This window comes from Triturus cristatus, chromosome 11 (genome assembly GCF_964204655.1).
Source record: "Triturus cristatus chromosome 11, aTriCri1.1, whole genome shotgun sequence".
Taxonomy (NCBI): domain Eukaryota; kingdom Metazoa; phylum Chordata; class Amphibia; order Caudata; family Salamandridae; genus Triturus; species Triturus cristatus.
The window spans coordinates 726,720,775-727,009,132 of NC_140594.1; the positions used below are offsets into that span (position 1 = coordinate 726,720,775).

Below are 288,358 nucleotides of genomic sequence, written 5' to 3' on the forward strand. Positions count from 1 at the left end.
TTCCAAATGTAGCCCAAATATAGCCCAATGACAGAATGTCCCAGAGTAATCTTAAGAACAACGAGAGCGCTTACTGTCTTACTTATGACAAAAGTATAGCACACCTGAAGCCATCTTGAGAGGAATATACTGGTAACACTTAAAACATGAAATATAAAAAGGAACACAATGAGGGGGTTTATTTTGCCATAGAAATTATGATTAGTGCTGAAGAAAGAAAAATTAGGGCACGTTTTGAGTGACTTCTCAAATCCTCTTCTATTTCATTTAAAAATTCTGACATGCAGACTGAAACATGCACTTTTAATACCAGCAGCAGACTTCCGTGGTGAGCAGTAGCTTTACTACAGTGATCTAATGAGCAACTAGAGTGCTAACATTCAGAATTTATGGCAAATGTGTGACATATCTGAATACCTTCTTGATGGAATCAAAGTAAAAAACTGAAAGCATTTCCTACTGTGGAGACTGCAGTAAATGTGGAAATTAGGAAACTTCATAACAAATACATCTCCCAAGATGGCCACAAGAGACAAAAGAGCCCAAATGCAGCACAAATATCACCCAGATGTAGCCCAATGACAGAAGTGTGCAAAACACTTTTTATTTTTTGTGTTTTTGCAGTTTTATATAGTGCAGACTTGTATTGGAGTGCTTTACATGAGCATTGGTTACATCACACAAGAACAAATTCATTTTGGTTGTAGGCATGGGGAGATTAAGTGATTTGACCAGAATTACAGAATGTCGAGCTGAACCAGAAACTCCAACCTGGTTCCCCAGTTGCAGAGTCTTCAGCTCTGGAAGTAACACCACATCCTCTTCCCTGTGTGCAACATTTAATCAAGTGGTCAACTGGATAAAAAAACATAAAGATAACAAATAATCTAAAAGTGCTTTGTCGCTATTTGAAAACTCAAATGGGGGATGGGGTCCCCGAGGAGAATTGAAATTAGTGAAAGGTGCTAAAAAACTTTTTACGGGCAAATTAGGTGTCGCGCACCCATTGCGGCGCTCAGCGTGGCCCCCTGGTGTGCACGCGCTGGGTGTGCGACTCCTAACGTGTCAAAAATGTGTATTACATCACGCGCAAGCCCACGAGCGTCGTACAAAGTAATACGTATGTGTCATGTATGCGCCTGGAGTTGCATACCAGTCACATAGCAATCGCACAGGAAAATACGCACCCATTGCACATTCTACGTGGATCCTACAGAACAATCCGAAAATTGCGGCTAGGTTCTGTGCAGCGATCGAGAAAGGTACGCTTTGGGTGCGCAACAATAAAGAAAATAATATAAATATATTTAAAAACAATATATAAAACAAAAAAAAATAAGAGTGTCAATATTTGAAAAACAATTCTATTTATATTAAAAATATAAAATGTCATTTAAAAAATAAAATATGTGAAGATAAATAGTTAAAAAAATGTAGAAAATCTGTATCAAAAAAATAAATATAACTATTAATACATTTAAAAATTGTCATTTAAGAAATCTTTGAAATTCACTGAAAAAAACATAGGTTTCAGACATGTTATAGTTAGGAATTAGCATTTAAAAAACCTTTGAAATTCACTGAAAAAACCATAGGCTTCAGACATGTTATAGTTAGGAATTAACATTTAAAAAACCTTTGAAATTCACTGAAAAAAACATAGGTTTCAGACATGTTATAGTTAGGAATTAACAATTAAAACACCTTAGAAATTCACCGAAAAAAACATAGGTTTCAGGGGCGTTTTAGTTAGCTGGACTTTTCACTCGTACAAAACCATTGAAATTCCCCCGTTATAGTTGGTTCAGCTAACTACAACTCGCGCGCCTGCAATGCACTTCTGAGGACGTCACATATTACATCACTCATTACATGGTCAGTGACATCACTCATGACATCACTGGTGACATCTCAAATGACATCACTGATGACATCATCCTTGTGATAGAGTGGCAGACCTCCTCTCACCCTAATATAACCTTTGATACACACATTCAAAAATAGAAACTAAAATTTTTAAAACAATTGACATACCAATACCAGTTAGAACAACCTATTCAGTAATTCTAAGATCCACATCCACTCAATCACCAACAGTCCTATACAATCACTCATACATGTACTCACTCATATGTACTCATACACCTATACATCCTCTTACACAATGCCACTCATCCATAAAGTTACTCACACACATAGTCACTCATGCTAATAAAGAATCAAACATCTATTTACTTGCATGTACAGTTATACACACACCACCACACTTACTTCAACAGAAACGTACACATACTTAGTCTTTTAAATAACCCTGGGCGTAGTTCGCGAAGTAGCACTTCGCGAAGCTACGCAAAGTGCAGTTCGCACTACGCGAGCTACGCGTTGCACTTCGCGAACTGCATAGTACCTTGTTCGCACTGTGCCAGATGTCGTTTTCAATGATTGCACAGTGCGGACAAGCAACCGGCACTGTGCAATCATTGAAAATGGCATCTTGCACAGTGCGAGCTGTAGTTTTCTGCTGCTCGAGTAGATTTTTACTCGAGCGGCAGCTTTCTCAACGCGAACTGGTAGTTTCTCATCGCGAGCGGTCGCGAGCATACGCGACCACTCGCAATGAGAAACCTGACCTCCTCGCGTTGGGTATCTCGCCGGGAGGTTTATTTTCCATGCTCGCGATCGCCAACTTGACGTTGCTGATCGCGAACAAGGAAAAAGTCTCGCCGGGATGTCATTTTACCTGCTTGCGGTCGCCAACTTGACGTTGAGGACCGCGAGCAAGCAAAAAATGACCGCAGCACTAAGCAACACTACGCTACGCGTGTTCGCACTGTGCTATGTGCAGTTCGCGTAGTGCGAAGTAGCGCGAACTTTGCAAACTACGCGAGCGTAGCGTAGTGCTTTGCCCAGGCTTACTGTTAAACAATCACTTATAGAAACACATCCTTATTCATACAGGAACTCTTTCAATCTCTCAGTCTCACATATACTCACTTATATACACCAATAGTCACATATACTAGTTAAAAACATATGTAGTTACTCATAAAGACACTATTGAGACAGTCATTCACTCACTAAAACACCCATACACACACTCATCCACCCATACACTCCTGCACACATGCTGTCTTCAACACATACAAACAGTGAGTCACTCATTAATTGCACCTATGCACTACGTAATACCCCCCACCGAACCATACAGACACTCAGAAACTCATACTGATACTCAAAAAAACAACTAATAACCTATATAGACACTCATATATCTACTCACCAACCCATGCAGCCACTTATACACAAAGTGAGAGACTGATACAGATATTTACATATTTAAACATTACTCACTAAGCTATGTATTCGCTAAGATACACTTAATCAGTCAGTTATACAATCAATTAAAAAAATATATATATCCATTTAGACACTTATATACCCATTTATTCTTTCATCGATCTTGAGATATACATATATAAAACATATTTAATTTTCAGAAAAACACACATTCACTGGAAGATGTCATCAGTGATGCCATTGGAGATGTTATCAGTGATGTCATGAGTGATGTGACTGACCATGTCATGAGTGACGTAATATGTGACGTCATCAACAGTCGCAAGAAATAGTAGAACTAACTATAACGGAGGAATTTCAATGGATTTGTACGAGTGAAATATCCAGCTAACTATAACACCCCTGAAACCTATGGTTTTTTCAGTGAATTTCTAAGGTTTTTTAATTGCTAATTCCTAACTATAACATCTCAGCGCCACACACCTGTGTTGCATAGAGATGTAAAAAGGGGCGTGGCCTCAGAACACCTGCCTGCATCGCAGCTCCCTGGCGTATACTGGAGATACCTGTTGGGCTAGTTGGCCCTCAGGGACCCTCAGTATTGAAGGGGAATTTATTCCCCAACTTACAACTGGCCAGGGGGCGCGTTTGCAGAGTGCTGCAAGGAGGAGGCGCGGCCTCCGGCGCGATGCCGGTCTTTTATTTATTTTATTTGTTTAAGAAGGAGGGCTGTGTGGCCCCCCTTCTTTTTCAAATTTATTGGCCCTGGGGACCCCATCCCCCAGGGCCTGCACCCTAAGTTTTTTTTGTTGAAAAAAATACATTTGGCCCTCCCAAGGCCTTAATCGGCCCCGGGGACCCCAACCCCCGGGTCATGGCCTTTTTGTTTTTTTAATTCTTTAGGAGGGGGGCTGCGTTGCCCCCCTCAGGTCACTTATGGCCCCGGGGACCCCATCCACGGGGCCGGCCTTTGTTTTTTATTATTTTTTAAAAATATATATTTATAGAAACACCTAGAACATGCTGGACAAACCGTATGTACCTATCACCATGACGATTTGCGTGATATTCATTAAAAGGCGACTATGCATACAATGAATCCACATGGAATGTATTTATACTGCTAGTGAAGCTCTGACATGTCTGACGCCCTACCGTGCCTAATCCCAGCGCCCCCGCCGGTGGGTACTCTCCAAGTAGACACCTTTCTCGTTTATTTATACAAACATGGGTAGCTATTGACGGGCACATTTAATACACATGCACACAAAGCCATTCAAACGGGATTCGACAAAAATTCGACCAAACTATGCAAGAAACCCCCCTCACGGTTAATAAAACACACATCCACCGCCGGATGTGTAATACTTTTTATTTTACTCTCTGGAAAGGAGATGAACCTCACTTGAGAGTCACAGAGTGCTCCTGGCTGAGCCCAATGCTGTGTTACACCCACCAGTGCCTGCCGAGTGACGCACACCTCTGTGTTGTATTCCACCAGCTAATGCGTATGCTATGACACTCTATGTGCACTCTAACACCACCCCGTGAATATGTCATGCCACACTTGCCTTCGCGCGGGTTATATTACCCCATCTAACGTCCTCGATGCATATGTTATAATGCACAGCGCCATGCCATACATATTACAATCTGGGATCCATATCTTTGTCACAGTGCATATGCAACGTTACAATCCCCAGCACATATTTTATATTGCAACTTTAGAGACTAGTTAGGTTACACAACACTGCCCTGTGCATATTACACTCCAAGGCGCATATCGCATAGCACGCGCTAGTGCCTGTGCTATCTCGTGCTCTCCAATGAATCTGTCATTGCGCACAATGTATTGCATATTATATTTCACTCCCCGTTTCATCTTATATCACACTTTTTGGTGCATAGTTTATACCATATACTATATCTAGTTTTCATTTTCAATCGTGCTCTCAGGACTATGTTCTATATAACACTCCGCCCACCTACTCTTTTCACGGGCATTACATTTTGCGATGGGGGTGGAGGGTCAGGGGGTGTTTCTGCCAAGTGAGCCCGGAGTCTCAGTCACAAACGTCCTCTTCTTCCTGAATAAAAGTGAGATTATGCTGCATACTTGCTCATATTTTAAATAGTTCGCACAGACACACATTTTTAAAACAATAAAGTTCCTAATACCCACCTTCTCTGAACAGTTAGCTTGCTGCCCCATCCACCTCCTCCCTATCCTCTGTTGTCTGCATCCATGGACTAGCCTCCTCCCTCCTGCCATGCATGGTCTGATGTGCTGCCACTGCCCTCCATTTAGCATGATGTACCAGTCCACTCCTCCTGCCCTCCATTGCCCAATTTTATGGCCCATCATTGACCTCCTGCTTAGCCTCTGTGCTTAGCTTGCTGCCCCTATTCTCCTTCCCCCTGCCCTCCGATGTCTTTGTGCATGCCCCTTCTCCATCCTTTTTGCCCACCATGTTCCATGGACCTGCCACTCCTATCTACTCTGAGTGTTCTGTTGAGCTGCCACTCCCCTCCCACCTGCCTAGCATTGTCAGATGACTGTAACCTGTCCCTGCCACCTCCACCCTGCCTGTCCACATGCCATGCCCCTATCCCCTTCCTCCTGTCCTCCATGGTCCATTTTACTGCCACACCCTTCTGCCCTCCCTGGTCTGTTGTGCTGCAACTGCTCCTCCTGCCTGCCCCGCGTGGTCTGTTGTGAGGCCCCTTACCCTGAACTCTCTTGTCTGTGCCTAGGTCCTGACCCTCCCTTCTATCCTCCATGCTCCTTTGTGTATGCCCCTGCACCCTCCTTCTTGACCATTATAGCCATTGTGCTGCCACTAACACTCCCGCTTGCCATGCATGGTCTACTCTTCTGTGCTGCCATGGCCCCTCCCACATCCCTGTGTGGTCAGCTAGCTGCCCCTGACCCTCTCCCAACTTCCCTCCATGGTCTGTGTGTATGCCATCATAGTCTCATTGTTGCTCTCCATGGTGTGTCTTGTTTCTAGTGCCCATCCTGCCTGACCTCCATTGTCATCTTGCTGCTCCTGCCCTGCCCCCTTGCCCCCAGCCCTCTGTTTCCATGTGCAGACCCCTATTCCCTCCCTCCTGGCTTGTCTGTTCCATTGTAATGCCCCTGATCTGTCCCTCCTGCCCTTTATGGTCTGTTATGATGCAGCTTTCTCTCCTGTCTGTCCATTATGGTCAGCTAGCTACCATTGCCTCTATCCCCTCTGTTCTCTGTTATCCATGTACATGGTCCTGTCCCCTCCCTATTGCTTTCTATGGATTGTTTTGGTGCACTCCCGTCCCGCATGCCCTGTGTTGTGTATTGTGCTGCTGCAAACCCTGATGCCTGCCCTGTAGGGTCAGTTTGGTGCACCTCTCCATGTCCCTCCAGTCCTCTGTTAACCGAGTCCATGTCCCTACCCCAATTCCTCCTGCCTACCATGATCTAATGTACCATACTTGCGAACATTTTGAACTTGGTAAGAGGGAGATTTTGAAAAGAAACTGGGGTATTGATTTTCCCATTTGAGTTACATTGAAAAAGAGGAGATTGTAGACAGGAGACAGATGAAATAAAGCCCATTTGAGCTTCAAAACATTGGACGTTTCCTGGCTAAAACGGGTCTGTTGGCATGTATGGTTGTACTACCACTGCCTCTTCCTTCTACCCACAATGGTCTATTATATTGCCACAGCCTCTCTTGCCAGTCCTGTATTGTTGGTTTGTTAACCCTGCCCCCCTTTCCACTGCCCTCCATAGTCTGTTGTGCTGCCCTTCCTGCCTGCCCAGTCTGGTCAAATTGTTGCCTCTTCACCCTTCTACCTGACTTCAATTTTCAGAGTCCGTGCCCCTGGCCTCTGCCTCTCAACAGTATCCCAATGAACAACTAGATTGCTAACATTCTATATTTAGTACAAAAGTGTGGAACGCCTGACATCATCTTGATGTAATCAAAACTGTAACACCTAGAGCATTTCCTTTAGAAATTACATATATGAGAGGGCCTTATTTGCATCAAAATTATGGTTAGTGCTCTAAAAAACTAAAATGAGGACATATTTTCTGAGTTTTCTAATAGCGACAAAGAACTTTTAAATAGTTTGGAATCTTTATGTTTTTTTATCCAGTTGACCACTTGATTAAATATTGCACCTAGGGGAGAGGATGTGGTGTTACTTCCAGAGCTGCAGACTTTGCAACTGGGGAACCAGGTTGGAGTTTCTGCTTCAGCTCAACATTCTGCGATTCTGGTCAAATCACTTAATCTCCCCATGTCTACAACCAAAATGAATTTGATCTTGTGTGATGTAACCAATGCTCATGTAAAACACTTCAATACCTGACAAGTCTGCACTATATAAAACTGCAAATACACAAAAAATAAGTGTTTTGCACACTTCTGTCATTGGGCTACATGTGGGCTACATCTGGGTGATATTTCTGTTGCATTTGGGCTCTTTTGTCTCTGGTGGCCATCTTGGGAGATTTATTTGTTATGAAGTTTCCTAATTTCCTCATTTACTGCAGTCTCCTCCGTAGGAAAAGCTTTCAGTTTTTTACTTTGATTCCATCAAGAAGGCATTCATATATGTCACACATTTGCCATAAATTCTGAATGTTAGAACTCTAGTTGCTCATTAGATCACTGTAGTAAAGCTACTGCTCACCAGGGAAGTCTGCTGCTGGTATTCAAAGTGCATGTTTCAGTCTGCATGTCAGAATTTTTTTTATGAAATAGAAGAGGATTTGAGAAGTCAAAATGTGCCCTAATTTTTCTTTCTGCAGCACTAATCAAAATTTCTATGGCAAAATGAACCCCCTCATTTTGTTCCTTTGTAGATTAAATGTTTTAAGTGTTACCACTTTATTCCAATCAAGATGGCTTCAGGTGTGCCATACTTTTGTCAAAAGTAAGACTGTTAGCGCTCTAGTTGTTCGTCAGAACACTCTGGGACATTCTGTCATTGGGCTATACTTGGGCTACATCTGGGTGATATTTGGGCTACATTTGGGCTCTTTTGTCTCTGGTGGCCATTTTGGGAGACTTATTTGTTATGAAGTTTCCTAATTTCCTCATTTACTACAGTCTCCTCAGTAGGAAATACTTTCAGTTTGGGTCACACATTTGCCATAAATTCAGAATGTCAGCACTCTAGTTGCTTATCAGATCACTGTAGTAAAGCTACTGCTCACCAGGGAAGTCTGCTGCTGGTATTGAAAGTGCATGTTTCAGTCTGTAATTTTTTAATGAAATAGAAGAGGATTTGAGAAGTCACTCAAAATTTGCCCTAATTTTTCATTCTGCAGCACTAATCATACTTTCTATGGCAAAATGAACCCCCTCATTTTGTTCCTTTTGAAATTAAATGTTTTAAGAGTTACCACTTTATTCCAATCAAGATGGCTTCAGGTGTGCAATAAGTTTGTCATAAGTAGGACTGTTAGCGCTCAAGTTGTTCTTTAGAACACCCTGAGAAGCTGCAGTAGAACACAAAGAAATCAACTGACAGTCTCTGCACTTGTTGGATGTACATGTTTTACTGAGAATGTCAGACTTCATTCTCACATGACTGAGAAAGATAATGTGAATTTACAGAAAATATACTCTCAGATTAGCTTATAGATCACCTTCCAAACCTCTGTGGGAAAAGCATGAGAAAATAGTTTTCTCTCAAACATGATTCATGACATCACAGCAGAAGGCTTTTTCACATGGTAAAATCACCTTAGAAGACACCATAATTCCTAAAATGAGTATGGTACCATCAACAAATGATTTATAATGTAACTAAAGTGTTAAAACCTTCTATTAACTGCAATGCTTTTTAATGAGGTGCTATCATGTATATTGGTCCCAAGATGGCTGCCAACACTTCTTGGATGAAGTACTGACAGCCAATCAGATCTCACGATGAGATGTGTGGTTAGGTTCCGCCCAGATATATCTATCTTTTTAACTCTAATTTTCTCAGGAACTACTGAACGGATTTACACCATTTAAGCAAAAGGCACGAGTCTGAACTGAGGACTACCCGTTTGCCAAATTTGGTGTAATTCCGTTCAGCAGTTCGGGCTGTAGCTGCGTCAACGGGTCCTATAGGAAAATGCATGGGGAAAACGCGTTTTGGGACCCCCCTTTTTTCTCAGCCCCCACTTGACGAATCACCATGAAATTTTCAGGATAGGAGCACCGGAGCTGGCCAAAAGTTTGGAAAATTTCGCGAAGATTCGTCAATCGGCGCCAACGTTATTCTAAATAGAATGTTGCGGATTTCCTATGGAAAATAGGTCCTAACTATAACTACCTACTGGCGACTGCTTGTAGGTAATATATATATATATATATATTGACCATCCCTGCTGTTTTGCACCTGGTGTTTGAAGAAAATGAAATAAACACAAATTGAACTACCTTGCCGTGCTGTGGAATCCCTCTGTGCTGTGGATACTCTGATGGGGGACACTGCCGAGTTGCTCTGAAGATATATATATATATATGAACAAACAACCCAGCTCCCATAGACACATCCATGGACGAAGGCACGGACACAAGGTAATCAAGACTTGGCAAAAATGTGTTTTCTCAGGTCCACCCTCAACCAATGAGATAAAAAGATACGCGTTTCGGCTTTCAAGAAGCCTTTTTCAATCTATTTGGCACCATCATTTGCACAATATATATAGCCCTTCCCACTTGAGGTAAGTATAGACATAGAAAACACACTAAACAGTACGCTCAAACACTGTCCACCCACTGTAATGATATCATGCTCTCTGCAATAGAGTATCAGCACTATATAGATATCCTTTAATGGATAATGGTTATTGATGCTTGTAAGTTTGCCTGTTTGATAGTTGATACAAGTTTCTAGAGCACTGTTTTCTGTGGAACAATGAGGAATGGCACAGCTAATATGGATTTCAAATTGGGAATTAACACATTAGTTAGGTTCTTTCCAATGTATGTGCTAAGACTATTCACATGTCTATTTATTTATGTAATCATTTATTTAGTGTGCCGAGACCAAACCAATTGCGTAAACTCTTGTACTTTCAGGTGCTTACTGAAGGTGGCTTGTGAACAACATTTTTTTAAGCCTGATGGAAGAGGGTTTCTGGGAGAGACAGCTGCTCCAGGAAAGGATTGTTTTTGAGCAATCACTGAATTTGACCTTCCAGTAGGAGAGTGTCTTTCTTCCTAACCCTCTTGTACTTCCAGATACAAGGATAAGATTATTGAAACAAGGCAGAGTTTTCTTGTCCATGATTTTGAGAACCAGGCAACAAATGTTGAACTGGGCATTAGCTGGGTTGGTTACTAAATTAGATCATGTATAAGACTCCCTGTTTTCAGTTTTTACTGATTTGTATAGCTAAATACAGACAGAAAGGCATTTACTTTCTTGTTTGTTTTTATTTTTAAATATGGATAAAAATAGAAATTAGGTTGTTTTTTTAATGATTCAAAATTCTATCAGTCAGGACTGCCAGGCCAATAGCTGTGGGGATTGATAGGTACGGAGTTTAAAAAACAGAACAAATGACGCTTAAACATCAGTAGATATGTACAAGGTTGATACTAAAATTTGAATGTGTTCATATAAGTGTAAATATCATCTGGAAGTGTTTATATCATTAAAACCAGTCGGCATTCAAGTATGAGTGTACATTTATTGTTAAATAAATTTGGAAGTATATTAGTTTCACCTTCATTTTTTTCAAAAATAGTTACGGCTTCATTTTTCAAAAGCACCAACAACAATATGGAGAAAAGCAGATCAAATTAGCCAAAAATACATATGAATAAATACAGATGTAACTCTCCAAAAAATAAATACCTTAAAGTTTGGAGCTCTCGTCAAGTAGTAGTGCTTGAGTGGTGAATAGACAATTCTAGCTGATGAACGTAATACTGTCCTGAGTACAGATGTGGCTGTGAGTGGAGCTCCTGTACAGCTTTCTAATGTATTATTTTGATATAACTAGAAATTCTACTACTGTCTCAGATGGTCTTCAGAGATGATGTCACAGATTTACTTCAAGTTCCAGAACTAGACATTGTCTACTATAACCACATTGCAAATGTATGGAACAAGAGTCAACAATGAACATATTAGCCACGCTCTGTAAGCCAATGCAAATCCTGAACATGGGTTAATAAATGTATCTCAGGTCTAAAAGTCTGAAAACTCCCTACCTTGGCTAGTTAACCTTTCTTTTGGTGACTCTTATATGCCTCTGCTATTGATATCACACTAAAGAGATTCAAGTGGCTTAGTTCCATTGGAAAACTATGTTTTAACACAAGTCACAGAGCATAATTACAGCTTTAATTTAAGCAACAACAGCAATTAAAACTTGCTTTCATTCTTTTGTTTAATTTTTTTCCTAAAATAAAATAGACAGCAGCAAAAAGGAGAGATTTATGGCCAAATGTTCATTTATTTCCATATACATCATGAAAGCAAAGGAAAAATGTATTTGCATGTTACTACTGATTTTGAAATACAGTCCTTTTTTAATCTGAGTTACATTAAAAAAATTATGCTCAGGGTTTTATATGTAATGAATTTATGATTTTCTGATTACATCATTGAGTGCCTGTTCTTGAGTACTGCCTTCCACTCATGATTTTTCCAAAACATAGGTCGGGTTCATTTGATAGCTTCCTTGAGAGTTTTCCTGGTTAATCAAAAAGAGTAGCGTAATACAATAATTATTGTCATCACTGAATTGTTGAGGACATGAATAATCTCGGCCACCAGATTTACCTACGTAAATAAATCGGTGTCCAGAGATTTTCATTTTTGACTTGTGTTTTTGGATCATTAGAGAAGAAATTTAGCTTAGGTAGACATTGCTGCTCCTGACCAAATTTTTCTAGACGACATCTTTAAGAATGGCGGATGTGTTGAAATGATAATGTAATATTTAAGGAACTATGAGACATATCCTTCATTTTGGGGGAAAAACATAGGTTTTAGGGGTCAAGTAGTCTTATAGAGACAGAAAATAACTCCTCAGAGCAACCAGTGCCTAATTTGAGCTGGTGCTTTCTGGTGCTCAGCACCGGCACTTATTTCACAGGGCTGGGCTAAAATTTCTGACCCTGCAGGTGGTGGTTTAAATATCAATTGTTCAATTATAAAATACAAAAAATAACATACCTTGCAAGGTTACTGGCTGGGATGTGTTCATAGGCAGGCAGGCAGGCATGATTGTGACTATGTTAGTGATGAGGTCATCACGCCCGGCTGTCACGAATCCAAGAAGTCATCTTCAACCAATGGCTTGCTTTCTATCCCCTGAGTCTGCTGCATCCTGCCACTGCCTGAGCCCAAGCCTCGCATTGTATAATTGTAGCTGGGGGCTGGCTCATGACGGAATTGAGGCAAGGAAGTTGCAAGAGCGCATTTGGCACTTGAGATTGAGGGCTCATCATGAGGAGGAATAAATGAAAGTAAGTGTGGACTTTCTTCTTGCTGCACAGGCAGATTAGCATACCCTGCAGCCCTGCATTGCTGCTAAATCCTCAACATGTTCGATGCGGCCCACTGCAACTTTTTTGCACCGTGGAGTCACCTGTAGTATCGGTGCTGCTGCCTCCCAGCATGCTAAATGCTGAGCGTGCATGAGTCCAGTAGGCGCCACAGCCATACTCACCGGCATTGGCAGCATTACGGCTGGGGACAATGCTTGTGCTGTAGCAGGCAGGGTCACAGCAAGCTGAGCAGTGGATGCCAATGTCGTCGTCATCCGTGGACCTACTAATTACAGGCAGCACTAGCAGTGACATGACCTGCTGTGCTCGGACTGCCGCCTGTTCAGCAATAAACTCAGTCATACCGCGCTTATTAATATATGCAAAAAAAAGAATTTTCATTTGGTGTATGTTTTGTTTTTGCACTCGGTGTAGGTAAGAAAGTAAAAATCATGTCATCTTCCTCTTCTTTAGAAATGACAGCAAGAAAACGCTTAGCTCACAATAGCAGGGACAAGTACAGGCTGGGGACAGGGGTGACACGAGCAGTGTCATAGACGAGAGAAAGCAAGAGTAAAGAGGAGAAAGAAACAGCATGAGAGGAAAGGGATAAAACTGAGCAAAGCAGAAGAAAAGGAGGAGAGCAAATCAGAGACAAAGAGAAAGCAGACAAGATGTGAAGAAGAGAGCAATAAGAAGAGACAAGTTAGAATGAAAGGATGTAGAGGACAGGACAGAAAAAAAAAGCGGAGAAATGATAAAACGGATACACAGCTAATCACTGCTAGAAGAGTGATAGTAAAGAGCCAAGATCAAGGGGAGAGAGAGCAGAGCATGGATAAAAGTGAAGAGGAAAAAGGACAGGGTTAGAATGAATAGAGGGTAAATCAGAAATAAAGGGAATAAGGTAAAGCACCAGGTGTAACAAAGATGATAGAAACCGATTAGAGAGGCGAGACGAAAAAAATAGAGCAAAGACTTAGGGGACAGACAACAAAGCAAGGTTTTTACAAATTAAGCACTGAGAGCAACACTTCTGCTATCTTCCAAAATAGCAGTTATAATAGAGGAAAAAGAGGTATATGTCGAAATGAAACAAATAATAATGTTCTTTAGTCCTTTTATGTATTCATCGAACAATGTTTATGATCTAAATGTGGAAAAAATAATGTTTAGCACTCCTGTTTCAATTTAATTTTGGACAATAATGTTTTCTTGTTCAAAGAAACTTGGTTTAGGCAAAAACAGGGAGTAGCCATGGGCTCCTGGTTCTCTCCCTCGTATGCCAACCTGTTCATGGGTTAGCTGAAGGAGACGTGGATCTGGAGCGACAGGGGCTCCTCATGGAATGACTTGATCCTATTCTGGGCAGGTATATTGATGACTGCCTCATGATATGGACAGGAAGCACAGAGAAACTGGAGAGCTTTATTGAACACCTGAACAGTAATGATTACAACATTAGGTTCACATCATATTTCAGCAATGAGAAAATCACGTTCTTAGACACTGAGATCTACATCAGAGATAACCAGATACACAGCCGACTGTATCGCAAGACCACGGCATGCAATGCTATATTGCACGCAACTAGTGCTCATCCTGCACATCAGATCAAGGGTGGTAGTATACCTTGGCTTGTTGCAGTTAAAAACAGTTTAGTCAGTGTGAAGTTGGAGCATATTTTCTTATGTCCATTAGCATTGGAAGGCATAAGTACAAAATCACTTAGGGGGGCGCGGTATGATCTGTATCATAAAGAAAGACAGAACATTGAGCATCATAAATCATCGATTGTTATGTATATGCCCTTTCTGGAGGTACCGAGCACTCAACATCATATGCCACAGAAATACCTCTGGAAGAATATAGGGAGATGAAAAAGGAGCTTACTTTTCCGCCTTAGGGATGGTAGTATAAAATATTCACTTTGCTTCCCGATAGGATTTAATAGCAACCTTGAGCAGTTGTGTTGCCCATGCGGTATTGGTAGTAAACAAACATTGTTACATTTTTTACTTTTTTGTAAATTTTATGCCAGATATACAAAACAGTATTTAACTCCCTATTTTAAGGCATGGGCTATCTTTGATTTCAAATTAGCATATTTTGAAATTTTACAGCTAGAAAGTGATGATTTGATTTTCCGAAAAAGCACGTTTTTACAAGCTGCGGTACGCTCACGTGCTTCCATGAATGAACCCCAATGTGTCTCAAATTTTGTAACACTGCCTAGTGAAATTCACCTTTTATCTTTGCTCTTATAATAGTCATTAATATTTCCCGTAACTAAATATTCTGATAAAGCTGCTAGTATTGGTAGAATTGAAAATGGGGTTTTAGTTAAATTATATCTGTACCTTGATGCCCATCATTGTCTGATTTATTGCACGCTATCGCACTTTATCTGTAACATACTGCTGACTTTGCACATTGGTCTAAACCTCATACTTTGTTATTAATGCTGCTAGATTCTGCAGGTTCGTCCAACCTTTTTACTGTGATTTTACTACTGTAACCTTGTATTTGTATTGGATGATATTGTATATTTACATGTTTTAAAACTTGTATTGTATTTGCCATTGGTAGTGATGAATTGTGCTTTTATGGATATTTTTATTCGAATAAAGATTATTTGACTTGACTTGACATCAGATCATGACAATCCCCTTCGGGGAACTTATCAGGGCCAGACGCAACTGCAGTTTTAATCTGGAGTTTAAGGAATGTGCCAATGAGATGATGGAGCGTTTTAGCAAAAGAGGTTATAAGAAACACACACTTGTGAAGGCTACACAAAGGATACTTACTATTGACAGATGTGACACTTTGAAAGAAAGACCGAAAATGCAAACCAGGAATGATAAGAGACAGATAGTCATGAATTACAATGCCGTATCCAAGGCTCTTACACGCAGCCTTAACAGACATTGGCATACCCTAAAAGAGGATACTTCACTTGTAGGATCAATCAGTACACGACATGATATCACATATAGGAGAGGTGTCTGCTTAAGAAATCTGCTTAGCCCTAGTTACCCGAGACCCAAGGGGTCTACCACGTGGTTAAGGCAACACACCATTGGCTTTTATATCTGTGGAGACTGTGTAACTTGCAAATGGGCATGTAATAAGAAAACATATTTTACCGGTCCTGATAAGAGAATATACTAGATCCTTTTCCAGCATTAACTGTAACACTAAATTTGTAGTGTATGTGATTGAGTACAGATGTGGCAAAAATATGTGGGTAGCACCATCAGAACCTTGAGAGAGAGGATTGGAGAACATATGCGGGCAGTGAAACAGGGGGATGTGAGATATCCCATTGCTGCACACATTCTAGAATGCGCCTCCCAGAAGAAAGCAAAGGATTTTGCTTTCTATGGTATTGATCAAACCCTGAGACACCCGAGGGGAGGTAATAGAGAACTAATGCTGCGAAGAAGTGAGGCACTTTGGATACTTCAGTTACGAAGTACTGAGACAGGTCTCAATATAGACCAAGAACTACATTATTTCTTGGGAAGATAATGTCATATTCAGTAAGAAAAAGTATCAGAAAAAGTTTCCTGTTCATTGTTTAAATATGGGACTACAAAACATACAGGGATGGACAGATGAGGATTTTGATAACCAAACATATATATATTGGGGACACTTGGACATACCATACAAATATAAGGTAGAATGAGATGAATGTACGCTTTAAGCTGACCAGTTATGAAATTACAGATACACACCTGTATTCTTTCAAGAACTTAGTACATTGCACCTGTGATTAATGTATGAAAATACTGGACTATACATGTAGTAAATTGATGCATCTGGACTGGAACAACATAGCATTGTAATTACTGAGTTCATTTTATAATATTGTTAATGCCTTTTGTATTGCCATCTTATTGACTGTTTATTTTACGTGCATGTCTAAAACATCCCAATCTGTATGGAGACAGACCAGTAGTACGACTAACATATCATGTGGAATGAGTGTCACATGAAGGATGAACGATCGATAGCTGGATCAAGTGGGAAGAATCACGGTACGGTGGGTTTCCATACATCAAGGAAACGTGTCCACGTAAGAAAGAAGACACCTGGGGTAGAACACGTTGGTATTTGGGATATTACTCAGAATGAGTGTCACTGGAAGAGTGAGTGAATAATAGCTTGATTTAGCAGCAACAAACTCGTTAAGTAAGGTGCTCCTGATGAAAGAAAACAGGTGTAATCAAACACCTCAGGTCTTATTTAAAGGTCTAGACAAAGACTAGCCTGATTTTCGGCTAGATTAGATTATTTTGGTTATTTTCAACATTCATTTATTAAGAGGCGTATGCAGATCAGGTAATAACTGGCGACTTCAGTATATTTACCTATGCAGAAATTACCCTTTCCAAGATGGCGCGCTGACATAAAGGTAATATCAGTATGTTTTGGAGATGCTATAGACCAGCTATAGCAGAATAGGAATATTGGGCTGTAGTTTTTCTCTCAAACCTTACCACTATTCATTGGCCTAGAAGTTCAAGTGTACACATTTGATTTTTTTTTCTTTAATTATGAATACACTTTTCACAGCATAAGAAATAAAAAAGAAATTGTCCAAAAGATTCCCATATCCGTTGTGTAATAGTAAAGATCACGCTGAGTTATGTTTTTAAGCATTACGTCACACCAACTATTAAAGTAACATAGAGATTTGTGAACAAGAAGTTTTCACGAACTAGCAAGAAAGTTATTGATCACCACTTCAATATGGCGCATAGGACAGACTGACTTTCTTGGCTGATTACCTTAGCCTGGGACTTCTTGCAGGATTTTTTCATCACTCACGGCCATTTAAACGGGCCGTCACTACAACTTGTCTCTCGTACTCGAGGTCTTGTGAGGATACGCGACGTGAGATCACCATTCATAACAACGGTAAGATATTTGGAGAATAGGGAAAGTTTAAGCACGTAGAAGGGTTGTAGTAGATACTGGATTGAAGGGTTACCAAGAGTAGCGCTTCTCGTATTGGTTTTGACTTGTGTTCAATAGAGCGACTCTACTAAGTCTCTGCCATTTTTCACACAGAAAGCTTCTATTTTCGGACTTTACAGGGATTCTCTTTACTCACAGATTGACAAAGGGCTAATGGGTGACTGTCCCTACTCAAGCAGAGGTAGCTCTCTTACTTTGGAGCCCTTTCTAATTGCTAGACAGTAAACGCAAATCATTATTTACTTGGTGCATGAGACGGGATTAGGATTAGGTATGGGTTTCTTTTCACGTTTTTGCCCCACTAATTGCAAGCAATGATCGACAGTAAGGGTACTCCTTTTCCTTGTTTTGACAGGTACCAGACCAAGATTCGGGGTCTGGCTTGTGGACTCTTTGTATTACTTACTTTGCTACAGACCGTGTGGGTCAGAATTATCACCACACTGAAAGTAGGTATTTATATATAGCACTGGATAATTACAAGATTAGCTGATTATTATGAGATTTCAGTGTTAGATGTCTGGAGATAATTGAAGTTATATGTTGCTCTCATTTTAGAACAAACCAAATACAGGACGCAGGAGGTTTGTGTCTTGGCACGCTTACTTGAGTATTGCACACATTTTTTAATCACGGGTGCTTTCTCACTATTTGACTGCACCATGTGTGAGGTTGTGTGAGGATTATTGGACTGAGATTCCACAGTGAGATGTAGTCATCACCTGCACACACACCCTCGTGTTACCACGATGCATATGTTGTCACTCTACTGATACTGTCGGGTGAATTTTTTGGTATTCTTTTTTACCGTTTGCCTTTTGGTCTTTTCGGCTTTGATGCACTTCTCTAATAGGTGTTTTGTACTCTGGTTAGTACTTTTGTACTAGTTTGCTTCATAATCAACGTGCTTGCTGAATATGTATTCTGTATTTTATTCAGTCTTGAAAAAGTTGCAGGGTAATTCCCTTGCTGGCGATGAAACACGTGTTGGCTTGTAACCTGTATGGCTTGTAACCTGTGTTAAATATGGAAATCTAAGGAGCATAAAAGAACAATAAAAGAACAAAAGAAAACACATTCCAAGACTTGCTATACTTTCTTGACTTACTGTGGCTACAGCTGTCATACCCTTATATAAGATGTGTGCTGGGGCTATTGTTTCTTTGTATTGAAAGTGTGGCATAGGCGGCACAAATTTGGGAAGGCTATTGGTTCTCCCCACCTTACAGCACCATCAGATATTTATCTGCTGAAATACAGACAGTGAGTGAATTCACCCTTGTAGTGCCATCTCCCTAAATAGCATACCACTGTCCGTTCGCAAGTGCTAACCAAATTCACATGGATCTTTTTTTACATATGCATGATCCAAAACATTTACACATCTTTTGATCAAGTAGAACGCTCTTTTTTATTGTGTCCATGAACAGAATATGATGTTGGCGGAAGGTCACTTAGTGGGAGTGATCTTTTGAACTCACTGTACCGAAGTTTGTCAAATGTGTGAAAAGTAAGAACTCATTCTCCACACATGCACAAGGTATTTTGATATGTTTAGAACTCACATTCTTCTTCTGTGTCAGAAAATCCTTTTAGAAACTTCACAGTTTCAGAAGTTATAGCCCCAAACTTTTTTCAATTTTACTCATAGTGTCATCACCCTTAAGAATATTACCCTTGATAGGAACACTGGGCATCTCCGGGTCAAGTTTCTTGTACAGAATATGACTCTGAATTTTGTGTCTTTTCTCACCTGCTCCATAATGTATCCATAACTCTGACAATTCTTATCTTGTGAACATTGCAACAAATCTAAGATCACAATAATAGCATCTGTGTAATGTGACAGTACAATGACTCGATTGGAACCCTTTTAAACAGCCCACTCAACATGTGGCACAACACGAAAGTCAGCTTCCTCCAATTTGCTGTTAGGTTCTTGAATAATATGGCCCGTACCTTTTGAATATATCTATGCAGGCACCAACTCCTCATTGACAATCATTCCACTTACAATAATTGGAAATTCAGTGTTCACTGAAGCATCAGCAAAGTTTTGGCAAGTTAAAATCTCCCAGTTCATCTTTTTCGATGTTGATGACTAGAATTTATCAAGTTGCACAGGTATAGGTGTCGTATTTTTGATGCAGGCAAGGTCAATTGTTCCACTTGTAGACATTTGCCTGATTCTCTCACATTCTTTGACAGAATGCTCAAGATAACTGTAAAAGACAATGTGTAGTTCTTGCAAGGTACACACTGACTTTGATATCTGTAGAAAGTCTGAACGGCCTCTCTGACGTTTTGCATGGAGGAAATCATGACCATTCACAATTGTGACATGAAGTCCACCACAACAGGAGGACACATTTTTAAATTGAAATTCTTCAGGTAAAAGTTTATCTTCGAGCTCTTGTACCAGTTTGTGCTTCACTTGTTTGGTTGAAGCATCTCCATCAAATAATGAGTTTGTTGGAAGAAGATCATGCAACAGACTGTCCTTGATAAATTCACCCCTTTATTTTGCTACATCCATCTCTATATGTGCTTGTGAAAGTTGGTATTTTTATAACATGTTTTGTAGTGGCAGGTTGGACAAAACTCTTAGGGGGTGATTACGATAGCGGTGAACCCGCCACCGGCAGGCGGGTTCACCACATCGTAAGGCCTTTTTCCACACGCAATATCAGGATGGTAGGCTGTGTGCCCACCTTGCATCCACAAAATGGTGGTGGTGCCTAGCAGGCACCGACCGCCAAATTTGGATGCTGCATCACTACCAGCTTACTAATGGTGGTTCAACTGCCATTGAAAGGCTGGCGGGGATATACTTTGGAGGCCCGTTGCGGGTCCCTTTTGTGCAGGGGCATGTGCATTTTGCACAGTTCCTTGCACCAGGTGGCAGGCACCGCGTGGTGCCTGCCACGTAGTGCAGGGAAATGCACAACATGCATTAATAACATTGCAGTGGGTGCTGCAGCTAACAGCACCCCCGCAATGTTAATAATGCCTTTTGCGGCCTCCTTGGTGGCGGCCACAATGTGATATCTTGTGCGGGACCGCCGCCATATAGGCAGGCGGCTCCAAACCCCGGGACAATGGCCGACAGACTTAAGTCGTAATCACCCCCTTAGTATGGCAATTAAGGCGTGGAAGTTTAGCTTTGATGATTATGTCGACCAGCTTTTCCTCTTTCAATACAAATCTCTCCTGCTTCAGTTCTGCGTATAGTTTCGATCCATGTTCCAGGACATCTAGTAGACGTGCCTTTATATCATTATCCACATATTGTTTTGTCACAAAGTTGAGCAGTTGCACAGGCTCAGTCATTTCAAAGGGGTTTCCTTGCAGCTGCATGAAATGAAGAAGACTGTCAACATGTCTATTAAAACGGTCCCCTCTCTTTCCCACGAGTTTGTGGTGAGGAACAGTTTCACTGTGGTCCATTAATTTTGAATTCATCATCTCTCTGAAAACAATGCATATAGAAAGTACTTCATGATAAACTAACTGCTATTGAGCAACATATTAACTTCTTCGTGTCTGACCAACAATTCCCTTTGAGCTTTTTCTGTGATCTCTAAATCGTCTGTTCCAGTTTCATATCTGGAGCCACAGCATTGAAACTTCCCTCTCTGTCTTTCACCACAAAATGTCTTTGGATGAATTTTCTGTAGAGGTTTGTTTTTTCTACCTCTAGCTTCTTCACTCTTTCGAAATGCCGGTGCTCATATCTCAGGTAGTTTCTGCAATCAAATTTGCAAAACACAGTATTCAATGACTCCACAGTCTTCACGTGCAGCTCCCAATTACCTCCCCAATCAGCACCTATCAAGTTTTTCACTAGAGCTATTATGTGTAACGCATTTTCCCAGTACTTGCAAAGTTCTGATTTTTCTTCACATTCTTTGACAAACTCTATGAACTTCGTTTTCTGATTTCCACTGAGTATATTGAACGTTACCTGGCTTTGCATTATGTCTTTTATGTCTTTTGAATGAAGTGCACCCTGTGCCTTGTTCATTTCTGAGATAAGATATGCCAAACCTAATTTGCCATTCTTGTTCCAGAAAGCATTCTAACACAGTGTTTCTATAGCCTCAGATTTGATGAGCTTACCTTGTAACGAATGAACATAATGAGGTCGGCTCAATACTGACTAGACAGTTTTGCTTCCAAAGATTTCAACCTCAATAAGTGCATCGTCTCTTCTACTTCCACTGAGATAACTTCTTGCACACCACAACATACATTTTGTCATGTGGAAAATGCTCATCATTGGATAAAGATCATCAAATTCTACTGGATTGCACATATAAATTTCAGCTTCAATATGGAAAACACCTTCATCGCAGGAAATTGACAAGCTAGGGTGTGCTTCATGCTAAGCATGCACATTTTGAAAACTTGTTAAAGCTGTGTATGCTGTTGTGTAGGTTGTGACTGGAGATGGTTTTACTAGTAAAACCCAACCTTCTTCAGTGTAATGGTGTTCTGGAAGATCAGAGCATGATTTCCAGCCCATGGAGGTACTGGCTTTTCTTTATCCTTCTGTCTGCACCGATTAAGCGATATGATACATTTAGATAAATCAGCTTTGTGGACTGCAGCATCAGGTAGAAGAAGATCCATGTCCTCAGCCACTTTGAAACATTCTGGTAGACTGGGATGTGTTGATGGCTTGTAATGATTTTGCACATGTTGGCAAAGCAGTTGGGTTATAAATGTGCAGCTTTGTTTGTCTATGCCTACAGCTGAAACAGCTTGGTTTCCAGCAGCTACTTCATTGGTACAATCCTGAAAAAGCACCATGGCAGTGTCAATATATATCTTTCAGGACATTTCTTTAAATGGTTCCTTCTGATTTTACTGCATACTGTGATCTTATTTTGGCAACAAGATCTTCAGTAGCCAAATCAGCTGAGGACACCAAAAGTATTTTTGTTAGACTGACAAGAACGAATTCTGTCATTGTACATTCTCACCAGAAAAATCTTAATTTCATTATTATGGATCAATACAATTTCATCAATGTTGAGAATTATTTCTCTGATCTCACTGAGTGTGAACCCACAGGCAGCACTCAAAAGTGGCTTTCAAACTTCCTTTCTTTTTACAATGAGTTCCAACTTAACTGGAGCCTGGCGGTTAAGTTGCTGCAAATACATTTCCCTCATTGTTTAGATCAGGTACTTGGCTGAAAACTTCATCTTGGAAGAAACTAGCTGCAGATAAACAATGTTTGCCATTTGAGACTCACATACTCTGTACTTTGTTCTTTCGTCAATCCCTTTTGTCCTTTTTCTGGCTAAACCATAGATAACACATTGAAGTTCCTCTGCTTACTGATCAGTTTTTGAAGGTGTACGAGGAGTAGCCATTCATCATTTAAGTGGTTAGGCATTGGTTTGGTTGTCGTGGCTTTCACAGAAGACTCGGATTCTTGTTGTGATTCTCTTGTTTCTGTCGTTTTGTGACACATTTTTTCCAGGCATTTTTCTATCGTATACGACTTGTAGCACTTGTTGTTACAATCATAAAATGTTTGATCCTCTTCACCCATCAGTTTCAATCTTTTGTGAGCTTCGTCTTACCGTATTGCTGCAGCATCTCAAACTCTCTTCTTTCCACGCGCAGTTGACGTTAGCTTTTCTTTTGGATTAGTTTGGCATATTACACTTTTTTCTTTTTTGAAGGAGTCCTCAGATGTTGTAGTTAGCAAACTCTGTCAGAAGATAAAGATCCTCTGCGGCCACCTGCTTCGCTCATGTTTATGAATTTGAATCAACAGAAAACCTGAAACAAAAACAATATTAAAATAGAGCTGCCATTTTGGAAAAATGATGGAAGGGTTGATCTGAGGAGTTATTTTCTGTCTCTATAAGACTACTTGACTCCCAAAACCTATGTTTTTGCACCAAAATGAAGTATATAGGTCTCATGGTTCCTGATATATTACATCTTCAATGTAACACATTCGCCATTTTAAAAAATGACGTCCAGAAATATTCGGACTGTGTTAGAAATGGGAAACAGCCATTGCAACAAATTTAATACATCGCAATGCCATTACAACGCATGGCATTACAACGCATATGCCTTTGCCATGCATGCCTTTACAAATAATTTAGTTGTAAAGGCATGAATGGTAAAGGCATATTTGTTTTACATGTAAGTATCAGGTAAGTATAGGGTTTAGGGTGGGTTCGGGTTTTGGGGTGTAGGGGTATAGGTTTTGGGGTGCCAGGGTTAATTTTAGGGTTCAGGGTGGATTTTGGTTTTGGGGTGCCAAGGGTAATATTAAGTTTTAGGGTGGGTATGGGTTTTGGGGTGGTAAGAGTAATGTTAGTGTTCAGTGAGGGTTTGGGTTTTGGGGTGCCCTGGGTAATTTTAGGGTTTAGGTTGGATTTGAGTTTTGGGGTGGCCAGGGTAATTTTAGGGTTCAGGGTTGTTTTGGGTTTTGGGGTGCCAAGGGTAATTTTAGGGTTCAGGGTGAGTATGGGTTTTGGGGTGCTAAGGGTAATTTTAGGGTTCAAGGCAGGCTTGAGTTTTGGGGTGCCAAGGGTATTTTGTGGGTTTGGATCTTGAGTTGCCATGGGTAATTTTAGGGTTCAGGGTGGGTTTGGGTTTTGGGGTGCTAAGGGTAATTTTAGGGTTTTCTGTGGGTTATAAAAAATATTCACAATAGTTAATACGGCAATTCAACTCGAGTTTGCCACTACATTCATTGCACAGTAAAGTTTAGGATTAGATAACAGATAAGCAACCACAGGTTGTGGTTTAAAGTTGTTCTTCTACCACTGAGCACTGAGAATTGGCTGAAGGTGACAAATCAGTGCTTTAGAAAAAAGTCCTTGAATAAATACATATATAGAGACCACAACATGTTTGCCTGTCCTTCCACGGCACATAGCTCATGCATACAAAGGTAGGTTCTACTGGTGGGGGTGCCTGCAACTTAGCCCTTCTTTCAAACTAAAGAAGCAGGTGTATGCCTTTAAATTGTTATGCATTCACTCTATTCAATTACCCGGATTGGGGGTGCAGAGGTCTGCTAAGGGAACTAAGGTAGGGTTGAGACAGCATCTTCCTTGATATTGCTACTTTGAATTTCTGTGCACACATGGTGGAGAAATTCTCAGTAGTAAAACGATTTAAACCCGCTAGAATCCTTTTGTGCAGTGGTTCTTGACGTTTTTACTTCTGATGGTGCCCACTGAAAGCTGTTCAATGCAGCCGGGCTGGAGAAAACTAAGTGTGCATGTGTCTTTTGGTCGTCCTGCACATGCTGGCTCAGAGTCGGCTAATAAAAAATAAAACAATGCTAGATCATCGTTTTATTTTTTATTTGCTGCCTCTGACACAGGCAGTGGGGCGACGCTCCTCTTGCGGAGGAGCTGCCCCACGGGAAAATATCGGCAAAAAGTTACTTGCCTCAAACAATTTCAATAACTATGGGGCATATTATCAAGCCAGGCGATAAAATTATCGCCGCTTTAGCGGCAGAAAACTGCCAGTAAAACGGCGATAATGGGCTTGATAATATGCTCTATTGCATACCAATTTAAGCCCATGTTAGATGTTCTTCACATTTAACATGGGCTTCAATTGGAATTCCATAGAGCATATTATCAAGCCCATTATCGCCGTTTTAGCGACAGTTTTCTACTGATAAAGCGGCAATAATTTTATTGCCTGGCTTGATAATATGCCCCCTAGTCCCTGTCTTCTCGGACAGTGGCTCTGTTTGTACTCAAGCTATCACGCAATGTGCGAAATTGGTAGAACTGCAAGTTAACCTGTGCAACATTTACTGCATTGTCAATATACTACCTCAATATTTATATGGAAAATTCCCGAACATTGCATTGTTTTTAGGGGTGTTCTAATGGTACATTGGCAGCTCTGTGGTACAACACTACTGTTCCTGCAAAGTCAAGTCTTCTGTTTGGTAAGAATGGGGTCTTTGGCGTGTCGAGATCCCCTGGATCCCACACAGGAAAACCTACTTGCCCTTTCCTCGTCTTACGCTCTCTTCGAAACCCCAAATGAGCTCAGGCGGAGCGATATGCAAATGACGGTGAACTTCAAACGAGATGTAATTGCATTAAAAACACGGTAAGTAATGACTATGAATGAGGACAGAGAAGGCTGGACGCAAATGTCATAATTTACAAGGCCCGCAAAAATAGAGGGATTGGTTTTCTGCAGGGGCATGCAAAATAGCAAATGACATGCAAATTAATCCCTGGCATCTGCCTCAGGCCTGTGGTCGGTATAACCAGAGCCACGCAGTAACAGTGTAAGGGAAATATACATGGAAACTTGTCTTGCCATTCCGCAATGCTAATCAATACTTCGATCAGGCCACCGTCTTCTATGAGCCTCATTTCCATGTGCCAGTCTCCGTGCCTAAGTCTCCAGGGGTCACAGGAGCCTCTGCTGAGAGACTGTCAGTCAAAGAAGAAAGACTATAAGAAGCACACCTTTGAATTTATTTTCATCATGATGTACTCTCTGTTTATGGACAAGGGGTATTTGTCTAAAAAGAATATATAATTCCCAATCTTATAATTTACTAAGGCCATTTTTACGAGTGCCCCTGATAATTCTGAGCGCTGTCCAACGTCCTGCGGGCATAGGGAACAGAAGTAAATTATGCAGATTTTACCCAGTAACACCATCATTTTCTGCAGGTACATTTCGACTGTGTAAATGTGGCAAAAATTATTAGGGGAGAACATGCCTGGAAAATACCCGAACATGCAGATTTAGAAGCGGAAAGCACCAATATGTGCATGGTATGCTACATTTATTGAGAAAAAACCCCAATAGGTACTATTTATGGTACTTGATGAATTCTGAATCCCGGTACATCAGATTGTAGTACTGTTAATCAGGGCATTAGAGATGGCGGCGGCATTCATTGAGATCACCAGTGCCTGTAAATTCAGTTGAAATGCCAGCTCGTGTTGGCCCTTAGCAAACAGGAGATACAGTAAACTGCCTGCCTATACTATTAAACCTTGTTTAAATCTTTTTATTTTTGACATTTGCCATTAAGAAGATTAAAAAAAGAAGTATAAATATCATAAAAATGAGCCGACATCGTCTTGCTATGATATATCCCTTTATTCTGTCTGATGCCGTTATTAATGGTGTAGGTGCAAATTTACGAGCTATATACAGAAAGACCAAATATTAATGCAGGGACAAAAAGAGAACATCCGCACGCCTATAAATTAACGCAATCTTAATATATTAAATGCTAGCCTACGCAGTCCTGTTCTCTCGTTTACTGAAAAAACAACTAGGATGTTGCATTGTCCATGTTGACATGATAAATGGAGGTCTAAGCCATTTTTTTAAGTCGAGTCAATTCAACCTTGGCAGATGAGCAAGAAGCGCGAGATCTACAAGGAGGGTGTCCTTTTGTGCTCCGCAGCTCTTCTCAACATATCCAAAATTATCAGGAAATACCTAGGTGGAATTTAGAAGGCAGAAGTTTCTGAAAATGCGAAGTGAACTGAGGGTTATGTGTCCACTGGGCAGGCTGTACTGTTCCAACTCCCATGCACTTCATAGGGTGATTGCAGGTTGCTCGCCCCTGTGCATGGGGGTAATGATTTAATTCTACGCAAGTTGCATAGTTTGTAATAAAAAGGCCAGGGGCGTGGCTAACAAGTTAGGCCTAGGCATAAGGTGCCAGGTCAAACAGTTCACTGGCGATAAGGGGGGTACTCAACAGGGTCGGATTGGTGAGGCGGGCACTCAGGAAATAACTGAAGGGCCGGTAGCGGAGTTTCAGTTGTGGGCTGCTTTTTTGGGCAGCCTGGGGGCTGTCTGTGCTGTTAGGATGCTGCCAGCGGCCCAGTGGGTGCCTGAGTGGCATTTCTAGAGGCAGATGGGCAGAGGTATCACTACCTTTCACTCACTTTGCCTGCCCATTATTGAATGTATGGGGAGAGCGCTGGGTCTCCTGCCGGCAGCCGGCGGCAACTGCAGTCACCCAGTGGCACAACAACAGCTGTCAGTGCTAGAGTGAAGCGGAGAGAATGGTTGTGGCGGAAACCACAACCAGCCCACTTCAGCGCTGGAGAGGTGAGCGGTGTGAGCTGTGCACAGCGGGGGCCCGCATGAACTGAGCGGCTGGGCCCCGCGGAAGCCAGGCGGCTGCAACGGCTAAGGGCTGCCAACTGCCCCGCCGAGGGTGAGGTCTACTGAACGGCCGACGTGCTTGCATTTTGAACTTGCCTAATATCGCTGCCGTGAGGGGAATGGCGTTTCGGGCTAGAAGGCACCCAGCTGCCGTCGTGAGGGGAACAGCCCCTGGTGGCGTAGGGACTACATCCCCCACAACACCCTGGGCGGCGCCAATAATCGACATCAGCAGAGGGCGCCGGAGGCCCTCTTAAGCAGCATACAGACCACGCAGCCCGGGCCAAGGGCGGGCCCGTTTGAGCACGAGAGAGACCGGACCGGGATTACCCTCTGTCATTTACCGTGGAATAAAGGTACTTTTGTGGGAAATTTAATACCCTTGCGTTCCAGCTAATCGTTTTGAGTCAAACAGTATGTCGGTCCTTGGAAACATGAGTATTACCATAATAGGGGCGAAAAAGCTAACTGGTACCTTGGACAATTTCATAGTTAGAGCGAACTCGGTAATTGATCAAGGCATAATACTCATGGAGCGACGGGTGTCGCAGGATCTGGCCATGGCCAGAAGATCTTCAATGGGCCATTTTGCGACCGTACGAACACCTGAACGCATTTCGAATGGTAATCCCTTAGATATTCAAGCCCCTATTTACAATCTACAAACCGGAGTAAATGTACCTACAAATAGTACACAATTGATAACAACAATGGAGGTTGTTCAAACGCCAACAGGAAAAAACTCCCCGGAGATATGTAATACTAGAAAACTAAGAGATAGGCGCGAGGGTGCTATCCCAAAAACAAAGAATATAACCAGGACAAAAAATAGTAATAGGCAATCAAAGGCTGTCAAAGGTATAGGAAACCGTGATACCATACCCAAATCAAAGGATGAAATTAGTAAGAAGACATTGACGAGGCACAGTATCCATCTCCTGGAAAATCCACCCCAAGATTTAAACAATGGGGGTGTTGATGTCATAATAGATATGGATAGGATCGAGGCAGAGGCGGAAGAAAATCCCTTATTACAAAATCTGAGAGCTCTACTAAAAGCTTCCTTAGAACCCCTAGAATTAAGACTGGCACGGATTGAGAATCAGCTCTCACAGTTAGAACAGTCAAATAGGGACTTAACAGATTAAATTAAAGAAAATTACCAGCGCACAGCCAATGCCCAAGGGAAAAAATTACAAAAAGAAAAAATCATCATCCCACCTGCCCTGATACCGATTGTTGATACCTCACTTGCACCTATACCAACAACCCCGATAACCTCCACAAGAACTTGCTCACAACTCCTAGAAAAACCCACCTCAGTCAGTGCCCCCCAAAATGAGCTAAGTGAACCATCTATTGTAGAGGTGCCTCAGGCGGGTCTCTGTTTAAACCTACCACCAGAAACTGGCCCATACGTGGTTGTATTGACCGGTGTTCCAGAATTAGATAGCTCCAGCCATGAATCATATATGTCCCTGAAAAATAAGGTAACACACTGGCTTGATACATATCGAACACTCCTCCGATATAACACAAGTGAAATACTGATGGTGCGGAGAATTTCGTGGGTGGGGCACAGCCCAAAAACAATCCGGGGCGACTGTGTGGTGGTAAACTTTAAAGATCCCCGCACAGTTGAATATATCTGCTCATGGGGAAATGAACACACGGGTTCATCTATAGAAACTAGACTGCTTTCTTACTTCTATCCTAACACTAATTTAGTTGAGCCTGATGGTAAGTGGATATGGGTGAAGAAATCAATGCATGATGGATGGGAAAATAGAGGTCAACTACCATCAACTAACTGGAAGGAGATACCCACCCAAAATAGATTCAGCTGCCTGGACCTGGTGGACTGACTACCCTCAAGTAGAGCAATCAGAATAACCAGTAAGGGGTATGATCAAAGAAATTTCTCAAATGATAACTATCTGAATGCCAAAGGTGAGAGGAAGTTTGGCAGACAGGAAGGTTTAACAAACACGCACATTACAGTAGACTTAGCGGACCTAGGACAAATCTGTGAAGACGATAAGCCTAGGACTGATACCTCATGTAATTTAGTTGATCTGGATCAGATAGTTGGCCAAGTCACAGACACCATACGAAATGAGTATGAAGTTCCATCAGGATTGATCCAGAAAACTAATGTCTTTGAGAGGGAGGAAATTGCTACTAAGCGTAGGAATAAGGGCGATTCCCTAACACTGCTCTGTTGGAATGTGGCGGGCTTAGCTAGAAAAATAAATGATCCCTCGTTTGTCTCCTTCATAAATAAATTCTCTATTATCTGTTTACAAGAGTGTTGGGAAAGGGAAGCTATCCATATAAATGGCTATCGCACTTTCCATACACCAGCAAAACAAACAACAAGGGGCAGAAATTCTGAGGGACTCTGTACATACATATCAAATACGATCAACATTACGATCAAAAACGATACAAGGGATTCATGTTATTACCAGTCCTTCCTCCTTAGTATAGGAGGAAATTATGACATTAATTTGATTAACTTTTATAACAACATCCCTGGAAATGAATTTGTTAAAGAAATGGATGACCTTACAAACTGTGTGAAAAATATCAGTGATGTCGAAACTAAGGGGTCTTGTGTGATTTGGGCAGGGGATTTTAATTGTTATCTGTGCACTAATAGTCAGACAGGGGTGTGTGGTTTGAATAACCTCGTGGGAGACCCTTGTACTCATTTTACCCACACTACTGAAGGGAAGCTTTTTAATACTTTACTTTTTGAGCTAGATCTGGGTTTTGCGAATGAAGTCTGCAACCAACAGACACCTTTTTACCCTACTGTTAATGGCAGGGGCTGTAATTCAGTGATTGACTTTATACTGGTATCAAATAGTTATCACTGTTATATTTTACAGCTTGCTACAGGCGATATTGCACTTAGTGATCACTTCCCCATTAGCCTGCGTCTAGAACTTTTGACTACTAACAGAAAAAATTATGATGTCACAGAAAATCTTTATAGAAACAGACTAACTCTAGCCAAATCAAATGGTTATTCAATAAAATGGAACAGAGTAGACCCTGTTGATTTCTTGGAAGTCCTGATAAAAAACAACTACAAAGACTTCATGTTGTGTCTATCAGCAGATGGGGACTGTAGTGAAATTATTTCTGCTTTCTGTGGTATCTCTGTAGAAATAAAAAAGGCCCTCTCGGGCACACTTAAAAAGTATTCTAGACAAAAGGACAAGGGATGGTTTGATCTAGATTGCAGGAAGACACATGCAGCCCTGATCCAAACACTCAAAAGAGTACCAAAAGATCCCTTTGAAATTAGAAAGGCTAGAGTGTCCTACCACGCTGCAAGGAAAAACCGGAAGAAAGTAATTAAAAAAGAAGCGTGGGATACTCTACATCAAGCCTGTATCTTGAAAGATACTACAGGGTTTTGGAAAGCGGTAAATGCACCTTTTTTTGCAGCCAGAAACACAGATACCAGTGAGATGGCGATAGATGAAGATACTTGGGTAGCCCACTTCACAGAACTTTATAAAAAAGATGCTCCGCAAGAGGTAGAGGAGGAAGAATCAGCCTATTCATTTGAGAGCTTAGATGGCCTGTTTCCCTTGGAAATTTATTTTACAGTAGCTAAAGTGGAAACAGCCATTATAGACAGTGCAGCAGGAAAGGCCCCCAGTCCAGACGGAGTACCTGTGGACATATATAAGATGAATATGGATCTATGGGCGCCCCTGTTAACTAATGTCCTAAATAGTAGCAACAAACAAGGTTTTTACACACATGGCAAGAGGCAATAGTGGTTCCAATCTTTAAGAAGGGGGACCGAAACGACCCTAAATGCTACAGGCCCATCTCGTTGCTAGACTCTTTCATGAAAATAGCAGGGAGAGTAACACTAAATAGGCTGCAAACATGGGCAGAAGACTCAGGGATCCTTTCAAGGTTCCAATATGGCTTCAAAGCCGGATTGGGCACTGAAGAACAAGGGTTGAACTTAGCTATTATTAGAGGAAAATATGTTGAGGCTAAAAAAGGCAACCTCTTTTTAACTTTCGTCGATCTTAGTTCGGCGTTTGATTGCCTTAGCCACGAAATCCTGTGGGATACCTTAATGGAATGATCACCACATACTACTTTTTGTCAAGGAATTATATAGAGGGGCGGGAGCAAGAGTAAAATTTGGTAAAGAGGGCCAATGTTCAAGGAAATTCCCTATAAAAAAAGGAGTATGGCAGGGTTGCATTTTAGCTCTATTTCTGTTCAACCTTTATATTAATAACGTGGCAACCCATTTAGTTAATGAAAGTCAAGACTACCCTCAAATAGGAGGAGATTCAGCCCCATTTTACTCTACGCGGATGATGCGGTAATCATGGCCAGGACCCAGAGGGGATTACAAAAAACACTTTGTTCTTTTTCTGACTATATGAGTGATAGGGGCTTAAAAATTAATATAGGGAAAACCTTTACTATGTGTTGCTCACACAAAAGGAATACCCAACGCAAGATCTTTTTAGGGAAATCAAGGATAGAACAAACCCAAACCTTTTCTTATCTGGGAATAGTGTTTGAACAAAATGGGTCTTGGTCTGCCGCCGCATACACAAGAAAACTAGCGTTCTCTCGTGCTATCGGGGCAATACAACAATTTGCCAACAAAGTGGGAGGTAGGCCAGTACATATCTTACTTGAAATTTACAAATTAAAATGCATTTCAATAGCAACTTATGGGGCAGGAATGTGGGGGATAGCAGACACTCGAGAGATTCAACTCTGTGAGAATACTTTCCTTAGATACCTGTTAGCAGTACCAAAGTCAACCTCTACGTACGTTTGCCACAAGGAGTTAGGTCTGACCTATGTTACAGATCTCATTAAAACGAGTCCTATTTTACTGTGGCACAAGGTGTGGACGACTAAGGAGACAGAATTAAATAGGAACATACTCCAAGATTGTTTAAAGTTACAGGGTGTATCAAATATTAAGTGGCTCACTTACGTCAAAGCTTTTTTGAAGGAGATTGGGTACCCTGAATTCTTTGACTCCCCGGACCTCTTAGCAACAATATCATGAAAAAAACTAAAAGAGATTTGTCTTATTACTTTAGAGACAAAACGGTGGCAAGTAGAAGGAAAGAAGGTCTCCGTAATGGAAAATCATTTAATTTTACAGAGACCTGGGCTACAGGATTATCTAGTAAATACGCAGAGTTGTTACTCTAGGATGCTATTGACCCGTTTTAGGGGGGGCACTTTTTTTAGATGGATCACGTTCCCGGAACCGAATATTTGGTCGAAAGAGATGATACCCTGCCCCTGTGATGATATTTCACAACAATCATTGATACACTGCATTCTGTTTTGTAAATTTTATACACTGCCACGAAATAAGTATCTAAAATTTTTATTGAAACGCTGGGGATTGAGACAATGTAGATTGGCACTGCTAAAATTACGCATGTTGGAAGATGAAACGTCAACATACTTGGTTGCCATGTTTTTAAAAATTGTAATTAGATGTAGACTGTCAATGAACTGAAAATGTTATTTAGTTGACCATTCGGTAATTCCTTTAAAGTTTTAAATGGATTGTTTTTTAATAGCTTTTACAACAGTTGTTATGATTTTAAGTGTGCTTTTGTGATTTCTGACTAAATCGAATAAAGCTATTTTCTGATTCTGATTCTGAATGTATGCTGATTGAGCGGGGGCAGGGGGCCAGAGCAGAAGTGGTCTCACTTGCATTCATGTGTGGCTCATCAGTGTGAACTAATCTGTGCATTTTTTTTACCTAAGTGAGGTTAATAAAACATACCCCCACCCTTTTCTTTTCATAAATCTTTGCTGAAGCAGTGTTTTGCGGAAAGGCAATACGCAAATGTGAGCCACTTTTTTTTGGTGGGCCCGGGCCTATTTTTGACCCCAATCTAGCCCTAGTACTCAACCGTGCACCCTGCTGTCACCCGCTGCCACCCACCTCAGAAAGAGGCTGTGCATTCCAGCATCGCAGGTCTGCTGCCGGTCCACCTGACGCGGCCACAGCAAATCTCACCTGGCATCCTGCAGGGATCTGTAGGGAAGCCTTAGCCCAACTGATTGAGTATGGAGTGAAATGGGTGTACGGGTTCCTTGACTTGAGTTCTGTGGCTGGAAAGAAGGCTCTTGTGACCTGCTGCCCAAACGTGTGTGAATTAATGTATTTCTCAGTTCTGTCTGTGAGTTGTATTACTGTGAAAATGCCTGTGCTTTGACTCTCCACTAATGCTGTGTACTCTGTAAAGGTTTAGTCCAATGCTTGGGGCCTTATTGGACCTTGTACTGCAAGGCATGATGAAATGTTCCTTCTACTGCGTTGCGTCAGTGATTGTGAGTGTGGTCAATATGTGTTGCACTTTATTGGTTTATGCACTGTTCAGCTGGACAAGAATCTGCATTAGTTATTGAGAAGCATGGTCTGTTCCGTGTGGATAGGGAACAGTTATGTTACGAAGCTCAGGGATGCTCTAATTTCCTTTTTGCTGTTTGGGTGGTCTAGTGTTCTACTTGAATATGTGTCCCTGGTTTCCCTTTCTCTCTGGTCCCATTTTTGTTTTATTCCCACACTCAACGTTTCTTTTCCCACAGTCCCTACTGCTGTGTACTCATCTATTTTGTTTTTTTGCTCAAGAGTTATTTTATCTTTTTCATGTATGTCTACCTACCTAATCCTAAACCACACCACCTTCTTATTGCTCTTCTTGTATGTTCGATAATATATGCTGGATTTAATTTGAAAGGCTGAGTTTGTGATTGACAGTGCTTAGAGTTCGAGAGGTGTTGTCTTGGTTGCTGTGTGATGACTTATGTAAGTGATTGCCTTTTACAGTGCTCCTTGAATCATATGATGGGATATTAATTGTAGTGGTAAGGAAATGCCTCTCTTTTGCATGATACCCCCAAAGATTTGGACCAGTAGCTGCTGTTTTTCAGCTATGAGAGTGCACCGAGGCCTGCTAACCAGACCACAGTGTCAGTGCACTGACCCTGAAAAGTATATGTTAATTTGATTACATCCAAAGGCATAAATTAGCTTGCTTATAAGTACCTAATGTATGAAACGAGGGGGTACCCATGGCCTCTAAGTTAAGGTGTTCCCCGTGGGCTGCAACACCGTTTGTGCCACCATTAGTGTGGCAAAGTAAAACATGTCTCCCAGCTTGCCACTGCAACTGGTAGAGCAGGTTTAGACTGATAAATCAACTTTGCCATTTAAACTAATGTATATAAGTCTTCCCTAAGGTAGGCTTGTCAAGAACTAATGCAGGGTGTGGTGTAATAAAAAGTAGGACATATATTTGTATATGTTCTAACAGTAAAACCACAAATTGTCATTTTATTGTTGAAAGGCTTGTAACTCCATTGGCAAGTATAGAATTGCACACTGAGAATTTAGCTGTGCTAACGTCTGAATGGGAGTACTATATTTGATGCCCAAGTTGAATTTAATGTAACCTTTAAGAAAAAAACAACTTTAGAAAGCTGCTGCTCTGTTGCTCAAGTTTTCCAATGGCCATTTGCAGATGCCGGCTGCAAGACAGCCTTCTGGCCTCCAGGAGAGAGGTGTGAATGGCTGCCATGAAAGAATAAAATTGCAGCCTTCCATTGAAAGATGTGCTACATCTCCCTGGCAGAAAGCCACATGGGGTGTGAGCCCAAAGGGCAAGCTTCAAATAGTTACTTGCAGTCAAAAGGCAAGTGGTGGACACACATGATAGGGATTGCTCTTTTCTTCTGGTAGACAGGGACAAAGGGGGAAATAGTAGCCAAAACAGTTTTCCCATGGGTGTTTACCCCTCAGGTAGCCACACCTAGCTCCACACACCCAGAGAAGGGCTACGCCATCTTGGGAGTGAGCAGAATATGGCACTGTGAGATAACTACATACCAGACATCCACATATTGCAGCAAGTTGTCCACAGGCAAGAGGGGAACCAGGAGCCTATTGGCTAATAGTAACCACATCTTCAGAGGCCAAGTTGAGGGCACACAAGTGCCCCCCCCCCGGCACCCAGACCTCAGATCACATCTCTACTGGAGAGAGGACTTAAGAAGGACTGCCCAGCTGTTCCCTGGATCCAGCAAAGAGAGGCTTCACCAAAGGCTAGCCTGTACGTGCTGATCCTTGGGCTAGCAAAGAGAGGTCTGTGCCTTTGGTGCCCTGCTTGGGGAAGTTATCCATGCACCCCAGAGAGAAGAGGTGAGCCCCAAGAGTCATTTGATTGACTTCCTGTTACAGCTACCTGGCCACAAAAGCTGATGAAGCCACCTTGGTGAGTTGGTAGCCACAATTGCTTTATCACCACTGCTCGCTAAAGCACAGCTTAGGAGACCTGTGTCTGAAATTTAAAAGTTTTACCCGAGTATTTTGTACCTGGGACAGTGGTCGGAGTGCAGTTTGGTCACCCAAGACAAACATGCCTCAGTTAAAGGGAATTTCTTTTTTTGCTGTGACCGTAGACCAGTGGCTACTGGTTTTTGGATGGACTTCACCTGGACTTTGAGGACATCAACACCCGTGAACAAAGCCACCCCACAGTGCTCACAGACTGATTGATGGCCCCAGGAATTCCCCTGTCAACCGAATCAGCATTTTCAGCATGCTGTATCTCTTGCATCAGAACCACAGTCATTGATGTCTATGGTGGTGTGTCCATTGAACTTGAAAGTCACCTGGAAGCTGCTTGGACTGGAAGGTAACTGTCCTGCCAGGACTTACTGGCCCCTGTGACTTTCTCCCTGCTGGAGTTGGTCATCCAAACCAGGCCAGAGTAGCTGAACACAACTTTATAAAAAATGTCTCAAAAAACGCTAACCGCTGTAGTTGCCAACGTGTATTTGCATTTCAAGTGAAAAACAGTGATTTACAATGTGCTTAATAGTTTATACCTGCGGAACCCTCTGGTGGATTTTGTTCAGTTTGGTGTCTAATAATTCATCAAAATAAGACCTATTTTGATAAACTGTTGTTGGAGTTCCTTTGTGTCACATTTCTTGCTTATTCAATTGTTTTGGTACTTGTAGATGATTTACAATAACAGTGAAGACTTATGAGCAGCATTTCTGTGTTTTGGAGCTCTTCTTCTAATATGGCATGTTTCACTTTTTTATAATGTGTTTCATCTTTTATCGAATTCTTGCCTTGCTAGTGCTTCTTATTGCATAGGTTGAGTCAGTATTTGATAGTTTGCCCATGGAATCCCTTCAGTGGTTACCATCTAACAGTCTGCCCTAGCCTTCATTAATATCTGTAGTGTGGATAGAAGGCCAAGACTTTAACTTGTTGTGTTCCATAGGGAGTCCTGTGGGCAGCCAACAATATTCTTGTGGAAGTGACAAAGGTAACAAGTTTTTATCTATGACATGGGAGTCATCTCTTAGTACCATTCAATGAACCCATGTGAGCTCCGTTGGTATTGATTGTTGCTCTTGTGATCAATGCAGAGCTCTGATGCACATGATGCCTATAGCCATATCTGAATATGTTATGAATATATCTCACCCTAGTCATTTTGCACAGTTTGTGGGCAAGAATTACGGATTCTGAGAGACTGATCTGTTTCTTGAATGTGGAGTAGACAATTCTTCATAATTTGATTGGTAGGTGTAAGAGACTAGGTTACTGATTGAGGTTGTGTGAAACGCTACTCCAGCAGAAACCACAATTCTTGTTCAAGGTGAAAGTCAAGCAAACCCCAAATTAACCTGTGCTTAACCCTCTGGTAGCTTGGCACAATAGCAATCAGTTAATTTAGAGGCAATAAGTAAAGTATTTAAGCAGCACACAAACAGTAATAAAGTGAAACCACAACACAAGAAAAATTCCACACCGATATAACAAAATGGACAAACATGTAAAACATTTCTTGACACCAAAATGACCCCAATCAGTAGAACTGGAGAGATACAATTTTCAAGGTTTAGGTAAAATTAGTTCTTAAAAGCCCAAAGTGCCAACTGTAGTTATCTAGTCACGAAGGACCAGGATAAAGTCACAAATTCATGCCGATCACGATGCAGCTAGGGCCAGATATAGGGACCAAGTCCCACTGAGAAATGTACCTTAAATCCTGGTTACGAAGTGCTGCGTTGCGCAGCTGCGGTCCCTAAGAGAGATGGAAGGTCTACATTGAGGATTTGTCGTGCAGCGGCTGTTCTGATGAGCTGCGAGGGCTATGATGTGGATTTGTGTCAAGGCTGCATCGCGCTGCATCAGTTTCCTTGAGGTCTCTGTCAGGGCTGCGTCGCACTATGTCGGTTTTGGTCAGGCACTGCAAAGTGCTGCTAAGGTTTGTGCTCCACAGTGTAGCTTCGGGTAGGGCCCACTGCCGGGCTGGCAGAGCACCTTTAGCTCCATGTTCAAAACTCCACGACTGGAGGAACACCACTAAGGGGGCTAGAAATCATAGCAAGAACAGTCTAGGTGCAGGGATCAAGATGGTTGGAGTCTTTTCCGTCTCTGAGGCTCTAATCAGGAGGCCAGTCAGCCTTTCAAGTCATTCTGGTGGCCCTGGATATCAAGATGCATGTCTAGTCCTTCGTACTCATACAGCAGGGCAGCAGAGTAGCAGGCCAGCCCTTCTTTCAGCAGAGCAGCACAGCTGTCCTTCTTCTGAGTCTTCTCTCAGTTGAAGAATTGGGCCTGAGGGTTCCCTTTTTATATTTGGTGCCCACTTTGAAATGGAAGCAACTTCTGGAGTTTCCCTCTACAGAGTGTTTGGTATTTCCTGCCTCACTGCCATGGTCCCACTCTGTCTGAAGGCACAATAGGCTAGAGTGAAGTCCTTTTTTGTGTGTGTGTTGAGGCAGCCCCATTGAATTGCAAGTGTGGTGAGTGACAGTTCTGCCCCCTTATCAAGTCAGACATGGCCCATCCTGTCAAACCCAGACTCTCTATTGTGTGGTAGTCTAGGAGAAATACAAAAAGTCAAACTGCCAACTACACCTAGTCAAGTGGTCAAGGAAAAGGCTGCATGTGCCAAATTGTTAGGAGAAGAAAATGCCAGCTTGCTAAAATTGTCACTTCAAATTCTACTTTACCATTAAAGAGGGTTTTACATTGTTATTCTTTGGATATCAAACTTGACCCTCCTGCTTGCTCCCAATTGAAAGTCATACTTATTAAATGTAATAAGGTAACCCAATGTTATTCTATTGGATAGGCAGGCCTTCCAATAGTAAAAAATTGTTTTTTCCCTACCAGGATATGAAAAAGTTAAAAGTACATCTTCACCTTTTTAAATACACTGAACCACGGCCTTTGGACCTACCCTAGGCGAGACTTACATGTATTAAAAATGCAGGTTTACGCCTGGCAAAATGTATATTTGCCAGGTTGAAATGGCAGCTTCAAACTGCACACACAGGCTGAATAGCATGCCTGAGGCATTTTTAAAGGGCCACTTCAGTGCGTGGTACAATCATTGCTGCAAGCACACTAGTGACATTTAATATACATGTTGTACCACTCTACTAGGACGTATGAGTAAATTAATTGTTCAAATTGTCTGTAAGCCAATTTCACCATGTTTAAGAAAGTGAACACAAGCACTTTAGCGCTGGTTAGCAGTGATAAAGTGCACAGAGTTCTAAAAGCCAAAATGTTTTCAGAAAACAGGAAGATGAATGCAAAAAGTTTGGGGATGACCCAGCAGAAAGAACAAAGTCAAACAGTAGGAAGGGTTGATGATGTATTTGTGTTGGACCAACCTAATTAGCACTAAGTTAGTTGGCTGTACTCAGCTGTGTGAGCCTAGTTCCTCTGTCTCTCTGTGTTTCGCTTTCATATGGCCTAATTCAAAAACTGAATTTTGTAGTACCTAAAGTAGTACTAGAGTAGTAATAATTACTTACTACAAAATGTAATTCACAAACCGACTGGTGGAGAGCTCCACCTCTCAAATCGTTTCTGAACCTGATCCTGTGAGTCCGACTCGTTCGTAGCCTAATCATGCCGCGCAAAGAAGCCGGCTTCTGAACGAGCAAGTATGATGCATGATTCGGGCAGCCGTATTGACTCAGCCTCAGTGACATGAAACGGCTGTGGCAATGGGACTTCGGGGGGCTGTAGCAGGCCCCCCTTCATCCGGGGCCTGCCGAATCGGTCCCCTGGGGGTAACCATGGGTCCCCCTCTTTCCATGCATGCACAATGTGGCAGGCATCATAGGTTGCCCACCACAGGGCGTACGCTTTTACCCACCCACTCCTTTTTGTTATGGGAGCCTGTCTATGCGTTTGGTATTCAGGCTCCCATAGAGTTCAATGGGAGTCCAAGCGAACTGAGTCTGTCGCCATATGGGTGCATCGGAATCAGTCTCTCTGACTCGCGGAGCGCAATTCGCTGGGAAAGCCCGGAGGATCCGAGTCATACAGAGGGCTTTCCTAGCGAGATTGTAATAGGCCACTAAGTAGCAAATGTGGGAGGGGCCGAAGAAGTGGTGAGAAAATTGAAAATATCTACTACAAAATTGAAGGGGTTGATGAGAATTAAGGATTGGTTTAAGGAGGGACATTCTTCTATAAATACCCAACCCACAAAAGTAAGCCCAGTTATATTCACACACTACACTTCTAAAGTTGCTACAATCTCATAGGTGATAAAACAGGAGTAGATGTGCTTCAGCCCAGACCGGGAGTAAGTCAAGCATCACACATGGCCACTCACAGGTAGTGCAACATACTCCCTTAGAAAATAGGGGAAGCAGGGAATTAAAATAACACTATGGTGCCGATTCCGATCCTGTAAAACCTGGGTACGATTCGTCATACGGAGCGTATTCTCCATACGACTCGTACCTGGGAAATCCACCGTACAATCCAACAAGTACGATTCGTACAGAAATCCCATTTCCGTACGAAGCGTACAAAACACCGTACGGCTAAAAATTACCTACGAGTCTGATCCTGGACAGTGCGTACGCGACGTCCGTACGGAGTCAGGCAGCAATTTACGGACCAGCAAGTACGATTCGTCCCTACGTCACTCCGCACAGCTATTTTTTTACGGCAGCCAAAAAAAGCCGGAAAACTGAGTCCAATGCGAAAATGGAGCCCCGGTACGTGACGGACAGCCATGGACCCCATCCTACGTGTCATCCCAGCCCTCTTAGCCTATGACCTGGTGCACTGAACCCGACGCACATGCCGCAGAAGGTGAGCACAACACCCAGGGGCCAAGGGGGGGTGAGGGGCAGGAAACACATCCCCTACCCAAATTAAAACCTACAATATTGAGGACATACATTACCTCAAGTGTCCGGTCACTCCGGGGGGCGTGTCCACCAATCCCTGCATCACGCAACAATGGAAGTGGACGTGTACGCCTACCCCTAAGGCAACACTACAATAGTGATACGCACCGTACTCACACATACATAGCGTGGGTACGGTCCGTAGCACTATATCAGTGGTGCTGTGGGGGTACGCGTGGTACAGACCGTACACACGCTCTCAGAGCGTGTGTACGGTCCGTACCATTATTGTAGTGGTGCCGTAGGGGTATGCGTGGTATGGACCGTACACACGCCCTCAGAGCGTGTGTACGGTCCGTACCACCATTGTAGTGGTGCCGTAGGGGTACGCGTGGTACGGACCGTACACACGCCCTCAGAGCGTGTGTACGGTCCGTACCACCATTGTAGTGGTGCCGTAGGGGTATGCGTGGTACGGAACGCACACACACTCACAGGGAGTGTGTACGAGCCGTACCACGCATACCCCTACGGCACCACTACCATACTGATACGGACCGCACCCACGCATACATAGCGTGGGTACGGGCCGTATCACCATTGTATTTGTGCCGTAGGGGTACGGGTGGTACTGAACATACACCCCCCATGAATGCGGGGGTACGGTCTGTACCACACATACCCCTACGGCACCAGTACATTTGGGATACAAGGCGTACACACGCCACGAATGTTGGCCTACGGCCTGGTGCAGCATATTACCACTATATTGGTGTGTGTGTAGGCCCAGGACAGCAGTGTACTGCACCAAGGGGGTGGGTGGGTGGGTGGCTGCATAGGATTCCCAGCAGTGGACAGACATGTGTGGGGTGGCTGCAGAGGACTCCCAGCAGTGGACAGACATGTGAGGGATGGCTGCATATCACTCCCAGCAGTGGACAGACAGGTGAGGGGTGGGTGCAGAGGACTCCCAGCAGTGGCCTGCAATATGAGCGGTGGGTGCATATCACTCCCAGCAGTGGACAGACATGTGAGGGTGGCTGCAGAGGACTCCCAGCAGTGGACAGAGACATGGGGGTGGGTGCAGAGGACTCTCAGCAGTGGCCTGCAACATGAGGGGTGGGTGCATATCACTCCCAGCAGTGGACAGACATGTGAGGGGTGGCTGCAGAGGACTCCCAACAGTGGACAGACATGTGAGGGGTGGGTGCATATCACTCCCAGCAGTGGACAGACATGTGAGGGGTGGGTGCACAGGACTCCCAGCAGTGGACAGAGACATGGGGGTGGGTGCATATCACTCCCAGCAGTGGACAGACATGTGAGGGGTGGCAGCAGAGGACTCCCAGCAGTGGACAGACATTTGAGGGGTGGCTGCAGAGGACTCCCAGCAGTGGCCTGCAATATGAGGGGTGGGTGCATATCACTCCCAGCAGTGGACAGACATGTGAGGGGTGGCTGCAGAGGTCTCCCAGCAGTGGACAGAGACATGGGGGTGGGTGCAGAGGACTCCCAGCAGTGGCCTGCAATATGAGGGGTGGGTGCATATCACTCCCAGCAGTGGACAGATATGTGATGGGTGGGTGCAGAGGACTACCAGCAGTGGACAGACATGTGAGGGGTGGGTGCATATCACTCCCAGCAGTGGAGAGACATGTGAGGGGTGGGTGCAGAGGACTCCCAGCAGTGGCCTGCAATATGAGGGGTGGGTGCATATCACTCCCAGCAGTGGACAGACACGTGAGGTGTGGCTCCAGAGGACTCCCAGCAGTGGACAGACATGTGAGGGGTGGGTGCAGAGGACTCCCAGCAGTGGCCTGCAATATGAGGGGTGGGTGCATATCACTCCCAGCAGTGGACAGACATGTGAGGGGTGGCTGCAGAGGACTCCCAGCAGTGGACAGAGACATGGGGGTGGGTGCAGAGGACTCCCAGCAGTGGCCTGCAATCTGAGGTGTGGGTGCATATCACTCCCAGCAGTGGACAGACATGTTAGGGGTGGCTGCAGAGGACTCTCAGCAGTGGCCTGCAATATGAGGGGTGGGTGCATATCACTCCCAGCAGTGGACAGGCATGTGAGGGGTGGCTGCAGAGGACTCCCAGCAGTGGACAGACATGTGAGGGGTGGGTGCAGAGGACTCCCAGCAGTGGCCTGCAATATGAGGGGTGGGTGCATATCACTCCCAGCAGTGGACAGACATGTGAGGGGTGGCTGCAGAGGACTCCCAGCAGTGGACAGAGACATGGGGGTGGGTGCAGAGGACTCCCAGCAGTGGCCTGCAATATGAGGGGTGGGTGCATATCACTCCCAGCAGTGGACAGACATGTGAGGGGTGGCTGCAGAGGACTCCCAGCAGTGGACAGAGACATGGGGGGGTGTACATCATTATCAGATGACCACAACTCCATGGGTGTATGTACGCATCCCTAACTGTGGACAATGATGATAGTGCCATAACAACACATCACTGACAGCAGTGTCCCACTCCCAGGAGGAAGGATGTCACTCCCCCACTGCATGATACACCACATGTGGGTGTGAGGACAAATAACACATGCATACCCATCCCTGGCGGATGCAGCACAATACACACACTGAGATCATGCCACAAGACTGTATAGTCATGTCACTGCCTACTAAACTAAGAGAGCCAAAGGGAACACACACTGTCACGCACATACCAGGACTGATAGGAATGTGCAGGTGCTGGGCCAGCCACCAAGATGTTGTCTCACATGGAAGGACTAGGGTGGAGTTCACACAGATACAATGCCCACAATTGTGAGACAGGTGTCCAAATACCCAGCTGAAAAAGTACCATATGTGTGCTAGGCCGGGAGTACACACATGCATAGTGCTGAAAAGTTAGAATTTCCCCATGAAGGCATTTCGACATACTCAATACACAAGTACAGTGACTAGCAAGGATGGCACAGACGATGCAGCCGGAGACATTGCTGAGCAGCCATGGCCATAGTTGAAGGGATCCGTCACCAACAAAGGAAATGTAGACACAGGTCAGCACAACAATTGTGCAACTCTTTGCAGGGAAGATGTCAGGTGCCATAGAGGAAGGAACACTCCTTCGGACAATGTCTCAAAACAAAAATAACACACACTAACAATGAATCTTTGCAGAGACCTTGTGATGGCACGCAGACACCATGGTCCACCTCATGACCATCAGAGTAGAACATTTCCCAGAACCATAATACATTACCACTACACCAACTCCAGGAGCCTCAGCACCAACATCAATACCTGAAATGCAATAGTGTGCAAAGTAAAAATAAATGCTTTATTCAGCATAAAAATAAAAAATTGTAATGACCATATATACAAAGGCCAATGGCCAGTCCACAACAGAAGTCCTTGGGGGGACACATGGGCAAGCGTCTCCCCTAGCTTGCCTGCACATTGGAACCCTCAGGTTCGTCGACCGGGGGGAGGCATCATGTGGGGAAGGACCAGGCACCGCAGGGACAGGAGGGGGAAGGGCAGGTGTGGTGGGTGCAGGGGTGGACATCTCCAACGCAGGGGGTGGGGCAGCGGCAAAGGTGGATGTTAGCGCGTCGCTGCACACTGTTACCAGAGCGTCCGGGGTAAGCCCTGCACCGGAAGAAACCCCAGGGCCAACGGAGGGGGGGGTGTCTGAGGGGGGTGGGCAAGGGATAGGGTGCAGTGCCCGGGGGGAGGAGGTGGACAGGGGGGGACTTGACTACCCTGGCCGGGGACTTCCTTGCCCGCTTGCGGGGTGGTGTCACAGTGTGGGTGATGGCCAGCTCTTCGGGAGTCAGTTTGGCAGGGGAGCCAAGGGGAGTGCTTTTGGAGGGACCGGGTAGTGAGGCCTGCAGACTCCGACTGTGGCTGCATGCATGTCTTTTTGCCCCAGACCCAGTGGGTGTGCCTACATCCCCCTGAGTGTGCGAGACAGGAGGTGTGCGCTTGCCCTTACTTGGTGGTGTGCTGCCTGTGTCTGGTGGGGTGCGTGCTCGGGAATGTCTGGGTGTGCATGGGACAGGTATGGGAGAGGGAAGTGTGGATGGGGCTGGGGTAGGGGGGGACGAAGCGCTGCAGGAGACTCACTGCTGCCATCAGTGAAGAGTCCATGGACCGCAGAAACCTGCGTTGTTCAGACATCGATGCTGACATGCCCTCCATGACCGACACCATCTGTGTTAGCAGTGTGGTGTGGCCATGGACAGTCAGCACCGATGCCTGCCCAACCTGCAACTGCTGCAGTATGTCCACGGACTCTGCACTGAGGGCAACAGGGGTGACAGGGGCAGGGGGTGCGGTGCCTGTCCTGAAGGAGACGTGGGGGTGCCCTGCATGGACAGAAGGGACCAGAGCAACTTGGAGGGTGGTGCTGGGAATGGAGGAGGCGGGGACAGATGTTGGGCTGCTGTCAGGTGTTGCAGCAGCCTCCGCCCTCTCGATGAGGTCAGCCTCGGACCCGTCTGCGTCGTAGTTGGATTCGCCACCAGACAGGTCCTCTGACTGACTCCCCTCGCCCTCCGTGCCACTGGCTCCCACAGACTTGCCAGCACTGGTGGCACTGGTGCTGGGTCCCTCCTCCAGGTCCGTGCCGGTGTCTCCCTCGGTTTCCAATGATGATGCTGTGGGCAAGGTGAAGATACAGAAAAACATCAGTCACCTGTATACATCTGACACATGAGTACAAAAACAATAGGTCACAGTGCATACCAGGCAATGCATCATGAGTAACAGCTAGATTACTCCGCACATATGTAAGCCCTGTACTCCCCAGTTGGTAGACCCACCATGGCACATAGACTCAAGGAACAATAGGACACACCAGCCCAAAACCTTAATGAGAAAACACTGAGGAGCTAGCATCTGGGAACAGGTGAGCACAGCAATACAATGAAGTCATGCCACCTCTTGTTTACCCTGAAAGAAACAGTAGCGCTGCACTCAAGGCTAAGTAACACACCTCAATACCAAAGGTGTCCCCACACTCAGAGACCTGTAAGTACTGTGGAACACAAAACTAAAAAAACTTGGTCCCTTGGGAATCACAATACTCGACACAATCAACATGGTCAGAATGTGAGAATGTGCCATTTTGTGAACAGAACACACATGTGCCTTCATTACAGATGGCTCCCAAGGAGGTGCACACAAAACTACATGTACCCAGTCATTGAAGAAGCTGCCAGCCTTCTTTAAAGAAGCCACTGTTAGTAAGAAATGTAGTTGCAGCAAGTACATATACATGGGCCCACGGAGGGCTTGATGACTTGACACTCGTAAGTTGGTATCACCAACAACCAACGACCTACCCAATTTCCACAACACTGGGGGAACATGTAGATGTATAATCAGAAAAACAGTCTCATTAGAACAGTGCCTTCTTTAAAATTGTGCCAGTGTGTTCCCTGAAAGTGTAAAGGTGGTTTGGTGTGCACTTCCTTGGGAGACATCTCTCATGCAGGCACATAATAGTTCTTAACAACAAAACATCAAACTAAAGCATAGAAAACATGAAGACCTGTTGACAAGTGTTGTGAGTGGGAAGGTACAATACCTTGTGACTAACAACTTGAATTATGTCAGTTGTCACATGGCCATCCGTTACCTGATGACACAGTTGCCAACACATCTGACCCACTGCCTGTCATGTGGAGTGGCACACATGTCCAAACACAGGACAATGTATGAGCTAATGGACCTGCTATTGTGTTGTAAATAGGCATACCTGCACTGAGGAGACACCCCCATGGCAAGCCATAATGTCCACACAGATGTCAGCACACAAAGACCGAACTACGTAGCATCTTGACCACACACTGGTGCAAAACATGAATGAGCAGGAATCATATATCGAAACAATTGACACATGCTGCAAAGCACAAACATTAAACCCTGCACAACATCACTGGGACACTGCACGTTGAGTCTCTGTCCAGCCAATTATCACACACAGGTCAGACCTGGCAAGGAGACATAAGGTCTGGCCATGTAGGCTTCGCCCGCACAAATCCCCCATACCCGAGACAATGTTATTGAGACAAATCAAGAAGTGACACCTCTTAATCATGCTTTACTAAAATGTGCAGCAAGACTTCCCAAATGTACTCCACATCACCTTGTGAGGCTGCCAACACATATTTCTGGCAAAAAAACATTGACTGATAGTTGTGAATAGACACACAGGCACTGCCCAGTGTGAGTATGCACAAGCCAAATGGGGTCTCCCTGTCCAGTGGACACATGTAGCACACTTTGGATAAATACAAATGAGGCCAGGGAACAATGCCACAGAGGCAAACATATGCTGAACACACTGAGAATGGACACAGTGTTGGATGACACACATGATTACGAGGCAAGGGTGTCTCAGGGGACTGTAGTGGGCACACTGCTCCTTGTTCCTGGAATGATCTGACTGTAACATGAGCAACCGTCCTGGCACTATGCATATCTCCCACTCATGCACATCATGTCTGAGGCCACAACATTGGTCATTCATGCTGCAAGGGTGTACATTTGAAACCTCACACTCCCCTGTTGAGACTCCTCATCAGTGCCAACAAATATGTACCCCCAACAGAGTGAACTGGACAGGGCACAGGCAAGGTACCAACACATGTCACAGACCTCCCTCCCACATGATGCTGAAAGCAATGTGCACTTGGATCAACTGGCAGGCTAGATGACCATGTGCAATTGTGATTACACACAGACCAGGGGACACATGTCAAGCAGGGGAAGGGATGAATAAGAGCACCGGTTGACTTTGGGGAACAGAATATGCACTGCACATATAAACCCTGGCAGTGTATCCAGGCTACAGAGCACTTCCAAAAGCTGGGGACACACAACACAACAAACAGACAGGTACCTACCCCCTCCTTGCTGCTTCCCTCCTGTAACTGCCTATCCAGGTCAGGGAACACCACCGCCAGGACACGCATCTTGCGGGTGGTCAGGCATCGGTGCCCGTCGTGGGGGCGTGGAGGTGAGAGCCCCAGCTGAACCCGGGCGATCCGCCGGGTCCAGCACCGGAAGTCCTGCCACCGTTTTCTGACTTGGGCTAGGCGCCGACTGCGACCCCCCGCCACTCTCACGGCCCTGACGATCCGCTTCCAAATCTCCCCCTTCTCGTAGGCAGTTACCTGTGAGGATGACAAAGTGAGACAACATCCCTACACCTGCTCCATGTCACAGAGACACACACTTGAACATCGATGATATGTTGAACAGGGCATAGGGTGCTGTCAAGGAATCCCATCATACTCATATCGACATTGGCCTCTGTGGAAGCCCCAATGCACTACATGGCATTGAAACTACACAGGTGGCAGGAGTGGTGCGACACACTCCCTGATCATGGCACACACTGTGCATCACATGCAACACCAGGCTGATGGACAGCACCTCAAAGCAGTTACATGCCCCAGCCCACTGACACAACCTCAGCAGAGTACACAGACACACACAGGCACAGATCAATCACCTGCCATTGGCTACAGCGGGTACATACCTCACTCTGCACATGTGCCACTTGCCTGTGGGGTGTCACAGGTGTCGGGCTAGCCCAGCAAGTCAGACACACAGCACGGCTTACTCCTCACATCAGATGGGTAGAGCTGTTGCCTCCTCCATGCAGCTGTGGTGCAACACTTCACATAGACACTCACCCACATGACAAGGAACCTTCACACACATCAATGTCCAGGAGGGCGTACACATCACTTGGACACTCTCACCACAGCTCCCCTCAACTCATACACATCTGTGGGTACAGTCACCTGTCACACCGGGGGGGACCACTGATTCACCTCAGGACAATAGCCAAAACATGCCACCCAGGATTTGCCAGGCTGAATGTGTCATGCACTATGCAGTGAATGTCACAGTAAGCACAATGCAAGTGAGGAGTGCACACAGGAATTACTTCATGCTCTGCATGACAGACATAAGACTCCCCCCCCCCCCCCCTGGGACCCACTCTAAACCTCATTGCATGTCTGTCACACCTGGACACAATGCCAGAAGTGACAGCCACGAAACAGGTGCACAGTCAAAGGTAGTTGGGTCAGCACTCACCTGCTCCCCTGGTCTCCCATACAGGCTGGGGTACTGTGGGAATAGGACATCCAGCAGGGCCTCATTCTCCTCCATGGTGAATGGCTGGGCCCTCTCCACAGTCCGCGACATGGTGCCAGAGAAAGCACAGATAGCAGCAGTGTGGTCGACAGGAAAGTTGTGCAGGCAAGTGCCCTCTCATGGGTTCTGGCTGACTTATATCTGTCTTGCTGGGGGCTTTCATTTACAGGAGTACAGGGTGATTGGTCAGACTCATTTGCATCCTACGTTTCCTCCAATCACTTTAAACATACACCAATGACACGAATTTGCATGGTTCAAATTTTGAGCATCATAGCAAGGCAAACACCACTTTGCAACATTGTAATTTTTGGCCCAACTGACTTTTCAAGCCAACATGATGGCCACATTGCAACTAAAATCTCTGGATCCATGACAACCAACATGCATTTTGGGCCTAATACTTGTCCCCTATGTAATTTTTGAATCCCAAAAACATGTACGGTGCGTTTCACCTGTACCCGTACACGTACGGCACCACTACAATAGTGATACGGACCATACGGTCCGTATCACTATAGTAGTGGTGCCGTAGGAGTACGTGTGGTACGGACCGTACATACGCTCTGAGAGCGTATGTATGTGTGTACGGTCCATATCACTATAGTAGTGGTGCCATAGGAGTATGCGTGGTACAGACCGTACATACTCTCTGAGAGCGTATGTACGGTCCGTATCACTATAGTAGTGGTGCCGTAGGAGTACGCGTGTGTACCACGCGTACTCCTATGGCACCACTACTATAGTGATAGGGACCGTACACACGCTCCCAGAGTGTATGTACGGTCCATACCACGCGTACTCCTACGGCACCACTACTATAGTGATACGGACTGTACACACGCTCTCAGAGCGTATGTACGGTCCGTACCACGCGTACTCCTACGGTACCACTACTATAGTGATAGGGACCGTATTGAGCGTATGTACGGTCCATATCACTGTGGTAGTGGTGCCGTAGGAGTACCCGCCTGTGTACGGTCCGTACCACGCGTACTCTTACAGCACCACTACTATAGTAATACGGACCGTACACACGCTCTCAGAGCATGTGTATGGTGTGTTTCACACGCTTACACTGGTGATAGGAGGCGCACACGAAAGGAATGGAGGTCTCCGACTCGCACAAGGCTGTACATCAAGTCATTGTTATTGCAGACTTTCATGTGCAGGGCCTAGGTGTGTCAGGCAGTGATATTGCACATGTCTCCTCATGTAGTTGCACAATTGATGTGTGATGACCTGTGTACACATGTCATGTGTGATGGGGCACTATGTGGCACACTTCCCCTTCACACTATGCACATGTGTGCCTGTAGTACAAACGTGTCAAGTACAGCATCACTGGTATGGCACAGTCACCACCACCACCGGCAACTGTCCCCTGATGCCAGGGACATGGACACTAACAACTGACATTTCACAATCACCATGCCCCGATGTGTTTATGTCATGTGTGTGTCATGTGTTCCCATGAGCTTGCTGTTACTGTTCCGTCAACTACATCTGCTGTTGCTGCATCCAACATGTGTCTGTGTGGAGATGGGCATGGCACACATCTATGCACACCATGCCACATGTGGATTCCAACGTACGCAGGGTCTGTATGCATCGGACATGATATTTTCACCTCAGGACATATCTGCATCGTCTCAATGTCTGTGTTTTCTGTTTTCACGTGTACCCCTTCATGGCAGTGTGTGTGATCTGTACATATGAGTTTCCATGTGACCTGTGCGTCTAGCTTGCCGTCAGCTGTCTGTATGAGATGACATCCTTCAAATGCAGCTATGTGGATGTATGTCACTCCTGTGATGTCTCTGGCTGTTCACTCAGACTTGCCCCAAGCTCATTTCAGGGCATGTCATGTAGACTTGCCAATCATCGGGTGTATCTGGCTTTTCGTAGGAGTATCACCAAGCTAGCATACGTGTCCTGGATATATTGCACACACCAGACTATGTATTTAGCAGATGTGTAGTAGCAGTTGAGCATGTGCTCTGTTCATTGACATTGATGTTGTTATGCTCTCAATCCTCGTCATTCATCACTAATTTCTGCAGGGCACTGACTGTCCCCCGAACAATGCCAGACTTGGGTGCCATGAGGGAACGTGCCTGCATCCGACGTTGCAGATTCACTCAACAGTTGATTGAAGACTTGACCACCAAGGTGGCACCACACCTCCAACCGCGACACAGGTATCCCACTGCGCTGACCCCCAAGATGAAGGGGATGGCAGCCCTACATTTTTTTGCCACAGGTACGTTTCAATTCACCATAGCTGATGTTGGTGGCATGTCACAGACCATGTTCAGCCGTGTCCTGCGTGATGTTTTGGCAGCCATGTTGGAGCACCTTGATGAATTCATCCATTTTCCGACTCCTCAGGAGTTGACAGGTGTCAAGGGTGATTTCTATGCCCTGGGAGGGATGCCCCATGTCATTGGGTCCATTGATGGGACACATGTGGCTTTGGTACCACCACAGGCACAGGAGGTAGCCTATTGCAACCATAAACATTACCACTCTATAAATGCCCTTGTGGTGTGTCTTGCTAACATGCTGATTTCCCATGTCTGTGCATGTTTTCCAGGGTCAGCACACGATGCCTACATCATGAGGCGTAGCAGGGTGCCACAAATGATGCTGCGGCTGCACAACGAATGAGCATGTCTTGTTGGTGGGTATACTCTGTTTGTCCTGTGTGTTGCGGTATCTCTGGCTCTCACGGCATCTCGTGACCCACTTATTTACATGATGTATCCATGTAGGGGACTCTGGCTATCCCAACATGCCATGGCTGATGACGCCTCTCCGCAACCCAAGGTCAGCTGCAGATCACCGGTACAACAATGCACACGGACAGACCAGGCGAGTGATTGAGAGGACGTTTGGCCTCCTGAAGAGCTCGATTCCGGTACCTTCACAAGACAGGCGGGTCCTCCCATATGCACCGGCGAAGGTCTGCAAAATCTTCATCGTGTGCTAGATGCTGCACAACATGGCAGTCGAGAAGGCAGTGCCACTCATCCTGGAGCAGGATGAGCAGGAACATCCACCCGTGGAGGATGAAGGGCTTGGTCACGAGGCAAGTGATGAGGAGGAGGAGGATATCCGGAGTCAGCTCATACGCAACTTCTTCTCATAATGGTGAGTCACTGGATCTGAGTGTGCACGATTGGAGGCTTGGGTGGCATGTGTTGCAATGTGTGTGTCCAGCTGACTGTATGCTAAGTGACTTAGATTTGTGTTCTGATGTGTGACTCGAGTGATGATGTCATTTCACACATTTTAGCAGGGACAGTTAATTTTTAATTAGCATGGGGACAACATTGTTCCTGTTTAGTAAATGTCCATGTATGCGGAGAAAAAATATTTTCGCTGACTTCTTGTGTTTCTGTCATTCCCAGGTTCTTGCGCATGTTGTCTGCTCGTGTCATCGTTGTCCTCCTGCTATTCCTCATGAGTATTGCAACGTGTGCTGAATCAGCGTTCCATGCACGGACATGGGGAAATTTCATTTTGGGTAAGGATTGCAGCAAGGCATTTTGGGGGTGGTACGTGTTTGGAATGTGTGGGGACTGCCTCTGTGCATGTTGTGTTACCATGCATACATGTTGACTCACCATGGGGCACATAACATGTAGCATGACTCCCATGAATTGACAGTCACCCTTCGCAACAGTCATCTGTAATGGATTTAGGATTCTGATTAAGGCATCAATGTGTGTAAAACTTCCCTCTGAAACATACGGAATGCTACGGGTGGACATAGTGTGGGACATCCCCATGAGGGGCTCAATGGGGAATTGCAGCCTCTCCGTGTGCAGCAGGAGGTGTTTGGCTCATCCCCTTAACTTGTGTGCCAGTTCATTTGGATTTACTACATCCGTGTTGTGAAGGGGGTGTCCAGCGTAGGTCCCACATGTTCAGTCAAATGACCTGTGAGTCTGTTCATATTGATGCATTTCCCTCAGTGTGAGCTTGAGTAATAAAGGTGTTCCTCACCCTCCGAAGTGCCTCATCTCTGTCAATGCAGGACTCTTGCCACTTTGCATGCATCATCTCTGGCATAGTTGTCAAAGATTGTGCATATGAGTGTATGTGTAGTTCGGCAACATGCATGCAGTTCTTCATGGATAATGATCTCTATTGTGCATTAAATCCATGGTTGTGTATGTATTTGGTCAGGTTGCTCCCACCAACGGGCCGTCAACGCCTTCTGAGGGTGTGTCTCCTGTGCGCAGCTCGGCCTTCTGTTTCCTGATCCTGTGTCAGTCATCTTTGGTGATTGTTCATCCATTTTCTCTCGGTGCGCCATGAGTAACCTGACACTCCTTCCTTAACATGCACCTGTTGCAGTTGTCCTTTCTGACATCCTTGTCTTTGTGTGCTACTTTTGGCCTACTTTCCAGTACATGCCGCCTGCTGCTGCGGCCCCTGTGGCAAGGGCCCACCAAGTTCCCGGATTCTGCAACCCACACGCCTTCAAGATGCTCCTCCCTTCCTCCCTTCACCCATTCATTAGGCTGTCATCAGCTTGTCTGTGCCACTGTTGCGGCCAGGCGGTGCCAATGGCAGGACCGTCAGCGCATGCAACGTGCACATTGCACGACCCTCATGTCCTTGCATGACCCACATCACACAACAGTCTCATGTTGCAGCCACCCTCCAAGCAATTACCAAGCAAAAATCTACTGCCTGCTCTCAGGCATACCCTAGGTGCACACACAACACCTTTGCATGCTGAGTGTGCAACTACAACTGCCTACACAGCGCTGCCCTGCCTTCCAGGCCCTGTCACAGCAACCAGGTCATGTTCCTCCTACTCCACACCAGCTCTGTCCAACAGCACGCCATTGGACTCCGTTACCTCCTCAACATAACAGGCCCACACATCACCATCATGGAAGTGACCTGGATGAAAGCATCCTCAGCACCCAACTTCTTCATTGCCATCTCAGACGGATACAAGAGCACCTGCAGGGACGGCACTAACAATCCCGGAGGATGAATTGATATTTTTTCCCAAGTACGCACTCAGGGTCACAAATCCGGTTTGGCACAAACCCCCTGCAAACCATCAGAGTAACACTCATCTACAGATCTCCAGGCCTACATCCACAAATCCGCAAAGCCATCAACACGTCCATCGTCACGCATGCAATCACATCCACAGGATACATGTGGCTGTGGCCCAGGAACTTCTGGCTGGATGAGAACAACACCAGCATCCATCATTGGTTCATCCACATTAGCATCCACGTCTCCGACGGGCAACACACTGCCACACACCCTGCTACCAATCCCCCAAAGATGCTTGATGTAAGTCAACACAGACATGCTGTGTGGGACACTGGAGCCAACACCACCGCCACACCCTGCAACCTCACTCACTGGATCAGCAACTGATCCAACAATCTAGCCACGTTGACGGACTTTCCTGTGACGCACATCAACAATTAAGCAACCTGGGTCAAGGCAGACCTACTGGACTCATACACGTCTAGCAGGACTCTTGTGCACAGCTTGCAACACAAATACCCATCAGTGGCCTTACAACCCTGGAAAACGGCACACACAGCAATCACCATATCATCAGCAAGGACAATTGGAGATCCTTCAGATGGGGAGGCGGACATAAAAAAGCACGACATCAAGGAGCTCATCAGCATCGTGAGTGCACTGACATCAGCTCTCCATCCAAAAGACACCCCACCCTTGCAAGGCTGAGCTAATCCCTTGCAACTTCCTACCACTGCAAGCTCATGGACATACACGCAAGCCTTGGCACACAGAGGCAGAACGCATTATTATATGCGGGACCAACCACCCTCAGGTTTTGGACTTCCATCAGCAGCAGATACAACACCCGGCTCATGTGCAGCATCCCCTGGGGATCTCCATCAGGCCCCTTCCCACACAACATCTCAACCACATCATTCCCCATCCTTGTAGCCCCCGTCCAGCACATCATGTATGTATCTTTGGAGTTAGCCGCATTCCATGGTAGATAGAGGCATGCAGTGACCCAGGCCCTTCTTAGACAATGGACGGCAGGAACGCTGGCTCTCAAGGAACCTCAAAGTGCTTCCCTAGCCAGCAAAAGTCATCAGGAAGACAGTCAACGAGCAACTGGCAACCTTCCTCCACGCAAAGAGCTTCAGGCAATCTGCACAAGACCGTCTTCCACAGTAATCACCCTACTGCAACCGTCATCATTGCCATCCAACACCGACAACTTTGCCCTACTCAACAATGGTGAGGCCACCCCCCTTGACCTCTCCACAGCATTATGCACGATGTGGTCTGTCATCTCACACATCTCCAACACTGGTATCCAGGGGATGGACCAGAATGAAATCACCAAGTGGCTCACCAGCAAGGCCATGAAAGTGGGACTCACGCCTTCAGCATGTAGTACAGTGGCGTCATCTGGCACATGGCCCAGGGCTCATCTCTCAGCCTGTCAATCTTCAATGTGTCCATGACCACCCTCTCCACCATCACATGCGCACACAACTTCATCAACAACTTGTATGCCATTGTCAGCCAGCTGCTCCTCACCCTCACCAAAGACACAGCCATTGCCAGTTCCAACCTTCAAGAAGGCATGAGGTCCGCTGATGAATGGCTGAACATCATCCACCTGAGGCTGGACTTGTACATGACTGAGGTAATCATCTGAGGATTGTCCCCTTACAGCTGGGTCAACTCCTTGTGTCCCACCCGCCAGGGCACTGCACCAGCACCCAGTGTCCATGCACACAAGGTGGTGTGCATCATGGACTCGTCGCTCACAATTGCCATGCAACTCACCAGCATCTGTACCTCATGCTGCAATACCCTCAGCATGATGCACATGACCCACAGATAGATCCACTCCAAGGCAAGACAGACCATCCCCCAAGTCCACGACACCAGCCATGTCAACTACAGCCCCGCCCTCTACAGAGCAAGTACAGCCAAACTCCCGGAAGACTTGTCCACATCCAGGTTGCATCTGCACACCTCAGCTTCAGCATCCCGCGCCCCAGCCACATCACCGTCCACCTGAGATAGCTGCAATGGATCCCTGTCTGCTGCAGGATGACCTTCACACTCCTCACCCACACTCAGGAGGCAGTCCACAACCGCAGACCCCAAACCAACCTTGGACGTCTGTCATCCAAGACCCCGTTGGGCCAACTCCCTGCATCCAACCTTGCCCTGGCCAACATTCTTCACATCCACCGCACGCCAGCATGCAGGACATAGTTCTCCCACCTGGCTACACATACCTGGGACTCCCTCCCCGGGCACCTCCACATGAGCCATGACCTCTACACCTTAATGATGCTCTTCCAAATTGGTCTGTCCGCACAGTATTGCAAGCCCCCCCTCAGCAGCTTGAGGCCATCATGGGTGAGTATTGTGCTCCATGTCTGTATTGGATGATACATTGTGACCGATGTGTGTCCTGTACCGGACCCAGATCCAAGGGTATGGATGGCTGAAGTTCGTTCAACACTCAGGCATAGTTTGACATTTCCCCACACGTATGTTGTGGACTCATGCAAAATGACTACAACATCTAATTAAAGAAAGTTTGTTTTATTCTCAGTGGGGGGCGTATATTGTGGGTGAAAATAGGTGCTATACAGTGTGGCTAGAATCCAAAGTTCACAGGGGGAGATGGGATCCGTGGCTTTTGAAGTCATCAGAGTCCAGAACACAGTGTTTGTCATCATTGGTCAGACTGTGACCAGCAAGTCCATGTGGCAGAGAATGTCAGTGGATGAGGTGCTGCTGTTGCGCATGAAGGCCAGGTGCCAGGCCAGGTGACCTGGGAGATGTGGATGGTCCGCTGCCTCTCACGGTCTTTTCAGTGGACGACCCACCTTCCTCGCGGGACCCTCAGATGCAGGCCTTGACGATGTTTGGGACGCTCCATCGGATGAATCCTCCTCCTCCTCCCTCCCTGTGGCTGGTGTTGGCCTTCGCCTGGTGGCACAGGGAGGGTTGCCCATGTTGTCGGTGATCCGACGGAGTGAACGGCTTATGTCCGTTTGCACCGCCAGGAGCTCAGCCAGTCTTGCCTCCATCCGTCCTTGGTGTTGTTGTTGACTGGCGTGTTGCTGGGCCTGCTGGTTCTTAATCTCTGTGAAGGTCTCCACTATCTGGCTGATGGCCCTGGTGTCACGCCGGTATGCCTCCATGATGTTGCGTATGTGTGACATACCGATCCCTTCAGCTGGCTGGTCAGGTTCTCGCCTCCGCCTACCTCCACTCCCACCACCCCTGCCCACACAAGCCTGGCCTGCACATCAGGCCTATGGGACCCCTGAAGGATGGCAGTTGTGGGGTTGTCTGCCTCCTCCTGGGTGCCCGGCGAACCTTGTCCCTCCAGGTCAGACTGGCTCAGTTGTTCACTGCGGGCAGGGCTCCTGGGTGTCTCCTGGGATGGGGCAGGAATGGGGTGGTGGTTGGCACAGATGTACCTGAGGCAGGTGCTGCAGGGGCTTGGACACCAGAGTGGGGACAGATACATCACCTGGGAGACCCACAGCCAAATCACACTACACCCACCAGCAGGCCCTGTCACACACACCCCTTACACAAGCACACACCCCCAGGGCAGGCACCGTACCCCAGCCCCATACTTGTACGCACACGCGATGTTGTTGTACCGTGCTCGCATACACAATGTTGTTGTAAGGTCCGTACATACGCGATGCTGGGGGACGGTTCAGGGGTACGGTGTGTCCAAGTACGGTGCTGGGGTACGGTGCGTCCAAGTATGGGGCAGGGGTATGGTGCTGGGGTACGGTGCATACAAGTATGGGGCTGGGGTATGGTGCTGGGGTACGGTGCGTCCAAGTACGGGGCTTGGGTATGGTGCGTCCAAGTATGGGGCTGGGGTATGGTGCTGGGGTACGGTGCATACAAGTACGGGGCTGGGGTACGGTGCTGGGGTACAGTGTGTACAAGTACGGGGCTTGAGTACGGTGCGTACAAGTACGGAGCTGGGGTACGGTGTGTACAAGTACGGGGCTGGGGTACGCTGCGTACAAGTACGGGGCTTGGGTACGGTGCTGGGGTACTCAGGTGGGTTGGGGTCATCCGCGGAGTGTTGAGAGGCGTCGCTGCCGGTGGTATCAGGTTCCTCCCGAGCCTGGGACTGTGATCCTTCCCCCCCATTGTTGGGGGAGATCCATGATGTTGCCCTGTGTGTGAGAGAGAGACAATGTTAATGCTGTTTCATGCAACATCCATGTTTCATACATATTCAAGTTGGCACAGTTCCTCCAGGTAGTTGTATGTGCCAAGCATTCCCCTCACTGTTCACTTGTGGATGGGAATGTGGCGGGGGACAGATTGATATGTTCTCCTGAGTGTTTGCCATGTATAATTTTGGCTTGGATGCTTCCTTGGCTATGGATTGATCTTGTTGTGTCACATGTCCATTGTGAGAGTGGGTAAATCCATTGCCTGCCCCGGGGGTGTGTGCTTGTTTAAGGTGTGTTTGTGGCAGGGCCTGCTGGTGGGTGTATTGTGATTTGGCTGTGGGTCTCCCAGGTGATGTATCTGTCCCCTCGTGGTGCATGCTGGCATGACAGTGAGTGTGAGTTCCTGTCCTAGATATCTGAGCTTGTGGTGTTGGTGTTTGAGTTTACAGTGGTCACAGGAGGGCTGGCTACAGCGGGGCCAAGTGTCAGCTACCTTTTCAGTACTTTGTCAGTCCCTGTGCATTGAGCATGGTGCATGGTGCTTTGCGGATGGGGCATACACATGTTAGTGGTATGAGCGTTGTTTTTGAGTGTGGTGGTGTCCGGTGAGGGCTTGGGGGTAGTTGCGTGCATTTGGTGTAGTTGGGGTGTGGATGCCATTACCCCCATGTTACCTAAGTTGTTAGTGTACTACTCACCAGGCTCTGCAACTCCGTCGACTCCGTGTACTCCCACCGGCGGAAGCAGGGCCATCATCTTCTCCTCCCAGGGATGGTAATGTACCGGTCTGCGGGGCATTCATTCCTGGTCCTTCTGATGGGCGCCACAGCATTCACCCTATCGATGATCCTCTGCCACAGGTGTGATTTTTCGTCTATGCTGGTCTGTCTGACCAATGTTCCAAAGAGCTGTGGCTCGACTCTGATGACTTAGTTGACAAGGATGTCCAGCTCCTCCCTTGTGAACTTTGAATTCTTGTCTGTGGGCATTTTGTGGAGTGAGGGTGTGGATGGTTGTGGGTGTGTGGGTGTGAATGTGAAGGTGTGTGTGGGAATGTGGAGAGGGGGTTTGTGTGAAGGAGTGTGTGTGAAGGTGTATATGTTAAGGTGTATGGGTGCAGTTGTTGGGGTGTGCTCTGTAGCTGCAGTGAGTCTGTTCAAAGGCTCATGGTTTGTGTGTGTGGGCCCTTTTTATTGGTCCATTTGTGGGTGGGCCTGAGTTTGAATTTTTGGTGGGTGTGTTATAAGAGGTGGTTGTGAGTTTGGGCCTCTGTTCACCTGTTTGGATGTGGCAGGTCAGTCATTTTGATGTTTTTTGTACTGTAGATGTGTTTTGTGGTGTTGTGCGAGTCAAATTGACCCTCCTTGTGCTGTTTTATAGTGTCCTGGTTCAGTATGAGTCGTTTTCGCTCATGTAAGGTGCGTCCATATGCAATGTTGTTGTACCGTGCTCACATACGCAATGTTGTTGTAAGGTCCGTACATACGCGATGCTGGGGGACAGTTCTGGGGTATGGTGCGTCCAAGTACAGGGCTGGGGTACGGTGCTGGGGTACGGTGCGTCCAAGTTCGGGGCTGGGGTATGGTGCTGGGGTATGGTGCCTCCAAGTACGGGCTTGGGTACGGTGCGTACAAGTACGGGGCTGGGGTACGGTGCTGTGGTATGGTGCGTACAAGTACGAGGCTGGGGTACGGTGCTGGGGTACGGTGCGTACAAGTACAGGGCTGGGGTACGGTGCTGGGGTACGGTGCGTACAAGTATGGGGCTTGGGTACGGTGCTGGGGTACGGTGCATACAAGTACGGGGCTGGGGTACGGTGCTGGGGTACGGTGCATACAAGTACGGGGCTTGGGTACGGTGCTGGGGTACGGTGTGTCCAAGTACGGGCTTGGGTACGGTGCTGGGGTATGGTGCGTCCAAGTACGGGGCTTGGGTACGGTGCTGGGGTACGGTGCTGGGGTACGGTGCGTACAAGTACGGGACTGGGGTACGGTGCGTACAAGTACGGGGCTGGGGTACGGGCTTGGGTACGGTGCTGGGGTATGGTGCGTCCAAGTACGGGGCTTGGGTACGGTGCTGGGGTACGGTGCTGGGGTACGGTGCGTACAAGTACGGGACTGGGGTACGGTGCGTACAAGTACGGGGCTGGGGTACGGTGCTGGGGTACGGTGCGTACAAGTATGGGGCTGGGGTACGGTGCTGGGGTACAGTGCGTACAAGTACGGGGCTGGGGTACGGTGCGGACATGGGGGGGTACGGTGCTGACATACGGGGGTACGGTGCTGACATCCCGGGGTACGTGCGGACATACGCGGGGGAGTGGGGGGGCTGTACGACTCGTATCCCGGGCACAAGTACCCAGGATACGAGTGGTACAGAGTTTGCTCCGTACGGGACGTTTTACATACGCTTGTGTATTCGGAAGGGCGGTACGGATCATACTTGTGCGCTCGGACTTCAGTTTTACGATTTGTACATAAAACTGTCCGGGTACGTCTCGTAGACTTTTCCCGAAGCGATTCGTATGTATTTTTCACGTACGAATCGTACTTCACCGGTGGGACGGGACTTGTACGAATCGTACGTTAAAAAAATACGAATACGAGTCGTACGGGAATTCTTTTTACCCGATCGGAATCGGCACCTATATAGGAAGTAATGTTAAATTAATACAATGAATTCGACCCTGTGGTCGATGGGGCATCAGGTCAGAGGTTTCTGGCAGGAAAACAAGGTCAGACTTCACCTTGGGAAACCCTTTGGCCTCCACAATTCTTCTTGGTGCTGTGGAACACCAAGTTTGATGTAACAGTACATATGCCATTTTATGGCAGATGCACCATTCCACCAATCTCTAAACTCTGCAAAATGTTGTTCATTAAAGAGCAAGTACTGGTTCATGCACTTAATTGCGCATAACTGGTCAGCTGGCCATCTTGGTCCAGACAAATAGTCATGCACACTTTGCATGTTCTCCACAGCCTGGGTGGAGAGCATGCACAGGCTGCATGTCCCCATCTGAGCCCAGAACCACGGCGCTCAGACCAATCAAAAAAGCTGCAGGACTCATCTGGAAGAAAAGCAGCAACAGAAAGACAGCGGCCATGTAAAGGTAAGTGTTTTTTTTTTCATCCCGACCCTCCACCCTGTTCCCTGCCAGGCGCCACTGCCTTTAAATAGTATGTATTTTCTTCTAGCTGGGACATACTGCAACAATTTCTGCAAGTGCAGCTCTATATCTAGAATGAGCTCTAATTTTGAGCAAAATACATGCATTTGGTTTACACAGTCTACATTTTTAAATATCAGTGATGTACCATTGCATGAAGCACAGGGCATTCCGGTCAATCAACAATTTAAAAAAAACAGAAATTGTAACAATCATTAGAGATTTCTTTGCTTTTCTTCTATTTTTGTACTTTCTTTTCTTCAGGCGACCTTTCTTTAGCCAACACGCCTTTAGTTGTCTGGGAGGTATCGCAACGACTTTGTCAGGGCTGGTCTGCTGAAAGGTTTCAGTGGTCAGACCTCCTGCCTAGAGTAACCAGCGTGGGAGGTCAATAAATCTGGTTATCTTCTGAGATTATCCTAATCCAATATGAAATGTGACCACAGAATTAAATGGTGTGCATCAAGAGACGGTTTTTCCTCCAATGGTGCAGTAAATTGATAGTAACTGTGCTTCCAAATGAATAATGTTGGCATGTGAATACACTGCCAAAGATGAACAGGGATCAAAATAACAAGGAAATTCCTTGAGAGAATGCGAGTCCACTTCTGAGAGTGCTGCATGGCAGTTTATTCACATGCCAACAATATTCATTTCTGTTTTTTTTTAAAGTGTTGATTGACTGGAATGACGTGTGCTTCATGCAACTAGACATTGTTTCTCAATCTCAGGATTGTACCAGGGAAGTGGGGTGTATCTTCCCATCATTGAATGTACCGCGGACGAAAACCCTGATCTTGAATACACATGTGTGACAACTATATCAGCGCCTGACACCTCACAAAAACCCAGTTCTGCAACTAGTATATCAGTGATGTATGTCCAGGATTGCACCCTCAAATCATTGCTTGTAATTAGTGAGGGAATGTGTAAAGCTCAGCATGCACTAACGATTACTGTATGATGGATTAAAACTGAGCTCCCAATAAGGTTACATGAATGATGGTGCACATCTAAACTCCTTAAAATTGACATTTTAGCATTGCCAGTGCTTGTCTCAAGAGTGCGTTAGGTTAGTAAAGTCTTACGGATGACTTAAAAAAGAAAATTTTAAGTCACACAATTCACATTCACTTTAGTTCGATTAACACAAGTTTTTAAACATGTACATCCACGTTTTCTACTTTGCAAATAATTTGCACGTGCCAATTTATAGGAAAAAGGAACAAGCCAATAAAAATATTCAAGCTCTGCCCTTGTAGGTGGTGAAATCCGTAAATCTAGTAAGAATCGTAAGTCTTTGGTGCGCATGAGCTTGTGCCTATCAGTAGAAAGACCTACGATTTTTTTCTGTTGAATCTGACCGCCCACACTCAAATCTACACAGGTATGGTTGAATCATATTTTTTGTAATATTCTCTGTTATCTTTTGTAACTTTTAAATTATTCCTGTTTGTTTTAATAAACATTTAAAATTATTTAGACCCCTCTTGAACTATTGTAGGATTATATTTCAAAAGGTAAAATATACCAGATGTTACTGTTTCAAAAAAATAAAATAAAGGTAAGGACATAACAATACAGCACAAGCAGATTACAGCAGCTATTGGGAGAGAATGTGGCGTAAGGGCCAGAGCAGCTCACTTTGGAACATGGGAGACATGTTCCGTCTCAGCTTCGTCTCAACATCGTTTGATTCTGGGTGAATTATTTGAATCCCTCTCTCCAGGCCTGCAAAACACTAAGGGGGATATTCACAAGGATCTATCGCCGAGCTAACGGCACTTTATCGCAGCCAAAGTTGCGATAAATTTATCACCCCAATTACAAGCTGGTGTTAACAGCCCACAGCACCAGTTTACCCATGATAGCAGCCACTAAAACATCGCCACAGATGACCCCCGCAACTATATATAAATAAGATGCAGAGTAGGCATTCCTGTGCCAAAAGCTGCGTCAACACCGCTCCACAACTTTCACAACGACAAGTCAGAACTGCGATAAGAACACAAAACAGGTGATAAGGCGCATTAGCAGCAGGAAAATAACACCTGCTCTGACCTGGTACAAAGTCGGACCACAGCCCGCACCACAAAAGGGAGCACAGCCACATGGGAAGGGCAACAGATGCCATGGAGCCACTGGTCATGCGACCCGGACACCCAAGAGGGCCACAACACCCACCGCCACAACCCCCGGACCGCAACCCCCACCCGGAACACCCCCCGGACCACCACAGAGGCAGCACAGACAAAGACAGCGGACCCCCAGGAAATGCACCAGCCACACAGACCCAACACCTGACAATGTCATTGCCCACTACAGGCTCAAAAGGACAACCATCGTACGCATCCTGACCAACAACGCCCAACAGGCCGATGGCAACAACATAGCGGTCATCCAACAACCCACCCCACACAAAGCTGCTGGCTGTGTTGCACCTGTTGGCCTCTGGTGCCCCCCAACCAACAGCCGCCAGAGTCGGAGAAGCCACATCCAAGTCCCTCATACCTGTCCTGGACATCACCATCAGCCTGGTACCCCAGTCCCCATACGTCCAACACAATGCGCAGGATACGCTGGAGACCAAGCAAGGAGCATACGCCATAGCTTGATGCACGCACGTGTTGGGAGCAATCCACAGCACACATGTCATACCTGTGCCCACTGGTGACACATCACACAATCGCCACAACAGAAAGCACACGTCTCACATCAATGTGTAGGCAACAGCCGAACACCGTGGAACCTGCACCAATGTAGCCTCCAAACACCCAGCCAGTGTGCATGGTCCTTTCATCCTCCGACAGCCCATCAGCAACCAGCATACCCAGGATGACACCAAAGGAAATGCACAGCAAGTTCCAAATGAACACCCCACTCACCTCAACTCCACAACTATGCAACCCACAACTCTGGCAATGCACACGTCACAAAATCACAACCAACATGCAAATCAACATGCCCACACACCAGACACGACAGAACAACTCACAATGGTAACTTGGGCAAGCCGTGAACATGAGCCATCAACGGCATGGCACCTCAGCCACACACTGTCCCAATGTTGGGAGAGGTGGCAACCAGGCATGTGTGAAGGATGCAGGAGAACCATGATTGGGAAAGTACACAATGCCAAGAGTGGTGGAGATGTGCTGGACAGACAACAGTATGCCGAACACACCCATATCCATGGCGACATACATCGCTGGTGCATGGAGTGTAGTGGACAGTGGACACAACCATGTCCCCCAGCCAGCGGGGAGTTCGCGAAAATGTTACCTGTTAAGCCCCCCCGTGAGCGGAGTGGGATGGCCCGGAGTATGCCAGGCCAGCGTAGGGGTGTGAATAAAAATCACGTAGCCCTGGGCGTGGTCCTCTTCCTGGTAGCCCAACGTCTCTGCCAGGGCGGCGCCTCTCACCATGCCATGAGGCCGACGCCGTCCTCGTGAGTGGAGTTGCCTGCGATCCTGTGTGCCTGCCGTACCCCAGCCTGCTGGACCCCGAACCCGTCAGGCCTGCCCCTGCACGGCCAGGACACACTGATCACCTTTCGACACCGGCGGGGGTCAAGCAGGGCCCACCACATGCCTGCACAAGCTCAAAGCCCAAGGGCCGTGACCTTGGCAGCCTCTCAGACCATCACGGCCTCCACGACACAGGCCCGCTTTAGTCCTTTCTCGTTGACGTACTCTACTGCCGCCTCCAGCTTACACGATGGTCAAGTAGGTCACACATTTGGAACTGAGTCTTGATTACACCATGGCAGTGAATATTATTTAAGGCAGAGTTCATGTCACTATTCTCCCTTTGATTTGGTGCCACCGAGTCTGCATCACATCACAACCACACATGTCTCTGGGCCTACGCAGACTACTGCCCTCGGCCTACACTGCGCACGAGTAGGTCAGAGAATTGGAAATGAACATCGATCTTTCAAAGGCAGAATACATTTCATCAAAGTCAAGGAGAGGCGTAAGAGGATGGCACGTTGCAGTCCGGAGGGAATAGGATGATCGTTACTGAGGTAATCGACACTACCGACAACTGCCCTAGTGTCACTAACTCTGTGCATCGCGAGCCAATGACTGGTAGGTTTGGTCCCCTGCTGACTACTGCCTTCGGCCCACACTACGGCCAAGTAGGTCACACATTTGGAACTGAGTCTTGATCGTACATTGTCCATGTACGCACAAAAAGGAAGATTCTACTTCACTGTACTTCCTTTGGTCAGGTGGCAGCAACCATGTGCATAGCATCCCAACAACACGTGGCTGTGGGCCCTTCCTGACCGCTGCCCCGGCCTACACTGCGGTCGAGTAGGTCACACACACCTTTGAATTCAGCCTTGGTTTATTTGTGGCAGACTTGATGTCATTGTAGAGGCCTCATCGCAGACTGCATCCCCTTTCAGCCCCGGTGCCACTATGTCTATTCCCCGAGACCCATGGACACTTTCTGGTTGGACTTTGGTGGCGACTGAGTCCATGGACTTGGGGTTGTCATTGCCATCAAGGCGGTGATACTGACTTTGTGGTGAAAACGAGGCCATGGCATTCCACCCCTCCATTTGCTGCTTCCGGACAGCTTCCACCCTTTGCATCATTCCCTGGAAGACACCTCCCACTGTCCCCCACAACCCACCGCGACATACACCTCGGACATTGACAAGGACCCGCTCAGGTCGCATGGCCCATCTGACTGCACCGCAAGTCACCGTCCCGTGGCTGGGTGCCTGTGCCGGCAGCAGTGCATCCGGAGCCACTAACTCTGTGCTGCTCATATCCGGGACCCCTTTTTCTGACATATTGGATGGCCTCTGAGGCGATGGCCTTAGGGTCATCAATGCCATGTGTCTGTGGCCCTGCGCTGTCCGCTGCCTCCGGCCTCAACTGTGGTCCACAAGGACTCACACATCAAATTGAATCCTGACTGGCCCGGACGTCGCATTACCCCAGGAGGCACACACCACCACTGCCAGGACCACCTCTAACCGCCATCTGTCAGAGTTGAAACGGTGGTCCTGACAGACTGACGGAGTTGCTCACACCTTTCTTGGATGCATTATCAGACTGATACCCTGCTCGGCACTCCAGGTGCTACTGACTCAGTGCACCACAAGCCATCGTCCGTTACTGATTGAGTTTTGTGTTGTTGAGAGTTTGCACCACAAGCAGTGTGGGAGACCTGGGACGTTGATGAGGAAGATGATGCAGGTCTAACACACCCCACTGCATCTGCATCAGGAATGTCTCGAAGGGACACAATCCAAGACTTTTTCTTCACATGGGCCCCTCAGCTGTAGTGCCCCAACCTCAGTGCACTGCAACTCACGGACACTTCTGTTTGCTCATTGTGTGCCCTCTGGACTTGCTCAGGCTACCTCCATGATGCTCCGCAATTGTCCCCGTGATGCTGGTGTTGTCTGGTTACGTATTCATTGTGTTAACTGTTGTATTTGTTGCCAGCACCAACAACTCCCTGAGGCCTGGCTTGCACCACATCCAGCACAGGCGTCACTGTACATGTGGCCCTGCCAATAAATGGGCTGGGCGCACGCGCCCGTAGCAAGATCAACATAATATCTGCGCGTGTCCCTGTGGTCTTGTTGTATGCATGAGGGCCCAGGGCCCTACAACATTACATTGTGCTGTGTACAGCAGATGCAGGCATGTCACCGCAAGCATCGGGTTTGAGCTTGGACATGTAGCTTTGTCGTCACCCACTCAATTCGTAAGGGGAGTGGCCTGGGCCATCGTACACAGGGCCAACGTGGGTGTGTGACTGATATGTGCATGCCCCTGGGCGTGGTTGTGTACTGTGAATGTGCATCTGCATGTGTCTCTATGGCAGTGTGGGTCTTCTTTCTGAGGTGTAGGTGGTCCCTGAAGGGTAATAGACACCGACGTATGTGATCTAGTTCGCCTTCCATGGGTTGGGATCCCACCCCACCCACACCTGTTCAGCCACCTCCTTTTGGCGTGCTGACACATGGCATTAGGGTGCCATGTGTGGGTGGGTGAAGTGTCATGATCCAGCTGTGCTTGCGGGAGCTTCCTGCTGTGTGGTCTTTTGCAGACTCTGTGTTCTCCTCTAAGTAGCTTGGCTGCCCGGTTCCTGGTGGTTGGTTGCGTGGGATGTCCATGGGCTGTTGTAGGGCGTTGGTGTTGAAGGTGTGGTGGTCCTCTCTGGCATCACAGATGTGTTGTCTTCTATGCTCTGCTGGAGGTGTTGTGTGCCCCTCTGCAATGTGAAGGGGAGATGCATGTTGACATTGTGTTGTCATGTATGTTGGCGCATTGTTCTGGTCTACATGTGGACTGTATGACAATGTACATTGTGACTGTTTGGGAGGTGCTGACTATTGCTGCGGGACAGTGTACATTTGGACTACATGACGGATGTGAGGTTGTACGCGTACATTTCCATTTCACAGTTTCCAGCTCTGTCAGATGTAGTAGGCATGTGCATGTGCGGAGCCAGATGTGTCCTCTGTTCTGCGGTGTTGGCTTTGCGCATTGTACCATGTTGTCGTCAATGTGGGTGTGCTATTCTTGCTATGTGTGTGTGCTGCAGTGTGCCAAGGGGATCAGGGACATGGTCCTGGGTAATTGTGGGTGTGCAGTATGCTACACCTCGTTGTGCATGTGTGCCATTGTGCCCATCTTCCCCCGTCCCCCCAGTCCCTGGTCTTTACTCACCCTGTTGATGTTGTGGCCGTACTCTCTGCTCCTTGCACCATCTCCACAATGGTGACTGTGGCCTCGGTTTCCTCCAGCTCCTCCTGTGGTGCAGGACTGCCACCTCCTGTTGCCGTTGCAGCCTTCCTATTGGCAACGGGTTTGTGCCTGGTTTAGGTTGTCACATCATGCCAGCACCTCTTGGCCTCCTCGATTGGCCTCCTCGGCACTCCGACTGCATTCCAGGTGGTCTACTTGTGGGTCAGTTGATGGTAGTGTTCTGTCACCTCCGTGACTCTGAGCTGGTTGTGCTGCGAACTGCACCCCGTCTTCATCTCCCTCTTCTCCTCGGCCATCCCTGTCCCCGTTGTTCCTTGCTGGTGGTCTGTGGGGGTTGTGGGGTTCGCATTGGCCTCTGCGCTGGGTCAGGGTGCATCCATGTTGCTACGTGCTTTGGCTTGTTTCTGGTGTGTTGTTTCTGTGGTTTTTATGGAGCATTTTCCCACCAGACGCGTAGGATTGTCAGGCCTGTGGCTGTTTTTCGCAACTTTTTGTACCGCGATTGGTCTCATCGCATGATTTTTTGCATTCGCGTTTCGCATTGTTGCGGCGTGGCATTAATTTTTGCGCGCCCATTTGACACATTATCTGGTGACTGTCGCATGCTATGGCTGCGTTGTGAATACTTGGTTGGCACAGCGTAATTTTCCCGGGATTGGCTGCGATGTTGAGAGTTGCATTAAGCTACTCTTGAGATAGTTATCACACGTTCTTGTGAATGTACCCCTTAGTGAATGTGTAATGTGACTGGCGCTCATGTTAAACATTCGAATACCTTCGAGCCGAGTTCGCACTATATGCTTTTGAAAAGAAACAGAAACTGTAGGTTGAGCATTTCATATTTAAAATGAACACCATTATCTTGGGTTAAATATTCCACGTTTTGTAGGCCCAAACGGCGGAATTTAAGATGCGGATGGCCTGCTGCCTTTACTTAAGGAAAATCCACTCTTAAATTACATCCTATGAATATCCCCATCTCTGCTTTGCCGTTCGAATATAGTGCTTGGTTAATCAAGCTAATGAGTCTGCTCGGCAGAACTTGTTATTCTCAATAATTTATTTTCCACGAGGAATCCGTGCAGCAAGCCAAAATGGTTGCGCATTAGTGGGCGTTGGGGGGACGCGTTAGGAGGGGGAGAAGTGTAGAGGGCACCGAAGTATGTTTTTGTGAGGTTGAGGGTGGAAGAAGGTGGGGGAGATTCATTTTCATCTGCAAATGAAATCCATCACGATTAATGAAAGAGTTCAACCGCTGCTTAATAAAGCGGAGAAACTGGTCCTGCGCTGCTAATGAAGAAATTGTATTTATCTAGACAGAGTTTAGAGCCCTGAAGCATGGCGGAGACAGGGGTATTGAAAATAACCTCCTTGTCATTAGAACGGAGCCCTTATGTCCGTGGAGTTTTAGGACTTCAGCTAGGTTTGGAAACAAAGACAAAAACAATGCACATCTGTCGTAAGTCATTCAATTTTAAAGTAAAAATGCAATTGAGTTATGCATTTTTTTAAATATCAAATCAATATTTTGGGGGATATGTACAATGAAGTGGCGGAGCGTGTCGTTAGCCTCCTTGGCTTAAAGACACTCTCCGCCACTTTGGAAGCGCAAGGCTGAACATATTTACAAGAATGTGGTGCAGCCTTGCGTTTCCTCCTATGGTTGCTCTAAGTTTAACAACTTAGCGCCAACACAGGCACCCTTGCATCAGAGTGCAAGGGTGTCTGTGTGCAGGGGAGGATTGTATGTATAGGAAGGTGTTTCTTCCTGTACATAAACAATCCTAAAATGCCATTTTGTAACTTTCATATGTGCTGCTTCATGCAGCACACATGAAAGTTACAAAATAGCATTTTTTTAAAAGGTTTGTATACAGTAGAGGTAAGTATACAAATAAATAAAACAAATTTTGCTGCGCTCGCTGCATTGCCAAATACGATACTAATAAATAAATAAAACAATGCATTGTTTTATTTATTTATTTGTATACTTACCTCTGCCCCTCCCCCGCCCTGCGTCACCGCCCTGCAGCACACCCTCCAGAAGCCGCTACTGTTTGTATATGTACAGGAAGGGACACCTTCCTGTACATAAACAAACCATGGCATTTTGCTTTTTCCATGTGTGCTGCACAATGCAGCACACATGGAAAAAGCAAAAAAGAGGAGAAATAATGCATTTCTCCTCGTTTCGCCAACTTAAGACCAGGATTTTCCCGGTTTTAATTTTGGTGCTGCCTCTTATGTACGCCACCCTTGTACATGGGGGCAGCATCAAATACAATGAGTGTTGCGGTGGAACGCCCACCACAACACCCACTGCATGCCCCTTTCACGCTAACTATAGCCTCTAAGGGTGCCTTATGTACAACGCAGCGTTAAGCCACGTTATGTGGCTTCATGCCTCTTTGTACATAAGGCGCAGCCCCTATCACCACCACAACGTCAGTAAAAGTGACGTAGTGGTGGCAATGAGGGCTTGTACATATGCCCCTTTGTGTTCAGGGCAACTCTATCGATCCTCATTTTCTCAAATGATACAGTCCAAAAAAAAGCTGCAGTACATCGAACAGGAACATGACACCCAAAACTTACATCATGTATTTGTTTAGTGGCTTTACAGAGAGAGAGAAAAACAGAGGTGGATATGTACAAGGAAGTGCAGGAGAGAGGCGTTTGCCTTCCTGGCTTAACGCCTCTCTCCTCCACTTCTGAAACGCAAGGCTGCACCATATTTACAAGAATATGGTGCAGCCTTGCGTTTCCCCCTGTGATGGCTTTAAGTTTGGCAACTTGGTGCCAACGCAGGCACCCTTGCACCATAGTGCAAGAGTGTCTGCATGCAGGGGAGGATTGTTTATGTGTAGGAAGGTGTTCCTTCCTGCACATGAACAATCCTGGAAATACCATCCTGTCACTTTCATGCGTACTGCTTCATGCACACACGAAAGTGACAAAATTTCATTTTTTTAAAAGTTTGTTTATGCGCTTCCTACACATAAACAAACAATGGCATTTTGCCTTTTCCATGTGTGCTGCACAAGGCAGCACACATGGAAAAAGCAAAATCGAGAAGAAATAATGCAAGTTCAGTTCAAGTTCAAAGTATGCTTTATTCGAATATCATTCATAAAAGCAGAATACAATTACAGTAATACATTTCATACAATAAGTTAAAAAGAGAATTAAATTCAAACGGGGGATCGATACAAGCATACATAAGCAAATTCTGACTTAATAACGACCGTAAGTGAAACATTATGGTCTATTAACAATGGATGTTATTTGTTAACTTCAACAAATTTCTAATTTATTAAAAACCCTAGGTAAAACATTCCGCACTATTGACAGTGGATGTTGTTTATTTAAAAACAAGGAAAGAATTAAATAGGAATGAATTTAAAAATAAAGTACAAGGAATAAAATACAGAAAAATAACATAGGAGAGAATAGTCAGAGGACTAGCAGTCTCTCCTTAGACAAGAGAATAGTCAAGCGACTAGCAGTCTCTGTCTAATCGTCCATGCCCATCCTAAATATTTTGCAGTGGCTACCGAAATCCAGGTCAGTGTACTGGTGCATATGATGCGCAAAGCTACAGTACTACTAGTTGTTCCTAGATTTTTGCACATCGGAGACAGCCATGTACGCCTTGGTGCCGCATAGAGTTTGCAAGCAAATAAAAAATGTCCGATGGTTTCTTTGTTGGTACCACAAACAGGACAGCCATCACAGGATCCCACTTCCCACTTGGATGTCAGAAATTTGAGGGGAAGTGCACCTGCTCTCAGTTGAAAAAGGAGCTTCCTGTCTCTGGGCTTTGTTATAATGTCCCAATATGGTTCAAGATAGGGATACATCTTAGCCTCTAGGAACTCTCCGGTCATAGTGCCAGCACTGGAGCTACTCCAGTGCCGGCGGGCGACCATCTCCCAGTAAATAATCTTTAGTGTACTTTTAGATGGAAAGGTAGAACTTACTGGATCGTCCCAGAGTGAGCTCAAACCGAGCTCAGACAGGGACATCCTAAGCGATTTTAACCATCCAATTTTGTGATGAACATCGGTTCTTATGATGTCTAAAAAACCTCCGGCATAGTGAGAAAGCGCAGGGGTTGTCCATAACCTGCGCCAATACAGGATTGGACGAAGTTGTGCCAAATCTATGATGGCTCTTCTGCCCAAGTCATACTTAAGGGGCAACAATGGAGTGCTTTTGGGGACGCCTGTTATGGCCCTAAAAAATGTATTCTCTGAAGATTGAAGAGCAGCCATCTTCTCGAAACCCCACAGCTCGGCGCCATAAAGTACAGATCCCAGAGCTTTTGCTTCGTAAACCTGTATAACAGGTTTTACAGGTTTAGTCAGGGATTTTCTATGCTCTGTGCTAATTGCACCGGCCAGTTGCCTGTGTTTGATTGTTGCGATTTCAATATGCTGCCGCCAGCTCTCCGCACAAGATATGTGCATGCCCAAATAAGTAAAGGTGTTCACTACCTCCAGCGGTCGATCGTTTAAAATAATTTTTGATTTAAAACTGCGATGAGGGTTAAAAATCATAAGCTTAGTTTTGGCGATGTTTACCTCTAGGCCATACTCACCACAGAATTTATCAAAGATAGACAGAGCACGCTGCAATCCACTAGGGGTTTTAGATAGGATGAGCGTGTCATCAGCAAACATTAAAATAGGGATTTTAATCCCAGCTAAAGAGGGAGCATCCACATGTGCAGAAGTCATGCGTGCTACAACATCATTAATGTAAAGTGTAAAAAGAACTGGAGCCATCGAACAACCCTGCCGGACACCCCTCTCGACAGGGAAGTCCGAGGTTACCGAACCTAAACCACCCCACTGGATTCTGGCATAATTAGATTCGTGAAGCCTCATTATCAAGGATAGTAAATCGTTAGGAAGGCCCTGCTTCTGGAGGACCGTCCATAGCTTTGATCGGGGGACAAGGTCAAAAGCGGCCCGTAGATCGACAAAGGCCGCATACAAGCTTCCTTTACCGAGCACAACCGTCCTCCATTGTAACAAGGTAAAACGAAAGACCTGGTCCACCGTACTTGTGGATCGTCAAAAGCCAGCCTGGAATGTAGAAAGGGCATTGGTCTCTTCCGCCCAATCCAGGAGCCTATTGACGATCACACGACCCACAACCTTTTGAATGGTATCTATGAGGCTTATAGGCCTGTAGTTGCCCGGCAGGGATCGATCGCCCTTCTTAAAGACAGGGATGATTACTGCACCCTGCCAGGATTTTGGAACTGTTGCACCCAGACCAATAGCATTAATAAGTTGATGGATATACAGACACCAGCGCTCCTTATCATTTACAAATAGATCCTCTGGCACTCCATCAAGACCGGGGGCACGTCCGCAAGCAACCGTATTAAGGGCCATCATAATTTCACCAGGACCAAAGAGGTTTACTTTTGGGAGATCTACACTAATTTCCTCGGGCGGGTTTGCGTTATTAAATGCGGCATATTGATTTTTAAAATTTTGTATCCATTCTGCTTCTGGGACATTGTTATGAGGGGACTCAGGGCCACCTGATTTTCCCCATCTAACAATGTGCCAGAACAGCCGAGAATCCCTTCTATCACTAGCTGCTTTTAGCTCGGTCCAGTGATATTCGTCCCAAGCTTTTTTAGCCTTGAGTAGACTATTTTTATAGTTCTTCCTAGCAACTTGGATTAAAGCTATTTGCGCCCCCTTTATAGCTTTACCCAGAGCAAATCGTGATTCCCTACATTCTTCGTTATACCACTTAGCAAGCTTTGGGGCTCTGTCACCTTTATTTTTCACAGGTTTAAGGAAATATTCCTTGATTGTGCCAAAAAGGGAATTATGAATTCCTTCTACCTTGTCAGTGCCAGTGCTAAGTGTATTACAATCCTCTATGGCTAATATAGCTGTATCAACATGACGATTGATGTCAGCAATAGCCTGATGGTTGATTGCTACCTTTTCCCATCTTAATCTCCGCATGTCATTAGTGGGAACAGTCCGGGGAGGGACGGACACAGGAGAACCTATGGACGAGTTGGTGTGAGACCACCATTTATGAGTTGAGCACAAGGGGTTGTGATCACTCTCGAGCCTCCCTACAACCTTCATGTCACATATCAATGGCCATAATTTTAAACTACATAACACATAATCAATTCTACTGTTATGTCGGCCATTGTCAAATGTGCTTGTCCCGTTCCTGTCTCCACCAGTCCTGCCGTTTAGGGCTCTTAGTCCCTTTTCATAGCATAGGGCATTTAGGCCGATAACATCAGCAGTCCAGCGCACAATGGGAGGAAGCTCTAGTTTAGGGACACCCCATTGTCGATCCTCCTCATCACCAAATAAATCGTCATCGCTTATCAGGGGTTCAAATGTGCTATTAAAATCACCCGCAATGACAATATTATTATTCGACGATTGTGTGTCAATAAGACTGACCAGGGCTTCTAATACCTCAGACCTCCCTCTCCTCTTGCTCCGAACGTAAACATTATAGATGTCTATACTTCGGATGTATGTCGTTACAACGCACACTTTTACAATGCATGCACTTACAACGCATTTTTTACAACGCAAAATCCATTACAACGCATTGCATTACAACGCATGACACTACAACGCATTTTTAAAAACTACCTTTACAACGCATTCCATTACAACGCATACTACCTTTACAACGCATACCATTACAACGCATAATATTAAATTGCATTTAAGGTAAGTATTAGATAGTATAGGGGTAAAAATTACTTTTCTAACTCCAGGGGGTGCAACAGTAGGGTAAGTGTTGGATAGTATAGGGGTAAAAATTACTATTCTAACTCCAGGGGGTGCAACAGTAGGGTAAGTGCTGGATAGTATAGGGGTAAAAATTACTATTCTAACTCCAGGGGGTGCAACAGTAGGGTAAGTGTTGGATAGTGTAGTGTAATATTATGCGTTGTAATGGTATGCGTTGTAAAGGTAGTATGCGTTGTAATGGAATGCGTTGTAAAGGTAGTTTTTAAAAATGCGTTGTAGTGTCATGCGTTGTAAGTGTAGTGCGTTGTAATGGATTTTGCGTTGGAAAAAATGCGTTGTAAGTGTAGTGCGTTGTAAAAGTTGCGTTGTAAAGGTTGTTCCCCCTATACTTCCCAATTTATCTGAATCCAATCTAATTAGTTGGATGTCCTGATTTTTGGTGTCAACAACTTTAATGGCCAATTTTAGAGATTGGCGAGCCCATATTGTTAGGCCCCCATGGGTTTACCCCTCAGTCCTTTTACCGCAGGGACAAAATAATTCAGATATCCCTGCGCGAAACGGGGTTCGCATGACCAAGTCTCCTGAAATATGCATAGGTCAAATTTATTAACAAAACACATCCACTCCACAGATTCCAGTTTGGAGGTCAACCCTGCGATATTCCATGAGAATAGATTCCCCGTTAATTCCTGAATGTTAGCCAGGTCATTAACTGGTGTTAGAGGATCAGGGTCAATAAGTTGATTGGAGCAATGCTCTACTCCTACTGCCAATGGTACATTCCTAGACTCGTTGGGAAGAATATATCGGTCGGTCAATGGCTCATCAGATGGCACTGTCGTAGCCTTGTAGTTATTAAGTCAGTCTACGTCCTCTAGGTTTTCTAAAACCTCAAATCGATTTCTCAACTGAATCGAAGGAGTAAATTGAATATGAGGTGAAACCCCCAAATTAGAGGTGACGACTGGCCTGGTTCTTGGGAAAAAGTAGGTTAATTCCCACGTGGTAATAAGAGACCTCCTATGATTTGTGTTCCAGTTTAGAATATGGGCGACAGCTCTAGAGTCCCTAAAATCAATTAAAATGACATCCCCACTTATGTTTTTTGGTATATTACCCAACCAAGGTAAACGCCTTACGTGCAAAATTTCCCCGTTGATATACGAAGGAAGAGGACGATTTTGACCTAGCCAATGGATGACCTTGTTTTTTAATTGCAGGTACCCTTCAGTAGCATCAGTTTTTAACGTGGGAACCCCCGCAAGCACAACTGCCAGAGGGACAGCTTCTGGCGGTAAATTAATAGAAAAAGGACCTCGTATCTTAACCAAGGGATCCAAATTGTGACCTGATCTATCAGACAGTTGACCCCCTTGCTTTGGAATATTTTCTACTGTGCTATTCCTAACCATAGTTGGACAATTTGATTTAGAATTGATAGTTCTACCTGCATAGCTATTCCTATCCTTATTTATACTCATGTCAGGTTGAGAAACTATCTCATATGATGGTAAATTGGAAGATGGTGTGACAGAAGCTGAGACAGTGGGAAGTGCTAATGGGGGATCTGCTGTACTCATAATTAAGTCCCTCTTATTACCCATTAGAGTTTCTACTTTCTCTAACCTTCTTTCGATGGTCTTTAAACTTTCAACAATTGGCAGCATAAGTGATTTTAATAATTTGTCAATTTTTTCCAATAAATCCACAGCAATTGTATCTTGAATGGAACAAGATGCAGTGCTACCGGGAAGAGATGTATTGATAATGCAAGGAGTAAGATCTTTTTCAGGACGAGCTGAAGTAGAATTACTACTGGATATATTTTTATTTTTACGTGACTCAGAATCTATCTTCCTCCTTTTCCTGGGCAATAGACCTGACAATGTAGGTTGCCTAGATGCAATGTCAGTGTGAGATAGCGGCTCGATGACTTGTGCTAACAGCTCATTTGATACAGCCGGGACATTAGTTATATCAATAGGAGAAGGAAAAGCAGTTAGGGACAAATCATTACATGATTAAGTTACTGGAGGGAGTTGGAAAGTCAATATTACCCAGGAGTTGAGAAGACTCTAGTGGAGAAGGGGCACTCTTGTCTGGGGAGACGGCTTCCGAAGGAGAGGCTGTAATCAATTACATGTTTTTAATGTGCTCAAGTTCTGCAAGAGTAGCTTCCCGATCTGAACCAGAGTTAGCTTTCAGTAAATACCCATCAAGGGTACCTTTTTTAGAGGACTCATTCATGATGGGATAATGTAATAAAACAACCAATTAAGAACGAAGGTCACAATAATCTCTAACTTAAAAAAACAATAAATCATAACACTTCTAATAGAGATAACCGCAAATACAAACATCCATGCTCAGTCAGAACAATTACAAGTCAAGTCAAGGGGGTGAGCCCGGCCCGGCCTCCCTCGGCTCCTGAGGGCTACAGAGGGCCCGCCCTTTGCCCGGGCTTAGCCCGGCGACGCCCGCGCGCGTCCCGCGCCGCGGAGGAAGTGCCGGGTTTTTAACCACCTCCTGGCGCGTGAAACACTGTCGGCGGGTCTCCGGCCGCACAGGCTGCTGGGAGTTGTAGTTGGTCCCCACTCAGAGACAGCAGAACAAGGCACACAGGGCACACCAGGTGAGACACGTAACGGGAGTTAGCAGCACACCCCCAGGTCAGCAAAGGAGCAACCCGCTCTGCCAAGGAAGTGCCGGGTTTTTAAGCGCCTCCTGGCGCGGGAAACGCTGTCGGCGGGTCTCCGGCCGCACAGGCTGCTGGGAGTTGTAGTTGGTCCCCACTCAGCGGCCGCAGTTGGTGTTGGCGGCGGCGGAGGACGAAAGAGACAGCAGAACAAGGCACACAGGGCACACCAGGTGAGACACGTAACGGGAGTTAGCAGCGCACCCCCAGGTCAGCAAAGGAGCATTTCTCCTTGTTTCTCCATCTTAAGACCAGTTTTTGACTGGTCTGAATTTTGGCCCTGCCTCCTATGTACGTCACCCTTTTACATAGGGGGCAGCTTCAAAATGAATGGGTGTTGCGGTGGAACGCCCACTGCAACACCCACTGCCCACTCTTTTCACGCTAACCATGGTGTGAAAGGGGGGCCTTATGTACAAGGCAGTGTTAAGCCACGTTAAGTGGCTTAACGCTGCCTTGTACATAAGGCGCAGCCCCTATCGCCATCACAACGTCACTATAGGTGATGTTGCGGTGGTGATAGGGGCTTGTACATATGCCCCAGAGTCCTTTGGCCACTATAGAGGTCCTGAGTGAGTAGATAAGAGTTTGAGAGTAACCACAAATTTGAAAGTTGGACTATTTGAGCCTAGGGTTGCCACATTTCAAAGAGAAAGATACTGGGCATTTGATGTTATCTGCAAAGGCCTGGGCAAGATACTAAACAGGACTGTAAACAGAAACATAGGCATTCTATTCTAATATGACTTTTCTGCCTTTGTTTAGTTTATTATTACTCATGGATCATTTAGGCAGGTCCAGAACAGGCCCAGTTCTAGCGGGTGGACCAGGTGGGCCAGGCCCACCCAAACATGATCTTTGGCTCACCCAGTTGGCAGAAGAGGCCATCAATCAATCAGGGAATTGCTAGCACGCTACTCATCCATGAGAGTCTCAAAGTGCTTGGGGGGGTGGTATGCTGCTCCATTCAGCCGAAGAGCCAGGTCTTGAGGGTCTTCCTGAAGGAGTTCAGGGAGGGGGCGCGTCTGATGTCTGCCGGTAGCTTGTTCCAGGTCGTGGCTGCGATGTGGGAGAACGATCTTCCGCCTGATCTGGCTCTGTGGATCCGTGGGGTTTCTGCCAGTGCGAGGTTGGATGATCGCAGGTTTGTATTGGGTACGTGGAAGTTTACTCCATCATTGAGGTATTTGGGTCCGTTGTTGTGCAGGCACTTGTAGGCGTGAGTTAGGATTTTGAAGGTGACTCTCTTCTCCACGGGGTGCCAATGGAGTCGCCACAGGTGTTGACTTATATGTTCGCATCGGGGGATGCCGAGGATGAATCTAGCCGCGGTGTTCTGTATTGTTTACAGTTTGCGGAATAGGGACTTGTTGATGCCGGTGAAGAGAGCGTTGCCATAGTCGAGTTTGCTGGTGATGAGTGTGTGGGTTACCGTTTTCCTCGATTCGGGGAGGATCTATTTGAAGGTCTTGCGGAGGATGCAGAGGATGTTTAAACAGCTTGAGGCGACGGCAATAACCTGTCGGTTAATGGTGAGTGATGAGTCGAGTATGAAGCCGAGGTTCTTGGCGTGGCCTGAGGGAGTAGGTGGGCTTCCATGGGCAGTGGGCCACCAGGTGAAGGATGAGGACTTCTGTTTTCTCGGCACTGAGTTTAAGGCAGCTGTTGGTCATTCAGACTGCCACTTCTTGCATTCCTCTCTGGAAATTGAGTTTTGCCGTGGTGGGGTCTTTGGTGAGGGGGAGAATGAGCTGGGTGTTGTCGGCGTAGGATACAATGTTGAGGCCGTGTTGTCGGATGCTGTCTGTGAGGGGGGCCATGTAGATGTTGAAAAGGGTCGGGCTTAGTGATGATCCCTGTGGTACTCCGCAGGTGATGTCGGTAGGGGTGGAGAGGAAGGGCAGTAGTCTGCTCCTTTGGCTTCTTACGGTGAGGAACAAGCAATTCCAGTCTAGGGCAGTTCCTTGTATGCAGGCCCTGCATAGTCTAGTGATTAGTGTGCGATGAGAGACGGTGTCGAAGACTGCAGAAAGTTTAAGGAGGATGAGGGCCGCAGAGTGGCCCTGGTCCAGGAGAGTGCGGATGTCCTCTGTGGTGGCGAGTAGTGCGGTCTCGGTACTGTGGTTGGTTCGGAATCCGGATTGGGATGGGTTGAGGACGGTGTGTTTTTCGATGAATCGTGTCAGTTCCCTGTTGACTGCTTTTTCTGCCACCTTGGCTGCAAAGGGTAGAAGCGAGATGGGCCAGTAGTTTTTGAGGCAGCAGCGGCATGAAGCTGGTTGGGGGAAGAAAATTAAAATAAATTAAAGTAAATTGCCGAAAATTAAAAGAGTGAGAGTAAATTAAAGCACAGGGGAAAAATGACCCTGAGCAGTAGTGGGTGCAAAATCGCGAAAGGCGGAAGCGGTTAGCGGGCTGGGGAGGGAGCAACTCTGCTCACCTCAGAGCGGGAGAGGACTGCAGGTGCGAACCCTGCTCCGGGGAGGCACTCTGGAGTGGGTGATGTGGCAGACAATGTGCAGCTGCAGGGGCGAGTGCTGGTCTGGACCGAGGTCAAGGTCATGAGGACAGTCAAACATTGTCATGGTTTTTCACTTTGTTTACATTCATTATCAATCTGGGGTAGCGATATAACCTTTCCAAAGAAAATACAGGCTGTTTGTTGTAGTTTTGAAAGTGTGCACAGTCATGGACATGATGCTAAATAGAACTATGAATAGAATTTCATGTATACATTTGTACCATGACATTTCCGTCTGTTTTTACTATATCAATAGTCAGAAATCTTTGCAGCTCTAGAATCCATTTAAAAGTGTTTTCCATTTATATTTGCAGTTTGAATTAGGTACAGATAAGGGCTAAAAATTCTTGCTTTAAGAGGTTTTGCTAATTTGTACCAGCTGGGCAAATAAAATAGCAGTGGTGCCAGTAAAAAATCAGCCAGGTGGCAACCCTAGTCAGGAGTAATTAAGGAAACTCTAGAACACATTTAAAAGTGCATTGATTTTTATAAATACTGTTCTAAGTATGCACTGTAAAGGTGAAAAATGCTGACTTTAGGTGATTTTCTCTATTTTTACGCTGAGACATTAAAATAATAATGTCAGAAGAAAACGGCAATGTGCTAACCATACCTCATGTCAGAGGCAAGCTGCAGTTAGGTGGTGTGTATGGGGGAGTGGGGACAGGGTGTTACCTGTCAATGATGCAGCAGGTGCAGTGACACCAGAGCCCAGGGCTGTGAGCGTCCTTTCACACCTCAATTATCTAACAACATGTGTATTTGTAAAATTCACAATGTTACCCAACTCAATGGTACTAATTGTATTGACCTCAGAAGGATGAAAGGCTGAGTGGACTCATCAGGATTCGAACATGTGACTTTGAGGTCGAAATACAGTCCCCTACAGTGGACGCATTAGTCCACCAGACCCGGCTATTTCTGTGTGTGGATTCTGAAGGTGTTTATGTGTTTTAGTCTGTGTATGATGCACATAGTAATGTACTGTAGGATGTTGCATTCATTATAATATTCCCATAGTGGCAGTGCATGCCTCATTGCATAAGCAGCCACAAGGGAATCAAAAATATCCAACCATGATTTAAGAATAAATGAGGTGGAATTATGCTCTTCAGACAAATGCATAATTTTTCATGTAAACCTAGGAAAAACGATTAATGATCTCCTTTCATATGAAGTTAGCACCCTAATACAAGCGGTATCTAAAACAGACATTTTTCAACGTTCTCTTATTGTATTAGTCATGTTTTATTATGGCTTTTACTATAGCTTCAGTGATGTCAATTATTGTGATGTTATAAGGGTTAAGGTCATGTGACATCCCTTCTTAGAAAGATTGAGGGCCAAAGGTCATTTGATGTCACTTCTTGTGATGTCATTAAGGTCAAGATTGTGTGATGTCATTTCCACTACCCCAGGTATTTTGGTGAATCGATATTCATGTGTAACTCTAGGGTTTGTAGTCTACCTTCAGAATTGTTATAGATTTGGCCGCATTGGCCCACCCACATGCACCCTTGGCCCACCCAGATAAAAATTCTGGAACCGGGCCTGGTCCAGAACCCTTTTAAAAGTGTTTTCTATCGCTAGTTGCTGTCTTAAGTACGTACAGATAAATACTGGCATGCCAGTAGAAAACCGGTCAGGTGGCAACCTTAGTTGAGGCAGATGTAAGTAGACTGCCACCTTTCTCAGAAAAAACTACTGGCCATTTGTTTATGTTTTAGTAGTCTTGAACTGCTGAAGGAGCTTTTTATGATGATTGTCAATCAAAGCACTACTGACAGACCGGGAGCATTGTTAATCCCACAATGATTTTGTTGCTTTTCACTGGATGTAGTCTCCCAAAACTAAAATGGAGAGTGTAATGCACAGTAGACTTTACAATGAAAATGAAACAGGTATGAGAACAAAGTCATGAAGGTTTATTAAGGATTTAAATCATTATAGCAATGGTTAAAAGTGAGAAAATGAATCAGTCATTTATATAAAATAATAGCATGAAGCTCAAAATAATATGCAATGAGTAAAAGAGCAGAACACAATATATGTTAGAGCTGTCATCTTTAGGGTGGTCTTCCCCCAAACCTTTGCCTGCTTACCTCCAATTTTTGTTGTATCTTTTTGATAGCCATAGGACTCTGAGCACTTTACCACTACTGACCAGTGCTAAAGCACATGTGTTTCTCCCCTAAACATGGCAACATTGCTATAAACCAGACTGGCATATTTAGTTTACTTATAAGTCCCTTCGAAAGTGGTATACCTCATACCCAGGGCCTGTAATCTATCCCACCAAGCATGACCTATTGGTTTTGCCAACATTTAAATTAATGCAAAACCCCTCTGCTTTACATAAAAATGAGATTTCACAACATATTTTCTATCCATTGGGTGTCTTCTACTCCCCCATGCGCTCATCTCTAGCATAATTTACTCCAACTTTAGATTTTTCCGCAAATGGGGTTTACAAAGAAGTTTTCCTGAATTCTTGATGACATGGTAAATTCGGTTGTTAAAGAAGATATTGTGTTAAAAATACCACTTACTTTTCTAACTTTGTTAATGAGAGATAGATGTTTCCAAAGAAAGTCAGGCTATAGGAAAGGCAATTTAGTGGTGGGGTGGATCGACCAACAATGAATATGTAATATATGCTCCCATTAAAGCAGAGCCATTATTGAATGGTGCATCAATGCACTCCATGCCTGGATCAAGACATTGAATTCTTGAAGGCAACAGTGAATGGATTAGTGAACATTCCTTTCTGGCGTTGCTGCCAGCACAGTTATGTTGGTATACAGATTAGAAAGAGGTCAGGTAAATTGTAAAAAAAAGGAGAGAACAATGAGCTAGGTTGACACTCAAAATCAGGTGTAAAATTGTAGACCAGAAAAACTAAGGGCCTCCTTTACAAGCTCATTACACTGCCAGTTTGTCACTTTTTTCAACGCACCGGCAACACAATGGCCTTGCCCATATTTACAAGGCCACGTGGAGTCACCCTGCATGACTTTTCATGGCCTTGCATGCACGGGCCCCTTTCACTCATTACTCTGCGTGAAAGGGGCATTCAAAGGGTGCTGCTGTGGGTATTCCAATGCAACATTCATGGAACCTGACACATTCCCACAATTACAATGTTTTGTAAAGCTGTGAATGCATCAGAATCCTATGCCTCTTCATGGAAGGCATAGGAGTGGCGCAACACGGAGAAATACTTTTTTATTTCTCATTGTTTCTCCTCTTTCTATGCAAGTGCATTGTGCAACATCATTGTTTTTGTTCCGGAAGGTGATCTTTCCTGCACAAAAACAATATTGCCCTCAACACAAGCACCCTTCCACCATGACGCAAGAGTGCCTGCACTAGAGCATGGCAGCCAATGTTGCTCCCACACAGGGGAAAACACACGGATGCATCGTATTGTTGTTAATACAACGCATCCCTTTGCTTTTAAAATACGAAGCTCGGCACGGAAATATGGCTTGTGGTACTGTGCTGCGTCATTTTGTGGTAAATAAGGCACTAAGGGGTCTATTAGGATGGCGGTCGGATGGCCACGCAATCGCAACCCAGAAAACCGCCGGTCCCATTTGCATGGCGGTGACGACCCCGGCAGTGAGATTTTCCGCCTGACACTTTTCCGCCGGCAACAGTCCACACGCTTGCCTGGCGGGCGGAGCTGAACTGCTAAAATGGGGCCGGGTCAGGGTCAGGCTCCACCGGCATGATTATGATGCCGGCGGTAGCTAGCCTTTCCGTGGCGGTGAAACCGCCATGGAAAGGTATGCGGAGAATGTCTGTGGGGGCCCATTGAGGGCCCCCAATGTATTTGGGGGGGTTTGGGTGTACTGGGGGGGTACTATGTCTCCCTGTACCAGGTGGCAGGCACTATGCAGTGCCTGTCACACAGTGCAGGGATATGCTGGACATGCATTTTTGGACATCACAGAGGTGCTGCTGGCAGCAGCAGCCACCGCAATGTTAAATGCCGCGATCGTACCGCCGTGGTCGAATTTCGACTGCGAAGCATACTAATTGGACCAGCGGTTATGCCGCGGTCCTAGCAGGCGGTGTTTTCCCGCTACCACGGTGGTCGGAGTGATTTTACGACCGCCATCCTAATAGACCCCTATGTTTAGTTTTTTAAACCAGCCAGAAAGACAAAAGCATAACAGTCCATCACTTTTGAGGAGATTCTCAGGCTCTTTCACAGAAATATGATGGCTGATAGTAATGAAAACTGCCAAAAATTGAGAATAATCAATTAATGTTATCCAGATCTTCATAAAAGGTACTCCCAAGCATCTAATAATGCAAATCCATTGCTTAGGCAAATATCTGGCTTGATTGTGGTGAAGGAGGTTAAGTACTCATTGTGGGTTTGGAGTTGGTTGACAATAATTCCACCCAGTGTCTTGCTGAGTAGGGGATGTCTGGAGATTGCTTTAAAGTTAATGTTTTGCTGGGAAATGCATGCCTTTTTAAGAAAGGGGGTACATCTTTAAGACTATGGCACAACCCCCTTTAAAACGGTTCTGTGTATGATGAAAGATGGTGGCAATAACTTTGCAGAGATTTTATTAATTCCCATGGGAAAAGCAGTAGCGGCCCGTGGAGGGAGTTCCGCGGGGCGGTGGGGCGGGGTAGGGGTAGGGGCAGGGTGGGGGGTAGTAAACTCTAGCTCACGGCCGACCGGAGTAATCTAAAGAAATATTCATTACGCGCGCTGAAACGCATTTGGCATTGGGCTTGAATCACAATTTTCCCAGATTTCAGGGACTGACAGACTTTTGTCAGAAAACCAACATTTTTTACACAGTTTTGGCATTTTACTGGGACATAGCCCATTTTTGCTATTTTTTGTGCTTTCAACCTTCTTCCAGTTAATGGTAGAAATGGGTTTGAAAGCAAAAATAGATCCTGGAAAGCTATGCTTTCAACCTTCTTTCAGTTAATGGTAGAAATGGGTATGAAAGCAATAATAGATCCTGGAAAGCTATGCATTTTAGAAAAGTAGACACAATTCTGAATTCAGCAAGGTGTCATTTGTGTAGATGCTTCAAAGTTTCTTTATAGAAACTAACAGTTGAAAATAGTAAAAATTTTAAATGAGTTGAAAAAAACAGCCATTTGTGCCAACGTTTTCACCTGTAGCTTCTTTTAATTATGACAGATGTTTGAAAGCAATATACTGTTACATCCGCTGGATCTTTCTGGTTGCGGGGATATATGTGACTTGTAGGTTCACCAAGAACCCGACGAACCCAGAGCCAATAACTGAGCAGCATCTTCCAATGGTTTTTTATTATGTACTGGTATATACCAATCAATTTGGAAAAATAAATATAGTGAAAAATCGGAATGAAAGACACCTATGTATTTCTGAAATTGGAACAAAATATAGAGTTTAGAAACAGTCGCTATTTGCACATTTCTGAAATTGTGAGTACCCATACTGGCATGAGAATTATAGGACTTTTTTCAAAGTAACTACTTTTTTACACATTGTCTTTCATTTGGAAGGCAGAAATGCATTGAAAGTCAATAGATAATAACAGTTGCTCTACAATTCTGTGTTACCCAAAGTCTCCCAAAAAAATGGTACCTCACTTGTGTGGGTAGGCCTAGTGCCCACTACAGGAAATGGCTCAAAACGTAACATGGACACACTTCATTTTTACAGTGAAAACTGTCCCTTTTTTTGCAACAGGTAAGGGCCGAAAATGTATTAAGGAGACATCAAAATTACCTATCACAAAACAACCTGGTTTTGCAAGGGGGGTCACCTGGGTTTTTGGCCCCGTTGACCCACACATTTCTAATAACTAGACACCCGGGGGAGTCCAGTGAGGTATGGCTTGCATGGATCCCCTAAAATGTCCCTACCCAGAATCCCCTACAAACCTCAAATTTAGCTAAAAACATCACATTTTTCTCATATTTCTGTGTGGGAAACTCCTGGAATCTATAAATCACAAGGGGGGAGAATGGACCACTTGTCCTGTGTTACCATGGTCTTGTTGGTTGTATCCTTCATAAAAAGACCCTCATAACATCTACACAGGTCGAGGGCGGTATATTTTCATTCTCCGCCATTTGTGTACTGTTTCAGCAACATCATTGGGTCATTTTGTCGTAAAAATGCTGACCTCCACCCGGAGGAAGACCTACTGGTACTGACAGTAGTGGTCAGAGATATCGTGAATTAGTGCTCGTGGTGAAGTGAAGAAATTTAAAGTTAAAATCCCTATGTCACTTGTAACCTCAATAATTTATTCCGGAGGCAGTGAATGGGAGTTTAAAAGAAAGGTAATGTGCGTATTGAATGAGTTACTGTTCATTCGCACTTCTTAGTGGTCAACATGTTTCAGCCCTCTGTGCATTCTCGGGGCTTTCGTCAGGACCGAACTTAATTGTGTAGGACCAATGAGGTTCTACATGAAGTGGTGTAATTCACCACTGGAATTAGTAGGTCAGATCAATTGTATCTGTACCTAAAAGGAAAGAAAATAGGGTGGTGCAAAGGGTTAAGAAAACATAAGCATTGTGATGTTTTTCAAACAGGAAATGTTGAAACAGTATTTACAAGGAACATACGCAGTGGCAGTTCAATATACGCAACATTGTGCATTCATTTTCACACATTGTGTGGACATGGTAAGGGCAAGAGGATTAAGTTAATTGTACACTGTAGTAAAAGTAACACTGTGTCGCAATGAGTATATAATCTATTTTATCATCATTATTTGAGTGTGACATCGTGTAGTGCGCGTCTTACAACTCACTCATATGTTGCGTGAATACAAGGTGTAATTTAGAATATTGTATTCGCGCGCTTTTTGTTTCACTTGTAGTGTCAAGCGATATAAGTTAAGCGGTATCGGTTTTAATATCAGTGCCTTTGGTAGCTCGAAACATTTGTATCGACATTGGGCCCAGATCTTATCAGCATTCGGTCATACGGGTAATATTTACCTTATGAGCGTTTACTTGCCACGCTTCATGGAGTCACTGGCGGGCTTTATGGTCGATTCTGTGGAGAGGAAAAGTTCGATAATACCTTACTTGAGACTGGAGATGTGGTAGGGAAGTCTATTTTGTTCCATGATCTCACCAGTTGTAATCACCGTGATGCGCTTGTGCTGCCTCTCGCTACGGTGCTCCGAGTGACGCGGGGGCCGTTCTCGGTACGTTTTCATTCCCGGTCACGGTCAGAAAGGGAGAAAGGACTGAGATGTTCATTTGGTTGGCAGAGGTTGGCATGTTTGTGGTTAGAGGAAAGACTCATGTTAATAGAGCAAATTATTAGAATCCATGATGCCAAGTTACTGATAATTCTATTGTTGAATATCTCACATTAAATGCGTATTAATGGCTATTGTTCGCAGAAATGTTTACAAATATATTGTGGTTAATTGTCAGTAGTTGAAGGCCTGATGGTCCTTATTGAGTAATATAAAGAGAGGATATCTGTACATGTGTGGTGAAGGTTAGATGTCGATAGTTTTACCCTTTATCTTATTTGGTGTAATGATGTCTAATCGACAAGTTGGTGAATTACAAATTGGTTCTCGTGCAGTTGTAAATTGAATCATTAATAGGAGAGATAGTTCTATTACTAAATACTTAGATAAATATAGAGGGACATTCTCTGTAGTGTTCTTGTTCATTTATCCTGTGTCCATGTTAAGACAATGGATTGATATTTTATGAAAGGGTATGCCAAGGTATATTATCGTTCATCCCCTCTGTGTCTGTGTGGAGGCGATAAATCCAACGTTGTTCTTTTTCAAAAAGAATCTTCTCAGCATTGTATGATTTTGTTAGTAGTGTCTCGAGGACTACCCATTTGAGGTCGTCAGGATCATGGTTCTGTTCGATGTAATGTTTAGGCACTAAAAAAATTTTATGCGCAATTGGCCCGTAAATATTCTGCCATGATGGCCCCATGGACCGAGGAACGGGAATGTGATTTCTTTAGAATTAGGATCTTCCCCCACTTGTCAACCCCACTAACAGAGGAGGTGGTAGGTAAATCCAAAATACTAGGAGTGTTATCAAGAATAGATTGTAAGATAGCATCATCGTACGCTAAGCCACCGTATTCGGCCATCTTGTCACTAGTCAAGGATGCAGCAGGAAGCAGTCGAAAGACAGACACATATGTGTGGGAAAATGCAAGAAAAAGAAACTAACTAATTGTAAGTTAGATGTGTACTATCCTATTGGTATAGAGATCAAAAGTACAGACCCGCAGCTGTAAGCTGCTCAATAACCAGGCACTAAAAAATTTTTTTGATAGGGTCTAAGGGAAAGTTTAGTGACCTGCCTCAGTTCTAATCCCCTAAATCTACACTATGAAACAACAAAACAAAGAACTGGGGGTCTAATGGAATCCTGCTGAATGAGCAGGAATGCAAAAATAAAGGGCTACTAAGTCCCACATAACAGAGAAGAGAGTAAAAGAACAGAAACAAGAGGAAGAAAAAGAAAGAGACAACCAGATGCAATCTAGAAGGACCTTAGAGCGGAATTATTGGATACCCATCAATTGTCTGTGTGATCAATCTTATCATCTGGTTATCCAATCCAAAATGAGATGCTTCTCTTGATCATAGAGAACATCTAAATGGGAGTGATTTCACTCGTGGATGGTCCAAGGTTGTCAGAGGATTGGAATGGGAAAACCAACCATAGTAGGATGATAGGACAATTGAAAGGAGTGCAGTGCTAACAAAAGACAGTGAAGTGGTGTATTAAAATAGAATTGCGAGAAAACACTACCAGTTTAATACGTGTCTCACATTCTAAATAAAACAACAGTGCAGAAAAGCAGTGTTAAACAAATAACTGCTGTGTGAAAAGGTCGACATGTTTCAGCCAAATGAGATACATTTACCCCTGCGGCTTTCTTCAGGACCTATGTTGTTGTATTCTAGCTACTGCAATCAAGTGAAAATGTATAGTGATGAAAAGAATAGATAAAGACAAAAAAGTAAATTTATCTCACTATCATGAAAAAGTGGCACATTATACCACCTTAGGTAAATCCTCCGTCTCAAAAGGATGCTGCGTGCATCTGTCAAGAAAGCAAATGGAAAATGTCTCAGTCAAAAGAAAATAGAAGTAGAAGTACTCTCATTGTTATATTCAAACCCAACTTCATGTTAGAGGGCTTACCCGTAATGATCGGGGAATGGACCTCACCTCGCCTGGATCCTGACTCAGGACTAGGAGGCCCCGCTCTGTATAAAAGAGAAAAATGAGCTACCAATCTCTGGAAAATAATCATCGAGCACTTAAAGTGTCTTCAAAAAGAGAGAGGGTGTACTAGTGTGGTAAACTACTAGTAACAGATATTGGTAGAGTAAAAACACACATGTGTCGTTGCGAGGGAAGAGACACACACAAATACTCTCCGGCAAGGTGTCGTAAGCCCAAGGGAGAGACTGTATGTCAAGATACATTGAACATAGCATTTCTTGCCTGATATACCAGCCCCTACGACTGATCAGCAGTTGTAGTAGTGAAAGGGTTTGCAATATGATGTTAGAGGCAAGGGGGAATCAATAACTAAGTATGACAAATGTTTCCTTAGCTAGTGTAGAATCTCGTATGGAAACTGTTGGGAAAAAGTTCTCATGACCTCGTTTCTAAAGCAAGTGCAGCTAGAGTGCCCAGTGTTGTCTGGAATAGGGCTCAAAACAGTCAGGCGGGTGCTCACCTCTCCGTCGTTACCTCGTTGTGGCTGCAGAGTCAGGAGGGAGGTAACCCGGACTTCCAACGCGGCGTTCTTATAAAGCCAGCAGACCTCGTAGATTTCAAAACGCGAAGAAACTTCCTTGTCCGTCATCACCTGTTACCGGAAATGCAATCCGGACTACAGGGTGACGTCATAATGGAGATTTGTGTAGTTTATTATGGATTGCCTGCTAAAATGTTGATTCGCGCGTACCAAGTTAGACTGGAAGAATAACCATAACTAGCATAAAGATCAGCAGGACTTGTGCATGCGGCCACAAAGAGCGTAATATTATGGCAAAGTCATAGTATATAATGTTAATGCATAATTATAGTAGAGGCGTCAAGGACTACAAAATGACGTCACGATGGGGGCGTCTGTAGTCCATTAACCGCGCTACAGATGTAACTCGCGTTTTAAGCTACAAATACGAAGCATGGCGAGATCGCACCATCACATACATTAAGAATGTATAGTTTGTGGGTGTGAGAATGTTATATAGTATATTAAAGCTCTGTATTGAGTATAACAGTGTGTTCTATCTCTAGAATATTAATGTGCAGTTGCCTCGTTGTTTAGAGGGGAAATACAACCTAAACAGCATAATAACCTTGTTCTAATGTAGATAATAAAAGGTGTCCTGTAACAACTGAGGCCACATGCAGGTTCCAAAGTAATAAGGCACACTGAACAAGAGAAAAAAGGAAAACAGGAAAACACAACCCATTTTATATGGTGGTCCATGGAATTTCATCATTTAGACCCCTGACATCACTATGTAGCCTAAACACCCATTTCTGTTCTTTCGTGAAGAGGTATTTAGTGATGTCAACGATGTGTGATGGTATTAGTGGTTTTTCGAGCACAGTCCAGAGAAAGTCTTCTGCTTTGTGATCTTTTTCAATGAAGTGTCTGGTTAATTTGGTAGTTGATCTCTTACATCTGAAGGAACTCTTATGTTCTAACATACGAGTCCTTACTTTCCGGGTTGTCATACCCACGTATTTGCATTGGCACGGACAGGTGATTAGATAAATTAGATTGTCACTGTTGCAATTGGTAAACCTCTTTTGCAACCAAGGTCTGTTGGTGCCTATATCGATGGAGGTGGTGTGTATCGTTTGTGGGCAAATAGAGCAATTGCCGCAGGGGAAGTGGCCAGTCACTGCGGGGAGCTCCCATAGTGTGCCTACCGCTCTCTGTGGAAGGGTTTTCGGGCGGGTATGTACTAAACGGTCCCGTATGCTGCCAGATCTCTTGAAGGAGAACAAAGGAGGTGCCAGAGATCCATCACATGAGGTCAAAATACGCCAATGTTTTCTGACGCTTTTTTGTATTTTGTTAGCCATTGTGCTAAACGTAGTAACAAACGTCATGCGTTAAAGTTTGGGTTTCTCAAAAGCAGGTTCCAGGAGTGCCTCACGATGATTGTTAGTAGCCCGCTTTAATGAGCGTTTCACCAATCTTGGGGGATATTGTCTAGAGACCAGTTGTTCCGTAAGGGCCTCGGCATGTTTCCTAAAGGTATTCACAGTCGAACAATTCCTACGAACTCGCAGGAACTGTACAAAAGGTAAATTATCCCTTAATGATTTAGGGTGTTGACTGTCGTATCGTAGTAAAGAGTTACGAGACATAGGTTTACGATAGAGCTCGCTTTCTAAACCTGTAGGTGTGACAAAGATGGACAGATCTAGAAAGGCTAACCTTTTGTCATCAATTTCGACCGTGAACTTTAGGAACTGGTTCCTGGTATTGAGCCATTGATGGAAAAGAAGGATAGACGCACGGTCACCTCTCCAGACCACCAGCACATCATCAATATAGCGTTTCCACAGTCGGATAGACTCAAGAAACGGATTGGTGGGATTGAAGATGTGTTGCTGTTCATAGGAATGGACATAAAGATTGGCCAGACTAGGCGCAAAAATACTGCCCATACTGGTCCCGGAGACTTGTAAATAGATCTGGTCTTCAAATTTAAAGAAGTTGTCTTTCATGGCATGTTTAGCTAATGCCATAATGAAATGTACAGGGGTAATGGAGTTCAGTTCAGTTTCATGTAGAATTGCAGATACTGTGTCCAAAGTCTCATCTTGGGGGATGGAGATATAAAGCGCCTCTACATCGAAAGAGACTAGTAGATCCAAGTTGGTATCGAAATCAATGGTGGGTAACAAACGTAATACATCTTTCGTATCTTTGAGATACGTGGGCATCTTGCTGACAATGGGTCTCAAAAAGTGATCCACAAAAGTAGACAAAGGTTCCAGTATCGCTCCTTGACCCGAAATGATGGGTCTCCCAGGCGGTGGTCTTTGTGCCTTGTGTATTTTTGGTAAAATATAGAAATATGGCATGATGGGGAATTTGGTTTGTAAGAACTGAGACTCTTTGGCAGTAATCCAGCCTTCGCAGAGTGCTTCCTCCGCCATATCGCTAATAGTTCGCTGTAGTCTATTAGTGGGGTCTTCCGCTAGTGGTAAGTAAAAGCGGCGATCTTCCAATTGTCTAAGGCATTCAGTCCTGTAGTCCGATGTGTCAAGAATCACAATAGCACCACCCTTGTCCGCTGGTTTGATGGTAATCAAAGGGTCTGCGGACAGGTCTCGAAGGGCTCTTTGTTCAGCCAAGGGTAAATTGGTGTATGTGGATTTGTGACTACTACAAAGTAAAGTGACATCTTTCTGAACTGCTTCTTCAAAAGTTAGGACTGCCGGCGGAACTGTATGAGTTGGAGGATTGAACACTGAACGTTTCTTAAGGCCGGTGTTCATATCAGTTTGATCGTCCTCGGTCAGTTCCTTGTCTTTGAAAAAGTAATGTAACCTGAGTTTGCGAAAGAATTGTGCTAATTCGCACTGTGTCTGAAAAGGGTCCCCATCAAAAGTGGTGACGAACCTGAGGCCTCTGTTCAGAACTGATTCTTCATCTTTAGTGAGTATCTTTGAACTGAGATTTACAATCAGGTCTGGTGGGGGCTGTCTGTTGGAGGAGTGTTCCTCTGTGTCTGACTGCGAGTCCCCGTGTGTGGGCCTGTTTGCGGGTCCCAGTGAACCTGGGATCGTTGGTTTCTTCTTCTGCCTCTCGATCTTGGAGGGCCTAATCCTAAAAAAGGATGCGAATTGGGGTCAGATGGAAAACCTTGAAAGGGTGCCATTGGAGGTTGGAAGGGATGTGGGGGGTAGCTCCACGGTGTTGGTGGCCACCATTGTTGGAATTGAGGCATGGAATGTCCCCTATAGCTGTTGAAACGATTGAATCTGCCCCTCCCCCTGGGTGGTTGTTTATATGGGCCTGGACCCTCTGAATCACTGTCTTCCGTGCTGGATCCTGAGTAAGTGGATCCAAATCTTTTGCCATTGTTCCTAAATTCAGGAGGGGAATAGTTCTCGCTGGTATATGGGTAGACAGTCTCGTGTTTGAATTTAGCCAGGTCTTTTTTGAATTTCTCAATTTTTGAGAGTAGGATGGAATCTTTGAACTCTTTGTTATTTTTGTTGGACTCTTCCTGATTTTTACGAAAGAGACTGGCCGTGATGGTCGTTTTGATTTGAGATTCTAAGAGCTGGATTTCAATCAGAATTGAATCAGCGACCTTTTTGGCAGTGCTGATAATCAGTATAAGCCAGTCGCGCGTGCAGCGCCAGGCTATCAGAGACCAATCTTTTAGGAATCCCTTATCTGTAAGGAACAAGCGTGGAGCATTAGTGACTATTAGACCTGGGGGTGCGCAATTGGCCCGTAAATATTCTGCCATGATGGCCCCATGGACCGAGGAACGGGAATGTGATTTCTTTAGAATTAGGATCTTCCCCCACTCGTCAACCCCGCTAACAGAGGAGGTGGTAGGTAAATCCAAAATACTAGGAGAGTTATCAAGAATAGATTGTAAGATAGCATCATCGTACGCTAAGCCACCGTATTCGGCCATCTTGTCACTAGTCAAGGATGCAGCAGGAAGCAGTCGAAAGACAGACACATATGTGTGGGAAAATGCAAGAAAAAGAAACTAACTAATTGTAAGTTAGATGTGTACTATCCTATTGGTATAGAGATCAAAAGTACAGACCCGCAGCTGTAAGCTGCTCAATAACCAGGCACTAAAAAAATTTTTTGATAGGGTCTAAGGGAAAGTTTAGTGACCTGCCTCAGTTCTAATCCCCTAAATCTACACTATGAAACAACAAAACAAAGAACTGGGGGTCTAATGGAATCCTGCTGAATGAGCAGGAATGCAAAAATAAAGGGCTACTAAGTCCCACATAACAGAGAAGAGAGTAAAAGAACAGAAACAAGAGGAAGAAAAAGAAAGAGACAACCAGATGCAATCTAGAAGGACCTTAGAGCGGAATTATTGGATACCCATCAATTGTCTGTGTGATCAATCTTATCATCTGGTTATCCAATCCAAAATGAGATGCTTCTCTTGATCATAGAGAACATCTAAATGGGAGTGATTTCACTCGTGGATGGTCCAAGGTTGTCAGAGGATTGGAATGGGAAAACCAACCATAGTAGGATGATAGGACAATTGAAAGGAGTGCAGTGCTAACAAAAGACAGTGAAGTGGTGTATTAAAATAGAATTGCGAGAAAACACTACCAGTTTAATACGTGTCTCACATTCTAAATAAAACAACAGTGCAGAAAAGCAGTGTTAAACAAATAACTGCTGTGTGAAAAGGTCGACATGTTTCAGCCAAATGAGATACATTTACCCCTGCGGCTTTCTTCAGGACCTATGTTGTTGTATTCTAGCTACTGCAATCAAGTGAAAATGTATAGTGATGAAAAGAATAGATAAAGACAAAAAAGTAAATTTATCTCACTATCATGAAAAAGTGGCACATTATACCACCTTAGGTAAATCCTCCGTCTCAAAAGGATGCTGCGTGCATCTGTCAAGAAAGCAAATGGAAAATGTCTCAGTCAAAAGAAAATAGAAGTTGAAGTACTCTCATTGTTATATTCAAACCCAACTTCATGTTAGAGGGCTTACCCGTAATGATCGGGGAACGGACCTCACCTCGCCTGGATCCTGACTCAGGACTAGGAGGCCCCGCTCTGTATAAAAGAGAAAAATGAGCTACCAATCTCTGGAAAATAATCATCGAGCACTTAAAGTGTCTTCAAAAAGAGAGAGGGTGTACTAGTGTAGTAAACTACTAGTAACAGATATTGGTAGAGTAAAAACACACATGTGTCGTTGCGAGGGAAGAGACACACACAAATACTCTCCGGCAAGGTGTCGTAAGCCCAAGGGAGAGACTGTATGTCAAGATACATTGAACATAGCATTTCTTGCCTGATATACCAGCCCCTACGACTGATCAGCAGTTGTAGTAGTGAAAGGGTTTGCAATATGATGTTAGAGGCAAGGGGGAATCAATAACTAAGTATGACAAATGTTTCCATAGCTAGTGTAGAATCTCGTATGGAAACTGTTGGGAAAAAGTTCTCATGACCTCGTTTCTAAAGCAAGTGCAGCTAGAGTGCCCAGTGTTGTCTGGAATAGGGCTCAAAACAGTCAGGCGGGTGCTCACCTCTCCGTCGTTACCTCGTTGTGGCTGCAGAGTCAGGAGGGAGGTAACCCGGACTTCCAACGCGGCGTTCTTATAAAGCCAGCAGACCTCGTAGATTTCAAAACGCGAAGAAACTTCCTTGTCCGTCATCACCTGTTACCGGAAATGCAATCCGGACGACAGGGTGACGTCATAATGGAGATTTGTGTAGTTTATTATGGATTGCCTGCTAAAATGTTGATTCGCGCGTACCAAGTTAGACTGGAAGAATAACCATAACTAGCATAAAGATCAGCAGGACTTGTGCATGCGGCCACAAAGAGCGTAATATTATGGCAAAGTCATAGTATATAATGTTAATGCATAATTATAGTAGAGGCGTCAAGGACTACAAAATGACGTCACGATGGGGGCGTCTGTAGTCCATTAACCGCGCTACAGATGTAACTCGCGTTTTAAGCTACAAATACGAAGCATGGCGAGATCGCACCATCACATACATTAAGAATGTATAGTTTGTGGGTGTGAGAATGTTATATAGTATATTAAAGCTCTGTATTGAGTATAACAGTGTGTTCTATCTCTAGAATATTAATGTGCAGATGCCTCGTTGTTTAGAGGGGAAATACAACCTAAACAGCATAATAACCTTGTTCTAATGTAGATAATAAAAGGTGTCCTGTAACAACTGAGGCCACATGCAGGTTCCAAAGTAATAAGGCACACTGAACAAGAGAAAAAAGGAAAACAGGAAAACACAACCCATTTTATATGGTGGTCCATGGAATTTCATCATTTAGACCCCTGACATCACTATGTAGCCTAAACACCCATTTCTGTTCTTTCGTGAAGAGGTATTTAGTGATGTCAACGATGTGTGATGGTATTAGTGGTTTTTCGAGCACAGTCCAGAGAAAGTCTTCTGCTTTGTGATCTTTTTCAATGAAGTGTCTGGTTAATTTGGTAGTTGATCTCTTACATCTGAAGGAACTCTTATGTTCTAACATACGAGTCCTTACTTTCCGGGTTGTCATACCCACGTATTTGCATTGGCACGGACAGGTGATTAGATAAATTAGATTGTCACTGTTGCAATTGGTAAACCTCTTTTGCAACCAAGGTCTGTTGGTGCCTATATCGATGGAGGTGGTGTGTATCGTTTGTGGGCAAATAGAGCAATTGCCGCAGGGGAAGTGGCCAGTCACTGCGGGGAGCTCCCATAGTGTGCCTACCGCTCTCTGTGGAAGGGTTTTCGGGCGGGTATGTACTAAACGGTCCCGTATGCTGCCAGATCTCTTGAAGGAGAACAAAGGAGGTGCCAGAGATCCATCACATGAGGTCAAAATACGCCAATGTTTTCTGACGCTTTTTTGTATTTTGTTAGCCATTGTGCTAAACGTAGTAACAAACGTCATGCGTTCAAGTTTGGGTTTCTCAAAAGCAGGTTCCAGGAGTGCCTCACGATGATTGTTAGTAGCCCGCTTTAATGAGCGTTTCACCAATCTTGGGGGATATTGTCTAGAGACCAGTTGTTCCGTAAGGGCCTCGGCATGTTTCCTAAAGGTATTCACAGTCGAACAATTCCTACGAACTCGCAGGAACTGTCCAAAAGGTAAATTATCCCTTAATGATTTAGGGTGTTGACTGTCGTATCGTAGTAAAGAGTTACGAGACATAGGTTTACGATAGAGCTCGCTTTCTAAACCTGTAGGTGTGACAAAGATGGACAGATCTAGAAAGGCTAACCTTTTGTCATCAATTTCGACCGTGAACTTTAGGAACTGGTTCCTGGTATTGAGCCATTGATGGAAAAGAAGGATAGACGCACGGTCACCTCTCCAGACCACCAGCACATCATCAATATAGCGTTTCCACAGTCGGATAGACTCAAGAAACGGATTGGTGGGATTGAAGATGTGTTGCTGTTCATAGGAATGGACATAAAGATTGGCCAGACTAGGCGCAAAAATACTGCCCATACTGGTCCCGGAGACTTGTAAATAGATCTGGTCTTCAAATTTAAAGAAGTTGTCTTTCATGGCAAGTTTAGCTAATGCCATAATGAAATGTACAGGGGTAATGGAGTTCAGTTCAGTTTCATGTAGAATTGCAGATACTGTGTCCAAAGTCTCATCTTGGGGGATGGAGATATAAAGCGCCTCTACATCGAAAGAGACTAGTAGATCCAAGTTGGTATCGAAATCAATGGTGGGTAACAAACGTAATACATCTTTCGTATCTTTGAGATACGTGGGCATCTTGCTGACAATGGGTCTCAAAAAGTGATCCACAAAAGTAGACAAAGGTTCCAGTATCGCTCCTTGACCCGAAATGATGGGTCTCCCAGGCGGTGGTCTTTGTGCCTTGTGTATTTTTGGTAAAATATAGAAATATGGCATGAGGGGAGGAGCCTAGCGCGCAACCAAGATGGCCGCATAGGTGCGAGGCTCCCGAGGACCTCCGCGACCTCCTGAATTAATCCTGGCGATATCCTGTCCTTGTTGAGGGGACTGTGTCGGTGAACCCGAGCTGAGGCGCCGCCCGTTCTTTGGGCTCGAATCGTACCCCGAACACCGGTGGGAGCATCGATTGAAGGTTGCGGCCTTCTCCTCGCCGGCCCCCCGGATTGGAGTAGTGGGGCGATCCGGGGACGAAGTGAATAACAACGGCGAGCGGGGCTGAGCGACTCGCATACCCCGCACTTTCACTTTCGCTTTTGCGCCCTCCTTGCCTCAGGCGGGGTCGGGCTGCGGAGCGGGGTGCGGTGGTGTTGCCTTGTCCAGGTGCCCGGCTGACCCGCCGGCGGTGGGTTGACCCGCTGCCCGGTGGTCGCCCCCGTCCCCCCCCCTGACACCCGTGATTTGGTGTGGCGGCCCGTTTGGAGATCTTGGCACGACGGTGTAAGGGCCAGCATGTCCACCAAACAAGATGGCGACCGGGCGAAGATGAAGACAACCCGCCGTGGCACGGCGCACCAGGCCAATAGTATGGATCGCTATACGCTCCAGAAGGGTTCTCCGGAGACAGCGCGGTCATCCCTGGTGGGCCCGACGGAGGCACCTGCCCAACCGGTGGATCTGACCCTCCGGGACGTCATGGGCGCCATCGCAGAGATGAAGGCCTCGGTGGACCAGCGTTTCGATACCTTGGCGCAAAAAATTGACTCGGTCCTGGTGGATGTGGGCCTTGTGAGGGCAGACTTGTCAAAAACGAACGACCGAGTTGACTCCCTGGCCCACACCACAACGAGCCTCACGACGGATGTGGTGGCCCTCCAGAAGGAGGTGCGCCGGCTTGGCCAGGCGAGCGCCCTGATGGACCGGCGACTGGAGGATTCCGAGGGTCGGGCCCGGAGGAACAATGTTCGCATTATTGGTGTGCCGGAGGGCCGAGAGGCGGAGGCGGCAGATCTCTTTGTGGAAGAATTGATCCTGACCCATCTCCAGCCCCGGGGGCTGAGTAAGCTTTTTGCGGTGGAGCGTGCCCACCGGGTCCCTGGGGGCCGCCCTAAGACCGGTGCCCCGCCGCGGCCCATTATTGCCCGGATTTTTAATTTCCGGGACAGAGACGCCATCCTCCAGACCTCCAGGCAACAGGGACCGGTCAGGCTGGACAACATGGATGTACACTTCTACCCAGACTTTACTCCGGCGGTCCAGAAGCAGCGACAGAGCTTTCTCGGTATTAAACGTCGCCTAAGGGACCTAAACCTCAAGTACTCAATGCTCTTTCCGGCTAGGCTGAGGGTGGAGGTGGATGGCCGTACGCACTTCTTCGACCGGCCCGAGGCGGCTGGGGACTGGTTAGATACTTTGCCTGGAGATCGGGGTGGGGGGGGCGCGGCTGGCGGGGAGGGCCCGCCGGATCAGAATTGAGGGGTGACTGTATAGGCCTTGCTCGGGATATTACTCCTTTACCATATATTGCTTTCGTATGTTCCCCTCCCATGGAGGTCGGGTGGGGTCTGCTGGGGGCTTCCCTCCTCCTCTGGGGGACTAGTTAGTACTTAGCTATGGGGCGACAGGCACACTGCACTTTGGGGGGGCTGTCTGGGCTCATGCAGGGGTGCAGGGAGGGGGGAGTTCTGTTGGGACCGGGGGGTGGGGGGGGGGTGTTGTTTGTTAACACCGCAAGGCAAACCCGCAACTGTTTTGTTGTTTTTAAGATGCTCGGTGGGGGGCGACCGATTGTTTTGACGTATCATGGGGGGTAGGGATTTGATTGTGTTGTCATGGAATGTTAACGGCCTGGGGGATAGGATTAAACGTGGTGTGGTCCTGCAGTATTTAAAACGTATTTCACCAGATGTTGTCTTCCTGCAGGAGACACACCTTATAGGTAACACCTTTCATGCAATGAATCGGCGGGGATATCGTTTGGCGGCCCACTCCGGCTTCACTTCGGGCTCGCGGGGGGTGGGTATTATGGTCAAGAACTCGCTCCCGTTGGAGATTGACGAGGTGCGCCATGATGAGAGGGGACGTTACACTGTTCTGGTGGGACGAATGGAGGGTAGAGTGTTTATCTTTATATCAGTGTACGTCCCGCCTGGGTTACAAGCCACTACATTTGCGGACCTGGGGCGCCTCCTTCTGGACCTTCCGGGTGGCCTGTTGGTGGTTGGAGGGGACTTTAACGCGGTTGCCTCTGGGTCTATGGATCGCCATCCCCCTAGGGACCTCCCCCGGGCACAGGCGTGGCTGCCCGGCCTTTTAGACACGCTGGGCCTGGTGGATTGCTGGCGCTTAAAGCATCCCGTATTGCAACAGTACACCTTCCACTCGGGGGCCCATGGTAGCCTCTCGCGGCTTGATTACGTCCTTGTCCCGGCGGCCCATGCAGGGAGGGTGGGGGAGGTGCGCCATTTGGCACGGGGTATCTCAGACCACTCCCCATTGTTGTTGCATTTCGATGTCTTCCCGAGGGGGGATGGCAGAGTGGCCCCGATCAATGCATGGTATTTGCGCGACCCCACCATTCGGGCCGACTTGATCAAATCCTTACAGCGCTATTTCGATGAGAATGTGGGGTCGGTCCCGTCTGCCATCTCCCTGTGGGAGGCTTTCAAGGTGGTTCTTAGAGGGGAGGCCCTCTCCTTTATTTCCAATGCCCGGCGGCGCGAGCGGGAGGAGGTGACCCGGGTTGAGGCCGAGATTGCAGAACTGGAGGGTGACCTGGGGAGCGGGGTAACAGACGCCAAGTTGCATGTTTTGCATTTAAAGCAGGCGGCCTATCGGGCCCTTGTCACGGAGGCGGCCAGGGGCCTCAGTAGAGAGCAGCAGGGGCGATTGTATGATGTGGGTGACAAGGCTGGCAAATTGATTGCGTGGTTGGACAAGAGGGAGAGAGCGAGCCGCGTGGTGCCTTTGATTGAGAGCGTGGATGGTGTGTGCGTCACTGAGCCGGAAGCCATTGTCTCCTGCTTCGCGGATTATTTCCGCGAAGTCTACTCCCCGGTTTCTCCCTGCTCGGAGGAAGATTCCCATGCCTTGCTTCGGGACATCGCACTGCCCTCCCTTACGGTGGAGGACAGGGATTCGCTGGACGCCCCTCCCACCTCGGACGAAATTGCCTCGGCTATTCGCTCGGTTGCATCCGGCAAGGCCATGGGCCCCAATGGTATTCCCATTGAGCTATACAAGTTGCGCCCGGATGTGTTGGCGCCCCACCTGCGCGCGATGTTCCTTGCGGCCCACTCGCGGGGCTCCCTCCCGCCGGACCAGCGTCTGGCTACAATTGTGGTGATCCACAAGGAGGGGAAGCCCCGTGAACGGGTCACATCCTATAGGCCGATTTCGCTTTTGAACGCGGAGCCCAAAATCCTCGCCAAGGTGTTGGCCTACCGGTTGGTTGGCGTGGTGGGCGATTTGGTCCACCAAGACCAATCGGGCTTTATACCACACCGCAACACGGCGCTTAATCTGCGGCGCTTGCACGGGGTGCTCGCGCGTGTCCCATTTGTGCGGGAGCCGGCCATCTTGGCGTCCTTGGACGCCACCATGGCGTTTGATACGCTCGAATGGCCATATATTTGGGCGATGCTGGCGAAGTTTGGGTTCGGCCCGGGTTTCGTCAGCTGGGTCAAATTGCTATATTCGGGCCCGTTGGCGCAGGTGGTGGTGAATGGGCGAGTATCTGCCCCATTCGCGCTGGGGCGGGGCACGCGACAGGGTTGTCCCCTGTCGCCTCTCCTGTTCGCCCTGGCCATGGAGCCCCTGGCGGAGTGGCTGCGGTGGCACCCTTCTATCCGTGGTCTCCGCTGGACCCCCGAGCATGAGGACCGCGTGTCTCTCTATGCTGACGATATCCTTTTGTATCTCGCCTCCCCGCGCAAGTCACTGATCGTCCTGGTTGATGTTTTGCGCTCCTTCGGTCGCAACTCAGGCCTGGTCATCAACTGGGCGAAATCCTGTGTCTATGTGCTCTCCGGGGAGGCCCCGGTCCTGCCACGGGACTGTCCGATCCAGATTGCCTCCCAGGGTTTCCGGTACCTGGGTATATATATCACTCTTGACCCGGAGGCCCGCTATGAGCGGAACTTGCTGCCCCTCCTCCAGCGTCTGAGGGAGGACGTGGTGCGCTGGCGGCGTCTGCCGCTCTCGCCGCTCGGCCGAGCGGCCTTATTTAAAATGATGTCCCTGCCGCGCTTCCTCTACGCCCTCCAGAATACCATGGACTTGGTCCCGGCACGCTACTTTCGCGAGGTGGAGGGCCTCCAGCGGCGCCTGTTCTGGGACGGGAGGCCGCGTATTGCTCTGGCTAAATTGACGCTCCCGTGGTACGACGGAGGGGTCGCCCTCCCGGACATCAAACGGTATTACTGGGCCTCCCAACTAGCTGCAATTAATCATGGCCTTTACGGGCCCGCCTTGAACCCGGCATTCGAGATGGACAGGACGCTTCTGCCCGGTGGCGATTATAATCGAGCGCTCTACTCTGGCGCGCCCGACTCCCGTTTGACGGGACCGACGCGTGTCATGGTGCGTGTCTGGCACGCGGCTAATGCAGCTATGGGGTGGAAGGACCGTTTGACCCGAGCGTCTCCGCTGTATGCATCTGAGAGGTTGGGCTCCCTGTGGACGTCGAAGGGCTTCGAGAAGTGGGACACGATCGGAATCAGCACGGTGGGAGATCTCTGGACGAGGGGGGGATTCAAAACTTTTGAGACGCTGCAGGCGGAGTTTCAGCTGCAGGGCAGTGAGTACTTTCGGTACCTACAGGTCCGCCATGCGCTGGGCTCCGTCTTCCCGGATGTTGCATCCATTCCGGAGTCTTCCCCCCTGGAGGACAGAGTGCTAGATGGCCATGTCCCGGACAGCACGATCTCCCTCATATACAAAAAATTGATTAACGATAGATCGTGTCTGCTGACTAGTCTCCGCGAGGCTTGGGTTGCCGACGGGCTGGAGCTGGACGACGAGGATTGGATTTCCGCGGTGGCCTCTCCGAAAGAGGTGGCCATCCCGGCTCGCCTTCGTTTCGTCCAGCTCAAGATCCTTCACCGGGTCTACGTGACGGGGCCAAGGCTTTTACGTATGGGTTTTGCCGGTGATGGAATGTGTAAGCGTGGCTGTGGTGCGTTGGCGACTTTCATGCATATACTGTGGGAGTGCCCGAAGGTGGAGCGATTCTGGCGTGGTGTGCATGAGGTTCTACGAATGGTTAAGCGTGTCACGCTGCTGCCTGAAGCGAGGAGATGCTTGCTGAATGTCTGGGAACCAAATGACTACTCGGTCCCGCAGGCGCGGTGGGTGACTCTGGGATACATGATAGCCAAGCGTGATATTGCCCAATTGTGGGGATCCCAGAGGCCCCCTGCGGTGTCGGCCTGGAAAGAGCATATGGATTGGTGTATGTTTCGTGAAAAGGTGGTGTATGTGGCGAGGGGTAAGCCTGGGGCGTGGATGAAACTCTGGGGCCCCTGGAACGCCTACCGCGGGGGTATTTGTGAGCCGCCGCTGCTACCGGCGGCCTCGCCGGCTCCGTCTCCCTAGATGGCGCCCCTCCCTTGGCCGCGGGCGCGCGGTCCCCCAGTCCCTGATCTACTCCCGTCCCCCTCTTCAGAATTTTGCTGCTGGTGTGGATCCCCCACTTATGGAGCACGTGTTGTCACTTTGGATCGAGGGTTGCCTTGCGGTTGTGGTTTGTTTATGTTGTTTTGTATTAAGAAAATGGAACCGTACTGTGGGCATGGAGCTTGGAGACCTACACCATTGATCACTCCTGTTTTCCTACTGTGCACCGCTGAGAAAATTTTTTTTGCTGTATGTATGTAATATGCTTTTGATGCTCTAGCGGCCGGCCGGGTGGTTGTAGGCCCATACCTGTAACTTCTATAAACTGCAATAAACGGTTTCAAAAAAAAAAAAAAAAAAAAAAAAAAGAAATATGGCATGATGGGGAATTTGGTTTGTAAGAACTGAGACTCTTTGGCAGTAATCCAGCCTTCGAAGAGTGCTTCCTCCGCCATATCGCTAATAGTTCGCTGTAGTCTATTAGTGGGGTCTTCCGCTAGTGGTAAGTAAAAGCGGCGATCTTCCAATTGTCTAAGGCATTCAGTCCTGTAGTCCGATGTGTCAAGAATCACAATAGCACCACCCTTGTCCGCTGGTTTGATGGTAATCAAAGGGTCTGCGGACAGGTCTCGAAGGGCTCTTTGTTCAGCCAAGGGTAAATTGGTGTATGTGGATTTGTGACTACTACAAAGTAAAGTGACATCTTTCTGAACTGCTTCTTCAAAAGTTAGGACTGCCGGCGGAACTGTATGAGTTGGAGGATTGAACACTGAACGTTTCTTAAGGCCGGTGTTCATATCAGTTTGATCGTCTTCGGTCAGTTCCTTGTCTTTGAAAAAGTAATGTAACCTGAGTTTGCGAAAGAATTGTGCTAATTCGCACTGTGTCTGAAAAGGGTCCCCATCAAAAGTGGTGACGAACCCGAGGCCTCTGTTCAGAACTGATTCTTCATCTTTAGTGAGTATCTTTGAACTGAGATTTACAATCAGGTCTGGTGGGGGCTGTCTGTTGGAGGAGTGTTCCTCTGTGTCTGACTGCGAGTCCACGTGTGTGGGCCTGTTTGCGGGTCCCAGTGAACCTGGGATCGTTGGTTTCTTCTTCTGCCTCTCGATCTTGGAGGGCCTAATCCTAAAAAAGGATGCGAATTGGGGTCAGATGGAAAACCTTGAAAGGGTGCCATTGGAGGTTGGAAGGGATGTGGGGGGTAGCTCCACGGTGTTGGTGGCCACCATTGTTGGAATTGAGGCATGGAATGTCCCCTATAGCTGTTGAAACGATTGAATCTGCCCCTCCCCCTGGGTGGTTGTTTATATGGGCCTGGACCCTCTGAATCACTGTCTTCCGTGCTGGATCCTGAGTAAGTGGATCCAAATCTTTTGCCATTGTTCCTAAATTCAGGAGGGGAATAGTTCTCGCTGGTATATGGGTAGACAGTCTCGTGTTTGAATTTAGCCAGGTCTTTTTTGAATTTCTCAATTTTTGAGAGTAGGATGGAATCTTTGAACTCTTTGTTATTTTTGTTGGACTCTTCCTGATTTTTACGAAAGAGACTGGCCGTGATGGTCGTTTTGATTTGAGATTCTAAGAGCTGGATTGTAATCAGAATTGAATCAGCGACCTTTTTGGCAGTGCTGATAATCAGTATAAGCCAGTCGCGCGTGCAGCGCCAGGCTATCAGAGACCAATCTTTTAGGAATCCCTTATCTGTAAGGAACAAGCGTGGAGCATTAGTGACTATTAGACCTGGGGGTGCGCAATTGGCCCGTAAATATTCTGCCATGATGGCCCCATGGACCGAGGAACGGGAATGTGATTTCTTTAGAATTAGGATCTTCCCCCACTCGTCAACCCCGCTAACAGAGGAGGTGGTAGGTAAATCCAAAATACTAGGAGTGTTATCAAGAATAGATTGTAAGATAGCATCATCGTACGCTAAGCCACCGTATTCGGCCATCTTGTCACTAGTCAAGGATGCAGCAGGAAGCAGTCGAAAGACAGACACATATGTGTGGGAAAATGCAAGAAAAAGAAACTAACTAATTGTAAGTTAGATGTGTACTATCCTATTGGTATAGAGATCAAAAGTACAGACCCGCAGCTGTAAGCTGCTCAATAACCAGGCACTAAAAAAATTTTTTGATAGGGTCTAAGGGAAAGTTTAGTGACCTGCCTCAGTTCTAATCCCCTAAATCTACACTATGAAACAACAAAACAAAGAACTGGGGGTCTAATGGAATCCTGCTGAATGAGCAGGAATGCAAAAATAAAGGGCTACTAAGTCCCACATAACAGAGAAGAGAGTAAAAGAACAGAAACAAGAGGAAGAAAAAGAAAGAGACAACCAGATGCAATCTAGAAGGACCTTAGAGCGGAATTATTGGATACCCATCAATTGTCTGTGTGATCAATCTTATCATCTGGTTATCCAATCCAAAATGAGATGCTTCTCTTGATCATAGAGAACATCTAAATGGGAGTGATTTCACTCGTGGATGGTCCAAGGTTGTCAGAGGATTGGAATGGGAAAACCAACCATAGTAGGATGATAGGACAATTGAAAGGAGTGCAGTGCTAACAAAAGACAGTGAAGTGGTGTATTAAAATAGAATTGCGAGAAAACACTACCAGTTTAATACGTGTCTCACATTCTAAATAAAACAACAGTGCAGAAAAGCAGTGTTAAACAAATAACTGCTGTGTGAAAAGGTCGACATGTTTCAGCCAAATGAGATACATTTACCCCTGCGGCTTTCTTCAGGACCTATGTTGTTGTATTCTAGCTACTGCAATCAAGTGAAAATGTATAGTGATGAAAAGAATAGATAAAGACAAAAAAGTAAATTTATCTCACTATCATGAAAAAGTGGCACATTATACCACCTTAGGTAAATCCTCCGTCTCAAAAGGATGCTGCGTGCATCTGTCAAGAAAGCAAATGGAAAATGTCTCAGTCAAAAGAAAATAGAAGTAGAAGTACTCTCATTGTTATATTCAAACCCAACTTCATGTTAGAGGGCTTACCCGTAATGATCGGGGAACGGACCTCACCTCGCCTGGATCCTGACTCAGGACTAGGAGGCCCCGCTCTGTATAAAAGAGAAAAATGAGCTACCAATCTCTGGAAAATAATCATCGAGCACTTAAAGTGTCTTCAAAAAGAGAGAGGGTGTACTAGTGTGGTAAACTACTAGTAACAGATATTGGTAGAGTAAAAACACACATGTGTCGTTGCGAGGGAAGAGACACACACAAATACTCTCCGGCAAGGTGTCGTAAGCCCAAGGGAGAGACTGTATGTCAAGATACATTGAACATAGCATTTCTTGCCTGATATACCAGCCCCTACGACTGATCAGCAGTTGTAGTAGTGAAAGGGTTTGCAATATGATGTTAGAGGCAAGGGGGAATCAATAACTAAGTATGACAAATGTTTCCATAGCTAGTGTAGAATCTCGTATGGAAACTGTTGGGAAAAAGTTCTCATGACCTCGTTTCTAAAGCAAGTGCAGCTAGAGTGCCCAGTGTTGTCTGGAATAGGGCTCAAAACAGTCAGGCGGGTGCTCACCTCTCCGTCGTTACCTCGTTGTGGCTGCAGAGTCAGGAGGGAGGTAACCCGGACTTCCAACGCGGCGTTCTTATAAAGCCAGCAGACCTCGTAGATTTCAAAACGCGAAGAAACTTCCTTGTCCGTCATCACCTGTTACCGGAAATGCAATCCGGACTACAGGGTGACGTCATAATGGAGATTTGTGTAGTTTATTATGGATTGCCTGCTAAAATGTTGATTCGCGCGTACCAAGTTAGACTGGAAGAATAACCATAACTAGCATAAAGATCAGCAGGACTTGTGCATGCGGCCACAAAGAGCGTAATATTATGTCAAAGTCATAGTATATAATGTTAATGCATAATTATAGTAGAGGCGTCAAGGACTACAAAATGACGTCACGATGGGGGCGTCTGTAGTCCATTAACCGCGCTACAGATGTAACTCGCGTTTTAAGCTACAAATACGAAGCATGGCGAGATCGCACCATCACATACATTAAGAATGTATAGTTTGTGGGTGTGAGAATGTTATATAGTATATTAAAGCTCTGTATTGAGTATAACAGTGTGTTCTATCTCTAGAATATTAATGTGCAGATGCCTCGTTGTTTAGAGGGGAAATACAACCTAAACAGCATAATAACCTTGTTCTAATGTAGATAATAAAAGGTGTCCTGTAACAACTGAGGCCACATGCAGGTTCCAAAGTAATAAGGCACACTGAACAAGAGAAAAAAGGAAAACAGGAAAACACAACCCATTTTATATGGTGGTCCATGGAATTTCATCATTTAGACCCCTGACATCACTATGTAGCCTAAACACCCATTTCTGTTCTTTTGTGAAGAGGTATTTAGTGATGTCAACGATGTGTGATGGTATTAGTGGTTTTTCGAGCACAGTCCAGAGAAAGTCTTCTGCTTTGTGATCTTTTTCAATGAAGTGTCTGGTTAATTTGGTAGTTGATCTCTTACATCTGAAGGAACTCTTATGTTCTAACATACGAGTCCTTACTTTCCGGGTTGTCATACCCACGTATTTGCATTGGCACGGACAGGTGATTAGATAAATTAGCTTGTCACTGTTGCAATTGGTAAACCTCTTTTGCAACCAAGGTCTGTTGGTGCCTATATCGATGGAGGTGGTGTGTATCGTTTGTGGGCAAATAGAGCAATTGCCGCAGGGGAAGTGGCCAGTCACTGCGGGGAGCTCCCATAGTGTGCCTACCGCTCTCTGTGGAAGGGTTTTCGGGCGGGTATGTACTAAACGGTCCCGTATGCTGCCAGATCTCTTGAAGGAGAACAAAGGAGGTGCCAGAGATCCATCACATGAGGTCAAAATACGCCAATGTTTTCTGACGCTTTTTTGTATTTTGTTAGCCATTGTGCTAAACGTAGTAACAAACGTCATGCGTTCAAGTTTGGGTTTCTCAAAAGCAGGTTCCAGGAGTGCCTCACGATGATTGTTAGTAGCCCGCTTTAATGAGCGTTTCACCAATCTTGGGGGATATTGTCTAGAGACCAGTTGTTCCGTAAGGGCCTCGGCATGTTTCCTAAAGGTATTCACAGTCGAACAATTCCTACGAACTCGCAGGAACTGTCCAAAAGGTAAATTATCCCTTAATGATTTAGGGTGTTGACTGTCGTATCGTAGTAAAGAGTTACGAGACATAGGTTTACGATAGAGCTCGCTTTCTAAACCTGTAGGTGTGACAAAGATGGACAGATCTAGAAAGGCTAACCTTTTGTCATCAATTTCGACCGTGAACTTTAGGAACTGGTTCCTGGTATTGAGCCATTGATGGAAAAGAAGGATAGACGCACGGTCACCTCTCCAGACCACCAGCACATCATCAATATAGCGTTTCCACAGTCGGATAGACTCAAGAAACGGATTGGTGGGATTGAAGATGTGTTGCTGTTCATAGGAATGGACATAAAGATTGGCCAGACTAGGCGCAAAAATACTGCCCATACTGGTCCCGGAGACTTGTAAATAGATCTGGTCTTCAAATTTAAAGAAGTTGTCTTTCCTGGCAAGTTTAGCTAATGCCATAATGAAATGTACAGGGGTAATGGAGTTCAGTTCAGTTTCATGTAGAATTGCAGATACTGTGTCCAAAGTCTCATATAAAATGGGTTGTGTTTTCCTGTTTTCCTTTTTTCTCTTGTTCAGTGTGCCTTATTACTTTGGAACCTGCATGTGGCCTCAGTTGTTACAGGACACCTTTTATTATCTACATTAGAACAAGGTGATTATGCTGTTTAGGTTGTATTTCCCCTCTAAACAACGAGGCATCTGCACATTAATATTCTAGAGATAGAACACACTGTTATACTCAATACAGAGCTTTAATATACTATATAACATTCTCACACCCACAAACTATACATTCTTAATGTATGTGATGGTGCGATCTCGCCATGCTTCGTATTTGTAGCTTAAAACGCGAGTTACATCTGTAGCGCGGTTAATGGACTACAGACGCCCCCATCGTGACGTCATTTTGTAGTCCTTGACGCCTCAACTATAATTATGCATTAACATTATATACTATGACTTTGCCATAATATTACGCTCTTTGTGGCCGCATGCACAAGTCCTGCTGATCTTTATGCTAGTTATGGTTATTCTTCCAGTCTAACTTGGTACGCGCGAATCAACATTTTAGCAGGCAATCCATAATAAACTACACAAATCTCCATTATGACGTCACCCTGTAGTCCGGATTGCATTTCCGGTAACAGGTGATGACGGACAAGGAAGTTTCTTCGCGTTTTGAAATCTACGAGGTCTGCTGGCTTTATAAGAACGCCGCGTTGGAAGTCCGGGTTACCTCCCTCCTGACTCTGCAGCCACAACGAGGTAACGACGGAGAGGTGAGCACCCGCCTGACTGTTTTGAGCCCTATTCCAGACAACACTGGGCACTCTAGCTGCACTTGCTTTAGAAACGAGGTCATGAGAACTTTTTCCCAACAGTTTCCATACGAGATTCTACACTAGCTATGGAAACATTTGTCATACTTAGTTATTGATTCCCCCTTGCCTCTAACATCATATTGCAAACCCTTTCACTACTACAACTGCTGATCAGTCGTAGGGGCTGGTATATCAGGCAAGAAATGCTATGTTCAATGTATCTTGACATACAGTCTCTCCCTTGGGCTTACGACACCTTGCCGGAGAGTATTTGTGTGTGTCTCTTCCCTCGCAACGACACATGTGTGTTTTTACTCTACCAATATCTGTTACTAGTAGTTTACCACACTAGTACACCCTCTCTCTTTTTGAAGACACTTTAAGTGCTCGATGATTATTTTCCAGAGATTGGTAGCTCATTTTTCTCTTTTATACAGAGCGGGGCCTCCTAGTCCTGAGTCAGGATCCAGGCGAGGTGAGGTCCGTTCCCCGATCATTACGGGTAAGCCCTCTAACATGAAGTTGGGTTTGAATATAACAATGAGAGTACTTCTACTTCTATTTTCTTTTGACTGAGACATTTTCCATTTGCTTTCTTGACAGATGCACGCAGCATCCTTTTGAGACGGAGGATTTACCTAAGGTGGTATAATGTGCCACTTTTTCATGATAGTGAGATAAATTTACTTTTTTGTCTTTATCTATTCTTTTCATCACTATACATTTTCACTTGATTGCAGTAGCTAGAATACAACAACATAGGTCCTGAAGAAAGCCGCAGGGGTAAATGTATCTCATTTGGCTGAAACATGTCGACCTTTTCACACAGCAGTTATTTGTTTAACACTGCTTTTCTGCACTGTTGTTTTATTTAGAATGTGAGACACGTATTAAACTGGTAGTGTTTTCTCGCAATTCTATTTTAATACACCACTTCACTGTCTTTTGTTAGCACTGCACTCCTTTCAATTGTCCTATCATCCTACTATGGTTGGTTTTCCCATTCCAATCCTCTGACAACCTTGGACCATCCACGAGTGAAATCACTCCCATTTAGATGTTCTCTATGATCAAGAGAAGCATCTCATTTTGGATTGGATAACCAGATGATAAGATTGATCACACAGACAATTGATGGGTATCCAATAATTCCGCTCTAAGGTCCTTCTAGATTGCATCTGGTTGTCTCTTTCTTTTTCTTCCTCTTGTTTCTGTTCTTTTACTCTCTTCTCTGTTATGTGGGACTTAGTAGCCCTTTATTTTTGCATTCCTGCTCATTCAGCAGGATTCCATTAGACCCCCAGTTCTTTGTTTTGTTGTTTCATAGTGTAGATTTAGGGGATTAGAACTGAGGCAGGTCACTAAACTTTCCCTTAGACCCTATCAAAAAATTTTTTTAGTGCCTGGTTATTGAGCAGCTTACAGCTGCGGGTCTGTACTTTTGATCTCTATACCAATAGGATAGTACACATCTAACTTACAATTAGTTAGTTTCTTTTTCTTGCATTTTCCCACACATATGTGTCTGTCTTTCGACTGCTTCCTGCTGCATCCTTGACTAGTGACAAGATGGCCGAATACGGTGGCTTAGCGTACGATGATGCTATCTTACAATCTATTCTTGATAACACTCCTAGTATTTTGGATTTACCTCCTCTGTTAGCGGGGTTGACGAGTGGGGGAAGATCCTAATTCTAAAGAAATCACATTCCCGTTCCTCGGTCCATGGGGCCATCATGGCAGAATATTTACGGGCCAATTGCGCACCCCCAGGTCTAATAGTCACTAATGCTCCACGCTTGTTCCTTACAGATAAGGGATTCCTAAAAGATTGGTCTCTGATAGCCTGGCGCTGCACGCGCGACTGGCTTATACTGATTATCAGCACTGCCAAAAAGGTCGCTGATTCAATTCTGATTGAAATCCAGCTCTTAGAATCTCAAATCAAAACGACCATCACGGCCAGTCTCTTTCGTAAAAATCAGGAAGAGTCCAACAAAAATAACAAAGAGTTCAAAGATTCCATCCTACTCTCAAAAATTGAGAAATTCAAAAAAGACCTGGCTAAATTCAAACACGAGACTGTCTACCCATATACCAGCGAGAACTATTCCCCTCCTGAATTTAGGAACAATGGCAAAAGATTTGGATCCACTTACTCAGGATCCAGCACGGAAGACAGTGATTCAGAGGGTCCAGGCCCATATAAACAACCACCCAGGGGGAGGGGCAGATTCAATCGTTTCAACAGCTATAGGGGACATTCCATGCCTCAATTCCAACAATGGTGGCCACCAACACCGTGGAGCTACCCCCCACATCCCTTCCAACCTCCAATGGCACCCTTTCAAGGTTTTCCATCTGACCCCAATTCGCATCCTTTTTTAGGATTAGGCCCTCCAAGATCGAGAGGCAGAAGAAGAAACCAACGATCCCAGGTTCACTGGGACCCGCAAACAGGCCCACACAGGGGGACTCGCAGTCAGACACAGAGGAACACTCCTCCAACAGACAGCCCCCACCAGATCTGATTGTAAATCTCAGTTCAAAGATACTCACTAAAGATGAAGAATCAGTTCTGAACAGAGGCCTCGGGTTCGTCACCACTTTTGATGGGGACACTTTTCAGACACAGTGCGAATTAGCACAATTCTTTCGCAAACTCAGGTTACATTACTTTTTCAAAGACAAGGAACTGACCGAAGACGATCAAACTGATATGAACACCGGCCTTAAACGTTCAGTGTTCAATCCTCCAACTCATACAGTTCCGCCGGCAGTCCTAACTTTTGAAGAAGCAGTTCAGAAAGATGTCACTTTACTTTGTAGTAGTCACAAATCCACATACACCAATTTACCCTTGGCTGAACAAAGAGCCCTTCGAGACCTGTCCGCAGACCCTTTGATTACCATCAAACCAGCGGACAAGGGTGGTGCTATTGTGATTCTTGACACATCGGACTACAGGACTGAATGCCTTAGACAATTGGAAGATCGCCGCTTTTACTTACCACTAGCGGAAGACCCCACTAATAGACTACAGCGAACTATTAGCGATATGGCGGAGGAAGCACTCTGCGAAGGCTGGATTACTGCCAAAGAGTCTCAGATCTTACAAGCCAAATTCCCCATCATGCCATATTTCTATATTTTACCAAAAATACACAAGGCACAAAGACCACCGCCTGGGAGACCCATCATTTCGGGTCAAGGAGCGATACTGGAACCTTTGTCTACTTTTGTGGATCACTTTTTGAGACCCATTGTCAGCAAGATGCCCACGTATCTCAAAGATACGAAAGATGTATTACGTTTGTTACCCACCATTGATTTCGATACCAACTTGGATCTACTAGTCTCTTTCGATGTAGAGGCGCTTTATACCTCCATCCCCCAAGATGAGACTTTGGACACAGTATCTGCAATTCTACATGAAACTGAACTGAACTCCATTACCCCTGTACATTTCATTATGGCATTAGCTAAACTTGCCATGAAAGACAACTTCTTTAAATTTGAAGACCAGATCTATTTACAAGTCTCCGGGACCAGTATGGGCAGTATTTTTGCGCCTAGTCTGGCCAATCTTTATGAAAATTCCTATGAACAGCAACACATCTTCAATCCCACCAATCCGTTTCTTGAGTCTATCCGACTGTGGAAACGCTATATTGATGATGTGCTGGTGGTCTGGAGAGGTGACCGTGCGTCTATCCTTCTTTTCCATCAATGGCTCAATACCAGGAACCAGTTCCTAAAGTTCACGGTCGAAATTGATGACAAAAGGTTAGCCTTTCTAGATCTGTCCATCTTTGTCACACCTACAGGTTTAGAAAGCGAGCTCTATCGTAAACCTATGTCTCGTAACTCTTTACTACGATACGACAGTCAACACCCTAAATCATTAAGGGATAATTTACCTTTTGGACAGTTCCTGCGAGTTCGTAGGAATTGTTCGACTGTGAATACCTTTAGGAAACATGCCGAGGCCCTTACGGAACAACTGGTCTCTAGACAATATTCCCCAAGATTGGTGAAACGCTCATTAAAGCGGGCTACTAACAATCATCGTGAGGCACTCCTGGAACCTGCTTTTGAGAAACCCAAACTTGAACGCATGACGTTTGTTACTACGTTTAGCACAATGGCTAACAAAATACAAAAAAGCGTCAGAAAACATTGGCGTATTTTGACCTCATGTGATGGATCTCTGGCACCTCCTTTGTTCTCCTTCAAGAGATCTGGCAGCATACGGGACCGTTTAGTACATACCCGCCCGAAAACCCTTCCACAGAGAGCGGTAGGCACACTATCGGAGCTCCCCGCAGTGACTGGCCACTTCCCCTGCGGCAATTGCTCTATTTGCCCACAAACGATACACACCACCTCCATCGATATAGGCACCAACAGACCTTGGTTGCAAAAGAGGTTTACCAATTGCAACAGTGACGATCTAATTTATCTAATCACCTGTCCGTGCCAATGCAAATACGTGGGTATGACAACCCGGAAAGTAAGGACTCGTATGTTAGAACATAAGAGTTCCTTCAGATGTAAGAGATCAACTACCAAATTAACCAGACACTTCATTGAAAAAGATCACAAAGCAGAAGACTTTCTCTGGACTGTGCTCGAAAAACCACTAATACCATCACACATCGTTGACATCACTAAATACCTCTTCACGAAAGAACAGAAATGGGTGTTTAGGCTACATAGTGATGTCAGGGGTCTAAATGATGAAATTCCATGGACCACCATATAAAATGGGTTGTGTTTTCCTGTTTTCCTTTTTTCTCTTGTTCAGTGTGCCTTATTACTTTGGAACCTGCATGTGGCATCAGTTGTTACAGGACACCTTTTATTATCTACATTAGAACAAGGTTATTATGCTGTTTAGGTTGTATTTCCCCTCTAAACAACGAGGCATCTGCACATTAATATTCTAGAGATAGAACACACTGTTATACTCAATACAGAGCTTTAATATACTATATAACATTCTCACACCCACAAACTATACATTCTTAATGTATGTGATGGTGCGATCTCGCCATGCTTCGTATTTGTAGCTTAAAACGCGAGTTACATCTGTAGCGCGGTTAATGGACTACAGACGCCCCCATCGTGACGTCATTTTGTAGTCCTTGATGCCTCTACTATAATTATGCATTAACATTATATACTATGACTTTGCCATAATATTACGCTCTTTGTGGCCGCATGCACAAGTTCTGCTGATCTTTATGCTAGTTATGGTTATTCTTCCAGTCTAACTTGGTACGCGCGAATCAACATTTTAGCAGGCAATCCATAATAAACTACACAAATCTCCATTATGACGTCACCCTGTAGTCCGGATTGCATTTCCGGTAACAGGTGATGACGGACAAGGAAGTTTCTTCGCGTTTTGAAATCTACGAGGTCTGCTGGCTTTATAAGAACGCCGCGTTGGAAGTCCGGGTTACCTCCCTCCTGACTCTGCAGCCACAACGAGGTAACGACGGAGAGGTGAGCACCCGCCTGACTGTTTTGAGCCCTATTCCAGACAACACTGGGCACTCTAGCTGCACTTGCTTTAGAAACGAGGTCATGAGAACTTTTTCCCAACAGTTTCCATACGAGATTCTACACTAGCTATGGAAACATTTGTCATACTTAGTTATTGATTCCCCCTTGCCTCTAACATCATATTGCAAACCCTTTCACTACTACAACTGCTGATCAGTCGTAGGGGCTGGTATATCAGGCAAGAAATGCTATGTTCAATGTATCTTGACATACAGTCTCTCCCTTGGGCTTACGACACCTTGCCGGAGAGTATTTGTGTGTGTCTCTTCCCTCGCAACAACACGTGTGTTTTTACTCTACCAATATCTGTTACTAGTAGTTTACCACACTAGTACACCCTCTCTCTTTTTGAAGACACTTTAAGTGCTCGATGATTATTTTCCAGAGATTGGTAGCTCATTTTTCTCTTTTATACAGAGCGGGGCCTCCTAGTCCTGAGTCAGGATCCAGGCGAGGTGAGGTCCGTTCCCCGATCATTACGGGTAAGCCCTCTAACATGAAGTTGGGTTTGAATATAACAATGAGAGTACTTCTACTTCTATTTTCTTTTGACTGAGACATTTTCCATTTGCTTTCTTGACAGATGCACGCAGCATCCTTTTGAGACGGAGGATTTACCTAAGGTGGTATAATGTGCCACTTTTTCATGATAGTGAGATAAATTTACTTTTTTGTCTTTATCTATTCTTTTCATCACTATACATTTTCACTTGATTGCAGTAGCTAGAATACAACAACATAGGTCCTGAAGAAAGCCGCAGGGGTAAATGTATCTCATTTGGCTGAAACATGTCGACCTTTTCACACAGCAGTTATTTGTTTAACACTGCTTTTCTGCACTGTTGTTTTATTTAGAATGTGAGACACGTATTAAACTGGTAGTGTTTTCTCGCAATTCTATTTTAATACACCACTTCACTGTCTTTTGTTAGCACTGCACTCCTTTCAATTGTCCTATCATCCTACTATGGTTGGTTTTCCCATTCCAATCCTCTGACAACCTTGGACCATCCACGAGTGAAATCACTCCCATTTAGATGTTCTCTATGATCAAGAGAAGCATCTCATTTTGGATTGGATAACCAGATGATAAGATTGATCACACAGACAATTGATGGGTATCCAATAATTCCGATGTAATGTTTACTCATCTTGGTTGTGATTCGTTTGCAGGTGATGTTGCTCCTGTGTTCACACATTCGAATCTTTACTTTGCGGCACGTCATCCCTATATATTTCAAGCCACAGGGACACACAATCATGTAAATCACATGTGTAGTGTTGCAGTTTGTATGGTGGCGCAAGGTCCACGTGAGATCAGATGAAAGTTGTAATGTTTTTGTGGGTTTCGTAAGTTTGCAGACTGAACAGGAGCCACATGGGTAGTGTCCTACCACTGGGTTAAGGTTCCACAAAGTTGTTAGAGTTCCATCATTAGTAGTGGCTGTAGGTCTTGTGTGTACAAGGAAATCCTTGATGTTCCGTGTTCGTCTATTGGCAAAGCGTGGTTTGGGCCAGTGAAGATTGTTCGACGTCAGGATTCTCCAGTTTTTGTTAATTATTTTCTTCACAGCATTTGCAGATGTGCAATAAGTAGTGACACATGTCAGTAAGTCTGTTGGTTCTTCTCGTTCGGTTGGTTCGAGTAGACTTTCTCTGGGCTGGTTCCTTGCTCTCTTGTGGCATTTTCTGATGATTTTGGTTGGGTAATTCCTAAGTTGGAGTTTCTGTTCTAGTGCTGCTGCTTGTATTTTATAGTCCGTCAGCTTGCTACAGTTCCGTTTCAATCGTAAAAACTGGCTGTAGGGTAGGTTTTCCCTCAGTGGTCGAGGGTGGAAGCTGTTGTACGATAAGATGCTATTCCTCGCTGTCGGTTTGTAAAAAGTTTTTGTTTGCAAGGTGTTCCTTTCAGAGAAGATTGTGACATCAAGGAAATCTATCTTCTTATTACTTGATGAGTGTGTGAACTTGAGACACTCATCCCTCGTGTTGATCCAGTTCATGAACTCAACTAGCGTTTCTTGTGTGTCTTCCCAAATTAGTAAAACATCGTCAATATACCTGCGCCAGAGTTTCATCTGATTAAAGTAGGGATTGACGGAGTTCTGTATCCATTGTTCTTCAAAGGCGCTGACGTATAGACCTGCTACACTGGGCGCAAAGGTACTAAACTCCTGGAATCTCCATGGATCCACAAATTTCCTACCACCCAGCATTACCTCAGGTCTCCTGATAAAAATAGTGCCTTACTCACTTGGGTGGGTCAAGTACCCGCGACAGGAAAGGGCCCAAAACATATTGAGGAGACATCAAAATAAGCTATCACAAAAAAAAACAAGGGGAGTCACCTGGGTTTTTGTCCCCGGGCTCGGCGGCCACCTTGGGAATCTACCAAACCCACACATTTCTGAAATATAGACTCCCCGAGGAGTCCAGCGAGGTGTTTTGTTTGACAAAGTTTGAGGTTTGCTAGATTTCCCTAGGTGCCTGCACAGCTAGGGTTCAAAATCTACAGCTAGGAACTTTGCAAAAAAGGGTTAGTTTTCACTGTGAAAATGTTGTGTGTCCATAAGCGTTGTGCGCCGTTTCCTGTTGAGGGTACTAGGCCTACCCACACAAGTGAGGTACCAATTTTATCGGAAGACTTTGGGGAATATGGGGCGGGAGGAATTTTGTTGAATAACCCAGATTCCATAACTTTCCCTCACAGAAATGTTAGGAAAATGTGTTGCTTGTTTTATAAACGTTGAGGTTTTCAAGGGATTCTGGGTAACAGAATCTGGTGAGAGCTAGACAAGTCACCCCATCCTGGATTCTACTGGGTGTCTAGTTTTAAAAAATGTATAGGTTTGCTAGGTTTCCCGAGGTGCTAGGGTTCAAAATCTACAGCTAGACAATTTGCAAAAAAAGAGTCCGTTTTCACTGTGAAAATGTGGTGTGTCTATGTTGAGTTTTGGGCCGTTTCCTGTCGCGGACACTAGGCCTACCCACACAAGTGAGGTACCATTTTTCTCTGAAGACTTTGGGGGATGCGGGTGGGTGGGATTTTGTGGATCCATGCAGATTCCAGAACTTTACATCACAGAAATATGAGAAGAATGTGTTTTTTTACAAAGATCGAGATTTGCAAGGGCTTCTGGGTAACAGAAACCTGGTGAGAGTCAGAAAAGTCACCCCATCTTGAATTCCCCTTGGTGTCTAGTTTTCAAAAATGTACAGGTTTGCTAGGGTTCCCTATATGCCAGCTGCACTAGGGCCCATAATCCACAGGTAGGCACATTACTAAAAACAACTGCATGCCTAGTGGGCTTTCTGCCGCCCTGGGAGGGGGAGGTGGGGGGTTTGCCCAAATAGTCCCCAAAAGCAGGAGAGAGACTGTTGCAATTTGTTTGGGGGTGGGGGCATTGGTATGCCTATTCTGGGCAGGCCCTACCCCCACGCATAAAAATAAGCCAGCATAATCGCTGGCACCTTGTGTCCTCTCTGATGCCCCTGGGAGGCAGATCAGGGGCTGCTGCCCCATCTATTCCGTGAGGGCAGAAAGACTGTGGCATTTCTGGAGGGTGTTAGGGGCATTGAACATGCCCATTCTAGTTAGCCCATACCACCTAAATTAAAAATAAATATTCTCTGATGCCTACTGGACTATCTGCCCCCCCCCCCCAGGAGGAAGATAAGGGGCTTTTTCCCCTATCTACCTCCTAGGGGGGCAGAAAGACTGTGCAATTTTTTGGGGGTGGGGGCATTGACATGCTCATTCTGGGCAGCCCCCACCCCTACGTTTATAAAAAAAAACTGGTGCCTTTTGGGCTTTCTGATCCCGGGGGGGCAGATCAGGGGCTACTACCCCATCTGCCTCCCAAGGGGGGCAGAAAGACTGTAGCATTTTTTTTTTTTGGGTGGGGTTGCTTGCATGCCCATTCTGGGCAGCCTCCACTCCTACGTATATATAAAATAACAAAATCCCTAGGGCCTAGTGGGCTATTGCCCCCATCTGCCTCCTGGGGGGCAGAAACTCTTGTGCCTTCCTTGGGGGGTAGGGTGGTGGCATTCACCCCTGTCATATAAAAACAAATCCCTGGCCCCTAGGGTGCTTTCTGCCCCCTTGGAAGGCAGATTGGGGGCTACTGGCCCCAGCTGCCCCCCATGTGGGCCAGAAAGGGTGTCTGGCATAATTTAATTGGGGGGAGCAAAGTCCATTGCCCAAGGGGCTGTTCCCCCCTCCCTGGTGGCTAGTGGGTGGATCCCTGCTTGAGGATCGCCCTCCTGGGGCAATCCCCAAGCAGGTATCCACTAGCTTCTCCCCTTTCCAACGATACCTTTCCCATGTTTTTCGGTGCTCGGGGGGCTGAGATAGTCCCACAATCACCGAAACTGTGAAACTGAAACTAAGTTTCAGTTTTCTTTTCATTGTAATGATGACAGCGCGCCATGCGTGCAATCGTCATTACAATGAAAACAGAAACCATGTTTGGGAGATTGGGGAAGCTCTTCCCCACCTACCAAAGCAAATAAAAAAGGGAAATCCCTCTGCTGTTACAGCAGAGGGATTATTTTAATGTGTGCTCATGACAGAGTGGTTCCGTCATGAGCACACTGGCACTTATGCCCTTGACGAACCCATTCCGTCATGAGCATAGAAGGTGTTAAGCTGTCTGATAATGGTTGGTTTTTATGTGCTGTGTATGTTTTTGGGAATAATTCTATTTATGAAATTCTATTTATATCAATGTAATTTATGCATAATGTTTTATTGCTTATGAATCACATATTTTAACTACGGTCTTTGTTGCTGTATTTTGCTTTTATGGTTTCTATACAAAGAATGAAATAAAGCTTACTTTGATTTGATTTGATTTCACACATCTACAGGTGATTAAATTAGCACTCCCACACTAACCTTAACAGGAGAACATTATTTGTTCCAATTGGTAATGTTTCTTTATTTCTCAACCATTTCTTCTCCACCAGCTATGCTAGTACTGGCTTGTCCAATTGACTGAACCCATATTTTTACTCTCTTCATACCATAATATAAACCAATAAATGGTTCACTGATAGAATATTGATGTCAAAAATATGGATGTTCTAAATATAAAAAAAAAAATACAAACATATTGACTCCCATACCAAAACAGGTAAGTATAAAAATATTGAATCAAAAATATCGATATAAAACTATAGAAGTAAAAAATACAGATTAATATATATATATATATATATATATATATATATATATATATAGGAAACGTCCTCTGTGTATAAACTGCCTCCTCCTGAACGGAAGTCGCTTCGTTACGAGAGGACCCCACAGAAGCGGGTCCTGTTAAATTGCAATAAGTCCTTCACAATCCATGGAAGGAAAAACGAAGCCGTGTGTGGTCCTTCAAATCTTTATTCAGCCACTTCTGCCAAACGCGTTTCGAGTGTCACGCACTCTTGTTCACTGACAAATGAAATCAAAGTGAGCGGCCATTTTTAATTTGATAACCACGTGATAAAATTAAACTACAAACACAGTGCATTGAAAGACAGACTTGTAGTTCATAAATCAAACAGTTGCGAGTGAGCAGCGCGTGGTAATTGACAATTTACGCAATCGGTTAAAATTCATTTGATATTGAATACAACACGCGTAAAACAGACTGTATAAAATATATACATGCTTTAAAATACAGCTATATACATATTAATATATATTAAATATTTTTAAAATATTTTACATATTATGAAGCTTCTGTTGATTGTCGATGTAGCCCCAGTGGGCTTACATTAAAATGTATTGCCTGTTGCGCTGCTAGTTTATGTTGCCCAAGTGGGCCTGCAACCATATTTAAGAACATGTTTATACTGCAAGTCATGAATTAATCTAAAAACCCTTTACTAAAACCCAACTTTAAAACCAGGTGCTAAGAAAAAATATAAAAGAATTCTTTGTTCAAACTAGGTGAGTGTACAGATCTTCTTCTATGTTCAGACCGTCCGGTTGTTTAGAATTCAGTTCAACGATATACCGTGACTCTAATTTTCTTAGAGTCCTTTCACGGTTCCCCCCTCTTACATTTTTTGGCACCGCATCAATTACATAGTATGTTAATCCTTGTACATCTTTTTTGTGAAATTTCTCAAAATGTCTGGCGACCGGATATGTCCGGTCGCCATTCTTGATGGCCCTAAGGTGCTGACAGATTCTCTTATGTACCTCCAAGATTGTGCTGCCCACGTACTTCAGCCCACAAGGGCACTGAAGCACGTAGACAGCAAAATCAGTTTTACAGGTATACTTGCCTCTCACTTTCTTTGATTGCTTACTAAAACATGGTTTGTATCTTTCTGTATTTATGCCATGTTTGCAAGCTTTGCACTTGGGGCATCTCACAAATCCTTTGCGTTTTGTGAGCCATGTAGTTTTTGGTTGTGGTTTGCTTATAGTGTTTTTCACAAGTGCTTGTTTGAAAGATCTCACTTTTCGGAATGTGATTTGGGGTCTCCGTGAAACAGATTTACCTAAAATAGGGTCATTCTTTATTAAGTGCCAGTGTTTATTACAGATGTTCCTTAACTTCTCATGCTGAATGCTGTATGACGTCACAAATCTACAATCTTTGCTAACTTCATTTTTTTGCTTTGCTTTTTTGCTGTTAAATAAGATTTCTTCTCTTTTCTTTTCTTTAGTTCTACGCATTGCATCTTCAACCCAGTTGTCAGGATACCCTCTGGCTTTAAACCTTTTCTCTAGAATTTTCATTTCTTGTTTGAATCCTTGTTCACTGCTACAATTCCGTTTAGTCCTTAAGCATTCCCCATAGGGGATACTCCTTTTTAATTTTACCGGGTGGAAACTTTTGGCATGTAGAATTGTATTAGTGGATGTGGGTTTCCTGTACAATTTGGTTTGTATTTTTCCATCTTCTATAAACACTGTTACATCTAAAAAGTTGACACTTGTCTGACTGACTTCACTCGTAAAACTTAAATTGAGGTCATTCGTTTGGAGACTATTGATGAAAGATTTTACTTGGTTTTCAGTGCCTTTCCACACTAAAAATAGGTCATCTATGTACCTGCTCCAATGCATAATGTTTTCTTCCCATTCTTTGTTATATTGGGCTCTGACCACCTGCTCCTCCCACCAGCCCATATGCAAATTAGCATAGCTGGGGGCGAAGCAGGTGCCCATTGCCATACCGCAGGTTTGATGAAAGAATTCCTCATTAAAGAGGAAGTAATTACTTGTCAGACATTTCTCAACCATGCTAAGGATCATTTGGGTATGCGACCATAATGATATCGGCCGCATTCCCAAGAAGTGCTTGATAGCCATCAAACCGTCCTTGTGGCGAATGCTGGTATAAAGTGTTGCCACATCAATTGTTACAAGTAAATAATCATCTTCCCAGGGTATATCATAGATTCCTCTTAAGAAGTCTCCAGTATCCTGAATGAAGGAAGGTAAAGATTGCACTAATGGATTCAGAAAAGTATCTACGTATTTGGACGTATTCTCTAAGGCACTTCCTATGGCTGAGATGATTGGACGCCCTGGGGGATCTATGATACTTTTGTGGATTTTTGGGATTAGATAGAAAACTGGAGTGATGGGATGATCAATTAAAAGAAATTTGTATTCATCATGGTTTAGTAAACCCTGTTCGAACCAAATTTTCAATTTAATATTATAGCTGTTATTGCTTTCTATTAGGTCTTTCTCTCCCACTTTTATATAGCATAGTTTGTTATTCAGTTGTTTATAGGCTTCTGTTAGGTATTTTTGTTTGTCCCAGAGGACTACATTGCCCCCCTTGTCTGCATTTCTCACGATACAGTTGTCATTCTCTGACAGTTTTTTAATTAGAGCCTCATATTCTTTATGTTTAACAGTGCTATATTTCTTTGATTTTCCACTCATGCTCATTTGTGTGCTCAATTTTTTCAATTCATTGGTTACAATGTCACAAAACACATCTATCCCATCTCTGGCCATCATAGGAATGAAGCGTGAAGCTGGTCTAAATTGTGTGGGTGCCTCTTGTGAAATAGATATACTTTCTTCATGGGCAATTGTCTCGGCTCTCATATCAATTGTTTCTCCATTGTCCATGTCCATATCTCTAAGTTCCAACATCAAATCCAAGTCTACCACTTGCAACCCTTCTTTCTGGGAGATGTTTGTGTTGCTGTGGATTGATTTCAACGTTGGGTTCGATAAAAAATGTTTCCTCAATTTTAGTAGTCTAATAAATTTAAATAAGTCAATTCGGGTCTGGACATAGTCTAAGTTGGTTTCTGGGCAGAATGATAATCCCAATTTCAATATTTCTTCTTCTTGGTTGGTGAGAGTAACCTTTGCTAAATTAACTATTGTTACTTCATTTGGTGTTGTTAGTCCCAATTGCTCTTCTTCTTCTCTTGTCCCTGCTGCCCTCTTCCTGCGAGCTGCCCCCTTCCTCCTCTTCGTCCTCTGCCTCTTCCTCTTGGTGGTCTTGATACTTGTATTTGTGGCCTTGGTCGTAGATTGAACCTTCGTTCTTCTCGTAAAAAATCGAATTCATCGATTACAGAACAAGGATTCAAACAAGAAATGAAAATTCTAGAGAAAAGGTTTAAAGCCAGAGGGTATCCTGACAACTGGGTTGAAGATGCAATGCGTAGAACTAAAGAAAAGAAAAGAGAAGAAATCTTATTTAACAGCAAAAAAGTAAAGCAAAAAAATGAAGTTAGCAAAGATTGTAGATTTGTGACGTCATACAGCATTCAGCATGAGAAGTTAAGGAACATCTGTAATAAACACTGGCACTTAATAAAGAATGACCCTATTTTAGGTAAATCTGTTTCACGGAGACCCCAAATCACATTCCGAAAAGTGAGATCTTTCAAACAAGCACTTGTGAAAAACACTATAAGCAAACCACAACCAAAAACTACATGGCTCACAAAACGCAAAGGATTTGTGAGATGCCCCAAGTGCAAAGCTTGCAAACATGGCATAAATACAGAAAGATACAAACCATGTTTTAGTAAGCAATCAAAGAAAGTGAGAGGCAAGTATACCTGTAAAACTGATTTTGCTGTCTACGTGCTTCAGTGCCCTTGTGGGCTGAAGTACGTGGGCAGCACAATCTTGGAGGTACATAAGAGAATCTTACAGCACCTTAGGGCCATCAAGAATGGCGACCGGACATATCCGGTCGCCAGACATTTTGAGAAATTTCACAAAAAAGATGTACAAGGATTAACATACTATGTAATTGATGCGGTGCCAAAAAATGTAAGAGGGGGGAACCGTGAAAGGACTCTAAGAAAATTAGAGTCACGGTATATCGTTGAACTGAATTCTAAACAACCGGACGGTCTGAACATAGAAGAAGATCTGTACACTCACCTAGTTTGAACAAAGAATTCTTTTATATTTTTTCTTAGCACCTGGTTTTAAAGTTGGGTTTTAGTAAAGGGTTTTTAGATTAATTCATGACTTGCAGTATAAACATGTTCTTAAATATGGTTGCAGGCCCACTTGGGCAACATAAACTAGCAGCGCAACAGGCAATACATTTTAATGTAAGCCCACTGGGGCTACATCGACAATCAACAGAAGCTTCATAATATGTAAAATATTTTAAAAATATTTAATATATATTAATATGTATATAGCTGTATTTTAAAGCATGTATATATTTTATACAGTCTGTTTTACGCGTGTTGTATTCAATATCAAATGAATTTTAACCGATTGCGTAAATTGTCAATTACCACGCGCTGCTCACTCGCAACTGTTTGATTTATGAACTACAAGTCTGTCTTTCAATGCACTGTGTTTGTAGTTTAATTTTATCACGTGGTTATCAATTTAAAAATGGCCGCTCGCTTTGATTTCATTTGTCAGTGAACAAGAGTGCGTGACACTCGAAACGCGTTTTTCAGAAGTGGCTGAATAAAGATTTGAAGGACCACACACGGCTTCGTTTTTCCTTCCATGGATTGTGAAGGACTTATTGCAATATATATATATATATATATATATATATATATATATATATATAAATAATATATATTAAATATTAAGATTAATTTTAACATAATGAATTACATTTTTGCAAGATATAACAAAGAAACTTCATTAAAAAAATAAACACACAAACATAATAAGGTATATATATATTTATATATATATACATATATATTTACTTTAAAATAAACTATTATCTTTAATTTATTTAAAACATTTAAAATTATATAATATATATATTTATATATATAATTTAAAATATAAAAAGAAAACATTCTAGAATAAATTAAAACATTAAACTATAAAAACAAATCAACTTATATTGCCCAATACAATAACTGCAACAGTAGAAAAAGTGTTGGATAGCAAAATAATAAAATGTACTACTCCAACTCCAGTGAGTGCAACAGTAAGGTAAGTGTTGTATAGCGAAGATGTAAAAATTACTAATTCCACTCCATAGAATGCAACAGTAGGGAAAGTGTTGGATAGTGGAAGGATAAAAAATAATATTCCCACTCCAGTGAGAGCAACAGTAGGGAAAGTGAAGGATAGCGGAGGGTAAAAAATTACTCTTCACACTCCAGTAGTGCTAAAGTAGGGAAGTTGTTGGATAGTGAAGATGTAAAAATTATTATTCCCACTCCAGTAAGTGCAACAGTAGGGAAAGTGTTGGATAGCGGAAGGGTAAAAATTACTATTCCCACTCCAGTAACAGCAACAGTAGGAAAAGTGTTGGCTAGCTGGGGGGTAAAAAATACTATTCCCACTACACTGAGTACAGTAGTAGAATAAATGTTGGATAGGGGCAAAAATTACTATTCCCACTCCAAAGAGTACAACAGTAGGGAAAGTGTTGGATAGCGGAGGGTTAAAATGTACTATTCCAAATCTAGTGAGAGCAACAGTAGGGAAAGTGTTGGATAGAGGAGGGGAAAAAATTACTATTCCCAGTCCAGTAAGTGCAACAGGAGGGAAAGTGTTGGATAGTAGAGGGGTAAAAATTACTATTCCCACTCCAAAGAGTGCAATAGTAGGGAAAGTGTTGGATAGCGGAGGGGTAACATTTACTATTCCCACTCCATTGAGTGCAAAAATAGGGTGAATGCTGGATAGTAGAAGAATTAAATTTACTATTCCAACTCCGACCGATTCGAATCGGAAGAGTCTGACCGACCGAATATGATGCATCTGGAAGCTTCCAGAGGTGATTTGGTTGGACTCCCATTGACTTCTATGGAAGCCTATGTTCCTAACCGCATCGTAATCTGTCTCTCGATCGGGAAGACACGTTCCCGATCCGATTTGGAAGGACCAAATGCCATTAGGAGGCCTTCCTAACCGCATCATAATCAGGCCCCAGGTGGGAATGCTTTCATAACCGCATCATAATCGGGCACTTATAATTAAATAATTACATTTAATGTAATGCCCACACTTTAAAATTCAAAACAACACACACAAAAATAAACAATTACTCAAAATAAATGTCAAATAATTAACATTTATTAACAACTATATATTAATTGATTAAACACAAATTACTAACCACCCTTTTACTCCTATAAACACCAGAACACACATCTAAAATTAATTACATAATTACCATAATTAATTACCAATTAATTAATTTAAGTCAATTAACGACCAATTATTAATTAATCAATTACAAATACATTATTTCCCACCCTTTTCACCTATAAACACCACAAGACACACCTAAAATGAATTACACAATTGCCATAATGTGGTATTCAGTCTGAATTTCACTAAAGGTCAGCATGGCCCCACTTCTCCATATGTCCCCAAGGTTGTCTATGCCAATTAGACTCCATCTGCGAAAAAGCCCTGAAGACCTTTCACTTTGCCCAGGGCATCACTTCTCCAGAGCTGGGTTTTTTGGGTCAGTTGCGATTCCCATCCCAGCACCTTTGTTACGGTGTACCATGCTCGCACCACTGTCTGTGTATGTATAGGTAAGGACTTCACTCTTTTTAAAAATCTAAAATTGAAGTGTACCGACCAACCCCCAACGTACAACAGTATGTCATTCGCCGTACAAAGAAATGCTCTCCTCCCAACACCCCCATGTCAATACCTCGGATCAGTGGGTCCCTCCGGACTCACGCATCAAGTTGTTCCAACATCATTGCAAAAATCATGGGGGATAGAGGACACCCCGGCTTGTAACCCTATGCAGTGTTAAGGGCCTAGGGACTGATCCATTTACCCAAACTCGTGCCTGTGGATCATGATACAGCAGAAGGATACAGGTTCGGAATTTGGGGCCAAAGCACAATCGAGTCAGGACCTCCATTAAGTAGGCCCATCCAATACTATTGAACACCATACAGGCATCTAAAGACAGCACCACCGTGGGTTCTACCCCGTTCGTCGCCGTCTCCTACATAATGCCATACAGGCGCCGGAGATTTAGTCTGGTGCTTCTTTGGGACATAAAGCCTGTCAGGTCTGGGTGGATTATTGAGAAGATAATCAGGTTGAGACGGTTGGCTAGTACCTTTGCAAGGACCTTTGTTTCAAAATTTAGTAAGGAGATGGGCCAGTAAGAGCCACATTGCTCCAGTGGCTTGTCTTTCTTTGAGATTACCACAATCATTGCCATTCTTAGGTCCTCAGATATACTCCCTGCTTGCCACTTGCTTTAAGATGGGCCCCATGGAAGTGTCCCACATGTATGGATTGTGTAAAGAGTTAATCTAGTCCTCCCCGCTACCATGTGCTGCCAAGACATGCGTGCACTGTATACTGATTGGGTTATGAAGTCGCCAGAAATCCGAGAGACCCATCGCTCTTGTGAATGGCCAGAGGAGGGAGGGCTTCCCGTTGCGGGCCGTCCCACCGGTTCTGTCAATGTCATCACTGCATTCATATCTCATCTCATTATAAGTAGGCCTGGTGGTATTTCTAGCAGTGTTTTACTGACTGCGGGGAAGGATTCCATGTGGAGCTTCGGCGGGATGTAAGCTGAACACATGTTCAGATCCCACCCCTCCCATCTCCCAGCCACCGCCATGAATCGTCCACGCTGGTCTTACCACATGCAATGTATTAGAATGGGTGCTGTATTCTTAGTTAGTATCGCCACTCCCTGGGAGCATGATGTTAAACCGGCGTGGGCACCAAGCATGCACCCAAACCTATTGAGTTCAAGATTATGATTGCTTCGTAGGTGTGTCTCCTGTAGGAATTCAAGGTCAGGGGAGTGTCTACGGAGGTATTGCAGGACTACAGTCCTTTTTATTTTATCCCCCAACCCATTGACATTGCACGTCATGATTCGCAGTGTGTCTGTGTGTTGTGGTGTCATGTCAACAGTTGAGAAGTTGGCCTCTCACCCCCTCTTCCACTTGCCTAGCCCACTCCCTTGTGCCATAGGAATTGCCTTACAGAGAGCATAGGACATGGTATCTCAACTGTGCATCGCATAAAACATTGAATGAATATAACCTTGCAACTTGATAAAACAGTCTTAGTCCTATTATCCCCCCAGCCTGCTACCCTGCATTTTAGGTTTAAAACTACCCACATCCCCAATGTGTGGAGGGCCTGTCGCTCAACAAAAATCATTAGTCTATAACTCGGGGTTGGTTTGCACTGCAGCCTATAGACTGAGGACGACCCTCCTATTCACCTTTTTTTATCTGGTTCTGGAAGTTTAGCACGGCGGTGGGGAGGATATCTCTCCTGCCCCAGTGCAGAGCTCAGGTGGCAGCGGTGCCCAAGCCTCGTCCCACTGCGTTTCTGTTTGTTTATGGTCCACCTTATTCCGTATCTTTCCTAGGCCTGCAATGCCTGTCCCCCTACTCCTTGAACACCCTCTGACTTTTTTTATTCATCTGGTCTTTGGAGATCAGTCCTTGGAGGAGAGCTCCTCCCTGGGGTCTCGGTGTGTCGCTCCTGTGCGCTGAGTCCACTGGACCCCTGTGCCTTCGGCTGTTTCCCTGTCATGGTTGTTCGCTGATCAATCTCCCCTAGTCCAGCCACCTCCAGACCTCGTCAAGTGTTGTGAAGTAGCATGATTTACCATTGTCCAGCACCCTGAGCTTGGCTGGGAAGAACATAATTTATTTAATGTTCTCGAACCTCAGGGTTCTTTTGACCACCTGAAATGTGCATCATTGGAGTTGAACCATGAGGGTGAAGTCCGGGATGAAACAAATTACTGTATTCTAAAATGGCAAGTCACCCTTGATTCGAGCAGCCTGTAGAATTACTTTGCGATCTCTATAGTTGAGGATCCGAGCAATGATAGTACTTGGGGGGGCCCTCGGCTTCAGCAGTGGTGTTGGAGCGCTGTGTGCCCTCTCCACCGAGAAGAAGGTAAAGAGTGTTTTGGACTGCAGATGGTTCAGTATGAGGTCCCCCCGAAACAGCTCTATGCTGGGGCCCTCTGCCCCCTCTGGAACACCCAACACCCAGACGTTATTTCCACGGGTCCTCCCTTCTTGCTGCCATAATCTTTTGGTGGTGCGCTAGCTGTTGTATCTGGTCCTCCATTTTCTTCTGCATGGATTGTAGCTCACTTATGTTTGTTTCCGCCACTGTGACCTTCTCGAAGGTCTTGTTCATATCTGTCCGCAGTAGTGTCATTTCAATGGTGACCTTGTCCATTTTGGACACTAAAGTAGTTCTGAGGTCTCTGATAGTGGCCATGATGGCTGCCATGGACTGTTCTGCCATTTCTTGAGAGTCTGGAGCCATAGCACCTTCTGCCAGCGTCTTCCTGGGCACCGCGTATTTGTCCAGCTCATTGGTTTGTGCCAGCGGGATGCCCTTGGGCGGCATGTCATTTCTGGCATTGGGCGGAGAAGCTAGCTTACTTCCTCCATTCTGGCCCTGGTCCTCGCTTTGTTTTTTGTGAAAGTGTCCATTCAAGTGTGCAGCAAAGGCACTCCAGCGGTCCTAGCGAATGGAGATGTGCCAAGACGGGCCGCGCCACACTGCAGGCCCAGCACCGCAATCCATGCAGTGAGCTCTGCCACAGCACCCATGGCCTTGTGCAAGCTTGAGACGCTCTGTGCATTCTTCACATTTAGATTCCTGGGGCTTATCCCATCTGGAGCCTGCTTCTATTGTTTGTCCAGCCCCTGTCCCTAGTTATCTTCTTGTGGTTCAGCTGTGGCACCTATCTGGCCCACCTCAGTCCGCCTCCTCACCTCTGGATATTTTTACCCTTCCGTCCAGCAAGTGGGGAGGGCTGCATCCATTGTAGTACACACTCCCACTGGGCAGACAGAGTCTGCCCTTGCCAATTTCCTTCATTTGTCAGCACGAGGGTGCAGACCCGGCACCGGCTCGGCTCGGCTCCCCGCCTTGCCACAATAAGTTATTTTATCAGGCCACACAGGGTTTCGATGTGTCTCTATTCCGTTCCGATGCGTACTCATGTACCCCAGTTGGTGGTGCAGCCTTTATTTCTAACGAGGGGGGGGGGCAATGTGAAGAACCTGGGGGGTCACCTCCCGCTCCCCGTCACCTGTAGGGCCATAGCTGGGCACCACTTCAAATAATCGCTGGCCCTGTCTCACCCAGGCCCACCTCTATCAGCCGGACTCTTTCTCACCTCTGCCTCAGGTGTCACCCGCTCCTCGCGTTTCGTGTTTCCCAGTATGTGGAGAGAGAGGGATCTTCATGTACATCATTCGTGCCCAGGCATCCCCCAGAGCTTACCTCGAGGCCATGTCTTATCGCCATTGGCTTCAGGTTTCATTCGTCCTGCTTGGCAGCTTGGCACTGCATTTAGCGCTGTGTTCGAAGCGCGCTTGTTTTTAATTACCCGTTTTTCCTTTTATTTTATTTTTGTTTCTATTTGTCCCTGTTTTTAGTGGGGTAGCTGTCCCCTCACTTGCACATAATTGGTTTGCTCACCGCTGCTTAGCGGGCCCGGTTCTGAGGGTTTTGGGAGCTCAGCCTCGATCATTGTTTGGGCGCCATCTTGGGAGGGGTAGTGACGCTTTCCCAGCGCCATATTGAGCGTCCTAGTGGGGCGGTTCTCACCTCACCTGGCGGCACTACTTAAGGCGGTCTGTTCTGTTGTTCTGCCCTACCAGGTTTCATTCGTCCTGCTTGGCAGCTTGGCACTGCATTTAGCGCTGTGTTCGAAGCGCGCTTGTTTTTAATTACCCGTTTTTTCATTTATTTTATTTTTGTTTCTATTTGTCCCTGTTTTTAGTGGGGTAGCTGTCCCCTCACTTGCACATAATTGGTTTGCTCACCGCTGCTTAGCGGGCCCGGTTCTGAGGGTTTTGGGAGCTCAGCCTCGATCATTGTTGTTGAGATGGCGGAGGTCAACACAAAGTCGGATTTTCACATTGGACCGCTTTGCAATAACAACCGGAAAAATCCACTCCGAAGCCTCTATTGGCTCTATTACTTTTGCAGATACCATTTTCTGAAGTTCTTTGGCCACATCATCCTTATCCAAAATAGGTACATTACGACAACAGTGAACCTTGGGAGTAGCATTTTCTTTAAGACGGATTAAGTGTTCGAAACCCCGTAAATTGCCAAGTTTACCACTAAAAACAGAAGGAAATTGTTTTATCATTCTTTCTCCCAATGATGAACCTTCATCAACAATCAAACCTTTTTCTTTGCTGTTGGGATCTAAAATAATATGTAGTAGCTTCTGGTCCAACCAACCTAAAACAGGAGGGCCGCTCTTGGCAACGTACAATTTAGCACGACAGCGTCTGTTTTTGAACAAACCATCTGAAGCCAATGAGATCAATTTTCTCACCACTATAACCCTCTGGGTGAATATCTGGTTCCAATAAATGCTCATCTACCTTACTAATGAATTTACTTTTCCATAACTTTTCTTTAATTATGGTGTAAGGTGACACTGAGTCTGCTATAATATCTACATTTACACCACCAATCAACATGGTACAAACAACATCATTAACATTGAGCATCAAGTTACTTCTAAAGTTTGTAGATAAATATCATTCATAATCATATCACTGGGATCAGGAACAGCGTCAGCCACACCTTCACTTGAACAATTCGTGTTTGTGACATACTTAACTCTAGAGTTCTTCCTTTTACAAACTTTAGCAAAATGGCTGACTAAACCACAATTGGTACACTTCTGCTTAATGGCAGGACAGGTCTTACAATGAGCAAGATGATCCAGGCTGCCACACCTATAGCATTTAGCACAATCCCTAAGGGGAGGTCTATCCTTAATCCTGGGAGGGCCTTTATTGTAATCATTAGGAACATTAGTTTTTCCAATTAATGCTACGTTTTGAGTATCATTTTTTAAAGCAACAGCACATCGACCAGATATTTCTGCTTTTCTTACATTAGCTAATATGTCATCCAGGGAGGCATCGCCATTCACCCACAATCTATCTTGGATCGCAGGATTGGAGGTATGCATGACGATCTGATCTCTGATTAAATCCTTGTGTAAGACTCCAAATTTACAATCAAGAGCTAGCCTCTTTAAATCTGAAACGTAGTTATCAATAGAAAAAATTGAGACCTAGTGACACCAATGCATAGTTTAGGTTTAAAGAAGTTATCCAACTGTAGTAAGGCCATTTGAAAAACATTAATATCTCCAGAAGTAACAGTATTAGTCAATTGATGGAAGGCTTTAAGTCCCATCGGGCCAAGGGCATGCAAAAGTAATCTTTTTTTCTGTTCAGCGGCCATCTTTTTTGCTTCATCAACGGCTTCAATATAGTTAACAAAGTACGCTTTCGACTCAGACCACTTAAGAGGAGGTTCAATTCCCGTGGCCCAAAATGGTTGAGGAGAAGAAATGCTGAAATTAGAATTATTGATCATAGTTATGTTTGTGCTCTCTGTAGACATGGTGACAAAATGTAGAATAAAGGATAATTAAATTGATGAAATCCTGTTCTTGACGTGCAGTACAACAAGGAATAATAAGTCACAAGGAATAATAAGCCAGAAAATAAAACAGATGATACAGTATTTCAAATTGTTTTAAAAATGGATGATGTGGTATCTGAATACCTAAAAAATATGATGCAATATACAGGTGCTGATTACCGGCTGTGCGAGATACAAATTGCCAGTTGCGGGGATAACCAGTTCCGAGAAACTGGTAGCTTAGCAACAAGTACACACAAGGAAGGACCAAATTCAGTATGGCCGTCAGGAAGGTCACGCTGCATGACCCGCATAGTGACGATGCTCCGCCAAACATGTAGGAAGCGGAAGGACATCACAGAGAATTGTACGCTTCCGAAGATCCAAGATCGAAGGCAGCAGGAGAAGGACGTCATGGAGAATTATGCGCGTCCGGAGATCCGAGATCGAAGGAAGTAGAGAAGATGCAGCGTGGAATGCTGAAGCAACTTCAAACCATGCGATCTCTCAACGAAAGGTAAGCGATGACGTGTGAGATCCCCAAGTGATTCCTCAGCTGTGACTAGATCCAATAGAGAAGGCACGGAGTCGGAACAAAGCAGGAATTCCCAATAAAAAAAGTAGGTTCAAATGCTCCTCAGGTCCTCGTAGCCAGTAAAGTAAGGATGCTGCAGAGATCCAATTCAGTAGATAAATCTTTTATATCCTGAGGAGCACCAGTGAACATTACATCTTCCTGTCCACTCTAGTAACGTTCTGGATACAACCCTCAGTGGAACCAGAACACCAAGTTAAGTACAAACATTCTATACAAAACACCAGGATGCAAAAGCAACCTAGTTGCCAAGCAACACAACAGCTATTAGGAAAAGATGTGAATTAGAACACATTGGGGCATATTCACAAGGACTCATCTCCGATTTATCTCCACCTTAACGCATCAAAAGTGGAGATAGATCTATCACCCCATTCACAAGCTGGTGCAAACTTCAGACATCGCCAGTATTCCCGCGATAACTGCCCCAAAATTTATCTCCACGGTGGACACCACCAACTAATCCTAATGAGATGCAGAGTATGAGTTCCCGTGCAAAAACACATGAAAAAAACACAACACCACTTTCACAACGAACTGCCAGATCTGCGAAGCGAACCAAAAACAGGCGATGAGCCGCGGTAGGCGCAGGTATTTAACACCTGCCTCAAGCAGGTATAAAGATGGACGACTACATGCAGTAGGCAACGGAGCCCCGCACACAGCCACACTTGAAGAACAAACAACGCCATGGAGCTACTCATCATGCAGCTCGGAGCCCCAACAGGGCCACAACACCCACCGCCACCACCCCCAGGACCCAGACCCACCCCCCCAGACCACCACAGAGGCAGCACAAAGTAAGACAGCGAACCTACCGAAAATGCACCACTCTCACAGACCTAACGCCTGAGGAAGTCATTGCCCACTACAGGCTCAAAAGGACAACCACCCTCCGCATCATGACCCTCATCGCCCACAGGTTAACGGTCCCAATACAGCGGAGAACCAACATCCCTCCGCAGACAAAGCTGCTGGCTGTGCTGCACCTGTTAGCCTCTGGTACCTTCCAACCAACAACTGCCAGAGTTAAAGGGGTCTCACAGCCAGCCTAATCAAAGTTCATCACACCTGTCCTGGATGCCACCCTCAACTTCATACCCCAGTACCTTCACTTCCCCAACAATGCGCAGGAACAGCTGGAGACAAAGCAAGGCTTCTACACCATAGCCAAATTCCCAGCTGTGTTGGGGGCAATCGACTGTAGACATGTCCCACTTGTGCCCCCTGCGGATACTGCACACCACTACCGCCACAGAAAGCACACGCATTCCATCAATATGCAGGCAGTAGTGGAGCACCGGGGACTCTTCACCAATGTCGTCGCCAACTACCCAGGCAGTGTGCATGATTCCTTCATCTTCCGACAGTCCATCAACCACCGCTTCCAGGATGGCACATATGGAACTGGACTGCTCTTTGGTAAGTGCCAAATCAACACATCACACACCCCAAAGCCACCAACACACAACGCACAACTGTGGGAATGCACACGTGACCAAACCACATACATGTCAAACTACACGAACACATACCAGACACGACAACACCACTCCATGGTCATCCTGGGCTACCCCTGCATCCAATACAGACATATCATGGCACCACAGCCACACAACAGCTGAACGTGTGGAGATGCGGAATGCAGCCATGTGTGAAGGATGCAAGTGACCCGTGAATGGGAATGTACACAACGAGATGTGAGGCATGGATGTGCAGGACAGGCATGGGTATGTAACCCACAGACATGTCCATGCAGACCACAACTGCTGGTGACTGGAGAGTAGTGTGCAGTGGACGCAACCATGTCTACCCAGGCCGTGGGTCAGATAGCGGAAGTGTCGCATGCTGCGTCCCCTCCTGTGTGCGTGAGCATAGTGGGTTGGCCCTGAGTACGCCAGGGCTGCGCAGGGGTGTGGTCAAAAACCCCATTGCACAGAGCGTGGTTCACTCCCGGGAAGGCCAATGTCACTGACAGTGCGGCGTGGCCTGCCACAAGGCCGATGCCGTGTGCAGTGGGGCCTGCGACCCTGTGTGCCTGCTGCACCCCAGGACGCTGATGCACAGACCAGGCCTGCCCGCCCCAGCACACCAGGGCCGCACTGCTCACCTGCCGACACCGTCGTGTGTCAAAGAGGGCCCACCACGTGCCGGTGCAAGCTCCAAGCCCCAGTCCTGCGACCTTTGCAGCCTCCACAGACCATCGCTGGCCCCCCACACTGGCCCACATCAATGCTTACTTATTAACATACTCGACCGGTGTCCTCTTCGGCCCAGTAGGTCCCACATGTGGAACTGTGTGCTGAGTCCTGAATGGCAGTGACCTCAAGTCTGTGGCAGCGGCCACAGCACCAGGCTCCCTTCGATCAGTGAGGCATAATTCCATATCGCAGGCCTGCGACACGTGGTGCCATTAACCCTGTTCAACGCAAGCTGGCGACACGTGGTGCCACTAACCCTGTTCAACGCAAGCCGGCAACACGTGGTGCCTCTAACCCTGTGCGCCATGAGTGACCATCATACTCAGGTGGAACATCGTTGATGTCTGAGCCTGGGGGTTGTCATCAGCAACGGGCAGGTACGGACTTGGTGTCAGGGATGGGGCTTTGGCATTCATATCACCATGTTTCCGGACACAGCTGACATGTGCCCTCTGCATCATGCCCAGGGGGTAGACCCCCCATTCTCCCCCGTGACATTCTGCTGAAGGCACCTATGACACATGCTAGGCCCTGCTCTGCCCTCATGACCCTACCCCAGTCTCCCGCAGGTCAGCATCCCATGGCAGTCGGCCCGTGTCGGCCGTTGTGCATCTGGGGCCACTAGCCCTGTGCGACTCGAGTCATTCCCCCTTGTTGTTCTGACATTGCATTTCTGAGTGCCTGATGACTGTTGGAGTTGTTGACCGCACCAGCTACTCCATGAGGGCTGGCTTACACTCACCCCACACACAACCAGCACAGGCGTCACTGAATTAGTGGGCCTGCCATCACTTCCTGCCGAACCAAGTATTGACTCTTTTCTCCCTGCACTGTCACAGGTGATCAAGGATATGCACTCTGCCCTCGGATGATGACACTCCTCCGAGACCCGGACACACCCACCCAGAGGCAATACAGTGCGGCCCACATACACACCAGGGGCATCGTTGAACGCACATTTGGCCTGTTGAAGTCACGTTTCAGGTGCCTGGACGACACAGGTGGAAAGCTCCTGTATAGCCCGGACATTGTGTGCAAGATTATCATTGTATGTTGTGTGTTGCACAACATCTGTGTTCGCACCAATGCCCCATGGATCCCAGTTCCAGAGGTACCGGACGATGATGGTGACGATGGGGCAGGTGGCCCACATCCCACTGCACCTGCGGCAGGAATGGCACGTAGGAGCACCATCATTGACACTTACTTCTCATGAGCACGTCACATTGTGGCCATCCATGGCAATCATGGGACAATACAAGATGTCCAATTGCACAGCATGTGTGAGTAAAACATATTTGCAGGTTACAGGTTGTACTTGTACATTGCCATGTAACATTTTCCTGCGGTTTCAGGTGTGATTTATCATGTTGTGCACATTTGTGGAACCAGTTGTGTCCTGTGTTCTGTTGTGGAGGTGTTGCTGTTTGTACCGGGATGTTGTCAATGTCGAGGTGAACTTATGCTTATGTGCGTATGCTGCACGGGTTAGCGAGTCGCTCCTGCGGCTCTGATTTGTCTGCCACTGGTCTCTTTCATGCGGTGAGCCTGTCGGTTCTGTTCTTACACGGTGCTTGGATGTTGTGGGGTACATGTTGTCATCTGCAGTCGGTCAGGGTGCAACCGTGGTACTCCGCAGTTGATGTATTTTTTTCTGTGGCATTTTCTGTATGCTGTTCTTGTGCTTTTTCCCGCATTACGCATGAGCATTGCTGCCCTCGCCCTGTTTGTTACTGTTTTCTTATTGCGCTTTGGTCCATCGCAGGTTTTTGTGTGTTATGGTTTGTGTTTTTATCTCCATCGAGGTGGTTGTATCGCGGACATTGTCCGCGGCGTCGGCAGACTATCCCATGGTACCGCCTTGTTGTGAATTCCACGTTGATCCGGGGTTATTTTCCCACGATAGGCTGCGATGTGTAAAGTTGCGCTAACATTTTTGGGTGATGTTTACCACACGTTCTTGTGAATATACCCCATTGAGTTTTCACAGTGATACTGTTTTAACTAAAGAGCTGCATGACCTTGGTCTTTTAGGATTTGTTTTTTAAAATAATGTCCAGTTGGCTAATATATACTGTGATAATGTTTTTTGCAAATTCGAATTGGTGTTATGAAGCACTCCCAGATGCTGAATTGTAGGAAGTGTGTTTATTTGAAGGCTATGGCTTTTAATTTCGGGAAATTATGGAGGTTTACTTAGTTGTTGTTAAGCCTACTAGAAATGCACTTTATCCCCAAGTACTGACACGATTTATGGATCTCTTATGTGATGTTTTTAATGTGCTTAATGTTTTTTATTTGTATTCTTTTATGGCTGCTTAAGCCGAGTAAAGATAAGTTAAACACAAATTATGATGTCTTTGCCACTTTTTAAACTACAAAAGTGTATTTAAATCTCATGGTGTGTTTTAAGCTGCAGTACCACCTCCTGTCTACAAAGGCAGAGTTGAATAAAAAAATAAACCTGCATCACAAAGCACAGTTCTCCACAATGTAATTTTTCTAACATTTTTGAAAAATGTAAAGTCATTTTCTATCATTTGGAAGCCATTGCCTTGTAGTGACTTTGGATTAAGTCCCCACAGTGGAATCAAGTCCCCACCGCAAGACTGTGTTATCACCCGCAAGTGCCCACAAGTATATTAGCACAAGCCCAAACACACGCACACTCACATTTCTCAATCACAAATCCTCTAGGCGTTAATGTGCATAAAGAGTTGCCAAAAGCCCTTATTGCACCAATGTTTAATAGACCAATTTGCACAAGCCCCGTGTACCCATTTAAAAATGTAATCCTAAAATGACACTGCTTTATTGGCACCACTAATCTTTATAGTAAGAATAAAGAAATTCTCCAAGAGTTCCACAGGGCGCAACCCACCGGCCTGAGACTAGTAGTAAATATATTTAACGAATGGCAAATTGTGTCTCCTTCTGCATTATATATCTATTTCATTGTAGGTGCTTCTTCATCTTCTATGATGAAGACTTATGCACTGGTTATCCCACTGCTTCCAAGGCTCTGTCGTGAACAGGTCAGTGTGGCACTTCAAATTTCAGATCCTGGCCTTTGAAACAACCTTGAATACCTCCTGCTTTTCTCTATATTAGTAGCCTGTTTTAGAGGTTGGCAAGCAGGTTACTCCATCACAAACGTAAACGTAATAGATATTATAGCAGCCTTGATACAAGTGCCATAAAATAAAATGCACTTGTAATAAGGCAGATGGTGCTTCCATCACCCTTTGGATGGAGTACCTTATCCATCAAACTCTAAACCAGGCCCTATATCTCAAAATCAGATACCTACTCATCTGCCCCAAACATGCAAAGTTTGCCACTCTGGCATCCCTGCAGTATTATGCTAGTTATTAGAATTAAACTCTTCCGATAATTGCGACTACCAACATTATGCTGTGGGCTTTCCAATTTCAATGGCTTCAGAAAGCAAACAAAGGCCAAACTCCACATGAAAAAACTGAAGGAGGCCTGTGAACTGCAGATATTAGCATATTCTTAAATGAGTATTACTCATTCACATGCTAATAGGTAACTAATCAACGACTTCAAACAGTGCACTTTTTATGCACTTGCAGCTGGTGGTCCACTTGCCTAAATTCTGTCACCTCCCTGCCATTTAACTTAGTTTTTTTTCTAAGCTACGTCGCTTATTTAGAAAGGAATGAACGGCTGACGGGTTTTACTTTGCAGGATCTGATAATCCACTGACACAAGGGCACCAGAAAGCTGTCTAAGAATCAAGGATTAGCGGTTGAAAAGTCACACTTCCAATTTAGCTCCAAAGCGAGGTGATTCTCAGAGAAACAGTTCAAGATACAGATAATTTAAAGCACATGATACAACCCTCAGTAGAAAAAAAAAACAATCTTTTTCAGTAGATTGCCTAGCCTTTGGAACTTGCAATAGCAATTCTGATGTTGATCTCAAAGTTCAGGTAGGTGAATAAGGCTTCATCTTCAAATAGATGCTTTCTGTTTATGTGTTAGATATGGGATTTCAAAGTTAACCCTTGACTTCAATGGAACCGAAAATAAAGGTGAAATACTCTTCAGACCCCTGTCGAGTAAGGATAGGTTTGTACCAAGTGTAACAAATCAATTGAATTAAAAATGCTCATTCAAAAGTAAATCTCATGGGGAGGTAAGTGACAGTATGTAGGAAGACTGAAAAAAAATCCCACAACAGACAAAGTGACCGTACACCTAGGCTTTGCAAAAATACTGAAAAATAGGCGCACCAATGTCTGCCGGCACCACAACTTACATGTCTGTGTTTTGTGACTTTTTGTTGAAAACTGAACATTTTTCTGCATACAAACTGCGAAAAGAAAACTATGCAAAATGTTAACATGCAGCAAAACACACTGGAAGCATTTCCCATCCTACATAGAAAGCTTTGGAAAATATAAGATTGCAGATACATATACTGCATACATTCTTCAGACTGACTGGGTGTGTTTAAAGTGATAAACTCAAAATGCAGACAAATACCTTGTTCAGGCATAGGCAAACCACGAAGCCTGCAAACTTTGTGAAAGAGAAAATTGGGATTTTAACAAAACTTTGCTAGCGAAAATATCTGTGCACACTAATATTTCATTGGCACCGATGACCCTACAATGTTTCCAACTATGGGGCATATTCTCAAGAACGTGTGACAACCATAGCAAAAGTTACTTAATGCAACCTTCAACATCGCAGTCTATCACGGGAAATTTACGCCGTGTTAACCAAGTATTCACAACACGGTAGTACCATGCGATAGTCACCAGACAACGCGCCAAATGGTCATGTTCTAATTAACGCCATGCCGCAAAAATGCAAAACACGAACGGCTAAAAAGCTGCGATGAGGCCAAGCACAATACAAAAAGCTGCGAAAACCACCCACAGGCCTGCAAATCCCACGTGTCTGGCAGGGAAATGCACTATAAAAGCAGAACAAGAAAAACACACCAGAAACTATCCAAAGTGTGCAGCACCATGGATGCACCCTGACCTAGCGCAGAGGCTAATGCGAACCCCACAACCCCCACAGACCACCAGCAAGATACAACGGGGTCGGGGAAGGCCAGGGAGAAGAGGGAGAGGAAGACTGGGTGCAGTCCGCAGCAAAACCAGATCAGCGTCACGGAGGTGACAGAACACTACCATCAACTGACCCACAAGTAGACCACCTGGTATGCAGTTGGAGTGCCGAGGAGGCCAATCGAGGAGGCCAAGAGGCACTGGCATGATGTGACAACCTAAATCAGGCACAAACCTGCCGCAAACAGGAAGGCTGCAACGGCGACAGGAGGTGTCAGTCCTGCGTCACAGGAGGAGCTGGAGGAAAGCTTGGCCACAGTCATCAGTGTGGAGAGCACAGCCCGAGAGGACCGGACACAACATCAACAGGGTGAGTAATGACCAGGGACTAGGGGGACGGTGAGAGATGGGCACAATGGTACACATGCACAATGAGGTGTAGCACACTGCACACCCACAATTACCCAGGATCATGTCCCTCACCCCCTTGGCACACTGCAGCACACACACATAGCAAGAACAGCATGCCCACATTGACGACAACGTGGTACAACAGAGGACACAACTGGCTCCGCACATGCACAGAAACATGCCTACTACATCTGGCAGAGCAGGAAACTGCAATGAAAAAGCACGCGTACAACCTCACATCCGTCATGTAGTCCAAATGTACACTGTCCCGCAGCAGTACTCAGCAACTCCCAAACAGTCACAATGTACATTGTCAAACAGTCTGCATGTAAACCAGAACAATGCACCAACATTCATGTCAACACATTGTCAACATGCATCTCCCCTTCACATTGCAGAGGGGCACACAACACCTCCAGCAAAGCACAGAAGACAACACATCTGTGATTCCGGAGAGGACCACCACACCTTCGACACCAATGCCCTACAACAGGCAATGGAAATCCCACGCAACCCACCACCAGGACCCAGGCAGCCAAGCTACTCAGAGGAGAACACAGACTCTGCAACAGACCACACAGCAGGAAGCACCCGCAAGCACAGCTGGCTCACAACACTTCACCCACCCACCTATGGCACCCCAATGCCATCTGGCAGCACACCAAAAGGAGGTGGCCGAACAGGTGTGGGTGGGGTCCGAACCCATGGAAGGTGAACTAGATCACATACGTTGGTGTCTATTACCCTTCAGGGACCATCTACACCCCACAAAGGAGACCCACACTGCCATAGACACATGCAGATGCACATTCACAGTACAGAACCACGCCCAGGTTCACGCAAATAGCAGTCACACACCCACATTGGCTCTGCGTACGATGGCCCAGGCCACTCCCCTTACAAATTGAGTGGGTGACGACAAAGCTACATGTCCAAGATCTAACCCTCTGCCTGCGGTGACATGTCTGCGTCCGCTGTACACAGCACAATACAATGTCGTAGGACCCAGGGCCCTCATGCATACAACAAGACCACAGGGACACACCCAGATACCGTGTTGAACTGTCTACGGGCAGGTGCGCCCGGACCCTTTATTGGCAGGGCCACATGTACAGTGACGCCTGTGCTGGATGTGTGTGGGGTAAGTGTAAGCCAGCACACATTAAATGCTTGGTGCTGGCAACCCCTTGAAAAGTGGACACCCGTGCAACGGAAACTGAAAACACCTGCATAACAGGGTCAACTGCTGAGCAACATGGAGGGAGCTGGAGAAAGTCCAGAGGACACCCAACATGCAAACAGAAGTGTCCATGAGTTGCAGTGCACTGTGGTTGGGGCACTAGAGATGAGCACACTCATGTGAGGAAAAAGTCTCAGATTGTGTCCCTTAGAGATATTCCTGATGCAGATGCAGTGGGGTGTGTTAGACCGGCATCATCTTCCTCATCAACGTCCCAGGTCTCCCACACTGCTTGAGATGACATTGCTGCGCAACCTCTCCACAGCACAAAACCCAATCAGTAGTGGACGATGGCTTGCGGTGCGCTGAGTTAGTGGCACCTGGAGTGCTGAGCAGGGTATCAGGCTGATGATGGCGTCCACGACAAGTTTGAGCAACTCCGTATGTCTGTTAGGACCACCGTTTTGACTCTGGCAGATGGGGGTTGGAGGTGGTCCATGCTGTAGTGGCGGTGATGTGACGTCCAGGCCGGTCAGGTCTCAATTTGATGTGTGAGCCCTGGTGGGCCGCAGTTGAGTCTGGAGGCAGCGGAAAGCACAGGGCCACAGACACATTGCGTTGATGAACCCAAGGCCATCACCTCAGAGGTCATCCAATATCTCAGAAGAAGCGGTCCTGGACCTGACCAGCACAGAGTTAGTGGCCCCGGATGTACAGCGGCTGGCACAGGCACCCTGCCACGGGACAGTGACTTGCGGTGCACTGAGGTAGGGCCTGGCACAGTGAGCGGGTCCTCTTCAATGTCGAAGGTGGATGTGGGGGAGGCTTGGGGGGGACAGAGGAAGGTGTCCTCCAGGGCATGATGCGGAAGGTCTGATGTTATCCAGAAGCAGCAAATGGTGGAGTGGAAAGCGACAGCTTTGTTTTCACCACCAATTCTGTAACAGCTACATGAGGATGAAAACTACCCCCTAGTCCATAGGTTCAGATACCACCAATGTATGACCAGAGAGTGTCCATGAATGTCAGGGAACAGACTTAGTGGCACCGGGGCTGAGAGGGGATGCAGTCTGCGATGATGCCGGTACAGTGATATGAACTCGGCCATTGCTAAATCAAGACTCTGTGACCTACTGGACCGCAGTATAGGCCGGAGGCAGCGGTCAGCGGTGGCCCACAGCCATGTGTCGTTGGCTCACGATGCACAGAGTTTGTGACACCAGGGCAGTTGTCGGTAATGTTCGATCACCTCTGTAACAATGATCCTATTCCCTCTGGACTGCAACGCGTCATCCCCTTACGCCTCTCCTTGCGTGCAATGTTATGTGTTCTGCCTTTGGATAATCGACGTTCAGTTCCAATTCTGTGACCTACTCGTGCACAGCGTAGGCTGAGGACAGTAGTCCGCATAGTCCCACAGACATGTGTGGTTGTAATGCTATGGACAGACTTGGTGGCACCACATCGAAGGGAGTATAGTGACATAAACTCTGTCTTAAATAGTGTTCACTGCCATGGTGTAATCAAGACTCAGTTCCAAATGTGTGACCTACTTGACCGTAGTGTAGGCCGGGTGCAGCAGTAGAGTACGTCAACGAGAAAGGAGTAGAGCGGGCGTGTGTCGTTGAGGCCGTGATGGTCTGAGGAGGCTGCCAGGGTCGTGGGCCTCGGGCTTGGAGCTTGCGCCGGCATGTGATGGGCCATCCTTGCAACACACCGGTGTCGGCAGGTGATCAGTGTGGCCTGGCTGTGCAGGGGCAGGCCTGGCGGCTTTGGGGTCCAGCGGGCCGGGGTATGGCAGGCGCACAGGATTGCAGGCAACTCCGCTCAGGAGGACGGCATCGGCCTCGTGGCGGTGTGAGAGGTGTTGCCCTGGCAGAGACGTTGGGTATTCCGGAAGAGGACCACGGCCAGGGCTACGTGCTTTTTATTCACACCCTTATGCTGGCCTGGTGTATGTCGGGCCATCCCACTCCGCTCACGCTTATGTGGGGGGGACATAACAGGCAACATTTCCGCATACTCCCCCACTGGCTGGGGTGACATGGTTGTGTCCACTCTCCACTCCACTCCATACACCAGCGGTGTGTGTCGCCATGGATATGGGTGTGTTCGGCATACTGCAGTCTGTGCAGCACATCGCCGCCACTCTTGGCATGGTGTACTTTCCCAATCATGGTTCTCCTGCTTCCTTCACACATGCCTGGTTCCAACCTCTCCCCACATTCCGCTATTGTGTGGCTGGGGTGCCATGCCGTTGATGGCACATGTTCACGGCTCGCCCAGGTTAACATTGTAAGTTGTTCTGTCATGTCTGGTGGGTGGACATGTTGTTTTGCATGTTGTATGTGATTTTGTGATGTGTGTATTGCCAGAGTTGTGAGTTGCATGGTTGTGGAGTTGATGTGTGTGGGGTTTTCATTTGGAACTTGCCAAGGGGCTGTGCATTTCCCTTGGTGCCATCCTGGTAGCGCTGGTTGATGATGGACGGTCGGAGGATGAAGGAATCATGCACACTGGCTGGGAAGTTGGCGACGACATTGGTGAAGAGTCCCTGGTTGTCCACTATTGCCTGCACATTGATGGAATGTGTGTGCTTTCTGTTGCGGTGATTGTGTGCTGTGTCCTCAGGGGGCACAAGTCAGACATGGGTGCTGTGGATTGACCCCAACACATGCATGCATCCAGCTATGGCGTATGGTCCTTGCTTGGTCTCCATTGGACCCTGCGCATTGTGGTGGACGTATAGATACTGGGGTACCAGGCTGATGATGGCATCTAGGACAGGTGTGAGGGACTTGGATGCGGCTGGCTGTGAGACTCCTCAGACTCTGGCGGGTGTTGGTTCCCCCAACCAAAACCAGCCAGAGTTGGAGGAGTCTCACAGCCAGCCGCATCCAAGTCCCTCACACCTGTCCTGGATGCCATCATCAGCCTGGTACTCCAGTGCCAGATGCACCTGTTCGCCTCTGATACCCCCGTACCAGAGGCCAACAGGTGCATCACAGCCAGCAGCTTTGTGTGGGGTGGGATGTTGGTTGTCCGCTTTATTGGTGCTGTCGGCCTGTTGGGCGATGATGGTCAGGATGTGTAGGATGGTTGTCCTTTTGAGCCTGTAGTGGGCAATGGCATCCTCTGGTGTTGAGTCTGTGAGGCTGGTGCGTTTCCTGTGGGTCTGCTGTCTTTGTCCGTGCTGGCTTTGTGATGGTTGGGGGGGTTCCGGGGGTGGGTGGCGGGTGCCCGGAGGGTGACCCGTGTGTGGGGGGTCCTGGGTGTGATGGCAGTGGGTGTTGTTGCCTTCTTGGGGCTCCGGGATGCATGTTCTGTGGTTCCATGGCATCTGTTGCTCTTCAAGTGTGGCTCTGGGCTGGGCTCTCTTGTGTGGTGCAGGTTGTAGTCTGACTTTGCACCAGGTCGGAGCAGGTGTTAGTTTCCTGGTGCTAACGCACCTTATCGCATGTTTTGTGATCTTATCACATATCAGGCTGGTCGTTGAGAATGTTGTGGTGTGGTGTTGTTGCAGCTTTTTGCTCAGGAATGCCTACTCTGCATCTCATTAGCGATAGTTGCCGGGGTCATCCTTGGCAATGTCTTTTGAGGCTGCTAACACTGGAAAACTGGTGATATGGGCTGTTTGCACCAGCCTGTGAATGGGGTGGTAAGTTTATCGCAAATTTGGCTGCGTTAAGGTGCCGATAACTCAGCGATGGTTCCCTGAGAATATGGCCCTATGAATGTGGGGGGAATTGTCTTTGCACTGCATTGTTTAATTCAGAATTTTACTACTTAGACTATGTTTAAGAGTTGCAATATCCCACCTAGAGTGGTAATTTCAGGCGGGATACCACTCCAGGCTATTACATGTGATCTAGTGTCTCCCACTAATTGCAGAGGAACCATCACTGGGAGCAGAACCACACCAATAAGGCACTTAATGGACATGGGGGGAGCAGTGTACAGGAACAATGCCTGGACCCCAATCAGAGGCAGCTCCTCCGCTATGGCGGAGGAGCATCGCCCACTGCTTTCAAGCAGTGAACTGCAAAGGAAACATAAAATGATAATAACTTTCAGTTCTTATTTTCTTTTTCCTATTGCTTTGTGTGTGGGCGGGGCTGCTCTGCTGTCGGAGCAGGGGAGGAGTGGTTTGGCCACTCCCAAGTGTGCAATGACTGTTTGGTTGGCCTTCTTGAGTCGCCCAAACCAGTCATGCACACTTTCCCCGTTCTCCATGCAGGCTGCATTACAGCCTGCTTTGAGAACAAGCCCAGACCCCCATTCCCTGGCTGAGCGCCAAATCAGGATGCTCAAAGCCAATCACAACACTGCATTGCAGAATTGTGATTGGTCAGGGGAGCTTTTTCTGTGCTTCCAGTGCCTCGGAGAGCAGAAGCAGAAACACAGGACTGGTGCGTCAAAGTAAGTGTTTCATTTTTCATTTTGTATTTTTTACCATTTACCCCACCCCCCTCATGACCCCCCGCATCTGCAACCCCCACCCGCAAACTATGCCGGCCACCACTTCCCCCAATTTACCCCTGCAGGCACAGGGGAACAGATCGTGCTCCCCCTGGCCAACCATAATTTGGTCTTGGCCAGTCTTGACGTCCACTAGCCACTCCCCACAACCGAGACCACCACCAGACCTCCAGCTGACGTATTTCAACTGCCCTAAAAAGCCAGAAAAGAACAGCAAATTTGTCCCATAAATCATGGAACAACAGCAGAAAAGGACCCTGCATTTCAGAGTCCAGCTGATAATTCTGGGGACAAAAGTAATTGCTGGATTTTGCTGGAGGGATACTGGCCGGAATTGAAGATTTCAGACCCCCCACCCCAAGGGCTTCGCACCAAAAGATTTGCTTAAAGTAGTGATCTACTTACTGAAATTACTGGATATAGAACATTTGAGCTTCTCTCTCAATGAACACCCTTCTATATCACCGAAAGTGTGGTGGTAATAGAATTAAAGAGGCACGAGGCTGAGCATAACCTCCTGTCCCAAGAATGATTTGATTCCCACCTCACCAGCAGCATGGAGGGGGTGTTGCTACAAATGCTCTATGATGTTCGCATAATGCAGGATGATGTGGTAAGAGGGCGGGGGTTTTGCCTATTAGTGAAAGTGGATTTCTCAGCATGGTTTGACAGAATCGGCCATATGAACTAATGAATTGCTTTCAATACTACATGAGCATATAGCTAAATGCCTTATTTTTTTTATCCTAGGTCACAATAGTTGATATTCCGTCTTCCATTCACAATATTACCAGTCTGCCCACTTTCGAACGAGAACATAAACACTTTGGGGCAGATTTACAAGAAAGTGACGCATCTGTACAGATGCGTCACTTTCCCTGCGCCACCCTTAGAAACCCTTACGCCACCATAGATGCGCCGTATTTACAATACGGCGCACTATGGCACAAGTATTGACAGATGCGTCAGAAATTCTGACGCATCTGTTGGCGAAAAAGTCACGCATTGCTGGAGTTGTGTCGCAAGCAGAACGCAACTCCAACAATGCGTGTTGAGGCCTATTCCCACTACACTGCGTCACTACTTACACCTGCTTGAAGCCGGCGTAAGTTTTTGACGCAGTGGTGTTCTAAAAGTGGCGCAGTGAAATCTTGTAGATTTCACTGAGTCACTTTTATGAGGCCCTCCTGCGTGGGAACGCCCACCCTGCATACATTATACCTGACGCAGGTATAATGTGACGCAGGGCTTTACAACGTGACGCATCTCCCTAGATGCGTCACGTTGTAAATAGGCCGTATTGTTTGTGCCGCAGTTGCGTCAAAAAAGTGACGCAACTGCAGCGGAAAAGTCACGCAAGGGGCTTGTAAATCTGCCCCTTTCTTCTTATTCAACACTTTATCACATCCCTAATCTAAACTTTGGACTCCTCCCCTTTTCAGCCCTGTGGCTCTCATGTGTTTTTCTGATCTGATGGTACCTTGCTGTACTATTGATTTGATACCAAATATCATGCCCCTTGGCATTCCCATTGTTTTTATATTGCATATTTGTGGTCCACCTTACCATAACTGTGCTAACTTGTTTCTTGAACTCAACCACTTCTACATATAATTCTTGTTAGCTTTAACATATTATTTTATTTGTTTTGTTTAACCATATTCTGTAAATGTTATCCCTGGTATTTTATTTATGACAGTGCAGCTTACTCTTGTTCTCTCTTCTTTCCATTTTCATTTTTATAAAGAGCCTGGGTTTGCCCACATACCCATATGTTGTTATGTTATGATATGTTATGTAATGTTATCTTATATGTTATGTTGTGTTATGCTATGCTATGTTATGTTTATTTGTAGCACGCACAGCTCACCCTGGAGGCTATCCTGGTGCTAACGCAGGAGTGGGGTGAGCCAGGGCTAGGGCTAGGTGAAAAGCCAGGCCTTCAGTTGCCTGTGGAACTGAGTGGAACAACGCAGTGCCTGAGTTGAGATATCATATATGTTTATTTGATGTGCCGGGCAGTTTCTTTAGCTTCCGCTTCCCAGCTCTGTTCATCCAACAACAACCCTATTTTTTTAATAACATCATTCCATACTATGAAATGTTGAGCGCTTTTACTTTAATTTATTAAAAATTCTTTTATTTTTTGACCTGGAAAATTTTCAGTTGAGACTGCAGTGGAATGAGTTTGTGCTTACGGCGGTTGCCATTTTACACTGAATATAAGTTATTCAATAAAAATGCTTGATTGTTTTTGTCTTGTTTAATAGTGTGCTCTTACCGTCATAGTAGTTCTGACATTGCAGGTTCAATTGGCGCTTGTTGCCAATTCGTAAAAAATTGGAGCCTGAGTTGAGATATCACATATATTTATTTGATGTGCTGGAGCAGCTGCTTCAGCTTCCACTACCCAGCTCTGCTCATCCAACAATAACCCTATTTTTTAAATATCAACATTCTATATGTGGTTATGACTACATACCACATTCTATATTCTATAGGATATCAGTACCCTGAGTAGAAGTTTCTCATGTGCAGGAGAAGGTCGTTCCAGGCTTTAGAAGCGAGGTAGAACAAGGCATGAGCGCTGGATTTGGCTTGCGTATGCTGGAATGTGTGCGAGTAAGAGTCTGGCTGAGCCTCGGTATCTGGTAGGTTTGTGGATGTTTATACGATTGTTGAGCTATGTGAGTGCAATGTTGTGTAAGGTTTTGATTGTGGATGTGTTGAAGTGTGATCGTTTGGGGAATGGGAGAGAGTAGGACTCTTTGAGGTGCAATTAATGTAAGCATGAGTTAAGAGGTTGAGGTTGAGACTGGCCTCTGAGTTTTGCATGGCTTGGAATCTTCTAGTCAGTTTAACATTGATTCCAACACAGAGTGCGTTTACAAAGTCCAGCTTGCTCTTGATAAGGATTTGGGCAATTCTTCGGCAAGTGTTGGTATGAAGTCATTTGAATATCTTTCTGAGCATCTTGAGTGTGTGGAGGCAGGCGAAGGAGACTGCGGTAACTTGACCAGTCATGGTGAGGTGGTTGTTGATTACTACTCCAAGGTTCTTTGCTTGGGTTGCAAGAAGGGGTGTGGGCCAGAGTTCATCAGGCCACCAGAGGAGTTCCAGAGCGACGTGTCTTTCCCATAAATTACTATTTCTGTCTTGTCAGGGTTGTGCTTGAGGCAGTTATTTTCATCCATCTGGTGACTTCGTCATGCAGGCTGCAAAATTGTTCCAGGTGTTTGATGTCTAATTGGAGAGGGAAAGTATGAGCTTGGTGTCAGCAGCACAGGATAGGATGTTGATTCCGTAGGCCCAGATGATGCTGGCAAGTGGGTCATGTAGGCTTTGAGGGTCTTTGTGGAACTCTACAGATGAGGCTGATGGTTTCCGAGATGAAGGGGACAAGACTGACTGACTGTGTGTCGCCTATCAGGAAGGAGCAAATCCAGCGAAGTACGAGCGGAGACAGTATTGAAGGCTGTGTAAAAGTCCAGATAGGGAAAAATCATGATATTATCACTGTGCATCATCAACTGTATGTCCTCTATGGCACAAATTAGGATAGTCTCTTCACTGTGATTGGGCCTGACTGAGTGGTCTTGAGGAGGTGGCTGTCACGGAGTTGGTGACTAGACATTTGTTTATCGTCGTTTCCCAAGATAGGATGCTAGTTTGCTAATGACTATGATTCTGCGGAGGATTTTCTAGGGAGGAGAAGTACTGTGGCATGTTTCTGGGCATCCAAGTAGGTGACTATGATGAATTAGTCATACAGGATGGGGGTAAGGGCTGTGCTGATGGGGTCCAGACTTTTGATTAGAAGTGGTGAGTACTGGGGATCTACAGTGCTAGGAAGTGTATGGACTGCATGGTCATTGCTGATTCTTGAGTGGTAATGAGCCAGGTGGTCATGGTGCTTCTCGGGGTGTTTCTGAGATGGCTGGGAGGGTTGCAAGTGTTGCTCTTGACACACATATTATTCATTAATTTGTGGAGCCGTTAGAAAATCTGATTGTGGAGTTTACATCTGACACTCATCTGCAATAGCCTCTGTTGACTTTCTCTGACATAAATTGCCCAATCGAATGACTTGAAATAATTAGGATACCATACAATAAAGTATGACTTTTTTGTTTGCAATAACTGCACATCTAACCTTGCTCAGCGGTTGCAAGATTTGCCCACTGCTTAAAAAATCCTACATTGGTCATATTAGGTACAAGCTTTAGGCTTCCCTATGGATACGAAACAGACTTTAAGTTATCAGTGAAAATGTGGTCAATGTGGCACATTTCTGTGAGAAATAGAGTTGCCCTGTTAGAACTGGGGTCGCCAATTCCGACACGGTAGCTTGGCGCGAGGTAGGAAGGCACCCGCAGGCAATGTGTGAAGCACTGGTACAGCACTCACCCACACGGACCCGGCCACGCGAACACGCAATGAAGGACACCACAACAGGTTGTTTAGTAAAACACAAGATTCTTTATCTCTTTCAAATGTCGAGGGCTCAACTCATTAGCAAGGCAGCAGTAAATTCATCTGGGTATCTACATTCATTAATCATAGGACAGCAACCATTCCATTCAGTTATGTAAATCGATGAATAGCAGAGCAACCATTAATTCACCACGGGGAATAAATCAGGGCATTTCGGGACAACATCAAATTCATCCTGGCAATTAAAACAGTGTATTTCAGTAGATCAAACAATTCATTAAGTCGCCAGAATCAGGGGCTGGTAGGGCAACAATTAATACATCGGGGTTAAAAAGGGCATGAACTCATTTAGGAGCACAACACTCTTAGCCTCTCGGGCCACAAACAGCTCAGTGTGATGCCATCACGGGTGCAATTCCCATTTTGGGGGGCTAAATGGAACAAATCAAGGCAATTTGGGGTGCTCCCAGGGCTTACACCAGGGGTCAGTTCATCCCAGCCAGGTAGCAGGTGATCGCGGGTAGTCCCCCGGGGTCACAGAAACTTCAGTTGTCTGGCCAGAGGCATGTCCCACAGGCCGGCCACTTCAGGCTCCAGGCCGGAGCAGCAGCAGTACACAACCCGCCCCCTCAGGGGCCGTCTCAGCTGCCCCCTGGCCCCAACAGTGGAGCAGTCAGCCTGGATGGGGCCTCCGGGCCCGGGGACAAGTACCTGGCGAAGCGGGGCACACGCGGGGCTGCCACCACGCTTGCGGGCCTCCCCGCAGCAGCCCCGCCTCTCTTAGGGGTTACCTGATGTGTCCGGGGCCGCAATCAGCACCTGCGCTCTCATCCCACTCGGGGGAAGCCCTTGCTGCAGCCGCCGGGCTCCGTCCTCACTTTGGTGCCCAGCAGCCAATCCGGTCGCGGCCTTTCAGGGACGCGACTCCACCCACCAATGGGAGCGCGAGTTGGGCAGGGGCGCGGTCAGTGACGCGGCCGTCACCCCCGTCACGTGGTCAGGCCCAGCGCGGCCTCCTCGTCAATCGCGGCAGCACTTCTAGGCCTCGAGGGCCGCAGCGGGGTCCCCGCGCAGTGCCGGGCGGCGGCAGTGATGTCAGGTACAGCACCTTCCTTAAGCGGAACCGGGGCCCGCAGCGGTGATGATCAGCGCAGCGCGCTCAGTGTACAGGGATTGCAGGGGCATAGCGCCTGGAGGGTATAGTGCTCCCCCAGCACAGCGCTCTACAGGCACCACAGTCTCCAGGCACCGCATGCAGGCGGGGGGCACAACTCCGGCAGTATAGCACTAGGCAGGCACAGCGCAGGATCACGGGCAGCTCTTCCTCAAGGGGCCCAGTTCTGGTAACACAGCGCTTTACCAGCAGGTTGGAGATGGCCCACAGTGACAGTCCAGATCAGCGCTTGTCTCAAGGGGGAGAAGGTAGAAGGTAAGCTCCCCTGGTAGGCTTATTAGAGGAAGAGGGGGGATGAGTTGGCAGGCATCAGAGGCAGGGTGGGTTCCTGCAGCACACTGGAGATGGTCCCCTAGGTTGCCCCCCTCACCAGGCAAGATCAGTAGGCAGGCAGAGTCCCTCATCTAACTTGGTTACAGCAGGGCCTAGACTCAGTCAGTCCCAGTAGTGTAGGTTTCTTCCCTAGGCCCAACCGCCTACGCTCCGGCAGAGGTTCCCCCAGGTCCAGTGGTGCCCCAACTGACTAGTCAGGTTTCCCTCCTTTCCTCTTATACCCCAGGTCAGGTGACCCTCCGGCAAAGGCGGCAAAGCAAAATCCCTCCCAGGGCTGGAAGGTTCCAGAAGCTTCCACATAATAGTCTATGGGACAAAAAGGCGGGATGGAAGAAGATACTGTATCCCAATGTCCCAGCCGGCTCCTGACTACTACTATGTGTGCACGATGGCCACTCTGCAGTAGCAGGGGCCTGTGGCAGCCATGTTGGTAGGAGGGAGCACCTGCACCTCAGCACTGTTTAGCAGTTGTAAGGCGCCCAGAGACCTAGGGCCAACAAACAGATGGCGGAAAAAATAAGGCACAAGGGCAAAAAACGGGGTAGACCACCCTAGGGCTGACAGGTCTAACATGCCCCCTTTCCCCACTACTCTGCAAATGCGCCTCCTGGTGCCCTCTTGGTTGGGGGATGAAGTCCGCTTGACTGCTGAGAGTTCTTAGCGGCCAACCAGACCTCCTTATACCTCCAGTATGCCGCACACAGTGGGATTGCTGAGAGGTGGTTGGGGGCCATGCTCCCTTTCTCCACCACTCTGCAAACGCACCTCTCGCAACACTGCTGGTGGGGAAATAAGGTCCCCTTGCCTCCTAAGGTCCTCATGGCCTAAAGTGGACATCATCCTCGAAGCAGTAGTGCGCCAGAAACTGCATTTGCAGAGAGGTGGAGAAAGAGGCCGTGACCACAGAAAACCTCTCAACAAACCCACTGTGTGAGACTTACTGGTAGGTAACAGGAGGGCTTTTTGACCCCCAATCACCCGGTGGAGCCAAGGGTACTACATCCCTCAACTAGTAGTGCACCAGGAGGCATGCTTGGAGAGTGGTGGAGAAAGGGGGCATGGCCTCCTACAACTTCTTAGCAATCCGGCTTTTTGGGACTTACTGGAGATAACAGGAGAGGTAGTTGGCCCTCAAGCACATTCATGGGGGCCAACTACCCCTTCTGTTACCTCCAGTAGGATCCACAAAGTGGGATTGCTAAGAGATGTTCAGAGGCCAAGCCCCCTTTCTCCACCACTCTGCAAACGTGGCTCCTGGTGCACTTCTGGTTGGGGGATGAAGTCCTCTTTACTCCTGATGGAACTTGGGGGCCAAGAAGCCCTCCTGGTACATCTTGTAAGTCCTACAGAGCAGAATTCCTGAGATCTGGTCGGAGTTCCGCCCCCTTCCTCCACCCTTCTGCAAACATGAATAGCACATTAAAAAACATAGACATTCACTGAAATAAAACAAAGGTTATAGGGAAGTTATAGTTAGGCTGATATTTTACTTGTACAAACCCAGAGAAATTCAGCAGTTTTAGTTAGCTGAGCTTACTATACCTCGTGACCCCGCAATGCTTTGCTTATGACATCACATATCACATCACTCATGACATCACTCATGACATTTCAAATGACATCACTGACTACCGTCGCCAGTAGGTAGTTATAGTTAGGAACATGTTTCCATAGGAAAAGCGTTATTTGGTTTGCCTGAATCTTAGGCGCCATTTGAAAATGTTCACAAAATGTTCCCAAAAACAATGTCATAGTGAGTCTTGTTGTGCATGGAAAGTTTTGGGGTGATCCGTCGAGTGGTGGCCGAGAGAAAGGGGGGGTAAAAAAAGTGTGTTTCCCATGTAAATCCATTCAAAGCCCCAAAAACAAAGTGAAAAAAAAATGGGGCAGAGTAGGAATACCATGACCCCCAAGCCTTTGTCTTCAAGCAGAAAGAGAAAAGAGAAAGGTGAGAAGCAAGCAGAGAGAGGCAGAATATAGGCCAGCAATGAGCAGAAAGCAGAAATATATAGGTGAGAAATCAGCAGAAAAATGCAAAATAAAGGTCAGCAACAAACAGGAAGAGGCAAAATAAAGTTAAGAAATGAGCAGAAAAGGGAAAAATAGAGGTAAGAAATGAGCAGAAAGAGGCAAAATAGCGGTCAGAAACAAGCAGCAAGAGGCAAAATAAATGTGAGAAAAAAGCAGAACGAAGCAGAATAAAGGAAGAATAAAGGTTAGAAAGGTCAGAAACGAGCAGAAAGAGGTAGAATATAGGTCAGAAGCAAGCAGAAAGAAGTAAAATAAAGGTGAGAAATTAAAAGAAAGTGGCAAAATAAAGGTCAGCAACGATCAGAAAGAGGCAAAATAAAGGTGAGAAAAGAGCAAAAATAGGCAGAATGAAGGTCGGAGAAGAGCAGCAAGAGGCGCAAAAAAGGTGAGAGACAAGCAGAAAGGGGCAAAATAAAGGTAAGAAATGGGCAGACATAGGCAGGATAAAGGTCAGCAAGAAGCAGGAAGAGGAAAAATGAAGGTGAAAAATGAGCAGAAAGAGGCAGAATAGAGGTCAGAAACAAGCAGCAAGAAGCAGAATAAAGGTGAGATATGAGCAGAAGGAGGCAAAATAAAGGTCATCAAAGAGCAGAAAGAAGCAAAATAAAGGTGACAAACGATCAGAAAGAGGCAAAATAAAGGTCAGCAACGAGCAAATAGAGGCAAAATAAAGCTGAGAAACTATTAGAAATAGGCAAAATAAAGGTCAGCAATGAGCAGGAAGAGGAAAAATAAAGCTGAGAAACAAGCAGAAAGAGGAAGAATAAAGGCCAGACACAAGCAGGTAGATGCAAAATAAAGGTGAGAAACAAGCAGAAAGAGGCAGAATAAAGGTCAGAAAATAGCAGAAAGTGGAAGAATGAAGGTCAGAAACCAGCAGTAAGAGGCAGAATAAAGGTCAGAAACAAGAAGAAAGAAGCACAAATAAAGGTCAAGAGCAAGCAGAAATAGGCAAAATAATGGGCACAATGAGCAGAAAGAGGAAAAATGGAGATCAGAAACAAGCAGCAAGAGGCAGAAAAAAGGTCAGGAGTGAACAGAAAAAGGCAAAATAAAAGGCAGAAACAAGCAGCAAGAAACAAAATAGAGGTCAGAAACAAGCAGCAAGAGGAGAAATAAGGGTCAGGAGTGAGCAGAAAGAGGCGAAATAACAGGAAGAATGAGCATAGAAAGGCAACATAAAGAGCAGGAGCGAGCAGAGCACAGGCAGAGAAAACAAGCAGAAACCGAGTCGAGAAGGCACAAAACCAAAAGCAGCAGAGGGTAGTGCACTGCAGGCAAGCTAGACAGGAGGACTGTCACAGGCAGAGCTGGCATGACAACCTGCTCCTGTGTGACCCCTACTTTTTATCACATACCCACAGACATTGCCAATCATGCACCCATTCACATACCCACTCACACATTCACTCACCCACTGATAGACCCACTGAGAGACTTACGCACTCACTGACAGACACACTCAGACACTCATGCACGCACTCACATATCCATTCAAGCACTCATTAACCCACTCACAGACCCTCTGAGAGACTCCCATACCATTCACCCACTCATGCACCCACTAACAGACCGACTTAGAGAGTCATCAACCCACTCAGAGACACACACACCCATAGACTGACCCTCTCAGATGCTCAGTCAGCCACTAAGAGACTCACATAACCACTCACAGGCCCCCTCAGAGACTGATACACCCACTCATAGATCCACTCAGTGACTTACACACCCACTGACAGATCCATTCAACTACTCATTTACAGACCCGCTCAGACACTCACACACCCACTCACAGATGCACTGATACACTCATACACCCACTCACAGACCCCCTCAGAGACTCTCACATTCTCTAACAGAACCACTCAGACACTTATCTACCCACTCACAGACCCACTCAGACACTCATGTTCTTATTCATAGACCCACTCAGAGACTCATACACCCACTCACAAATCAACTCAGAGGCTTACGTACCCAGTGACTGACCCACTCAGAGACTCAGTCACCCACTTGCAGACACACTCAGTGACTCACACAACCACTAATAGACTCACTCAGACACACACACACCCTCTCACTCATCCACTTAGACTCATCCATCCACTCACAGACCTTCAAAGACACTCATGCACCCACTCAAAGATGTGCTTAGATGCTCATGCACCCACTCAGACACTCATGCATCCAGTCACAGACCCACTCAGACAGTCCTGCACCCACTCAGAGACCCACTCAGATATTCATGCACCCACTCACAGATCCACACAGGCACTCCTACACTCAATTACATAGCCATGTACACACCCATGCAGTCACTCACAAACCCACTTACAGACCCATACAGTTACTCACACACCAACAAATCCATCAACATGCCTTCTTAGAGACCCATACAACCACTCCCACTTACCTACCTTTCAGCCACTCACACACCCAGTCTCAAAGGTTCCAGGTTCCAGTTAGGAAATAAAATGTAAAGAAAAATTTAAATTGACTGAAAAAAACAAGGGTTACAGGGACATTATAGTTAGGAAATATAATTTTAAAAAATGTAGAAATTCACTGAAAAAAACAAAGGTTACAGGGACATTTTAGTTAGGGAATAGAATTAGAAAATCTTAGAAATTCACTGAAGATACCAAAGGTTACATGGACATTATGTTTATGCTCAGATTTCACTTGTACAAAACCATTGACATTTAGCAGTTATAGTTACCCGAGCTAATTGTAACTTAAGACCCAAAATGCACTGCTTATGAACTCACATATTAGATCACTCATGACAAGGTCAGTGACATTACTGATGACATCATTGATGACATCTCAAATGACATCACTGATGACATCATCCACAAAACCACTCACACACTCACTCACACCGCATATAACCTCTCACACCCACTCACAAACCCACACAACCACTCAAATACCCATTCACAGACCCATCCCAATTATTGTCACACACACTGTATCGCTCATACAGCCACTCACCCATACAACCACTCACACGGCTACTCACAGACTCATATAGCTATTCACACACCAACACCATTCACATACCCACTCACAGGCCCATTCAGCCACTCACTCACACACTCACTCACATATCCATACAACCACTAACATACCCATTCATACACCCACAAAGCCACTCACACAATCACTTATTCACCCATGCATCCACTCACACATTTACTTACTCATACAGCTACTAACAGAGCTACTCGCTCACCCATACAACCACTCACATACCCATTTACTCATCCATAAAACCATGTGCATACCCATTTACACATCAATACAATCCCTCATATACCCACTCACTCATCTATACAGCCCCTCATGCAAATACTTACTATGCAAAACAGCCACACACACACCCAGTCACTTAGCATACATACAGTGAAACAGCCACTCATTTACCCATACATCCACTTGCACACCCAGTCACTCACCTATAAAGCCATTCAGACAGCCACTCAGTCATCCATATAGCCACTCACACATACACTCATCCACCCATAAAGCCACTCACACAGCCACTGCAGTCACTGATACAGCCACTCACACACACACTCACCCACTCATACAGCCACTCACACAGTCACTCACTCACCCATACAGCTATTCACACACTCACTCATTTATACTTACAGCCACTCACACACCCACTCACACTCCCATGCAGCCACTCAGACACCAACTCATACACTGATACAGACAGTTACAGTGCCAATCAGATGACATATATTAGAAACAGTATCACTCATGAGTAGTAGAAAAAGAATAGTCATTTACCTTATGAGGTAGCTTAGTATATATCTTTAACTCTCAGAAACTTTTTTGAAACACACTCACTGGATGATGTCATTTCCATAGAATAAGTGTTTTTGGTTTTCTAATAACTTTGGCCCAGTTTAAAGAATCTTCACAAAACTTTCCAAATATAAAGATCATTTACATCAGCTCCCATCTGAAATGTTTTGGGGATATCCATCAAGCGGGGGCCAAGAGAAAAAGGAGGCTCCAAAACCCAAAATTCCCATGCATTTTCCATAGGCGTCTTTAAGACGGACTACAGCAAAAACTGTAAAACAGGATTGCACCAAATTTGGCAGAAAGCTAGATCTTGGTCAGCAGCTTGTGCTTTTTGTGATTTAGCACAAATAAGTTCAGTAGTTTTTTGAGAAATTTAGGTTAAAAAGTAATTGTATTTTTAGGCAGTTGGGTCAGCGAGGTGGCAATTTAAAAATAGAGCATTCTGGTGGGCCTAGGGAACTTTATTTCCCTTGGGCCATCTCACTAGAGAGTGCACCCTCTGATTGGTTGCTAGAAAGATGAGCAAATGTTTAGTGGCAGCCAGTGCAGGAATCAGGGAATTAGACTCCTGTTCTGAAGTTAAAAAATACAATTAAAATAAGGTTGGAGGGTATGGATATCCTGACCCCTTAAGCACCATGGGGGGATAGAGAGAGACCCCAAGGGCCCAAAACAAAATGGCTAAAAATGCTGCAATCCTGCAAGACTGTCACAGGATTGGGAAAAAAATGGTGGCTGGTCTGCATAATTTTACTGTAAGCCCCAGGGGTATATTCATAAAGGGGATCGGGGCTGCATGGCTCCTCTCCGTGAGCTTCCAGAGACCCTGGCGAGCCCACCACAGCGGGCAAAAACAGTGTATATGGGGAGTGGGGATGCACCACTACCACGGCTGAACATATTGCATATGGGGTGGGGGCAGCATGACCACCCCCTCCACAAGCCATCAGAGGCCTCAGGGAGCCCACCCTGGTCCAAAGTTCTGTAAAATGGGAAGGGGGCTGTGCGGCCCCTCTGGATCTGCTAAAGGCCGGCGGAGCCCACCCCGGGCTGAAAATGTTCAAAATGGGGAAAGGGACAAGCGGGCCCCCTGCCCAAGCCACTAAAGGCCCACTGGATGATATCATCAATGATGTCATCAGTGATGTCATAAATGATGTCATAGAACTTGTCATAAGTGATGTAATATGTGAGGTCATAAGCAGTGCAAGGCGTGCGCTAGTTTTAGTTAGCACTGCAAACTATATCTGGTGAATTTCTAGTTTTTTTTTGGTTCAACACGCTATTGTTGTCACTGAAAACATTCACCTAAGTATAAAGTTACTTTCACCTATTTTTTTCAGTAAAAATAGATATATACACACTTACCTTATATATACTTACCATTTCATTGCAAAGGCATGCATGGTAAAGACATGTGCATGGTAAAAACATTTTGGGAAAAGGCAAAGCGCGATAAAGCCAGTGGGTTATAATTGATGGGTGGTAAAGGCATTACATAAAGGTTATGTCTCACAATAGATGCCTTTAATACTTACCTTTAATTCAGAAACAATTTTACCTGTAACTAAATAATTATGCTCACATTGGCTCCATTCCAATTCCTCAACTGTCTCATTTCCCTCTTAATTCCGTATTATATATAAGGATCCCTTTTTGGTGATGTCAATGCTGAATCTCGGGGGTGGTTCCTTTAACATCTCCTTTCTTATAGTATGTTCTGCACTCTTCTTCTTTACCCTTTGCTCTTTTTCTATTCTTACCCTGTTGTTCAGTTCAACTACAAATACTCTTTAAATCTCTATTAATTTTACAAGCTACATTGTGCATGCTTGTAAGTTAGAGGAGGGAAGAATGTCATCATATACTCACACTGATCCCTTGACGGCAAGGTCCTATAAGAACAGACTACATGATTGGTAGTTCATAAATATATATTAACATCGTTCATGATTGGCACATATTCTAACATATTGTCATAGGCAGAATCAAACAGTTTAATGGAATTCTGCTGATAAAAGAGATTTAGGAAAGCAGGACATCAAACCGAGTAAGACAGGGGTACATGAAAATATGCTGCCCCCTCAGCTGCAAAGGCACATAGCGGTTTTCTACCTTCATAACTTTCACATATTCTGCTAATATTTGAAAATATACATTATACCTCCACACAGTCGTGCGCCGTGGAACATGTGAAACCTTACTCTTGTGTACTAGTTTATTGACAACAAACTTAATTGTGGAGTTCATTGGAGCATGAGGGATAAACATCCAACAACCATCCAATCATAGAAACTGAAATGGCAGCTGACAAACCTAGAAGTAAAATTTTGCTCCTTAGATATACTTGAGATTTCTGGTTCTGATGAAGCTGATCCACTCTCAGAGGTGGGACTACCTTGTATCACACTACCCTCTGATTCTTGAAATCTTCACTTTGGCAGGTTTGTTTCAGTTTTCCACAAGTTCTCACAGTCTTGATGAGTGCTTATTCTAAATTCAGTGGTCAGTATCACAGTGGTTGCTGGTATAACAATACCTCGGCCTGGCTGTTGCTCTGGAGAATATTATGCTGCTGGAGACTGAGGGTCCTTGGACTGGTCTTCTTCCTCTTCAGAAGCATTGGAAACTTCAAATCTGGGTTGACTTGAGGAGTTAGCAGATGTTGGCTCCTTTTCATTCTCTTCCTGTTTTAGCCTCTTGGTGTGGGAGGCATTTATTCAGTTCCGCAGACCAATACACTTAGCTGCAGTGTTGGTGACCAAGATCACTTGATAAAGGCCTCTCCAGCATTCCTCCAGACAGGGCTTGCCAACATGTTTATTTATGTGTACCCATTCACAGGAGTTCAAATCATGTCCTGGAGATTCTTGGACAGCTGAAGTAGCAGCATCAACCTTGTGAGAGATAGAACGCACCACGTCAGCCACTCCCTTGCAGTACTCAAGAACCAGGCAATCTGTGACATTCAGAAGTGCAGCTGCAGGAACAGAAGGAATTTACATGGCGCTCCCCATCAACGCCTTGTGTGGAAACAATCCCATCTGCTTACCGGGCATACTTTGGATGCTCATCAGCATCTAAGGAAGAGTGTCAGGCCATTTAAGTGACTTGGAGGCAGAGGCCTTGGACAATATAGCTCTGGTTATCCCATTCAATCTCACTGCAATACCCGACTCCTCTGTCCTGTAGCTACAATGGAATTTCTGGTTGATCCCTAATGCTATATATAGCAACTGCATCCCCCCACACTTGAAGTGAGCACCTTGATCCGATTTAAAGATGAACTGACATCCTGAATCATGGTATTAACTCCTGCAGCAATGGCTTAGGGACTGTTAGACTGACTTATCTCCTAGTGGGATATGCCTCAACCCATTGTGATAGCAAGCACACAATAAGGAGGATATGCCTCAATTGGTTACAACGGGGCATCTTCACAAAGCCATTCTGAAGAAGGCTGAAAAGACTATCAGACTTTTCAATGTGGCTCATGGTTACCACAACCTTTTTGCCTAGATTCTGGGCCTTATTTATGAAGGCTTGCAACACTTTCACATCACCGTTGTGTCACTTTTTGTGGTTTCTCCCAGCGATGCAACACTTTTCATAAATGAGGCCCTCTGTTTCTGTTAGCGCAACATTGACACAAGTTTTCTGCCATTGATCGGAAATGCGGATTATACCAATGCAACTTAAAAGTAGACACCATTCTATCTCAACCCACACGTGTTGGGCCATGCATGGGCCGTACCATTGCAGGCAATATAGAATCAGGGCGAACTGGCTTACCATCACTGTACATCTAAATGTCACTGGGAACTTTCACACACCCCATCTTTTCCCACTTGGCCTTCTCTACCTCTGGGGTAGTATGCTGCATTTCTCACAGCTCATTGAAGGTATGCACAGTACTCAGTAGCATATTGGAAATTCTCTCTCCCTCTGATTTCATGATTCATCCATGTAAAGGGTGCCTGACTCAATTGTGCAATATCTGGCAATTTCATCTGCATAACGATTGCCTCTGGTAAAGAAATCACTGTTACTCTTGTGTGCAGCACACTTCACTACAGCAATTTCCCTTCGCAATTGTCAAGCATCCAACAGATTTGAGACATACAGTCCATTTTTACTAGAGGATCCAGTACAGGTCATGTAACCATTTTTTATCTTCTATATTTCTTACATCAACACCTAAGGGCAAGAAGAAGAGGGACAGCACGGAGATGGGTCTCGGAGCCGGCAAGGAGGTGCCGACCACCAGCACCACTGCCGAAGGTGCTACTCATCCCAGTTAGGCCTATTATTTATTATTATTATTATTTCCCTAACTTTTAACTCTGCCCACTATTATACATAAGGGATGCCCTAGATAATGGAGGGAAGGCCATCCTGATTATGCTGGACTTATCGACGGCCTGTGATACTGTCCCCATCAGCGACTCTTTGATCGACTCCAAGCTATTGGGATCAACGACATAGCCCTGAAATGGTTAATCTAATTTCTGGAGGGAAAAAGCTAAGAGGTCGGGCTGCCCCCTTTTCTACCAAAACCTGTGGGTTGTTGGATGGTGTGCCTCAGGGCTTGGCACTCAGCCCTACTATGTTTAATTCTTTATCTAACACCCTTAGCTGTCTAGCGGAGACTCTAGGAGCTAAGGTAATCTGCTATACTTTTCTCCTGCTGGAAGGGAGAGGAGCTAGCTGGGGAAGTCATAAAAAGCTGCCTGTCTAATGTGTTCCATTGGTTGTCTGTCAATTAGATTGTGTTTTTTGGTGCATCATTGTCAGATTTATGGAGGCCTTCCTGGCCACCAACAAGGTACTGTAAAGAACTTAGGAATCAAGTTCAATAGTGCCTTTTCTTTTCAACCACAGATCCAGGCCCTGACGGCTGCTAAGATCCCTGAAAAAACACAAATCCTTTTCTTACTTTCTGACAACACCAAGAGAATGGTGATCCAAGCTTTAATACCATCAAGGTAGGACTACAGGAACTCACTATACCTGGGTCTCTCAGAGTACTTTCTTGGAAGACTTCAGGTGGTGTAAAATACAGCAGCCTGTATCCTCCTCAATCTTTCTCCAAAAATGCCAATGTTCTCGCATTTCAAAGCTCTGCACTGGCTCTCCATAAAAAAAAAGTATTCTTTTTAAATCCTATGTCCTGGTCCACAAAGCCTTGCATGCTTCGGGAGCCGGTTATTTAAGGGATAGTATTCATGACTATGTCCCTTCTAGAAGCCTTCATTGCCAGCCACCTGTCACATATGACATTTGAATTTTTTACTTGGCTCTTTCTGCACGAATAAGAGGACAGTTATTGTTGGTATAGGCTATCTGGTTTAACACCTGGACACTCTCTTGAGTAGCTGTGCGATTTATAAATCCCGCTGACATAACATAACATAACATAACATAAACTATTTTTAATTTAGCCTATTTAATATTTTTACTGTCTCCTTTTTTTCCAACTGCCCTATCCTATTTTTGATTAATTCTTGTTATCCCTGCATTAAACATTTTTTTCTCCATATGTCAGGTTATTTTAAGCTGACTTTCTTCTGTCTGAGCTAGTCTCTAGTTTTCTTCTGCTTTGTTAGTAAGCCTTCCTTCTCCAAATATAGCTGTGGTACTGTAAGACTAAGAACATATTTTTGGTACTCTACTATCTGCTGTGAAGATTTCAGGCCTAAGTAAGCTAGTATTATTCACCACACATTTTTGTTGAGAAGGCTTTCTTTTTCTTGCTTATTCTCTAACAGTTAACGAGAGAGTAGACATGGTCAGAGACCACCCCCCAATGCTGTACTATATTTCATTTATACAGTATACCAGCAGTTTCGATGAAAGAGCAGCATGGCTGGAAAGTATGAGGTCCCATTGCATTTACCAACCGACACCGTATGTCCTCATTGGCCAGTATTCTATTGTTCGTTGCGCTTCAATGACTCAGAGTCATCATCATAGACTACATCTCTTCCCCTCTAGTGCAAAAAGTTTTTGGTTGGCTAGACTACCTGGTTTTTCTAACTTTGTCAACCAACAAAATACCCACAGGGATATTGCTTAACTGTAGTGATGTATTTCAGTTTTATTCTTTTCATATAAAAAAAGGAGAGGTATATCTGGCATCTAAAATATGTGTAATATTTGTTTCCAGATGCATGGACTACTAGTGCTGGTCAGTCTGTTGTGGAGGCAGTTAAAGGGGGAGAAACAGTGGCAGTAGGGATGGGAGGAGGTAAGTCATATTGCTTGCTTTTTGACAATTACAGTTATACCCACTACAAGGGTGTCATGAGACTCATGGCTTGTTAACCCCATACTTTAGCAGATACAGCAGTGGTTGATTTCCTCTGGCTCCTCTATCTGCAACCCAGCAAAAGCTCAATTAATGAATGCTAAAAATGATGGGTTCATGGAAATGGGAAAGAACAGAAAGTTAAAAGAAAGGATGGGTGAAATGTTATATGAGAGAAAGGATGCATGGGTGGGTGAAAGGATGCATGGGTGGGTTTTGGGTAAAATGGATGGGTGGGTGAAATGATGGTTGAAAGGGCGGATACAGAAAGGATGGATATATGGATTTGAAATTTTAGTGAAGGACTGGATAACAGAAAGTAAAACTTAAATCATGGTGGCTAACAATGAGTGAATATTGAAGAATGAAAGAATGGATGAATAATTGCTTGGATGAAGAAACAAGAGAGCTCTTCGGGAGAGGGACTTGCTCACCTACTTTTCTTTTTTTTTTAAATCAAAGATATGGTTCAAAGTGGTGGGAATTTTAATTGTCGTTCTCCTCCCTTGACTCATTGTATTTGTTTAGAGAGGTAGATATGTATCCCACACATCATCATTCACCACCTCCCTCCCTGCCCATGGCATTTCGCCACCCATGACCTAAGTGCAGCATCATGACAATGTGTGTCTGCTTCAGTTAATGCAGCTTTTACAATGTTTTCAATGAATTGAAAACCGAACACAGTATGTGCTTCCCTATGCCCACTCAATAACCTCTTAGTACTTCACTCCTTTATTCTTTCCTAAATTCTGTTACAACCTAACAATAAATAAAAAAATATATTCTTGGTATGTGCTACATTTCTATGTCCATGTGAAGTGGTTTATAAATATATTTCATTGTTTCCATAACAGATTTACCCCAGTTCAAATATTTCCCTTTCGACTTTCATCAACTACAGTGACTCATTAAGCTAAAGTTTAGGCACATGATGATGATCAGTGACACCCCAGTATACTATATCAAAGTTCTACCTACCCAGTCTAATCCCTTTAACTTACCCTACAGTACAGTAAGTTAAGTTCCTTTCCATACTGCCAGGAAAATTAATTTGTTGGAAATAGCTTGCGGTGGAGCACAAGGCCAGAGAGTAAAGTGGGATTAAGTGCCTGATTTAAAGTTTGGCTGATGGGATACTCTGTGATGAACGTGCCAAATACAATCTATATATATATATCCTGTTCCTTTCCCTGTAGTGCAGTGCATCGTTTTTCTCACTGTCTACTTATTACAGACAGGATAGAGCATTTTATATGTGACATGGTATCTTATTTATTATTCATATGCCTCTTTGGAGTCAGGGTAGAATTTGAAAGGCATTTGGAGAAGAGCAGGGCCATTGGAATTAAAGTAAGATAATTGTCCATTAAAGCTGCACCAACTGCAGGCTGCAGAGAGTAGAAAAGTACCCAATGTGCTAGCTTTCATGCCTCTATTAATTTAGCACAAAAGCTTGTACTCTGTAGTGCATAATGCCTTACTCATTAATTAGAGGTAATTTATTTGTATTTTTACACACAAAGTGTCTGTTTAGATATTTACTAGGAAGTCCTTTAAAAGAAAAAAATTAAATCACTCAGTTTTTTAATCTGGTTACATTCTGCCTTAATTCTTTTCAGCCCGACAGTCAGTGCTTTTTATGTGATGCATGTGTGGGTAACTTGTGACTTTCCTAATCACATCAAATTCCAATGGCCCTAGTGGACCAGCAATGTACTGCTAATGTACCACAATTTCATTTTAAACAAGTGTTTGCACAGAGCATTGTTTGCAATTTGTCTTTTTGTTTTTTCTTTATATAGGTACTCCTGCTTGTCCACCACCACCACTAACACGGCAGCAGATAGCGTCCCGGCTGTGACTGTAGAGGCTTGAGACTATCCAGACAAAATACCGCCAGCTGGAGAACCTGGAGGAAGAGGCAGAAGCATCTGACTCAGCCTAGGACCCTAGTTACTCTCGCTAGAGGCAGCCTCCAGCCTCCCTGCCAATACATCACTGCTGCCGCTCGCTGTCAGGGGCCCTGCCACTGCTGCCTCCCCCCACTCGGTTTGCCAATTCCAGCGCCACATCTGGCAGTGGATGGACCAATTTGAAAGCAGGATGGCCTGGATGGAAAAGAGCCTTGATCACCTCCAGACCTGCATAGATGATGTCCTCTTCTATCCCTTTAAAGAAAAATTGTTTTGGTAGGAGGAATTTTTGTTGTGGGTGGAGAGGGTGGGAATTGGGAAGGGATTTGGGACCAGGAGTTTGGACTTTGTTGGACAGTTTTCTTTGGACATTGGACAGTGTTTGGGGATGTGTCAATTTGTTTTGGCAGAAGGGTGGGCCTGTTGTGGGTGTGGAGGTGTTTGTTTTGTTGGTAAAAAGTAAAGGGAAAATTTACTTTATCATACTTTATGCTTGAAGTAGTTGTTTGTGTTTTATTTTGACCTGCTGCCTTTTTGCGCAGCCTGTTTTTTAAATTTGCTTATCACATTGTATACAGGGTAGTTATAATTAGTTATATACCCTTGTCTTACTACTCTCTGTAGGTATCTTGACAATTTGGGGGGTATGCTGCCATGACCTATATTGCCTTCAACAACCTAGATAAACAATTACTTATCTGCAGTAGAAGTTAGTTACTTACTAACTAAACTAGTTCATTTGACTCCATTGTTCTCTTACCTGAATAGATGAAGCGATGGTTGCTATCTCTCTCAATCTTCCAACACCTTAGTTATTGCAGAGTTTTCCAAGGTGTTGTTCTTAATTATGGTGGTAGTGGTAGCAGGCTAGTGCAGTAATAGGGAAGGCATCACGAGCAAGGTCCCACTCCCACCAAGGGGAGCTTCAACTTTAGGAGTAATCAAAAGGATAATCCATCACTGGCAACTAGATTGAAAGAATAACACAGAGTTAGTGGGTTATATTTATATCATCGCTTTACAAAGGTTGAGGTCAGACTACTACCACAATGACAAAACAAAAAATACCTGATAATATAAAAATATCAGCAATAGTAACTTCTTCTGGGCAATGGAGTGCTAGTATTTAATTAAAACTAAAGTTACAAAATCCTTGAGTCAGGAAAAGTGGACTCAAAGTCTGTAGTGGACAAGGTTAAGCATTTACACAACACAAGGCCTGAATGATGATGCTGACAAATGATTTTCTTCTATATCTAAAATATGGATCACTTTTATGCGTGGGTGGGTAAATTGGGCCAGTGTGGGCAATTTCCCAAGCAACATCCGATCCCCCAGTGTGTTGGTGTTGCTTAACCAACATCCACCCCACCCAGTGTGTGATCCTGTTATTGTGTAAATAAAGCCACGCCTTAATAAATCACACAGCCCGGGAGAAAAGGTTTTAGGGTTTGATGAATGTATGGGAAAGCAGATTTGGGGAAAGGTGTGACAAAGACAAACACTACACAATGACAATATTCATCTGGGCAATGAGCAGCACATCATCATCAATCTGTTGTGGAGGGAAACAAAGGAATGAGTATGACATAGTTCAGTTAAATGTATTGCAAACAAGTCCTTAAGCCCCAGAGGCCCAATTTATTCTTATATATCTTAATGTTCTATCATCTAGATTTGAAAAATACAAATTATGGAGGAGTGAAGTGAACCCACAGAGTTCTAAAAAAATGGATCTTAAAAGAAAAATGATACTATATTGCAAATTGGGTGGTGCATCTGCATTGTTCTAGAATTGCCTGTATATATTTGGTGGCTGGCTGAAGCGGTCCAGTAAGGTAAGCAGGAGTGTTATGGATTTTGAAAAGACAGCCAGCAGTGGTGTTTCTGGACGGCTCCAGTCAAATATCTCAATCTTATAGTTCTTGTTAGACCTGGCACCATTTGCATGGGTCACCCCTGCATTTTTGCCTTTGCCTCCTGTGTTTTTGGTGTATGTGGGACTCCGTTTTGCTGGTCTAGATGCTTTGGGCACTTTGCCACTGCTGTTCAGTGCCAAAGTGCAAATGCTATCTTTATAAATTTTTGTTGTGGATTAGTGATTCCATGATTGGCATATTTGATTTACTTGTCAGACCCTAGTATAGTGCACTGTGTGTGCACAGGGCCTGTAAATCAAATGCTGCTAGTGGGCTGCAGCTCTTATTGTGCCACCCATAGAAGCAGCCTATAATATGTAACTCATTGCCATTGCCGAGCCTTTGTGCAGTCTGGACTGCCATGTCGACTTGGCAAGTGCATACACTTGCCAGTCCCTAAACCTTCCCTTTTTTACATATTAGTCACCCCTAAGGTAGGCCCAAGGTACCCCTGTGGGCAGGGTGCATTGTATGTGAAAGGTAGGACATGCCCTGATGTGTGTGGCATGTCCCGATAGTGAAATACTGCCAATTTAGTTTTTCACTATTGCAAGGCTACCTGTTCCCATAGGACAGAATGGGGAGTTTGTTCATAACATCTTATAAACATAACTGGCCCTAGGAACAAGGTAGAAAAATAAAGTTTAGTATGCCTGAACTCAGAATGTTAAAATGCATCTTTTAGTGAGGGTGATTTTTACATTCTGTGTTTGAAAATACCACTTTAAGAAAGTAGGTATTTTCTTGCCTAACCATCCAGTGTGCCTCTGCTAGGTTTGTGTATTGCATGTCTGGCTTTAGGATGACAGGGGCTGGAGAGGGGCAGTGGCTCCAGACATCTGATTAGTCAGGACTGGGCTGAATAGACCTGGGTTGCATTTAGAGTAGGGGAGGACATTTCCTTTCACTTGAATGGGCCTGATCTGCCTTCAACAATGCTGTCTCTACCTCCTGCCGGGTAGCTGCACCAGTGAGGACAGATCTGGTTTTGGCTGGGTACAGACACACTCTGCCTTCAGAGAACAACGGCATTTTGTGCATAAAAAGAGGGGCCCAGACCCCAGACTTTTATATCACTTCTGGGAATCAAGAGGAACATTTGCCAAGGAGAAGAGCCGGAGAAGCTGAGGAGGAATACTGCCCCTGTGATGTTTGCTGTCTGTGGTTGGCCTGCGGTGTCTACTTGCTGCCAAGGAAAGGAGAAAAGGACTTTGCTCTTTGCTGTATCACCTGCTTGAATGAAGATCTCCATGGGCTTGAAACTGAGTTTGCCTCCTGTTCTGAAGTCTCAGGGACACAAATACTTCACCACCAGCTCCCCTGAATTTCCTTGCTGGGAATTCTGAGGTGCCTGCTGCTGTTCTGGACCTCTAGAGACTGTTTTCTGCTAGGGGCTGGAAAATCGACACAATTTTGAAGAAGCGAGACACATTGGCACCTGTTTCCAAAGCATCGCTGAAGAAACCAACGCAGCACCTGCCGAGGCTCGAGAAATCGTTGCACACCGCATCGAGTGCACCTATCTCCGAAGTCCAACATCAACGCACCGAGTACAACGCAAGGCCTGCTGTGCGGCTGCACAAGTTCACGCATCGTCACCGGATTGTCGCATTGCATCGAGGCGCCGAGTTTGTCGCATCATCGGGGGAACCAGTAAGAAACTGACGCATCACCTCCTCTCTGGTAAGGGACCGACGCATCACCTCCCCTGTGCTGCAGTAAGGAACCGACGTATCACCTCCCCCGGAGCAAGTAAACCACGCATCACCTTATCTGAGTGTAAGAAACCGATGCATCACCTTCCCTGTGGCCCGTTTTGTTTGCGTGACGCATCCCAGGTACTTTGTGAGAAAATTGTTGCATCCGCAATTTTCTTTGAACTGAACTATTTCTACCATCTGAAAGTCATATTTATATTACTGTAGTGTGGATATTTGTTGTTTGGTTTTGTGGTTTAGATAAAGATTACTTATTTTTCTAAACTGGTGTGGTGTTCATTTAGAGTGTTTTCACTGTATTACTGTATGTGTTCATAAATGCTTTACACACTGCCTCTGCTTGTCAGCCTGTCTGCTTGTAGCAAGCTACCAAGGGGGTGAGCTGGGGTTATTTTAGAAGTGTATTCCCCTTACCCTGACTAGAAGTAAGTTTCCCTATTTGGAGAAAGGTGCCTACCTCTGCCAACTTGAGACCCCCATTTCTAACAGTTCTCTTATGCTCACACCTGGGATTCTGACTGATCCACAAAACTCAATCCATGGTAAATGCATTCACAATATTAGGAGGGCAACCTAATTTTCTTGTTCACATTGAACTTTCCAATTCAAATTGCATTTATCTGTAATCACTCTTTTGGATTTCAATTACTTTCCATATCTTGTTTTTCAATCGATCGGATAGAACTAGGACACACACGCTGAAAGGCTGCTCGAAAGGAGCCCAGATATTTAAACAGGAAAAGAATGCAAAATACATTTTTTGAGAAGGAGGATAAATCAAATTGCACTGATGAAGCCCCAATAAGGGATGAAACACGTTGAATGGGTCTGTTTTAAGTGTAATGGAACTGAATACTTAATAAAAATAACTTTATGATAAAAGACACCAACGCCTGGTAATTAATTGGAAAACAAGAAATGGAAAGTAATTGAAAACAAAAGAGTGATTACAGATACATGCAATTCGAATTGGAAAGTTCAATGTGAACAAGGAAAGTAGGTTGCCCTCCTAATCTTGAGAAAGCATTTTCCAAGGAGTGTTAGGGAGCTTTTTCCTTTTGTTCAGGAGAATAGAAGGCCTGTGGATTTTAAAACAGAAATCATTTTGTAGAGTCAAGGAGAAGGACAGAAGGTAAGTTTCTTCAGGAGTGTACCTAGAAGACTTAGTGGCAGAGCAAGAGCATTGTCTGTTGCAATCATTAATTTTATGACTCATGTGTGATGTACTGGGCTGATCATTCTCACAACTGCATAATGTGATGATGTGACATTACATGTCTGTCTCCAGTTACTTATGATAGGCCCCCTACCCGACCACATAATAGTGAAGTTTAAAATTTGAGGCAGCACGCACGCTCAGCAGCATTCCATTTACCAAGTTAATGCACCTTCCACCAGTCCACAGAGCTGAGTAGGCCTCTTAGAGTCATCATAATGTTGGTTTCCCTGAAGTTGATAACTTCCTTCTTCTGGCTTTTGTTCAGGTAGCCCTGCCCTGAGTCCTTCCATCATCCTCCTGACTCAGAGTAACAGATCCGTCCAACTCTGTTCCGACTCCTGGCGGAAATGAGAGAGATCAAGCTGTAGTGCACTGCTGTTGATAAACAAGGAGAGAAACATTGAGTAATTTTTTATGTAGATTTGTTTTTGTTTATTAAATGGACTGTCTGGTCTTTGAAGAGTATGAACCTGAAAGCAAAGGAGTGGACCCGGAAAGCAAATTACGCTAAGTGTCAAAGGAGAAGGGCCAATCGCCTTCAAGAAAAATGATAGCCCATGAGACCACAAACATTGCAAATCATTACAACTTGGTGTTTAACACCACACTGTCTACCAGCACAAATATCATCACTCACAATCACTCATATGTCACTCATTTGTGCAAGAGTTATCTGTTCCAATCCAAGCACAGTGGTTCACAATTGTCCATCCTCTTTGATGCACGCAACACACATTGGCCAATCTTGTAAATCAAACGTTCTGGGGCAGTCCTGCTAAGGGATTAAATAAAGGATAGGCACGGGTTAGAGACAGGCATTATCTCGCCAATTTCCTTGAAATTGGGGGAAAGCTTCTTCACTGCACACTGGCTCAACTCCAATCCGGTCAAACATGTGCCTAAAATGGTGGGGCTGCATAAGTCAGTCAGACACAAATGAACAAAATATATAATGTTCCCCTAGCTAAATCATTTTTTTTTTTGGCAAAGCATTTCACCAATAGAAAGTTCTATTGTGGCCCATGCATACTCAGCCAAGGAAGTAGAGTTTGTCCTCAAACCCAGGAGATTCACCCAAAAATTGGTCAGCTGATACACTACTATGACCTGAGTCTAGCCAATCACCCTCATCCTCCACCCGTGTTATTTCAGGTACGGAGTAATTTAGTGATATAAAGTGCTGGTTCATTTTGATCATGGTCAGTCTCCCCATGTTTTGAGGTGAGAGACTGCTCCTTCTCCCTGTGACAACTGTGCCAGATGCACTGAACAGATTCTCTGCAGATACACTGGCTACCTGACAAGCCAGATACTTTATTGCCAGCCTGATGAGAACTGGCCATTGGCACCTCTTACCATAACAGTACACCAATGTGTTTTGATCCAGATAGACTTCTGTTGGGTCATCCCGATAGTCCTGGACCAGCCTCTGAATGGTCACTGGTGCAACCTCTTTTGCCTTTGCCTTTGCCTCTGCAGGGGACTTAAGACCTGACACTTGAAACCAAGTCATTGCAGAGGTTAGGGCTTGCTGTGAGCCAACAGCACTGCCCTCTATGGAAGTTGAAGGATGCACCCCAGACTTTCTGCCCCGGAGTGGGCCTCTAATTTCCAGTCCTTCTTCTTCCATGTCGCTGGTTGCTCAGCAATCCACGTCTTGTATTGTGAAACATCTCCTTCTAAAAAAGGAATTAAAGTGGCCAGTAATTGTTATTACTGTGGATCAAGAGCTGAAGCACACGTACTGTTTGTAATACACTATGTCACTTTGCAGCTTTGTATATCAGCGAAGGATTAAGCTCTTCGTCCACACTTGCATACATTTTAGACACCTTCTTTAGCTGGTCCTGTAGCAGATGCAACAACAGAATAGCTTGGCTCACCGTACTGTCCTCCTTGCTTTAGTTCCATGTGAAATCTCAAAAGGAAGCAGCATCTCTGTCGGGCATTTGACTGGGCACCATTTGTCCATCTCAAAGACCATGTCTTTCCCAGTCGGACCTCCTCTTTGCATGATATAATTATTGATTTGTCTGTACTGCTCAAATATACTTTGCATCATGTTATAGGTAGAGTTCCAATGTGTTGGCACCTCCTGTATGAGGGCTCTAACTGTTACGTCATCATCCCGGTGCATGATCTCAACTACTTCCGGGCTTTAAAAGAATGGCTGAAATGAGTGAAGATTCTTCTGCATAATGGACATTCAGTTGCTGACTGTCTTCTTTTTTTAGAAAGTCCTGTACAACGATGTTGATACAGTGCACCCAATACAGGACCCTGAAAATAGCCACCATCTGCCATGGCCTTGACTACAATGCTACCGCTGATCGTGGCAACACATTTAATGTTAATCCCTCTGGGTTGCAGCCATTCAAACACCTTGTTGTTAAGGTCTTCCAAGATGTTTCCCTTACGCCATTATCCCGGTGCATGATCTCAACTACTTCCGGGCTTTAAAAGAATGGATGAAATGAGTGCAGATTCTTCTGCATAATGGACATTAACCCCTTCGCTGCCAGGCCTTTTCCCCTCCTGTGCCATGCCCTTTTTTGGCTATTTGGGGTAGTGCGCGCTGAGGCCCCTGTAACTTTTTGACCACACAAGGTATCCACGCCAAATTTGCGTCCTTTTCTTCCAACATCATGGGGATTCTAAAGGTACTCAGAGTTTGTGGATTCTCCTAGAGGGATCACAGAAATGAGCCAAAATACAGAAAGATTTTTTTTTTTTGGGAAAAATGGGAAAAACTGGCTGCAAATGAAAGCATCTGGGTTTTTCCCTGCAAATGTTATCAAAAAAGGGTTTGTGGGGTTGAAATCACCATTTTCCCAGCTTTTCGGGGATACCAGACTTTTGTCAGGAACCCAACTTGTTTTACATAGTTTGGGCATTTTTCTGGGACATAGCCTAATTTTGCTATTTGTTGTGCTTTTGACCTCCTTCCAGTTAATGGCAGAAATGGGTACAAAAGCAATAATGGATCCTGGTAAGCTATACATTTTCGAGAAGAAGACAAAATTCTGAATTCAGCAAGGGGTCATTTGTGTAGATCCATCAAGGTTTTTTATAGAAACTAACAGTTAAATATAGGATAAATTGAAAATTAGTTGAAAAAAACAGCCTTTTGTGTCAACGTTTTCACCTGTAACTTCTTCTAATTATGACAGCTCTTTGAAAGCAATATACCATTACATCTGCTGGACATTACTGGTTGTGGGGATATATAGGACTTGCAGGTTCACCAAGAATCCGACGAACCCAAAGCCAAAAACTGAGCAGCAACTTGCAATTATTTTTTATTATGTACCGGGTATATAGTAATTATTCTGTAAAAATGTGTACATGGAAAAATCGGTATGAAAGACACCTATGTATTTCTGAAATGGGAACAAAATATAGAGTTTAGAAACATTAGATATTTGCACATTTCTGAATTTGGGAATACTCATACTAGCATGAGAATTATCAGTCATTTTTTAGAATGACTTCTTTTTTACACAATATCTTTCATTTGGAAGGCAGAAATGCATCAAAAGTCAATAGATAATAACAGTTCATTTACAAAACTGAATTACCCTAAGTCTCCCGATAAAAATGGTACCTCACTTGTGTGGGTAGGCATAGTGCCCGCGACAGGAAACGGCGCAAAACGCACCGTGGTCACAACTCAATATCGCAGTGAAAATTTACCCTTTTTTGGCAAAGTGCCTAGCTCTAGTTTTTGAACCCTAGCTCTGCGGGCACCTTGGGAAACCTAGCAAACCTATACATTTTTAAAAACTAGACACCCAGGGGAATCCAGGATGGGGTGACTTGATTGCCTCCCACCAGGGTCTGTTACCCAGAATCCCTTCCAAACCTAAACAATTGTCCCAAAAAACACATTTTCCCCACATTTCTGTGGTGGAAAGTTCAGGAATCTGCGTGGATCCACAAATTTCCACCCACCCCGCATTCCCCAAAGTCTTACGAGAAAAACGGTACCTCACTTGTGTGGGTCAGCCTAGTGCCCGCGACAGGAAACGGCGCAAAACGCAACGTGGTCACACCTCAATTTCGCAGTGAAAAATGACCCTTTTTTGGCAAAATGTCTAGCTGTAGTTTTTGAACCCTAGCTCTGCGGGCACCTTGGGAAACCTAGCAAACCTATACATTTTTGAAAACTAGACACCCAGGGGAATCCAGGATGGGGTGACTTGACTGCCTCCCACCAGGGTCTGTTACCCAGAATCCCTTGCAAACCTAAAAAATTGACAAAAAAAACAAATTTTCCCCACATTTCTGTGGTGGAAAGTTTCGGAATCTGCGTGGATCCACAAATTTCCACCCACCCCGCGTTCCCCAAAGTCTTACGAGAGAAATGGTACCTCACTTGTGTGGGTCGGCCTAGTGCCCGCGACAGGAAACGGCGCAAAACGCAACGTGGTCACACCTCAATTTCGCAGTGAAAAATTACCCTTTTTTGGCAAAATGTCTAGCTGTAGTTTTTGAACCCTAGCTCTGCGGGCACCTTGGGAAACATAGCAAACCTATCCATTTTTGAAAACTAGACACCCAGGGGAATCCAGGATGGGGTGACTTGACTGCCTCCCACCAGGGTCTGTTACCCAGAATCCCTTGCAAACCTAAAAAATTGACAAAAAAAACACCTTTTCACCACATTTCTGTGGTGGAAGGTTCCGGAATCTGCGTGGAGCCACAAATTTCCACCCACCCCGCGTTCCCTAAAGTCTTACGAGAAAAACGGTACCTCACTTGTGTGGGTCGGCCTAGTGCCCGCAACAGGAAACGGCGCAAAACGCAACATGGTCACACCTCAATTTCGCAGTGAAAAATGACCCTTTTTTGGCAAAATGTCTAGCTGTAGTTTTTGAACCCTAGCTCTGCGGGCACCTTGGGAAACCTAGCAAACCTATACATTTTTGAAAACTAGACACCCAGGGGAATCCAGGATGGGGTGACTTGACTGCCTCCCACCAGGGTCTGTTACCCAGAATCCCTTGCAAACCTAACAAATTGACAAAAAAAACACATTTTCCCCACATTTCTGTGGTGGAAAGTTCCGGAATCTGCGTGGATCCACAAATTTCCACCCACCCCGCATTCCCCAAAGTCTTACGAGAAAAACGGTACCTCATTTGTGTGGGTCGGCCTAGTGCCTGCGACAGGAAACGGCGCAAAACGCAACGTGGTCACACCTCCATTTCGCAGTGAAAAATGACCCTTTTTTGGCAAAATGTCTAGCTGTAGTCTTTAAACCCTAGCTCTGCGGCACCTTGGGAAACCTAGCAAACCTATACATTTTCGAAAACTAGACACCCGTGTGCTTCCAGGGAGGCATGGCTTGCGTGGATCCCCCAACGTTTCCTTACCCAGAATCCCCTGCAAACCTCAATTTTAGCTGAAAAAATCACATTTTTCACACATTTTCTGGGAGGGAAAGTTGTGGCATCACCGGGCTCACTCAAATTTCCCACCACCCAGCGTTTCCCTGGGTCTCCCGGTAAAAATGTTGCCTCACTTGTGTGGGAGGACCAAGTACCCGCGACAGGCAAGGGCCCAAAACGCAGTGAGGCCACATCAAAATTGTCTATCTCAAAACCACCTGGTTTTGCAAGGGGGGTCCCTTGGGTTTTTGGCCCGGTGCTCGGCGGCCATCTAGGGAAACCTACCAAACCCATACATTTCTGAAAACTAGACACCCGGGGGCTTCCAGGGAGGTATGGCTTGCGTGGATCCCCCAACGTTTCCTGGATTTTTTTCTTTCCTGGTGCCAGTGACGCAGGCAACTTCTGGAGAGAAGAAGGTTGTAAATTCAATGTGCCTCTCGGGGCAGTCCCTGTATGCTGTTGCTGTGGTGCCTCCCTCTAATTCTGAGTCTTGTGCAATTTCAAAATTACTGATGTGGGCAATACAAGTGCACTGCTGGGGACAGGGTTGCTTTGTGCAAAGATGTCACCCACTTCTTCCTCATTACTGTCACCTTCCACCATTATAAAAACAGATTCCCTGCCCTCATCACCTTCACCAACACCACCTGCAGCAATATTTTAAAGGTGCGCATCCCAGCATATTGTGTGATGTATTTCCATGTGGGTCGGTTGGCCTCCAATACCGTAGTGTGTACCAGGCTTACCTCGTTGAACATTTACATGGCAAATGGAGCATTTGGCAATGTTATCCTCTTGCGTGCTAACCACAAAGATGCCCCAAACTGGGGAGGTCAATGTTCTCGTTGGGCCACTGGTGCCACTGCCAAAGCCAGAAAAAGTAGAGGTAGGTGGGCATGTTGACAACTGCCTCTCTGCATGCATACTTCTACTGAGGTAGTTGTTGATGCTGGTCGCAAGGGGCATACAAATATGGGCACGGTCAGTGGTGGTGGTATTCATACCACATTCCTTGGAGCAGGTTGAGGAGGGGTAATGTCGGTCTTCTCTGAGGCTGGGGTAGTGTCCATGATGATGACTGGTTCGACATTCTCCTCTTCTTCATCCGTTACTCTAAGGCTTGGGCCGACTTGCCAGTGGTGGGCAGCTTCTTCTTTTCACTCTCTGATTTCTTGGTAGCACCTTTCTTTGAGACCACCTTGAAGATGTCAGATGGCAATGGTACTTAACTGCACAAGCGGAAAAGATTGGAAGACTGATGTCACAAGTTGTATGGTCACGTGTACAGGCCTTCTGTCTGGCAGTACTGTGGGTGATGTCTCTTCTCTTGTGCACCTAATAGCAAACAAGCAAAAAAACATTTGTGAAAATTGCCATTGTTGCAGTTTGAATTAGTACAGACAAAGCCTTTATAATTTAGTGTGGGTACTTAAGTTATTAATGAAAAATGAACAACATTACAGTGTATCCATTCCAAAGTTAAACTACACCAACATAACATACTATTTCATCTACGTTCAGGAAGGATAACAACAACATAGAGATGTAACTGTTTGCTTTATGTGTATCATCTATGCAGACACATGTGGCACTCACGGAGGTATAGGTGAAAATTGAACAATCCTTAGCGCAAATTAACTCTGTTGTGCGGCTGTGCACCTATGGCAGGCAGGGGGTTAATTGATGCTGGAAAAATGTTTTTAAAAATGATATAAAAAATTGAGAAAAATGAACTGACAAAAGAATATATATATATATATATTACCTACTGGCGGTCGCCAGTAGGTAGTTATAGTTAGGACCACGTTTCCATAGGAAATCCGCAACATTCTATTTTGAATAACTTTGGCGCCGGTCGACGAATCCTCGCGAATTTTTCAAAATTGGTGGGGCGCTATGCTCCGCTCCTACCCTGAAAGTCTCGGGGGGATTCGTCAAGCGGGGGCTGAGATAAAAGGGGGGTCCTAAAACGCGTTTTTCCCATGCATTTTTCCATAGGACCTTTAGACAGGGCTACAGCCCGAACGGCTGAACAGAATTACTAGAAATTTGGCAGAGAGGTAGTCCTCAGGTCAAGGAAGTGCCTTTTGTAGGTTTGGTGTAAATCTGTTCAGTAGATTCTGAGAAAATAGCCTTTAAATCAATATATATATCTGAGCCAGCTTACGGTGCGCTTACGGTACGCTTACCGTACGCGTACGGTGGCGTGCGCGAGCGCGATTCTGATTGGCTCTTAGATCTTAGTAAACATTCGAATCGGTCAAAACCAGGAAGCGGCGGCCGCCATTTCGTGTGTTTCACTCAGAAAAAAAGAGTGATAACAAGAAAAGGGGGCAAGGAGGAGAGTTACAGACCCCCTAACATTTGTAAGGGGGTCAAAGAAGGACAGAAAAGTACAAAGAAAACATTTATTGATTTTAAAAAAAATCACGGGGTACGCGTACGGTAAGCGTACGGTAAAAAAAAAAAAAAAAAAGAAATGAAAATCAGATTTAAGTGTTTAGATATTAGGGGGCTCTAAAAAGAGCCGTTGTGTTTATGAAGTGATTTTTTAGTGGTACCTACAAGTAAGTACCGATGCAGAGTCTAAGGTTCAAGAGGAAGACTCTGTTCCCTTCATCATTGAAGTGCACACCATCTCCTCTATAAATGTCTTGCATGTCATAACGCAAGTTGTTATGGTAAATGGAACCCATACCATAGTCACGGAGGAAAGCAGAAACAGATTTGTTGACGTGCTTTCTTGCTTTGTCAATCTGCGGACAGAAATGATTGGACCAGTTCCATTTTTGCCTTTGGCATATGTTAGAAAACACAAAGGCAGTTTTAGGGAAAAGTGAAAACAGTTGTGCAAAGGTGTCCTTCATAAGCATTTCCAGACCTACCCCAGTCAAAGTGCCTAGGTCATTGCCACCACAGTGCACTATTATGAGGTCAGGGTGTTGGATGTGCATGAAGGATTTCACCAATGGCATCAATTGGTGCCACTTTAACCCTCTCTGACCAATCCATTTAATGTCTACATTTGGCAAAGCAAGGTCTCTCACCATACCTGTTTTCTCTGCAAACTTTTCACTCCAGAAGACATAGCTGTGCCCTACAATCCACACTGTGAACATCTTCAAAGGAGAACTGGATGCACTCAGGAGGTGTGATTCAGTAGAATGGCAATATGAAAAGAAAGACAGTTTGGAAATGGAGGCATACATATTTTTTTCATAAAAAAAAGAACTGATTGGCTGTTTCATACCATTCTAGAATAAAAACTAGGCTGTATGTGTAAATTAATAGAAGCATGTTTTGTATTGGTACAGAAAAATGTGTTACCAAAGAACAGTACTATGGATTTGCTGTTAGGTTTGAAAAGTCAAGCACTCTTGCTCTGTGGAATTGAAACATTGTTTGGCGAACTTCTGACCTGACTCCACACAGCAGTGTTCCATGAGCTGTTGCTATGGTAGCAGGCAGAAGTCAAGTTGGGGGAAGGGTACTAGGCAGAAGTCAAGTTGGGGGAAGGGTACTTTTGGAAAAGGGTTGGTTTTCAACCAATAGAAATGTGTGATTACATTTGAAAAAAAGGGGCAAGCACTGAGATTTGAAACTAACATGTATATGTGTGGAAAAAGAGAGGGAAAGTTTGCCATTATCTGGTTCTGCTGAGAGGAGAGAGGTGTAAAGAACAGAGATCCTGGCTCTGATAATCTGCTGTTTGAGTGCCACATTTCTTTCACAACTAACTAATTTTAAAGGTGAGTTTAGAGTTTGAGAGGGGATGTATATGGTAAATTAAGAAATGAATAATAGAAATGCAATTCTTTTTGTAGAAGTTGTGTTTAATATTTTCTATTTTGGGAGAAATTTAAATGTGAGGAACAAGTAAAATAATATGGACTATGTTTTCACAATAAATTAAGGTGTACTGGTATAATAAAAGAATAGTTTAAGGGTTTGAGGTTGGACTCAGTAATGCAAATACATTCAGCATCACTAAGGCTGGTTGCCCTTGCTGGAGTGTAGGCAGACACCCAGGTTACAAATGGTGGTGGTCTGAAAAAGCAGTTTGGACATGTGCTTTTTAAAAAATCTGAAAAGTGGATTCATAATGTGTCAGTCTGTAAAAGTGTTTATCACTTGCCAAAAAAAAGAGCAGTAAGTGTGCTTTCAAATTGGCAAAGAAATTTCGTTTTGTGACTAATGTGAAAACATGACTCTGTGTGCAAATAGGAATTACAGGCAGAGATTTATTGCGTATTGCTCTGGTGATTTCACAGTTGCATTAGATGGAAAGGGGGAGCCATTTTTTGGTGCAGAAGCTGACTCTTAGCACACAGCCAGCTACTTACCATGTGGAATCATGCACAGTATTCACAAGCGAGTGGGGTTTGAGGTTTCAGTCAGTAATGCAAATACATTCTGCATCACTAAGGCTGGTTGCCCTTGCTGGAGTGTAGGCAGACACCCAGGTTACAAATGGTGCAGGTCTGAAAAAGCAGTTTGGACATGTGCTTTTTAAAAAATCTGAAAAGTGGATTCATAATGTGTCAGTCTGTAAAAGTGTTTATCACTTGCCAAAAAAAAGACCAGTAAGTGTGCTTTCAAATTGGCAAAGAAATTTCGTTTTGTGACTAATGTGAAAACATGACTCTGTGTGCAAATAGGAATTACAGGCAGAGATTTATTGCGTATTGCTCTGGTGATTTCACAGTTGCATTAGATGGAAAGGGGGAGCCATTTTTTGGTGCAGAAGCTGACTCTTAGCACACAGCCAGCTACTTACCATGTGGAATCATGCACAGTATTCACAAGCGAGTGGGGTTTGAGGTTTCAGTCAGTAATGCAAATACATTCAGCATCACTAAGGCTGGTTGCCCTTGCTGGAGTGTAGGCAGACACCCAGGTTACAAATGGTGCTGGTCTGAAAAAGCAGTTTGGACACGTGCTTTTTAAAAAATCTGAAAAGTGGATTCATAATGTGTCAGTCTGTAAAAGTGTTTATCACTTGCCAAAAAAAAGAGCAGTAAGTGTGCTTTCAAATTGGCAAAGAGATTTCGTTTTGTGACTAATGTGAAAACATGACTCTGTGTGCAAATAGGAATTACAGGCAGAGATTTATTGCGTATTGCTCTGGTGATTTCACAGTTGCATTAGATGGAAAGGGGGAGCCATTTTTTGGTGCAGAAGCTGACTCTTAGCACACAGGTAGCTGCTTACCATGTGGAATCATGCACAGTATTCACAAGCGAGTGGGGTTTGAGGTTTCAGTCAGTAATGCAAATACATTCAGCATCACTAAGGCTGGTTGCCCTTGCTGGAGTGTAGGCAGACACCCAGGTTACAAATGGTGCTGGTCTGAAAAAGCAGTTTGGACATGTGCTTTTTAAAAAATCTGAAAAGTGGATTCATAATGTGTCAGTCTGTAAAAGTGTTTATCACTTGCCAAAAAAAAGAGCAGTGGGAGCCTAGCGCGCATCCAAGATGGTCGCGTGAGCACAGGGCTCCCCGGACCCTCGCTGCTCCTCGGAATTTATCCTGACAATATCCTGATTTGGTTTATGGAATCTGGGAGAGGACGACCAGCTGAGCACGTATCTCTTTTCAGGAATTTAATCGGACCCGGGAATCCTGAAATATCGTTGTTTGAATTTTTGGGACCCACCCGACGGAGGTGCCCGGGGCAAGGTGAGCCGTGGGGCCGTGTCGCAGTTGAACAACAACGGCTGTGGCGCGGTGCCAGGGGCCGCTTGGCCACTTTCGGTTTCACTTTCAGACCTCAGGGGGCTGGCCAGTGGAGCGATTGAGGTGGCTGGGTGTTTCCCTAAACTCTGCACAAAGCTTTGTCTCCACCTGCCACTAGAGTGCCTATCGCCCTGGGTCCCCCCGCACCGCCATATTGTGGCCTCGGGTGAGGCGTTGGTTTCCAGGGCCGGTATCCCAACTACTTTTGATCGGTGGTCCCCCTCGGAGTCCGTGGCCGCATGGGGGGCAAGGGGGGCCCCGAGGGGCGTAAGACTAAATCCTCCCTCCGTGGAGGATCGGTCCAGACCAACAACATGGACCGCTACACTCAGGGCAGAGGCTCTCCTGGAACGGCCGGTCCCCCCTCAGACGTCGCCGGTGGTGGCACATCCGTCTCTTCGGAACTTTCCCTACAGGACATCATGGGCGCCATTGATGGCATCAGGGAGACCATCGCCACGCAATATGAGGCCCTGGCCCGCAAGATCGATACGGTGGCGATTGATGTCACCTTAATACGGGCGGACCTCTCCAAAACAAACGAGAGGGTTCAAACTCTCGATGCACGGACCTCCACCCTGGGTGCGGATGTGTCGGGCCTGCAGGCCGCGCTTGGCGACATCAAGGTGGTCAACGAGCAGATGGCCCGGCGGCTGGAGGACTTCGAGGGACGGGCCCGACGCAACAACATCCGTGTCATCGCCGTACCGGAGTCCACCGACGACCGCCCGGTTGACCTCCTGGTCGAGGAACTCATCCTCCAACAGCTGACCCCTGCGGGCTTGAGTAATTTTTTGCCGTTGAACGGGCTCATCGAGTTCTGGGCAGGCGGCCACGGCCGGGGGCCCCCCCGAGGCCTATCGTGGCCAAATTGTTTTACTACAGAGACCGGGATGCGATTCTGCAGGCCTCGCGGGTCCATGGCCCGGTTCGACATGAGAACTCATCCATTAACTTTTATCCGGACTTTACTCAACTTGTCCAGAAGCAGCGGATGGGATTCCAGGGGGTGAAACGTCGTCTTCGTGAGCTGGGCTTAAAGTACTCTATGCTCTACCCTGCCAAACTCCGAGTGGAACATGATGATCGGACTGCCTTCTTTGACTCTCCTGTGGCCGTGAGTGACTGGTTGGACTCGCTGCCTGACAGAGGTGGCCGTCCTGGGCCCTCTGCGGGTGCCAACGGGGACGGGTCCCCTTTGGAGTGACTTTTGGTCCTTGATTTTGCCAATTTGCACTGCTCAGCTGGGTTGTACTTCTTTGGTTCAGTGTGTTTTGCTAGTATATGTATGGGGGGCGGGCGGGGACGGGTCCCTTTCCTCCTCCGGGGTCTTTTTGTAGACTGGGGTTAGTGGGGCGACAGGCACACTGCAATTTTGGGGGGTTTTTTGGCCCGCAGGGGTGCAGGGTGGGGGGAGTTGGGTGTTGGGGGGGGGGTGGGGGGGAAGGAGGGGTTGTTTAGTAGTGTGGTTTTTGTTTGCAGGGCGAGGTATTGATTTTCTTCCACTTTTGGGACTTGTGCTACTTGCGGGGGGACCTCTGATCTATTGGAGGGGATGGGGGGGGACGGGTTGAAGCTGATGTCTTGGAACGTCAATGGGTTGGGGGACCGTATCAAACGGGGTGTAGTTCTGCAGTATTTGCGTCGTCTGACTCCTGATGTGGTGTTTCTCCAGGAGACGCATTTGGTTGGTAATGTCTGCCATGCAATGAACAGGGGGGGATACCGCCTCGTGGCTCACTCTGGTTACACAACTGGCTCCAGGGGGGTGGGCATTCTCCTCCGATCCTCACTTCCGTTGGAGATCACGAGGGTGGTCTCAGATGACAGAGGGCGTTATGTTTGTCTGACTGGGAGGTGGGAGGGGCATCCCCTTGCCCTGGTCTCAATTTACGTCCCACCGGGCCTCCAGAACTCCACCTTCGCGGACTTGGGTCGAATGCTGCTTGAACTTCCGGATGGCCTTTTGCTTATGGGCGGGGATTTTAATTCGGTGGTCTCGGGTGACCTGGATCGTCACCCACCCAGGGCCCTCCCCGCTGCCCAGGCTTGGCTAGGTGGTCTGTTGGAGACCTTCGGCCTGGTGGATAGTTGGCGATTAATGCATCCGACCCAATGTCAATACACCTTTCACTCTGGGGCACATGGGAGTCTTTCTAGGTTAGACTATTTCCTTATGCCCGCGACGCAGGCGGGTCGAATTCGAGAGGTCAGGCACCTAGCGAGGGGTATCTCCGATCATTCCCCGCTGTGGCTTCTCTTTGACACCGAGTCGCGGTCTGCAGGGCGGATCGCTCCCATTAACCCGTGGTACCTGCGAGACCCCACGACCCGCGAGAGTCTGGTTAAGGCTATGGACCAATAATTTCTTGAAAACGAGGGGTCTGTGTTGTCTGCAATGTCCCTGTGGGAAGCCTTTAAAACTGTAATCCGCGGACACGCCCTCTCCCAGATAGTGGTGGCTAAGAAGCTCAGGAGTGAGGCGGTGGTGAAGCTGGAGACTGACATCTCGTGGCTGGAGTCGGCCTTGGAGGCGGGTGTCACTCCGGACGGGCTCCATGCCCTTAACCTGAAACAGTTTGAATACAGATCTCTTGTCACCGACGCTGCCAAAACTATGTATAGGGAGCAGCAGGGTCGGTTGTATGATGCCGGGGACAAGGCGGGAAAGCTGATTGCGTGGCTGGATAAGAAGGAGAGAGTGAATCGTGTGGTCCCGGAGTTGCGTGTCTCGGATGGAGTGTGTGTGACGGAGCCTGGTGAGATTGTGGAATGTTTTGCCGACCACCTCCGGACTGTGTACTCCCCGGTGACTGATAGAGATGAGGAAGATTCTCGCCTTCTCCTGAGGGACATTGCTTTGCCTGGCCTTTCTGCCGAGGACCGTGAGCAGCTGGACGCTCCCTTGACGGTAGATGAAATCGCGACTGCGATTCGGTCCCTTCGCTCGGGCAAGGCCATGGGTCCCAACGGTCTACCTATCGAATTATATAAGTTGCGCCCGGATAAACTAGCGCCCTTCCTCCGTCGTATGTTTCAGGAGTCCCTTGAGGCCGGTTCCCTTCCGGTCGACCAGCGACTGGCCACGATAGTCGTGATCCCCAAGGACGGTAAGCCACGGGACCGCTGTGCCTCTTACAGGCCTATCTCACTGCTAAATGCAGAGCCTAAAATCCTGGCTAAAGTCCTTGCCAATCGTTTGTTGAGCGTCATCTGCGATCTGATTCATCCTGATCAATGCGGATTCATCCCACATCGCAACACCGCCCTCAACTTGAGGCGTCTCCATGGCGCCCTCGCCAGGGCGGAGTACCTCTCTGAACCGGCCGTGCTGGTTTCTTTAGATGCCACGATGGCCTTTGACACCATCGAGTGGCCATTCCTCTGGGCTGTTTTGACCAGATTCGGCTTTGGGGAGGGATTTCTTGGCTGGGTGAAGCTTCTCTACACGGGACCCATGGCTCAGGTGGTGGTTAATGGGCGGGTCTCTCGGCCCTTCGCTCTTGGTAGGGGTACGAGGCAGGGGTGCCTGTTGTCCCCTCTGCTCTTTGCTCTCGCCCTGGAGCCACTCGCCGCTTGGCTCCGCTGGGAGCCCTCGATCAGGGGGATCCGGTGGGCCCCGGGCTTTGAGGATCGGGTCTCGTTATATGCTGACGATATCCTCCTGTATCTTACCTCGCCGCGGCAGTCGCTTAACGTTCTCTTCGATGTTCTGACTTCCTACGGGAGAAATTCGGGTCTCACGATTAACTGGTCTAAATCCTGTGTCTATCCTATCTCCGGTGGCCCCCCTCTCCTGCCGCCTCGGCTTCCGATCCAAATATCTCTGTCCGGCTTTAAATACCTGGTGATACACATCTCGTTGGACCCGGTAGCTCGCTATGAGCACAATCTCCTGCTTCCACTTCGACGTTTGAGGGAAGACACGGCTCGGTGGTGTAGGCTGCCCCTGTCCCCACTGGGTCGGGCCGCATTGTTTAAAATGATGTCCCTTCCCAGGTTCCTCTATGCACTTCAGAACTCCTTCGACATCATTCCAGTAGCCTACTTTCGGGAAGTAGAGAGTCTGCAGAGGAGACTGGTGTGGGACGGGCGGGCGCGTATTGCCCTGGCCAAACTTACTCTCCCCTGGTATGACGGGGGCATCGCGCTTCCCGACATTCGCAGGTATTATTGGGCCTCGCAGCTATCAGCCATCAACCACGCCACGTATGCGCCTGGCTTGAATCCGGCGTATGAGATGGATAAATTCCTGCTTCCCGGCGGTAACTATAACAGGGCGCTTTACTCCCGCTCGGCTGGACGGACCCTGACGGGCCCCACTAAGATCGCGGTACGGATTTGGAAGGCGGCCAATGTAGCCATGGGCTGGAGTGAGAGACTAACATGCGCTACTCCTTTATTTGCCTCCGACCGACTGGGAAGCCTCTGGACAACGAAGGGGTTTGACCGTTGGGACACGATTGGCATCAGTAGAGTGGGAGACTTATGGATGAAGGGCGCGGTGAAGACCTTCGCGGCGCTCCAGAGCGAATACGAACTCACGGAAAAGGAGTTCTTCCGATACGCCCAGGTTCGGCACGCCCTGCTCTCTGTCTTTGGGGAGGGGACCAAGATCCCGGCCTCTTCGCCCCTCGAGGACCGCATACTTGATGGTCATGTTCCCGACAGTACTATCTCCTTAATTTATAAAAAACTCATTAACAATCGGGCCGACCTATTGGTGCGCCTTCGGGAGACGTGGACGGGGGACGGGGTGGAATTAGACGACGAGGACTGGCAGTCCGCACTATCATCCCCCAAGGAAGTTGCCATTCCAGCCCGCCTCCGCCTGGTTCAGCTAAAGATTCTCCACCGGGTGTATGTTACGGGCCCCCGTCTGGTCTCGATGGGATTCTCGGAGGATGGGCTCTGCAGGCGGGGGTGTGGGCTCAGTGCCACCTTTCTCCATATCCTTTGGGAGTGCCGGGAGGTGGCGGAATACTGGCGTCGGGTTCATGGGGTCATGGGGCAAGTCACCGGGGTGGAGCTGCTGCCGGAGGTGCGTCGCTGTGTCTTGAATGTGTGGGAGCCCAATGATTATAACGCGGCGCAGACTCGGTGGGCGGCCCTGGGCTACATGATTGCCAAGAGGGATATAGCGCAGCTTTGGGGCTCCCAGCGGCCACCCACCGTGTCAGTATGGAAGGAAAACATGGACTGGTGTATGTTCAGGGAGAAGACTGTATATGTGGCCCGCGGTAAGCCCGGGGCATGGGGTAGAATTTGGGGGCAATGGAACGTATATCGTGGGGGTATCTGTACGCCCCCCCTAGTGGACACCGATATTGCTTTGTCCCCCTGACCCTTGATGGTTCCTCGTAACTGATTGTATAATCGCATATATGGATGTTCCTTTCCCGTTACCCCCCCCCGATCTTTCAATACTCCCTCCTGTTGATAGCTAATTGAAGCCTTGGAGTAAAGTCCCCCGGATGTAGCCTGACCCACGTTTTCTGCCTGTATGCCTCGCCTTTTGTTTTTTGTTGTTATTTATGTTAAATGTATGTCTCCTGCTTCTCTCGAGCTATCCTGAGCCATTTACGGGGCTGGGCCCCAGGTGTCGCCTACTGCTTTAACTAATGTACGATCATTTCTGAATCTAGCGGCCGGCCCTGGTGGTTGTAGGCCCATGCTTGTATCTGATTTATTGTTTCAATAAAATTTTGGAAAAAAAAAAAAAAAAAGAGCAGTAAGTGTGCTTTCAAATTGGCAAAGAAATTTCGTTTTGTGACTAATGTGAAAACATGACTCTGTGTGCAAATAGGAATTACAGGCAGAGATTTATTGCGTATTGCTCTGGTGAATTCACAGTTGCATTAGATGGAAAGGGGGAGCCATTTTTTGGTGCAGAAGCTGACTCTTAGCACACAGCCAGCTACTTACCATGTGGAATCATGCACAGTATTCACAAGCGAGTGGGGTTTGAGGTTTCAGTCAGTAATGCAAATACATTCAGCATCACTAAGGCTGGTTGCCCTTGCTGGAGTGTAGGCAGACACCCAGGTTACAAATGGTGCTGGTCTGAAAAAGCAGTTTGGACATGTGCTTTTTAAAAAATCTGAAAAGTGGATTCATAATGTGTCAGTCTGTAAAAGTGTTTATCACTTGCCAAAAAAAAGAGCAGTAAGTGTGCTTTCAAATTGGCAAAGAAATTTCGTTTTGTGACTAATGTGAAAACATGACTCTCTGTGCAAATAGGAATTACAGGCAGAGATTTATTGCGTATTGCTCTGGTGATTTCACAGTTGCATTAGATGGAAAGGGGGAGCCATTTTTTGGTGCAGAAGCTGACTCTTAGCACACAGGTAGCTGCTTACCATGTGGAATCATGCACAGTATTCACAAGCGAGTGGGGTTTGAGGTTTCAGTCAGTAATGCAAATACATTCAGCATCACTAAGGCTGGTTGCCCTTGCTGGAGTGTAGGCAGACACCCAGGTTACAAATGGTGCTGGTCTGAAAAAGCAGTTTGGACATGTGCTTTTTAAAAAATCTGAAAAGTGGATTCATAATGTGTCAGTCTGTAAAAGTGTTTATCACTTGCCAAAAAAAAGAGCAGTAAGTGTGCTTTCAAATTGGCAAAGAAATTTCGTTTTGTGACTAATGTGAAAACATGACTCTGTGTGCAAATAGGAATTACAGGCAGAGATTTATTGCGTATTGCTCTGGTGATTTCACAGTTGCATTAGATGGAAAGGGGGAGCCATTTTTTGGTGCAGAAGCTGACTCTTAGCACACAGGTAGCTGCTTACCATGTGGAATCATGCACAGTATTCACAAGCGAGTGGGGTTTGAGGTTTCAGTCAGTAATGCAAATACATTCAGCATCACTAAGGCTGGTTGCCCTTGCTGGAGTGTAGGCAGACACCCAGGTTACAAATGGTGCTGGTCTGAAAAAGCAGTTTGGACATGTGCTTTTTAAAAAATCTGAAAAGTGGATTCATAATGTGTCAGTCTGTAAAAGTGTTTATCACTTGCCAAAAAAAAGAGCAGTAAGTGTGCTTTCAAATTGGCAAAGAAATTTCGTTTTGTGACTAATGTGAAAACATGACTCTGTGTGCAAATAGGAATTACAGGCAGAGATTTATTGCGTATTGCTCTGGTGATTTCACAGTTGCATTGGATGGAAAGGGGGAGCCATTTTTTGTTGCAGAAGCTGACTCAGCACACAGCCAGCTACTTACCATGTGGAATCATGCACAGTATTCACAAGCGAGTGGGGTTTGAGGTTTCAGTCAGTAATGCAAATACATTCAGCATCACTAAGGCTGGTTGCCCTTGCTGGAGTGTAGGCAGACACCCAGGTTACAAATGGTGCTGGTCTGAAAAAGCAGTTTGGACATGTGCTTTTTAAAAAATCTGAAAAGTGGATTCATAATGTGTCAGTCTGTAAAAGTGTTTATCACTTGCCAAAAAAAAGAGCAGTAAGTGTGCTTTCAAATTGGCAAAGAAATTTCGTTTTGTGACTAATGTGAAAACATGACTCTGTGTGCAAATAGGAATTACAGGCAGAGATTTATTGCGTATTGCTCTGGTGAATTCACAGTTGCATTAGATGGAAAGGGGGAGCCATTTTTTGGTGCAGAAGCTGACTCTTAGCACACAGCCAGCTACTTACCATGTGGAATCATGCACAGTATTCACAAGCGAGTGGGGTTTGAGGTTTCAGTCAGTAATGCAAATACATTCAGCATCACTAAGGCTGGTTGCCCTTGCTGGAGTGTAGGCAGACACCCAGGTTACAAATGGTGCTGGTCTGAAAAAGCAGTTTGGACATGTGCTTTTTAAAAAATCTGAAAAGTGGATTCATAATGTGTCAGTCTGTAAAAGTGTTTATCACTTGCCAAAAAAAAGAGCAGTAAGTGTGCTTTCAAATTGGCAAAGAAATTTTGTTTTGTGACTAATGTGAAAACATGACTCTGTGTGCAAATAGGAATTACAGGCAGAGATTTATTGCGTATTGCTCTGGTGATTTCACAGTTGCATTAGATGGAAAGGGGGAGCCATTTTTTGGTGCAGAAGCTGACTCTTAGCACACAGGTAGCTGCTTACCATGTGGAATCATGCACAGTATTCACAAGCGAGTGGGGTTTGAGGTTTCAGTCAGTAATGCAAATACATTCAGCATCACTAAGGCTGGTTGCCCTTGCTGGAGTGTAGGCAGACACCCAGGTTACAAATGGTGCTGGTCTGAAAAAGCAGTTTGGACATGTGCTTTTTAAAAAATCTGAAAAGTGGATTCATAATGTGTCAGTCTGTAAAAGTGTTTATCACTTGCCAAAAAAAAGAGCAGTAAGTGTGCTTTCAAATTGGCAAAGAAATTTCGTTTTGTGACTAATGTGAAAACATGACTCTGTGTGCAAATAGGAATTACAGGCAGAGATTTATTGCGTATTGCTCTGGTGATTTCACAGTTGCATTAGATGGAAAGGGGGAGCCATTTTTTGGTGCAGAAGCTGACTCTTAGCACACAGGTAGCTGCTTACCATGTGGAATCATGCACAGTATTCACAAGCGAGTGGGGTTTGAGGTTTCAGTCAGTAATGCAAATACATTCAGCATCACTAAGGCTGGTTGCCCTTGCTGGAGTGTAGGCAGACACCCAGGTTACAAATGGTGCTGGTCTGAAAAAGCAGTTTGGACATGTGCTTTTTAAAAAATCTGAAAAGTGGATTCATAATGTGTCAGTCTGTAAAAGTGTTTATCACTTGCCAAAAAAAAGAGCAGTAAGTGTGCTTTCAAATTGGCAAAGAAATTTCGTTTTGTGACTAATGTGAAAACATGACTCTGAGTGCAAATAGGAATTACAGGCAGAGATTTATTGCGTATTGCTCTGGTGATTTCACAGTTGCATTGGATGGAAAGGGGGAGCCATTTTTTGTTGCAGAAGCTGACTCTTAGCACACAGCCAGCTACTTACCATGTGGAATCATGCACAGTATTCACAAGCGAGTGGGGTTTGAGGTTTCAGTCAGTAATGCAAATACATTCAGCATCACTAAGGCTGGTTGCCCTTGCTGGAGTGTAGGCAGACACCCAGGTTACAAATGGTGCTGGTCTGAAAAAGCAGTTTGGACATGTGCTTTTTAAAAAATATGAAAAGTGGATTCATAATGTGTCAGTCTGTAAAAGTGTTTATCACTTGCCAAAAAAAAGAGCAGTAAGTGTGCGTTCAAATTGGCAAAGAAATTTTGTTTTGTGACTAATGTGAAAACATGACTCTGTGTGCAAATAGGAATTACAGGCAGAGATTTATTGCGTATTGCTCTGGTGATTTCACAGTTGCATTAGATGGAAAGGGGGAGCCATTTTTTGGTGCAGAAGCAGACTCTTAGCATACAGCCAGCTACTTACCATGTGGAATCATGCACAGTATTCACAAGCGAGTGGGGTTTGAGGTTTCAGTCAGTAATGCAAACACATTCAGCATCACTAAGGCTGGTTGCCCTTGCTGGAGTGTAGGCAGACACCCAGGTTACAAATGGTGCTGGTCTGAAAAAGCAGTTTGGACATGTGCTTTTTAAAAAATCTGAAAAGTGGATTCATAATGTGTCAGTCTGTAAAAGTGTTTATCACTTGCCAAAAAAAAGAGCAGTAAGTGTGCTTTCAAATTGGCAAAGAAATTTCGTTTTGTGACTAATGTGAAAACATGACTCTCTGTGCAAATAGGAATTACAGGCAGAGATTTATTGCGTATTGCTCTGCTGATTTCACAGTTGCATTAGATGGAAAGGGGGAGCCATTTTTTGGTGCAGAAGCTGACTCTTAGCACACAGGTAGCTGCTTACCATGTGGAATCATGCACAGTATTCACAAGCGAGTGGGGTTTGAGGTTGGACTCAGTAATGCAAATACATTCAGCATCACTAAGGCTGGTTGCCCTTGCTGGAGTGTAGGCAGACACCCAGGTTACAAATGGTGCTGGTCTGAAAAAGCAGTTTGGACATGTGCTTTTTAAAAAATCTGAAAAGTGGATTCATAATGTGTCAGTCTGTAAAAGTGTTTATCACTTGCCAAAAAAAAGAGCAGTAAGTGTGCTTTCAAATTGGCAAAGAAATTTCGTTTTGTGACTAATGTGAAAACATGACTCTGTGTGCAAATAGGAATTACAGGCAGAGATTTATTGCGTATTGCTCTGGTGATTTCACAGTTGCATTAGATGGAAAGGGGGAGCCATTTTTTGGTGCAGAAGCTGACTCTTAGCACACAGCCAGCTACTTACCATGTGGAATCATGCACAGTATTCACAAGCGAGTGGGGTTTGAGGTTTCAGTCAGTAATGCAAATACATTCTGCATCAGTAAGGCTGGTTGCCCTTGCTGGAGTGTAGGCAGACACCCAGGTTACAAATGGTGCAGGTCTGAAAAAGCAGTTTGGACATGTGCTTTTTAAAAAATCTGAAAAGTGGATTCATAATGTGTCAGTCTGTAAAAGTGTTTATCACTTGCCAAAAAAAAGACCAGTAAGTGTGCTTTCAAATTGGCAAAGAAATTTCGTTTTGTGACTAATGTGAAAACATGACTCTGTGTGCAAGTAGGAATTACAGGCAGAGATTTATTGCGTATTGCTCTGGTGATTTCACAGTTGCATTAGATGGAAAGGGGGAGCCATTTTTTGGTGCAGAAGCTGACTCTTAGCACACAGGTAGCTGCTTACCATGTGGAATCATGCACAGTATTCACAAGCGAGTGGGGTTTGAGGTTGGACTCAGTAATGCAAATACATTCAGCATCACTAAGGCTGGTTGCCCTTGCTGGAGTGTAGGCAGACACCCAGGTTACAAATGGTGCTGGTCTGAAAAAGCAGTTTGGACATGTGCTTTTTAAAAAATCTGAAAAGTGGATTCATAATGTGTCAGTCTGTAAAAGTGTTTATCACTTGCCAAAAAAAAGAGCAGTAAGTGTGCTTTCAAATTGGCAAAGAAATTTCGTTTTGTGACTAATGTGAAAACATGACTCTGTGTGCAAATAGGAATTACAGGCAGAGATTTATTGCGTATTGCTCTGGTGATTTCACGGTTGCATTAGATGGAAAGGGGGAGACATTTTTTGGTGCAGAAGCTGACTCTTAGCACACAGCCAGCTACTTACCATGTGGAATCATGCACAGTATTCACAAGCGAGTGGGGTTTGAGGTTTCAATCAGTAATGCAAATACATTCTGCATCACTAAGGCTGGTTGCCCTTGCTGGAGTGTAGGCAGACACCCAGGTTACAAATGGTGCAGGTCTGAAAAAGCAGTTTGGACATGTGCTTTTTAAAAAATCTGAAAAGTGGATTCATAATGTGTCAGTCTGTAAAAGTGTTTATCACTTGCCAAAAAAAAGACCAGTAAGTGTGCTTTCAAATTGGCAAAGAAATTTCGTTTTGTGACTAATGTGAAAACATGACTCTGTGTGCAAATAGGAATTACAGGCAGAGATTTATTGCGTATTGCTCTGGTGATTTCACAGTTGCATTAGATGGAAAGGGGGAGCCATTTTTTGGTGCAGAAGCTGACTCTTAGCACACAGCCAGCTACTTACCATGTGGAATCATGCACAGTATTCACAAGCGAGTGGGGTTTGAGGTTTCAGTCAGTAATGCAAATACATTCAGCATCACTAAGGCTGGTTGCCCTTGCTGGAGTGTAGGCAGACACCCAGGTTACAAATGGTGCTGGTCTGAAAAAGCAGTTTGGACACGTGCTTTTTAAAAAATCTGAAAAGTGGATTCATAATGTGTCAGTCTGTAAAAGTGTTTATCACTTGCCAAAAAAAAGAGCAGTAAGTGTGCTTTCAAATTGGCAAAGAAATTTCGTTTTGTGACTAATGTGAAAACATGACTCTGTGTGCAAATAGGAATTACAGGCAGAGATTTATTGCGTATTGCTCTGGTGATTTCACAGTTGCATTAGATGGAAAGGGGGAGCCATTTTTTGGTGCAGAAGCTGACTCTTAGCACACAGGTAGCTGCTTACCATGTGGAATCATGCACAGTATTCACAAGCGAGTGGGGTTTGAGGTTTCAGTCAGTAATGCAAATACATTCAGCATCACTAAGGCTGGTTGCCCTTGCTGGAGTGTAGGCAGACACCCAGGTTACAAATGGTGCTGGTCTGAAAAAGCAGTTTGGACATGTGCTTTTTAAAAAATCTGAAAAGTGGATTCATAATGTGTCAGTCTGTAAAAGTGTTTATCACTTGCCAAAAAAAAGAGCAGTAAGTGTGCTTTCAAATTGGCAAAGAAATTTCGTTTTGTGACTAATGTGAAAACATGACTCTGTGTGCAAATAGGAATTACAGGCAGAGATTTATTGCGTATTGCTCTGGTGAATTCACAGTTGCATTAGATGGAAAGGGGGAGCCATTTTTTGGTGCAGAAGCTGACTCTTAGCACACAGCCAGCTACTTACCATGTGGAATCATGCACAGTATTCACAAGCGAGTGGGGTTTGAGGTTTCAGTCAGTAATGCAAATACATTCAGCATCACTAAGGCTGGTTGCCCTTGCTGGAGTGTAGGCAGACACCCAGGTTACAAATGGTGCTGGTCTGAAAAAGCAGTTTGGACATGTGCTTTTTAAAAAATCTGAAAAGTGGATTCATAATGTGTCAGTCTGTAAAAGTGTTTATCACTTGCCAAAAAAAAGAGCAGTAAGTGTGCTTTCAAATTGGCAAAGAAATTTCGTTTTGTGACTAATGTGAAAACATGACTCTGTGTGCAAATAGGAATTACAGGCAGAGATTTATTGCGTATTGCTCTGGTGATTTCACAGTTGCATTAGATGGAAAGGGGGAGCCATTATTTGGTGCAGAAGCTGACTCTTAGCACACAGGTAGCTGCTTACCATGTGGAATCATGCACAGTATTCACAAGCGAGTGGGGTTTGAGGTTTCAGTCAGTAATGCAAATACATTCAGCATCACTAAGGCTGGTTGCCCTTGCTGGAGTGTAGGCAGACACCCAGGTTACAAATGGTGCTGGTCTGAAAAAGCAGTTTGGACATGTGCTTTTTAAAAAATCTGAAAAGTGGATTCATAATGTGTCAGTCTGTAAAAGTGTTTATCACTTGCCAAAAAAAAGAGCAGTAAGTGTGCTTTCAAATTGGCAAAGAAATTTCGTTTTGTGACTAATGTGAAAACATGACTCTGTGTGCAAATAGGAATTACAGGCAGAGATTTATTGCGTATTGCTCTGGTGAATTCACAGTTGCATTAGATGGAAAGGGGGAGCCATTTTTTGGTGCAGAAGCTGACTCTTAGCACACAGCCAGCTACTTACCATGTGGAATCATGCACAGTATTCACAAGCGAGTGGGGTTTGAGGTTTCAGTCAGTAATGCAAATACATTCAGCATCACTAAGGCTGGTTGCCCTTGCTGGAGTGTAGGCAGACACCCAGGTTACAAATGGTGCTGGTCTGAAAAAGCAGTTTGGACATGTGCTTTTTAAAAAATCTGAAAAGTGGATTCATAATGTGTCAGTCTGTAAAAGTGTTTATCACTTGCCAAAAAAAAGAGCAGTAAGTGTGCTTTCAAATTGGCAAAGAAATTTCGTTTTGTGACTAATGTGAAAACATGACTCTGTGTGCAAATAGGAATTACAGGCAGAGATTTATTGCGTATTGCTCTGGTGATTTCACAGTTGCATTATATGGAAAGGGGGAGCCATTTTTTGGTGCAGAAGCTGACTCTTAGCACACAGGTAGCTGCTTACCATGTGGAATCATGCACAGTATTCACAAGCGAGTGGGGTTTGAGGTTTCAGTCAGTAATGCAAATACATTCAGCATCACTAAGGCTGGTTGCCCTTGCTGGAGTGTAGGCAGACACCCAGGTTACAAATGGTGCTGGTCTGAAAAAGCAGTTTGGACATGTGCTTTTTAAAAAATCTGAAAAGTGGATTCATAATGTGTCAGTCTGTAAAAGTGTTTATCACTTGCCAAAAAAAAGAGCAGTAAGTGTGCTTTCAAATTGGCAAAGAAATTTCGTTTTGTGACTAATGTGAAAACATGACTCTGTGTGCAAATAGGAATTACAGGCAGAGATTTATTGCGTATTGCTCTGGTGATTTCACAGTTGCATTAGATGGAAAGGGGGAGCCATTTTTTGGTGCAGAAGCTGACTCTTAGCACACAGGTAGCTGCTTACCATGTGGAATCATGCACAGTATTCACAAGCGAGTGGGGTTTGAGGTTTCAGTCAGTAATGCAAATACATTCAGCATCACTAAGGCTGGTTGCCCTTGCTGGAGTGTAGGCAGACACCCAGGTTACAAATGGTGCTGGTCTGAAAAAGCAGTTTGGACATGTGCTTTTTAAAAAATCTGAAAAGTGGATTCATAATGTGTCAGTCTGTAAAAGTGTTTATCACTTGCCAAAAAAAAGAGCAGTAAGTGTGCTTTCAAATTGGCAAAGAAATTTCGTTTTGTGACTAATGTGAAAACATGACTCTGTGTGCAAATAGGAATTACAGGCAGAGATTTATTGCGTATTGCTCTGGTGATTTCACAGTTGCATTAGATGGAAAGGGGGAGCCATTTTTTGGTGCAGAAGCTGACTCTTAGCACACAGCCAGCTACTTACCATGTGGAATCATGCACAGTATTCACAAGCGAGTGGGGTTTGAGGTTTCAGTCAGTAATGCAAATACATTCTGCATCACTAAGGCTGGTTGCCCTTGCTGGAGTGTAGGCAGACACCCAGGTTACAAATGGTGCAGGTCTGAAAAAACAGTTTGGACATGTGCTTTTTAAAAAATCTGAAAAGTGGATTCATAATGTGTCAGTCTGTAAAAGTGTTTATCACTTGCCAAAAAAAAGACCAGTTAGTGTGCTTTCAAATTGGCAAAGAAATTTCGTTTTGTGACTAATGTGAAAACATGACTCTGTGTGCAAATAGGAATTACAGGCAGAGATTTATTGCGTATTGCTCTGGTGATTTCACAGTTGCATTAGATGGAAAGGGGGAGCCATTTTTTGGTGCAGAAGCTGACTCTTAGCACACAGGTAGCTGCTTACCATGTGGAATCATGCACAGTATTCACAAGCGAGTGGGGTTTGAGGTTGGACTCAGTAATGCAAATACATTCAGCATCACTAAGGCTGGTTGCCCTTGCTGGAGTGTAGGCAGACACCCAGGTTACAAATGGTGCTGGTCTGAAAAAGCAGTTTGGACATGTGCTTTTTAAAAAATCTGAAAAGTGGATTCATAATGTGTCAGTCTGTAAAAGTGTTTATCACTTGCCAAAAAAAAGAGCAGTAAGTGTGCTTTCAAATTGGCAAAGAAATTTCGTTTTGTGACTAATGTGAAAACATGACTCTGTGTGCAAATAGGAATTACAGGCAGAGATTTATTGCGTATTGCTCTGGTGAATTCACAGTTGCATTAGATGGAAAGGGGGAGCCATTTTTTGGTGCAGAAGCTGACTCTTAGCACACAGCCAGCTACTTACCATGTGGAATCATGCACAGTATTCACAAGCGAGTGGGGTTTGAGGTTTCAGTCAGTAATGCAAATACATTCAGCATCACTAAGGCTGGTTGCCCTTGCTGGAGTGTAGGCAGACACCCAGGTTACAAATGGTGCTGGTCTGAAAAAGCAGTTTGGACATGTGCTTTTTAAAAAATCTGAAAAGTGGATTCATAATGTGTCAGTCTGTAAAAGTGTTTATCACTTGCCAAAAAAAAGAGCAGTAAGTGTGCTTTCAAATTGGCAAAGAAATTTCGTTTTGTGACTAATGTGAAAACATGACTCTGTGTGCAAATAGGAATTACAGGCAGAGATTTATTGCGTATTGCTCTGGTGATTTCACAGTTGCATTAGATGGAAAGGGGGAGCCATTTTTTGGTGCAGAAGCTGACTCTTAGCACACAGGTAGCTGCTTACCATGTGGAATCATGCACAGTATTCACAAGCGAGTGGGGTTTGAGGTTTCAGTCAGTAATGCAAATACATTCAGCATCACTAAGGCTGGTTGCCCTTGCTGGAGTGTAGGCAGACACCCAGGTTACAAATGGTGCTGGTCTGAAAAAGCAGTTTGGACATGTGCTTTTTAAAAAATCTGAAAAGTGGATTCATAATGTGTCAGTCTGTAAAAGTGTTTATCACTTGCCAAAAAAAAGAGCAGTAAGTGTGCTTTCAAATTGGCAAAGAAATTTCGTTTTGTGACTAATGTGAAAACATGACTCTGTGTGCAAATAGGAATTACAGGCAGAGATTTATTGCGTATTGCTCTGGTGAATTCACAGTTGCATTAGATGGAAAGGGGGAGCCATTTTTTGGTGCAGAAGCTGACTCTTAGCACACAGCCAGCTACTTACCATGTGGAATCATGCACAGTATTCACAAGCGAGTGGGGTTTGAGGTTTCAGTCAGTAATGCAAATACATTCAGCATCACTAAGGCTGGTTGCCCTTGCTGGAGTGTAGGCAGACACCCAGGTTACAAATGGTGCTGGTCTGAAAAAGCAGTTTGGACATGTGCTTTTTAAAAAATCTGAAAAGTGGATTCATAATGTGTCAGTCTGTAAAAGTGTTTATCACTTGCCAAAAAAAAGAGCAGTAAGTGTGCTTTCAAATTGGCAAAGAAATTTCGTTTTGTGACTAATGTGAAAACATGACTCTGTGTGCAAATAGGAATTACAGGCAGAGATTTATTGCGTATTGCTCTGGTGATTTCACAGTTGCATTAGATGGAAAGGGGGAGCCATTTTTTGGTGCAGAAGCTGACTCTTAGCACACAGGTAGCTGCTTACCATGTGGAATCATGCACAGTATTCACAAGCGAGTGGGGTTTGAGGTTTCAGTCAGTAATGCAAATACATTCAGCATCACTAAGGCTGGTTGCCCTTGCTGGAGTGTAGGCAGACACCCAGGTTACAAATGGTGCTGGTCTGAAAAAGCAGTTTGGACATGTGCTTTTTAAAAAATCTGAAAAGTGGATTCATAATGTGTCAGTCTGTAAAAGTGTTTATCACTTGCCAAAAAAAAGAGCAGTAAGTGTGCTTTCAAATTGGCAAAGAAATTTCGTTTTGTGACTAATGTGAAAACATGACTCTGTGTGCAAATAGGAATTACAGGCAGAGATTTATTGCGTATTGCTCTGGTGATTTCACAGTTGCATTAGATGGAAAGGGGGAGCCATTTTTTGGTGCAGAAGCTGACTCTTAGCACACAGGTAGCTGCTTACCATGTGGAATCATGCACAGTATTCACAAGCGAGTGGGGTTTGAGGTTTCAGTCAGTAATGCAAATACATTCAGCATCACTAAGGCTGGTTGCCCTTGCTGGAGTGTAGGCAGACACCCAGGTTACAAATGGTGCTGGTCTGAAAAAGCAGTTTGGACATGTGCTTTTTAAAAAATCTGAAAAGTGGATTCATAATGTGTCAGTCTGTAAAAGTGTTTATCACTTGCCAAAAAAAAGAGCAGTAAGTGTGCTTTCAAATTGGCAAAGAAATTTCGTTTTGTGACTAATGTGAAAACATGACTCTGTGTGCAAATAGGAATTACAGGCAGAGATTTATTGCGTATTGCTCTGGTGATTTCACAGTTGCATTGGATGGAAAGGGGGAGCCATTTTTTGTTGCAGAAGCTGACTCTTAGCACACAGCCAGCTACTTACCATGTGGAATCATGCACAGTATTCACAAGCGAGTGGGGTTTGAGGTTTCAGTCAGTAATGCAAATACATTCAGCATCACTAAGGCTGGTTGCCCTTGCTGGAGTGTAGGCAGACACCCAGGTTACAAATGGTGCTGGTCTGAAAAAGCAGTTTGGACATGTGCTTTTTAAAAAATATGAAAAGTGGATTCATAATGTGTCAGTCTGTAAAAGTGTTTATCACTTGCCAAAAAAAAGAGCAGTAAGTGTGCTTTCAAATTGGCAAAGAAATTTCGTTTTGTGACTAATGTGAAAACATGACTCTGTGTGCAAATAGGAATTACAGGCAGAGATTTATTGCGTATTGCTCTGGTGATTTCACAGTTGCATTAGATGGAAAGGGGGAGCCATTTTTTGGTGCAGAAGCAGACTCTTAGCACACAGCCAGCTACTTACCATGTGGAATCATGCACAGTATTCACAAGCGAGTGGGGTTTGAGGTTTCAGTCAGTAATGCAAACACATTCAGCATCACTAAGGCTGGTTGCCCTTGCTGGAGTGTAGGCAGACACCCAGGTTACAAATGGTGCTGGTCTGAAAAAGCAGTTTGGACATGTGATTTTTAAAAAATCTGAAAAGTGGATTCATAATGTGTCAGTCTGTAAAAGTGTTTATCACTTGCCAAAAAAAAGAGCAGTAAGTGTGCTTTCAAATTGGCAAAGAAATTTTGTTTTGTGACTAATGTGAAAACATGACTGTGTGCAAATAGGAATTACAGGCAGAGATTTATTGCGTATTGCTCTGGTGATTTCACAGTTGCATTAGATGGAAAGGGGGAGCCATTTTTTGGTGCAGAAGCTGACTCTTAGCACACAGCCAGCTACTTACCATGTGGAATCATGCACAGTATTCACAAGCGAGTGGGGTTTGAGGTTTCAGTCAGTAATGCAAATACATTCTGCATCACTAAGGCTGGTTGCCCTTGCTGGAGTGTAGGCAGACACCCAGGTTACAAATGGTGCAGGTCTGAAAAAGCAGTTTGGACATGTGCTTTTTAAAAAATCTGAAAAGTGGATTCATAATGTGTCAGTCTGTAAAAGTGTTTATCACTTGCCAAAAAAAAGACCAGTAAGTGTGCTTTCAAATTGGCAAAGAAATTTCGTTTTGTGACTAATGTGAAAACATGACTCTGTGTGCAAATAGGAATTACAGGCAGGGATTTATTGCGTATTGCTCTGGTGATTTCACAGTTGCATTAGATGGAAAGGGGGAGCCATTTTTTGGTGCAGAAGCTGACTCTTAGCACACAGCAAGCTACTTACCATGTGGAATCATGCACAGTATTCACAAGCGAGTGGGGTTTGAGGTTTCAGTCAGTAATGCAAATACATTCAGCATCACTAAGGCTGGTTGCCCTTGCTGGAGTGTAGGCAGACACCCAGGTTACAAATGGTGCTGGTCTGAAAAAGCAGTTTGGACACGTGCTTTTTAAAAAATCTGAAAAGTGGATTCATAATGTGTCAGTCTGTAAAAGTGTTTATCACTTGCCAAAAAAAAGAGCAGTAAGTGTGCTTTCAAATTGGCAAAGAAATTTCGTTTTGTGACTAATGTGAAAACATGACTCTGTGTGCAAATAGGAATTACAGGCAGAGATTTATTGCGTATTGCTCTGGTGATTTCACAGTTGCATTAGATGGAAAGGGGGAGCCATTTTTTGGTGCAGAAGCTGACTCTTAGCACACAGGTAGCTGCTTACCATGTGGAATCATGCACAGTATTCACAAGCGAGTGGGGTTTGAGGTTTCAGTCAGTAATGCAAATACATTCAGCATCACTAAGGCTGGTTGCCCTTGCTGGAGTGTAGGCAGACACCCAGGTTACAAATGGTGCTGGTCTGAAAAAGCAGTTTGGACATGTGCTTTTTAAAAAATCTGAAAAGTGGATTCATAATGTGTCAGTCTGTAAAAGTGTTTATCACTTGCCAAAAAAAAGAGCAGTAAGTGTGCTTTCAAATCGGCAAAGAAATTTCGTTTTGTGACTAATGTGAAAACATGACTCTGTGTGCAAATAGGAATTACAGGCAGAGATTTATTGCGTATTGCTCTGGTGAATTCACAGTTGCATTAGATGGAAAGGGGGAGCCATTTTTTGGTGCAGAAGCTGACTCTTAGCACACAGCCAGCTACTTACCATGTGGAATCATGCACAGTATTCACAAGCGAGTGGGGTTTGAGGTTTCAGTCAGTAATGCAAATACATTCAGCATCACTAAGGCTGGTTGCCCTTGCTGGAGTGTAGGCAGACACCCAGGTTACAAATGGTGCTGGTCTGAAAAAGTAGTTTGGACATGTGCTTTTTAAAAAATCTGAAAAGTGGATTCATAATGTGTCAGTCTGTAAAAGTGTTTATCACTTGCCAAAAAAAAGAGCAGTAAGTGTGCTTTCAAATTGGCAAAGAAATTTCGTTTTGTGACTAATGTGAAAACATGACTCTGTGTGCAAATAGGAATTACAGGCAGAGATTTATTGCGTATTGCTCTGGTGATTTCACAGTTGCATTAGATGGAAAGGGGGAGCCATTTTTTGGTGCAGAAGCTGACTCTTAGCACACAGGTAGCTGCTTACCATGTGGAATCATGCACAGTATTCACAAGCGAGTGGGGTTTGAGGTTTCAGTCAGTAATGCAAACACATTCAGCATCACTAAGGCTGGTTGCCCTTGCTGGAGTGTAGGCAGACACCCAGGTTACAAATGGTGCTGGTCTGAAAAAGCAGTTTGGACATGTGCTTTTTAAAAAATCTGAAAAGTGGATTCATAATGTGTCAGTCTGTAAAAGTGTTTATCACTTGCCAAAAAAAAGAGCAGTAAGTGTGCTTTCAAATTGGCAAAGAAATTTCGTTTTGTGACTAATGTGAAAACATGACTCTGTGTGCAAATAGGAATTACAGGCAGAGATTTATTGCGTATTGCTCTGGTGATTTCACAGTTGCATTATATGGAAAGGGGGAGCCATTTTTTGGTGCAGAAGCTGACTCTTAGCACACAGGTAGCTGCTTACCATGTGGAATCATGCACAGTATTCACAAGCGAGTGGGGTTTGAGGTTTCAGTCAGTAATGCAAATACATTCAGCATCACTAAGGCTGGTTGCCCTTGCTGGAGTGTAGGCAGACACCCAGGTTACAAATGGTGCTGGTCTGGAAAAGCAGTTTGGACATGTGCTTTTTAAAAAATCTGAAAAGTGGATTCATAATGTGTCAGTCTGTAAAAGTGTTTATCACTTGCCAAAAAAAAGAGCAGTAAGTGTGCTTTCAAATTGGCAAAGAAATTTCGTTTTTTGACTAATGTGAAAACATGACTCTGTGTGCAAATAGGAATTACAGGCAGAGATTTATTGCGTATTGCTCTGGTGATTTCACAGTTGCATTGGATGGAAAGGGGGAGCCATTTTTTGTTGCAGAAGCTGACTCTTAGCACACAGCCAGCTACTTACCATGTGGAATCATGCACAGTATTCACAAGCGAGTGGGGTTTGAGGTTTCAGTCAGTAATGCAAATACATTCAGCATCACTAAGGCTGGTTGCCCTTGCTGGAGTGTAGGCAGACACCCAGGTTACAAATGGTGCTGGTCTGAAAAAGCAGTTTGGACATGTGCTTTTTAAAAAATATGAAAAGTGGATTCATAATGTGTCAGTCTGTAAAAGTGTTTATCACTTGCCAAAAAAAAGAGCAGTAAGTGTGCTTTCAAATTGGCAAAGAAATTTCGTTTTGTGACTAATGTGAAAACATGACTCTGTGTGCAAATAGGAATTACAGGCAGAGATTTATTGCGTATTGCTCTGGTGATTTCACAGTTGCATTAGATGGAAAGGGGGAGCCATTTTTTGGTGCAGAAGCAGACTCTTAGCACACAGCCAGCTACTTACCATGTGGAATCATGCACAGTATTCACAAGCGAGTGGGGTTTGAGGTTTCAGTCAGTAATGCAAACACATTCAGCATCACTAAGGCTGGTTGCCCTTGCTGGAGTGTAGGCAGACACCCAGGTTACAAATGGTGCTGGTCTGAAAAAGCAGTTTGGACATGTGCTTTTTAAAAAATCTGAAAAGTGGATTCATAATGTGTCAGTCTGTAAAAGTGTTTATCACTTGCCAAAAAAAAGAGCAGTAAGTGTGCTTTCAAATTGGCAAAGAAATTTCGTTTTGTGACTAATGTGAAAACATGACTCTCTGTGCAAATAGGAATTACAGGCAGAGATTTATTGCGTATTGCTCTGGTGATTTCACAGTTGCATTAGATGGAAAGGGGGAGCCATTTTTTGGTGCAGAAGCTGACTCTTAGCACACAGGTAGCTGCTTACCATGTGGAATCATGCACAGTATTCACAAGCGAGTGGGGTTTGAGGTTGGACTCAGTAATGCAAATACATTCAGCATCACTAAGGCTGGTTGCCCTTGCTGGAGTGTAGGCAGACACCCAGGTTACAAATGGTGCTGGTCTGAAAAAGCAGTTTGGACATGTGCTTTTTAAAAAATCTGAAAAGTGGATTCATAATGTGTCAGTCTGTAAAAGTGTTTATCACTTGCCAAAAAAAAGAGCAGTAAGTGTGCTTTCAAATTGGCAAAGAAATTTCGTTTTGTGACTAATGTGAAAACATGACTCTGTGTGCAAATAGGAATTACAGGCAGAGATTTATTGCGTATTGCTCTGGTGATTTCACAGTTGCATTAGATGGAAAGGGGGAGACATTTTTTGGTGCAGAAGCTGACTCTTAGCACACAGCCAGCTACTTACCATGTGGAATCATGCACAGTATTCACAAGCGAGTGGGGTTTGAGGTTTCAGTCAGTAATGCAAATACATTCTGCATCACTAAGGCTGGTTGCCCTTGCTGGAGTGTAGGCAGACACCCAGGTTACAAATGGTGCAGGTCTGAAAAAGCAGTTTGGACATGTGCTTTTTAAAAAATCTGAAAAGTGGATTCATAATGTGTCAGTCTGTAAAAGTGTTTATCACTTGCCAAAAAAAAGACCAGTAAGTGTGCTTTCAAATTGGCAAAGAAATTTCGTTTTGTGACTAATGTGAAAACATGACTCTGTGTGCAAATAGGAATTACAGGCAGAGATTTATTGCGTATTGCTCTGGTGATTTCACAGTTGCATTAGATGGAAAGGGGGAGCCATTTTTTGGTGCAGAAGCTGACTCTTAGCACACAGCCAGCTACTTACCATGTGGAATCATGCACAGTATTCACAAGCGAGTGGGGTTTGAGGTTTCAGTCAGTAATGCAAATACATTCAGCATCACTAAGGCTGGTTGCCCTTGCTGGAGTGTAGGCAGACACCCAGGTTACAAATGGTGCTGGTCTGAAAAAGCAGTTTGGACATGTGCTTTTTAAAAAATCTGAAAAGTGGATTCATAATGTGTCAGTCTGTAAAAGTGTTTATCACTTGCCAAAAAAAAGAGCAGTAAGTGTGCTTTCAAATTGGCAAAGAAATTTTGTTTTGTGACTAATGTGAAAACATGACTCTGTGTGCAAATAGGAATTACAGGCAGAGATTTATTGCGTATTGCTCTGGTGAATTCACAGTTGCATTAGATGGAAAGGGGGAGCCATTTTTTGGTGCAGAAGCTGACTCTTAGCACACAGCCAGCTACTTACCATGTGGAATCATGCACAGTATTCACAAGCGAGTGGGGTTTGAGGTTTCAGTCAGTAATGCAAATACATTCAGCATCACTAAGGCTGGTTGCCCTTGCTGGAGTGTAGGCAGACACCCAGGTTACAAATGGTGCTGGTCTGAAAAAGCAGTTTGGACATGTGCTTTTTAAAAAATCTGAAAAGTGGATTCATAATGTGTCAGTCTGTAAAAGTGTTTATCACTTGCCAAAAAAAAGAGCAGTAAGTGTGCTTTCAAATTGGCAAAGAAATTTCGTTTTGTGACTAATGTGAAAACATGACTCTGTGTGCAAATAGGAATTACAGGCAGAGATTTATTGCGTATTGCTCTGGTGATTTCACAGTTGCATTATATGGAAAGGGGGAGCCATTTTTTGGTGCAGAAGCTGACTCTTAGCACACAGGTAGCTGCTTACCATGTGGAATCATGCACAGTATTCACAAGCGAGTGGGGTTTGAGGTTTCAGTCAGTAATGCAAATACATTCAGCATCACTAAGGCTGGTTGCCCTTGCTGGAGTGTAGGCAGACACCCAGGTTACAAATAGTGCTGGTCTGAAAAAGCAGTTTGGACATGTGCTTTTTAAAAAATCTGAAAAGTGGATTCATAATGTGTCAGTCTGTAAAAGTGTTTATCACTTGCCAAAAAAAAGAGCAGTAAGTGTGCTTTCAAATTGGCAAAGAAATTTCGTTTTTTGACTAATGTGAAAACATGACTCTGTGTGCAAATAGGAATTACAGGCAGAGATTTATTGCGTATTGCTCTGGTGATTTCACAGTTGCATTGGATGGAAAGGGGGAGCCATTTTTTGTTGCAGAAGCTGACTCTTAGCACACAGCCAGCTACTTACCATGTGGAATCATGCACAGTATTCACAAGCGAGTGGGGTTTGAGGTTTCAGTCAGTAATGCAAATACATTCAGCATCACTAAGGCTGGTTGCCCTTGCTGGAGTGTAGGCAGACACCCAGGTTACAAATGGTGCTGGTCTGAAAAAGCAGTTTGGACATGTGCTTTTTAAAAAATATGAAAAGTGGATTCATAATGTGTCAGTCTGTAAAAGTGTTTATCACTTGCCAAAAAAAAGAGCAGTAAGTGTGCTTTCAAATTGGCAAAGAAATTTCGTTTTGTGACTAATGTGAAAACATGACTCTGTGTGCAAATAGGAATTACAGGCAGAGATTTATTGCGTATTGCTCTGGTGATTTCACAGTTGCATTAGATGGAAAGGGGGAGCCATTTTTTGGTGCAGAAGCAGACTCTTAGCACACATCCAGCTACTTACCATGTGGAATCATGCACAGTATTCACAAGCGAGTGGGGTTTGAGGTTTCAGTCAGTAATGCAAACACATTCAGCATCACTAAGGCTGGTTGCCCTTGCTGGAGTGTAGGCAGACACCCAGGTTACAAATGGTGCTGGTCTGAAAAAGCAGTTTGGACATGTGCTTTTTAAAAAATCTGAAAAGTGGATTCATAATGTGTCAGTCTGTAAAAGTGTTTATCACTTGCCAAAAAAAAGAGCAGTAAGTGTGCTTTCAAATTGGCAAAGAAATTTCGTTTTGTGACTAATGTGAAAACATGACTCTCTGTGCAAATAGGAATTACAGGCAGAGATTTATTGCGTATTGCTCTGGTGATTTCACAGTTGCATTAGATGGAAAGGGGGAGCCATTTTTTGGTGCAGAAGCTGACTCTTAGCACACAGGTAGCTGCTTACCATGTGGAATCATGCACAGTATTCACAAGCGAGTGGGGTTTGAGGTTGGACTCAGTAATGCAAATACATTCAGCATCACTAAGGCTGGTTGCCCTTGCTGGAGTGTAGGCAGACACCCAGGTTACAAATGGTGCTGGTCTGAAAAAGCAGTTTGGACATGTGCTTTTTAAAAAATCTGAAAAGTGGATTCATAATGTGTCAGTCTGTAAAAGTGTTTATCACTTGCCAAAAAAAAGAGCAGTAAGTGTGCTTTCAAATTGGCAAAGAAATTTCGTTTTGTGACTAATGTGAAAACATGACTCTGTGTGCAAATAGGAATTACAGGCAGAGATTTATTGCGTATTGCTCTGGTGATTTCACAGTTGCATTAGATGGAAAGGGGGAGACATTTTTTGGTGCAGAAGCTGACTCTTAGCACACAGCCAGCTACTTACCATGTGGAATCATGCACAGTATTCACAAGCGAGTGGGGTTTGAGGTTTCAGTCAGTAATGCAAATACATTCTGCATCACTAAGGCTGGTTGCCCTTGCTGGAGTGTAGGCAGACACCCAGGTTACAAATGGTGCAGGTCTGAAAAAGCAGTTTGGACATGTGCTTTTTAAAAAATCTGAAAAGTGGATTCATAATGTGTCAGTCTGTAAAAGTGTTTATCACTTGCCAAAAAAAAGACCAGTAAGTGTGCTTTCAAATTGGCAAAGAAATTTCGTTTTGTGACTAATGTGAAAACATGACTCTGTGTGCAAATAGGAATTACAGGCAGAGATTTATTGCGTATTGCTCTGGTGATTTCACAGTTGCATTAGATGGAAAGGGGGAGCCATTTTTTGGTGCAGAAGCTGACTCTTAGCACACAGCCAGCTACTTACCATGTGGAATCATGCACAGTATTCACAAGCGAGTGGGGTTTGAGGTTGGACTCAGTAATGCAAATACATTCAGCATCACTAAGGCTGGTTGCCCTTGCTGGAGTGTAGGCAGACACCCAGGTTACAAATGGTGCTGGTCTGAAAAAGCAGTTTGGACATGTGCTTTTTAAAAAATCTGAAAAGTGGATTCATAATGTGTCAGTCTGTAAAAGTGTTTATCACTTGCCAAAAAAAAGAGCAGTAAGTGTGCTTTCAAATTGGCAAAGAAATTTCGTTTTGTGACTAATGTGAAAACATGACTCTGTGTGCAAATAGGAATTACAGGCAGAGATTTATTGCGTATTGCTCTGGTGATTTCACAGTTGCATTAGATGGAAAGGGGGAGACATTTTTTGGTGCAGAAGCTGACTCTTAGCACACAGCCAGCTACTTACCATGTGGAATCATGCACAGTATTCACAAGCGAGTGGGGTTTGAGGTTTCAGTCAGTAATGCAAATACATTCTGCATCACTAAGGCTGGTTGCCCTTGCTGGAGTGTAGGCAGACACCCAGGTTACAAATGGTGCAGGTCTGAAAAAGCAGTTTGGACATGTGCTTTTTAAAAAATCTGAAAAGTGGATTCATAATGTGTCAGTCTGTAAAAGTGTTTATCACTTGCCAAAAAAAAGACCAGTAAGTGTGCTTTCAAATTGGCAAAGAAATTTCGTTTTGTGACTAATGTGAAAACATGACTCTGTGTGCAAATAGGAATTACAGGCAGAGATTTATTGCGTATTGCTCTGGTGATTTCACAGTTGCATTAGATGGAAAGGGGGAGCCATTTTTTGGTGCAGAAGCTGACTCTTAGCACACAGCCAGCTACTTACCATGTGGAATCATGCACAGTATTCACAAGCGAGTGGGGTTTGAGGTTTCAGTCAGTAATGCAAATACATTCAGCATCACTAAGGCTGGTTGCCCTTGCTTGAGTGCAGGCAGACACCCAGGTTACAAATGGTGCTGGTCTGAAAAAGCAGTTTGGACACGTGCTTTTTAAAAAATCTGAAAAGTGGATTCATAATGTGTCAGTCTGTAAAAGTGTTTATCACTTGCCAAAAAAAAGAGCAGTAAGTGTGCTTTCAAATTGGCAAAGAAATTTCGTTTTGTGACTAATGTGAAAACATGACTCTGTGTGCAAATAGGAATGACAGGCAGAGATTTATTGCGTATTGCTCTGGTGATTTCACAGTTGCATTAGACGGAAAGGGGGCGCCATTTTTTGGTGCAGAAGCTGACTCTTAGCACACAGGTAGCTGCTTACCATGTGGAATCATGCACAGTATTCACAAGCGAGTGGGGTTTGAGGTTTCAGTCAGTAATGCAAATACATTCAGCATCACTAAGGCTGGTTGCCCTTGCTGGAGTGTAGGCAGACACCCAGGTTACAAATGGTGCTGGTCTGAAAAAGCAGTTTGGACATGTGCTTTTTAAAAAATCTGAAAAGTGGATTCATAATGTGTCAGTCTGTAAAAGTGTTTATCACTTGCCAAAAAAAAGAGCAGTAAGTGTGCTTTCAAATTGGCAAAGAAATTTCGTTTTGTGACTAATGTGAAAACATGACTCTGTGTGCAAATAGGAATTACAGGCAGAGATTTATTGCGTATTGCTCTGGTGAATTCACAGTTGCATTAGATGGAAAGGGGGAGCCATTTTTTGGTGCAGAAGCTGACTCTTAGCACACAGCCAGCTACTTACCATGTGGAATCATGCACAGTATTCACAAGCGAGTGGGGTTTGAGGTTTCAGTCAGTAATGCAAATACATTCAGCATCACTAAGGCTGGTTGCCCTTGCTGGAGTGTAGGCAGACACCCAGGTTACAAATGGTGCTGGTCTGAAAAAGCAGTTTGGACATGTGCTTTTTAAAAAATCTGAAAAGTGGATTCATAATGTGTCAGTCTGTAAAAGTGTTTATCACTTGCCAAAAAAAAGAGCAGTAAGTGTGCTTTCAAATTGGCAAAGAAATTTCGTTTTGTGACTAATGTGAAAACATGACTCTGTGTGCAAATAGGAATTACAGGCAGAGATTTATTGCGTATTGCTCTGGTGATTTCACAGTTGCATTAGATGGAAAGGGGGAGCCATTTTTTGGTGCAGAAGCTGACTCTTAGCACACAGGTAGCTGCTTACCATGTGGAATCATGCACAGTATTCACAAGCGAGTGGGGTTTGAGGTTTCAGTCAGTAATGCAAATACATTCAGCATCACTAAGGCTGGTTGCCCTTGCTGGAGTGTAGGCAGACACCCAGGTTACAAATGGTGCTGGTCTGAAAAAGCAGTTTGGACATGTGCTTTTTAAAAAATCTGAAAAGTGGATTCATAATGTGTCAGTCTGTAAAAGTGTTTATCACTTGCCAAAAAAAAGAGCAGTAAGTGTGCTTTCAAATTGGCAAAGAAATTTCGTTTTGTGACTAATGTGAAAACATGACTCTGTGTGCAAATAGGAATTACAGGCAGAGATTTATTGCGTATTGCTCTGGTGATTTCACAGTTGCATTATATGGAAAGGGGGAGCCATTTTTTGGTGCAGAAGCTGACTCTTAGCACACAGGTAGCTGCTTACCATGTGGAATCATGCACAGTATTCACAAGCGAGTGGGGTTTGAGGTTTCAGTCAGTAATGCAAATACATTCAGCATCACTAAGGCTGGTTGCCCTTGCTGGAGTGTAGGCAGACACCCAGGTTACAAATGGTGCTGGTCTGAAAAAGCAGTTTGGACATGTGCTTTTTAAAAAATCTGAAAAGTGGATTCATAATGTGTCAGTCTGTAAAAGTGTTTATCACTTGCCAAAAAAAAGAGCAGTAAGTGTGCTTTCAAATTGGCAAAGAAATTTTGTTTTGTGACTAATGTGAAAACATGACTCTGTGTGCAAATAGGAATTACAGGCAGAGATTTATTGCGTATTGCTCTGGTGATTTCACAGTTGCATTGGATGGAAAGGGGGAGCCATTTTTTGTTGCAGAAGCTGACTCTTAGCACACAGCCAGCTACTTACCATGTGGAATCATGCACAGTATTCACAAGCGAGTGGGGTTTGAGGTTTCAGTCAGTAATGCAAATACATTCAGCATCACTAAGGCTGGTTGCCCTTGCTGGAGTGTAGGCAGACACCCAGGTTACAAATGGTGCTGGTCTGAAAAAGCAGTTTGGACATGTGCTTTTTAAAAAATATGAAAAGTGGATTCATAATGTGTCAGTCTGTAAAAGTGTTTATCACTTGCCAAAAAAAAGAGCAGTAAGTGTGCTTTCAAATTGGCAAAGAAATTTCGTTTTGTGACTAATGTGAAAACATGACTCTGTGTGCAAATAGGAATTACAGGCAGAGATTTATTGCGTATTGCTCTGGTGATTTCACAGTTGCATTAGATGGAAAGGGGGAGCCATTTTTTGGTGCAGAAGCAGACTCTTAGCACACAGCCAGCTACTTACCATGTGGAATCATGCACAGTATTCACAAGCGAGTGGGGTTTGAGGTTTCAGTCAGTAATGCAAACACATTCAGCATCACTAAGGCTGGTTGCCCTTGCTGGAGTGTAGGCAGACACCCAGGTTACAAATGGTGCTGGTCTGAAAAAGCAGTTTGGACATGTGCTTTTTAAAAAATCTGAAAAGTGGATTCATAATGTGTCAGTCTGTAAAAGTGTTTATCACTTGCCAAAAAAAAGAGCAGTAAGTGTGCTTTCAAATTGGCAAAGAAATTTCGTTTTGTGACTAATGTGAAAACATGACTCTCTGTGCAAATAGGAATTACAGGCAGAGATTTATTGCGTATTGCTCTGGTGATTTCACAGTTGCATTAGATGGAAAGGGGGAGCCATTTTTTGGTGCAGAAGCTGACTCTTAGCACACAGGTAGCTGCTTACCATGTGGAATCATGCACAGTATTCACAAGCGAGTGGGGTTTGAGGTTGGACTCAGTAATGCAAATACATTCAGCATCACTAAGGCTGGTTGCCCTTGCTGGAGTGTAGGCAGACACCCAGGTTACAAATGGTGCTGGTCTGAAAAAGCAGTTTGGACATGTGCTTTTTAAAAAATCTGAAAAGTGGATTCATAATGTGTCAGTGTGTAAAAGTGTTTATCACTTGCCAAAAAAAAGAGCAGTAAGTGTGCTTTCAAATTGGCAAAGAAATTTCGTTTTGTGACTAATGTGAAAACATGACTCTGTGTGCAAATAGGAATTACAGGCAGAGATTTATTGCGTATTGCTCTGGTGATTTCACAGTTGCATTAGATGGAAAGGGGGAGCCATTTTTTGGTGCAGAAGCTGACTCTTAGCACACACCCAGCTGCTTACCATGTGGAATCATGCACAGTATTCACAAGCGAGTGGGGTTTGAGGTTTCAGTCAGTAATGCAAATACATTCAGCATCACTAAGGCTGGTTGCCCTTGCTGGAGTGTAGGCAGACACCCAGTTTACAAATGGTGATGGTCTGAAAAAGCAGTTTGGACATGTGCTTTTTAAAAAATCTGAAAAGTGGATTCATAATGTGTCAGTCTGTAAAAGTGTTTATCACTTGCCAAAAAAAAGAGCAGTAAGTGTGCTTTCAAATTGGCAAAGAAATTTCGTTTTGTGACTAATGTGAAAACAAATGTAGTAATATATTTAAATAAAATAAAGGAATTTTTTTTTAGTATTTTTCAGGTATTGCTGAAGAGCAGTGAACAAAATTTAAGATGCCTACAAAATCCAGAGTAAATAAAGACCACAAAAAAAAACTATATTTGAAGACAACTGGAGGACCTAAGTTAGTTGAAGATGCTCATGTTGGGAAGAAGAAAAAATCTTCTGGTAAGCAAACAAAAGATTTTCTAAGGAACATATTCAAAAAAAGGAAAAATGTACAAAATGTCTGTACTGGAAAGAATGATTTCAATCGAAAAGGACAGGAAAAAATTGAGAATTTAGTTAATGCAAATATACCTTCTGCAACTAAAAAGATAAACTTAAACAGAAAAACAGCGTTTAAAGAGATACGTAGAAAAATGTTTCAGAGGAGAGTTATGTCCAATTTGATAAAGGATGTGAAGAAATATAAGCAAAAGGCAAAGTTTTATAAGAGAAAAAAAGAAATTGAAGCCATTGCAGCAAAGACATTAGAATTAAAAAGGAAACTATTCATTTTAATTTTGAATAGGATGCGTACATTAGACAAAATGGTTAATGTACTGAAATCACATAGCAAAAGGAAAAGAGTAGTGAACAGAACAAACTTTTGTAAAGTGTTTTTAGGAAAATGGATGCATAGTTCAAGTAGTGAACCTTTTTTTAATGAAGAGAGTTATTTTCAAAGTAATAGTTTGCTGCATGCAGTTGACACCAGAGGTCGTGCTTATGAAGTGAAAAATGGTTGCATAATGGAGAAGGAGATAATGGTTCCAAGAGATGAGGTACAAGTGATGGCAGATGAGGCTATGGGGAGACGTCCTAAAGCCCCAGTGTACACTTGGAATTGTAGTAGTATTTGCACTGTGCGTCAGGAATCTATTGATACATTTCGTGAGTTTCTAAGAGAATATAGCAAAAAAAGTGTGAAACAGAAGATTAAGGTGCTTCAAAGTCTAGATCCATGCAGAGTGAGAGAGAATACTGGTTTGCAGGGTCATTCTCTGGCTTGTCTATCTAGAAAAGTGTGTAATAGTGTTTTCCATCATTTTAGGATGCTGGCTGTTCATCATACTGAAATGAGAAAGTTTGTGAGACGGTTGTATTTTGCTAAAAGTCCAGCAATAAAGTTAGATGAATTGAATAGGGCTCTGTTCCGTGGAACGGTATCAGATGTAGAGAAGGTTGTTGATGAAATTCAGTTTTGTTACTTTGAGGAAGAAGTGGAAGAAAATGTAGAACCCTCTGTAAGTAAGACATTTAATGATCACATAACAACATTTGCAATAATCTCTAATGAAAGACCAAATATTACTTGTATTTGTTGCCGCAGAACTCATTATAGAAAACAAACCAGGTATGTTGATCTCTACAGAAAGAGTGAAAATGAAGATAATTATAAGTGGAAGGATTTTGCCACATATATATTTCTTGAAAATTGTTTTGAATTGGGTGAAGTTCAGCGTATTTGTAAATACTGTTACAACAAGTTAGAGGAAAATAGAATGCCGACCAGAGCTGTACAGAATAATTTAGAATTGGATGCTATTCCTGCTGAACTTTCTGAATTAAATACATATGAGTCTATACTCATTCAATGTGTTCATCCGTTCCAGACCATAGTACGTATGGAGCCCAAAACTGGTAAATTACCTCCTTCAGATTTACTGAGAGGTTTAAAAGGTAGAGTGGTGTATTTGCCCTTGGATTTGAAAAAAAATATGGAAACTATTGATGCGGATACTTTGGAAACTGAACCATTAAATATTCTGGTTAATGGTGTACCTACAAAGAATAAGAAGATTTGGCAGGAGCTGGTAGATGTACGGAAAGTACAAAGAGCAAATTTGTATTTGAAAAGGAATAACAAATGGTGTGAATCAATTTATATAGAAGAAGAAGAAGAAGAAGATTTACAAGAAGACACAGAAACACCAACTAGACAAATTGAAAAAGTGGACAAGTCAAAGGAAGAAGAAATTTATGAACATTTTAGCATACATCCTCTTCATTCAAAAGAAGTTATGGGAGACAATATTGATCTGTTTCAGATGAAGAAAGCAAAAGGAACTCCCGTGAGTGTATGGGAGGAGAGCTTGGAAGCTCGATGTTTTCCCCAGCTGTTTCCTAAAGGAAAAGGAGGACGATACGATGAACGTCCAGAACAGATTCCAGCTTCTGAGTATCGGACTACAAGACTATATGCTGAAGATCCCAGATTTCGACAAAGTATTCCTTATTTGTTCCATCTTTTATTTGAAAGCGACTTGTCTGCACTGTCTTATGCAGTAAATCACATTTTAAAAAGTGGAGTACATTTACAAAATGTGTCTGCTAAGGATTTTATGGAGAAAGTGCAGCACCGAGATGATCATTTGGAAACACAACTGATCAATCTGATGGCTTGTCAGCGTGGGACAAATGAATATTGGTACCGACGCCATGGTGAATTAAAATGCATGTTACGGAATTTAGGAACTCCAACATGGTTCCTTACCCTAAGCTGTGCCGAGTACGCTTGGGATGATTTACTGGATTTTCTACGAGAGGCAAATTCAAACATTAAAAACATCGAATACAAGACAGCAGGAGAACTGTGCTCATTGGATCCGGTTAATGTTTGCAGATATTTCAATCATAGATTTGAGGCTATGATGTCCTTCATCTGCAATAAAAAAAATCCACCTCTAGGAGAAGTAGTGGATTTCTTTTGGAGAAAAGAGTACCAGGCAAGAGGTGCTCCTCATATTCATATGCTGTTGTGGATCAAGGATGCCCCAAAGTTTGGAACAGATACTGATGAAGCAGTGTTATCTTACATTGAAGAATATGCAACATGTGCTATACCAAAAAGCACAGAAGAGAAAAAGTTAAAGGAGCAAATTTTACGTTTCCAAAGTCATCGGTGTGGAAAATACTGTCGACGGAAATACAAGAGCAAAGATAAATACTACACTCTGGTGCCGATCACGATCCGTTAAAAACCGGGTACGAACCGTCGGTCGGAGCGAATTCCCCGTCCGACTCGTACCCGGTTGTAAAACTTTACAAACATGGAATTACGATTCGCACGGAAACACCATTTCCGTACGAATCGTAAAAAACACCGACCGACGAAAATATACATACGAATGTGATCCGGGAATGCTGCGACGTGACCTCGGGACGCTTTCAGGCAGCGTTTCACGAACCAGGAATTACGATTCGAACCGACAGCAGTCCGGACGGCAATATTTTCACGGCACCCAAAAAGTGCCGCAAAAGCGAAGTACGGCGCGAATCGACCAGAGTAGGTGGCCCGGTACGCGCCGCCCCCCCCCCCAGCCCCCGTAGGTACGCGCCGACCCCCCCCAGCCCCCGTAGGTACGCGCCGACCCCCCCCCAGCCCCCGTAGGTACGCGCCGACCCCCCCTGTGTGTACACCCGTGTACGGTGCGTACCCCCCCGTGTACGCTCGAGTCGAACCCCCCCGTGTATGTACGGTGCGTACCCCCCCGTGTACGCTCGAGTCGAACCCCCCCGTGTACGCTCGAGTCGAACCCCCCCGTGTACGCTCGAGTCGAACCCCCCCCGTGTACGCTCGAGTCGAACCCCCCCGTGTACGCTCGAGTCGTACCCCCCCGTGTACGCTCGAGTCGAACCCCCCGTGTACGCTCGAGTCGAACCCCCCCGTGTATGCTCGAGTCGTACCCCCCCGTGTACGCTCGAGTCGAACCCCCCCGTGTACGCTCGAGTCGAACCCCCCCGTGTACGCTCGAGTCGAACCCCCCCGTGTACGCTCGAGTCGAACCCCCCCGTGTACGCTCGAGTCGAACCCCCCCGTGTACGCTCGAGTCGAACCCCCCCGTGTACGCTCGAGTCGAACCCCCCCGTGTACGCTCGAGTCGAACCCCCCCGTGTACGCTCGAGTCGAACCCCCCCGTGTACGCTCGAGTCGTACCCCCACCCGTGTATGTACGGTGCGTACCCCCAGCGCTACGCGCTGGGGGTACGCACCGTACATACACGGGTGAGGGTACGACTCGAGCGTACACGGGGGGGTTCGACTCGAGCGTACACGGGGGGGTTCGACTCGAGCGTACACGGGGGGGTACGCACCGTACATACACGGGGGGGATCCGACTCGAGCGTACACGGGGGGGTTCGACTCGAGCGTACACGGGGGGGTTCGACTCGAGCGTACACGGGGGGGTACGCACCGTACATACACGGGGGGGATCCGACTCGAGCGTACACGGGGGGGTTCGACTCGAGCGTACACGGGGGGTTCGACTCGAGCGTACACGGGGGGGTTCGACTCGAGCGTACACGGGGGGGTTCGACTCGAGCGTACACGGGGGGTACGCACCGTACACGGGTGTACACACAGGGGGGGTCGGCGCGTACCTACGGGGGCTGGGGGGGGGGTCGGCGCGTACCTACGGGGGCTGGGGGGGGGGTCTGCGCGTACCTACGGGGGCTGGGGGGGGGTCGGCGCGTACCTACGGGGGCTGGGGGGGGGTCTGCGCTTACCTACGGGGGCTGGGGGGGGGGTCGGCGCGTACCTACGGGGGCTGGGGGGGGGGTCGGCGCGTACCTACGGGGGCTGGGGGGGTACGGCACGTACCGGGCACCTGTTTGGACGTCTCCATGGTTGTTATGGGAGTTCGGTGCGGACGGTCTTTTCACCATATGGTTGTACATTCGGACGCCCGGGATGGATCGTGATTCCCCGGTCGGAGTTCACCTTTCACGTTTGTACGGTGAATCGTCCGAGGACGTGTCGGACACATTTTCCGACCCGGGGACGTATGGGGAAATATTCCCAGTGCGGTTCGTATGGACTTTTTACCATGCGAATCGTGATTGCCAGTTCGTACGGCACTTGTACGATTCGTACGGTAAAAAGACCCGATACGAGTCGTACGGGGACATTTTTTACCGGATCGTGATCGGCACCTAAATGTCGATTTGGATTTCCTAGACCTGTTCTTTCAAATGGAAGAGTTAACAGTTTTATGTCATCTGTGAGACATACTATCACAAGAAAATCACCTAAGAATACCTACAACCTTAAAAGAAAAGAAGAATCAAAAAATATAAATGACTACAACCCAGTGATTTTATCCATGTGGAACGCTAACATGGATATACAGTATGTAGCTGACAATTCCATTGCTGTTGCTCGATATGTAACGTCTTACATTACGAAATCAGAAAAAACAGAATTGAAGGAAATGTGGGAAGAGATTTCTCACGAGAAAACTGTCAGTAAGAAGCTGTACAGTTTCAGTTTGAAGATGTTATCGCATCGAGAAATTGGATCCTACGAATGTTCAGATAGGTTATCTTCTGCAAGTCTCTACTCGAAATCAAGAAGAATAATTTGGGCAAGTTTAGGCCTTGCAGCAATGAGAAATCGGGTACTGAAATCTGTTGGAGAAATTGAATATTTAGCAGAGAATGACCCAGAAAGTACAGATATTTTGAAATCAAACATGTTGGAAACATATTACCCAAAGAGAAGTCATCATCTGGAGAACATGTGTCTCTATGAAGTGCTGCAGAACTACATTTATTCACGGAAAGCCGCAGAAGACATCAACAATGGAAAATATAAAGTCATTGGTGAGGAAGGATGTTTGGTGAAGCAAACAAAAGGAAGTTTGATAAATCACCGGAAGCTGAGTTGCGACACTACTGACAAAAAGGAATTTTACTACTTGGCTCTTTTACAGCTGTTTAAACCATGGCGTACAGAGGATGAACTACTGGGAGAATTTCAAAGCTATGAAGATTCTTTTAATGCTTGCAAAGACAGCATACAATGCAATACATTCACAACTTATCTGCAAATGTTAAATGAAGAAATTGAACAGGAAACTACAATTGCAGCAGAAATAGCTAGAGACAGTTCTCAGGACAGCCAAAGTTCAGGAACACTCAGTCAAGATCCCCTAGGACAACCAATCGTTGAAAATGAAGCATCAATAGCCATGAATGAAGTGGAAACGGCTATGAATCAAGCTCAAGGAGAATTTATAGACTTACAAAATTTGGAAAGACAACTGAACGAAGAGCAGCAACAAATTTATGAAGAGATCAGAAACAAAATTGATCACGGATTTCTACATGAAAAAAAAGAGTGCTCATGCACATCATTTCATCCAATCAGGATGTATGTAAGCGGACAAGCTGGAACTGGAAAAAGTTTCCTAATAAAAGTCATCAGAAGTTACCTACAGCAAAAAACGGATTCTACTTTGTCTTGTGTGGTTACTGCTCCAACTGTGTTAGCAGCATATAACATAAAAGGAATCACTTTACATCGTTTGCTAATGTTACCAGTGGAGCATGAGAACAAAATACAATACAACAAGCTAACTGGAGAAGCATGCTTGGAAGTTTCAAGAGTATTGAAGAAGATGCAAGTTCTCATTATTGATGAGGTGAGCATGGTATCGAACTTAATGCTTGCCTTTGTGCATTTAAGAATGCAGCAAATTCTGAAGTCAGACTATGACGTGTTATTTGGAGGAAAACACGTCATAGTTTTTGGAGATCTTTTGCAACTTACTCCAGTTAAAGGACAACCAGTGTTTAATACTGTGACACATGAAGACACGAAGAAGGCATTGGGAAGCATCGGTAATACAAATATTTGGTCCTTCTTTGAGTACAAGGAACTTACAACTAATATGAGGCAAGCAAACGATGAAGAATATGGAAGTATTCTGAAAGATATCAGGATTGGACTACTCACAGAAGCTGGCAAAAAAGCATTACAGACTCGGCTGCTACATAATTTATTTCCAAAGGAAGAAATAGTTGCAGAGAAGATATACAAGAACATTGCAGAAAACAAAAGTGTCATCTGCTTAATGCCAACTCTACGTGAATGCTCAATATTCAATGAGGAGCTTTTGAAATTGGAAAAGGAAGATATCAGGAAATTGGAAGCAGTGGACAAAATTGAGGATGGAAGAATTACTGTCACATTAACAGGCACACTGAAAAATAAATTGGATTCACTAGAGAAGAAGATTTCCAAAACAGCTGGATTAGAAAAAAATCTATATGTTTGCATGAACTGTAGAGTATTTTTAAGGAGAAATTTGGATGTTGAAAAAGGTTTAGTTAATGGAGCTATGGGAAGAGTTGTGGGTTTTATTAATTATCAGAAAAAAGATGGAATTGAATGTTTAAAAATAAAATTTGATCATATAGAAGAAGTTAAAGACATTTGTCGTTGTACAGTTCGTTTCATGCTTGTGAAAGACTTATATGTACGTAGGAAGCAGTTTCCGTTTTCGCTAGCATATGCTGTAACTATTCACAAGTCTCAAGGATTGACTGTAGATTGTGCATTTGTGAACATTGGTTCAACTGTGTTCAAAGAAGGTATGGCATATGTTGCTTTGTCACGAGTGAAAACATTATCAGGTTTATTCATGATAGACTTTGATGATTCAAAAGTTAGTGCTGATACAAATTGTGTAAAGGAGTATAATAGATTAAGAAGAAGCTATGCTCCTCATTTAGGTCAGTATCCTGTGTTGGAGAAACGTGTAGTTTCTCGTAAAAGGAGAAATGAGAATATCTGTAATGAAGATGTAGAGAGGAGGAAAAAAAAGAGGAGTGATGTAATTGCAAGCAAAAAGAATAAGGAAAATGAAGAACAGGTTGTAGGATGTTATTTTGAAAATAGCTCTGGTGTCAACTGCTACGCTAATGTAGTGCTGAATGTTGCATTTTATCTGGAAAGTTTGCAAGAGCAGATAATAGTAAATCAGGGAAAAAGATTCTGTACTGTGCTGAGTCTCCTTTTTGAAAAGCTGAGTAATGATAAAACTCAAATAGAAAGTGCTACTGAAATTAGAACAGTTTTAGATGTATGTTCAGGACGAACACAGTTTTCTCAAAATGTACAGCAAGACGCACAGGAATTCTTGATTTATTTTCTTCAGGTACTGGAAGAAGAAGGGGTTAACATTGAAAATGTATTTGGTCTCTCTTATAAATGGGAACATAGTTGTGAAAACTGTTATAATATATGTGGCTCTAATGTTGATTCTGAAAGGTTTATTTATTTAACATTGCCAGAGAGTAAAACAATCACTTTTGCTAAATTAGTTAAAGATGCTAATCATAGCATGCAATGCGGTGAGTGTAAATCTGACATGTTTTCAACATTAATTTTAAAGGAATACAGACAGTATGTAATTTTAATGATGCAACGATGTAGAGCTGATGGTTCAAAATTGGATACTTTAATAAAAAAGTTTCCAGGACAGCAATTATCAATTTCAGGAAAAACTTTTGTAACAGTTGCAATAATTTTCCATGATGGACCTACTGTAACTTCTGGTCATTACACAGTTTATCTTAAATGTGAAAAAGGCTGGACACTGTGTAATGATTCCCAATTGATTTTTAAGCAACGTTTGCCTTTTGATTTAGCAAATTCCTATCTAATCTTCCTGAAACCTAAATTTTAGAGAGATTTGACAACATCTGGACAAAACAATTTTACCATTTTATTGGATTACCATTTGGAATTTACAAATAAAAAGATTTAACAAATTATCATTTGGCCTAATGGAAAGGTAACCAATTGTAATGTGGATTTTTTCCATTTTTTAAGGAAACTTTGGAAAACCAAAAATTTAGAAAAAATCGGTAACATCTGCATAATTTAAATTTTGGAATGTTATTGGATTGCCATTGGAAATTTTTTCTAAAAAGATTTTTAAAATTACTATTTGGCCATGCGGAAAAGTAAACAATTCTATTGTGGACTTATTTAATTATTAATTAATCTTTCGGAAACCAAAAGGTTACAGAGAATCGGTGACATCTGTACAATTTAAACTTTTGTTTTTTATTGGATTACCATTGGAAATTAAACAAAAAAAGAATTTTAAAATTACTATTTGGCCTAAAGGAAATGGAACCAGATGTATTGTGGAGTTATTTGACATATATTATTGTGATTATACTTCTGAAACAAAAATATCAGACGGTATTTTAAAGAAATAAGTATTGATATTAGATGATATTTTTTAAGAATATTATGCATTTCTATAAAGTTATGTTTATGCAAAAAGAGATTGTGGGCTTTTTTAAAAACAATCTTTGAGATTGTTAATTTTTTTTTGCCTGCTGTTAAATGATGAATGCAATTGCTTTCACAATTTATAGTGAAATGCAATATTTTCTGAAAACAGCAAAAAAAAGGCAAAAATATTTTTTGAAAAATATGTAAATATGTGTACTGTAATATTAAATGTTTTCTTAAATATTAATACTTTTTTCTTTTTTTTCAGATTGAGATAGAAAATTTTCGAAAACTAGAACCATTTTAAAAGCAATTAAAAAAAAATTAAATGAATAAATCTTTTTTTGAGTGGGTATGGTAAGTCAATAATGTCATGGTCCCTTTTTTCCACTTCTCTACAATCACATTTGCAGTTTTTAATTGTAGTCTCTCAAGGACCTTGTAATGTGATAATTGATTTTTAGTGTTTTTTTAAAAAAAAAAACACTAAAAAAACGGTACGTACGTACGTACGTACGGTAAAAAAAAAAAAAAAAAATTTTAAAAAACATATATAAAAAATAGATGAAAGGTAAGGTTGGCTCTTAAAAGAGCCGTTGTGTTCATGCAGGGACAGAGGAAAGAAAGAATGGGAATATTAGACGGTACGACAAGTGTGCTGATCTATTTTATTGCTCACTAGGGACATACTGGTCTGCCTATAAGTAATTAGATCGTGACAATTGGCGCACCGTACTTCAACCCTCGCAAACCGAGGGTTAATTTCCAGAGGACCAGAAAAAGGAGATGCTCCCCCCACAGATGAAGGGCTCACCTGACCTGCAGAAGAAGGACTCGGCTCTGCAGATGATGGTCCAGGCTGAGCTGCTGTGGATGTGCTTGGTTGACTTACTGAAGGGTTACCTTCAGTAAGTCGAGCATGTGTCCTTCTGTGTACATCCTTAAGGTGTCTCATCATGGTGTGATTCCCAAAGGAATACTTCCTGTCAGGATTACCTCTTGAAAGTACACGCTTACACAGCTTGAAAGTCACTAAGGGTGCATTTACCTTTTGCTGGCCTTCTGGAAAAGTAAAATACTCCCATACGGAAGAGGTCTTTTGTTTCCTCGCTCTCTGCCTCAAGGTAGTGCTGCTAGCCTCACTCTCAGAAGAGCTCTGCTGTTCTGCCATCGTATCACAAAGACAACCCAGCTCCTTCTCCTAAGGGATCACAAGCAGAAATGAGGGGAATGGGTGTGGTGTAGGAGAGTTCTAGAACTGAAAGTAGTTTCAACCAATCAAAAGTTGTGTTTCATGATCACATGACCTTCCGTACGCTTACGGTACGCTTACGGCAAAAGTACGCATGCGCGTAAAAAAGACACGCGCTTGCGCGCATGCGCATAACAGTCACTCCCCGACACTTCCGCGTAACGTGCGCGTGTAGCGTACACGCGTACGCGCCCCACGCGGAGTACGCGCGGCTACGCAAATTGCGTAACTATACGCAAACAGCGTAGATAAATTACGAACATTGCGTAAACCGTACGCTTACCGTAAGCTTACGGTACGCGTACTAAAAAAAAATTACAAAAAAAGGAAAAAATGTATTGCTAATACATTTTACCTATTTATTTTATAAAATATGTTAAAAAAAACATATTGTAGAATTTTAAAAATTTAACCATAGTCTTTAAAAAAGGATAGAAAATTAAAATAAAAATATGTAAAAAAAAAGAAGAAAAAAAAAAAAATTAGCATTTAAAAAACCTTTGAAATTCACTGAAAAAACCATGGGTTTCACACACGTTATAGTTAGGAATTAGCATTTAAAAAACCTTAGAAATTCAATGAAAAAACCAAAGGTTTCACACATGTTATAGTTAGCTGGACATTTCACTCATAAAAAAACAATGAAATTCCCCTGTTATAGTTAGTTCAGCTAACTATAACTCGCGCGCCCGCAATGCACTACTGATGACGTTACATATTACATCACTCATGACATGGTCAGTGACATCACTCATGACATCACTGATGACATCTCAAATGACATCACTGATGACATTATCCTTGTGACAGAGTGGTAGACCTCCTCTCACCCTAATATAACCTTTGATACAAACATTCAAAAATAGAGACTAAACTTTTCAAAACAATGGACATACAAATAACAGTTACAACAACCTATTCAGTAATTCTAAGATCCACATACACATCCACTCATCCACCAACAATCCTATACAGTCACTCATACATGTACTCACACATCATATGTACTCATACACCTAAACATCCTGTAACACAATCCCACTCATCCATAGAGTTACTCACACATAGTCACTCATGCTAATAAAGAATCAAACATCCATTTACTTGCATATACAGTTATACACACACCAGCACACTTACTTTTACAGAAACTTACACATACTTAGTCTTTTTAACAATCACTTATAGAAACACATACTTATTCATACAGGAACTCTTCCAATCTCTCACTCTCACATATACTCACTTATAAACACCAATAGTCACATATACTAGTTTAAAACATATGTAGTTACTTATGAAGACACTATTGAGACAGTCATTCACTCACTAACACACCCATGCACACACTCATCCACCCATACAGTCCTGCACACATGCTGTCTTCAACACATACAAACAGTGAGTCACTCATTCATGCATCTATGCACTACGTAATACCCCCCACCGCACCATGAAGACACTCAGACACTCATACTGATACTCAAAAAACCAACTATTAACCTATATAGACACTCATGTAGCTACTCACCAACCCATGCAGCCACTTATATACAAAGTGAGAGACTGATACAGGTATTTACACATTTAAACATTACTCACTAAGCCATGTATTCAAAAAGATACACTTAATCAGTCAGTTATACAATCAATTTTTCAGAAACAAATCATCAATTTAGACACTTATATATCCATTTATTCTTCCATCGACCTTGAGATATACATATATAAAACATATTTAATTTTCAGAAAAACACACATTCACTGGATGATGTCATCAGTGATGTCATTTGAGATGTCATCAGTGATGTCATGAGTGATGTCACTGACCATGTCATGAGTGATGTAATATGTGACGTCATCAGTAGTGCATTGCGGGCGCGCGAGTTATAGTTAGCTGAACTAACTATAACAGGGGAATTTCATTGGTTTTTTACGAGTGAAATGTCCAGCTAACTATAACATGTGTGAAACCTTTGGTTTTTTCATTGAATATATATATATATATATATATATATATATATATATATATATATATATATATATGGGAATTGTATTCTTTGACATGCAGTCACGTGATGCTGAACTTAAATAGGCACACCTGTGTGCTTTTTGAAATCTAACTTCCCTCCTGTGAGCAAGGCAAGACGCCGAAACGTTAGTGAAAGGGAAAGCATGCAGTGTCATTTGGATGCCAAATAAACACTTCTCTACCAGCAGCGAGCCTCAAAGTGTTTTGTGATGTTTATTGGATGGGCTGCTCCATGCCCATTGTTATTGAGGCTACCCTGAAGGGTTGGAGGCTCCGGAACCGGAGAAATGATTTTCGAATTTGATGGAGGAGCATGACCTACTCATGCGCCCAGCCCATTTGGGAGATGCTACGAATGCGAAAATGAGCGCATGTGGAAGGGGTTCGAGGGGGGAGAACATCCCTGCTTCGATCGTGCTGGAGGTGAGAGTTTGTAAGGACACCATTAGAAATTACAGCACTACGCACGTTTGACCTCACCTGACTGTTGCTAAATTTCCACACAAACATTTGTGCTTGTGCCGAGTGAAGGATTAATGATGGCATAAAATGAGGACGCGTATTCACACAGTTTCTTACACCTCAACGATTAGGAGGTGGTCTCACCAGCACCAGAGTATTTATACAAGGACTACCTGATCTATTATGCTTTAACTGCGAGTGCAACCGCCCTATATATTTTTTCTATAAAATGAGGACTACCAGAGCACTAGAGGCACTACTGGAGCACTATGGGAATTGTATTCTTTGACATGCAGTCACGTGATGCTGAACTTAAATAGGCACACCTGTGTGCTTTTTGAAATCTAACTTCCCTCCTGTGAGCAAGGCAAGACGCCGAAACGTTAGTGAAAGGGAAAGCATGCAGTGTCATTTGGATGCCAAATAAATGCTTCTCTACCAGCAGCGAGCCTCAAAGTGTTTTGTGATGTTTATTGGATGGGCTGCTCCGTGCCCATTGTTATTGAGGCTACCCTGAAGGGTTGGAGGCTCCGGAACCGGAGAAATGATTTTCGAATATATATATATTGGTCTAGATGTATTATTTATGGATTTATCCAATTAATATTGGTGAGATTGTTTTAAATAATGTATTTATTATTGTTACCTATTTATTATAATATTAGCGTTATTTTGCACATGTGAAAGAAGAGAAAAAAACACTTTCATAGTATGTTTTCTATGTCCTTTGGGAGCACGTGACACTAGTAGGTGGTATTTAAAAAAGCTATGGTATACGCATTTCTCCATGTGATCAAGGCTGCTGCGTCAGTCGAAACGCGTAATGACATATTGAGTGAGCAATAAACATCCTGTCATTCCAACTAAGAGGAGTTCGTGCTGGTTCTTTTCATCGCCCGTGGGGAAGTTGGAAGGCAGCAATTCAGTCATATATATATACATATATATATATATATATATATATATATATATATATATATATATATATATTATCTACTTACTGGCGGTCGCCAGTAGATAGTTATAGTTAGGACCGAGTTCCCATAGGAAATCTGAAAGTTCTATTTTTCTATTTTGAATAACTTTGGCGCCGGTTGACTTATCTTCGTGAAATTTTCAAAACTAATGGGGCGCTCCGCTCAGCTCCTACCTTGAAAGTCTCGGGGCGAATAGTCAAGCGGGGGCTGAGAAAAAAGGGGGGTCCCAAAACGCATTTTCCCCATGCATTTTCCCATAGGACCTTTAGTCGAAGGTACAGCCCGAACGGCTGAACAGAATTACTTGAAATTTGGCAAAGAGGTAGTCCTCAGGTCAGGCATGTGCCTTTTGCATATATGGTGTCAATCTGTTCAGTAGTTGCTGAGAAAATCAAAAGTAAAATCACATATATATCTGGGCGGAGCCTAACCACACATCTCACCGTGAGATCTGATTGGCTGTCAGCACTTCATCCAAGAAGTGTTGGCAGCCATCTTGGGACCAATATACATGATAGCACCTCATTAAAAAGCATTGCAGTTAATAGAAGGTTTTAAGACTTTAGTTACATTATAAATCATTTGTTGATGGTACCATACTCATTTTAGGAATTGTGGTGTGTTCTATGGTGATTTTACCATGTGAAAAAGCCTTCTGCTGTGATATCATGAATCATGTTTGAGAGAAAACTATTTTCTCATGCTTTTCCCACAGAGGTTTGGAAGGCGATCTATAAGCTAAACTGAGAGCATATTTTCTGTAAATTCACATTATCTTTCTCAGTCATGTGAGAATGAAGTCTGACATTCTCAGTAAAACATGTACATCCAACAAGGGCAGAGACTGTCAGTTGATTCCTTTGCGTTCTACTGCAGCTTCCCAGAGTGTTCTAAAGAACAACTAGAGCGCTAACAGTCCTACTTATGACAAACGTATGGCACACCTGAAGCCATCTTGGTTGGAATAAAGTGGTAACTCTTAAAACATTTAATTTAAAAAGGAACAAAACGAGGGGGTTCATTTTGCCATGGAAAGTATGATTAGTGCTGCAGAAAGAAAAATTAGGGCACATTTTGAGTGACTTCTCAAATCCTCTTCTATTTCATTAAAAAATTCTGACATGCAGACTGAAACATGCACTTTCAATACCAGCAGCAGACTTCCCTGGTGAGCAGTAGCTTTACTACAGTGATCTAATAAGCAACTAGAGTGCTAACATTCTGAATTTATGGCAAATGTGTGACACATCTGAATGCCTTCTTGATGGAATCAAAGTAAAAAACTGAAAGTATTTCCTACTGAGGAGACTGTAGTAAATGAGAAAATTAGGAAACATCATAACAAATAAGTCTCCCAAAATGGCCACCAGAGACAAAAGAGCCCAAATATCACCCAGATGTAGCCCAAGTATAGCCCAATGACAGAATGTCCCAGAGTGTTCTAACGAACAACTAGAGCGCTAACAGTCTTACTTATGACAAATGTATGGCACACCTGAAGCCATCTTGATTGGAATAAAGTGGTAACACTTAAAACATTTAATTTACAAAGGAACAAAATGAGGGGCTTCATTTTGCCAAAGAAATTATGATTGGTGCTGCAGAAAGAAAAATTAGGGCACATTTTGACTTCTCAAACCCTCTTCTATTTCATAAAAAAATTCTGACATGCAGACTGAAACATGCACTTTGAATACCAGCAGCATACTTCCCTGGTGAGCAGTAGCTTTACTACAGTGATCAAATGAGCAACTAGAGTGCTACCATTCAGAATTTATAGCAAATGTGTGACACATCTGAATGCCTTCTTGATGAAACCAAAGTAAAAGACTGAAAGTATTTCCTACTGAGGAGATTGCAGGAAATTAGGAAACTTCATAACAAATAAATCTCCCAAGATGGCAACCAGAGACAAAAGAGCCCAAATGTAGCCCAAATATCACCCAGATGTAGCCCAAGTATAGCCCAATGACAGAATGTCCCAGAGTGTTCTAGCGAACAACTAGAGCGCTAACAGTCTTACCTATGACAAAAGAATTGCACACCTGAAGCCATCTTGATTGGAATAAAGTGGTAATACTTAAAACATTTAAATTACAAAGGAACAAAATGAGGGGGTTCATTTTGCCATAGAAATTATGATTTGTTCTGCAGAAAGAAAAATTAGGGCACATTTTGACTTCTCAAATCCTCTTCTATTTCATAACAAAATTCTGACATGCAGACTGAAATATGCACTTTGAATACCAGCAGCAGACTTCCCTGGTGAGCAGTAGTTTTACTACAGTGATCTAATGAGCAACTAGAGTGCTAAAATTCAGAATTTATGGCAAATGTGTGACACATCTGAATGCCTTCTTGATGGAACCAAAATAAAAAACTGAAAGTATTCCCACTGAGGAGACTGCAGTAAATAAGGAAATTAGGAAACTTCATAACAAATAAATCTCCAAGATAGCCACCAGAGACAAAAGAGCCCAAATGTAGCCCAAATATCACCCAGATGTAGCCCAAGTATAGCCCAATGACAGAATGTCCCAGAGTGTTCTTAAGAACAACTAGAGCGCTTACTGTCTTACTTATGACAAAAGTATGGCACACCTGAAGCCATCTTGATTGGAATTAACTGGTAACACTTAAAACATTTAATTTAAAAAGGAACACAATGAGGGGGTTTATTTTGCCATAGAAATTATGATTAGTGCTGAAGAAAGAAAAATTAGGGCACCTTTTGAGTGACTTCTCAAATCCTCTTCTATTTCACTAAAACAATTCTGATATGCAGACTGAAACATGCACTTTTAATACCAGCAGCAGACTTCCGTGGTGAGCAGTAGCTTTACTACAGTGATCTAATGAGCAACTAGAGTGCTAACATTCAGAATGTATGGCAAATGTGTGACACATCTCAATGCCTTCTTGATGGAACCAAAATAAAAAACTGAAAGTATTCCCACTGAGGAGAATGCAGTAAATAAGGAAATTAGGAAACTTCATAACAAATAAATCTCCCAAGATGGCCACCAGAGACAATAGAGCCCAAATGCAGCACAAATATCACCCAGATGTAGCCCACATGTAGCCCAATGACAGAAGTGTGCAAAACACTTATTTTTTGTGTATTTGCAGTTTTCTATAGTGCAGACTTGTCAGGTATTGGAGTGCTTTACATGAGCATTGGTTACATCACACAAGATCAAATTCATTTTGGTTGTAGAGATGGGGGGATTAAATGATTTGACCAGAATCACAGAATGTTGAGCTGAAGCAGAAACTCCAACCTGGTTCCCCAGTTGCAAAGTCTGCAGCTCTGGAAGTAACACCACATCCTCTCCCCTAGGTGCAACATTTAATCAAGTGGTCAACTGGATAAAAAAACATAAAGATTACAAATAATTTAAAAGTTCTTTGTCGCTATTTGAAAACTCAGAAAATATGTTCTCATTTTAGTTTTTTAGAGCACTAACCATAATTTTGATGCAAATAAGACCCTCTCATATATGTAATTTCTAAAGGAAATACTCTAGGTATTACAGTTTTGATTACATCAAGATGACGTCAGGCATTCCACACTTTTGTAATAAATATAGAATGTTAGCAATCTAGTTGTTCATTGGGATACTGTTGAGAGGCAGAGACCAGGGGCACGGACTCTGAAAATTGAAGGCAGGTAGGAGAGTGCAGATGCAACAATTTGACCACACTGGGCAGGCAGGAAGGGCAGTGGCAGCACAACAGACTATGGAGGGCAGTGGAAAGGGGGGCAGGGTCAACAAACCAACAATACAGGACTGGCAAGAGAGGCTGTGGCAATATAATAGACCATTGTGGGCAGAAGGAAGAGGCATTGGTAGTACAACCATACATGCCAACAGACCCGTTTCAGCCAGGAAACGTCCAATGTTTTTAAGCTCAAATGGTCTTTATTTGATCTGTCTCCTGTCTACAATCTCCTCTTTTTCAATGTAACTCAAAGGAGAAAATCAATACCCCAGTTTTTTTTCAAAATCTCCCTCTTACCAAGTTCAAAATGTTCGCAAGTATGGTACATTGGATCATGGTAGGCAGGAGGAATTGGGATAGGGACATGGACTCGGATAACAGAGGACAGGAGGGACATGGAGAGGTGCACCAAACTGACCCTACAGGGCAGGCATCAGGGTTTGCAGCAGCACAATACACCACACAGCGCATGCAGGACGGGAGTGCAGCACAACAATCCATAGAAAGCAATAGGGAGGGGACAGGACCATGCACATGGACAACAGAGAACAGAGGGGAAAGAGGCAATGGTAGCTAGCTGACCATAATGGACAGACAGGAGAGAAAGCTGCAGCATAACAGACCATAAAGGGCAGGAGGGACGGATCAGGGGCATTACAATGGAACAGACAAGCCAGGAGGGAGGGAATAGGGGTCTGCACATGGAAACAGAGGGCTGGGGGCAAGGGGGCAGGGCAGGAGCAGCAAGATGACCATGGAGGTCAGGCAGGTTGGGCACTAGAAACAAGACAAGCCCTGGAGAGCAACAATGAGACTATGATGGCATACTCCCAGACCATGGAGGGAAGGTGGGAGGGGGTCAGGGGCAGCTAGCTGACCACACAGGGAAGGTGGGAGGGGCCATGGCAGCACAGAAGACCATGCATGGCAAGCGGGAGGGTTAGTGGCAGCACAATGGCTATGATGGGCAAGAAGGAGGGTGCAGGGGCATGCACAAAGAGGGCAGGGGGAAGGAGAATAGGGACAGCAAGCTAAGCACAGAGGCTAAGCAGGAGATCAATGATGGGCCATAGAATTGGGCAACGGAGGGCAGGAGGAGTGGACTGGTACACCATGCTAAATGGAGGGCAGTGGCAGCACATCAGACCATGCATGGCAGGAGGGAGGAGGCTAGTACGTGGATTCAGACAACAGAGGATAGGGAGGAGGTGGATGGGACAGCAAGCTAACTGTTCAGAGAAGGTGGGTATTAGGAACTTTATTGTTTTTAAAATGTGTGTCTGTACGAACTACTTAAAATATGAACAAGTATGCAGCATAATCTCACTTTTACTCAGGAAGAAGAGGACGTTTGTGACTGTGACTCTGGGCTCACTTGGCAGAAACACCCCCTGACCTTCCACCCCCATCGCAAAATGTAATGCCCGTGAAAAGGGTAGGTGGACGCAGTGTTATATAGAACATAGTCCTGGGAGCACGATTGAAAATGAAAACTAGATACAGTATATGGTATAAACTATGCACCAAAAAGTGTGATATAAGATGAACCGGGGCGTGAAATATAATATGCAATACATTGTGCGCAATGACAGATTCATTGGAGAGCGCGAGATAGCACAGGCACTAGTGTGTGCTATGCAATATGCGCCTTTGAGTGTAATATGCACAGGGCAGTGTTGTGTAACCTAACTAGTCTCTAAAGTTGTAATATAATATATGTGCTGGGGAGTGTAACGTTGCATATGCACTGTGACAAAGATATGGATCCCAGATTGTAATATGTATGGCATAGCACTGTGTGTTATAACATAGGCATCAAGGAAGGCACGTTAGATGGGGCAATATAACCCGTGTGAAGGCAAGTGTGGCATGACATATTCACGGGGTGGCGTTACAGTGCACATGGGCTAGAGAGTGTCATAGCATACGCACTAGCTGGTGAAATACAACACAGAGGCACTCGGCGGGCACTGGTGGGTGTAACACAGCATTGGGGTCAGCCAGGAGCACGCTGTGACTCTCAAGTGAGGTTTGTCTCCTTTCCAGAGAGTAAAATAAAAAGTATTACACATCCGGCGGTGGATGTGTGTTTTATTAACCGTGAGGGGGGTTTCTTGCATAGTTTGGTCGAATTTTTTGTCCAATCCCCTTTGAATGGCTTGGTGTGCATGTATATTAAATTTGCCCGTCAATAGCTACCCATGTTTGTATAAATAAATGCCAAGGGTGTCTACTTGGAGAGTACCCACCGGCGGGGGCACCGGGATTAGGCACGGTAGGGCGTCAGACACGTCAGAGCTTCACTAGCGGTGTAAATACATTCCATGTGGATTCATTCTATGCATAGTCGCCTTTTAATGAATATCACGCAAATCGTCATGGTGATAGGTACATACGGTTTGTTCAGCATGTCCTAGGTGTTTCTATAAATATAGATTTTTTTAAAATAATAAAAAACAAAGGCCGGCCCTGGGGGATGGGGTCCCCGCGGCCATAAGTGGCCTGAGGAGGGGGGCAACGCAGCCCCCTCCTAAAGAATAAAAAAAAAAAGGCCATGACCCGCGGGTTGGGGTCCCCGGGGCCGATTAAGGCAAAACAAAAAAAGTTAGGGTGCAGGCCCTGGGGGATGGGGTCTCCAGGGCCAGTAAATTAGAAAACGAAGATGGGCCACACAGCCCTCCTTCTTAAAAAAATAAAATAAATAAAAGACCGGCATCGCGCCAGAGGCCACGCCCCCTCCTTGCAGCACTCTGCAAACGCGCCCCCTGGCCAGTTGTAAGTTGGGGAATTAATTTCCCTTTCAATACTGAGGGTCCCTGAGGGCCAACTAGCCCAACAGGTATCTCCAGTATGCGCCAGGGAGCTGTGTTGCAGACAGGTGTTCTGAGGCCACGCCCCTTTTTTCACCTCTATGCAACGCAGCTCTGTGGCGCTTACTGGAGGTACCCAGTGGGCTAGTTTGACCCTAGGGACCCTTGGGATTCAAGGGGACTTAATCTTTCAACTTAGAACGGCCACAGGGCGCGTTTACACAGTGGTGAAGGGAGGGGACGGGGCCTGAGGTGACGTGTGCAAACACGCCCTGTGGTGCATTTTAAGTTGGGGAAATAATTCCCTTTCAATCCTGAGGGACCTTGGGGGCCAACTAGCCTACCAGGTGCTTCCAGTAAGCGCCACTGCTCTGCGTTGCAGAGAGGTGGTGCAGGCTGTGCCCCTTTTTACACCTCTCTGCAATGGCGCTTACTGGACGTAACTAGTGGGCTATTTTGCCCCTAGGGATCCTCAGGATTCAAGGGGACTTAATCTCCCAACTTAAAAAACTGCCACAGGGCGTGTTTACACAGTGGGGAAGGGAGGGGACGGGGCCTGAGGTGACGTGTGCAAACACGCCCTATGGCGCGTTTTAAGTTGGGGAAATAATTCCCCTTCAATCCTGAGGGCCCCTGGGGGCTAACTAGCCCACCAGGTGCTTCCAGTAAGCGCCACTGAGCTGCGTTGCAGAGAGGTGGTCCAGGCCGTGCCACTTTTTACACCTCTCTGCAACGCAGCTCTGTGGCGCTTACTGGAGGTACCTAGTGGGCTAGTTGGACCCTAGGGACCCTCAGGATTCAAATGAACTTAATCTCCCAACAAAAAACGGCCACAGGGTGTGTTTACACAGTGGTGAAGGGAGGGGACGGGGCCTGAGTTGACGTGTGCAAACAAGCCCTGTGGTGCGTTTTAAATTGGGGAAATAATTCCCCTTCAATCCTGAGGGACCTTGGGGGCCAACTAGCCCACCAGGGCTTCCAGTAAGCGCCACTGCGCTGCGTTGCAGAGAGGTGGTCTAGGCCGTGCCCCTTTTTACATCTCTCTGCAACGCAGCTCTGTGGTGCTTACTGGAGGTACCTAGTGGTCTAGTTGGACCCTAGGGACCCTCAGGATTCAAGGGGACTTAATCTCCCAACTTAAAACGGCCACAGGGCGTGTTTACACAGTGGGGAAGTGAGGGGATGGGGCCTGAGGTGACGTGTGCAAACACGCCCTGTGGCGCGTTTTAAGAGGTAGTTTTAATCCCCTGCCCTATTATATACTAGGGGCTTACAGAGGAGGTCATGCTGATCGCAGGGGGACCCCAACGCATAGTGTTCCCTAGTGTATGTAGGTGTTTTCACTGTATTCTGAGTGTCTTTTAACAGAGCACTGGCTCTAGGACTGGTTAGTCAGACTCAGTTACCAGCAGTATCCGTCTGAAAAAGCTGAGGGTACAGGATGATTTTGCAACAAGTCTTCTTTCTGCTCTTCTGTTTGTTCTTTCTGCACGTTATCCTTCTTCCTGCACTTTTCTTCGTCTTTGAGGACTTCTGTTGCTTCTTTCTGCATTTCTTTTTTTTCTTTCTGTGCGTTTTTTCTTCTTTCTTCACATGTCCTATCTCTGTAGGCATAGTTAGAAATTAGCATTTAAAAAACCTTTGAAATTCACTGAAAAAACCATAGGTTTCAGGCACGTTATAGTTAGGAATTAGCATTTAAAAAACCTTAGAAATTCGCTGAAAAAAACATAGGTTTCAGGGGTGTTATAGTTAGCTGGACTTTTCACTCGTACAAAACCATTGAAATTCCCCCGTTATAGTTAGTTCAGCTAACTATAACTCGCGCGCCCACAATGCACTGCTGATGACGTCACATATTACATCACTCATGACATGGTCAGTGACATCATTCATGACATCACTGATGACATCTCAAATGACATCACTGATGACATCATCCTTGCTGATAGAGTGGCAGACCTCCTCTCCCCTAACATAACCTTTGATACACACATTCAAAAATAGAAACTAAAATTTTCAAAACAATGGACATACCAATATCAGTTACAACAACCTATTCAGTAATTCTAAGATCCACATCCACTCATTCACCAACAGTCCTATACAGTCACTCATACATGTACTCACTCATCATATGTACTCATACACCTATACATCCTGTTACACAACGCCACTCATCCATAGAGTTACTCACACACATAGTCACTCATGCTAATAAAGAATCAAACATCCATTTACTTGCATATACAGTTATACAGACACCACCACACTTACTTCTACAGAAACGTACACATACTTAGTCTTTTAAACAATCACTTATAGAAACATATACTGATTCATACAGGAACTCTTTCAATCTCTCACTCTCACATATACTCACTTATATACACCAATAGTCACATATACTAGTTTAAAACATATGTAGTTACTCATAAAGACACTATTGAGACAGTCATTCACTCACTAACACACCCATGCACACACTCATCTGCCCATACAGTCCTGAACACATGCTGTCTTCAACATAAACAGTGAGTCACTCATTCATGCACCTATGCACTACGTAATACCCCCCACCGAACCATAACGACACTCAGACACTCATACTGATACTCAAAAAACCAACTAATAACCTATATAGACACTCATGTAGCTACTCACCAACCCATGCAGCCACATATACACAAAGTGAGAGACTGATACAGATATTTACATATTTAAACATTACTCACTAAGCAATGTATTCACTAAGATCCACTTAATCAGTCAGTTATACGATCAATTTTTCAAAAACAAATCATCCATTTAGACACTTATATACCCATTTATTCTTCCATCAACCTTGAGATATACATATATAAAACATATGTAATTTTCAGAAAAACACATTCACTGGATGATGTCATCAGTGATGTCATTTGAGATGTCATGAGTGATGTCACTGACCATGTCATGAGTGATGTAATATGTGACGTCATCAGCAGTGCATTGTGGGCACGCGAGTTATAGTTAGCTGAACTAACTATAACGGGGGAATTTCAATGGTTTTGTACGAGTGAAAAGTCCATCTAACTATAACGCCCCTGAAACCTATGGTTTTTTCAGTGAATTTCTAAGGTTTTTTAAATGCTAATTCCTAACTATAACGTGCCTGAAACCTATGGTTTTTTCAGTGAATATATATATATATATATATACACCTTTTTTTAAATAATTGCTGATGTATTAGGGGTCCAGGAGAAACCCACTGGGACTTGGTATACAGTACATTTACTATGAGTGGCTAGGCCTCAAACATAATATTTTACTGTCAGGGAAAAGTGAAAAATTGACCACAAGCAAAAAGGCTTAGGCCTTCTTCTATCAATGTCCATAGATAATGTCTTTGAAAAGTGGAAACAAGGATGGCTGCACAAAATGGTCAACCAGCAAGGAAGGCATGCAGGCCTATGGTAAAAAGCACACCGGCTGCCTGCACAAAATGGCCACCAGCCCCATGGTCAAACAATAACAGCATGGACGCATGGCCACCAGAAAGAACAGATGAAGGCCTATGACAAACAGCACACTGGCTGGCTACACAAAATGGCCACTGGTAACATAGTCAAACAACAGCTAGTAAGGAGACATTGCCACAACAAAGAACACATGCAGGCCTATGGCAAAAAGCACGCTGACTCTCTACAGTAAATGGCCACCGGCCACATGGTCAAGCAACAATCAAGGAGGCATAGAAAAGAAAGAACACACGCAGGCCTAAGTACACTGACTATCCAAAATGGCCTTTGGCCACTGGGCATAGGAAACAAAGACAAATGGTGGCCAAAAGCAAACACACTCACACACTGGCCAGACAAAGGAGGCATGGTAAAACTGAAGAAAACAGCCTTAATTCAGCAATGGCATTAACGAAAATTAACTGAGCTGCAAAATGTTCCAACATGCATCCTCCAAAGGAATCAATCACATATTACCCCACCTATATACTTTTGCAGAAAAAGACGTGAAATAACCCCATAAAACACATTTTTAAATTTAATCCTGTCATCTCTTACCTAAATGATGTTTCAATTCAACAGACACCACAGAATTAGTTGTTTCATACAACCATGACTAAAACTGCGCCTACTGGCTGGGTAGCCCATTGGCAGAATTGTCCACATAGTAAAATAACTAAATATTGAAAAAATATTTTAAAAAATATGGAGAAAATGTACTGAACTGTACCACATTTTTCCTTTACAAAAGAAGAAACATGAAATGCAAAAAGATAACTAGGCCCCTCTACTGAAACTGCAGGCTACTCATCACAATACATTTTAATGCTCGAATAAAAGCACAAATACATCCTGGTGCATGCCCTCTATCAAACAAACATCACCCATATACAGCAGTTTTTGAACTCACTTGTTATATCACAAAAACAAAGTCTTTAAATTCAATGGTATATATGCAGCAGACAAAGAGAGTGATCGTTTCAGCTCCAAATCAAAATGAAAAGTGACCAGGAGCTAGACAGAGCACTAGGAGGAGCCTACTGGACTGGAACAGGAAGTTGGAGTCCCTGGGGCACTTCCTCCTTGTTGATAAAAATAGCAAAGTATAAAAAAGGCTCCTTGCACTAAAAAAAGCTTGAACGATCTGTTGAAGAAAAATATTACCTCCAAAACGTCTTTTTGAGAAGATTTAGCTGCTTTTCGAGGAGAGAATCTGCTCGAGGTGCAGCCACAGTTGTTCGCTAATGTCACAAAAAAGGCACCGGAAGTCGTTGGTGTGGTTGGAAGCTGCGCTAGCGTGTGGAAAATCTTGCGATAGTTCACAAGCATCCAGCAGGTCTCGTCGCACTAGCCAGTGCATGCAAAAACAAGACTCAAGTGTGCTAACGGAGAAAAATTCTGCCCGAGGCAGAAGGCGGAATTTATTGGGAACTCTGCGATCCCCGCATAGCGCAGGGCTCACAAATTACACAAACTATGCAAGCAGAGAGAACTTTATGCCCAGGCTTCACAATAACAAGCACTCTCACAAATACGAAGGCTATGGCCACATAATAGTTATTCTCAAAATCCGTCCACCGCATTTCATCACAATGCGGCAACTACGACTCCCAACTAACACTGTTCCTCAACTTGACATTTTTGAGCATGTGCGTAAATCCCTATTGATACTCACATTGGCCTGTTTCAGCCACCTCATCTCCTGGAACCAGGACCGGGGTTGGGACTGAGTGAATTTGAATTTCAGGGGAAAACCATTTGATCCATGATAGTGCAGTACTTAGTTTTATGAAATTGGTTTGTCCAATACTTGTCAGATCATCACCTCTACTACCAGTTTTGTCAGCACGAAAACCTATCTTAAATGATCGTAAGAAAAGCACCCCAACAGCTAGTACCGGGAGTGGTGTGGTCCCGATATAGGCTTTGGTGCTCCCTGATTGGACATGTCAATCATTACCTTTAAGAGCAAGTTCAATAATCAGGACTGTAGCATTATCAATAAGAATGACAGACACAGGTTATAGTTTGAAAATGTACATCAGGAGTTAATAGAAAAAATACATAGACTACACCATCAATAGGTTTAGCAGCAAAGCATACACTTTGTAACCAGTGGCGACTCCTCTTGGGAGTGCTGCGGAGCGGTGAGGCGTGGCGGGGGAGGAGCATCCAGCATAAGGCCGAACGGAGTTCAGTTAATAAATAAATAAATAAAATTAATTTCATTGCGCGCGCTGTATTGCAGCGCGTGCAATGAAATTTGATCATTTATTTATTTATTAACTGAACTCTGTTCGGCCTTCTGCCGGAATTTACTACCCCCCACCCTGCCCCTCCCCCGCCCCGCAGCCCTCCCACGAGGCGCCGCAACTGTTTGTAAGTACAAAGAACTCAGTACAGTTCTATGTGAAATCCATCATAGATTCGCCTTCTAAAGGTGGGGAGTTAAGGTATTTATGGGATACAGAAAAGCAAGCCCTTTTATAGGACTTTAGACAGTGGTTTTCATACATGAGTGCACAGGTACATGGTTCTCAGTACAGCATCAATAAGGAACAAGCAAGACGAAACATTTTACTACAAAATACATTTGAGAATTCTCTCATAATAGCATTGCATTGGATTTAGTTATTCCTACAGTTTATTCAAGCATGCTAGTCGGCATTGTACATCGTTAGCCTGTGACAGTTTGAACATCCTTGGTTAATGGTAAATATGGTGCTGGAATAAGTCTCGGGGAATTATCTGTATTTAGCAGTGTAAACTTGCAATTTTTTCTTTAGAACAAGAAACAACAGCACTGGTCACCACATGGCATATTACGACAGTGATTCAAGATGGAGGACAGTGTAAACATAGTTTATGTTAGCGTAAGCCCAGTTTCAAATGCATTTAAAACAGGAGAAAGGAAAACAGCTCTCAGAGAGTCCTAGAGCCAACAAATTCAAATTTCAGCAACAAGAGGTGAGTAGGTAAAACTTTTGCGGAAAGACCACCCTAAGGACTGTCAGGTTTACAAATTTCCATACATTTTAATTCCTTTACTCAGTGTGATATTTGTCCTGTCATACAAGCCCAACTCGATCAACCGGAATAGGGAAATTCAGTCCTAGCAAAAGGCCAACATATCCCTCAGTCCTTTTCTAGTTTTGCTTCACTCCATAGTCTGGGGACAAATGGATTTGACTGTATTATGTCTGCCAGGGCAGTACAGGAGTACCAAAAGCGACCCCATTGAAAATGCTGAAACCACCTCATGCAATTTCGCTCTCTCCATTCATTCTCTTGCTCCCTCTCCTCTATTTCTTCTCCCTCTCATTGTTTTCTACCTACCTTCCCTCCTCTCTATTTCACTCTTTCTTTAAGCCTCCATGTGCCTGCTGCAATTAGCATGGGCAAGATAGGGAAAGTCGCAGAGGTATCTAGAGCAGCTCAGGGCTTTCAAAATTGGACTCCAAGAGCTCCAGCCCACTTAGGAAATGTCAGATTGAATAAAAGGCCTATCTGGCTCTAATTCCAGTATTTCAATGTAATCACTATGTGACACTCTCACTATCCAATACAAAGTGGCCTTCCCCATCCTTAATGGTGTATGTGGCAGATTTATAATTGTTTGTCGCAATGCAGCCCAGCAACCATAGGTGTTGTGCTGTGTTATGTTGATCAAAGAGAAAGAAGAGGCTCAGAGTCATATTTGGTAAAAATGCCCTGCTGTTGCACTCATTCCCTGTGCTGGCTCACAAGCAGGCTACCTAGTGACAAATGCAACTGATACACCATGGTACAAATGTGTTTTGGTTATCTGGCTTGGGTTTTACCCTGGAAGCCTACATTTCCGGTACAACATCATATGCCTAGACAAGCTGTATAACAATCCACACATCAAAGTTACTGCCTGCTTTGAGGGTGTGTTAATTTTTATTCAAAACCCAATCTGACTGTCTTAGTAAATCAGCCTCGGCATCAAAAACTATGAGTGCCTGCACAGAAACTCCCAAGTTCCACCCAAGTAACACCCCTTCGTGCAAACTGGCCCAATGCAGTACAAACAGCTCTTTGCTATGAAAAAGATCGTTTTTCGTGCAAAATACCTTTTTACTTCACTTTGCCAGATTTAGCGCTGGTGCAGACCCTTAATAGATCTGTCTCTATGTCAACCATGCTACCAGGATGCGTAACGCAAATTTACTGAAAGGAGCAAGACTCCAAGTGGGACCTGTGCAAGCAGAAAAGAAAGTAAAAAAGGTTTGTAAATGTTGTGTGCGTATGCATGAAAGTGTGTGTCTGTGAGAGAAATGGTATGTATATGTGTGCATGTCTATGTGCCTGTGTGTGTGTGTGTGTGTGTGTGTGTGTGTGTGTGTGTGTGTGGGATTGAAAGTGAGAATGAGATTGAGAGAGTGAGAATGAGATTGAGTGAGATAGAGAGAGTGAGAATAAGTGAGAATACATGAGACTTACAGGGTCTGAGTGAGTCAGAGTGAGATTGAGTGGGAATGAGTTTGACTGAGAGACTGAGTATGGGTGAGTCAGAGTGATAGCAAAATGAGTGGAATTGAGTGAATCAATGAGAATGAGTGAGTTAGACTTAGAATGTATATGACTAGATGAGGCTGAGTGAGCAAGAGTAGGATTGAGTGAGTTAAAATCTGTGGGACTAAGTGTAAATGGGCAAGGCTGAGTGAGTCATGGTGAGACTGTGTGAACCTGAGTAACTAAGTGAGCATGAGTGAGCAACAATGAGATTATGTGAGTCAGAATGAGTGAGTCTGATTGAGTGAATCAGAATTTGTGGGCATGAGTGGGAATGAGTGAGAATGAGTGAGTATGAGTGAGTCATGGTGAGATTGAGTAAATCAGAATGAGTTAGACTGAGTGAATGACGGAGAACAAGTGAGTCCAAGGCAGACATAGTAAGATTGAGTAGAAATGAGTGAGTCAGAGTGATGCTGAGTGAAATTAAATGGGAATAAGTGAGTGTGAGAAAATGGGTTGTTGGTTGACTGAGGTGTGAGCCCTGATCAAGCAACAGCCACAATCCCTTGCAGGGTGAACCACAAAAGTTCACTAAATTAACCTGTGCTTGACCATGGATAGCTTGGCACAAAAAGCTGTCAGGCTTAACATAAACGCAATTTACAAAATAAATATTATGCAGTACACAAACAGTAATAGAGTGAAACCAAAACAGAAGAAAAATCTACAACCACATTAGAAAAATTGAGTACATTTTAATGAATTATTCGACACCAAAACAACAAAAATCCAATCAGTAGAATCGAAGTTATGAATTTTTGAAGAATACACTAAAAAAGGGTTCCTAAAAGCAGAAAGTGCCAACTGCAGCTATCTGTTAGTGCTGGACCAGGTCAAAGTCAAACGTTCTGGCTGACTGCGATGCAGCACAGGTTGGATACAGTCACAGATCAGTCCCACTGAAGTTTTACCTGCTCAAGCTTTGTGTCAAGAGTCCCATGCATGCTGGAGAGGGTTGGGAGGAACAAGGAGAGGATCGAGGGCGGCAGTCTGCACGGTGCAAAGGGAGGCTGGGAGTCGCGGACATGCAGGCTTGAGCTTCTTGTTGGCAGTCATTAGAGCCTGTGTGGAGAGACAGGCTAGTGGCGGCTCATGCTGGATTTTGGTGCAAGAGGTGCAGTTCTGGTGCAAACTGGCCCATTCACTGTCACAAAGAACCCAAAGGTTTGATTTCAAGAGATTGTGAGCCACACCATGAGTCCAGGACCCGTTAAGCACCACTTGGGAGTCAGGAACCTGCTGCAGCTGGGTCCAGGAGCTGTTGGGGACCCGGTTATGTCTCTGAGGCTCAGGGCAGGAGGCCAGCAGAATAGCTCTTTGAGTCACTCTGGGTTCCTGGGTTCAAGATGAAGTTACAGGTCCAGTTCTTCTGCTCCAGGCAAGAGTGCAGCAGGAAGCACATCAGCACAGCAAGGCAGCAGTTCCTTTAGAGCAGTAGAGTGTCAGTCCTTGTAGCAGCACAGCAGTCCTTTTTCCTGGCAGAGTAACCACAGATCCAGAAGTGTACTGAGGAGTTGGTGCCTGAGGTCCTTCTTTTATACCATGGTGCCCTGGTTCTGGAAGGTGATAGAGGCTTGTAAACATTGCCTTAGAAGTGCATGGAGAAAGGAGGAGCCAAGATGGCCGACGGGTCGGACGCCTGAGCTCCCGGCTCCGTGGACCGTCCGGCTTCTTTTGTTAATCCTGATTAATCCTCCTGACCTGCGCCGCCCAGCCGCCGCGGATTACCGGCATTGAAGTGACTGGCGTTCTCCTGACACCTTTGTCGGCGGGTTTGGTGGCTGACTCGGTGTCTACTACGACCTCCGGCGCTCCCACGGGTCCCTGCGTAGATGGCCGCCGCTGGACGCCGAGGGATGTGGACGGGGTGCTGAGCTGGAATACTGCGGGTGATCGCGGGGGAGGAAATGCTGGCCGTGCGACTGGAGTCAGACCCTTACGTCCGGGTCGGACTCCCCCGAGCGCCGGCAGTGGTGTGGACGACGTCGGAGCCCCCTAATGCTAGCTCTCCTCCGCCACCCTAAAGACAAGCGAGCGGACTCCATTTTGTAGCGTCTTCCTGCGGCGAACGGCCGGTTCTCGCGGTGGCCGTGGGGCGCTCTCGCCCGGTGCAGCTCCCGAGTGGAGCACGACGCTTTTCCGGTGTCTACATCCTCGGATCATAGTCATTTTTGTCCCGTCACTAATTGCCCGCAGTGGAGATGACAATGGCGTCTGCTCTTCTTGCTGAGACGCTGGCTGACCCTGGACTCGCAGTGTCTGCGCGCCCATGTGCCCCGGAGCTGATTGCCGCATCGGAGGAACAGCGGGATAGTGCGGACCGATGCTTGGTACAGAGGGACCCGACCTGTGGGGATGTATTGGCCGCCCTTGTGGCGTTAAAAGTGGCAATGCAGAGTACTTGCCGGGCGCTGACCCGGAGAATCGATGAGGCACTGGTTGCAACGGGACGTTCCCGGCTGGAGGATCCCCCGCCGCCCCTGTTTTCTCCTGGAGGTGAAACAATGTCGCAGAGTGGGGGGCCGGTGGTGCGGAGTCCTCCTGGCTACAATGTAACGCGTCAACCCATCTACACGGATACAGTTGCAGGGACACCCTTCACTTTGAACGTTGTGACTCTGCCTACGAACTACCTGCTGAGACCTAGCCTTTCGCTTCCCTTGCCAGATGTTACCCTGAAAGCACCTATCGCTCGAGCCTCTGTGGCATGTTACTGCTGCGTTTGGGACCCTGTGGTACGATACGTCTTCATTGTCCCCTTTCCTCGAGAGCGGCCATCTTGTCTCTTTGTCCTGGCTGAAGGTGACTCGCAGCAATGGACGGGCCTGAATCATATCTGCCGGTCCGGACAGGGGTGATGGCATGCCGGTTGTCGCTTTGGTTGGATCGGCATACGGGGCCCTGGACTGATACACGTTTTGTAATTTTGGATGAGTAGTCTTTAATGACCAGTTTTTGTTACATGTCGCTGCGATTTCGCCTCCTGTTTCCTTCTTCTGCCGGGGGGAGGACTTGTGAAGTGCTGAAGTGCTGGGTGTTATTGAATCGGGACCACCGGGTTTACGTGGGTCTTTTGATACTGTACTGTACATGGCGCAGGATGTATGAGCGGCGCGGGAGTCCGGGAGTTCGGCAGTGTGGTGGGCTCCTCCCCGCTTTATGGTCTTTTTTCCTTTCTTCTTTCCTTAATTCTATATTTCGGGTTCCTATGGGGCGACAGACACGTAGCTAGGGGGGGGGTAGGCCATAGCCTCGGCATGCGTGTAGGGTGGGGGGGTCTTCTTCGATACGTTTTTTGTTACTATGGGCCTTCTTTTTCTTTCTTCTGTCCTTTTCCTACGTCTTTTTCTAGGGTCAGTGGGGGGGAATGGTGTTAGGAGGGTAGCGGCTGGGAGGCACATTTCGCTGCGTATCTATATCCTGGTATTATAGTTTCGTGCCGCCATTTTAGATATGTTCACTGTTAGTTGACTCTCCTGTTGGATGTTACCCATTTATTGTATGTTCGTCTGTTCTGTGCACTGATCCGTTCTAGCTCTGTATCTCCTTAACTTTAAAACTTTTTAAAATTAACCTTACTGTCTCCTGCCACTCAGTGCACGTGGATTTTGCAACATAGGTCGTATGCTTTTAGGTGCTGCCGTGCCACCGAGTGGACGTGTACTTTGCTATCCAGCATCAGAAGTGTCGAGGCCGGCCGGATGGTTGTAGGCCCGTATTTGTCTTGTACACAGTGCTAAATAAAGGTTTTAATAAAAAAAAAAAAAAAAAAAAAAAAAAAAGAAGTGCATGGAATTCCCTGCCTACCCTGCTCTGGCTCCAAGCTGGCTGAAGTGACAATGCGGGGTTGTTAGGTCCTATGTGTGAAGGCAGAGCATAGATTATTTAGTTGTAAATTGGGCTGTGCTCCTCTCCGCCCCCATCCTGCCAACAGATGGCCCATTCAGGCACACCAAACCCCTCTATGTGTGACTGTCTGGTAGGAATTCACAAAGTTTAACTGTCAGCTAAACCCTGTCATGTGACCAAGACAGGCTAAAGGCACAAAGGTACTTGGGCAGGAAATGACAACTGTCTCTGTACTGGTGGCGAATATTTGACAAGGTTCAACATTCCGTCTATCAATTGTTCTTTTTGCATTTGTACCCCGAGTGGGACGGCTATGCCCAGATGTGGGTCCCGTGCTTTCTATGCCACTGGAGTCAAGCTAGCCTGGCTGGTGAGGATTGATACCCCAAAACTGGTCCCAGGATGCTTGTTTCCAGTCCGGGGAGGACCTGGGCTGGACTGTTCCCATGGGGAGCAGGGTCAAGACTGATTTGCATATGGCTGGGTCCAACCTGAAATGGCATGGTGAGCAAAAAAACTATGGATTTAGGCCCAGATCTCTGTACTTGGGTGAATGTTTGGCATTGTTCAGCATTCCGTCCTTCAATAATTTTTTTTCAACTTTCTAAAAGTGGCATTTGCAAAATTGGGATGAAATCTTCAACTTTACCATTAAAAAGGGTTTGTCATTACAATTTCATAGATACCAACTATGAGATATCTACCTGTTGCAAATTAGGAAACAAATAATAAGGAATCCACAATATTATCCTGTGGGAGTGATAGGCTTCACAGTAGTGAAAATGAATTAAGGAGTTTTTCATTACCAGGCCATGTACAACTTAAAAGTAAATGTCCAACCTTTTAGTTAAACAGGACCCTGTCCTATGGGCTACCTAGGTAAATGCGGAGTTTAAGACTTGGCTAGGGGTTTTAAATGTCAGGTTGACATGGCAGTGTAACACTGCATTCAGCCTGCAACGGCAGGCATGGGACATGTTTTAGAGTTCTACTTAAGTGAGTGGCAGAATAAATATGACAGGCCCACTGGTAGCATTTAATTTACAGGCCCTGGGTATACGGTGTACAACTCTACAAGGGAATTTAAAGTAAATTAAATATGTCAGTTAGGTAAATGCCAATCAAACCATGTTTAGGGGATGGAGCACAATTACTTTAGCACTGGTTATCATAGGTAAATTATGCATCATCACTTTGCAAAATGAGTGGCCAATTTTCAGGACCCATAGACTGGTATCGGAATAGCCTCCAGATAAGCGTGGCAAGGAGGTGTTGATGCTTTTATTAAAACATTAAAAGATCATCAGGCGGGAATGGGACTAAGTGTCTTATAGTCTTAAGTCAAAGGCTATTAATAAGCAAAGCCTGCACAGAACAAGATTCTATAGTTAACCTTGTGTGCTTATGAAAAAATGTAGTATCATTACGGAAAGCAAAAGTAGCAATCTAACTAAGTCAATTAACAAGCAGACTGATAAAAGTGCTGTCTTCAAATAAAAGCCCAAGAAATCACACCTCACTGTTCTGTAGCTAAAAGTAAAATGAGCAAAAAGTTGACTGTTTCCAAACATCGATTTCCCCCCAAAATTACTTATTTTATAATGTTTCAGGAATCAACGGCGTATTCATGCATTGTCATGGAATGACATCCCTTGGGATGGTTGGCTTAGAAATGTTTAATTTATGACAACCTATAAGTCTATTAGTTTCCAAAATATGCACAGAAACTCTGACTTCCTTCTGCGTGTTATTTCTTGATGAGGTACATAAGTAAGAAATATAAATCATATGTTATGAAATACAGGAATATAATGGTTTGTTCAAATACCACAGAGTGGTGCTCAGTGGCCTTGACATTGTAGCAGTAAGAACATCTTTCCCTCCCGAGAGGAGAAATATTATACATTTTACATTACATAATGGTTGAAGCTTATTTTAGTTGATTTTCTGGAAGAGAGAACAACATATGCACATGGAAAGATAGCACACCTAAAGTAATTATGCATTTTTCTGCAGCATTTCATGACTGCGGCCTAATTATGCTAATTGAAGCATGTATAAATGAATCATTATTTCCAAGCAAATTAAAACTTGCCTTCGGAGGCAAATTCCTAGCCTGGCTAGATGATGTAAGAACCACTAGTGACTATGAGCTGCAGCATGGCCTGGAACTTCCAGACCCATCAACAGCATTTATCAGTCAAGAAAGATATTCTGGTCACCTGGCTAGAAGCTGTTGGTTTAGTAGAAATGGCATTGGAAAGATTTTTGTCCTTCGTGGGTAAAAGACTTGGGGGCATATCAACGAGGAATAGCGCTAAACATCGCTGAGCGGGTTTAGCACGATTAGCATAACGCCAGCTATCGCCGAATTTAATCGCCGAGATATCGAGTTATTTTCAACGCATATCTCCACGATGATATTAAATCCGGCAATAGCGGTGAAATCCGCGCACATAGCTGGAAATCTGGCGATACAACAGAAGCGATAAGGCAAACCTTGCTAATAGGGAGATGTGGATTCAGCCATAGAATCCACATTCCATAATATGTATAGCTAAGTCTGCTTTTTAGCAGATGTTAGCTACCGGCGTTATCTGCGGTTAGCGCGAATTCTAACGTCGGTATTGGTGTCCTGGGCCAGCTTGTTGATAGGGAGTAGAGCTGTTACTCCTGGATTCCAGTGTTGTGTTAGTGGGAAACACCCACTTTGCATCTCATTAGAGATGCAAAGCAAGGCGTTGGTCAAAAGGCTGCTAACATGCACTAATGCATGTTAGCACTGCCTTGTAAATAGGGCAAAAACATTATATCCGCTTTTTTGGCTTCTTAAGCCAAAAAAGCGGAGATGAGGCCCTTGATAATATGCCCCAAAATTCTCCCTTTCCGCCATTCTGATCAGCTGTCACTTGTGATGTTCCCCCAGACTCAGCACACACACCAATTCTCTTTAACCTTAATGTCAGAACATTTGGTCACCTGAGTGCTCTACCTTCATTACTCTGATGATTCCTAGATGTAAAGTCAATGTGTGACAACATTGAATGACTATACAATTGCTTCACAGCCACCCATAAATGAATGATCTCTAACAACCTAAAACAGGGAAGATGTTCTGTCTGAACTTCTACTCTTTAGCCTGACATTGTGGATACTCTTCTGAATCCTGTCTCACCAGTGAACGATTGTGACATTATTGACCACGACCTCAGCATTTGTGCTCGAATCCAGAAAGTATGGGCATCATGTTTCCAGATTTTTTGTGTTCTGAAAAAGATCCTCCTTTCATTGGGTATGGTTTTAACCACACCTTTTGATTTTACTAAAATTATATATGTAGTATACTTCCTTATACGAGGTTTCAGCAAATCCTCTTTATCTTTTTGTTGCTATTGGGCCATTCAAATTTATGGTCCACCCACTACAGCATAGAACATGGGGCAACGAGCCAGCCAGTTTCAACCATGGGCTTTCTTCAGTGTAAGTAATCCTTTCACAAGGAGCACATCCACACACAAGTCCCTTAAGTGCCTCAGAAGACTATGGCACTGTTTGCATTTTGAAGGCAAAAACATTTTTTTTAGACTGCCAAAGGGCCCAGCATCTCCCTGAACAATAAAGTTTTGCAAAACACAAAACAAGCAATGATATAGTGAGGCTGGAGGCCAAACCCAAACATTCTGGCGTTGTCAATGCATGTTGTTATGATAGACTCCAAACAGAGCTAATACCCTTATTCTGTCTAGTCTCGACCATTGTAATGTTTTCTAAAACGGATTGCCCAAGATCTTAAACTGCAAACTGAAAAAGCCTCTAAAATATGTTAGCATATGTTGAAATGCTTACAGGGCCGGACTGACCGTAGCGGGCACCGGGTGTTTCCCTGGTGGGCCGCTAGGGTGGGGGCCGGTTTTGGGCCCCTGGGTGGCCGTTTTTGTTACTGGGGGTTGGCAATATTGCCCCCCTGTAACAAAATCGGCCGAAACTGGCCCTCGCAGGCTGCTCGGGCGCACTACCCTTCACCCCGGGAGGGGGGGGGGGGGGGGCTGAGCAGTTTGCCAGTTTCTGTTCCCAGTCCGGCCCTGCCTGCTTATTACCTGTTCACACTGAACCGGGCCTGCAGAAGCCAAAACCACAAAAACATACAGAGAAGGCCAGACCTCTGGAGCCAAACACAGGAGGGCTCCACTTTGAAGTTTTGGTGGGAAAGGATCAGGCAGCTGTGTCTGTTGGGGGAAGAACTGAAGATCCCAGGGAAGGTCTTTTCAATGACCACTTGAAGTCACTATATATAATTGTCCCAGAATGCTGTGCAGGAGGGCAGGAGTGTAGGGATGATGTGGCATCCTGGGATTGGGCTGAGGTGCCTACCTTCCAGAACTTTTCGCCCTCACTTAAAAAACCCTGCAGAAGGGAGAGACATTTGAGAAGACACTGGACCGGGGAGTGACTATGGCAATAGAATGCCCACCTGGAAGCATAAGCCTTTTGAAGCTACTGCTTGGATGGACTGAAATACTTTATTTCTAGCTAGCCCCTAGGCCTAGGAGGGGTTTACCCGGGGCCATTGGCATATCCCTCCTTCTGCCCCTGAGGAACAATTCGGGAATAGGACCGTTGATGGCTCACCTGAGAATTCTGTAGACTGGCCCTTGGTGTCAATGGCAGACAATTGGCCTCAAAGTTGACAGGAAGCTGTGGGATGTGGGGATTGTGGCAGTGAGGATATTCAACTTGCTGGTTTTGGAGGGATGCGTAAGACAACCCTCAAGCAGGAGAGAGCATCGGGAGTCCAGGCAAAGGACAGACCTGTTGCATGGAGCAGCAAAACCAGCTCCTTGAAAAAAGTCAAATTTAGAGACCAGGATGTCTAAAGAAAATGTCCTTGGTGTGTAGGACTTACCACCAGGAGAAACAAAACAAGCCAAAAATGTTCAAATTGGCCGTATGGACCTGCTTAACGGTATTACCAGGTGGAGAAGGGAGCGAGTAGTGCTGCATTACAGAGTCTAAAAATTCCTTTGGAGAGGGGCAAGCCCCTGGGTTAGTGCATCTTCATTCATTTATTTTTTAATGTTAAGGGGAGTGAGTGAGGCTGCCTCCCTGAACTACTTCTGGCCCCGGGACACCTTCCCCCTGGACTTGATGAATTTTTAGCTCTCCCATAGGACTGCACCATACCCAGAACAGAAGCACCAACTTTTGAGTGCCACCACGCACAGGAATCATTGCAGAGCTGTGTGTGTCCTCTGTCATCATGCCCAAAAATGCAGCGTGAGGTCGCTTACTTACCAACTGAAAGTCTCCCCTTAGCGTGGCAAAACCACTCCTCTTGTGTGCATGTCCAGGGCTTGGGAGCACCCCATAAGTCTATGAGAGGGCCCTGACATTAATATATTAGGTATTGTGGTGTCCCACAAAGGTAAAGGACACCTCCATCATTTATAGAACATTTTTGGGGGAGGGGGCTCCATGGAGTGCAGCAGCCCCAGGAGAGTTTTTCTAAAAAGTCTCCCTAATTCTCCTCAATCGATTTAATCTCTGACTCAGGTTTCATATTACCTCAAGCATTGCAGGAGCTGGAGTTTTGCTCATAAACCCTGGGTTTTGGGAATCCCTGCATGTCGGTTCCGAAGCTGTAGTGGCAGTAGAGTAAAAGTAGAAATGCGAGTACATATGTTCTTTCCTGTGAGGCTTTATTGACAATGGTATTGATTGGCAATGCACACTTTTATATTTCAATGAATAGTACTGAAAGTTAGTTCTAGCCCCATTCATCTATTGGTATTGCAATTGGTCGATTACAACATGGTTTCTGCTTTTATAAAAGTGGCGATACCCCTAAAAAAGCAAGTAGGTCTGCCTTATTGATAATGACAACTCCTTAAATAGTAATATGTCCTCTAATATAGATGGGAGGGATTGTGATGGTGGTTTCAGGGCTTGCTGTGGGTGTTAATTATCCTGAGGGTGTCACTGAAGATATTTCCATCTACCTGTTTGTATATGTATTTATAATAAATGTGCCGTATTTAGTAGTGTGTGAAATAAAAGCATTTTCCTTTTTATAAAAAGCACTGACTGGACAATGATTTATTGATTGTTGTTGTTCTGTGCCAATGATCTGGGGCTACTAGCCCACACCCTTGAGTACGCATTGGACTACTCTGCTTTCCTATGATGAGAGCCAAATGCTACACTGAGGTACTTGTTCCCAGTAAAAAGAAAGTTGCAGCCTTGTTACTTGTGAAGGGCCCCCAACCATCACAACTAATAACCCAATATTCTACAGCATACAGATCCTGCAAGCTCAGGTAATTTGAAGGTGTGGCACCCCCACCCACTCCTTGCATTAGCCCCCAGATGCAGCGTACCTTCTTTAAATCACTATGTTTCGCGCTAAATGCATTTTTTTCGCACCGGCAATATTCTTTTCTCCTATTTGACTAATCAGATATACGTGCCAGAAACATACGAACCAATATAATGGGTCCTCTGAAAGTTCCTTGAGTTTAGAGTTTAGAGGGTCTCCCCAGTGGCGTAACAAATCTTGAGCCCCCTCCCCCCCCCCCCTGCAAAGCACATGTAGGACCCCCCCCTACGGACTCACTCAGGAGCGCTCACGCCCGAGTACAGTGCTGAGGAGGCACCCTGACAAAGCCGGACTAGGAATTGAAACCAGCCCTGGCAAACAGCTCGGCTGGCTATGGAAGGGGGAGGGGGTGCTAGACTATTGGAAAGCATCACTTTGTTGCAGCTATGGTGCAAAACCTGTCCTGGTAATAAATTCGGCCCTCCATGGGTCCAAAACCGGCCCCCACCCTGGTGGCCCACCGGAGAAAAGGCCCGGTGCCCCCTTGAGCCTGGGGCCCCATCCCACCGAAGGGCCTGCGGGAGGAGGGGGGCGCTCTGTTAAGCCATTCGGTCTCTCTATTCGTTTTGTTTTCTGCTCCCTTTTAATTTCCCTCCGTTTATAAATTGTGAGAAAATAGTCAAATGGAAACATGCCTCGTTTCACAACCTTCGGAAGCAGCGTGCACAGGATAATGTTCCGTACAAATGTTCCTCCATAGGCTTATTATACAATAACACGAAATCACAGCCATGACGGTGGTGCTGATGTGTGCTTTGGGCACACTTTAAGCTTTTCTTATATTGTAATTACTTCTGCTGTGTCTCCAAATGAATATTTGCCTGACATTTGCTAGCCGGGGTTTCCACTCCCGTACTCCTACTGTACCTGGCTAATACATCCGCAGCATATCCTCATTTGCTGAAGCAGTTTTAAAGACTACGTATACTAAAGCAGCCCCGAAATATGTATTTATCCTAATTATTATTGTGGTTGGCGCATTAAACATGCATGAAATGACCCTGCCTTCGGTTTCACTGTATGTATTAAATATCATGAGTCACGTTACATTACGGGATATGATTATTAATACTACTACTCATAATAAAATAGTTATAATATTGTTAACAACAATAATACTAATAATAATAATGATAATCATAATAATAATAATAATACTAATGATAATGACAATGATAATAATAATAATAACAATAATAATAATGATGATAATAATAATAATAATAATACTACTACTACTACTTATAATAATAATAGCTATTTTTATTATCATTATTTCTTTTTATATAGCACTTTCTATCCCACTTCTGCCATTTCCAGGAGCTAAAAATAGCGGAGCAGGAGTTAGTGTTGCCTAAATTAATGCCACTCTATAATGAGCGGGTCTCCTGTGAATGTGCAGCCTGTTTATTCATTATTTGGGTTAGAGTGGCGCAACACTGAGCATTCGAGGACTGCTACATGCTTTCGTAGACTTTGAGATATGTAAACACTATTTTTTACAGCACACTCCTTTGTTTGCAGCTTATGTCCTTTCACTTAATTGCCTTTCTGTACCCTTTTTCCAGTCCACCGTCTGGTACTCACGGACATCTAGCCTTTTGGGGGCGCAGCATCGTTCTTTCGTGGGTCCCACCTTTCCTTGAGAGAGCAAACATCGAACCCATGAGCCCCTTTTCCATCCTGCTTGCCCCTTTCTCCGCGTTGCCCACCGCTATTCAACAACTACTTCACTCCCTCTACCCTAGTTGCTACTTCTCGCCTTGTACCACGGTGTAGATGACACACATTACACCACTAAACAAAACAAATATCGGTAAAGCCGTAGGCACAGCTTTATTAAGCCAGCACGTGCAAACATCCTTTCTGCATGCTTGGATGAACCTGCATTAGCACAGTTAAGGCAGGCCTAAGTGGCATCACACTGGTAGTGTGCCATTTCTATGCGCTATACTTCACATGAGTTATTGCCACTTCATTTAAAAGTGCTCTCTTTATCGACCCAGACGGCATTGTCTCATACTATAACACAGTCAAAGAGCTGCAAATATTAGAGGCCCAGGCAAGCACTACTGCCTCAAACAGAGTCTGAAAATAACAAGGGCAGGCCTGGCATGGCCACTTAGGCTGATGGGATTTGAAAGCCTGGCTATTGCAGTGCGTGACTGCATTAATAGTCTCGGGGGCATCCTATGGGCAGAACTGATAGACATTGCTAGGAGCCCTTATACCAGGGGCTGTATCACAGAAAGTGCCCCAGGGCGCAATGGGCTCTTGCACCAACTTGTGCGCCCCTTCTGTAAAAACAATAGCACTGGCACACATAGAGCACCAGCCCTATCTGCAGGGGGTGTTCCCTCATTTGCATGGGGGCATGCCCAAGCAAATGAGGGAATCCCTTTGCCTCTGCACCCGGGCCGTATTGCAGGTGCGGGTGCAGAGGCAAAGAAGCTGTTAGATGGCGCACAGTGAGACTACCCCCTGACAGCAGCTCTCTGGCGGGGCGAGAGGGGGTCCCATGGACCCCCAGACTTCCCCTTGCAGGCGGGTGCAGTCAATGACTACCTGAAAGGGGTTCACTAATACCCTTTAAAAGTGTAGGAGGGTTGTAGACTGCACAGTGAAAACACAGAGCGGCTTTAAAGCACTCAATTTTTCACTGGAATGCGCTGCCACCAGGGCAGCGTGAGTTCGTGGCTGCCCTGGGAGCAGCGCATTCCCCATAATAGGGCGCATTCTCATTGTTTACACTTGGCGCACTTTTTAAAAGGTGCGCCCAGCATAAAGAACGAAAACACGCAATGTACATAATACGGGCCCAGATGCATTAACTTTTACTGATGACATATGCTTTCCTCCTCCAATCATGCTTGAGGAGTGAGTCGAGGGCTATGTGTCGGTGCATAATTTCAAATCTCATTTGTTCCTTGCCACACCAACTACTTGGACCTGGAGCAGTGTAGTACTGCTAATAAGGATGCCAGACACAGGCCAAAGTTTTATGGATTCATATACAGAATTATTAAGGTAAAATAGAGGAAATATATTAGCCGTAAAGTTAGCATCAAAACATATAAATCATAGGTACAAACAAGTAAATTTTTTTTGCAAATCCAGCATAGAGTCGCCTTCTAAAAGTGGGAAAATAGGGTTTACTTTAACAGGGGAAAATCAGGTCGTGTTGTGGGACTTTAGACAAAGGAATTGACACATTACTGGACCTATCACTGTTGCTATTAGCCTACATGCGGGGGAAATAGGGGTGTTAATCCTACGTCCTGCAGCTGCGACAGCAAGTCTCCGCAGGTCATGCCACATTTTATGTTGTTTTGTAGTGTCTATAAAGTACCCAGTAAACATTATATTCACCCCTTACTGAAAAAAGCTAATTATACTCAGGTTCACCCTGCACTCATATACTTGCAAATGCTTTCGGGAGATATTATTCATAATGTTTTTAGCTTTTTAAAAGTTGCTGATAGGTTGAGAAATAGCTGTAATTAAACCACCTTGGGAGTGTAGGATATTTGCCATCTTTATACCTTTGTAGGATATTTTTAATAGTGTATTTATTCAATGTATTTTTAAATTGTTGATATCGAGGATGATTTTGAAGTGTGTGTTATGGCTTGTTTTACTTTTATGATTTTTATTTCAAAGACCGAATACAGTTTATAATGATTGATTGACTGATATATTACCATACAAGTTCATGGTTCCCAGGATATGCAGCTCCAGGCAACAATCAACATATTACTATAAAATTCATTTTAGGTTTCACAAAATACTATTACATTGGATTCAGCGGTTCTCAGTGTCTATTCATGTAACATGAATTGTAACACTATATACAAAGCGGTCTGTGACATCTAGTTTGTTCTTGGTTAGGTCCAGTTTGGTCTCAAAGACTGGAAAAGTTTACGTCTTTCCATGTAAAGCCCACAATTCTTTATGAGAGCAAAAAAATGACAATAGCAACAATGATCACGTGATGTATCGCAACGTCATTTCAAAAAGAAAGACAGCACAATTTCGAATTTTGTTAGCTCAAGCTCAACTTCAAACACATTAGAAGCTTAGGAAAAGCAAAGCAAATTCACACCTCCCCTTATGATTTCTAAATCATCATATCTACATCTTTATTACAGCACAGCCTTCATCAACTTAGGGTTCTTTTATTTTGAGTCTTCCAAATCCTTCATAGTGTTGTAGAGTTCCCTTTGCATCTCTTAAACCTTTACATCAATTGTCTCTCTCTTTTTTCCTCTCGATGCTGACAGCTTCTCAAACCCACAGTTTACCCCATTGTTTCATTAAATTTCCTTGCAATAGTTTAGGAAAAGGGGCACACATGCAACACCAATTAGTATAATCAAAAGAGGAGTTAAGAGCAATTTCAATATTTCTCCTGCTATGCTCCCTAACTATTTGCCTATCTTAGCACCTGTCTCTTCCAATTCAGTAGGTTCATGTGTGTTATTGGTCATTTTAGTGATATACTAAAAAGCTGGTTATCTATTTTTGGGATATATGTACAACACTCCCTTGCACGGACTACCTTACAGGCCCTGGCTTCCTTCGCCAGCAGCAAATCTAATGCAAGGCGATTCTGAATAATCATAGCTCTCATAGCAAGCAACTCCTTGTTAATAACCGTTAAAGCACCTGTGGTATTAGAGGCAGTTGGCTCTACTAAAGTCGTCAGCTTTCTAATCTTGATGTCATTTAATGCAATTACTACTGAGGGTATGAGTGCTCCAAATATTATTCTAGGGATCTGCTTAAAGTCTTGCTTACTTCGTTTTATATAATGGTCAAGGGGTGAATCAAACTGATTAGTATGATAAATCTCTGGGAAAGACTAAAGCTGCTTAACTACCTACCAAAGTATGTAGCAACTTAACCCCTTCAGTGCCCGCCCCTTTCCCCGCCCAGTGCCGGCCGTTGCATTAGCGGGCGGGGTCTATGACGAGCTGGACTCGTCATGGGCACAGCGCCACCGCGGCCCATGACGAGTCCAGCTCGTCATGGGCACTGAAGGGGTTAAAATAAGTTGATACATCACACACATAGTAGATACCCTTGATACCCACCTCTAATTTGGCAAAGGTCTACCTTTTACTAAATAACTATGCTCACATTCACTCCAACCCACTATCTTGGCAGTATCCTTTCTAACCCTGGGCGTAGTTCGCGAAGTAGCACTTCGCGAAGCTACGCAAAGTGCACTTCGCACTACGCGAGCTACGCGTAGCACTTCGCGAACTGCGTAGAACCTTGTTTGCACTGTGCCAGATGTCGTTTTCAATGATTGCACAGTGCGGACAAGAAACCGGCACTGTGCAATCATTGAAAATGGCATCTTGCACAGTGCGAGCTGTAGTTTTCTGCTGCTCGAGTAGATTTTTACTCGAGCGGCAGCTTTCTCAACGCGAACTGGTAGTTTCTCATCGCGAGCATACGCGAGCACTCGCAATGAGAAACCTGACCTCCTCGCGTTGGGAATCTCGCCTGGAGGTTTATTTTCAATGCTCGCGATCGCCAACTTGATGTTGCTGATCGCGAACAAGGAAAAAGTCTCGCCGGGATGTCATTTTGCTTGCTCGCGGTCGCCAACTTGACGTTGAGAACCACGAGGAAGCAAAATATTACCGCAGCACTACGCAACACTATGCTACGCGTGTTCGCACTGTGCTACGTGCAATTCGCGTAGTGCGAAGTAGTGCGAACTTCGCAAACTACGCGAGCGTAGCGTAGTGCTTTGCCCAGGCTTAATCCTTTCCCTCTTCTATCCTTATCATGCACAAAGTCCCCTTCTTTGTGGCATCAATGCTTAATCTTGGGAGTGACTCCTTCATAAATTCCTCCCCTTTTCCAATAACATGCTCTGTATTAACCTTCATGCTCTCTTTCTTTTCATCTAGTCTTTTCCTTTCATCAGTTCATCTACAAAAACCCTCTTGTCTTTGCTAATTTTGCAAGTTACATCATGGATGCTTGGTTAGTAGCACTCGTTTTAGTAATGGGAATAAATAATTTAATCATATACTCATTCTGATCCTTTGGTTTAAAAACCTTAAGAAAATGATAGCCATGTCTAGTAGACCACAAATACACATTTGCAACAATTTTGGTACAATTTCTAATGGTTAAACAGCACATGAAAATGAATAAGACCAAGGTGGATGAAAATAGGCAATCCTCTCGGCTGTGGAGGCTGGGAGATAAAAATGGACAAAACAATCTTCTATCTGCATGATTTTCACATATTCAGCTAATATATGGAGGAAGACATTACAGCTATGAACATTTCAGGATGAGAAATGTCTGAAGTCTTACCACCATGCACTGTTTGATTAACGCCAAAACTAACAGTTGCGTTTATAGGAACACAAGAAACATTTCCACCTAGGAGATGGACATCTAAAATTCACCCAACCACAGAAATCAAAATGGCAACTTCCAAAACGGCAAGTAGAATTTTTCAGCATCACTGCAACATGTTAGCTTAAACCAGATCAAGCAAATAAGTTATTTCAGAAGAAGCTATGCATCCTTCTATCTTTACCTTATCATCACTACCCTATCTCAACAGCTTCAGGAATTTTTATTCTACCTCAACGGGTAAGTGCAGGTTATGCCAGAACTCTTTGAAAGTAGACACCATCCCATCTCTACCCACATGTGTTGGTCCATGCGTATGTCTTACAATAGCAGGCAGCATAGAGTCCAGTAGTATTGCCCTTCCTTCACTGGACACCCAAATGTCACTAGCATCTTTTAAACATCCTAACCTTTACCATCTGGCCTTTTCGATTTCAGGAACATTATGTTGCAACTCCCTTAGCTCACTGAAAATCTGTATGGTGTTCATCAACATATTAGACACAATTTTTCCTTCAGTATTGCATGGCACATCCATGTGAAAGGTGCTGGACTCGAGAGAGCAATATCAGGCAATCTCATCCGCATAGTGGTTGCCCCTGTCAACAAAGTCATTACCACTCTTGCCTGCAGCACATTTCATCACAGCAATTTCTTTTGGTATTGAAGGCATTCCAGAATGTTGGAGATGTACAGCCCATTCCTAATGGGTGAGCCAGCAAAACTCCTAAATCCTCTCTGGGGCCATAACTGTCCAAAGTCATGCACAACAACATATCCATAATGGCTGTCAGTGTAAATGGCAATGAGCGAGCCTTCGGGTGTACAACAGCAACAGGTTCTGGTAAAGGCAATTAATTCTGCTACTTGTGCAGATGTTACATGGCACAGATAGAATGTTCCAGGACCCTACTCGAGGTGCACACTAAATAGGCTGCTCTCAAAATGCTGCGTTGGTCGCTCAGAAAAGACCCATCAATAAACAGGGTATGATCAGATTCAGAAAGGGAGAACACCCAATATGTCAGGTTTGGTTTTGTGCACAAATCCATAACACTCAAATTCTCCTTTTTCATCTCTCTCCGGAGTTGGTAAGAGCAAAGCAGGGTTTAAGGTGTTAAATCTTCCAATAGAAATATTCTCAGCTGCCAAAATGATTCTCTCATAGCAGGATAGCGGCTCTTGGTAAAATGTTGTGTGCTGATATGAGAATTTCAAATGAGCGTGGGACCTTCAAAATAAGTGAATAGCTCACCACTATTCCTTCAGTTTGCTGAATGCTAAGGCTTAGCACTGCAACTGCCCTGAGACAACCAGGTAATGCTGTGGCTATGGATCCATGGGTAGCTTAGAAGTAACTTTGGGAGCTTAGTCTCCCCAAGCGTCTGTGTTAACATAGACAAAGCACACCATCTCGCTCAAAGCTAAAGGGGAAACAACCTTTGCCACGACTCCAGAACAGCGAGTTACGGAGTCAAGCAAACTGAACAACGACTTGCCTGAACAACGACTCAGCCTTAACCATGCACGTGCGTGGTTAAGGCTGATTTGGTCTAGTGTTCGGGCAGGGCGGAGTTCAGAGGAGCGTCGCAGAGGAACAGGTAAGAGGTGCTAATTTTCAGGGGATGGGAGGGTTTGGGGTTCGTTTTTAGTGGTTGGGGGTTAGTCTTTAGGGGGTATGGGTGATCATGTTTCTTTAGGAGGGTGTAGGAGGGATTAATTTGTAGGGAGTTGAGTTCGGTTTTAGGAGGCGTTGGTGATCATATTTATTTTTAAGGTGGGGGAATTAGTTTTAAGGGTGTTGAGTTCGTTTTTAGGGGGGTTGGCATTAGTTTATAGGGGGTATGGGTGATCTTGCTAGCTTAAAGGGTGTGGGGGGAATTCGTTTTTATGGGGTTGAGATTGTTTTTAGGGGATGGGGTGATTGTGTTTATTTTAAGGGTGGGGGAATTAGTTTGAAGGGGTTGTTTTAGTTTTTAGATGGTAGGGGGTTGGGATTAGTTTTTAGGGGGTATGGGTGATAGTGTTTGTTTATAGGGTGTGGGGGAATTCGTTTTTATGGGGCAGGAGGGTTTGAGGGGGATCGGGGTAGTAGTTGGAAAGCATTTTTTTAACACACATTCCTTTAATACGACAAATCGTGGTAACGGAATGCATGGTTGAAAAGAATCATGGTTTAGACGAGGTTGTGGTAGCGCCCTCGTTGTTAAAGAAGTCGTGGCTGTGGAACTCGTTTTTCCAACATACAACCAAGCAAAAGATTACAACCTCTTTGGTGTAGTCTGGCATTCCAAGAGTGGGTGCGCCTCATAGTAGATTTTTGAGCTCCTGGAAGGCTTTCATGCGTTCTTCATCCTTTGTACTGGGTCATTGACATCAGTGGGCATCAGCTTCAGTAAAGGCTATGCCATGAAAAAAAGGTTTGGAATTCACTGTCGGCAGGACCAAACCATGCAGAAGGATATTCACACTTTTCTCTGTGTGGTCGGAAATTTCATCTTAAGAACTGTTTCAATGTGTTTGTGGAAATCCTTTCTCAATCTGATGTCCTAGATAGGTGACCTCTTTCTGACTGTACTGCAACTTTTCAGAGGAAACCTTGTGCCTGTTGTCACCCAAGTGTTTGAGTAGAGCAATAGTGTCTTGCCTACAAGCTTCTTTTGTCATCAATGCAATTAGTAAGTCATTGACATACTGAATCGGGGTTGAGCTACACTGTAGTTGCAGAGTTTCGGGAAACAGCCACTACAACGCAGCCGTTTCCACGCATAACCATAACCTTGCATGCATTACAATGCATGCGTGGTTACCACGCATAGCCTTTACCACACATACCTTTACTACAAGATACATAGTAAAGGCATGTGTGTTAAAGGAAAAATAAAAAAGGGGGTTTGGGGGGTCTCCCCTCACCCAAAAAAAAGCGTGTTTCAAAAAGAGGGCTTGGGGGGTCTCCCCCCAAAACAAACGCACCTGTTTCCATCACGATGTGGAGGCAATCGGTGTCATTAGAGGAAACGGAAAGACACTTCCGCTTCCTCTTTACAACGTGCAATGCAGATCGGAAGAGCTTGGAGAGGAGAGGACATGGAGAGGTAAGGGGGATTTTAGTTTAAGAAAATAATAATTTAAGGGCTGAGGGGGTTATGTTGGGATCAGAGATAACCTTTACCAAGAATATGCCATTATCATGCATGGTTTTACAACGAAAATCGTTGTAAAGCTATGCGTGGTAAAGGCATTTTCGTGGTAAAGGTTATGCATGGTAATGGCATTTGCATTGTTATGCATGCATGATAAAGGCATGCGTTGCAACGGAATGCGTTGTAACGTCATACAACCCAGAGTTTCTAGATTCTTTTTAAGTGTCTGATATAAATAGAATGGTCTCTATGTACACCCTTGAGGAGCACAACACCGCACAACAGTCTTGTCTTTGAACCAAAATGCGATGAAAAACTGACTCTCTTTATGAAGGAGAACTGAGAAGAACACCTGAGAATGGTCAATGACCATGAACCATTTCCCTTTTAGGGAAAATTTGAATTTTTAGAGGCTTGGCACCCTAATCAACCCAATCTCTCTCTTGGTGAAGTCCCACTCATCTTCTGTGGTTGTTTCTCTCAAATCAACCGGTAAATCTTCATTAGTAAAGACTGTATGCAGCCTGACTACAGGTTCCGGACCTGTAATTTAAATTCCACATCTGCCGCTTAGGTCTCTAATCCTACTCTGTCGTGCGTACTGTATATGATGCAATTTAGTTTCCAGAGGAGGTCCCACTGTAGCAAGTTGACTGGGTCTGAGTTACACATGACTAACTGGTGTTGTTCTCTAATGTCTCTAATTTGTACTGGAACTAGGGCAGTGACCTGGTTTATAATACCAATGACTTGGACTTCCTTTCCAGAAAGGGATAGATTCGGGAACTCAACTGTTCTAACAGTCAAGCGAGTGGCTCTTGTGTCCGTCACAAAGGACACATGATGTCAGTTGACCTCTCTATCTACATGTGGGCCACTCTGATGTGCTTCCAGGACTGTGACAAATAGGGGGACTGTTGGAAAAGGGGATGCCCTCCTTGCATCTGTATAGGTCCAGGAGAATACTGCTAATATTGGGATTTGTGAGGTCTGCAAACTAGTTCTGGTTATTGGGGGACGGTCTCCTTGTACTGTGAAGTTTGCAGCTTGGTCATCAGTCATTGCTCGATCAGGGTTGCAGCGACATTCCTATTTCCAGTGCTCCATCTGTTACATATGTGATAAGTGGTAACCTTCTTCAATGCACCTATACTATCTCCAGGCATACTTCCTTGATCTATTCCTTTTCGAGGGGCATTTCCACTGTATGTCATAGAGACTCCCTGCATGTTTATTCCTGTATTTGGGTCAAATTCAGGTGATTGAATGGGAAATGTAGGGCCTTTCTCACCTCCATTATGTGCCCACTGGGTCTGTGCGATCATGAACCTTACTTTCAGTCCCTTACGTTAAGCTTCTAGCATATCATTGCAATATTTTACATAATGCAAGATCTCATCTATGTGTTTACTTTGCCAACAAAGAATGCCTTGCATGATCTGACTGCTAATTTCAGGTCCCAGCTCTTTCACAAAGGAGGTGAGAAACACTGCCATGTTGTCACCGAGCGAGTTGTTTAGACCGCTATGCTCCCTATATACCTGCATTAACATTTCAAAGTATGCATGCACAGATTCTTTGGGGGTCTTCAGATGCTCGGAAATATTTGTCCGATTAAGTTCCTTTTGGGGGACCTTAGTCTTTAGGTGGTTGATGACTGCAACATATTTGGTCTTGACCAAAGGTGAAGGTACATTACCATCACTTCAAACAATATGTCCAAATCCTCCCATAAAACTTTGAAATGGTAACTATCTGCTACCACGTATCAGAATTCTTCCATAGCCTGGGGAGAGAATTAATAAATTGGAAAATATCGGTTTGAGACCAAGGGATATGCATGTTTGCTCCTCCCTGTACTGACCTGAAAGGGTTTTCCCTTGCTAGCTCTCCTGCAACATCTCCCTCATCCTCCATGGTGACTCCCTTTTTCCTTTTTACTTTAACCCTTTCCTTCTGGGACTACAACTTCCTGAACTTCTCAGTCTTGCACCAGTCCCTGATGTTATCAATCAACTCCCTCACATGTGTTCTTGACCCTCTATGTTTTAACAGCTGCAATTCCTTGTCACCCATCGTCACCTGACATTCTTTCTCAGCTTCTTTCTTTGAGTTAAATCAAATCCACATTCATCTGCCATCCTTTCCATTGTTGCATATGCTCCCTGCACCACCCTTCAGCTTCTTTACTCGTGTAAAGTAACTCGTTCTCATCATAGGCTTTTAAGAAGTCTATCTCTACATTTGTCAAACTTGGCTTTCAGTTGGGTGGCATGGTAGAGTTGTGGCGGTCGTGTGACCTCCTGCCACAAGAATTGTCAAAGCCTCTCTGTGGGGTGGGTATAAAGCTATCATGCTGGATATCTCTGTGAGGTCCTTGTGGACTCTCAGAAGGATCTCACTCTGGGCAGTCGCTGCCAGCACAATAAAGAGGCGGTGGGGCGGGTGGAGTGGTGCAGGGGAGTGTGGGGGACGTGTGAGGGGGGTATAATAAAAAAAACTTACCTGGAGCTGCCTCCCACCTCCTGTGTCACACTCAGCACAGTCATTCTTGGTATCAGCAAGCTCTGGGACCATGTCATGGACTCCCTGCAATCTCTGTGCTGCTCTCACATGCGAGCAGTCCAGGGATTGGTCTGAGCAGGCAGAAAAGACACCCTGCTCCGACCTGGGAGTCTGTAGGGTTTTTTCAACCTGGCTGCTCATTACAGCTGGGCTGGAGAAAACTTAAATGCACATGTGTGTTTTGGACGGTGGGACAAAACACAAATGTTCACTTAGGGAGTGGAGTGCAAGTTGCGGTTCTCCTCTCAATGCCCCACCCCTGCCTTAGCAAAACATTGTTTTATTTTTCATTTACTGGCTCTAAGCCAGGCAGAGAGGGCGGTGCTCCTCCACCAGTGTGGAGGAGCTGCCACTGACTGTGGGACGTTCTAATCAGTCGCAGTAGGGGAAAAATGTGATATCGGCGATTAGTGTGAAGTATCTAATGCAACTGGTTTCGAGGTCTGAGCAGGGGGTGAAAAAACAGTCTCTGAGTAGCTTAGGGGCACCCTAACTTTTGGAATGGTTACAGTATTCCATGTAAAGCCTACAATTATTTACTAGAGCAAAAGCAATAACAACAACAACAATCACGTGATATATCGTGATGTCATTTCAAAAGGGAAGACAGCGCAATTTCGATGTATGTTAGCGCAAGCTCAACTTAAAACACAGTCAAAGCTTAGGAAAGGTAAAACAACGTTCACACTCGTGAGTCAAATCCTGCTACTACTGTTTACACCAAGGCTTTGCGTCAATACCTCTATGATGCTGGGAACAGATTACTCAGTCGCCTTAGATAAGTTCCTTAATACATATTGGGATACACAGCAAACAGCTTCTTCACTTCTCCCTGCTATTTGAGTCTGCCATCGAACTGCCTGATCTGGAACCTCCGGGCAACCGTTCAACATTCCATCCCACGTTCTCTACTGCCCACTGGTCTATCCAAGACATAACACATCTCTCGCCTTCAAAACAAAACAAAGCAAACAAACTCAAAACTAGGCAAAAATGTATTAAAACAATTACACATCATAATTTGAAATATCATATAAATGGCATAAACAAGAATGCCTAAAAATATATAGCTATCATAACCTGAAAGAAAAAGGGAATACAATAATAGGGAATGCCAATAGAAAGTGAAACATAGGATACTTAACCTGATGGACAACAGAAGAAAGTCACAGGGAGGTCACCCCAATATGTAGTCCTTCACATAATTGGGTTTGACAACTTCTCTTCTAGATTTGTGTACAGCAAACTTACAGGACTTGACCCCAATCCTCTGGGACCCAATTATACCACAGGATGCTTCTTTTTCTGCACCAGCCATGGATGTGATCGTTTTTTCAGGTTAGTTACTAGAGACATCATAACTCAAACCATATGTACTTCCAGTGTTTGCCACTCCTTCGCCCCTTGTTTTTGACACCTTTCTTTAATTCCACTATTTACCACACTCAACCTTGACAGAGTGTTTGGAGAGTTGCAACACTGTGATTCTGGAAACATATTTTGAAATACTTGATTCCCAATTTGAAAATCCACCACTCTGACGTTTTTTAAATGGTCGTAGCTCTCCTTACTTATCATTTGTTGCTCTTCTACCTTGGTCTTGACCTCCTCCAGGTTCGGCCAGGCCTCCCCACTGGACACTGTCCTTTCAGCCACCCACTGTAGAGACAGTCTGTTGGAGGAACCTCTTCACAGCAGTGCCACAAAAAGGGGAATGCCATGTGGAGTATTGTGGTAACTCTAAATCCTTTCTAACACTGTTTCTTCAATATTCACCCCAGAGGAAACTGCTAACTGTATGGTTTCCTTCATCATACGCTTAACTCTTTCCACCATGCTGTTCCCCTGTAGAAGGCAGTGGTAAGATGTTTAATTCCTAGGACTTCCAATTTGTTTTGCATTTGACTGGACTTAAATTGCACCCCATTGTCCATGATTAACACTGAGTTCACCCCTTTGCAGTAAAACAGACTTATTAAAAGTGAATAACAATACGGTGTTTGTTTCTCTAAGAAACGTGCATGCAACCCACTTGGAGTGGTAATCAACCACCACCAATGAAAATCACAAATTTTCACCCAAACTTTTCATGGGACCAATGAAATCCATTCCCAATTTTTCTCCCAGGGTGAGTCAGGGAACTCAACCAGACATAAAGGGTTGTAGTCTGTTAAGAAAAATCTCTGCATCCATTTCTAAGTCTGGCCACCAATGGAAAAAGTCTTAACCTCTTGCTAGCTCCCATTAGACCAGTTTGACCCTGATGATCCAAACTAATTAATTTAGCTCTCAACACACCTGTAGGAATGAACAGCATCCCCTACAAAATGAAACTTTCTTCTACACTCAATTCAGCTCTAACCTTGCTGAAGACTTTTAGCTCATTAGGGACTGAACCTTCTCTGGGCCATACTCGAGTGATTGTTTCCATTAGATTCCTCATACACACATCCTTCTCCACACTTGACTTTCAAGCCTGCAATGTAACTCAGCCACGACACACCATCTACCAGCCCCACCACCAATTCTTTCTCCAAGCCAGTATTCTTTAACACATCACAATAAGCTGGGCACCTGGGTAAAAAATCTTCCCTGCAATTTTTCCCTCCGGGTATGTGCTTGACTTTATAATTATAGTCATACATTTTGGACAGTGTGAGAAGTCGGGCTGGTATATCCTGTCCACTAGTTATAGTGTGCACCCTGTACCAGTCCAAACAACTTTTTCCTAGCTCTGTAGAGCTCTAGGGCCTCCTTATCTAGGGCTACTTGCCTCTTTCTGATTTCAAGCTGAGCTTCCTCATACTTAAGCAGTCTCTCCCTCCTCTCCTGAGAGGTTTCCCTCCTATGAGAGGAAATAGAGGTCCCTATTGATGAGCCAGAATGGTTAGAATCCAATGAGGGAGATCTAGACCTTCTAGGCCCACCACCAACCCTTCCTGGAGGGACAAAGAGGGGCCAGTGTGGCCCTCCCCCTCATCTTCCAGGGGAGCTGGATTTTCCAGGTCAATATCATTGTCATATTCCTGGTCAGCATTAGAGGTCAGGTCATGGGGAATTTCAACCCTAGACCCTTCCTCATGTGCTGTCCCACCCACTCTGCCTGCCCCTTCAGACCCTATAGGTCTTCTGAGATCATCCAGCCTGAGTACCTATATGAGATGCTGGGTGGTTGGACTTTTTCCTGCCTTCAGTTTTCTAGCTGTGCATAATGCTCTCAGTTCCATGAATGGGAGGTTATCATACTTGGAAACTAGAAGCCCATTGGCTTCTGACAGGGACCCACTGGTTCCTGGCCATGAAGACATTACTAGTGAGGTGTGGTGTATTGCACTACCTACTCTAGTGTGGCCTACTAAACTCTCTTGAGTTGTAGAAAGGGTGTGCTAGCCCTTAACATATAACTCTAAGTTCAGTAGAGCTTAATGTATTCTAAAGCTTGTATTATATGTACCTAGGGTATCTTTAGTGGTTTTCAGTTAGTCACTCAATTGAGATTATCTGGTAAAACAATAGCAAGCTGGAATCCCACACGCTGCACACCAATGTGAGAGGTTGGCCTGGTATATGCTGTCCACTAGTTATAGTGGTCACCCTGTACCAGTCCAAACAACCCCTTATTGGTTATAGGTTAAAGACAACCTTTATTGAAAGCTATCCTGGTGGTAGCTATGGAGAGAAGCCTTCAGGCTAAGTCTTGAAGGAATGTAAAGCAGCTTGTTTTACCAGTCTATAATCTCTTGTGTGCCTAAATGAAAGACAACCACACCAGGTATATATATAAAATATATGTATTTATTTCTAAACACACCCTTCTAGACTCTTTATGAGGCTAGAGGTCAAAACACATAAGTTACACTTCAAATATGACAGTAATAAGCACAAATACACGTCAGGCCCAAGGGGCGAGCCAAACCATATACTAAAAAGTGGTATAAGAACCACAACTTAACTAGACACAAAGCCTAGAGCCTGTAGAATCGCTGGGACCCCAAGAAACCACCCAAGGTAGTGACATAGGGGACCCACGGGGGCCGTGTGCAGTGTGAGAACACAGCCGTGAGCTCCCGTTAGCGTCTATGGGGAAAGTCGCGGTTAGATTTTTAAACATTAGGGACACTTAGAAATGAGTTAGGACCAAACCCTTTGGGACTTAGGAAGTTCTACGGTCAACACCCACAGGAGCACCGGAGTACTCGTGTTACCTCACCCAGGGAAGCCGGGTGCATAGGTGTCAAATGGTGTTGGGTTGCGTCGTCGATTTCAATGGGAGCTGGCAAAGAAGTGCTGCTGCCGGGAAGATACGAAGTGTCCGAAGAGATCCAAGCCTGGATCAAAGTTGAGAAGAACCTGAAAGCAGAGGGGACAGAGTCTGGGTCACTAGCCAGTGACCAGGAAGGCGATAGGCAGATGCCCACCGATGTTGGGTGATTTTAGGTGAAGAAGGTGAAGCTTAACTCTTCAGCCACGAGGACCATGAGACGTCGAGGACAACCAGGAGCTGGATTCGAGCTGTCCCATAAAGGATGTCGAGTGCTGCAGCATCGGTGCCCGAATTGGACACAACAAGCTTTGGCAACAGAATCCCACGCAGAAAGAGAAGAAATGCTTCAGTGCACACCAGCAAGGTCTGAGGGAATCACCACTTGGTAGGGAGTTGGGGCACGTCTGGAGCAACCAGAGCAGCCTAAGGAAAATCAAAGTTACCCCCTCAGGGACCCACCAGTTGACAGACCAGGGATCGCAAAGGGACCTCAAGACAAAAAACAAAATGGCAGCCCACGGATCACTCTGGGTGACTAGGCTAACAATCTTTGGTGGATTCTGTGCTTGAGGTGGGGGCTACAAGTAAGCCTAAGCACGACTTCAAGAGATGTCGAGAAGTCAATGCACTTGCAAAAGTGCACGGTGACCAAGAGTTCCGGTTCCACGCTACTCACGAGGGCGGCGGGTCTCAGCTTTGCTGGGGACTCGGGTCAGCCTCTAAGATGTCTGGAAATCCTCTTCATGGGCTACAATTACTTCAGAGTCCGGCGGGAGCTTCGGAGATGCAGACCGGCAAAATGCTTTGTTGGTGCCTGCCAAGCAGGGGAGGCACTCCTTGACACCAAGGGAGATTTCTTCTGTCCTCTAGTCTTGAGCAGAGCATCAAAGTTCCAGGACTCAGCTTCAGAGTTTAGTCCAGGGATATCTAAAGTTCTGGTTACAGAGTTTCCATACTTATACCTAAGGAAGGGGTTGGACTACCTCTAGGGACCCACCTATGGGAGGGTTTGGAAAGAGTGGTGGCTACACCCATTTCCTTTTTCCAGTTTCGTGCCAGAGCAGGGGCTGGAAGCCCCTGAACCGGTTTGAGCTGGACTATGCACAGGGATACCAAATGTGCCCCCAGTGCAGGACTTCAAAGCACTCTGAGGGTGCTCCCACCCAGCCCCAATACTCATCATCCTGTCTGGGAGGAGGTGACAGGAAACCTATTGTCCAGGCCTCCCCTGCCAGAGTTTCGGTGAGCAGCAGGAGGCCAGACCCGTGTCTGCAGCATTCATTTTGTTAAGTTTCTACCAGGTATACCAGTACTGCCATGTCTCTCCCTCTAGAAGGGTGGGATCATACTCCCAAACCAGTTACTGGTGTGCGGGTATGATTCCAAGGTGTTTGACACCAAACACAACATGTTTCTGTGCAGCCAGTCCAAAGTTAGCATTTACCGTTTGGTTATAATGCACTTAAGAGTATATGGTCAGGCTCCACCACTGACAACCCTGGAGAAGAAATTCCGAAACCTGCAGAGGGGCTCAGCTCATGCCTGGGCACACCTCACATATAACCAAGCACTCTGCCTTCAGGATTGTTAAGGCCTGTCATAGGAGTGACTGATAGGTTTGTATGTGCAGTGATAGGTGAGGTATAGTGAACCTATACCTCAGTAAGGGGTGCATGCACCACCTTACCCAGGTTGCAGTAGCAGACCTGTGGTGTCATTTTGAGTAGCTTTGCAGGGGTGGCATAATACATGCTTCAGCCCCTGGTAGGCCTCTGGGGTACCTATGCCCTGGGTCCATAGTATACCATATACTAGAGACTCACATGGGTAACCCAGAATCCAATCTGGAGTCTACCTAAAGTACATGGAATCATTTTATAAGAGAAAGCATATAGGCTGGGGACCTGAATAGCAGGTTCCCAGCCAAACTAAGTCAAAAACCATCAAAACACCAGGAAAAAAGTGGGGGGAACCATACAGTCAGATTCCACCTTCCTACAAACAGTAATCTGACCAACCTAGGACTGACATTAAGGAGGCCTTTCTCGTTTAATAATGACACCAAAGGTTTGTGACCAAAGTGAATTTCCTACAATACTTGTCATTTCCTTCTGTATTTTGAATAACCTAAAGTAAGTGATATGTGCCTAGCTTGTCCATGCCAGGTAATCACACACCACAGACATAATTAACCATGACGTATGACTTCCTATTGGCGATTAAACAGCAAAGAATGTCACATTCTTGCAATGACCTCCTTTTTATGCTGTTGTAATAAGTTTTCCCACATACCGGCCTATGCCATGGCATCCACGTGTTGCAATTCCTACATGGCAATGGACACACTTGTTGTAGCTCTACTGTACATTAGGTTCAGATGTTTTTTTTTTGTTACACCTGCTTAACCCCACGTAATTGTTGGCATTTCGAAATATGGGGGCTTATTTATGAGCCCTTCTGGACGCTGTTGCCTCACTTTTAGTGACGCATCGGCAGTGTACAAAATGCGCCACATTGCACCCTATTTACAAAGTGACACATCTAAGCAGATGCGTCACTTTGTAAAGCCTGCGGTACATTATACCTCCATCAGGTATAATATTGAGGGTGGGCATTCCCCCGCAAAAAGCCTCATAGAAGTGGTGCAGTGAAATCTATCAGATTTCACAGTTCCACTTCTAGGACGCCACTGCATCAAAATCATATGCCTGCCTCACAGCAGGCGTAAGACTGACAAAGGCGCATTTAACATGGGACTTGCCCATGTGTAATGACCCACTTGGTAGGGAGTTGGGGCACGTCTGGAGCAACCAGAGCAGCCCAAGGAAAATCAAAGTTACCCCCTCAGGGACCCACCAGTTGACAGACCAGGGATCGCAAAGGGACCTCAAGACAAAAAACAAAATGGCAGCCCACGGATCACTCTGGGTGACTAGGCTAACAATCTTTGGTGGATTCTGTGCTTGAGGTGGGGGCTACAAGTAAGCCTAAGCACGACTTCAAGAGATGTCGAGAAGTCAATGCACTTGCAAAAGTGCACGGTGACCAGGAGTTCCGGTTCCACGCTACTCACGAGGGCGGCGGGTCTCAGCTTTGCTGGGGACTCGGGTCAGCCTCTAAGATGTCTGGAAATCCTCTTCATGGGCTGCAATTACTTCGGAGTCCGGCGGGAGCTTCGGAGATGCAGACCGGCAAAATGCTTTGTTGGTGCCTGCCAAGCAGGGGAGGCACTCCTTGACACCAAGGGAGATTTCTTCTGTCCTCTAGTCTTGAGCAGAGCATCAAAGTTCCAGGACTCAGCTTCAGAGTTTAGTCCAGGGATATCTAAAGTTCTGGTTACAGAGTTTCCATACTTATACCTAAGGAAGGGGTTGGACTACCTCTAGGGACCCACCTATGGGAGGGTTTGGAAAGAGTGGTGGCTACACCCATTTCCTTTGTCCAGTTTCGTGCCAGATCAGGGGCTGGAAGCCCCTGAACCGGTTTGAGCTGGACTATGCACAGGGATACCAAATGTGCCCCCAGTGCAGGACTTCAAAGCACTCTGAGGGTGCTCCCACCCAGCCCCAATACTCATTATCCTGTCTGGGAGGAGGTGACAGGAAACCTATTGTCCAGGCCTCCCCTGCCAGAGTTTCGGTCAGCAGCAGGAGGCCAGACCTGTGTCTGCAGCATTCATTTTGTTAAGTTTCTACCAGGTATACCAGTACTGCCATGTCTCTCCCTCTAGAAGGGTGGGATCATACTCCCAAACCAGTTACTGGTGTGGGGGTATGATTCCAAGGTGTTTGACACCAAACACAACATGTTTCCGTGCAGCCAGTCCAAAGTAAGCATTTACCGTTTGGTTATAATGCACTTAAGAGTATATGGTCAGGCTCCACCACTGACAACCCTGGAGAAGAGATTCTGAAGGCTGCAGAGGGGCTCAGCTCATGCCTGGGCACACCTCACATATAACCAAGCACTCTGCCTTCAGGATTGTTAAGGCCTGTCATAGGAGTGACTGATAGGTTTGTATGTGCAGTGATAGGTGAGGTATAGTGAACCTATACCTCAGTAAGGGGTGCATGCACCACCTTACCCAGGTTGCAGTAGCAGACCTGTGGTGTCATTTTGAGTGGCTTTGCAGGGGTGGCATAATACATGCTTCAGCCCCTGGTAGGCCTCTGGGGTACCTATGCCCTGGGTACATAGTATACCATATACTAGAGACTCACAAGGGTAACCCAGAATCCAATCTAGAGTCTACCTAAAGTACATAGAATCAATTTATAAGAGAAAGCAGATAGGCTGGGGACCTGAATAGCAGGTTCCCAGCCAAACTAAGTCAAAAACCATCAAAACACCAGGAAAAAAGTGGGGGAAACCATACAGTCAGATTCCACCTTCCTACAAACAGTAATCTGACCAACCTAGGACTGACATTAAGGAGGCCTTTCTCGTTTAATAATGACACCAAAGGTTTGTGACCAAAGTGAATTTCCTACAATACTTGTCATTTCCTTCTGTATTTTGAATAACCTAAAGTAAGTGATATGTGCCTAGCTTGTCCATGCCAGGTAATCACACACCACAGACATAATTAACCATGACGTATGACTTCCTATTGGTGATTAAACAGCAAAGAATGTCACATTCTTGCAATGACCTCCTTTTTATGCTGTTGTAATAAGTTTTCCCACAGCGGGAGACAAACATATCAGCATGCATAACTGGGATAGTCAAATGCATCTTTATGTGTCATTAGGCTGAACAAACACTACGTTTTTTCACTGCTCAGTCTGACATCTAACCCTGTTGCCAATCACTTATCCAGAGCTGCACTGTTTATGCACTGTGTAAACTTCTATGTATTGAATGATTGAAATTAGCTTAAAGAGTTGCAGCACCTCGCTTTACTGCCAAAGAAATGGAAAGCATTGCGGCGAAATAGACCACAGAATGTTGTCAACACGTAATCCGTCCGTCTGCTGGTCATATAACGAGTAAAGGTTAAAACGAGTTTCTTTGTGAAATAATCTGTTAGATAATTATCAACAACTGGCAACATGCCATGGCATCCACGTGTTGCAATTCCTACATGGCAATGGACACACTTGTTGCAGCTCTACTGTACATTAGGTTCAGATGTTTTTTTTTTTGTTACACCTGCTTAACCCCACGTAATTGTTGGCATTTCGAAATATGGGGGCTTATTTATGAGCCCTGTTGCCTCACTTTTAGTGACGCACCGGCAGTGTACAAAATGCGCCACATTGCACCCTATTTACAAAGTGACACATCTAAGCAGATGCGTCACTTTGTAAAGCCTGCAGTACATTATACCTCCATCAGGTATAATATTGAGGGTGGGCATTCCCCCGCAAAAAGCCTCATAGAAGTGGTGCAGTGAAATCTATCAGATTTCACAGTTCCACTTCTAGGACACCACTGCATCAAAATCATATGCCTGCCTCACAGCAGGCGTAAGACTGACAAAGGCGCATTTAACATGGGACTTGCCCATGTGTAATGACCCATTGCTGGAGTTGAGTGAGTTTTGCGACACACTCCAACAATGCGTCATTACTGCACCTACAGATACGTCAGAAATACTGACGTATCTTTAACTCCTTGCGACATGGAGCGCTATAGAGTAAATACGGCTCAACCGTGGTGTCAGAAGGAGGGTTCACTGAAAAGTGATGCATCGCTGTTTTCAGGTAGCGATGGGACACATTTCATAAATGAGGCCCATGGTTTTTACGTAAAAGGACCATGTGCGAATTTGCGCGACTTTTATTCTATAAGCAGTTCACATAATTTTGTGCAATTTCATTTAATTCCTCTGAATTTTTGCATTATTATACAAAAGGGAAGTTATGCGAATTTCTACATCAATTTTTCCTCTGCCTCTCGATTATTTCTACTTCACCCATCGTCTTGGCTCCATATGTTAGCCAGGACGACTCTGTCAACTGAATTAAAATTGCACATTTTCCTAGTCACTTTAAGCAAGTAGCTAGTCGTTGGAATCTGCTGGTTTTTGTGAGCGCTTCATGTGCAGAATCTCGATTCATAGAATCTGAATTGTTTTGACAATCACTGGAATGAGTGTCAGTTGCTTATGCAGGGTTTTGTATGGAGTCATGAAACACATTTGCTTCTTATGTTCAAAATGTTTGTTTCCCTAATTGGTATGTCATTTAGTCCCTTTAGCCTCATTTACACTTAACAATGTGATATTTGGATTAGCATATGTAGCTGGAAAGAGCAAGAACAGCGGGAGACAAACATATCAGCATGCATAACTGGGATAGTCAAATGCATCTTTATGTGTCATTAGGCTGAACAAACACTACGTTTTTTCACTGCTCAGTCTGACATCTAACCCTGTTGCCAATCACTTATCCAGAGCTGCACTGTTTATGCACTGTGTAAACTTCTATGTATTGAATAATTGAAATTAGCTTAAAGAGTTGCAGCACCTCGCTTTACTGCCAAAGAAATGGAAAGCATCGCGGCGAAATAGACCACAGAATGTTGTCAACACGTAATCCGTCCGTCTGCTGGTCATATAACGAGTAAAGGTTAAAACGAGTTTCTTTGTGAAATAATCTGTCAGATAATTATCAACAACTGGCAACATCCACCATTGCTCATGTTAGGATCACAATATAACACTTGTGTTTGTATTAAAAGGCCTGGCACTGACAGAAAGAGCCTTTCATTTTCTTACGCTTCCTCCTACCCGTAGAGACAGAACCTGTGTGAACAGAGGACTGCAGGACCGAATCACGCTAGCAGTCTGCCATGTCACGTAATGATGACATCAGCACGCTGAACACACGCTGATGCCGTCAATCGACCCTTAGAGTCTTAGACCACTACGCAGAATCAATAAACGCGATTACCCTGCTACCACAGGAGATGGAAAACGAAGAAGAAACACCTGCAACGAGCCCCAGGGGTTTCACACTTGTGTGGGCCAGCAGGACTTGGGATGGAATGCTAGTGACAGGAAAGGTAATTAAATGTAAGCAAAATTAGTTCGCTCGCTAATTGAAAAAAAGGGAAAGTTTCTTTTTCCCAAAACAATCTTTCATTTATTTTCTGCTGATGAAACTTAAAAATAAACTTTTCTGGCTCATGGCTTTGCATCATTATAATATATTTCGTACTAATGTTATATTGAACTGTACAGCATAAGGCAACTCATAACATCACACGTATATTTGCAATTATACCAAAACTTATATGTGAGAGAAGCATTTAGACATAAGTACGAGGGACCAGAGGTGAGACAAGGGAAGGGATTAGACGACCGAAGACGCGTCAAACACACCTATATCACTTTATTAATGAATACCACATTTACATATCACAGGATTTCATATATGTCCCTTCTAGATTTTGTCAAAAATGTACAAAGAAAGGGCCTGATTCACAAACTGCATTTTGTGGTACATAAAGAAGTACTATAGTAGTACTACTCACTTATCAACAGATGCAATTTACAAACCTACGAGTGAAAATCCCCACCTCACCTATGTTTTTTGCCCAGGGATATCTCCACACATGTACGTTTTTACTATTGGCCTGTTTACGAATGGGTTGGTACAGTCCAACCCATGCATAACCCCCTGATTACGCACAGGTCTGAATTTCGAGTTTGGTTGAATTTAGTGCATCCCAATATTATCGGATGCGTTAAATACCTCAATCTTCGTAAATTTTTGACAGCTCAAACCTGATGAAGTTTAACAGGGGAAAAGCATACTGTATCATGTGGATTTTTATTCTTTAAACACCAAAATCTGTATGTTATTCCCCGCAAAATCATAATAGATGCTATATATCCTACCCGATACCCAACACCGTAGGCAGGGGCGGCTCCTCCGTGTGGGCAGAGGAGCGTCGCCCCACTTGCTTTCTCGATGTGCGAGAAGCAGTAACATATAATGGTATACCATTTCATGTTACTATTTTGTGCACTGCGAGAAAGCAGAAGGGTTTGCTTGAGGGCGGGGGGTGGATGATCCTGCAACAGGGCAGTGGAGGAGTGGCGAGCCCAATGTTGCAGGCCCTGACTGTTTGGTCGGCCCTCTGGGGCAGGCCAAACCAGTCATGCTCACTCTGCCATTTTCTCCCTGTAGGCTGCATGCAGCCTGCATGGAGAAAATGGCCTCCCCATAGACGCCTGTGCGGTCTGTGTGTCAGCCAATCACAACGTTGCCATTTCAGCATTGTGGTTGGCTTAGGGGAGGGGAGGAAGGCTGCCTGCTTCCTGCGGCTGCGAGGAGCAGAGACTACACAGGACCGGATAGAGCAGCTAAGGTAAGTAAAAAAAAAAAAAAATACAACTAGGGCCTTAGTAGTAAATAAGGGATCTGGGGAGGGTGGCAAAATGGGGAATATCTACTACCAAATGGAAGGGGCTTAGGGAAACGTAAGAAAGGGGTACGAAAAGGGTAGGCTGCTAAAAGAAATGCACCCCAAAAAGAGTTAGCATACTGGCTATTCTTACACAGTTACTACAGCCCTAAAGGTGACATAACCATTGTAAATGTACATCAGCCAAGCCTTGAAGTAAGTCAACTACCACACAGGGCCACTCACTGGTAATGCTGCATAGTCCCATTGGAAATAATAGTGGCAGTGATTTAAAATATTACCCCATATGAAATAATGTGAAATAAATAAAATGAATTCTGATTTTAAAAGCTTGTATATATAATTATTAAATACTTATTTTATTACTTTAAAATGTTATGATAGACCTAATTTAAATATAAAATAAAATTGAACTTTTAAACTTTTGTTAAAAATGAAAATACATTTTAATTAATTAAACACAACTTTTACATTACAAAACGTAATACATATTAAATAAAAATAACATTCTTATTGCAGGAGAGTATATTTTTGTATTTAATCCTTAATCTACATTATTTGTAATGTAACCCTTTTATAGTGGGCCATTGTTAGATCTGGGGGTCTCTAGTTGGCAGGGTAGGTACCACTGTACAAGTAGGGACCCTTGCTTCTAGTCAGCGAAAGGGGGATACACTGTTAAGATAACCCCTGCTCACCCTCTAGGTAGCTTGGCCTGAGCAGTCTAGGCTATCAAAGGCAATTTGTAAAGTATTTGTACCAACACTCACAGTAACACAGTGAAAACACCACAGATTTACTCTACACCAGTTATAGAAAAATAGGGTATCTTTACTAAAAACTTCACAAGACCAAATACTACAGACAAACCAACATACAATTAAAAAGGTTACTTTAAAGATAGTTCAAGAGTTTGTAGAAAGCACTCCAGGATGTAAAAATCAGTGTCCTGCACAATGCGACTCTCAATGCACAAAATGCGACACTCTCGTGCCCAACAGTACCTGTAGTTGCGCTAAGATTCCCAAAAGCTATAACAATGAAGATGGCAAAGGCGATGCAATACTCCTGAGACCTTGGGGAGGCTTTGCAGCAGCCCTGCTTCATGCAGCAAAGGTGGATGCGCCGGCTCCGATCTGTAGGGGGAGGATGCGATGACTTTGGCTTTCGTTGCGTAGGTTTCTTAGGGGGAAGCTTCATGCACAGGTACGGTGCGACGCTCTTCGATGGGGTGCGATGCGCGGCGTTGACTTCTGGCGCCTCAACCCTCGATGCGCCACGGGACGGGACTCTGCGTCGACGCACGCAGCGACTGGATACTTTCACGCACCGGCAGTGGTGCAGCCCGCAAACTGGTGCTGCGACGACCTTCGCAGTGTCAGGAATCTTCACGCACCGGGACGATGCTCGACGCAATCGGCGATGCGGGGACTCCGGGTGGTGCGATGACGCCGCAATGAGATTCTTCTCGCACTCTCGATCTTGCGACTCGCAACCGGATGATGCAAACCTCAAACGGATGATGCGATGGGTACCAGTTACTCTTGTTCACGCTTTCTGCTTTCCAGTTCCCAAACACAGCAAAACGACCTCCTGAGGCCCCAAGACTAGGCAAGCACTCCAAGGCAGGTCAGAACTCCCTCAGCAGAGTTCCAGGGGAGCTGGTGGTGAAGTCCTTTTGTTCCTGGGACTTCTTAACAGGGAGCCAGCTCTTCTCAGGCCCTTGGAGATCAGAATTTAAAGAAGGGGACTCAGCAGGGTCCTTCCCCTCTCCTTGGCAGGAAAGCAAAACAGCAAGCAGGCAGTCTTCTCCTCTTCAGTTCCTTCCAGCTTTCTCCTTGGCAGAGGTTCCTTCTTAGTTCCACAGTGATCTAAAGTTTAGGTGTCTGGGGTCCTCTTCTTATACCCCTCCAAGTCTTTGTCTCTCTTTGTTTCAGTGGGGGGATTCCCCTGTTCAAACCGGTTCCTGGGTGTGCTCTGCCTTGGAGCACCTGGTTCCTTTCAGAGTGAGGGGCAGGGTCGGTGGATGCCTGCTGGCAGAGGCAGAGTCCTCAGCTTGGCCAGCAGGGGATGGAGCCGGCATTGTGCTGGCAGAGGCAGCCCTATTCAAAACCCAGAGGCTACTCCTCCCACCCATCTAGAGCAGATCTCCCTTTTCACCCTGCTGCTGACTCATCCAGACTCCTGGAGCCACCTAGCCCATCACATGACACCAGTCAGCCAATCTGCACACAGGCACACAGGACGGTTAAACAGGAGAATAGCTACTTTCTAAAAAGTGCTATTCTCACACAGTGAATTTAAAAACCATCTTTCTAAAAAGATGTATAATTAAATTCTGAACACAAAGATACCAAACTTGGATTTTCTATCTTGCCTTTAGGGGAAGATAGGCATGTAAACAGCCTCCCCCATTCTGTCCTATGGGCAAGATAGCCTCTCAGCAGTGAAAAACGACAATGGCTGTAATTCACTACCAGGGCATGTTACACACCTCAGTACATGCCCTACCTTTCAGATACACTGCACCCAGCCCAGGGGGGTACCTAGGGCCACCATAGGGATGCCTTACATGTACAGAAAGGGAAGGATAAGGCCTGGTCAGTGGTTGCACTGGCCAGGTCGACATGGCAGTCCTGTACTGCACATAGGCACTGCAAGCAGGCCTAAGACATCATCTTAGCGCTACTCCTGTGGGTGGCACAATCAGTGCTGCAGTAGCATTTGTACTACCAGCCCTGGCACTCTCAGTGCACTTTACTAGGGCCTTGCAGGTAGAACAAATATGGCAAACATTTATAGCCAATTACATCACAATTTCCCTAGGGAGCACTTGCACTTTGACACTGATCAGCAGTGGCAAAGTGCCCAAAGCATCTATACCAGTAAAAACGACATCCAGCATAGCATCAAAAATACAGGAGGTAGAGGCAAAAAGTCAGGGGTAACCACGCCAAAAGATGCCAGGTCTAACAGCCATCCTACCCATCTGTGAGGCACTGGCCTTACTGATCTCCACTGGAATGAAGGAGCGATGAAGTGAGTGAGTGCGTTGCTCCTTTGTCTGGTCAGATTTTCTCACCCCAGGACACCTCTCCATATTTGAGGGAGGCATCGATGGAAAAGGGAGAGTCTTTGCTTTCCAAAAAGGCCTCCCTCAAACAGCTTCCTGCCCACACATCATGTTCAGGAAGCCATTAGCTACCAGGGATCCTGGTTTTGGGGGGATCTTCCCCACTGGCTTGCAAATGGATGTGTGTTTTCTTCAGGGGGTGGGGTGCAATTGCCGAAAGAGGGCTCCACACATTCTGGGGACATGCCCCCCAGGGGATTTTTTATTTCTGTAAAGTATTTGTTTTCCACTGGTGGGGGCCACTGGCCTCCCTCCCAAGGGAAAACAAAATGGCCCTAACCCACTGGACTACTTGGAATTGTGGAGGTCCATGTAATGGACATGTCTTTAGTCTTGGTTTTCCTGATGTTACCAGAAACATTGTTTGCAGCAAGCACAAATGCTGCATGCAATCTTCTATATCTTGTGAAACACTGACACAGCTTGAGTTCTCAAATTGACAACTACTCCAATGTTGAAATGTGTGCTACTTTTGATTTTACTAAAATAAATAAGAGCTACATTCACAAAGATTTTGGGTCGTGTTTGTGTAGGCTTTTGACAGATACCAACACAAAATCTTTGTCAGGATTTTATAAAGTAATGCAAAAGTGTATTGTGTTGCCCTGCGTTAATTTGCGTCATGGAGGCTTTCCGTGGGTGGTGCCTGGGCCCTCTGGTACATTGGCCTTTGGTTTTATGATGTAGCCCCATAGCTATAAAGACTTGTAGACATCAATTTGCACCAAAACCCGGCACCTGCCTGGAGCTGGCATAACAGAGAGCAATATCTTCTCATTATTTATTGTTTGTATGTGTGCTACATTTGCGTCAGACATGCATAGAGTAAAATGCCTCAAAGGGTATTTTTTAAGCAGGTAGGGGTCTCTTCCTGCCCCAAAACTATCCAGACCATAATGCATTATGGCCAAGGGTGCCTGCATTGGTCAAGACAGCACACAGTGCACCAGCGCATTGAAAGATGTGACCTGCACAATCTTTTGGAAGATATGTCTCATTTTGCTCTCTCCAGGTGTTGCAGCACGTAAATCAAAGCTTTGAAAAGGGAATGTTTTTGACTGGTTTTAGACAGTCAACATAGATGGTCTCCCAGTGGATAACTACTGCCCAGGTTGTGACTAGAATTTAAGGAGGACAGAGCTAAGGCAGGTTCAGCTACTGAGACAGCATCTGACAGAGAGGGATGCTATTTTACAGTCAACAGACTTCCATCTGATCACGTCATTCAGTGATTTTGAGGAACATGGTCATAGCAGTCTTGATGTGAATTTGATTAGCACAATATGTACTGTGGAGAAACAGTGCCAGGATAGACCATTCCATAGACCATGCATGTGTGGCAGCAAGCACAGACAATGCTTTCTTGACAGCTCCACGAATTTAGTGTATACCCAAATTCCCCTGTTCACTGCAGATGCTGGTTGTAAAGTCAATACAGCAGACTTTGTTGACTTTTGCCTATGTCTATCCCTTTCTAGATATTAACTTCCTTGAGTAAATTGTACACCATACGAATTTGTGTGCGGACATTTTCTGCCGGAGCAAGGAGGCACACTTGGGCTTCATTCTAGGGCACACTAGTGAACTCCTACTTTACTGGAGGGAGTTGAAGAAATCTTTTGGCCTTACTGTCAAAATGGTTTTAGTGTACAAGCCATGCATACAGGTCTACTAGCACTGTATGGGTAACACCCAGCTCCACACTGGCCATGAGCAGAGATTGTTTTTTGCTATTGCAGTGTATGCTGTATTGCCCTGGGACCTTTCAGACCATGATAGGTTGTTCAAAGTTCGTGGATCATTTGTGTGCCTGGTTTTCAGGGATCTATACTCCTAAGAATATAGCCACTGATGAGCACTTGATCCTATACAAAGGACTGCAGCTGTTCAGGCAGTACATACCAAGCAAAAGAGCTTGTTATTGCATCAAAATGTACATACTGTGTTATTGCTCTGCTCTACTGGTTGTCTATACAGCCTGAGAGTGTATACAGGAAAGAACTCTGCTCTAAATCCTGCAAGTTGTCCTTCCACACTAGGAATCATGGCAAACATTTATGGGAACTTGTCCAATAACTTCTTCACAAAGGTTATAACTCTCAGGTGGACAATTCTTTCCGGGAATAGAGCTGTTCAGCGAGCTGTACAAAGCTGGCACTGTGGCATGTGGTACAGTTCAATGTTGCAGCAAAAGATTTCCGCAGGAACTTCTTCATAGAAAACTCAAAAAATCTCGGAGCACTATGTTGCGTTCCAATAAAATGTCAAATTCTCTGATAGGCTGGATGTGTATGCGTTCACTACAATCCATGGTAAGAGCACTTCCTCTGGCATGGTTTCGAGTCAGTTGGGCGAAGTTCACAAGCCGACTTCTATACTTGATTAAAACAGGTATATGGGGGGGAGCGGATAAGAACTACCATGTACTTCAGCCATACAACGTGAGTCTCAAAACTCACACATGGTATAAGAAGCTGTTTACGCAATAAGCAGCATACAATGCATATGTTGTTTACCATCAAACCACCACAGGAATAACAATGTATTTACTTGACTTTAAGTTGACTGCAATGGAAAGTGTTATTATTGCAGAAGCAGTAGGCTTCATTTATTCTGCTGTGAAGGACATGGCCAGGCTGTAGGATACGCTCTTTTACCGACCATATTCCTGCAACAGTGAGAAACACTTGCCCATGTTGTCATTGCAAAGTCTGCTCTAAGCAAGGAAAGAGGCAGCTCACTCATTATCATCTCCATTGCCCATATCAGCCAGGCCTATGTTTTCCAAATTGCTTTTGTTGTAGCATACAAAAGTGAAGCATTGTGAAATTGACTGAGGTGTAGCTGCTCTAGTATATACCTTTTAATTGCTGTGCATGGATACACACCTTCAATGGACCTCTATTTCACTGAGCAAGCTGCCTTTTAAATGTTTTCCTCTAATTTAGAAACTCTTCGACCTGTTTATGGCCTGCTTGACACCTTTATCCACCAACAGAAAGTGGAAGATGTTTTGTTTGCCATCTGCCAAGTGCATTACAGACACCACACTGCACATAATGGTGGACAGATGTAGGCCATGTTGTCACAGAGTACCCTCTGGGGCAAAACCTCTAGCAGTTTTGCAAGTGCTCTGTAGTGGATTTAACACAGTTCTTCAAACTCCTCATGCTCACATTCAAAGCCTTACACAAAACTGGGCCAGCAAACCATAAAAAACACATCAGATTTCATCACCACAATTCCCTTGCGGGTGACAATGTGCTTTACAAATACAAATATCTTAACATTTCAGAAACCTTTCAGACACCTCCGCTCAGCTGGACTCCTTATTGCACATATTCCACACACATATATTCCGCACCAGAATCAGCAGCCATACCTTGCCTTTCCTTGCTCCTAAAGCCTGGAGTGGCATGTCCTGCTCATCAGATTCCCTCTTGAATTCGACAAAAGCTAAGGATTTGTCTCTTCAACTAGGCAAGTTCATGGCCTAAGAGAACTAAGGACAGTCTTCCCCAACATGTTTCCCTTAGTTGCAAAGGTAAGTATGCTCACTTAGTTGGAGGAATTTAAGGCGTGAGGCATCCTCGGACACCCCCAACTCATATCCACAAACTGTAAGGAGTTGGATTGAGCACAGCCTGTCTGTGGTTGGTAGATTTCCATGGGTGATTCAACATTATTGGGTGATGATATACTGGGTTATTCTGGTGCTAACTAGTTACGTGGATGAATATACTTATATCTATCTAAATAGTAGTGCTACAAGACAAGGGGGAATCACCCAACCCCCTTGATTGAGACCACAGTTGATCTCTCCGTAACAATAATGCACTGCCTGAGCACATACTTAGTCCCATCAAGCAAATCAAATTTTATGACACATTTCTTGTATTCCTCTTGGTCTTTAATTTTCATTTTTTGTTGCCCAGCCAGCCAACACATGTTTCGTTGTTTAGGGTGTCCCTCACGACTTCATGAGGGCTGTATTCCTGGAATATCACTTATGTACATCTCCAAGCCGGTTCTACTCCCGTACCAGCAAAAACTGCAAATAATTTCACTTTGCATGCACCAAAATTCTGTGTAACCCTTATAGTCTTTAGGTTGACTTGTAAATGACCTCTTACATGAGTGTCCTTAATATTCGTTCTGGTCCTAATTTAATCATAAATCTTTATTTATGTAGCATGAGTGCCTGCCATCTAAAAAGAAGATGCCACTAATCGTTCCGTTTTGTTTATGTCTCCCTACGGCTCCAGCCGAAACACATGTTGGCTGGCTGGGCAAAAGAAATAGAAAATTAAAGACACAGAGGAATATAAGAAATGTGTCATAAAATTGTATTTGCTTGATGAGACTGAGTATGTGCTCAGGCAGTGCATTATGATTTCCATGGGTGATGGCTGAACCCGGCCTGAAAGGTCAAAGTTACACCAATTGCTCATCTTTCCACTTAGCGTTTTAGGGTCTTTTGTGTTGCGGTCCCTTGGCCCACCCACACAAGTGGGGTACCGTATTTATTAGGAGACTTGGAGGAATGCTGAGTGGTAGGTAATATGTGGCACCACATAGATTCCAGAACTTTCCTTCACAGATATTTGAGGAAAATATATTTTTGCCAAGTTTAAAACACATTTTTCTCAAATATCTGTGAGGGAAAGTTCTGGAATCTAGGTTTGAAAGGGCTTCTGGGTAAGAAAACATTGTGAGATGCATGCAAGCCAAACCACACTGTACTCCCCTGGTTGTCTCATTTTCAGAAATGTGCAGGTTTGGTAGGTTTTCCTTGGTGGCACACATGCCAGAGATAAAATGCACAACTACCCAAAGTGCAAAATAGGATCAGTTTTCAGTGGGAAAAGATGACGTGTCCATGTTGCCTTTTGGGCTCATTCCTGTCTTCAGTGTTACGTCCACCCACCCAAGTGGGATACCATTTTTATCAGGAGGCTTAACGAAATGCTGGGCAGTAGGACATTTGTGTTTCCACACAGATTTCGTAACTTCCCATCACAGAAATGTGAGGAAAATGTATGTTTCTAAATAAAGTTTGAGGTTTGCAAGGGCTTCTGGGTAAAAAAAACCTGGTAAGAACCATGCAAATAATGCAGCCCTGGATTCCCCTAGGTGTCTGGTATTCAGGAATGTGCAGTTTTGGTAGGTTTCTCTATGTGCCAGCTGAGCTAGTGACCAAATTCTGCAGCCACGAACATTCCAGAAACGGGTCTGTTTTGTTGGTGGAAAAATGTGATCTGTCAATGTTGCTTTTTGGGCATTCCCTGTCACTGGCACAAGGCTCACTCACGCAAGTGAAGTACCATTTTTAGCAGGAACCAAAGGGAAAGTCTTGGTGGTAAGCAATTTTTGGATTCCCACACATTTCAGAACTTGGCTTCACAGAATTGTGAGGAAATGTGTGTTTTAAGCACCATTTGAGGTGTGCAAGTGCTTTTAGGTAAAAGAAACATCTTTAGAAACACACAAGTCATATCATCCTGGATAACCCGGGGCATCTAATTTTCAGAAATGTCTCGGTATGGAAGGTTTTCCTGGGCTAGGGCCCAAAATCCTCAGCCACCCATGTTGCAAAAACAAGAATGGAATATTCTGGGTAAAATATGATGTCTCCCGGTCTCATTTTGGGGTGCATTGTGTTGCAGATGCTAGTCCCAATTTAAAAGAAAAAATAAAACCAATTATTTCCCCCAAAAACTGACAAAAAATACACAATGCAGATGGTCATGAGATCTGGCTGTTAGTGAACACAGTGCCTAAATCCCCTTTAAACTATTCAGAATATAGGATTCCAGAAGACGAATGGTTTAAGTATTTGTCGGATGTCAATTCTTCACCCCTCTAAGGAATTTGAAGGACCCTCAACTATAGAAAATTAATTCTGTTTTCTAACCATTGATGTGCAGCGGGCCCCAACTATCTACCTGTGTGTGTTCTGGGTCATAATTCAGGGAGATTGGCAGTTCCGTTATGTCTTTTTGATGCTTTGGTCATAATGAATTCAGTGTTTCCTGAAACTTGAATGGGAGCCACCATAAAGCATATTTTCAAGAAAAGCTTACGGAGCCTGGCATGTTACTGATTTATTTCCCAACTGAACACAAACATAAAAGAAAAGTCATTTAAGAAAAGAGCTGTAATGGTTCTAACTGACCCCACAGGTTATGTATTGTTAATATGTATGCAATAGCACTCAATCTTCTAATAGTCCTACTGCTCAAAAACCATAATCCAAAGTAAAAAACAATATACAAAAGGGACTGCTTAGGAAGTCCAATGCTTTTACTGAACGTTTACTCAATCACATATGAATCCAGATTATTCAAACATGTGAATTCTTCATATAGACCCAAAATGACGCAGGAGCCAAGATATTGTATTCCAAACAAGATTTTTTTTATTCTTCACAACATCAAACTGCAGCCCAGCTAACGTGTTTTGTCCCGACAAGGGACGTCATCAGGGCTGTAAATGAACAATACATACATTTATGTACATATAAAAAAAACATTTTCATAATCCAAATTAGCATGTGTATATTCAAATTACATTCTGAAGCATACAATGGCTCTCTACACCCACACTTAATACAACAAAAAAGCAATAAAAACATGCAGATATTGATACATCAAAATGTAAAAAACTCATACATCAAAGAAAAATATGACAATATAATATCCCTTTCATAGATTTATATCTAAAGTATCACCAAAGAATATACATAATATTGTGCATTGTCTACTAAGTGATCTAAAGAAAAGACAATCCTTCATTTATTATTTCAAATATAGAGCCTAAACCCTCAGAATTGTTCATATTAAGTTCCATTTACATTACAGATTTCTTAGTGTTTCCTTGTGGGCAAGTATAAGCCACACACAAGAAGAGGGAGCTGAATAGTGATATCACACAAGGTTCCTAAAATATATATATAAAACGATCCTATAACTAATTCTAAAACAAAGATTTAGACACACTTTTTCATTTAACTGGTGTCAATTCACATTTGACCAATGAGGAGGGCAAACACACAAATACCACCCTAAAGTATGGCCTATTTAAATAGCACACATAGTTTATCTCTTCTTACTCACATTAAAAATTCCTTATTGATTCTTCTGGATAGGTGTAAACCAGAGAAGGCTGAATATCTGCTTCCACAGTGGGACATAAAAGAATAAAGGCAGTATCAAGACATATGTTGTAGTCAGTACCTCATACCAACACAAAGTCTATCACAATCATATCCAGTGTAGTGAATTGTAACCAAGAAACTATGAAAGTACTCCATAGTCACATTACGTCACTGAGCAATATATATTTTACTCTTTCATTAACAATAATCCAAAAACAATCAGAGCTGTTACCCTCTACTTCTTAATTACTGCTCAAACAATCCTTTTGTTAAGGTTAAAACCATTATCTCCTAATAAAATCCTTAACAAAACCACTAGCATCCCTATTAATATACATTTACGCCCCTAGTTCCAGGCCTATCAATCTGCCAGGTTAAGCAGAAAGCAAACACACCAAGATGATGGACGGAATGCTGAAACTTTTCAACCACTCATCTCCTGTCAAAAGATCTGAGTTTAAGAATGATGGATTAAACCCAGATCTTTTGACTGGGGATGAGTGGTTGAAAAGTTTCAACACTCCGTCCATCACCTTGTAGTTTTTGCTATCTTCACCCTGTTCACCCTAAGTGGCCATGAGTATTCCCAGACGCTGGTCCCTTGCTCACTGTGCCACTGGATTCAAGCTTGCCTTGCTGATGAGGGGTGATACCCCCAAACAAGTCCTAGGATGCTTGTTTCCAGTCCAGGGAGGACCTGGCCTAGTGGTTCGAGCTGAACTG

At 44.6% G+C, this 288,358-nt stretch overlaps 1 protein-coding gene across 1 annotated transcript; it reads left to right on the forward strand.

Moving 5' to 3' along the window:
* The first annotated feature begins 14,182 nt into the window (after nucleotides 1–14,182).
* LOC146785379 (uncharacterized) lies at nucleotides 14,183–168,022 on the forward strand. The gene is made up of 5 exons (XM_085635133.1): nucleotides 14,183–14,356; nucleotides 17,613–17,720; nucleotides 18,136–18,229; nucleotides 165,483–165,563; nucleotides 167,429–168,022. Exons 1-5 carry the CDS (start codon nucleotides 14,183–14,185, stop codon nucleotides 167,485–167,487), a joined length of 516 nt encoding a protein of 171 aa, XP_085491259.1. The 3' UTR covers nucleotides 167,488–168,022.
* Nucleotides 168,023–288,358: the final 120,336 nt, after the last annotated feature.

Bases quoted from the DNA above. Each gene is read 5' to 3' on its own strand.
- LOC146785379 (XM_085635133.1), top strand. From the start codon at position 14,183: ATGATATGGACAGGAAGCACAGAGAAACTGGAGAGCTTTATTGAACAC. The intron at 14,357-17,612 runs GCATGCAATGCT...GACTTCTTGCAG, and splicing joins GACTGTATCGCAAGACCACG to GATTTTTTCATCACTCACGG. The intron at 165,564-167,428 runs GTAAGTCATATT...TTCTTTATATAG, and splicing joins GGCAGTAGGGATGGGAGGAG to GTACTCCTGCTTGTCCACCA.